General features: G+C 34.1%; 7 protein-coding genes and 1 long non-coding RNA gene across 8 annotated transcripts; 3 read left to right on the top strand and 5 right to left on the bottom strand.

Moving 5' to 3' along the window:
• The first annotated feature begins 6,017 nt into the window (after positions 1-6,017).
• Positions 6,018-42,771, top strand: LOC111414591 (cilia and flagella-associated protein 47-like). The gene is made up of 13 exons (XM_023045980.2): positions 6,018-6,497; positions 6,551-6,702; positions 6,824-7,013; positions 7,082-7,369; positions 23,216-23,319; positions 23,382-23,488; positions 23,548-23,640; positions 23,723-24,398; positions 24,451-24,781; positions 33,950-36,070; positions 40,247-40,575; positions 40,631-42,219; positions 42,280-42,771. Exons 1-13 carry the CDS (start codon positions 6,309-6,311, stop codon positions 42,606-42,608), a joined length of 6,498 nt encoding a protein of 2,165 aa, XP_022901748.2. The 5' UTR covers positions 6,018-6,308; the 3' UTR covers positions 42,609-42,771.
• Positions 42,772-48,869: 6,098 nt separating this feature from the next.
• On the top strand, positions 48,870-79,395 carry LOC111414590 (cilia and flagella-associated protein 47-like). The gene is made up of 13 exons (XM_023045979.2): positions 48,870-49,101; positions 49,155-49,306; positions 49,422-49,611; positions 49,680-49,967; positions 54,730-54,833; positions 54,897-55,003; positions 55,063-55,155; positions 55,235-55,910; positions 55,963-56,293; positions 64,393-66,513; positions 76,951-77,279; positions 77,334-78,922; positions 78,983-79,395. The coding sequence occupies exons 1-13, from the start codon at positions 48,913-48,915 to the stop codon at positions 79,309-79,311; spliced, it is 6,498 nt and encodes a 2,165-aa protein (XP_022901747.2). The 5' UTR covers positions 48,870-48,912; the 3' UTR covers positions 79,312-79,395.
• Positions 79,396-83,037: 3,642 nt separating this feature from the next.
• LOC139430181 (uncharacterized) lies at positions 83,038-83,763 on the bottom strand. The gene has a single exon (XM_071196843.1). It carries the CDS (start codon positions 83,761-83,763, stop codon positions 83,038-83,040), a length of 726 nt encoding a protein of 241 aa, XP_071052944.1.
• Positions 83,764-90,136: 6,373 nt separating this feature from the next.
• LOC111414596 (uncharacterized) lies at positions 90,137-91,148 on the top strand. The gene is made up of 3 exons (XM_023045985.2): positions 90,137-90,406; positions 90,481-90,680; positions 90,734-91,148. The coding sequence occupies exons 1-3, from the start codon at positions 90,281-90,283 to the stop codon at positions 90,837-90,839; spliced, it is 432 nt and encodes a 143-aa protein (XP_022901753.1). The 5' UTR covers positions 90,137-90,280; the 3' UTR covers positions 90,840-91,148.
• On the bottom strand, positions 90,995-224,281 carry LOC111414593 (tyrosine-protein kinase transmembrane receptor Ror-like). The gene is made up of 8 exons (XM_071197004.1): positions 223,618-224,281; positions 132,147-132,314; positions 118,575-118,681; positions 117,735-117,893; positions 117,510-117,672; positions 92,195-92,356; positions 91,817-92,109; positions 90,995-91,759 (listed from the first exon to the last, which is right to left on the bottom strand). Exons 1-8 carry the CDS (start codon positions 223,709-223,711, stop codon positions 91,283-91,285), a joined length of 1,623 nt encoding a protein of 540 aa, XP_071053105.1. The 5' UTR covers positions 223,712-224,281; the 3' UTR covers positions 90,995-91,282.
• Positions 105,705-107,312, bottom strand: LOC111414594 (Cytochrome P450 family protein sad). The gene has a single exon (XM_023045982.2). It carries the CDS (start codon positions 107,223-107,225, stop codon positions 105,798-105,800), a length of 1,428 nt encoding a protein of 475 aa, XP_022901750.1. The 5' UTR covers positions 107,226-107,312; the 3' UTR covers positions 105,705-105,797.
• An 8,267-nt stretch (positions 224,282-232,548) lies between the features above and the next one.
• Positions 232,549-233,895, bottom strand: LOC139430308 (uncharacterized). The gene is made up of 3 exons (XR_011640778.1): positions 233,762-233,895; positions 233,575-233,711; positions 232,549-233,509 (listed from the first exon to the last, which is right to left on the bottom strand). It is a non-coding gene; the product is annotated as an uncharacterized lncRNA (long non-coding RNA).
• Positions 233,896-253,384: 19,489 nt separating this feature from the next.
• On the bottom strand, positions 253,385-257,524 carry LOC139430182 (uncharacterized). Its single transcript, XM_071196844.1, has one exon. It carries the CDS (start codon positions 257,522-257,524, stop codon positions 253,385-253,387), a length of 4,140 nt encoding a protein of 1,379 aa, XP_071052945.1.
• Positions 257,525-288,358: the final 30,834 nt, after the last annotated feature.

Consider the following 288,358-nt stretch of genomic DNA (forward strand, 5'->3'; position numbering starts at 1 on the left):
ATCAGGTCCACCCCGTTGTGGACACATCCTTCACTTTTGCAAACCACCCATACATTACACACAACCACAGTACTGGCTCTTGTTGGATCCCTGTGGGCATCCCCTATTTGTTTGTACCTTACTCTCATATTTTATACACCTATCCTCAAAAAAAAACTTTCCACAGCACACAGTAGGTAGCCTGACATTCCATTTTCTCTAGCGCGCTAAATACTCCCGCACTCCATACCGCGTTGAATGTGTTTTCTACATCCAACGCCACTACTACACTGTGTCTCACCTTTCCTTCCTTCATCTTTTCTATCATCCCATCCAAAGTGTACAAGAATTAACCAAAGATGACTTCCTTCGTAAATTAGAATTTAGTGAGGTAATGATGAAAAAAATTGCAACAAACGAGAATTTTGTTAACAAAATAATAAGTTTTATCGACGAAGCATCTTTTACATTATAGGTGTGAATTTTTCCAAAAAAAACACTGTTTGAGAACGATGAAAGATATTTATTTAATTATTAAATCGGTGCTACGCTACGTTTCGACCAATAAGTTGGTCTTCTTCAGGCACGTCTAAAAAGGTTTTATAGGTTCAATACAAATAATTAAGACAAAATTATATATTGAATATTTACCGTGTTAGGATGTAGCAAATGGAGGATTTGATCTATATAAATTTAACATCGTAAAGGCAATGGAGATACTTCGTTATTTAGCCGTACATAATTTTAAGTTAGAGTTTAAAGATTTACATGAGGGTCGAATTCTAAAATGCATATAAAAAGACGTAATCTTAAGACCAGATTTAGGGAACACGTGACTAAACAATTATCGGCCGTATACAAACACCTTTCAGATAATGATCACAATACCAACATCGACCAGATGCAAATGATTAAGAAAATTAATAAATCTAAAACACTGGAATATTAGAAGAGTTCTACATACATAAAAACTACCTTAACAATAAAGAACTTTTAATTAACGAAAACATCGAATTTAATAAACAGCGATAGTTTTTGAAATTTTTGTAATACCAGTTTTTGGAAATCCTTACGTCTGCGCATTAACATAACTCTATTGTTGTTATTAAGTTTAGTCACACATCGAACACGTTACAGTGAAGTCAAAAAGAATTTCAAGACCTGTTCTGTAAATTGTATTCCGGTCGTCATCTTGCAAAATACTGATTTTCAAGCATTAATAATTAATAAACACACATGCACACATTGACATACAGTGCTAGCGTAAAGTAACCCCCCCCCCCTTTTAACTTCCGAACAGATTGAGATATCAATATGAGCAAAAAAACGTCAGGTTCTATATTTTATCAGCACAAATATTTTTTTATGGAAAATTTTGCTATCACTTTTAGTTTTTCTGGAAAATGGAAAATGGTTTATTAGTTTTTCGCATAAAAATTAAACAAAATGCGGAATTTCGCCGGAAAAAACAACGTATCTTCGTCGACTACCTGTCGAAATGCAATCGGCCAGTTAAATGGTGGACGGTAGGTTAACGGTAGGTATACGCTCGAGCTAAGACGGATTTAAAATTGATAGTTCCCTTACTTATTTTTGAAGTATATTAAATTTATGAATTAATCATATTTTATCAAAAAATATTTATAAAGAAAAAAATCAAAGTCAATATAAGAAATAAATTTTTTTAGTAAAGATTTTGCCGTATCGGTTGAAAAATTGGCTTAGTGTTGTTATTGAATAATAAAAGAATTTTTTATTTATTAAGAACAAACATTTTTGTAGTGTTTCCTCTCTCACACGGCTTAACATTTGATGATCAATATTTTGGCAGACGTCAATAATTTTTTGTTTTAAATCCTCAATACTGTCCAGCGAAATTTCATATACCTTGGATTTTAAATAACACCATAAAAAGAAATAAAGGTGTCAGATCTGGTGATCTTGCTGGCCATTCAATCGGCCCACGTCGACCGATCCACCGTCCATTAAAATTTGTATCAAGATAATTTCGTACCATTGCCGCATAATGTGGAGGAGCCATTTCAAAATCGTCAGGATTCTGGTGTACAATTTGCAAAAGACTTGGATTAATATCTTCTTCTAATAATCTTAAATACAATTCCGGTCTAATTTTCGGTTAAGAGTATTGGTCCCACGATGTGATTTCCCAATATGCCTGTCCAAACATTTATTTTCTTGGGAAATTGAGTGTTAACTTCACGATATTCATGTGGATTAAAATCACTCTAGTAACGTACATTTTGCCGATGCAATTTTCCATCCAAAAAGAAAGTACATTCATCACTGAAACAAATCTAAAAATATTTCCCCGCCATTGTTGGACCCACATCACACGTTGATGCGATAGCAGCAGACGACATCATGCACGCATTAACTACTTCTGTTAACATCTGCACTTGTGTGTCTTCAGAAATCGAACGACGACCAGTTCTTTTGCGGTCTTCGACGCTTCCAGTTTCCAAAAACTTATTTACAAGTTTTCTTAAATATTTTTGACTAATTGGATGTTCAGGAAATCGTTCATTAAATTGTCGCTCTGTTTCATGTACATTTCTGTCAGCACGAGCGAATATGAAAATTCCTCCGATTTTGTGCTCTAAACTCCTTCTAGCCATTTTGATCTCGCCTTTCTTTGGTTATACTTGGTCGGGTAGAATTCCAAGATAGAAATGAAGGACAATATTTGCATGCTGCCTTAAATACAAAATTTCAAGGTACCTACAAACTTTAAAATTGTTGTTATTACAATTTTTTCTTAGAAGTTTTAAGACGAACTTTCTTTTTATCCTTTTCTTGCATTGATTGTTTCATAAAAACATTCTAAAAGAATTGCCGATTTTAACCCTGCTTAACCCGAGCGTAGACCGACCTTTAACTGACCGTCCACCATTTATCTGGCCCATTGTATCTCGACAGGTAGTCAACGAAGATACGTTGGTTTTTCCGGCGAAATTTCGCATTTTGTTTAATATTTATGTAAAAAACTAATAAACCGATATTTGATTGTGAGGTATTGTTGGATTCGTATTGTTTTATTCTTTCGGAAGATACCATAATATACTGGGTGTTCCATTTAAAAAAACAAAGTTGATTCATTTTCCGGAAAAACTAAAAGTGATAGCAAAATTTTCCATAAGAAAATATTTGTGCTGATAAAATATAGAAACTGACGTTTTTTTGCTCATATTGATATCTCAATCTGTTCAGAAGTTAAACAGGGGGGGGGGGGGTTACTTTACGCTAGCACTGTATATATATACAGGGTGTATCTGAATGACTGCAACAAACTTCAAGGGGCGATTCTTTAGTGAATTTTAAGGGTACTTTGATATATGAACCATGGGCGACTTCGGCTCCCCTAAGGAGCTACACCCCTCCAAAAATGGCGGAAAATTTTGGTTTAATTTTTTTTTTTCAAAAACCATAAACGCTAGAAAAATGAAATTTGGGGAATATGTTTATCTCATAATAGGGCATGTTTTGATCCTATTTGTACTTTCAACCTACCCTTCTAAACTACTAAACGTAACCACCCCCTTTACATTTTTGCTATTTTTTTTTTATGTAGATGATAAATACATTAAAAAAATTTTACCTAGGTAGATGAAAGTATCCTCAAACTTTATTGTCTCTCTAAAATTTTTCCAAAAACGACTAATTTTTGAGAAAAAAATAATAAAGCAAACACTGTCCGTTAATCAACGGGGTAGTCGATCAAAAGTTGGAATGAATTTTTAATGAAAAAATCTTAGTAGGCTTTGCTAACTTTGTCAGAAATATTTTTGACGTTTAAATGTCAGTGTTTTTCTTACTATTATTATTGTTTTTCAAATTAATTTTTAAATAAAGTTCTATCGCATTTACGCTCGTTCACTCGACGTTTCAAAATTTCAAATAAAACAATAATTATAGTACGAAAACCACTGACATTTAAACGTCAAAAATATTTCTGACAAAGATTGCAAAGCCTACTAAGATTTTTTCATTAAAAATTCATTCCAACTTTCGATTAACAACCCACGCTTACCACTTAGTGTTTGCTTAATTATTTTTTTTCTCAGAAATTATTAATTTTTCGAAGAACAGCAGAGAGACAAAAAAGTTTTAGAATAGTTTTATCTATCTAACTGAAATTTTTCCAATGTATTTATCATCTTCATACAAAAAATCTAGGCATAAATTGAACGGGGGTGGTTACGTTTAGTAGTTTAGAAGGATAGGTTGAAAGTACAAATAGGGTTAAAACGTGCCCTATTATGAGTTAAACATATTCCCCAAATTTCATTTTCCTAGCGTTTATGGTTTTTGAGAAAAAAAAAATAAACCAAAATTTTCCGCCATTTTTGGAGGGGTGTAGCTCCTGAAGGGAGCCGAAGTCGCCCATAGTTCATATATCAAAGTACCCTTAAAATTCACTAAAGAATCACCCCTTGAAGTTTGTTGCAGTCATTCAGATACACCCTGTATATATAGTTAAAAAAAAAGGTGAGCCGACATTATGTTTTAATGTTTTAATGTACAAAAAGTCAACGTTTTTTCCGAAATTGTTTTTTATATGTTTTTTTATATGCATTTTAGAATTCGACCCTCATGTAAATCTTTAAACTCTAACTTAAAATTATGTACGTCTAAATAACGAATTATCTCCATTGCCTTTACGATGTTAAATTTATATGTATAGATCAAATCCTCCATTTGCTACATCCTAAGACGGTAAATATTCAATATATAATTTTGTCTTAATTATTTGTATTGAACCTATAAAACCTTTTTAGACGTGCCTGAAGAAGACCAACTTATTGGTCGAAACGTAGCGTAGCACCGATTTAATAATTAAATAAATATCTTTCATCGTTCTCAAACAGTGGTTTTTTTGGAAAAATTCACACCTATAATTATACATATAGTTACACGGTTAGAGATACAGGATCCCGGAGGAATTCCTGGAAATCGCTATCAACAAGAAGAAAAGATATAAAACACCGCGAATGCACAATGTAATTTTTAATTGTCATCTAGCATCGGTGCAATTCGCGTCGCGAAGATTATTACAAATCAAACTCTTTGTTATAATCTGAAAGAAAGTTTAATTGTAATTAATTATAAGTAATAATTAAAGTTTTAACTATTTTAATATTCATTTATTCATTTGTTTTAATTCGTTTAATGTTGTTCTAATGTTGTGCTTAAATAAACTTTTTAAAAACAAACGAACCCACGTGTTCATTGTAATTATATACGATAAATATAGAGTCAACATTACCTAAATCTTTTACATTATCTGCGAGTGTTAAGTCGGCATAATGAAAATCTTACCCAAAGACCACAAAAGTTGTATTATTATGGTCGGCTATAGTGGGTACTCAGTTAAGCAATTGTATTTGCACTGATTGTGAGAAGTCAATTTGAATCAGATATGGTTTCAAGAATTCTACTATCGATGGAAAAAATCAAGGCCCTTCACTTTAGAGATCGATATCTTCGCAACCGCTAGATAAAAAAAATTGAGATAAAGTTTGTTATAATCACTGAACATTTCTACATAACATATGTTAATTTGAAAATTTTCGGATCCGCGGTTTTCTTTTTATCGCAAGTTAAATGAAAAAAGTTCCCGATTTTTTGGGTCAAAAGGTGCTGCGTTCCAGACAGTACGTCGCGCCTTTATCTTACTTACATGAAGCAATAAAGGCGCGACGTTCTGTCTCTGGAACACACATCAGGACCATCTTTTCCGATTGGACGAAACCCTCCTCTCCCCGCATAGCTTATTTCTATTCCTTTTTAATTTATAATTCGCTTCAATCGCTCTAAAAAAATTAGAGAGACATAACTTTGAAAAACTGATAACGGTATCTAAAACCGCGTTGGAATCCGTGGAAAGTTCATTAAGTATTTCACTTGTATAAATTATTAATTTTAATCAATTTATTAATTTTATGCATAACGATGACAATTAACAATTTGACACAATACATATATCAATTAAGGGCATGACAATTTCAAAAACTGCTGTCGTCGCCGACATATCGACATGAAATTACTCCGGAATTATCGAATTTTAAGACGGGTTTTCCTTAAATAGTAGGATTGAACAAAACTCTATAGAGCACACGTGGGAAATTAATATTTTCCACTAACTTGTATGTCTTTTCTTTTTTTGAAGTCCGACATAGTTTCCTGACTTGTACTGTAATATGCTATTTCCTATTGCTTTCACTGACAAGTGATTTAAATATTTTTTCAATGACATTGTCTTTGTGTGCTTTGATTTATATGTTTAATATATGTTCTTTTATGAATAACAAATGGAATCGTATGATTCTATTGATACAATAGAAGAAGAGAAATCATCTTTATTAATTGAGAATGTGAGAATATCTCCGGCCAGATTGTGTTTTAAAAATGCTTACGCTGGGAAGACAATTCAAGGTAAAATCTGTTTTAAAAATGAAGGAAAAGTCGATGCATTCATTAGGATATTATCTACTCCTAAGGTAAGAATAAGAATTGTTCTTAAAAGATTAATTTAGGTTCAATAACTTTTAAGCAAATCAATGTAACTGCTGGTGGTGGAATTATGTTAAAACCAGGACGAAAATTATTGAGAAAAGTGTGTGTACCAAATGTCGATATAAATAATTTAAAATTTACAATTATAATTGGTATTAATAATGAAAAAGTTGTTTATGATGTTATCATGTAAGATGGAATAAATAATAATGTGGTTTTGTTTTGAGACTAACTACTTATAATACGTTGATCTTAAAACAAAATAACACATTTCATAAATTAAAAGATAATTTTATTGAAATTTTTTTAGAATATTGACCTGCGCTAAAATTTCTTTTAACCCACCAAGTTTTGATTTTGGCGTTATCGACGAAAATGTGCTTTCAACTCAACGCGTCCTAACCCTTACAAATGATGGTCATTCTTTAGCTCCTTTTCATATTGACATTTCTAAAACTAGAGGACATATTGTACTTGAACCCCCGAAAGGAGTTGTGATGGTAATTATAAGTATTACATCATTTGTAAAATTAAATAGAAAAATAATAATCTTTTTCAATTTTTTAAGGCAAAATCGAAATATGAAATAAAAATAAAAATAATTCCATTAAGTGTTGGTCCTTTACATTACACATTGGTAATAAAATGCGATAAAATGTTGATTATTCCAATTACGGCGACGGTTATTATTCCAAGATTGGAAGCGATCCATTCTCGGGCTTCAAAACAATTTACTTTAATCTATTTTACACCTACTTATTATGGACTGAAATCATCTCAATATTTGATGATACGTAATTATAGTGCTGGAGATTGTATGTTTGCAACAGATGGAGAATATCATGATATGAGCCTTGTATGTTACCACTTAATTATTTTATTTATTTGATCAAGTTCTTGAATCTATTATGATTTTCGAATCACGTCGACACTCTATATCAAGTATTTTTGCATCTCAGCACAGTGCTAGATTCAGGAAATGTGTTAATATTGTCGGGTTACTGTCAAAACCAGATAACTCCCAAAATAGTTTTGAGGAATAAATATTTTAAACACATTTAAAAAATCAGATTCAAAGATAAACGTTAGGGTTGTAGAAAAAGTTTATTGAACATCACTAAGAACAGATAAACAAAATTGGTTTCTTTCTAAACATGCAGGTAGTTTGGAAAAAAATTTAAAGTTCTTGTACCCTATATTTCCTTTTCCCTTTCTGAATCATTTCTAATTAATAATAATTAATAATTCGCAGTGTTTTTGCATTATTTTGCGGACTCGTCTCATTCATTCAATAAGATCTTGTATCAGCCAAGGAAGCAGTTGCCTTTGGAATGTCCGATACAAGATACGTACCGTCTTCAGATGGAAACAATAAATCCAAAAGAAACAAGCGTACATTGAATAAAGCGAACTATGTTAAGGGAAGGCTGAAACTTACAAGGGGAAATAAGCGGAGTTTATCACACATTAAGGAGTTTTAGTGGAAGTAAAAAAAATTGGAACCTGATTATAGTTGACTTAATAAATTCATTAGCTCTATGACAAACTTTGGCAGATGAAAGGTGATGCGATTCTAAGGAAAAAATGTTATATGAATATGGGTCCGATTCATTTTGGTTAATGAATTACAAGCCTTTGAAAATTTTACACAGTTTAATAGGCAAATGAAAATGTAACATAAAAAATAAGTTTAAAAATTACAAAAATTGTTCGAAATGTCCGCCTTCAGCTTGAATGCACGCCTCACATCGACGAAGTAAAGATTTGCAACAATCGCAACAATAATTATGAAACACAAATACAGAGTTCTTTATGTCAAACATGTCAATTTACTCTATTCTGTGTGTTTCAAAGTTTATAATTGTCAGATTTTTGATCGAAAACGAAAATGCATGTATTTACGACTGAAGAATATGCAGATATTATTTTTGTATACGGGCTTTGTAACGGAAACGCTCGGCCAGCAGCAAGAGAATACCTTCGTAGGTTTCCAAATAGACATCAACCTGCCCATACAGTGTTTAGTGTATCATTTCGCAGACTGAGAGAAACAGGTAACCCCGCTCCACTACATTCCGTTCGTCCCCATGATGTGAATGTACAAAATGAAGAACGTGTTATTGATTTAGTACTTGATGACCCTTCAATTAGTACTCGGCGTATAGCGAGCATGTTACAAATATCCCAAAGTTTTGTATGGCGTGTATTGAATCGAGAAATGTTACATCCGTTTCATCGCCAAAATGTTCAAGCATTACATCCTGGAGATACTGAGCAACGCTTAGCATTTTGCCACTGGATTATTCAGCAACATGCTCAAAATAATAACTTCATTTCCCAAGTTCTGTGGTCTGATGAAGCGTGTTTCACTAGGGACGGCATAAATAATTATCATAACGAACATGTGCGGTCCTTGCAAAATCCACATGCAATTAGACCAAGAAGATTTCAGCAACGGTTTAGTGTAAACGTTTGGGGTGGCATTTTTAACAATTCTTTGCTACCTGTATGGGTGATAAATGAACGCTTAAATGCAAATATGTACAGAAATTTCTTGGGACATAACCTTTTCGATTTTATCGACGACGTACCACTTAACATCGTTCAAAATATGTGGTATCAGCACGATGGTGCACCACCACATCGAGGTAGAGAACTCATCGCTTGGTTATATGAACATTTTCCAAACAAATGGATTGGCAATGGAGGTCCAGTAGTCTGGAAACCACGATCCCCAGATCTAAATCCGCTGGATTATTATTTCTGGGGACACATGAAGCAGCTTGTGTACCATGTAGAAATTACTACCCGTCAGCAACTACTGGACAGAATTCAAGATGCAGCTAATAGCATACGGAATGATCCAAATATCATACGTCGTGTAATAGAATCTTTACTTCGTCGATGTGAGGCGTGCATTCAAGCTGAAGGCGGATATTTCGAACAATTTTTGTAATTTTTAAACTTATTTTTTATGTTACATTTTCATTTGCCTATTAAACTGTGTAAAATTTTCAAAGGCTTGTAACTCTTTAATCAAAATGAATCGGACCCATATTGATATAACATTTTTTCCTTAGAATCGCATCACCTTTCATCTGCCAAAGTTTGTCATAGAGCTAATGAATCACCCTGTATATCACCGCCCAAACAATGAAATGAATACCTACTAATTTGTGTTTATTGATAGAAGTTTCCATATATTGTGCATTGTGTGTTTCTGCTAATTCCAAGTCGATAACATCATCTTTTGTATATCACGCAATTAGGACTGCAAGTAGAGTTGAAGTCTATTCTAAGTTCTTGGACCAAAGAGATAAACATCAAATCCACAGAAATACGCTAGATCCTGAAGTCATTGTGAAGATAGATTAGGTCATTTCCAAAATAGGATTCCCATTATTCCTCAACTGTAGTAACATATTTGGACTCAAGTTTGTGAATTATCAAAATGCATAAACTTTTTCTTCATTTTCTATCCTTTATAATAGGACTCGACCATGTTGTTCTTCAACAGTTCAGAAATCGTGGCAGGTATCCTGAAGTCTAACTATCGTATCACCTCTTCGGAGAACTTCTAGGAGGTCTAGTCCCATGTAGCTTTTCTTTTCTGAAGAAATTCGGCAATCTGTGTTCTTTTATTCTCCCAGCATGGTCTCTCCATTTTCTCCGACAGTCGTGCCCCCATCTGACTATGCTTCATAATTTTCCCCGATGTCTTCGCTTCCTATGCGGTATAGCGACGGATGATCAGTAATTGCTCAGTTACTGATCAATTAATTATCTCCCCTGCTTTAGTCCCTCCTGGTTGACGATCTGATTGAGATAGTCGAAACTATTGGTGTAAAAATACAAGGTTATGCTGATTATATTGTCGTTATGGTCAAAGGAACCTGTTTGTCGAGGATATCTAAAGTCCTCCAGGTGACCCTAGATGCCATTTACGCTTGGTGTAAGGGAGAGAACCTCTCGATAAACACGTGAAAGACAATTGTTATGCCCTTCACCAGGAAATGAAAGTTGGGTAGACTAATCCGCCCAACTATCCAAGGTGAAGAAATTCCTTTCTCAAAGGAAATCAAATATCTAGGATTAATACTAGACAAAACCTTGTCATGGAATGGACATTTGCAGGGATTTCCTTGTGGACTTGTCGCAGTCTTTGAGGAAAAAATTGGGGTCTAACCCCTGAAAGACTTTACTGGCTCTATGTGACTGTGGTTAGACCTTTGATCACATACGGACCAGCAGCCTGGTATAGGAAAGTCCGACAGACTTCAGTTATCAGTAAACTTTCACGAATTCAACGGGTAGTTGGATTGGCAATCTCTGGTGCGATAAGCACAACGCCAACTCTAGCAATGGAGGTTTTGCTTGGCCTATCTCCTCTGCATTTGCATATAGAGAAAGTGGCTAGAACAACTATTTACAGATTTAAGTAATATGCTCAAAACTGTTCCGACATGTCCTACCAATGGGCTGCGGACGACATTATAAGCATCCGTCAGATTTGGCGGGATCACTATCGGTTTTAATGTTCGATTCCAGATTGCACTGCCTGAGCGACAGTCCTGGATCGAAAATGAAAATTCTTTGGTTCAGGCAGATACTTGCATGTTTACAGATGGATCAAAATTGCCGGAAGGCGTCGGAGCAGGAGTATGCTGCCAGACACCTCGAATTAAGGAAGCCTACAGCCTGGGTACGTGCTGTAATGTATTCCAGGCGAAAATATTTTGAAATATTTGTGTTTGTTTGGATTTAACTTTATTAAGTTTTGTTTAATTTGTTTTTTTTTTCATATTCCAGCAACGATCTCGATTCCGAAACTCCCTAAGTCCCTTTTATCCTTTCAGATAAATTTTCTTTTCCTTTTCTTGATTTTTCTTCGTTTTTCGTTCTTTTGTGGATGTGTTTACTGATCGCGCAGGTGTAATTTTTTGTGGCCCTTTAATTTTATTTAAAAGCGTTGTGGCTTACATCTCGGGTCTCTTCTTGAGTAACCAGTTACGATACAATGTGGTGCTTGGTGTTTGAGGCATTTTTGGGTTTTCGCCATATTTGGATTTTGGAAATGTTGCCGTTTCGTGAATTTTCGGATTCATCACCGCTGCATTTCTCTTGAAATCGTGTTTATACGTTTCAAGTCATCGGATTCTTCCGGATTTTTGGTGTATTTACATTAAAATTCATCTTTCTGGTTTTAAACCTCGAACATCAGAGGTAAGCGTGCATTTTTCTAACTTTTCCTATTTCTTTTAATCTTTCATGTAATCATTCTTTCTTTCTTTACCAAACTACTATAATTAACTTACTCTTTAAAAAAAAATATATGTACTAAACTAATTTCCTACTTAATCTATTTTTGAATCCTAAAACTTTTGTTTTTCTTTTCCTAATTTTTTGTTTTTATTATTTTCTATATTATTATTTTTTTTTTTGGTAATCATTCTAAGAGCGAAATTTCGTTCAATCAAACGTTTCGTTCTACCATCTTGGAAACATCCACTTCGGTGTGTTGCTTTCCTACAAGAAACATTAAGGATCAAATTCGAAAATAATATCATCAATTCCTTTCCTTCCCACCAGAGGTCGTTGCTGCGGAAAGATAAGATACAAAATCATCGATACTTGAACATTACATCGGGGAAAAAAGGCCAGGAATATCTTTTAAAACAATTCAATTATTTTGTATTTACCGGTTTTATACCGATATATTATATCGGTTTATATCCGGCTTTAAGTTGAATTCAACGCTACGGGGTCGAAGCGCGGGTTCGAATACTTTTGCTGATTGTTTATTTCTTTTTTTAATTTTCTATTTCGCTAACATTAATATTTTGGAGTTCATTATTTGTTATTGTTTGATTTTACGTCATTTTGAATATTTGGAAAGAAACAAAACTTTTTTTTTATTTTGCCTGTACATATTATTATTTTTTTTAATAAAAGTTATTATTTTTTTATGCAACTGAAATTTCATCTTTCTGTCTGTTATCTGTGTGCTCGTTTACAATTTTCCTGTTTTGCTTAACATCACGTCACAGTTCGTGGGCCGTACGGGAGCAACTGTGTGGCGCCTTAGAAATGAAACCCTCCCCATCTTCACTGAGCTAGGCGAGGACCCGTACTTGCGCCGTGGAATTTTGTAATTGGTTTTGTGTTGTGAATAGTTTTTTTTTGTATTTTCTTTTGCCGGTAAAGCGTCACAAATTTAGGCGTCACACCGTGCAAACGGTGTCGGCTCTGGTTAATGATTGTAAGAGAACATGAGTTGTGATAACAGAGTTTCTATGATCTGGGCCCCGGATCACTCTGGGGTTGCTGGTAATGAAGCAACAGATGAGCCAGCACAAGAGAGTTAACTTCTTTTTACTATCAAACATGTACATATATCTTTCAAGAATGCTAGTCACCATATTATCCACGTTGGAATCCTGCGCTTCCGGGTTTTGCACTGCTCCATACCACCCTCTCTGTTGATGTTCTTATTATGCCTAATTTCTACAGCCCCTCTGGTTCATCTTTGGTGGTAGTGGGTGCTTCTGTTAGGTATTTCTATCTTATCACAATCAAAAAACTTCGCCTTGGAGGAAGAAAAGGACAACTAGCTACCATTCTTTGATGTATCAGTAACCAGAACGTACAATCAACAACTCAAACACGGAGTGTACTGTCTACTAAAGGACGGACTCTTAAGGACTTGTTATACTTCGAAGGATATCCAACGAACTAACACGGCGAAGAACCTGGAGACAACAGGTTTCATCTGCCTATCTTTTGCTTTAGGTGTGACGGAACAGATAACCAAGCGACTAAAACAGGACGAAGTCGTGGTGAGACATAGAACAATCAGCAAACCACTGAAGGCATTGCATTGAGAAGGTAGCAACATGGCATCTGAAAAGTCATACAGCGATTTAATATACGCACGGCATAATCCGGAAGTTTTATTTTTAATTAATCGTTTCATATTTTTTACTCATTTTTTCTATTGGTTATCATTTTTAAATCACTCACTGTTCACACATCATCTTCTATATCAGACACATAACCTTTATCGCTCTCAGAACCATCAGACTCTATATATTTTTTTATGTTTTCAGCAATAGGTTCGTGTTCAGAAGCAATCATTTCAAAATTAATACACTTCTTGTCATTAACAACTTTAATGAGATAGAATATAGGTAAAACTTTCAATTGAATCTACAATGTGTGATATGAAATCGTGCTAGTTGTTTTGTATTCGTAGACACGAATAATATACTTTTTAGTTTCATTAAATCATTTATTAATGTTCAAACTAACTTTTATAATGGAGCGTTTTTACACTACACAAAACCGTTACAAGTCTTCTTTTTCATAACCCTACAATCCCTTTTCTTTTTTCTTTTCATAACTACATCCCTTTTTCTTTGAATTAACACATAAAATTTTTATAAAAATCAAACGTCGGAATAATTGACTTATTAGTTGCCTAAAAGAAACTAAGTCTAATTTGAAAATAATTTTGAAAACAAAGCAATTTAACCTGAATAGGCTTTTTTTTTCTTTCCTTGGATCCAAATTATTTTAATAAACATTATGATCTTTAAGTTTACTTGGAGGTGTTCTGTTTCTTGTACTTCTTGTATTTTCGTTAACGGCTTATTTTGAGTAGAGGCTTCCTCTTGTTTATCGTCTTCTCTTGCTTTGGGTAGTTTCGTTAAATGTTTTCTGTTACGTTTTATTTCTTTTCCACCATCAGTCTCTACCGTATAAGATCTTGGTTTATCTGTTTTCGTTCGTACAATACCTTCTCTTTTCCTGTCTATAATCCACACTCTATCGCCGATCTTATAATCTTCCCTTTCTATTGTTCTATGTCGTCGATCATAATTATATTTTTGTTTTCTTTTCTCCTATTCCAGGTTTTTAATTTGTTTTTCGATATTGGTATTCTCTCGCGAAGGTTTCGTCCAAATAACAGCTGTGCTGGAGAAGCGCCACATGTCAATGTTGAGTTGCGATACGCCAGCAAACCTAAATAAGGATCTTTTGGGTTCCTTTTTAAAATTGTTTTTAATGTTTTGACAGCGCTCTCAGCCAATCCGTTTGACTGTTGATATTCTGGACTGGATGATGTCCAGTTGAATCCATACTTTTCTGCAAATTGTCTGAATTCAAGACAGTTGAATTGTGGACCATTATCGGATCTTACAACGTCCGGTATGCCATATCGGGCAAATACATCTTTCTTTACTTCAATTATGTCTCTACTCTTTGTAGATGTTAGTTTTCTCACCCCAGGGTATTTTGAATAATAATCCTGAATTACTACGTATGTGCGATTTTTGTAATCGGCCAAGTCTACTCCAACTACACTCCAAGGTCTTCCTGGGATCTCCATAGATATCATCGGTTCCGTTGCTGTTGGTTTTGTTTGTACACATATTTCGGAATTCTGAATCATTTCGTCGATCTGTTGATAAATTCCAGGCCACCATAAACTTTGTTTCGCTCTGGCTTTGCATTTACCCATCCCAAAATGTTCGTCATGTAATAGGTTTAAGCTTCTCTTTCTTAGGGTTTTTGGTATTACCAATCGGTCTTTATAGATTAATATTTCTTTATCAATAGCTAAGTCGTTTCTGTACTTATAATATTGTGATTTCTCTTTTTCTTTCCTTCCGGTTTTAACGTTTTCTTTTGCCTCTATAATCATCACCTCCTTATCTTGTTCTTCTCTGATCGTTCTTTCAGGACAAATCCATCCATCAGCCTCTTTTATTACTGAGCTGATATACACTTCATCCATTAAGAGAGCGTCCAGGTCTGTTGTTCCTTGTTGAAGTGGGGCTCTGGACAGGGCATCTGGTACATGGAATGACTTACCTGGAACATACTCAATTCGATAATTAAATTTAAGTAACCGCATTCGGAATGTTTGAAGTCGATTTGATAACTTGCTGATCTCCTTTGTTGCCAATAATACACTCAATGGTTTGTGGTCGGTTAGAATTAGGAATTCTGTACCAATCAGAAACTGTTCGGCCTCACTCAAGGTTTTCGAATAATAATATACAGAGACCCATTCTCTGTTTTCTTGAAGTTGTTCCAAAACAGCTCCAATACCATACTATGACGCATCGGCGGATATTCTACTTCTTTTCTTCGTAGAGAATTTAGCCAAAACCGGTTATCGTACTATTTCTTCTTTTAATTGCTCAAAATCGTGTTGATGTTTCTTCGTCCAGTGATAATTTGAACCTTCTCGCAGTAGTTCGCGTATTGTACTTGTTTTATCCGACATTTTATCAATGAGCTTCGCTACGTAATTGACAATATCGAGAAATCTTCTCACTTCTTTACGATTTTTCGGTATTGGATATCTTTTAATTGCTTCAATACTGTTCGGGTTTATTTTGATACCATCCTTGCTCACAATATATCCCAAATAACTGGTCTCTTCACTTTTAATTTTACATTTTTCTTTATTCAGCGTCAAGCCAACTTTTTTTAATTTTCTTCAAAACAATTCGTAATTTCTCGTCATGTTCCATTGAATTTCTTCCAGTCACCAAAATATCATCTGCGTGCACATGTACGCCTTCCCAATTCAATTCATTAATTAAATGATACATCATTTTTTGAAATGCCTCTGGGGCACTCGTAATTACAAATGGAATGCGTTTGTAAATCTGCACGCAAAGTCCAATTTAGAGAATAATTTTGTTTCTTGTAGCTTTGCTTGAGTTTCTTCTACAGGCGGTAGTAAAAATCTTTCTCTCACCACTACTTTATTCAATTTCGTAAAATTAGTAGATATTTTACCTTGTAACGGTCGTTGAGGGGCTAACCAAAAACTCACGTCACAGTTTCTTTTTAATCTTATATTAATTTAGGTTCAACGTTAGATATTTCGTATTATAGGGTTACAGACAATACTTAAGAAAAATATAATAATTTGGTTTTCTTTTTAATGGAACGACTACGAAAAACGCGCACCACACCGAGGTCATCTAGCGACTTGTTCTTACTCGCACCATTTACGAACTGTTTTTTTTTTCTAATTGTTTATACACCTAACGCCATCTAGTATCACGCTACACTCCCCCCCCTCGGAACCATGATTTGGTCCTCCATTATGGTTCAGCACCTTAGGTGGACGGCCTCTCTTCCTCCTCGGTAAAGTTGGTGGCACAGGTGCTCCAACGAAAGGAGTCAATTCCGATGCATGAAATTTTCCAATTATTCTGTTTGTTTTAGGTTCTTCTATTTCATAAGTTGTTGCGGAAATCCCTTTTCTTATTGCGTATGGTCCATCTCGTTTCGGCGCTAATTTGCTAGTGAACCCTTTCGACCCTTTGCTCAATTCATGAGACCGTATTAAAACCAATTGTTCAGGTTGATAGTCTGGAGCAGGACGTCTGTGTATATCTGCGTATTGTTTTCGACATTCCTGTTCCTTTTGTACATTTTCCGCAACATCTACCAGTTTGGATACGAATCGTTTCAAATATGGAGTCATCTGCGGAATGAAATTATCGGTCTCCAATACCTCTCTAGCATCATGTCTGAGATCATCCAAAGTCCGCAATTCTCGTCCAAACGTCAAATAGGCTGCAGAATATTCTGTTGTGGAACATGTTGCTGTATTCATCGCAAATCGAATCAGTGGGAGTCTCTCATCCCATGTTGTGTGATCATTTTCCACTAAGATAGCCAATTGTGGTTTTAAATCACGGTTTTTTCTTTCTACTGGGTTTGCTTCAGGATGATATAGAGGATTCAAAGTCTGCTTGACATCTAGTATATACATTGTTTGCTGCATTACCTCGGAAACAAAGTGCACACCATTATCACTAAGAACTCGTCTTGGTAAGCCATATCTCAGAAATACTTCTTCCACCAAAAGTCGAGCTCACGAGCCGGCTGTTGCTTCTTTCATTGGGAAAAGTTCAATCCATTTTGTAGAAGTATCCTCGATAATAAAAATCCATCGATTTTCTTCGCTGTTTCGGGTAATGGTCCAAATAGGTCAATAGACAATACTTCAAATCTTCGGTTGTAAGTAGGGCTTTGCAATAACCCTGCTGGTTTTAAATTGGTTGGTTTGTACTTTTGGCAGGGAACACATGCCTTTATATAGGTCTGGATGTATCGTCTCATTCCAGGCCAATAGTACCTTTTCGCTACTCGTTCAATGGTTTTCTCGGATCCATAGTGTATTGCGGTGGCATCATCATGGTATTCCCTTATGATTTCGACTCTGCATTGTGATGGCACTACGTATTGTGCTTCTTCTTCGTCCGATTCTGGAGAATAACGATATAGAACTCCATTGTTCATTAAATAACCTTTTCCAGTCCAGTGAACGTAGTGTTCATTCGTAGGAACAGTTTTAAAGGACTTGACAATTTTATCCAACTCTGGATCTGCTAATTGATCAGACTGTAATTTTTCTAAACTATACCCTTTTAGATCAACAGTTATTGTACATACACTACATGTAGTGGAATTTTCATCTGTACAGCTAGGTCTCGAAAGAGTATCAGCAATCTGATTCGCCTTTCCGGGAATGTAGGATATTTTAAGATTGAATGATTGTAATTGAAGGGCCCACCTGGCTAGGCGTCCACTTAGCGATTTCAATCCCATAAGCCATCGACGAAGTTGATGATCAGTCTTCACATGTATTTCCGAATATTCGATGTACCCTCGAAAACGATTTACTGCCCAGACTACAGCTAAAGCTTCTCGTTCTGTACTGGTGTAGTTTCTTTCGGCAGCTGTCAACAATCGACTGGCATATTCAACTGGTCGTTCATCATTGCCTTCTCCTTGGAGTAACACGGCTCCAATCGCATAATCACTTGCATCTGTATTTAATGTGAATGGCTTGCTTTCATCCGCTTGACGTAGTACCGGTGCTGAGGTGAGCAAACTCTTCAGTGTTTCTAAAGCTTTCCTCCGAGAATCATCCCACGTCCAAGAAGCGTTCTTTTTCATCAAATTCGTTAAAGGTTTTGCGACATTTGCAAATTCAGGTATAAACCTTCGATACCATGCACAAGTCTGTACGAAAGAAACTAGGTGCTTCAAATTTCTTGGCTCAGGCATCTGAGTGATGGCATTAACCTTTTCAGGATTGACAGAAATACCATTCGAAGTAATCAAATGACCCAAATATTTGACAGTAGATTGAGTTTCAAATTGTACATTTCAAGTCTTTTAAATACATCGCATAAATCTGACATATGTTGTTCGAATGTTTCTGAAAGAATTATTAAATCATCCAAATAAGCTAACATTGTCACATGCGGTAAACCTGCGCGAAAGCTATCGATCAGTCTCTGAAAAGTCGCGGGCGCGTTTTTAAGTCCAAAACTCATACCGATGTACCGGAAAATACCGAACGGGGTTGTAAAAGCTGTTTTGTCTCTATCGCACTCACGTACCTTCACCTGGTGATATCCCGCACGGATGTCCAATGTTGTCATGTATTTTGTGTTCTTCGCTTGATGTAATAAGTCTTCAATCCTGGTCACTGATTGTTATTGCGTTTAAGCGTCGGTAATCTACGCATAATCGTACATTTCCGTCTTTCTTTGGGACTAGAACCACAGGAGCAGTCTAAGGACTCTCACATTCTTCGATGATACCTTCATCTAGAAGTTTGTCCAGTTCTCTCTTCAACAATTCTTTTTTTGGAGCAGGCATTCGATATGGAGGGACGGAGATAGGAATTTGGTTCTTCTCAATGACAATACAATGTTCGGCATAAGGGGTAAAGCCTTCCCCTCGTTTGAACACCGGGGTATTTGCAACAAGATTCCTCAAATCCTCACGTTGACCTCGTGTTAAATCCTTAGCCTCATCTGGTCTGAGTTCTATAGAACTTATGACAGGTGATGTGGCAGGTTGTTGATTCTCATTTACAAAACTGTATCTCTCTTCCGGATGCTCGCTGAAATACCATTGGTCCTTACATACATCTAATACAAGTTGGGCTTGGCGAATAAAATCCATTCCTAGCAATGTACAATTGTCGTGACATGTCATTAACGCTAGAAACTTGTTCGTTATGATTTTATCGTTTAGGGATACATCCAAAATACAACTGTATACGTCATCTCCATTCATACTACCATCTGCCAACTTTACAACGTTTTCTTTCGTAAAAGTTACTTTGTCTTTAATCTTTTCGTAAAGTGTTCTACCAATAATGCTTCTTACTGCACCAGTGTCCAAGCATGCCCGACTATTCATACCCAATATTCCTACCTTAACGGTTGGCCTTGACTTACGACATACCTCATCAAGCGAATAAAACTCTACTGTTTCTACGGAAGCAACCGTGTCGTTGTTTGTTATCTTTGGATTACATTTTCCACATTTCGAACGAATTACCCCTTCGGCACCACAACCATAACAAGAAATCGTTGGTTTGGAGAAGTTTGAAGCAGCATTCGTTGTGCTGGGGCTCATAGGTCCTTTCTTTTCTGTTTTTCGTTTAAGGCTCTCGCAGTCGGCAATCAAATGTCCGTAGGTCTTGCAATACGCACACTTTACTTTCTTACGCGCACTATTGTCTTTGTCTTTTCCGTTCATTTTATCTTTCAAATCATCTTTGCACGCTAAAGATTGTTCTGCACTACGCGAATACTCGATTAAGTCAGTGAAACTTTTTACCGATTCGCGGCTAACACGTTTTCGAATTTTCCTACGCAACAATCCGTAAATCATATCGATTTGCATTTCTTCCGAGATTGTATACGTCACTTGCGCGAGTAATGCACGAGCATTACATATAAAATGTTCAGTTTGTTCATTTTCCGATTGTTCTCTCGAAAATAGTTCACAATATACCCGATATGGCGGTAAAACTTTGCTGTACGCTGAACGTAACGCATCAATTGCATCTTTCCACGTCTTAATTGTTTGTTTAATGCCTTGCCAATAGGTGGCAGCATGATCTGTTAACAAAAGTGGTAACCCACGTAACGCATTTTCATCGGAAACATTGCTACAATCCTTGTAGACTAAGATGGCATCAATAAAAGCTTCTACATTCGCATTGGAGCTACCATCGAACCGGGATGTGCAATTCGCGAAATTTCCACTCGTCGATGATACACGTGAAAGTTACCAACCACTAAAGCAGTTTCCAAAACTTCGCTATAGACAGTTATTTCACAATATTGTCCAAGATCGCAAACACGTCACCAACGCCGCACGTTTGGGCGCCAAATTGTAACGGTCGTTGAGGGGCTAACCAAAAACTCACGTCACAGTTTCTTTTTAATCTTATATTAATTTAGGTTCAACGTTAGATATTTCGTATTATACGGTTACAGACAATCCTTAAGAAAAATATAATAATTCGGTTTTCTTTTTAATGGAACGACTACGAAAAACGTGCACCACACCGAGGTCATCTAGCGACTTGTTCTTACTCGCACCATTTACGAACTGGTTCTTTTCTAATTGTTTATACACCTAACGCCATCTAGTATCACGCTACTACCTTACTATTCTTTTTCTGAGTTATCACCATAGGAGCACACCATTCGGTAGACTCTTCCACTTTTTCTATCACGTCATTTTTTACCATTGTGTCAATTTCCTTTTTTACCTCGTCCAGCAGAGGCAATGGGATCCTCCGACTCGTTGGAATAGCATATGGCTCCGCATTTTCTACAAGTTTTATTTTATATTCTTGATAATTTTCCTTTATACTCTTGATAAGAAATTATACTTTCATCAGCACCAGTATCTATCTTGAAATTTACATGTTCGTCATCAATTCCCAGTTTTGCAATCAATGGTTTTGATTTTATAACTCCGTCAACGCTTATTTCCAAGAAGTTTTGTTCTTCCGACTCATCAGTGTCGCTATTTGTAACATTTTCTTCTACTTCGTTAAACTTTTTTGTTCTACAATGGGCTTGGAAATGTCCCAACATTTTGCATTTCAAACATCGTAGGTTAATTTCCAGATATTTTGTCTTGTCATGTCTCGGTTTCCCTCCACATCTTATACACATGTCGTATGAACTTCTTTTATCTTCCCTTTTATGTCTATTTTCATCTTTATACTCACTTTTTTTTCCTTCTTGATTTCTTTTTCCATATTTAAACCGTTTTACTCTATCGGTTTGTTCTGTTTTTCCTCTTAATTCTGTATTTTTCAAATGAATTTGTTCCGCTTGGGTTATTCTTTCGATCGCTTTATTTAATTAATATTTATTTGGTTATTTCTTTCCATATCAATTTTTATATAATTGAAATAAAACTATGTGTATTTATAGATGGATGGTTTTTTTAATTGTCGGCTCTACCGGTTTCGATTGTTACATTCAATCATCTTCAGGAGCTAGCCCCGTCATTAAACATATTTTTAAGAAACATATCTTGTTTATTATTTTAGCTGTTAATTTCTTGATTCTGATTATTATTTACTTCTTCTTTTCTTTGTTACCTTGTTAATTTACTCAAAAAGATTTCTTTGCACCACTACACGCCATGTGTTTCTTTTCGTTTGAAACAAACCATCCATCTATAAATACACATAGCTTTATTTAATGTTAGCTCTGTATCCATCTGTAACGATTCACTAAGTTTACAATCTAGTATTCCTACCACTAACCTATCTCTTATGAGCTCTTCTTCCAGTTGTTTAAAATTGCAATGTTTTGCCAAACTTATGATGAACTCATATTAAATTTAGCACGGGCGTAAATTATATTGTTCGTATCGGTAAAGTGTTTGCCGAAAAACTCTTTTAACTCTTTATATGTATTAAAATTACTTTCTACTTTTTGTAATGTTTCTAATAATTTTGTTACCTTCGATCCCATGTGTAGGAGTAAGCTATTAATTTGTGTTTTCTCATCGGAATTTTGTAGTCTCGTTGCATATCGATATCTTTCGTAATGTGTGATCCAACTTTGCCACTCATCTTTAACAAATGAAAATTCCCCCGGTGATAGGACCGGATTAACGATCGTCGACGCACCCTGATCTTGACTCATATTTTCAACGAGCACTCTTAATCTATCTATTTCTTCTTGCATGCTCGCCATTCCCTTTTTTTCTTACTTACATTGCTGTTAGCTGCGTTCTTTCATGAACCATGGTTTTATTTTCCTTTTTTCTATCACTTTGAAGAGTTCCATTCTTCATTAATGTTGTTTGTGCTCGAGGTTATTTCCAGTACTTTATCTATTTCTTTTATCCACTTTTCTCGAATTTCTTACTTAGGTTACGTATGTTCAATTTTTCTTGTTTTAGACTATTGTGTATTGATCGTTCACTTATTCTATATCTATATGTCGCTTTTCTGATTCTTACATCCAGAATACTATCTATTAACAGGTGGTCCATCTGGCGTTATGTAGGTGGCTTTACGTTTCTTCTTGTAGAAATAGTATTGAATTGTCAACTATATTCGCGCTTGTAGCAAAAGTTATTAAGAGCTCACTAGTAGAGTTCCAATTTATTTAAAATCTTAATCTATGTCTACTTCTTTTTCGCATATTATTTCGGCTCGTGATGTACTTATCTCGTCTTTACAGAATATAGTGTACACAGAGTACTTAATTCAATAATTAAGTGAAAAAATGGAGTGTTTTGGTTCTGGTAGTAACCCGTCGATATCGCTGTATCCTTTTATGGTTTAAAATCAATATGAAAAATTAATGAAACAGTTACTTTTTAGAGTTTAGAAGAATTACACATTCACAATCCAGACGTGCACGATTTTAAACTATCTCCTATTGACGGTGTTATGCAACCACAAGAAACAAAACCGTTTTTCATAACGTAAAAAAATAATTCTTTTGAAATAATTTTCTGTTAAAAGTTTGCATGAGATAATTTTTCAGATTTTCTCCTATGCTTAGAGAAGGTTTATCCAAGAAATTGTATTATTTTTGTACTTTGGTCGTACACAAAATCAGATGTAGATATTTACAACAAAACTTCATTGGGCGTAAGTTGTTGCGAAAATAAAAATAAATTTTTTTAATCATTATTTTAATTAATCTGTAGCGGATCTTTATACAAAAACCCCGGATACTTCCTATTCTTACAAAGGAAGTTTATCTTCAATAGTTACTTTATGCAGTTTTACAATGCCTAGTAGTAAGTAAATTAAGTTGAAAATGGAACTTGTAAACTAATCTGGTCTCGGATGAGACTGGGTTGTTAACGGGTATTTTTTTAGATACTACTACTAATACTGCTGGCGACCAGGAATTAAGTGATATGGAAGCAATGTCTTATTCCAAATCTCATGAAATCACTGAAAAAGATATGATTCGATTGCATCTATGTGGGGTTGCAGAAACACCTGCAGTTAAAATAATTCCCGACGAAATATGTCTACCAAACCTATACCTACAAAAGACGGAAATAAGAGTTTTAGAATTACGAAATTTATCGGCAAACCTTCCCATTATATTACGATACCGAAAAATACCTTTTGTGAATTTAGAGTCTGCTTCGTTTTATTTAAATGCGTTAGAGTCAAAAGAAATCGCCGTGACAATTGTTCCTCAACAATTGGGAATGATTACTTCAAAACTTGTTTTTGATTTGTTGTATTATGATTTGCCAAAAGAGGAACAACCGAAAGTAATTGGGGAGATTTCTATAAATGTAATACTTGTTGTGAGATGCTTAACAGCTCACCCGAAACCGGAAATTAACAAAGGATTAGATCCGAATTATATTAGAGATGTTGGAAAATATTGTCACGATTTGAAATTTAGTTCGTCGTTTCATAACACAAAAGCAATAACAATTGATGTTAAAAAACGTTTAGATCGTGATTGCGATGATTTGGTTGCTTTGCCAAACGAAAATCAAAGGTCTTTGAGACCATGGAGAGCAAAAACTGCGTAATAATCTTTCTAATTTCCCCCAGTTTTAATTTAATTAATTTATTTTCAGGTGTTGTACAATGTTTGCCAAAGTACCTAGATACGTTCCCCCACTTGATCCATCATACGAGTGCACTGAAAGTGCGAGAGATTTTCGTAAACAAAACCAAAGTTATTATAATAAATACATACAGAGTACTTTAAAGAAGCCGAAACCACTTAATAGGAAATCTACAGACTATTCAGTTACACCAAAAGCAGAATTGATGTGTATTGGATTAGAAGATAATATACAGGAATCGGAAACTAAAACTCCGTGTAAATTTCGACACTTTATTCCTTTAACACCCTCGCAAATGAAAAATATTTTTGCCCAACCACAATGTGTTAAAACTGGTTCGGTAAGTATTAATGACCAAATTGATGTAATATTTAATGAGTTTGAGAGACCTTTTTAACGTAAAATCAAGATATTTATACCTTGTAATTTTATCAGTTACATAATCACTTTTATCACTTTTGGGGTTATTGCGGTGTGGTAAGTACAATCGTTTTAATGAGTACGGTTTTAATTGTTTACCTATCGTAAGTGACAAAAAATATTCCACACTAACAGAGCTTGGCATCAGCCTCATTCAAGTCAAATTATGTTAGTCGTGTTATGCAAATTTGTTAGTATTGTTTGACATTGTTTGCACAAAGAGACCTAGAGAGCTTTCTAAATATTTGATTCGAAAATAATTTTTTGAATTTACTCCAATTATTTTGCTGCTCCATAAAGTCTGCTAATAAATACCCCATTAATAAGCATTATAATTTGCATTATTCATAATCCAACAATTCACAATTAATCTTGTCAAGTTAGTCTCTATAACGTAATATACCTAAGCAGTGCTATCTTTGAAGAATTTAAACAAGAGCTCTATTTCAAACATTTTTCCTTACTCAAGATTTTGGTACACTCGCCAATGGTTTTAGTCCATTAAAAATATCCACCTATGGTACAGAAATATGCTTATGTTTGTAGCAAGTTTTAGTTATTAACATTAAGAGATCTCAGATCTGCCTGATTTACTGTAGGATTGAATAAAAATGAAAATTTTGCCATTAACAAAGGTTTATTACATTGATTTCAATTTTTAGAATTCTCAATCATTTTCGAAATGGAAAGCTTAGTCTCCGTTAGGTTGTATGCTACTCACTCTTTCTCTGGAAATTCCCTACGAAAAGAATTTTTCAATTCAATTTGAACGTCTTCTCGTTTGCTCTTTAAACCAATGATATTCTTCGGCAAGGAGATCGTTGCAATTCTGGTAGCTTTAGGATATAACAACACGGTGTATTGTATATCTCTATGTCGTAGTGGATAGTATTAACATTAGGTATATACCATGGTGAACGTAACCCGTTCCACAAGCCATCTTTTTTCTTTAAGTATATTTTCCTATAAATTAGCTTGAGTTGCAACATTTTCTAATGATCTAAACAATTCCTAAATATGTTATTAGCCCTAGTTAAGATGATTATCTAATTGTAAGTGTATCTCTTAAGATTCGTAAGATTCGATTACTTAAGATTCGACTTAAGTATGTATGTATGTAGTTTCACGTGGGGTTTCACGTGGGGATTACTGTTCATTCAAGGGTCAGAAAACCCGCCCAATCTTTTCATGAACGTTAATATAGAACAGAAAGGTGCGTTCCTTATATCCGAAATTTGGAGCCATGGTACTCCGAAAATGGATTCCCTTAAGTACGCGAGGTTGGGACAGTCACAAACAATATGACTTACCGTTTCGTCTTCCATTTCACACCCTCTACAGAGGGGTGTATTCGCCAGCTTCATGTAAAACATGTGCTTACGTAACCTGCAGTGTCCGGTCAGGAAGTGAGTGAGAAGCCTTAACTCACTTTTTCATTTTCCCAGAAACTGAGTAGATCTTTTCCGGTGAGCAGAATTTTCTTAGCAAACACACCTGCTGCTGTCTCATCCCATCTGTTGCAAAAAGCTCGATGGGAGATGGAGTTTATCAGTTTTGATGTTGTATTAACAGCTAGTGGTACAAACGGTTTAGGGGAGATCGGTGACTTGTTAGCCGCCCGTTCCGCCAGCCTGTCCGAATGATCATGTCCTTTAATTCCAATGTTTCCTTTTCGCCACTTTATCGTGACGTTGTTGTATACGTTTGCCTCCTCGAGTGATTGCCGACAGGACTTCACCAACGATGATGCAGTGTGGTGCCTACCAACCGCCAGCATAGTCTGTCTGCTATCAGTGCAGATTACAACGTTTCTGCCGACTTTTTTGGAATCGATGATCGCATCGGCTGCTATCTTATAGCAGTTAATTCGGCTTGAGCAGTCGCGCAAACGAAGTGGAAAGGTGCAGCTGGAGATCCAGCCTTCTTTGATCCATCAGTGTAGATGGTCAGCGTTTTGTCCGAGCTCGAGTTCCTCGTTTCAATGCCAAAGTGTGGCTATGAAAGTAGGTGTAATGTAGTCTGTGCGAGCTTTAAGGAGGGGTTTATTAACAGCCTCACTCCAGAGCTTGCTCCGGACTATTCTCATTTTAACAACCTGCTTTTCATTTACTGATAGCAATCGAAGCAATGCCATCACGGCCACCTCCCTGATAAAAATATCTAGGGGCAGCACGTTCAGCATAGTCTCCATCGCAATCGTAAGTGTAGATCTCCTAGCAGATGATCAGTCGTTGCAGTTGATGCAGCAATTTAGCTTTATATGCATGTTTTAGTGTTGAGCACCAAACTATGACTCCGTGAGCTACCATAGGTCTTATCACAGAAGTGTAGATCCACATTGTAACTTTCGGATATAGTCCCCAAGTATTCCCAATAGCTCTTCGGCACTGGGCCAGTACAATTGTTGCTTTTTTGGTTTTGCAACTAATGAGTGATGTCAAAGTTAGTCCTTTGTCGAAGATAACACCCAGATATTTCTCTTCTGGAGCAAAGGTTAATGGATTATTACAGAAATTGGGTGGCGTTAAGTGTTCCAGTTTCTTCGGTTTAGTGAAGAGAACAGTCTCAGTCTTTTTAAATTGGCAATTGTAGCCTCCCGGTTCATCATGGTGAGTATTAAAGGGATAAAAAAGAATAAGTCCACGATGATTTTTTATTATTTTTCTAATTTCGGTACAATAATGTTTCGCTTTTTCTAAAAGCGTCTTCAGGTACGACGTCAAAAACTAAGAATGATGAACACGTGAAAAAAAGATCATGTGGAAAAATTTCTTTTACGAAAACTACGACGGACCGATGATTAAAGATATAATTTTGGATTAAAGAATTAAGTGAAATTTTTGAAAACGGCGTGGGTTTACCATGTCAGGTTAAAAACTCCAACGTCGGGTGATAGGTTAAAAAATGTTTTTTGAAATGCTGAAGGCAGGCGTAAAAAACTGTAAAAGCTGAAGGCATGTTATAAAAAAGGGAATTTAGCGTTAAAAATCGAAAAACTTGAGTCGTGTGCACATATCGACTAATTACAACGGATCGACAGTAGAGTATCAGTCTTTTTAGGATTGGCAGAGGGGATATGTTCTTCACACCATCGTTCAACAAGTTTACGCGAATACTGCATTCTGTAACAAAGAAAATTGTCAGGTTCACCTCTTAATAAGATAGCCACGTCGTCGGCGTAAAGAGACGACGTGGCAATATCTCTTCACCAACTGTGAAGAGATATTTATTATTTAACTCACGAATGAGATCATCAACTATTAAACACCAGAGAAGCGGTGAGAGTACCCCACCTTGTGGGCAACTCTTAACCACAGCTCTCTGTACTGTGTGTCCTTTCGCATTAGCCTGAACTACTCTGCTTGCCAGCATTGTTTTTATCCAGCCCGCGATGACCAATGGCACTCTTCGAGATTCCAATACCAGGTTAATGCTACTAAAGGTGGTTTTGTCAAACGCTCCCTCTATATCAAGGAAAGTTTCCAGAATAGACTCCTTCGAATCAAGTGCTTGCTCGATGCCTCCCACTACCATGTGTAGGGCGCTATCCACAGATTTACCTTTGATATAAGCATGTTGGTGCAAGTGCAAAGGAAACGCTTTAAGTACATTCTCTCTAATGTAATGTTCACATAGCCAAGAAATGATGAGAGACTAATTGGTCAAAAGGCTTTAGGATCAGCTGTGTCCTTTTTCCATTTTTTTCCAACTCTCATCAAGTGTATTTTCATATCCTCTAGGGTACATTGAAGAAGAGCAGGAAATATACCGTCGGGTGCGGGTGTTTTGAAGGGCTCAAAACTGCCGACGGCCCACTTTACCAACTCATTCCGTACAACCTGGTTGGCCATCTGCCAGTCCTGGCTAGTAGGAGAGTTGTTAAATTCAACATTAGCAAATGCAACGATTCTTCTGGATCCTTGGGAAAACTGCCATCGGACTTCTTTAGAATATCACAACTGTGTTTTTGGCCTGGAGATAGTATTTTGTTTAGGCGTGAGGCCTCCGCAGCGCTCTCCACCTCTTCACAAAAACCTCTCGGCTCTAGGCTTGTCGTATCTTTTGTCGTACTAAACGTTTGAACTCTGACTGGTGTGTTTTGAACAAGGTCCAGTGAGAAGCTTTTCTGCAAGTGATTCTCAGTGAATGTTGATCAGGAGTCCACCAAGGTGTAGCCCTTCCTCTCTCCTCCACAATTCTCTCAGGACGTGCACTGTGGAAGGCCTGAGTTACTGTGTCACCCACGAGGTTTGAGTAATTCTCCAATTCATCGGTATTTCCAGGAAAGGCATCTGGAAAATCTCGCAATTGCTCATTTAGACAGCTTGCAAAAATGCTTAAGTCAATTCGTTTTGGATCCCGGTCCTAAATCAAAAGTGATGCATCTATGTGTGTCAGACAGAGTGTCAGACATAGACGCCTCCTGGCAGACGCACCAGTTGCTAATCTTTTGAGATACGTTCGCCGATGCCAAGGTCAAATCAATAATCGTCTGACACCTAGCATTGACGAATGTGGGTTCACAGCCTTGGTTGATTATTTCCAAGTCATTATTCGTAATAAATTCAAGCAAGGTCTTACCTCTAAAGTTTCCTTCGTCACATCCCCAGGCAACAGAATGAGCGTTGGAGTCGCAGCCTACAATGAGTAGCCATTTATTTACCTTGCTAGCGTTGACTAATGTTGTCAAGGCCGCAGTAGGAGCCATCTCTTCTATAGGCAGGTAGACAGATGCTAGAGTCAGCGTCGTTTTCTTCTTCGCTATGAAGCATTGAATCCTGACTACAACGGAGTCCCGATTTGATTCTTCCAGCAGGAGATATGCGGAGATATGTCTAGGAACGTAGATCCTGAGTACTGAAAAAGAAAACAGAACGGCGAAGAAAACCGAAACCAGAAACATTCGAGTTGATAGTCCATGGCTCTTAAATCAAAGCAACGGTGTTTTGCATCATGTCGACTTAAGTAACATTGGATTATTATCGCCTTCGCTTAATTACAGTCAACAATTAGATTCCACCTTTGTTCAGTTCCCAATCTTAAATCCGCTCGTCGTTTTCTTTGCGTGAGTTGTCATCAATTTTCCAGCCTGCAGCCCTCATCTCAAATTTTTTTGATCTTCTTTTTCTCATCTTATGACCAGATTGTTTCTTCGTGCTCTTTTCTCTACTACCTCTTCCTTAATTCTTTGATATTCTTGTTTTATTAAACGCATCTCCTCGTGATAGGTTTGCTGTTCCTATCTTACTTCTTTAATTATTGCCATAATATTTACTATCAACGACATTATTTTATCCAACATACTTTCTTCAGCTTCTAGTTTTCTCTCTTTTTTATTTCGTCTTCTTTTTTCCCCTGATCGGTAGAACATTCATGGTTATATTTCCAGCATTTTTCTAGAATTTCTTCGCTGTGAATATTATGTCCGTAGTTGATCGGTTCTAAACGTACCTTGATATTCTCCGATTACATCTTCCGCATAGGATTTCATCTGGGATCGCTGTAATTTTCGCAGCGATCTTTATCTCCTTTTCCATATATCGGACATAAGTATGTATAACGGTTTTACACCAATCTTCTGACAACGTTTCATATGTCCAGATTTGCGAGACAATAACGTGAAATTTCTAAGCAATGCAGTCCTCATCGCTATTCAAGAGTTCCGCCTGTATGTGATGATGCCGGTATGAATTGGTTTCAACAAAATGGGACATAATTAACTAACCGTACATCATTTAAATGAAACATTCTTGAATTTATGTATAGGAAGACAGCTGTCATCTATGCCCGGAGATTCTTGAGGGCATCTTTCACTTCCCCAAAATCTGTTTCCTGTCTATTGCCTCCTCCCTTAGCACACTACACCCTCTCAGTATGTGTTCCAATCCTCTCCACATCGTCCGCCCAATACCTATTCCCCCTCTCCTCATTGCCACAGCGGAATCTGGCCACCAATCTCTTCCCTTCATCATCCCCCTCCATCAACAAATATTTTGGCAGTTCCTCTGTCACTATCTCCCCATACCTTTCATTGTATCTCCCTTCTCGTATCTGTGACCTTCTTTCCTGCCTCTGTATATCCCTGTCCCTATCTCACAGTTCTTTCCACATTTCACCTCTTTCCGCTCTTCTGTTTTCGATCCCAGTTAGTGAGTATCCCACTCTTCTATAATATTCTTCCCTGTCTCTTTGCCCATAGATCAGCCTCCTCTCCTTAATTTCCCTCCAGCACTCTCCCAGGATCCTGCAATGCGGTCTTGCTTCTATCATTTCCTCATACTTCACTGCTCTTCTCCCCTAAGCGGACACCCCTGTCTCAATTTGCTCCCTTTGTCGTCCAGAATACCTTACTTAACTCCTCCCTCACTTTAACCTTGGCCATCGTCTCCCTGTACATCTCCTTCACCCTCCCTATCAGTTGTTCCGTGATACCTCTCCTCCTCATTTCCTTTCACAACTTCTCTCTATCCACGTTGTCGAATGCAGCCTTCAGGTCAATAAACAATCCATACAGTTTTCCCTCTTCTTGTTCAACTCCCTATCTACCAGGTGTTTCAGAATGTATACATTGTCAATGGTATATTGACAATTGTATAATTTACATTGTCCCTTCCTGAATCCCGCCTGCCCATCCGGCAACAGTTCCCCCCCTCCATTTCCTCTTCCAACCTCCCCAGCAGTATCTTTGCATAAATTTTGAGAGTTGTGTCCAACAGGGTGATCCCTCTATAATTGCTCACCACCCTTTTACTCTCCTATTTATACAGTGGGCATATTATCCCCATCCTCCACCTGTCTGGAAACCTCTCCCCCATCCATACGTCGTTTATTACCTTCCATAGTTTCTTCATCACTGCCTCCGTCGCCTCCAAAAATGCCTCATTCTGGATCTCATCCTCTCCTGGCGCCCTTCCCCTCTTCAGTCCCCTCAACACTGCCTCCATTTCTTCCAGTGTTATCTCTTCTCCTCCTTGCACCGCTCGCTCTCCCTCTCCTAGTCTTCTCTCTTCATGAAGTAGGTTCTCCATTCAGTCATTTGTATATCTCTGCTGACTTCCTCTCTTCCCTTCCTCATCCTCTTTAAATATCTTCATACCTCATTTTCCTCTTTCAACTCCTTAATCTTCTCAGCCTCCCTTTCCTTCAGCTCCCTCTTCTTTTTCTTGTATTCTTCTTTGTATTTTCTCCTGGCCTCTATATATCTATATATCTCTACCTCCCCTCTCTGCCAATGTCTCAATTTCCTTCTGGCTTCTCTCTTTTCCTCCCTGCATTCCCTATCCCACCATTCGTTTCTTCCCAGTCTAATCACCTGTCGCCCACTCTCTTTCTTCAACGTCGCCTCCCTAACCACCTCAATTACTTCATTCAATCCGTCGGCCCCCTCCACTCTCTGACCCCAGCTTGCCAACTTTCCCCTATAATGTTCTATCCCCTCTTTCGACCAATCTACCCTAATGTATTTTCCACCATGTTCCATTATCTTTCTATTCCTTCTTCCCCTCGATCCCTTTATGCACATTTCTAGAAGCTGGTGATCCGACTCTACCAACGCCTCAACCCTAATTATCGATTTTCTGTCATAGATTTCCTCCAGTTTCTATAGCTATCGTTTTCTATACCTTTAATTACAAAACTGAGGAAGAAGTGTAGAAACTTAAATATCCATGGTCATGAGTTGATGATAGTAAAGCACACAGAAGCAAGTGACTTCTTTAAATCATTGTACGTCACTATGTAGAGATTTCATAACCGTTAGGAAGTGTTATGAACAGTTCTGGGATTTTAAACAAAGCTATAAAACGTAAGAATCAGGAAAGAAGACTAATACTAATGCTGATGAATACACTCAACGCTCTCACAACACACCACAACGCGAGACTACATTTTCTAAATTTGTTATCTTAAAAAACGTTTTCATGCTATACAAGGTATAAATCCATCGATACCATGTTGAAATCCGTTTAGCTGTTTTAGAATTTTTTCATCAAGCTGCAAAAAAAGCACATATTTTACGTTAAAATGTACACTAAGAACAAATTCTACTTCATAAATATATACATATACAGGGTGATTCACATAAGAACCGACACAGAGCAGGGACATGTAGAGGACAATAAATTAAGATGATTTAACGTAACTTACCTCTATACTAAGTTGTACACCTGAGGAGTTATAGGTCTTCAAAGTTGGCTCTTAAATTTTTAAAAAGTTCAATATCTTCGTAATACATTAAGCTAGAAAAACCAAATTTGGTATACGTTATGAGTGTACCAAGGGTATTAATTGGTAGCAAATTGAACTCAATTGAAGCATTTCAAAGGGTTGATTAAAGGTGATGGTACCCTAAATTTTGCCAGATTTTTTAATCTTTTGGCGGATTTAATACATTACTACTTCATTTCATGTGGAATTTAATTCTAAAACTTTTCTTACTCTTATTATTTTTTAAAAAACTTTGTCGTTTTCATAGAAACCTTAAATAATTAAACCCACGTATTTCGTAATGTTGCTTAAAATAAGCGAAAATTCGGTAGGCGGCTATGAAATTGTACGTCAAACTTGACAAATAGGTTATAAAGTTATTTGACGACAAGGTTTTATAACCTATTTGTCAAGTTTGACGTACAATTTCACAGCCGACTGATATGAAAACGACAATGTTTTTTAAAAAATAATAAGAGTAGTAAAAGTTTTAGAATTAAATTCCACATGAAATCAGGTAATAATCTGTTAAATCTACCAAAAGGTTAAAAAAATCTGTCAACATTTAGGGGACCATCACCCGTAATCAACCCCTTCAAATGCCTCAATTGGTCTCAACTTGCTACCAATTAATACCCTCGGTACACTCATAACGTATACCAAATTTGGTTTTTCTAGCTTAATGTATTACGAAGATATTCAATGTTTTAAAAATTTAAGACCCAACTTTGAAGGCCTATAACTCCTCAGGGGTACAACTTAGTATAGAGATAAGTTGTGTTAAATCGTCTTAATTTATTGTCCTCTACATGTCCCTGTTCTGTGTCGGTTCTTATGTGAATCACCCTGTATATTTCTATTAATATAATTAATATTTTTCTAGATAGCAGCAAATCACAATTTAATTTTTCCTTTACAAATTCACAATATGAACCAATTCCCAGTCCGTCTGTACATTCGTTCAGATAAAGCAAATATTGGTTGCATAAGAGAAAATCGTTATGTATTACAAGGTAATTCCTGTATTGAAGTAAAATTGGTATACAATTCCGGAACTATTGGGTATTATGCAGCGAATCTGGATTTAATATTCAATGAAAGTATGATGATACCAGTTCCGGTTTTGATAAATGTAATACCGAGGATTCTTAGATTGAATACAAATCAGATTGATTTTCCAAGAGAATGTACTACGCAATATATTCAATTAATCAACGATTTAAATATATCGGTTAAGTTCTATTGGATTATTAACGAACCGAACTTTATAATACAACCATTAGAAGGTGTTGTGGATATTGGAAAAACATTAAAATCTGTAGTTACTTATATACCGGAAGTTGAAGGGCCCACAACTTGTATTGCAAAATTTGTATCGGGAGATTGTTCTCCTCAACTTTTTGTGATATCTTGTGATAACTTTGAAACCGGAGATTTGGATGTAATAACGAAGGAAGTCAATTTTGAGAATTTATCACTACAAACATGGTCTTTTAAAGAAATTTTAATAAAAAATTTAAGCAATTTTACTGTTGGTTGTAAAATCGATCGAAGTAATTTAAAACCGGATTGGATTAAAATAACTCCAATGGAAGTGGCGATAAAACCAAATTGTTTGTTTGCTATTATAGTAGCAGTTTTGTGTCCAAAATGCGTTAGTTTTGAAGGATCAATAACACTAATGGTTGTAAACGATGCAGATAAAAAATATGAAATTTCTGTTAAAGGAAACGTTGTTTATCCAGATATTCGAATAGATCCAAATGTGATTTTATTTCCAAAAATATCCTCCAGTAGTTTTGCTATTATTAAATTTACAATAAAAAATAAATGTGCAGCAGAAACTTTCGTTAATTTCGATTTAGAAGAATACCCTGAATTCAAAGTAACTCAGTCAAATCAATTATTTGATAAAAACGATGTTGCAGTAGCAAATTTTCTTCCGAACGAATCAAAAACTTTTTATATTCACTTCTATCCAACGGAAGCTATGTCAACATGGTTTTTTCTTCCGATTACTTTAAATGGAATCTTAGGGCCACCATTAAGATATGACACAATAACACAAGTAGTCGATTATTATCTGTGTGCAAGTAATGAGATTGATGACGATTCCAAACTTATTAATGTGCCACAAAAAGTTCCTTGCGTTAAAGCCACGGTTTTTTCAACAGAACCGAGTATAATATTGTCAAAAAAAATAGTCAATCTTCGCGTGGATGAATTAAACGTGAAAGATTCATATATTTTAAAAATAAAAAATCCACAAACTACGCCAAAAATGGTTATGGTAAAATTAAGCTCTAATTCACAACCTTTTTCCTACTTTATGACTGATAGAGAATCTCGTTTTGTGGAATTACCAAACGGAACATGTATACAATTTAAACTTGGATCGGATCAGGAAAGAGAAATTACAATAAATTATGAACCATTAGAAAATCTAAATAGTCGAGTTCTTTTACCAATTTATCTTCAAACTGAAGGGCACAATCAATTACATACAGCGATAGAAATCAATGGAACTTGTCAAATACCAGAAATTCAGTTTGCTCCGAATTATATAGAGATAATCGGAAATATATCAGAGAAGATTACAAATAAATGTACGGTAAATACTAATGATGACTTTAAAATTTATTGTCGGTCTCTTCCGACCCAAATAACAACGTTTTCTTTACGTACGGCGATTTGTAAAAATCACTCTCCAAATTGTGAATTAACCATGGATTGCAGCAATGATTATTTTAGTATGACGGAAGGAAGCGAAAAGATTTGGATTAATGAAACCGATTATATGATCGATGTTAAATTAATAAATTGTCCAAGTGAAAGTTGCATTTACGAATCGAATCTTGAAATTTCATGTAGTTGTGGTGGTAGATGGGAAAGACCACTTATTGGTGCTTACGAAAATAGTTACCTAACAACCTATTCATTTTCTGAGATGTATCTTAAAGGAACTTTAACCGATCCATTATCCGCAAGAGAAGTAGTAAAAAAGGTAAGAAGTTTTTATTTTCTCGTATAGTATAGTACATAGATATCCAACACAAAATAGTTCATTACAACTTTGTTTGTTCTATTGCTTGTACGTCTTTCAAAGTCAAATTGTAGGGGTACAACTAATGCAAATTTGTTATTTATATGTCTCTTTAAACAAAATTGCATGATGATCTTATGCAAATTTTATGAATTCTTATCCATTTGAATATGTTGATTTGACCAACCGATCTCTCTTAAGTATCTTGATTGATCTGGTTTCTTAACTGAGTCATATCTACTGGAGATATCCAGTCCAAGATGTAAAGTGAGTTCTTAATATCATTTGTTACAAGCAGGAATATGATTGTAAGGCTAACACTTGTTGCGGAAAATTCCGTGGAATGTGGTTTCGGGATAAGGTGGAAGAATTAAATGTTAAAATTTCAAAAGAAAATTGGTTTATTAACCAAACTCTGAATAAAATGCAAAAATTAACAATTAATTGAAAATACAAACTTAATTATGACAAACCTGAGCACAAGGACAAACAGCTTACAAAAAATATGCAGTCTGTTCCCAAGAGGTCACTCGAATTTGGTGTCACAAACCAATGTGGAAAACGAAATCAAAACCAGACTCGAAGGACCCTCACAAATTCACATCCCCACCTCGCACGTGGTAAACAAAAACTACCTTAAATTCAAATAAACGATAACACAAACGGGGATATACAAAAATATTATGTTTCACACTATTCCCACATAAGACCATAAATAAAACTAGTTAAATATCATTAGATGGAGTTACAAATAACCAAATAGACCACCTGTTAATAAAAGACCATCTCTTCGTACAAGCGAGGTTTAGATGCGACATTAGTAAACGGTCAATGCTTGGTAGTCTATAAACAAAGAAACTAAACATAGGTAACCTAAACAATACAGAGTGTAGGTAAAGATGGATAAAAGAACTAGTTAAAATACTAGAAACAATCTCGAATAGAAATAGTATCATTGATGAAGAATGGAAGTAAAACAACTACGATCACTGCTGCTAAAGTCTTAAGAGTGACAGAAAAAAAAGAAAACAAAGGCATAGCAAAACCACATAAAATATAGTGATCGACGAATACGCGAAGAAAAAATCTATAAAGAAGCACTCAAGAAAGTATACAATAAGTAGAGAACGAAGTACTAAGGAGACGAGATTTAAGAATAACAATACAAGAAATGCCTATCAATACATATAGAGGCAGACACAGAAATTCAAGAATCACATCACACTATTTAGAGACACGAAGGGTCAAATAATTGGCGATATCGAAGAAATTAAAAGCAAGTACGGCAAGAATTCGAACTGGGATTAGTGATTGTCTTCCCCACTTATCCATTTCGTATAAAATAGTTGTAGAATTACGAATACTGGAGGGGCGGTATTTTCTACGGCATTTAATGTAAAGTGCTCAAACCAGTCGTATATTACGTGTTGGTACCACTTTTTATGGGTTTTTGAACTGTTACATCATTTTCATCAGCTTTGTAGCAATTGTTAAATTGTCATAAAAACTATCGAGCTTTCCCTTTACGTAGTCCATTATTTACTCCTATCTTCTCTAAGATGTTACTTTGTATTGTTATGTGGTATTTGACCTTCTTCGTTGTCATTCTTACTAGGTCTACGAATATTCTTGGGATATTGTGGGTATATAGGGCATCGTTTGGCTTGTATGATGTTGTCATAAATTAAGTTGAAATCGATGAACATATGGAATGTGTCGATGTATTGCTCTCGGCTCATTCCAAAATCTGACTTTATATGTTGTATTTAATAACAAAATACCTCTAATTTTTAGTTTAGGGTGCTCCCTTTCTTATGGGTAGGATAGATGATTCTAGGAGTGGTACTCGGTTATTTCTTCTGTAATCCATATTTGCTCGTACATTTTATGTGACTGATAGGTCACAGCTTTCTATTTCTCGTCATTTATTGACCTCCGATTCTCCGTGACCATGTTAGCAGCTATTTTGTGTTAAGCAGCTAATCGAAATACTGGGTCCATCTGTTTAATATTAAGTTGGTGTCCGACACAAGATTCCGATCTTTTGTATAAGGTGGTTCAAATTGGATAATTTCGTTCCGTTATCTAAAGATTTCCAGACTTTCCATCTGTCGGCTGTCGTCCTCCGGTTGCTGCGTTTTGTTAATTCGTTTCACCATCTTTGTCGCCTCTCTGTATTCTTCGATACTTCCCCTCGTTCTCCTGTAGGATATTTTGTTATATGAGCTGTTTTTCATGTTGTTGCTCTATTATAGCTAGTGTAAAACCAGTTGCTTCTTTTCCGTAGTTACAAGTGAATATTGCAAAAAAAAGTGGACCCAAAATTGACTCTTGAGGTAGACCAGATACAACTGCCATGGAAGACGAGATTGCACCGTTCACCATGATTTACTGCCTCCTATCCACAAGATAATTTCTAAACAAATTAAAAGCCATACTACCATTTGCAATGTAATTCAAATTTGATAGCAATAAGTCATGATTTAATATGTCAAAAGCGTTGGCAAAGTCCAAATGAACTAAGATTGTAGATCTTCCCTCATCCAGAGACCTAAAGATGCCATCAGTTACATCCAATAACGCAGTAGCAGAGCTATAGTGTTTCCTGAACCCTGATTGTCTGGTAGGTAAAATATTAATGTCATTCAAGTGAGTAGAAAGCTGTTCAACAATTATTCTCCCAAGTACCTTGGGCAACGCTGGAAGTAGTGTAATAGGCCGTAAATACTTTAGAGCCTTCACAACTTTTGATTTTGGACCGGGAGTCACTAGACCATGCTTCAAGCAGAAGGAAAAACAGACTCCCGTAGCACACAAACATTGAAAATATGACACAAAACGTCAAATATGCGTGGACACCACAACCCTATCATATTCAAGGAAATTCCATCAGAGCCAATGCAGACCTATTGCATAGGTAGGAACTAGCCTACCAGCAATACTGCCCAGATGTTGCCTAGTTCCAGTTTATTTGATTCAACCCGTCCTGGTGGCGTTTCACTACCCACACACACACAGAGCCGAACTCTATTATTCTTTACATAAGCATTACGTATGGAGCTTAGATATTTGAATTTATACAGGATTTGATGCATAGGGTATTTGTTGTCAAGTTAACAGACAATATATCGTAGACTGGCAGCTGATTACCATAGGTCGAGAATGGCATGAAAAATGTTTTGTCCACATTCACTGTCAAACGATTATAAGAAACCCAACCAAATATTTTAATTACGCCACTCTCTGCCTTAGCCTTCACCCCTTCCCACGTTGCATCTGAGTATACGACAACAGTATCATCAGCAAAGCATGTCATATCCTCCGCAACGTCAGAAGTTACCAAGTTGTTCATGTAAATACTAAATAACAAAGGTCCTCAAACTGTAACCTGACCCTTTTTAATACACTGTTGGACATAATTCACGAGCACACCTTATATAATCTGAACGCGTGAAGATAAATTCATGATATTTGCGGAGCACAAAGGTTTACCGTAGACGAGTTTATTCATCGAGTTTCGAGATGTTCCGTCGCGGCATTGTTGACTGAGCCGCTCTTCCAAGTGGAACATTCCGTCGCTATGGAGACCGAAGTGGATGGAAAATACGGAGATTTTACCTCATTCTTGGTGGGTGTTAAATAAAAATAGTGTTGACACGATCCACTTTGGATGAAGATGGAGATCCTTCGTGGGAATTCGCTGCGCTGTGCTTCTCGAAATTTAAAGTTATTGTGAACGATGTCGAATTGATGTTCCCGGATTTTCGACGACATTCTCGTTTACGCGATGTTTTCGCAAGATCGGCCGGTACGTCGAAGCACAGTAGACTAAACTGTCACTCTTCATTCTTCGAATCGTTGACTCATTTGGTGCACTTTCACGGCCTAAAATTCCGCGATGTTTGCGAGCGGTTTCAACGTAACTTTCCCCATATTTCTAATGGGTTTTCACAATAATACCGCGTTGTTCCTTCGTGTAGCGCTCATAATTAATAATCCGAATAATCGTAGATGACAGCTGTCAAATTTCAGGGCTGCCACTTGCACAGAAAAAAATGGCGGTAAATTTAAATCGATCACTCTTATTGAGACACCTTTACATTACTTAAAAGTGTTATTTGATTATTTTAATTTTAGAGTTCAACTATGATTGTTGAGAAATCAAATATGGATCGACAATACGATGTGACAGATTTTTGGCCTTTATTTCCATTCTATCCGACTAAAAACAACGAATTTACCTTCTTTATGGACGGCTGTGTATACGCAACCGAAATGTGGCTCTACACCCAAGGATTTTTTTGTCAAACTTATTATTATATACCAAATTGTATTAGTAATGTTTTTACGATTGAGACGCAGGATAAAAAGGACAAGAAAAAGACTACGAGTAAAACTATGATACCAATCGTAGATCTTTTGAATAATTTCATTGGAGATAAAATTAATGATTATTTAGAAATTAAGTATGTATAATATAAAATTTGATTAGATTAATTTAAGAAAAATTTTTTTATTCAGAGATTTTCCCTCAGATCAAGTAGAGCAAGCGTGTTATTTGCATACAATTTATGCGAAAATTATAGAGTTGATAACGAAACATGGAGGGACGTTTTCTTATATTTGCCCAGTTTTTTATCTTCCTTTTAATTATTTTGACATCTACCGCAAATCGTTTGATTGTGAAGATACGCCGTTAAAACCGTTAGCTCATTGGATAGAAAATATAGATGAATTTCATCTATTAACGAAACAAGCCTGGTTAGATTTAATCCTACAAATTTACAAATCTTTATATTTATTTAGATTACCCGTGGAAAAAAGTAAAAACACTCCGGATATTGAACCGTTAAATAATTTTTTTGATGCTGTTTCACATGTATGTTTTGGTAGTTCAGACGTACATAGTATGTATGAAGATGTAATAATAGCATGGTTTCAATATCACTATGATAATACTAACTTATGGGATCAAAAGGAGAGGGAACCGAAAATGATCAGTACTACAGGGGAATGTTTCATGGATGGTTTAGTTTTGGCGACAATAACAAGTGTTTATTGTCCATATTTACGTCCGTTTTTACAAATGATCTATCATTCTCCTGAAACAAATGTTGAAAATTTACACAATTTGATTACTGTCATTCAAGCTTGGGAACAATTAAATTATAGTTTTTCAATATCTGCAGACGAGATACTGCGACCGAACTCTTTAAGAATATTCATGTTAATGGCTTATATGTATGATATAATGCCGACTATGTATCCAAGTGAAACTATGATTTTTGAAACTGGTTTATCACAAAACATTTCCAAATCAATTAAATTATCTAATCCAAATTCTTATCCTATAGCTTATAAACCAATTATTATCCCTGCCAATACATCATTTGTATTGAGTGCAGATATATTGATTATTTTACCACAGAAAAGTGCTGAATTAAATATAACATACGTTGCAAAATCTGCGAAAACTATTAATTGTAATTTATTACTTAGCGGTGAAATTCCGAAATATCACTACGCCAAAAATAAATCCATAAATTTAATTGGAAAACCCGATTTGTCTTTTCCATCAACAGTAATAACTCATCCTTGTTATCTTTATGAAGTAACCGAAACTGATTTTCAAATACAAACACCTTATGATAAACCGACTTTTTATGAATTACGACAATCCGTAGAACCAGTTGAAACATACGAAGAACTACAAACTTTACCAGTTTATACAGATTATTCAAGATTTAGTCTTTCTAGAGTGGCATTCACTAACGATTCATTTGCAACATCCACTGGTGGCATTTTGCAACTAAAAGGATTAATACGAAATATATTTGCATGTGATAGCACAAATTGCTTTTATTTTTCAAGTCCGAATACTGGAGATTTTTTGTTACAAATTAACACAGTTTGGACCGATACATTTATAGCAGAAGATCTCGTTGTTAACCTACCATGGGAATATAATGAAAATGCTAAATTGTTTGTGGAAAGAAGAAAGTTATTGATTAAAATACCGATTGTTAATAACCTTTTATGGATGGCTGTGAAAACTATTACTTACACCTTGGTTGATTCTGAGGATAGAAGTATGTGGGAAAACATTTTAGGTAAATTTATAGTTTATTTAAATTTAATCCTCCCTTTACTGACTTGTATTATTTTTTTAGATTTTCCTGCTGGAAGATTAATAGCAGCACATTTATATCGCATAGCAAGTTTTTTAGCTCCTTGTATGACAAGTGAAAACGATATAACATTATCTTACAATTTAACAACAGACAACCAATGTAATATAATATTACCGGATCAGATCGTTATTAAAAACGAGTACGAAGATGGAACAATAGACGTTGAATGGGAACCGGAATCTTTAACTGAACCATGGCCAAAAAATTTCACTTTGACGCTCTTAAATGAACAATTTAGTTTATTGAGAAGGTACAATCTTGTATTCAAGACCGGATATGAAAAATCAAATCCAAGTTTTTTCAAGTGAAAATTTTATAAAGTATCTTTTACAATTAAAATCCATTGAAATGTATAAATCAAAGAAATAATAAAAATAATAATTATGTGTACAATAATATACTGAATCTGTTTTTACGCGACTATACTTTTCCATTAAATTCGCGTAAAAAAAGATATGGTATTTATGGAAAAATAGGGGATAGCTCGCGACATTTGAAGAATCAGTCAATATTATTAAATTATGATTAAAGTAAGTGAATTTATGTTTCTTAATACTTTTACTTAAGAAACTTATTTAAAAATAATAAATTACTCATAAGTTTAAATAATGAAAAAATAAAAGTTTTCATTCACTTCTCAAAAGTAGACAAAAATCATTATTTAGTGAAACAAAAACGAAAGTTTATTTCTAATTGCTACTCCCTCTGTGCCATATTCAAGTGACCGATATGGTGAAAATTTAAGTCCCAAAATAAGTGTCCGTTTTAAAATAAAAAAACTTATATAATTTTTTTTCAAGATTTTTTTAATATCAAACATCCAAAATTCTTAAGAAATATATTTATAACTTTACAAAACTGTGTAAGGATAATAATAACACTACTTAATTCCTAATTACTGCTATTAATCTTTGCCTGAGTAGCTTCGACGAGCTCTATACCGCATTTAAGAAAAAGTGGTAACTCTCCTCGTCTAAGCAACTTATTCTTGCCTAAGGGTGTGTTTACGTTGGAGCTGCGATAAACGATACTAGCAAAATAACGAAATTGTTGTCATAATTTTATATACAAGTGTTTATATTAGAGCGACGAATTGTCACAAGCTTGACAGCCGACTAACGTTAAGAGAGACGCTAATTGTATTCCCTATTTTCTTTGCTATTATCAGGTGTGGTCGGCATGGATATCGACTGTTTAATTAGTGAAATTTTTGTTAGATCCCCCTTGTGGGACCAAAAAGATAAAAATTACCACAACAGATTTGTTCTGACAAATCGTTTTCAATTCATTTTGCGCAGCTCTTATCGCTGCTCTCATTGTTGTTCTTATCGTTTATCGCAGCTCTCGTTCCAATATAAACACCTGCATATAAAACTATGACAACAATTTCGTTGTTTTGGTAGTATCGTCGCTATTATCGTTTATCGCAGCTTCAACGTTTACGTTGGGAGCAGTCGATATCCATGCCGACCACACCTGATAATAGCAAAGAAAATAGGGAATACAATTAGCGTCGCTCTTATCGTTAGTCGGCTGTCAAGCTTGTGACAATTCGTCGCTCCAATATAAACACTTGCATATAAAATTATGACAACAATTTCGTTATTTTGCTAGTATCGTTTATCGCAGCTCCAGCGTAAACGCACCCTAAGTGAGGCAACCTATAATTATTGCCGCCATTTGCTGTCATTGTCTCTATCATACACTGTCGATGTGTTAAGATGACCTTGTTTAATGTTTCATGACTTAGATCGTTAAAAGCCTTGGTGTCTGAATCGATGAGCTGATCGATGTTTGAAGCAGCAGTTTGATACTGCAGCGTCTGTATAGCATTAAAAAAACCGAGCTCCAGAACATTGGTATCCGGACTATTCGGGGGTTGACACATTAGGGTTATTGAAGCATTAATTAATTTTAAGGCGTTAACAGCTTCATTGAAGTCTTTGTCATTTTTGTCAAAATGTCAGGTTGTTGAGTTACAAATGGCCAAATGCCTAGTTTTCCATTAAACCATTGATTACGGTAGTTATCCCATCTTGGACGGGCAACAGCGGCTAAAAATATGACCTTCGTAATAAACCTCTTACTTTTACATGTTTCATGAGGCTCCCTCTCATCATGAGCGCGGTAGTATTTATTAGAGGTCTTTTTTAAATAAAACCATTTCTCGTCAACATGAATGTAGTTTTTCATATCCTTAAAAATAGGTGCACCAGCAGCGATACTTTCAGAATCAAGCGTTGCCAAGCAGTATTCCAAACGTTGGATTTTGTTACGGTCAGTAAGAAATGGTTTTACTGCGCTTGAATGAGGAGGTTTGATCAGTCCAGATTTAATGCTTCTCTGAATTGTGCTTTTTGAAATTCCAATGGCATATGCAAGTATGAGTAAATCGGTATCTCTTTTATTTTTTCTATATCTACGATTTTTCGTTTCTTGCCGACTCTTCCAGATTTTCGAGAATTTACATTCGCGCTTTACGCTCCTTCACGTAAAGTTTCTTGTCCTCGATGCCAAATTCGACTTATAGTCTTCTCCGATACAGAATACCGAGCAGCTGCATCCTTTATCGATCCATGTTTAAGTTTACCATTTACACTTACTTCTAACGAATAATGGTACACACTTTGACGCGCTTCCTGGTTTAGGTTAGGCCTTTTTCGTTGAGATACAACTTCAAAAACTCCTCGACGGTCCATTATGTGATCACTCCGGTACTTTTAGAAATAACAAGACGACGTATGATTTATAAATCACTACTCAAAAGTTAAGTAGACGCGTTTAAATTTTTTGACAACATTCATGTGTCAGTTTTGACTTAAGTCACTTGATGGAATACAAGATTGCAACTGATATTTCGAAATAACGCTAAGTTTCGGGAAATGCCAAAATCGGACACTTATTATGGGACAGAGGGAGTATAACTTTTCGATGCGTTTTCTTTCTCCAGCTGTGCTGTCGCTTTAGTGGTTCTAGTCACAAATTCTGTTATTGATCATTGTGTCCCATAAGGCTGTTATACAATAGGGCCGTTAAGGCCTGGTTACACAATACGAGTTGCTGACCTGACAGTGGGCAACTACTGTACCTATGTACTCGCATGACAGTAGCTCGACTCGCCTCGTCCGGTCACACAAGTGCGACTTGCTGGCGTGAAATTAGACAGCTACTGCACGTGTGTACTCGTATCTTTTCAGTAGCTTTTAGGTCTCGTGCAATATTGTCGCAAAATACACGACTGATCACGGTTCATACCGTAATAAAAGCGGTTACAAAAATACTTTCGAGATCGAAATGATTCGAGCTGAAAGTGCTATACAAAAAAAGAAGAAAAACAGAACGATTTGGGTCAAGAATTGGATGCAAAGGCAAAGGGCATCGCATACTATATTTAAAGAACTATATAATAAAGATCCCCGAGAATATAAAGTAGTTATGAGAGTGACACCTTTTAAATTTAATTGCTCCAAAAATTCAACGTGAAGATACACATGAAGAATGCTATACCTGCGAGAGTAAAGTTGGAGATAACCCTAGTATACCTTTCTTCTGGAATATCGTATAGATTGTTGTCGATATTGTTCAGAATTTCAAAAGCATCCGTAATTAAAATAATACCAGAACTGTGTAATGCTATAAACAATAATAATACATTTATTGAGATACGAAATGTTACAAACAACAATAATAAAAACAAATAAAATATAAAATCAAATAAAAAAATTACGATTTTATTTCTCAAAAGGAACTGCGTCAGTGCTAACGCAACATTTTGCGATAGACTGGTTTTCAACAGCCCCCAAATTTGAAACAAACAATATTTATTCAGTAATTAACAAAAATAATATTCAAGAAAAGAAAATAATGTACTATGCTTCAAGTGAGTAAATAGAAAAAACAAGAAACAAAAAAAGATAACAAAAAAATAAGGTTACAATAAGAATTATGTCACCAAATAATAAATGCGTAGCATTTCCAACAAGCCGAAAGGCGAAAAGTTTAATAAACAAATGATATAAAATAAGAAAGTAGACAAATAACAATGCATTTATATCAGATCACAAATCGAACTGTCGCATACTTAAAAGGGATCTAACTTGCTTTTTATATGTTAGTGTTCCCAAGGCTGGGTTTACATGGTCGCATATATCATTAAACAGAAATGGTACGCAATACGAAAATGACCTTTTAAATATTTGCAGTCTATGTCTCGGAATGGTAACGGCGTGTATGCGTCGAACATTAATATTGTGTATATCAGTTCTGAATCTAATTTTATTGTACAAGTAGGGTGGACTTTTAAATTTTAATATTTTATGATAGAGGCAGATACAACGTAATATTCTGCGATTTTCCATATTCAACCAACGCGCCTAAGTTAAAGTATGTGAGATATGATCACCTCATCGGATTCCAAATATAAACCGTAAACATGCATTTTGCACCCTCTGGATACGAGCACTGTCAACGCGATCTAAGCAGGAATGGTACAGCTGGTCACTATAATTAAAAATTGACAAGATAAGTGTGTCACGTAACTGAAGCCTCAGTCTTCGGTTTAAAAGATGCTTGCTGCTATATAAGACTTTAAGAGTATAATATGCACGCCTAATCAGAGTGTTTACATGTTCTTTAAATCGGAATGAAGAATCTATTGTGGCACCCAAGTTACGCGTTGTACCAACAATTTCAATCCGATTATTCGAAACAAAAATTTCTAGTTCTTCCCGAGCACGGCCAGCAACATTCCTACCCCCCAACACGATAGCAGACGTTTTTGCAGCATTAATGTTAAGGCAGTGACTGTTAAGGCAGCCGCTCAATTGAAAACTACAATACAACTGTGTATCATCTGCGTACATGTGAGGTTTACAAAATTTCAATGAACTACACAACTTTAGAGTGTAAATTAGATAAAGAAGAGGGCCCAATATCGATTCTTGGGGTACTCCAGAATTAACAGGCTTCTCTTTAGATCTTTTGTCATTGCAGACAACTACCTGGAATCTTCCTGACAAGTAAGAATTGAATAATTGTATAGATCGCTCTGATAACCCAATAAAATGTAAAATAGATAGGAAGGTTTTATGGTGCAGGGTGTCGAAAGGCTTAGAAAAATAAAGTAATATTAACAAAGAAATCATATTAGAATCTATAACATGTATGATGTCATCAGTAACATCGAGGAGAGCAGTCGTACAACTATAATCTGGACGAAATCCAGACTGAAAAGTAGGCAAGATGTTGTATTTACCAATATGACACCATAGCTCAGATGAGACAACCCTTTCAAATACCTTCGATAAAGCCGGAAGAATGCTAATAGGGCGCAAATCCGAAACCTGACCCGCATTGGCAACCTTGGGAATAGGTTTAATTATGGCAATTTTCCAAGCAGCTGGAAACACTGAATTCCTGAAAATACAATTAAAGATACCACACAAAAAAGGAAGTATCACAGGACAGCACAAGATCAACATTTTTATGCTGATACCATGATGATTTATCTTAAAGCATTAGCCACCTCATCAGAAGATATAGGTTCAAAGTTAAAGCTGTCTGTCACCTGTTCCAACACATTTGAGCTGTAATAATCAATCATCTCAGAATCACCAGCAGCCTGGGACTGTGCAGAGGTGAAATAATCATTAATAACATTCACATCGCCAATAGAAGCAGGGACAGTCATTCAACACATGCTCCAAGTACGCCTTTTTCTCTCGTTTAATAGCACCGTTCGTAAAGTTTCTTAGTTGCTTATAATAATTAAAACTGGCGGTACTTTTAGTTCTCTTGAATTTATTGTAGGCTTTATCACGAAGTTTTATTAAATATTTAATATTATCTGTAATCCACAGTTTCAATTCTTTTCGAACAACAAAAGAACGCCTAGGAACATACATATCAAACAACACGTAATCAGGTCATCAAGGTATTTGAATAATGTAAATACCCACTCGATGAATGAAAACCTTACTCAAAGACCACAAAAGTTGTATTATGGTCGGCTTTAGTGGGTACTCAGTTAATTGGGCATTTCTTTACTTAAAAATGCAATTATACCTGCACTGATTGTGAGAAGTCAATTTGAATCAGATATGGTTTCAAGAACTCCAGTTCATTTGATGTAAATGTTCAGGGTTGTCCACATGGGGTATTTCCTGGACATTGAATTGCTGAAAGAGATCGTATTGAATTGCTTTCTTGTTCATCGGATCTTAATCCTAAAGACTATTTTCATTGGTATTAATTTCCAGAAAACCGAAGAGGAATGTAATAGACGCGTTCTATCATCGAAAAACACGCATTCTTGCAATTTAGTTAAATAAAGATCATTTAAGGTTCAAAAAGTTAAAAATTTTATTTATCCTCAATTACAGATTTTAATATTAGTAAACTGGTTCATTTCAAATTCAACTTATCCCATTAAGTTTTGAGTTATATTTAAACATTTTTTCGACTTTTTCTTGCTTTATTATGTTATAATATTCTCGATAAAAATAAATCCTGTAAAACGAATTTTCACTGACAAGTGATTTAAATATTTTTTCAATGACATTGTCTTTGTGTGCTTTGATTTATATGTTTAATTTATTCTTTTATGAATAACAAATGGAACCGTATGATTCTATTGATACAATAGAAGAAGAGAAATCATCTTTATTAATTGAGAATGTGAGAATATCTCCGGCCAGATTGTGTTTTAAAAATGCTTACGCTGGGAAGACAATTCAAGGTAAAATCTGTTTTAAAAATGAAGGAAAAGTCGACGCATTCATTAGGATATTATCTACTCCTAAGGTAAGAATAAGAATTGTTATTAAAAAATTAATTTAGGTTCAATAACTTTTAAGCAAATCAATGTAACAGCTGGTGGTGGAATTATGTTAAAACCAGGACGGAAGTTATTGAGAAAAGTGTGTGTACCAAATGTCGATATAAATAATTTAAAATTTACAATTATAATTGGTATTAATAACGAAAAAGTTGTTTATGATGTTATCATGTAAGATGGAATAAATAATAATGTGGTTTTGTTTTGAGACTACTTATAATACGTTCATCTTAAAACAAAATAACACATTTCATAAATTAAAAGATAATTTTATTGAATTTTTTAGAATATTGACCTGCGCTAAAATTTCTTTTAACCCACCAAGTTTTGATTTTGGCGTTATCGACGAAAATGTGCTTTCAACTCAACGCGTCCTAACCCTTACAAATGATGGTCATTCTTTAGCTCCTTTTCATATTGACATTTCTAAAACTAGAGGACATATTGTACTTGAACCCCCGAAAGGAATTGTGATGGTAATTATAAGTATTACATCATTTGTAAAATTAAATAGAAAAATAACAATCTTTTTTAATTTTTTAAGGCAAAATCGAAATTTGAAATAAAAATAAAAATAATTCCATTAAGTATTGGTCCTTTAAATTACACATTGGTAATAAAATGCGATAAAATGTTGATTATTCCAATTACGGCGACGGTTATTATTCCAAGATTGGAAGCGATCCATTATTGGGCTTCAAAACAATTTACTTTAATCTATTTTACACCTACTTATTATGGACTGAAATCATCCCAATATTTGATGATACGTAATTATAGTGCTGGAGATTGTATGTTTGCAACAGATGGAGAATATCATAATATGAGCCTTGTATGTTAACACTTAATTATTTTATTTATTCGATCAAGTTTTTGAATCTATTATGATTTTCGAATCACGTCGATAATCTCTATATCAAGTATTTTTGCATCTCAACGCAGTGCTAGATTCAGGAAATGTGTAAACTAACAAGATAGTTTTGAGGAATAAATATTTTAAACACATTTAAAAGATCAGGTTGAAAGATAAACGTTAGGTTTGTAGAAAAAGTTTATTGAACATCAATAAGAACACATAAATAAAACTGGTTTCTCTCTAAATACAGGTGGTTTGGAAAAAAATGGAAAGTTCTTGTAACCTATATTTCATTTTCACTTTCTAAGTCATTTATAATTAATAATTCGCAGTGTTTTCGCCTTATTTTGCTAATTCGTCTCATCATTCAATAAGATGTATGCAATAGCTAACAATAATATTTTTAAGTATCTCGTATCAGTTAGCCAAGGAAGCATTTGCCGTTGGAATGTCCGATACAAGATACGTACCGTCTTCAGATGAAAACAATAAACCCAAAAGAAACAAGCGTGTATTGAATAACGCGAACTATGTTAAAGGAAGGCTGAAACTTGCAAGCGGAAATGAGAGGAGTTTATCACACATTAACCCGTTTAGTCCCACGCATATTTAAAAAAATCGGTTTTGTATAATTTTTCTTGAGATAAGATGGAATGAAAAGTGTAAAAATGTACACAGGCGTTTGAAAAAAAATTGTGTTATGAGTTATGAGGTATGAGATGGTGCAAAAATGCACCATTGTTAAGATAAATGAACAACAACACAAATATATTTTGATTATCATTTATTAACAAAGTAATAAATTAGTCATAAATAAATAATAATATTGATACAACATAACATTAACAAATACCAACTTTAGTATGAAGTTTAATATAAAAAATATTTATACTAAAATTGGTGCAAAAACGCACCAATGGGATGAACAGTATAATCATGGGATGAACAGTATAATGGGATGAACAGTATAATCACTTATTGTGATACTTCGCAAAGCACTCTTTATGTAAATGAACGCTAAACTTACTACACATAATATATTGACGCACTATGTCCATAAACGACCATTTCTGGGGAATTCACCGAATAAATGCGTCTAAACTGGTTTCTGATAATACGAAAGATGATGTAATCCTTATATCTCATCATACAAGAAGATCAACATAACAGTAAAATTAGTGTTTACATAGATATTCGGAATAAAATAAGTATTAAGTAAGAATAATTACCGTCAGTACAGCTATAGACTCATAAAAAGTCTAGAATTTAAACTGTGGTTAACACATTTTGATGTCGCTGTTCCGATTTTGTTTTTCTCCCTATTTTTATGAATCTATAGCTGTACTGACGGTAATTATTCTTACTTAATACTTATTTTATTCCTAATATCTATGTAAACACTAATTTTACTGTTATGTTGATCTTCTTGTAGTCGTGCCTGTAGATCCCTATTTAGGCGAAACACGTGTAGCACCGATACTAAAAAACATTTAAAATAAAACATCGTTTAAGCTGTAATACGGATTTTTAATTAACATTTAAAACTGAAACGATGAAACTGGAACAAACCTTAGCTTTAATTAATGTTCCAAGTCGTATTTTAAGAATTCAAATTTTTATTTCGCGTTTCAAGATATATATGAGGAAAGTATGCACTAAAAACTTGCAAATGTCAAAATTTTAAAGAATTTTGTGCACTAAAAATAGTTTAATTTCCATTGTATATTTTGTACAGAAATTTTCAATAGAAAAGAATTGATGCAAATATGGTTTAAATAGCAAAAATTATGAAATATTTTGATATGTATAGCCTAACAACCTTATAGTGTTATCGTACAAACAGCTAGCACCTTCAAATCTGGAAATATATGGCTGTAAAATAATTTTAACAACGCTGGTGCTTTTTCACACCAGTGGGACTAAATGGGTTAAGAAGTTTTAGTGAAAGTAAAAAAAATTGGAATCTGATTATAGTTGACTTAATAAATTTAGGGTGCTTCATAATATTTGTGCAGGAGTTCAGGATGTGATAACTTGTCCAAAAATTTGAAAAAAAGTTTCTATCAACTTACCCTCTAAAATGTACCATTTTCGAGATAAAGGGTGTTAAAATTTCCTGCGCATATATTATGAAATATCCTGTATATCACCGCCCAAACAATGAAATGAATACCTATTAATGTGAGTTTATTGATAGAAGAAAAGTTTCCAGACATTGTGCATTGTGTGTTTCTGCTAATTCCAAGTCGATAACATCATTTTTTTTATATCACGCAATTAAGACTGCAAGTAGAATTGACGCCTACGCTAAATTCTTGGACCAAAGAGATAAACATCAAATCCACGGAAATACGCTAAATCCTAAGTCATTCTGAAGCTAGAGTAGGCCATTTCCAAAATAGGATTCCGATTATTCCTCAACTGTCGTAACATATTTGGACTCAAGTTTGTGGATTATCAAAATGCATAACCTTTTTCTTCATTTTCTATTCTTTATAATAGGCTCGGCCCTGTTTTTCTTCAACAGTTCAGAAATCCTGACAGGTATCCTGAAGTCTAGCTATCGTATCACCTCTTTGGAGAACTCCCAGGAGGTTTGGTCCCCTGTAGTTTTTCTTCTCCGAAGAAATTCGGCAAACTGTGTTCTTTCATTCTCGCGGCATGGTCTCTCCATTTTCTCCGACACTCGTGCGCCCATCTGACTATGCTTCATAATTTTCCCTGATGTTTTCGCTTCTTATGCGGTATAGCAAAACATGACCAGTAATTGCTCAATAGCATATGTTATTATCGTCTTATAGATCCTCCTTTTACATTTGGTTTGTAAGTCTCTGTTCCTCCTATTACCTCCATATCACCGTTGCTATCGTTGCTCTTGTGGTTTGTGGTCTGATTTCTTCTTTCTGGTCCCTATTGCTAGTGATGTTTATCGCCAGATATTTCAACTGCATAAATGATACTATTGTAAACCGCTAATTTACACTTATTTACTTTCCTTGGCTATTGTTAACGATTACGTTTCTGTACTGAGAATTTCTATGTTTTTTTTTCGTTTTCTGCCATGTCTTCGAACAGCTTTTTGGAGCTGTACGAAGAGCTTTGGAATGTGAAATATGAAGTGTAAGCTTTAGAACCGAATCTGAACTTTTTTTTACTTCAAACATTTGCGTATATCTTTGAAGAATGCTAGTAACCATATTATCTAAGTTGGAACCCAGCGCTTCCGGGTTTTGCACTGTTCCATACCACCCTCACTGTTGATGTTCTTATCACGATAAATTTCTACGGCCTCTCTAGTGGTAGTGGCTGCTTCTGCTAGGTATTTCTGTCTTATCGCAATCAAAAAAGTTCACCATGGAGGAAGAAAAGGACAACTAGCTACCATTCCTTGATGTATCAGTAACCAGGACCGACTTCTAACGGACGGACTCTTGAAGACTTGTTATACTTCTAAGGATATTCAACGAATTAACACGGCGAAGAACCTGGAGACAACAAGTTTCATCTGGCTATCTTTTGCTTTAGGTGTAACGGAATAGATAGCCAGGCGACTAAAAAAGGACGAAATCGTGGTGAGACATGAGACAATCAGCAAACTACTGAAAGCATTGCCCATAGTAAAGGACAAACTTCCTTCGATGAAAAGCTCTTCCGCTTCACACTGACCGCGGCAATTAGCTAATAGTTATTAATTCATAAATTAATTAATAATTAGTTACTAGAGTATAGATATATTGTTAACTTTCAACCGATATTGTCACATGAACCTGTATCTGAAGAAGGTAAAAACATGGCATCTGAAAAGTCAAACAGCGATTTAATATACGCACGGCATAATCCGCGGTTATCATTTTTAAATCACTCACTGTTCACACATCATCTTCTATATCAGACACATAATCTTTATCGCTTTATCTCAGAACCATCAGACTGTAAATATGTTTTAATGTTTTCAGCAATGGATTCGTGTTCAGAAGCATTTTTTTCAAAATTAATACACTTCTTGTCATTAACAACTTTACTGAGATAAAATATAGATTAAACTTTCAATTGAATCTACTATGTGTGATATGAAATCATGCTAGTTAGATTAGAAAGAACACTTACGTTGCTGTTAGCTGCATTCTTTGTTGAACCATGGTTTTATTTTCCTTTTTTCTGTCACTTTGAAGAATTCCATTCTTATTTCCATTAATGTTGTTTGTGTTCGAGATTATTTCCAGTAATCTATTTTTTAATTTATCTATTTTTTTTATCCATCTTTCTCAAAATTTCTTACTTAGGTTACTTATGTTCAATTTTCCTTGTTTTAGACTATTGTGTATTGATCGTTCACTTATTCTATATTTATATGTCGCTCTTCTGATCCTTACGTCCAGAACACTATCTATTAACAGGTGGTCCATCTTGCGATATGTAGATAGCTTTACGTTTGTTCTTGTGGAAATAGTATTGAATTGACAACTATATTCGCGCTTGTAGCAAAAGTTATTAGCTCACTAGCAGAGTTCCAATTTATTTAAAATCTTAATCTATGTCTATTTCTGTTGCGCATATTATTTCGGTTCGTGATGTACTTATCTCGTCGTTACAGAATATAGTGTACACATAGTACGTAAGTCATTAATTAAGTAAAAAAATGAAGTGTTCTGGTTTTACTAGTAACCCGTCGATATCGCTGTTTCCTTTTATGGTTTAAAATCAATAATGAAAAATTAATGAAACAATTACTTTTTAGAGTTTAGAAGAATTACAAATTCGCAATCCAGACGTGCACCATTTTAAACTATCTCCCATTGACGGTGTTATGCAACCACAAGAAACAAAACCGTTTTTCATAACGTAAAAAATAATTCTTTTGAAATAATTTTCTGTTAAAAGTTTGCATTTGAGATAATTTTTCAGGTTTTCTCCTATGTTTAAAGAAGGTATATCCAAGAAATTGTATTATTTTTGTACTTTGGTCGTACACAAAATCAGATGTAGATATTTACAACAAAACTTCATTGGGCGTAAGTTGTTGTGAAAATAAAAATTAATTGTTTGAATCATTATTTTATATAATCTGTAGCGGATCTTTATACAAAAACTCCGGCAACTTCCTATTGTTACAGAGCAAGTTTATCTTCAATAGCTACTTTATGCAGTTTTACAATGCCTAGTAGTAAGTAAATTAAGTTGAAAATGGATGTAAACTGCTCTGGTCTCGGATGAGACTGGGTTGTTAACGGATATTTTTTTAGATACTACTACTAATACTGGAGACGACCAGGAATTAAGTGATATGGAAGCAATGTCTTATTCTAAATCTCATGAAATCACTGAAAAAGATATGATTCGATTGCATCTATGTGGGGTTGCAGAAACAGCTTCAGTTAAAATAATTCCCGACGAAATATGTCTACCAAACCTATACCTACAAAAGACGGAAATAAGAGTTTTAGAATTACGAAATTTATCGGCAAACCTTCCCATTATATTACGATACCGAAAAATACCTTTTGTGAATTTAGAGTCTGCTTCGTTTTATTTAAATGCGTTAGAGTCAAAACAAATCGCCGTGACAATTATTCCTCAACAATTGGGAATGATTACTTCAAAACTTGTTTTTGATTTGTTGTATTATGATTTGCCAAAAGAGGAACAGCCGAAAGTAATTGGGGAGATTTCTATAAATGTAATACTTGTCGTGAGATGCTTAACAGCTCACCCGAAACCGGAAATTAACAAAGGATTAGATCCGAATTATATTAGAGATGTTGGAAAATACTGTCACGATTTGAAATTTAGTTCGTCGTTTCATAACACAAAAGCAATAACAGTTGATGTTAAAAAACGCTTAGATCGTGATTGCGATGATTTGGTTGCGTTGCCAAACGAAAATCAAAGGTCTTTGAGACCATGGAGAGCAAAAACTGCGTAATAATCTTTCTAATTTCTCCCAGTCTTAATTTAATTAATTTATTTTCAGGTGTTGTACAATGTTTGCTAAAGTACCTAGATACGTACCACCACTTGATCCATCATACGAGTGCACTGAAAGTGCGAGAGATTTTCGTAAACAAAACCAAAGTTATTATAATAAATACATACAGAGTACTTTAAAGAAGCCGAAACCACTTAATAGGAAATCTACAGACTATTCAGTTACACCAAAAGCAGAATTGATGTGTATTGGATTAGAAGATAATATACAGGAATCGGAAACTAAAACTCCGTGTAAATTTCGACATTTTATTCCTTTAACACCCTCGCAAATGAAAAATATTTTTGCCCAACCACAATGTGTTAAAACTGGTTCGGTAAGTATTAATAACCAAATTGATGTAATACTTAATGAGTTTAAGAGAACTTTTTAACGTAAAATCAAGATATTTATACCTTGTAATTTTATCACTTGTATAATCACTTTTATCACCTTTGGGGTTATTGCGGTGTGGTAAGTACAATCTTTTTAATGAGTACGGTTTTAATTGTTTACCTATCGTAAGTGACAAAGAAATATTCCACACTAACAGAACTTGGCATCAGCCTCATTCAAGTCAAATTATGTTAGTCTTGTTATGCAAATTTGTTAGTATTGTTAGACATTGTTTGCACAAAGACACCTAACACATACACTTTCTAAATATTTGATTCGAAAGTATATTTATTAATTAAGAGTTTATTGTATACAGTAATTGTTTACAATTCTTTACATTATTCAAATATTACTTTCACTCTCTACCCTCTTCCTCCATTTCCACGCCCTCGGCTCCTCGGCCCAACCATCCCCTCACCCATCCCTTTGTCTCCTCACCCCCATCACCATTCTCATCCATCGTTTCCCTTCTCCCCCCTCTCCTAAGATCTGCCTTCGGTCCATCTCCTCCTCCCTCAACTCACTGCACCCATTCAGCATGTGTTCTAACGTTTCCGATTCCTCCCTGCACAGCCTACACCACCTCTCCTCATCGGCCATCCAGTATTTGTTGGCTCTCTCCTCGTTTCCACAACGGAACCTAGCCACCAACTTTTTCCCTTCCTCATCTCTTTCCAATAACAAGTATCTAGGCAGCCCCTCCGTAATTATGTCCCTGTATCTTTCGTTATACCTTCCCACTTTTATTTGTGTCCTTCTTTCCTGTCTCTGCACATCTCGGTCCCTGTCTCTCAACTCCCTCCACATCTCCCTACCCACCCTTCGTCTACTATTTATCTCCGTTACCGAGTAGCCCGCTCGTCTATAATAGTTGTCTCTGTGTCCTTTCCCATATCTGACCTTTCCCTCTCTAATTTCCCTCCAACACTCCCCCAGGATCCCGCAGCTTGGCCTCCCTTTTATTCTTTCTTCATATTTCACTGCCCTCCTGCCCGCCTCCACCCTGACCTTATCCACCTTTACCTCTTCCCTCACTATATACCCCGGTGTTTCTCTCGCCACCCCAAGCACCCATCTCCAATATCTAGCCTGCACGTCCTCCAGCGGTCCCTGCTCCCTCCATCCCCATACCTCTGCCCCATACATCATCACACTGCTAACCAGACCTTCAAACATAATCTTCCTCGCTGCCACATTCCTTCCAAAGACTCTCTTCCCCCAACCCCATACTTGTCCCATCACCTTATTCGCCTTTTTTGCCATAGCTATCACATGCGGCCCCTCCCTGTTATCCTCCCTAAACACATACCCCAAGTAAGTATACTCCCTAACCTCCTCGATCTCCTTTCCCTCCCATCTCCAGTTTTCTGTTCTTTTTCTCCCTCCCTTACAAAACTTCATCATCCTTGTCTTCCCCACATTCACTTCCAGCCCCTTCCCCCTAAAATATCTTTCCAATGTCTTTATCATCTCCTTCATCTCCACCGCTTCTCTCGCCATGACCACGATGTCATCCGCGTATGCTAACATATGCACCTTTCTACCTCCCACCACCAATCCTCCCATCTGCCCCTTGCCCAATCTTTCCTCCAGGTCCGCCGTATACAGTGCAAACAGACTTGGGCTCAGCGGACATCCCTGCCTCAGTCCCTTCGTAGTCCAGAACACGTCGCTCAGCTTATCTCCCACTTTTATCCTAGCCATCGTCTCCATGTATATTTCCTTCACTCTAGCAATTAGGTGTTCCGTTATCCCCCTCCTCCCCATCTCCTCCCACAACTTCCCCCTATCCACCTTATCAAAAGCCGCCTTTAAATCTATAAACAGGGCGTACAATTTCCCTCCCTTCTTATCCAGCTCTCTATCTGCCAAATGCTTCAACACATACACGTTGTCGATTGCTCCCCTTCCCTTCCGAAAGCCTGCCTGCCCATCCGGTAAAATTCCCCCCAACTCCATCTCCTCCTCCAATCTTCCCAGCAGTATCTTCGTGTATATCTTGTATGCCGAGTCTAGTAGGTTAATTTCCCTATAGCTCTCTACACTTCCCTTATTACCCTTTGTATATACTGGGCAAATTACTCCCACTTTCCATCCCTCCGGAATCCCACCCGCTCTCCATACGATATTCATCCCCTCCAACAACTTCACTCGCACCACCCTTGATGCTTCCAACCATGCTTCGTTATGTATCCCATCTTCACCTGGCGCCTTTCCCTTCTTCAATCTCCTAAGCACCGCCTCCATCTCCTCTTCTGCTATCTCCTCTCCCCCATCTCCCTCATATCCTCCCAACCCCGTTAGCCTCGTTTCAACCCCTCCCAATAATCCCATAAAGTAACTCTTCCATTCTGTCATGTGTATTTCGCTGGTTATCGTCTCCCTACCCTTCTTTCCTTTTTTCAGATACCTCCTGACCTCCCCTTCCCTTGTTATCCCCCTAATCTCTGCCGCCTCCTTCTCCCTCAATTCTGTTTTCTTTCTACTGCATAACTCTCTGTATTCTCTCCTGGCTTCCCTATATCTATCCACCCCTATCTTCCCCCGTCTCCACAGCCTCAACCTCCTTCTCGCCTCCCTCTTCGCCTTCTTGCACTCGCCATCATACCAGTCGTTCCTCCCCACTTTGTCCCCCCTACGTACACACTCCCTTTTCAGTGTTGCCTCCCGCACTACCTGGGTAAGCTCTTCCAATCTGTTGATCTCTTGTATCCTCTGTTGTATTAATTTATTCCAATTATTTTGCTGCTCCATAAAGTCTTCTAATAAATACCCCATTAATAAGCATTATAATTTACATGATTCATAAGCCAACAATTCACAATTATTAATCTTGCCAAGTTAGTCTCTATAAAGTAATATACTTAAGCAGTGGTATCTTTCAAGAATTTAAACAAGAACTCTATTTCATCCACTTTCAAACATTTCACTCAAGATTTTGATACACTCACTAATGGTTTTAGTCCATTAAAAAATATCCACCTATGGTACAAAAATATGCTTATGTTTGTAGCAAGTTTTAGTTATTACAATTAAGAGATCTCAAATCTGCATGATTTACTGTAGGATTGTATAAAAGTGAAAATTTTCTAATTAACAAAGGTTTATTGCATTGATTTCAATTTTTAGAATTCCCAATAATTTTCAAAATGGAAAGCTTAGTCTCCGTTAGGTTGTATGCTACTCACTCTTTCTCTGGAAACTCCCTACGAAACGAATTTTTCAATTCAATTTGAACGTCTTCTCGTTTGCAAACCAATGATATTCTTCGGCAAAGAGATCGTTGCAATTCTGGTAGTTTTAGAATATAACACGATGTATTGTATATCTCTATGTCGTAGTGGATAGTATTAACGTTAGGTATATACCATGGTGAACGTAACCCATTCAACCAGAAATGTTGAATATCTTCAAAATTACTTTTATTAGTTATAGCTCTTAAGATGGAGTTATTTATATAGAGGTAGTTTGTATTCTGCGCTAACAAGCCATCTTTTATCCAACGATATTTTCCTATAAATTAGCTTGAGTTGCAACATTTTCTAATGATCTAAACAATTCATAAGTATGTTATTATTGTTAAGTAGTTAAGATGATTATCTAATTATAACTGTATCTCTAACCACTTCAGATTCGACTTAAGTAACATTGGATCATAATCGCCTTCGCTTATTTCCACCTTTGTTCATTTCCCAATCTTAAATCCCCTCTTCATCCGCGTATCTTTCACTTATACTTTAGTTAACACCAGCTCGATGTCCACGTACGCTTCAAACAGCCTTCTGCCATTGCTACTTAGCTTCTTATCTTCTCTAATTTTTCCTATTACTCCCTTACATTTCTTCAAGTCGATTGCAAAGTATTGCAAAATGTTTCGTTATCGTCACTTCTGTCATGTTCAATGGTGCCATAACGTACAATCAAATCTACAGAGTACTACTCCTTAAACTCAAATTGATTACATACATTACATTTATAATGTTTGTATTAGTTCTTGTGTCTTACCATTCATCTCCACACGCCATGCTGTTTTCTTTACCGTGAGTTGTCATTAATTATCCAGCCGCCTCATTTTTTTGATCTTCTTCTCATCTTTGACCAGATTATTTCTTCATGCTCTTTTCTCTACTGCCTCTTGATAGTCTACAAACTTGTTTCATTATCTCCACTTTGTCTTCCTTAATTCTTTGATATTCTTATTTTATTAAACTCATCTCCTCGTGATAGGTTCGCTGTTCCTATCTTACTTCTTTAATTAGTGTCATTTTGTTTACCATCATGACATTATTTTATCTAACATACTTTCTTCACCTTCTGGTTTTCTTTCTTTTTTATTTCGTCGTTTTTCTTTTCCTCTGTTCGCTGGAACGATGAATGTTCTACCGCTCTGACAACATTCGGGAAAACTGAATTTACTTAATCATTACTATCAACGCCGGTTAAATCTCTTTGATATAGACGAATTCGCATGCCATGGCTGCGCGATAAGAACACAACCCAGATCATGTTGAACAGTGGAGAAATATGGGTTTAATGTTCAGTACGGCATTATTTCTTCCAGCTTTCTTGGAGTATACTTTTTTAATGGTACTGTTATTAACTAGGAATCGTTATCTCACATTATGCTCAACGATTTTAATCATATCTTAGGAAACTTACACTCACATATGTTTCGTATGCCCAAATTTTTCGACAATTCATTAATTTAATCAATGGCGGTACAGCTCGAGTCGGGCCTCCCATATGCATTGTCTCAAATCCTCCCAGTTCAGCTATGGCGTTCTCCACATCGTAAATTTCAGCGACCTGCTATCCTCATCGTCTGACTCCTTCCAGCGCCTTCTCGGCTCTCCGACTGGCCTCCTTCCCTCCACCATTTCTCCGGATGTATGCAAACACTGCCAGAGCACTATTCTGATTAGTGTTGTACATGCGCAGCTTTGTCTCTATGCGGACGTCTGTGCATTTGATGATTAGAAGTGTGTTTTATTTGCTATTATACGTATCTTGATTTCGTTGATTTTATTGCCGTCCTCATAGAGTTTGGCTCCTAGATATATGAAGTTATTCATCTTCTCAATACTACTGGCCGCTATCATTAGATCCTGTTCGTTCAACGCGTTTCCCGTAATTACACCATGACTTTCGTTTTATCGCCATTGATACGTAGCCCTGCTGTCACATTGAGTAGTTAACACTTCTATAGCGACTTGATGTGATGGTGCCATTATGTTTATGTCCTCGAAGTAAGCAACATCTGAGACAATTTAAAGAGTAGATAAGATAACCAAAGATATGGCATCAACTGAGAGTTTTCTTATGTTGTAGTCCAAAACCAAATTAAAATGTGTAGATGCAAGGCCATTTCCCTGCTTTAGCACGGAAGCGTTTGGAAGCTTCGTATGAAGTGGATGTCCACATCGGATTGGATGAGTTTTGGTGATATTGCCAATATTGTCGTATGCCTATTTAAACTCTACAAATACCTCGTGTACTACGTTATATGTCCAGCATTTTTCTAAAACCTGCTTCGCTGAATATTATGTCCGTAGTTACGTAGTTACGTACCTTGATATTCTCCGATTACATCTTCCGCATAGGGTTTCATCTGGGACTTTATGATCTTATTCAAGACTTTATAAGATATGCATAGCAATAAGATCTCTCTGTAATTTTCGCAGCGATGTTTATCTCCCTTTCCATATATTGTACATATAATGTTTTTACACTAATCTTCCGACAATGTTTCGTATGTCCAGATTTGCGACACCATAACGTGAATTTTCTTAGCAGTTCAGTCCTTGCAGCTTATTGATTTTAACAAAGAGGGGCATAATCAAGTAACCGTACATCATTTAAATGAAACAATCTTGAATTTATAAATAGGAAGACAGCTGTCATCTATGTCCGGATTGAGCCACACTAATTTATTTCCGTTGTATACCATCTTTAAGGGTACCACAGAACCTTGAAAGACGTTGGCATCAGAATCTGTAACAGATGGGTGTTTTTGTTTGTACTGTGCTTGTTTGGATCCATCACAGCCCCATTTATATAATATATGATTTCTACGTTTTCTCTTTCCACTATGGTTAAATTATCAAATACATCTTGCAGGTATACGCAAAGACGTTTTGAGGTGTGGTCCAACAGCTGCTACAGTTTAACTTCTGCTGATGTCTCTGTTACGATTATTCCACCTTTTTCGGGATAGCAATCCTTTTTCGCTCTGAATAGTGCGCTATAACTGGGATACATGTGCTAATATTTGAAGCTTTATCCATCTAATATCGGTTTGCTGGACCCGACTTTCGTCGTTTTCTATCAGCTCTCCATGTTTGCTGCCCAATTTGGTGCCTTTTCCCTTTCTTGTCCATGATAATTCCTCATGTAACTGACAATTAACAATTTGACATTAGTCGACAATTGTTGAACAACACTAGTAGATTGAGACCTTATTATAACTTATTATAAATTATAACACAATTTAAAATTATTGTATTATAATATATTTCAAAATTATATAAAGATTATTAAATGATTACTTACACAATGAACATGTATGAACACGAACACAACACTACAACAATTGCGTACACAGAACTGAACTAATCAGAAGTAAAACTTCAAAAGATGTGATTTACGCAACTGTGACTTTTAGCTAATAAAATCAAGTACTTGCATTGGCGATAGTCGCACATACCACCGGTTTTAATAACTAGTTCCACTTTATTCTCTTAAATTAATTGGTTTGTTTAGGATTATTTTTATAATGTAGCGATAAGATGTAATACCCTGTATCTTTGTTATTTTTTCGAATTTCTTGCTAAAAATTTAAACAGGCAATCTTGAGATGTGTACCTATTAAAATAAATAATAAAAAAAATCGATTTTTTTAGTCCGCTACCCCCTTAAGAGAAACATATATTTTGAACCACCAAACGAAAACTCCTCCATTGTACCACACAAATCCACATGAATAATTTCACCTATCTTGTCTAATCTCGATAAGCTCATTTTAAAAATTTCTTTATGTTGCTTTCCCTGCACACATGAATTGCAAAACCTGTGCTCTAACACTATTGCTATGTTTTTTCTATGTTTTTGTTTTCTTTCTTTGTTTTCATCTCCCCTTTTTTTTCCTTTAGTAACAATCCTTGATTCCATGCCCTTTTTTCTTGCAATAGAAACATTTAATTGCCCTCCTACATTGAGCCTGTAGGTGCCCTTCTTTACCATAGGCAAAACATTTCTTTCCTTCCTTCCTCGTTACTAAAGCTATAAAGTTATCTTCTCTTCCTACTCTTTGTTCTTTTGTTGGTAGTCTCGATATTAAATTATTTAAATTTTGCTCATCATTTGGTAAACTTTCCCATGCCGATATAAAATGTTTGTATTTTTCCGGCAACGCCATTATTACCTTCGTCATTTCTGCACAAAGGTTTTTCCTTCTTCAAACTTTAAATTATAAAACTGCTCAGTTAACACATGCAAACCAATTATAGATTTTCTGTCATAGATTTATTTCAGTTTCTATAGCTATCGTTTTCTATACCTTTAATTACAAAACTGAGGAAGAAGTGGAGAAACTTAAATATCCACAGTCATGAGTTGAAGATAGTTAAGTACACAGTAGCAAGTGACTTCTTTAAATCATTGTACCTCACTATGTCGAGATTTTATAACCGTTAGGGACTGTTATGCACAGTTCTGGGATTTTAAACAAAGCTGTAAAACGTAAGAATCAGGAAAGAAGACTAATACTAATACCGATGACGATGAATATACACTCAATGCTCTCACAACACACCACAACGCCATTTGTTATATTAAAAAACTGTTTCCATGCTATACAAGGTATAATTCCATCGATACCATGTTGAAATCCATTTAGCTGTTTTAAAGTCTTTTCATCAAGCTGCGAAAAAAGCTACAATTTTCAAAATCATATATTTTACGTTAAAATGTACGCTAAGAACAAATTCTAGTGCATAAATATATACATATATGTTTCTATTAATATAATTAATATTTTTGTAGATAGCAGCAAATCACAATTTAATTTTTCCTTTACAAATTCACAATATGAACCAATTTCCAGTCCGCCTGTACATTCGTTCAGATAAAGCAAATATTGGTTGCATAAGAGAAAATCGTTATGTATTACAAGGTAATTCCTGTATTGAAGTAAAATTGGTATACAATTCCGGAACTGTTGGTTATTATGCAGCGAATCTAGATTTAATATTCAATGAAAGTATGATGATACCAGTTCCGGTTTTGATAAATGTAATACCGAGAATTCTTAGATTGAGTACAAATCAGATTGATTTTCAAAGAGAATATACTACGCAATATATTCAATTAATCAACGATTTAAACATATCGGTTAAGTTCTATTGGATTATTAACGAACCGAACTTTATAATACAACCATTAGAAGGTGTTGTGGATATTGGAAAAACATTAAAATCTGTAGTTACTTATATACCGGAAGTTGAAGGGCCCACAACTTGTATTGCAAAATTTGTATCGGGAGATTGTTCTCCTCAACTTTTTGTGATATCTTGTGATAACTTTGGCACCGGAGATTTGGATTTAATAACGAAGGAAGTCAATTTTGAGAATTTATCACTACAAACATGGTCTTTTAAAGAAATTTTAATAAAAAATTTAAGCAATTTTACAGTTGGTTGTAAACTCGATCGGAGTAATTTAAAACCGGCTTGGATTAAAATAACTCCAATGGAAGTGGCGATAAAACCAAATTGTTTGTTTGCTATTATAGTAGCAGTTTTGTGTCCAAAATGCGTTAGTTTTGAAGGATCAATAACACTAATGGTTGTAAACGATGCAGATAAAAAATATGAAATTTCTGTTAAAGGAAACGTTGTTTATCCAGATATTCGAATAGATCCAAATGTGATTTTATTTCCAAAAATATCCTCCAGTAGTTTTGCTATTATTAAATTTACAATAAAAAATAAATGTGCAGCAGAAACCTTCGTTAATTTCGATTTAGAAGAATACCCTGAATTCAAAGTAACTCAGTCAAATCAATTATTTGATAAAAACGATGTTACATTAGCAAATTTTCTTCCGAACGAATCAAAAACTTTTTATATTCACTTCTATCCAACGGAAGCTATGTCAACATGGTTTTTTCTTCCGATTACTTTAAATGGAATCTTAGGGCCACCATTAAGATATGACACAATAACACAACTAGTCGATTATTATCTGTGTGCAAGTAATGAGATTGATGACGATTCCAAACTTATTAATGTGCCACAAAAAGTTCCTTGCGTTAAAGCCACGGTTTTTTCAACAGAACCTAGTATAATATTTTCAAAAAAAATAGTCAATCTTCGCGTGGATGAATTAAACGTGAAAGATTCATATGTTTTAAAAATAAAAAATCCACAAACTACGCCAAAAATTGTTATGGTAAAATTAAGCTCTAATTCACAACCTTTTTCCTACTTTATGACTGATAAAGAATCTCGTTTTGTGGAATTACCAAACGGAACATGTATACAGTTCAAACTTGGATGGGACCAGGAAAGAGAAATTACAATAAATTATGAACCATTAGAAAATCTAAATAGTCGAGTTCTTTTACCAATTTATCTTCAAACTGAAGGGCACAATCAATTACATACAGCGATAGAAATCAATGGAACGTGTCAAATACCAGAAATTCAGTTTGCTCCGAATTATATAGAGATAATCGGAAATATATCAGAGAAGATTACAAATAAATGTACGGTAAATACTAATGATGACTTTAAAATATATTGTCGGTCTCTTCCGACCCAAATAACAACGTTTTCTTTACGTACGGCGATTTGTAAAAATCACTCTCCAAATTGTAAATTAACAATGGATTGCAGCAATGGTTATTTTAGTATGGCGGAAGGAAGCGAAAAGATTTGGATTAATGAAACCGATTATATGATCGATGTTAAATTAATAAATTGCCCAAGTGAAAGTTGCGTTTATGAAGCGAATCTTGAAATTTCATGTAGTTGTGGTGGTAGATGGGAAAGACCACTTATTGGGGTTTACGAAAATAGTTACCTAACAACCTATTCATTTTCTGAGATGTATCTTAAAAGAACTTTAACCGTTCCATTATCCGCAAGGGAAGTAGTAAAAAAGGTAAGAAGTTTTTATTTTCTCGTATACTATAGTACATAGATATCCTACACAAAATGGTTCATTAAAACTTTGTTTGTTCTATTACTTATACGCCTTTGAAAGTCAAATTGTAGGAGTACAACTCCTGCAAATTTGTTATTTATATGTCTCTTTGCTATTTTAAATAAAATTGAATAATGATCTTATGCAAATTTTATGAATCTCTCTTAAGTATCTTGATAGCCATGTCTCTTTATTGATCTGGTTTCTTAAGTCTTTTACTGAGTCATGTCTACCGGAGATATCCAGTCCTTGATGTAAAGTGAGTTCTTAACATCATTTCTTACAAGCAGGAATATGATTGTAAGGCTAACATTATTCCCACATAAGAACATAAATCAAGTTAAATATCATTAGATGGAGCTACAAATACCCAAATAGACCACCTGTTAATAGAATAACAGCGAGGAGTATTCTGGATGTAAGGACAAGAAGAGGAGTACGTTTTGGATAAGACCATCACTTCGTACAGGCTAATTTTAGATAGAAAATTAGTAAACGATCAATGCTTGGTCTATAAACAAAGAAACTAAACATAGGTAACCTAAAAAATATAAAATTTCAGATGATGAGGTCTCTGGAGAGATATTTTAAGGCGAAGGTGTTGGAGGTAAACGTCGAGAAGACAAATATCATGAAGTTCTACAAAGAGGGGAGAAGAAAAAAGGAGGAATGGAGATGGCAGGGAATATATAGATAGAGGTACATAGAGGAAGTGAAAGATCGGGTCGCACATGAGGGCGATGGCAAAAAGAGCGAACCTAACGTGTGATGGGACAGGTTTGGGGATGGGGGGAAAGAACTTTTGGGAGGGATGTGGGAAAAAGAAAGGTTATGTTTGAGGGCTTGGTGAGCAGCACAATGATGTACGGAGCAGAAGTATGGGGATGGAGAGAACAAGGATTGCTGGAGTATGTACAAACAAGGTATTGAAGATGGGTAATAAGGTTGGCAAGGGACACTCCAGGGTGTGTAGTGAGGGAGGAGGTTACGGTGGATGCAGTAAGGGTGGAGGCTGGAAGAAGAGGAGTAAACTGCAAGGAAATGATAGAAGGAAGGCCGCACAGTGTTATCCTGGGAGAGTGCTGGAAGGAAATTAAGGAGAGGAGGCTGATATATGGACAGAGAGATAGGGAGGGAAAACAGAAGAGTGAAGAGAGGTGAAATGTGGAGAGAACTGAGAGATAACAACAGGGACATACAGAGGCAGAAAAGATGGTCACAGATACGGGAAGGGAGATATATGGGGAAATAGTGACAGAGGAACTGCCAAACTATTTGTTGATGGTGAGGGATGATGAAGGGAAGAGATCGGTGGCCAGATTCCGCTGTAACAATGAGGAGAGAAGGAACAGGTACTGGGTGGGCGATATGTAGAGGTGATGTAGGCTGTGTGGAGAGGATTGGGAGACGCCGGAACACGTGCTGAGAGGGTATAGTGAGCTAAGAGAGGAGGCGATGGATAAGAAGCAGATTTTGGGAGAGGGGATTGAGGGCAAAAGATGGATGAGGGAGTAGAGGGTTTGGGTACATATATATATACAGGATACAGTAACATATATACAGTATGTCCCCGGATCGAGTTACAAAGAGGACAAAAATTTTTGTTACTGATTTTTCAAACGTATCTCAGCATAAATAATGCGTCGGATATGTTCAAACTACTAAATCGCATGAATTTTATACTCTAACTATAAAAGTTAACTAATTATTCCAATTTTTATGTTAAAATTGGACTTTTTTCTAAATTGAAATTGAAGTTCAATTTATGATATGTAACCATAGAAACCATAAAACTCTAGTACTGTGCTATGGTACAGTACTAAATACTGGTGAATCATACAAAATACTAATGAATCATGTTTTCGTGTAGTTATACAAAAATTCCAGCAAAAATATCCGGACACAAGAATATCTCATGTGGGGCTCGCAAACTGATGAAAAAAAAATTGGAAACGGGTTCTATATTATCCATAAAGAGGCAGACAGCTTTTCCACAAATGTCATTATTTCTTCCCAGCAGTGTGGTTATTGGAGCGATGTAAATCCAATTACCCTTAAATTTTATACGGTCAATGTACTTTCAGCAAGACAATTGCCCAGCTTACCATTCACACATTGTGCCAAATGGTTAAATTTACAATTTCGTCAAAAATGGATTGAACGAAATGGTCCTATTTGATGGCCAGCACGTAGTCCTGATCTTACAATTATGGATATTTATTTTTGGGGACGATTGAAACAAATTGTTTATAATAATAATAATAAGTTTATTGCCACATAGCTTATACAAGAGAAAAATAATATATATGTATACATAAATGAATTAATCAATAGTGTATGTTGACAAAAGGTCAGTTTATTGCCAAGAGCGATGTCTTCCAAAAGACCCAACCAGCAATGTACGTAAAAAAAAAATAATCAATATGGCATTATTAAATAATTCAACATTTAAGTAAAAAGAAGAAAAAGAGCAGAGGAAAAGGAAAAGAAAAGAAGAAACACAACAAGTACAGTTGATAGAGAGGAGGAAAAAAAAAGAGAAAAGAAAAAAAAAAGGAAAAGAGATGAGAAGCAGGTGACATCAAGAGTTAGATTTAAATAATTGCAGTGTTAATAGATAATCCCTTAAGCAGACCTTAAATGTTAGAAAACTCCGAGTGTTGCGTATTTCCGTGGGTAAACTATTCCAAAGCTTTATAGCCTGCACCGTGAAAGATCCATGATATCTCTCGGTGCGATGAATGGGAAATATGAGTAAGATATCAGACTGTGCTCTAGTAGGCAGACCACGAGACGACATGAATTGAAAGTTCGCGTACAAGTATACTGGGGTCCGAGAAGAAAGTATTTTATATAATGTAGTCAATATACGGAAGGATCTGCGATTTTCGACAGTCAACATACGAAGGTGATTTCGATATTGCGTCACATGGTCGTACTTACCCAGGTCAAAAATAAAGCGTAGGCAATTGTTCTGCAGTCTTTCCAATTTGTTACGGAGGGTAGTTGCTAGGTCGGGATATACCGCATCAGCATAATCTATGTGGGGCAGTATTAATAAGTAACAAAGATTACGACGGACAGCAAGGGAAAGGAAACAACCAAGTTTACGCAAAGAATGAAAACAAAAATAGACCTTCCTACAGACAGACTGAATTTGACACCGCCAAGACAGCGCTGAGTCCATTGTCACCCCCAAGTTTTTGACCGTATTGGTGAAATGTAAAACATTGTCACGAAGTATCAGTTGCGTATCATTGAAAGTGTAAAATTTTGCAACTAAAGGTTTTCATATTTTTAATATTCAAACTCAGGCCAAAACATTTACACCAGTGAAGTATCCTGGATAGATCGTCATTAAGCCGCGACATGGACACCGGGAGCTCATTCACAGTTGTTGATGTATAGATTTGAAGATCATCCGCATATAAGTGATAATTGCATGAAATGAATTTTGGTAACACTGTTTATAAAAATTGAAAAGAGTAATGGACCCAATACACTTCCTTGAGGCACACCACTATGACTTTGAAACACAGAAGAAGAAGGTGAAGTGTCACGCACACAAAAGGAACATTGAGAAAGGTATGACCTAAACCAAGTAACGCACTCAGGGGCAAAGCCCATAGCAGACAGAGACGACACCAGTAGGCTATGATCCACAGCATCAAATGCCTTGCTGAAGTCCAGCAAAACTAACAAGGTTATTCGTCGATTGTCACAGTTACGCTTAATATCATCAGTAACCTTGATGAGTGCCGATGTGGTACTGTGGCCTGGTCGGAAACTAGATTGATAGTCTGTAATTAGTTTATGCTCATCAAGGTAATCCTGCACTTGATTGTACACCAAGCGTTCAAGTGCCTTAGATAATACGGAAAGTATCGATATTGGCCGAAAATCACTTAGGCGAGTAGGGCACTTAATCTTAGGAATGGGAACAACGCAGGCCTGTTTCCAAATTGCAGGAAAGGTTGAAGACTATGGAGAAATTAAAGATATGAAGTAATGGTGGAGTAATTATGTCCAAGATGGGAAGGAGTTGCCCAACACTAACATCGTCAGCACCAACACTTGTAGAGCGCGTTTTTGCAAGAGCGTCCCGAACCTGAGGCTCATTTAACATGGTGAAGGAAAACCGAGAATTGACGAGAGCAGAATCACTGATAGTGAGCAATGTTGATTTCTTGATTAATTCGTCAAGAGTAATGGGCGAATTGGCAAAATATGCACCTAATGAATTACAATCAAAGCTATGGGAGGAAGGAGTTTCAATTACGCCAAGAGAACGCATGGTCGTCCAAAATGTTTTTGGTGTTGTGTAAGATAACTTCTGATAAATGTAAATTTTTTGGCATTTCTGCATCGGTGGTTACAGAGGTTGGTTGTTTACAGTTTAATTGTTCTGCATTACAAGATGATGCAGAACTATTAAAACTAAGAATAATTAAAGCGATAAAATCTCTACCACTGGTGGAAATTCGTACTTCTTATAAAGAATTTAGAAGTCGTCTTCAAATGTGTGCCGAATTGGGAGGGAATTTGTTTGAATGAGGATTTGTTCAGTTACAAATAAATAATATTTATTACTTACATAGTGTGTTATTACATATATTTACATTTAAAATATTTTATTCAATTAGCCATATTATAATTTGATTTGTCCGTATATTTTTCACTAACATAAGTTGTAACTTTTATGGTTGGTAAATTGAACTTGAAAAATTTTTAATTTAGGAAAAGTATAATTTTTACATTAAAATAGCAATAATTAGTTAACTTCTATAGTTAGAATATAAAGTTCGTGCAATTTAATGGTTTGAACATATCCGACGCATTATTTATGCTGAGATAAGTTTGAAAAATCAGTAATAATTTTTTTCTCCTCTTTGTAACTCGATCCGGGGACATACTGTATATATGTGTGTGTTGCTGTGGTCGGTCCGAGATTTCATCCGTTCCTCCTGTTGGTTCCGTTGTCGTAGTCTCCTACGCAGTCTGCCTGATGTGCCTGAGGCACGTTATTTTTAATAGTTTGTTGAGTACTATGCACATCATCAACTTCGACTGTTTGCGTTCGGTCCGTTAAATAACTGCAAAATAGAGTGTTCGCTATACCCCTTATTCCTATGGTATCAAGAGCATTCAACAATCTCTGATGGTTTAGTGAGTCTAATACCTTTATTAGATCCAAGAATATTGCTAATGTTGGAATGCCCTTTCCAAGGTTTGTGATGGCATTGGTAGTAGATACACCCGTTATAAATTCAAATTGTTTGGGGGATATTAACTTGAACTTTTCAACATAGTTTTAGATTCTGTTGGATAAAGTTTTTTCGCATATCTTGTTTAATGTCGTTACTAAGCATATAGGTCTATAGTTTTGAAGCGGTGTGTATTCCCTTTCTAGAGTACTGATTGCTTAAAATGAGATGGATATCCTCCACTTTCAAATACTTTATTTATAAGCGCAGTAATGGGTTTTGTTACTTCTTCACATAGATTTTTGAGTGTTTCAGTTTTTCTATTATCGCTTCCCGGTGATTTTACCTCATGCTCAGTTACGGGTGTTAAATAAAAAAAGTGTGTGAACCACTTTGGATGAAGATGGAGATCCTTCGTGGGAATTCGTTGCGTTGTGCTTCTCGAAATTTGAAGTGAACGATGCCGAATTGATGTTCCCGGATTTTCAACGACATTCTCGTTTACAGCAGCAATGTTTTCGCGAGATCGGCGGGTACGTCGACAAAGACTTACTGTCCATAATCGACCCAGTTTCTTCAAATGTATTGATCACTCTTCCAATTATTGACACATTTGTAATGGGTTTTCACAATGATAACGCGTTGTTCCTTTGTGTAGCGCACATAATTGGACCGCGTTATTGCATCACTTGACTAAGCGACAAATGAGTAATGTTGAGAAAAACCGGATTTTCGGTTTTATCTCTCTAAAAATATAAGACTTCTCAGAATAGATAAGCTCAAACTATTAAAAATTGTTTGGTGCCTGTCCATTTTTATCACAGAACACTGATGACAGCTATCACAAGCACAGAAGCCACTTGGTCACTCGTTACGTTTTACGATTATACCGGGTGTTTCTGTAAGTCATGGCATAAATTTAATTACTAAAACTAGAGACAAAATGATGACGATTGGTGTAAAAATTTTTGTAGAAAGTAATCTAGACTTTGTTTTTGTACTTTTAAACTAGTTTTTGTTTCATATAGAATTTAAGTCTAACCAGTTTCGGCCCTTGGCCATCTTTAAAGACTCTACAAATAGATTAACATCTCTCATCTTATCCATTTTACAAGTTTCTTATCATTTCTTTTTGTTTTGTTAAAAAATGTCACATATCAAAGTCGAAATCAGATTATTAGTTACTAATTTACAAAATTAAAGTTTAAAAAGTTGTAAAATGAAATTAAGGACGAAGTGTTACAAGTTTAGAGGTTAAAATTTAAGAATGCTCTTTTTTAACAAAAGAAATATTAAGAAACTTGGGAAAAATTAAAAAATCATGTGGCTTAAAAATCGACGATTAATCAATGTGAAATGACCTAAAAACACGTTAAAAATAAAAAGAAAGTGCGGAAAAGTGACTAACACTAGATAAACTTCAGTTATAAAACTTCTATTATATGATAACTAAATTTAGGTTTAAAATGTCAACCTCAATTTTGAGATATTTATAATCTTCATAAAAAATTCTTTAAAATGAGTACAAACACGACATATTTATCTTCAATATTAATGAAGTTATGGTCAACTTCCGGTTAAGAATGTCAACGTCAATTTTGACATATTTGTAATCGTCGTGAAAAATCTTTTAAAATGAGTCCAAATATTATACGTTTAATTCCAATATTACTCGAGATATAAGCAACTTCCAGTTTGAAAAAATGTCAATGTCGTATTGACATATTCTTAATTTTTATAAAAAGTCTTAATATGTATTTGTCACAAAAACAAAAATATAATAAAAAAAATAAAAAATTAAGGTTGGTATTAATATTTAAAAATTATATTGCTAACTTCATTGTTGCTAACTTAGGGTTTAATGTTTTTTATTCTAACTTATTTGTTTTTTGAGATAAGTGCGTCATCTTTGGACTTATTTTAAAGGTTTTTTAATGAAGATAACAAATATGTCAAAATTGATGTTGACGTTTCAAACCGGAAGTGATTGTATTTGCATTAATATTAAAGTAAAATATGTCGAGTTTGGACTCATTTTAAAAGGATTTTTTATGAAGTTGACAAATGTGTCAAATTTAAAGTTGAAAGTTCCAACTTTTTGGTTTTTTGAGGTAAATGCTAAACCCGAATGATTCTAGTCTAGGTGTAGTGTTAGTTCTAGTTTTAGTGCAATGAAAATATGCAACATAGTGATGTCTTATGCTAACTAGTGCTACCCACCGCTGTCGTTTGTAAAATGGATAAGATGAGAGATGTTAATCTATTTGTAGAGTCCCTGAAGATGGCCAAGGGCCGAAACTAGTTAGACTTAAATTCTATATAAAATAAAAGACATAAACTTTTAATTTTATACTTGTTATAAATCAATCACTTGTAGATTGTTTAAAATAATATATTTGAAATAACCCAGTTCTACCTTAATAACAAGATAATAAGCTCTGATTGTAAGAATACTGTTAAGCACGCTTGTACGCCATTGCGTATCGTTCTGTCTGTCGGTAAGGTAGTTTTATTTATTTGTTTACTTTTATTCTTATTTATAAACTACATAATACAACATCTTTCCTTTTTTACGAACAACAAAAAAAATAAAACCTACAAAGTAATTATTTGTACAATTTAAAATCTTTAAATTTACTTGGCGTTTTCCGTTCTCTTCTTGGTATCGTTTCATTCTGAGAGTTCATTTTTATTTCGGTTTCACCTTCAACTTTATTTTCAGGCAATGATTTATTAAAAATGTCTTTCAATTCGAATTTCTTATTACCGTCCGTTTTAGAGTCATTGGTAGAGTTCTCAATATCCACAACACTATCACTAAAATTAACTTTCTCTTGTCTAACTTCCAATTCCCTATCTTTTATCTCCTTTGTCTTCATCTCCTTGAAACCTTCTCCTGGTTGTGATTTTATATTGATCCTATTTCGGTTAAATAACTTTGCATCAATGTCCACATGATATAATCTATCTGAGAGTTTTGTTGACACTGTTCCTTCCGTCCAATTGGTTTGTAAGTGTGGCTTTAATTGAACGTACACTTTTTCTCCCATTTTCAATTCTGGTAATGGCCTAGTTTTTTTGTCATAGTAAAATTTGTAATTTTTTTCTTTTTGCTTCAATATCTTCAGGTACATTAGTTATTATTTTGTTTTAATTTAAGCGAAGGTAAACTACGTCTTGTTTGTCTTGACAAAAATCTTTGTGCAGGACTAGTATTCAACTTGTTTGGTGTATTTCTCCAATGTAATAAAACATACCATAAATCCTCCCCGGAATTCTCACATTTTTTTATCAGAATTTTAGAATCTTCACCGCTGCTTCCGCCTTTCCGTTACCTTGTTGGTGAAATGGTGATGATGTTATGTGGTTAATTTGATATCTCGCTGCAAACCGTCGCATGTCCTCATTGATAAAATGTATATCATTATCACTAATAATCAATTCTTTCCAACATGTCGTTTCTTAAAATATACGAAATTACAATTTTGTCCGATCTAGTAATAAGTCCCTGTTGTATACCTAATTCATTTCTGTATTTGTGATATATTTTGATTTGGTCTGGTACGTCTTTGATGTGCTTTGGCCATCCATACATTATGGTGAACATTAATTGCTTCATGGTTGGGTCTTTGCTTGTCTCTTCTCTTATCGACTGCAGTCTCTCATCAGTGATAGACAATTCCTCAACCGTATTAATTTGTCCAATGATGTTAAAGACTGATTCTTCGTTATGCTTTTCAGTGTCCTTTACTGCTGCTCTAGACAATGCATAGGCAATTATATTGCTTTTGCCAGGAATAAATTTTAATTTTATATTATATCTTTGCAGAATCATAAGCATAGCCTGAAGTCTTTTTGGCGCTTTCAATAATGGCTTGTCAAATATGGCTAATAAAGGTGTAGCAAAAACAATACTTAACAATTCCTTCTCTATCATTGCGTAGTTCTTCTCTGACTTCGATAAGACTCTTGATGCATAAGCAACAATGCCATCTTTTTGTAACATAACCATTCCAAGTCCTTCCGAACTAGCGTCGCATTCCAAAACAACTTCCTCTTGAGGTTTGAAATATTTTAACGTTTCTATATCACTAATTGTCTTTAAGTTTCTTAAATTCTTCTTGCTCTTCGTCCTCCCATTTCCACGCTGTCTTTTCCAATAATAATTTTCTTAATTCCACTGTTTTGCAACTTAAATTCTTGATGTAACGTCCTAAATAATTCACCATACCTAGAAATCTATGTAAATCTTGTTTGTGTTTAGGCTACGGCATATCAGTAATTAGTAATAGTAGACAGGTCTGGTTTGAGCCCTTCATTGCTTAGAACATGTCCATAGAACTTGACTTCACTTTTGCATAAATTCAATTTTGATTTGTTAAGTTTAACATTTCTTCTTCTTAATCGTGTAAACAAGTTCTTCAGATTCTGATTATGGTCGTTCATAGCTAGCTCGTTCCATAGCGTCATATATCACGATATCATCCGCCATTACTTCTACACCTTCTAAACAGTTCAGATTTTCTTGCATTTTCATCGAAAATAATTCTGGCGCTGGGGCAACTCCAAATGGTAATCGTAGCCACCGATTAGCGTAGGCAACTCTTAGCTTTAACCTAATCTTGTTTATTCTACACACCTGACACCATGTTATAAATCAATCACTGGTAGATTGTTTAAAATAATATATTTGAAATAACCCAATTCTACCTTAATAACAAGATAATAAGCTCTGATTGTAAGAATACTGTTAAGCACGCTTGTACGCCATTGGGTATCGTTCTGTCTGTCGGTAAGGTAGTTTTATTTATTTGTTTACTTTTATTCTTATTTATAAACTACATAATACAACAATACTAACATCTAGAAAACGACACCTGCCCGAAATTGCTTCGCTTTATCCTTTAAAACAAATAGTATTTTAGGTCTTTCGGTATTCTGCATTTTTTCTAAGATAAGTTACACCTTTACCTACCAGACAGCTTGAAAATTTCTAAAAACGATAAAATGTCGCTTAGTCAAATGATGTATAACGCGGTCTAATTAATAATCCGACCAATCGTAGATGACAGCTGTCAAATTTCAGGGCTGCCACTTGCACAGAAAAAAATGGCGGTAAATTTAAATCGATCACTTTTATTGAGACACCTTTACATTACTTAAAAGTATTATTTGATTATTTTAATTTTAGAGTTCAACTATGATTGTTGAGAAATCAAATATGGATCGACAATACGATGTGTCAGATTTTTGGCCTTTATTTCCATTCTATCCGACTAAAAACAACGAATTTACCTTCTTTATGGACGGCTGTGTATACGCAACTGAAATGTGGCTCTACACCCAAGGATTTTTTTGCCAAACTTATTATTATATACCAAATTGTATTAGTAATGTTTTTACGATTGACACGCAGGATAAAAAGGACAAGAAAAAGACTACGAGTAAAACTATGATACCAATCGTAGATCTTTTGAATAATCTGATTGGAGATAAAATTAATGATTATTTAGAAATTAAGTATGTATAATATAAAATTTAATTAGATTAATTTAATAATTTTTTTTAATTCAGGGATTTTCCCTCAGATCAAGTAGAGCAAGCGTGTTATTTGCATACAATTTATGCGAAAGTTATAGAATTAATAACGAAATATGGAGGGACGTTTTCTTATATTTGCCCAGTTTTTTATCTTCCTTTTAATTATTTTAACATCTACCGCAAATCGTTTGATTGTGAAGATACGCCGTTAAAACCGTTAGCTTATTGGATAGAGAATATAGATGAATTTCATCTATTAACAAAACAAGCCTGGTTAGATTTAATCCTACAAATTTACAAATCTTTATATTTATTTAGATTACCCACGGAAAAAAGTAAAAACACTCCGGATGTTGAACCGTTAAATATTTTTTTTGATGCTGTTTCACATATATGTTTTGGTAGTTCAGACGTACATAGTATGTATGAAGATGTAATAATAGCATGGTTTCAATATCATTATGATAATGCTAACTTATGGGATGAAAAGGAGAGGGAACCGAAAATGATCAGTATTACAGGGGAATGTTTCACGGATGGTTTAGTTTTGGCGACAATAACAAGTGTTTATTGTCCATATTTACGTCCGTTTTTACAAACGATCTATCATTCTCCTGAAACAAATGTTGAAAATTTACACAATTTGATTACTGTCATTCAAGCTTGGGAACAATTAAATTATAGTTTTTCAATATCTGCAGACGAGATACTGCGACCGAACTCTTTAAGAATATTCATGTTAATGGCTTATTTGTATGATATAATGCCGACTATGTATCCAAGTGAAACTATAATTTTTGAAACTGGTTTATCACAAAACATTTCCAAATCTATAAAATTATCTAATCCAAATTCTTATTCTATAGCTTATAAACCAATTATTATTCCTGCCAATACATCATTTGTATTGAGTGCAGATATATTGATTATTTTACCACAGAAAAGTGCTGAATTAAATATAACATACGTTGCAAAATCTGCGAAAACTATAAATTGTAATTTATTACTAAGCGGTGAAGTTCCGAAATATCACTACGCCAAAAATAAATCAATAAATTTAATTGGAAAACCCGATTTGTCTTTTCCATCAACACTAATAACCCAACCTTGTTATCTTTACGAAGTAACCGAAACTGATTTTCAAATACAAACACCTTATGATAAACCGACTTTTTATGAATTACGACAATCCGTAGAACCAGTTGAAACATACGAAGAACTACAAACTTTACCAGTTTATACAGATTATTCAAGATTTACTCTTTCTAGCGTGGCATTCACTAACGATTTATTTGCAACATCCACTGGTGGCATTTTGCAACTAAAAGGATTAATACGAAATATATTTGCATGTGATAGCACAAATTGCTTTTATTTTTCAAGTCCGAATACTGGAGATTTTTTGTTACAAATTAACACAGTTTGGACCGATACATTTATAGCGGAAGATCTCGTTGTTAACCTACCATTGGAATATAATGAAAATGCTAAATTGTTTGTGGAAAGACGAAAGTTATTGATTAAAATACCGATTGTTAATAACCTTTTATGGAAAGCTGTGAAAACTTTTACTTACACCTTGGTTGATTCTGAGGATAGAAGTATGTGGGAAAACATTTTAGGTAAATTTAGAGTTTATTTAAATTTAATCCTTCCTTTACTGACTTGTATTATTTTTTTAGATTTTCCTGCTGGAAGATTACTGGCAGAACACTTATATCGCGTAGCAAGTTTTATAGCTCCTTGTATGACAGGTGAAAACGATATAATATTATCTTACAATTTAACAACAGACAACCAATGTAATATAATATTACCGGATCAGATCGTGATTAAAAACGAGTACGCAGGTGGAACAATGGAGATTGAATGGGAACCGGAATCTTTGAGTGAACCATGGCCAAAAAATTTCACTTTGACGCTCTTAAATGAACAATTTAGTTTATTGAGAAGATACAATGTTGTATTCAAGACCGGATATGAAAAATCATCCCCAAGTTTTTTCAAGTGAAAATTTTATAAAGTATCTTTTACAATCAAAATCTATTGAAATGTGTAAATCAAAGAAATAAAAAAAATAATAATTATGTGTACACTAATATACTGAATTCTGTTTTTACGCGACTATACTTTCCCAATAAATTCGCGTAAAAGAAAATCGCGCAAGAAAAGGTATGGTATTTATGGAAAAATAGGTCCCGACATTTGAAGAAGACATCAGTCAAAATTATTAAATTATGATTAAAGTAAGTTAATCTTGCTTTCTTAATGTACTTTTATTTAAATTAAACTCATTTAAAAATAATAAATAATTCATAAGTTTAAATAATGAAAAAATAAAAGTTTTCATTCAATTCTCAAAAGTAGACAAAAATCATTATTTAGTCAAATAAAAACGAAAGTTAATTTCTCATTTCTCACATTTCGATGCGTTTTCTTTCTCAAGCTGTGCTGTCGCTTTAGTGGTTCTAGTTACAAATTCTGTTATTGATCATTGTGTCCCATAAGGCTGTTACACAATAGGGCCGTTAAGGCCTGGTTACACAACACGAATTGCTGACCTGACAGTGGGCAGCTACTGCACCTATGTACTCGCATGATAGTAGCTCGACTCTGCTCGTCCGGTCACACAAATGCGACTTACTGGCGTGAAATTAGACAGCTACTGCACGTGTCTACTTGCATCTTTTCAGTAGCTTTTATGATTTATGACTGATCACTGTTCATACCGTAATAAAAGCGGTTACAAAAATACTTTGCGTTGAAATGATTCGAGCTGAAAGTGCTATATAAAAAAAGAAGAAAAACAGAACGATTTGGGTCAAGAATTGGATGCAAAGGAAGGTGGCATTGCATATTATATTCAAAGAACTATATAATGAAGATCCCCGAGAATATAAAGTAGTTACGAGAGTGACACCTACACAAGTGGAAATACTCTTAAACTTAATTGCTCCAAAAATTCAACGTGAAGATACACACATGAGGAATGCTATACCTGCGAGAGTAAAGTTGGAGATAGCCCTAATATATCTTTCCTCTGGAATATCGTATAGATTGTTGTCTTGTATAGATCTTTTCGTTAACAAGGCTTTTTGATGCTCCTGTATCGATGAGCATTTTATATCGTCCAAATTTTAGATAGGGGAGTTTAGGATCTAAAGTAGCTGTGTTGTAAGTTATTGTACCTGTTATGTCAAATCGTTGACAGGGCTGACCATGATAAAATTTACAGCTACTGTCTCTTCTTTGTCATTCTCTTCTTGATATTGTTCCTCATTGCTTCTTTCTTCAGAGTTGATTCCATAACTAAAATATCGTTCTGGCATCTCAAGATATTCTGCCTCTTCATTTTCTTCCATAAGATGAGTTGGAGTTTGTTCTTCAATCATCATATTATTTTGCCAAGGTCTCTTTGCAGGCCTTTGTATTGTTGATGCTTGTCGTTTTTGAGCCGAAGTATCGACGCCCATCGGTACTGCTCGGTATAGTCTCTGTTGCATCATTTGTCCATTAGATGAAGCGAATCTCGGTGGTGGTCTTGGTACAGTATGAGCAGGTGGTATAAAATTACTGCGTTATTATGGTACCATGAAGATTTGTTGTTTCTGGAAAGGTGCTAACGGCCTTGTTGGTGTCTGTGCATGAGGCCATGCATACGAGGGCATTGGTCTCGTCGTTGGTAGAGTCAAAGGTTTATGAACGTCCACGTAACGTTTCTTCTGTAAATTATAATTTTCTATCTCGGATGCGTATCCCTCAGCTGTTTCGATGTCATTGATCAGGTCTAATCCGAACAAAAATGTGCAAAAAAAGAATTATATTTCATGTGACGGATATTTATGTCGTTTTCCTCCAAATTGATTTTCGATAGTATACATATAGTATACAGGGTAGTTTTAATTTTATTAGCATATTCGAGCGATGACTCGTTCTTTAATGGTCGAATATTGTTCAAGACATAAGCCAAAATATCCTCCGACCTCTTATCGCCAAAGCTGTGGACCAGTATCGCCTTTAATTCCGGCCATGATGTTGGTGTACGGTTGGCATCAACTGCTTCACGTGCCTTTCCTTCGAATTTTCCCACGAAGATCATCAACAATCTCCGTGACATTCTCTGATCATTCGGGTCAGGAGTTAATACTTCCTCGATCAAATATTCACAAGCATTCACATGACTGCGTAGGGTCATACGATCTCCCGTAAATACTGGAATAAGATTTTGATCGACAGGTTTTATCTCTAACTGTCTTTCTCTATTCATGTCTGCGTCTTTCTCTATTTCTGCGATAGCCTCGAATAAATCGTTGAATTTCATCTTCTCAATTTTGGTTGGTTAGGATAGGAGTGTTGTAACACGAAAACAACTTAATATCCCAGATGTTATTAGATTCATAAGAGTAAGAGAACGCTGCTGGTGAGACCATGTCGACCATGGATCTAACGTCATAGATCGGCAAAGTGGTCAAAGGAAAAAAGACCCACATCGAAGAGACTATCTGGTAGACCACCTAAGAGATGACATGAAAGCTGGACATCTGCATATCAAAAGGCTATAACAGAAAACACAAGACTTTGTGTTAATAAAAGAAGAAGACTATGTTCTTCTAGTCTATTTGCATACTTCGTGTATGCGAGAATGTACTAATAATTCTGTAAGCGGTTAGACAAGGTAAGAAGTGCTTGAAAATCCAACAAGTGTTAATCTAATAAATAAACTCAGACTATTTTATATGTAAGACAAAACAATTGAAGCTAATTAATATTTGCGATAAAGTAGTAAATATAGTATAAGTAGCATCACAGTTGGCCGTTTAAACAGTCACTAAAATCTAATATATTATATTATATATGAGGCGTCTAGTTTCAAAACCAGATAGATCACTAAATTTTCGATTTTGAGTTAATGTCATTTTCTGATAGGAAATATTCGGATCTATCACTCTACGAAGTTTCAACTTTTTAAACCAGGTTGATCCTATTTATTTAACGTTGAAAACATTTCGGTTGGTTTCAAAATCAGATACATCCACTGCGATGAGTTTCAAAGTCAGATAGATCATCCCTGTGCGCACAAGTCTACTGCGCACCGATCGCCGGTCATCGGCTGTCACTGCGACTATGTTGTCGTGGAGGTTATGGTTGTGAGTTGTGTACCGGTATACATTATTTTGTGAGTTTCTGTAACTCATTTAAGTTTATTAGTAGTTATGGAAACAAACCCTGTGGAGAACTGTGAAAGTGCTAGGAAAAAACACGCAATGAAAGCAGCTGGAAGAGGGCTAGAGAAAAAAGACAAAGGTAGGATCCAAGTTTTACACTCCTCAGTAAGCATAACACTTAGGTTAACAGTTGTTACGCTTTAGATAATTAATTATTACTTAAAAACACGTAATTTTTTAAAGGATCTAATGACGAGCCGTTGCCTGAAAACTGAAAAGAAGTTTTTTGCTGTTTGTAGGATTTTGTAACCATGTAACGGTCGTTGAGGGGCTAACCAAAAACTCACGTCACAGTTTCTTTTTAATGTTATATTAATTTAGGTTCAACGTTAGATATTTCGTATTATACGGTTACAGACAATACTTAAGAAAAATATAATAATTCGGTTTTCTTTTTAATGGAACCACTACGAAAGACACCACACCGAGGTCATATATCGACTTGTTCTTACTCGCACCATTTACGAACTGGTTTTTGTTCTAATTGTTTATACACGTAACGCCATCTAGTATCACGCTACACTCTCCCCCTCTGAACCATGATTTGGTCCTCCATTATGGTTCAGCACCTTAGGTGGACGGCCTCTCTTCCTCCTCGGTAAAGTTGGTGGCACAGGTGCTCCAACGAAAGGAGTCAATTCCGATGCATGAAATTTTCCAATTATTCTGTTTGTTTTAGGTTCTTCTATTTCATAAGTTGTTGCGGAAATCACTTTTCTTATTGCGTATGGTCCATCTCGTTTCGGCGCTAATTTGCTAGTGAACCCTTTCGACCCTTTACTCAATTCATGAGATCGTATTAAAACCAATTGTCCAGGTTGATTGTCTGGAGCAGGACGTCTGTGTATATCTGCGTATTGTTTTCGACGTCCCTGTTCCTTTTGTACATTTTCCGCAACATCTACCAGTCTGGATACGAATCGTTTCAAATATGGAGTCATCTGCGGAATGAAATTATCGGTCTCCAATACCTCTCTAGCATCATGTCTGAGATCATCTAAAGTCCGCAATTCTCGTCCAAACGTCAAATAGGCTGCAGAATATTTTGTTGTGGAACATGTTGCTGTATTCATCGCAAATCGAATCTGTGGGAGTCTCTCATCCCATGTTGTGTGATCATTTCCCACTAACAATAAGATAGCCAATTGTGGTTTTAAATCACGGTTTTGTCTTTCTTCTGGGTTTGCTTCAGGATGATACACAGGATTCAAAGTCTGCTTGACATCTAGTATATACATTGTTTGCTACATTACCTCGGAAACAAATTGCACACCATTATCACTAAGAACTCGTCTTGGTAAGCCATATCTCAGAAATACTTCTTCCACCAAAAGTCGAACACACGAGACGGCTGTTGCTTCTTTCATTGGGAACAGTTCAATCCATTTTGTAGAAGTATCCTCGATAATAAAAATCCATCGATTTTCTTTCGCTGTAATGGTCCAAATAGGTCAATAGACAATACTTCAAATCTTCGGTTGTAAGTAGGGGTTTGCAGTAACCCTGCTGGTTTTAAATTGGGTGGTTTGTACTTTTGGCAGGGAACACATGCCTTTATATAGTTCTGGATGTATCGTCTCATTCCAGGCCAATAGTACCTTTTCGCTACTCGTTCAATGGTTTTCTCGAATCCATAGTGTCCTGCGGTCGCATCATCATGGTATTCCCTCATGATTTCGACTCTGCATTGTGATGGCACTACGTATTGTGCTTCTTCTTCGTCCGATTCTGGTGAATAACGATATAGATCTCCATTGTTCATTAAATAACCTTTTCCAGTCCAGTGAACGTAGTCTTCATTCGTAGGAACAGTCTCAAAGGACTTGACAATCTTATCCAACTCTGGATCTGCTAATTGATCAGACCGTAATTTTTCTAAACTATACCCTTTTAGATCAACAGTTATTGTACATACACTACTTGTAGTGGAATTTTCATCTGTACAGCTAGGTCTCGAAAGAGTATCAGCAATCTGATTCGCCTTTCCGGGAATATAGGATATTTTAAGATTGAATGATTGTAATTGAAGGGCCCACCTGGCTAGGCGCCCACTTGGCGATTTCAATCCCATAAGCCATCGAAGAGGTTGATGATCAATCTTCACATGTATTTCCGAACATTCGATGTACCCTCGAAAACGATTTACTGCCCAGACTACAGCTAAAGCTTCTCGTTCTGTTGTGGTGTAGTTTCTTTCGGCAGCTGTCAACAATCAACTGGCATATTCAACTGGTCGTTCATCATTGCCTTCTCCTTGGAGTAACACGGCTCCAATCGCATAATCACTTGCATCTGTATTTAATGTGAATGGTTTGCTTTCATCCGCTTGACGTAGTACCGGTGCTGAGGTGAGCAAACTCTTCAGTGTTTCAAAAGCTTTCCTCTGAGAATCATCCCACGTCCAAGAAGCGTTCTTTTTCATCAAATTCGTTAAAGGTTTTGCGACGTTTGCAAATTCAGGTATAAACCTTCGATACCATGCACAAGTCTGTACGAAAGAAACTAGGTGCTTCAAATTTCTTGGCTCAGGCATCTGAGTGATGGCATTAACCTTTTCAGGATTGACAGAAATACCATTCGAAGTAATCAAATGACCCAAATATTTGACAGTAGCACACGCGAAAACACTCTTCTCCCGATTGAGTTTCAAATCGTACATTTCAAGTCTTTCAAATACATCGCATAAATCTGACATATGTTGTTCGAATATCTCTGAAAGAATTATTAAATCGTCCAAATAAGCTAACATTGTCACATGCGGTAAACCTGCGCGAAAACTATCGATCAGTCTCAGAAAAGTCGCGGGCGCGTTTTTAAGTCCAAAACTCATACCGATGTACCGGAAAATACCGAACGGGGTTGTAAAAGCTGTTTTGTCTCTATCGCACTCACGTACCTTCACTTGGTGATATCCCGCACGCATGTCCAATGTTGTCATGTATTTTGTGTTCTTCGCTTGATGTAATAAGTCTTCAATCCTGGGCATAGGATACTTGTCACTGATTGTTATTGCGTTTAAGCGTCGGTAATCTACGCATAATCGTACATTTCCGTCTTTCTTTGGGACTAGAACCACAGGAGCAGTCCAAGGACTCTCACATTCTTCAATGATACCTTCATCTAGAAGTTTGTCCAGTTCTCTCTTCAACAATTCTTTTTTGGGAGCAGGCATTCGATATGGAGGGACGGAGATAGGAATTTGGTTCTTCTCAATGACAATGCAATGTTCGGCATAAGGGGTAAAGCCTCCCCCTCGTTTGAACACCGGGGTATTTGCAAGAAGATTCCTCAAATCCTCACGTTGACCTCGTGTTAAATCCTTAGCCTCATCTGGTCTGAGTTCTATAGAATTTATGATAGGTGATGTGGCAGGTTGATGATTCCCATTTACAAAACTGTATCTCTCTTCCGGATGCTCGCTGAAATACCATTGGTCCCTACATAAATCTAATACAAGTTGGGCTTGGCGAATAAAATCCATTCCTAGCAATGTACAATTGTCGTGACATGTCGTTAACGCTAGAAACTTGTTCGTTATGATTTTATCGTTTAGGGTTACATCCAAAATACAACTGTATACGTCATCTCCATTCATACTACCATCTGCCAACTTTACAACAATGTTTTCTTTCGTAAAAGTTACTTTGTCTTTAATCTTTTCGTAAAGTGTTCTACCAATAATGCTTCTTACTGCACCAGTATCCAAGCATGCCTGACCATTCATACCCAATATTCCTACCTTAACGGTTGGCCTTGACTTACGACATACCTCATCAAGCGAATAAAACTCTACTGTTTCTACGGAAGCAACCGTGTCGTTGTTTGTTATCTTTGGATTACATTTTCCACATTTCGAACGAATTACCCCTTCGGCACCACAACCATAACAAGAGATCGTTGGTTTGGAGGAGTTTGAAGCAGGATTCGTTGTGCTGGGGCTCATAGGTCCTTTCTTTTCTGTTTTTCGTTTAAGGCTCTCGCAGTCGGCAATCAAATGTCCGTAGGTTTTGCAATACGCACACTTTACTTTCTTACGCGCACTATTGTCTTTGTCTTTTCCGTTCATTTTATCTTTCAAATCATCTTTGCACGCTAAAGATTGTTCTGCACTACGCGAATACTCGATTAAGTCAGTGAAACCTTTTACCGATTCGCGGCTAACACGTTTTCGAATTTTCCTACGCAACAATCCGTAAATCATATCGATTTGCATTTCTTCCGAGATTGTATACGTCACTTGCGCAAGTAATGCACGAGAATTACATATAAAATGTTCAGTTTGTTCATTTTCCGATTGTTCTTTCGAAAATAGTTCACAATATACCCGATATGGCGGTAAAACTTTGCTGTACGCGGAACGTAACGCATCAATTGCATCTTTCCACGTCTTAATTGTTTGTTTAATGCCTTACCAATAGGTGGCAGCATGATCTGTTAACAAAAGTGGTAACCCATGTAACGCATTTTCATCGGAAACATTGCTACAATGCTTGTAGACTAGGATGGCATCAATAAAAGCTTCTACATTCGCATTGGAGCTACCATCGAACCGGGATGTGCAATTCGCGAAATTTCCACTTGTGGATGATACACGTGAAAGTTCAACAAACTTTTCTAAAAATTGTTTTTGAGATTCCATTTGTTGTATTTGCATACCAGCAATTAGATCCTTCAGATGTTCATTAGTCATCATAACGGTTGGAGAAGGGACGTCACCAGACATGTCCGAAACCGTAGACCGTGGCATCGTTGATCTTGAAATCGATAAACGCTTACAAGTTTTAAGAGATTCCTCGGTAACTGGCTTTGAGCTGCGTAAATTGTACGACGTAGTCTTTTTAGGGAACATCCACCGATGTATAAGACACTCAAGAACGTCAGTAAAACACAACCACTAAAGCAGTTTCCAAAACTTCGCTGTAGACAGTTATTTCACAATATTGTCCAAGACCGCAAACACGTCACCAACGCCGCACGTTTGGGCGCCAAATTGTAACGGTCGTTGAGGGGCTAACCAAAAACTCACGTCACAGTTTCTCTTTAATGTTATATTAATTTAGGTTCAACGTTAGATATTTCGTATTATACGGTTGCAGACAATACTTAAGAAAAATATAATAATTCGGTTTTCTTTTTAATGGAACCACTACGAAAGACGCGCACCACACCGAGGTCATATATCGACTTGTTCTTACTCGCACCATTTACGAACTGGTTTTTGTTCTAATTGTTTATACACGTAACGCCATCTAGTATCACGCTACAACCATTAGTTTTTTTCCCTTTTAGTAATTCCTTTGCTCCCCAAAACAGTGGACCTAAAAACAACACCCGTGGACCATGTAAATTAACTGCTAATTATTTTATTGTTCAGAAATCTACCAAGAACAAAGTTAGAGTGTGTAAAAAAGCTTTTTTAGATACGTTAAGGATTTCTCACAACCGCTTAAATGGAGTGATGTCTAGAAACTTTGAAAGTTGTGATATGCCTGAAGAAAAAAGGGGAGGGGACAGAAAGCAAGCTTTATTTGCCGAGAAAAAACAATCTGTTAGAGACTTTATAAAAAAGTTTAGGGTGATAGAAAGCCACTATTGCAGAAGTAAATCAGGTAGGCAGTATCTAAGTTCAAATCTCAACATAAACAAAATGTGGCGAATGTACCAAAGAGAAACAAAACAAGACAAACAAGTTAAGGGATCATATTTTCGATTCATTTTTAACAGATTTTTCAATATTGGTTTTGGTTACTTAAGAACAGATGAGTGTTCAACTTGTCTGTCCCTTGACGAAAGAATTAAAAATTGTGCAGACCCACTAGGTAAAGCTATGTTAATGGCAGCAAAAAGGGTCCACAAACTTAAGGTAAAGGCCTTTTATAAAATCCTTCAAGAAGAAAGTAGCACTTTGATTACAGTCTCTTTTGACTGCCAAAAAAATCAAGTACTGCCGAAAGTGCCCGACCAAAGTGCCTATTATTCAAGGCAGTTATACAAGTATAACCTAACAGCTGTTGTTGGTAGTTCGAAAAGCAGGCAGTCGAAAGACAACGACGTATTCATCTACTATTGGAACGAATCTGACTATCCTAAAAGTGCAAATGAAATAGCCTCTTGTGTGTTTGACTGCCTGAATAATATTACCATACCAGACACGGTAAAAACGGTACGTCTTGCCTCGGACGGATGTGGGGGGCAAAACAAAAACTATTATGTGATGAGCATGATAGCATTTTGGCTCTTACATAAGGCCCCTGAAACTGTAAAAAAAGTGGAGTACATTTTCCCAATGGTGGGCCATTCTTTTTTACCTTCCGACCGGGTATTTGGACGGATTGAGAAGGATGTGAAAAAGGAACCCGTTTTAATAGATCCTGAAGAATACACTCAGATTTTTTCTCGACATGGTACAGTGATTCCACTTGTAGGAAAGAATCGTGATTGGAAGAAAACGTTTGAATCAACAGTTTTACTTCCCGGAAAGTGGCATTTCAAATTCAACCCGTCTAAAAGGTTTTACTTCAAAAGAACATCCAAACGACATAATGTTGCTGTAAAAGGAGAGGTCCATTATAGGTCACATTTTGGAAAGTTCAAAAGGTTCTGCAAAAAGCATGTCAAGTTCCAAAAAATCAACTTTCCAGAGCTCATTACTCCTTCTGCTAGTATGGTGTCTACTGCTAAAACAAAGGATGTAGACAAGTTGTTAGGGAAACACTTCGGTGAAGAGTGGAAAACACTAGACTCCCTTGTATATTATTAGACCATTTTAGAAGGTCAAACTACTGACATTGCTAAGGCTTGTTGTGAACATGATGAAGAAAGTTATTTAACAGTGTGAAAAACTTATCATGACCACAAAAAAGTGTACCAAACTTTTCTGTTATCAACTACCGATACTAATAGACTCGTACACCAAAGTTTTGTGTTACCAATTGATTTGTAATGATGTTACCTGAAAAATTATGATATTCACAAAAAAGTGTACTAAGCCTTTCTGTTACCAACTATTATGACTTGTACACTAAAGTTATGTGTTATCGACCTATTGATTTGTACTGTTAACTTTTGAAATTGTAATAAAATGCCTTACTGTACCTCTTATTATTTTTCTTTCAACCTTACTTCTATACCTTATAATAATTTTTGATTAAGCAAAAAACTTCTTTTCAAATCTAGATAATTAATTATTCTATTAAATTAATAATTAATAAAAGTTTATAATTTTCCCTTTTCAAACCAACTTATCACTAAGTTTACTACTTTTTAGTATATGGTTTAGTCTTGGTTTAGTTTCATAAACAGATAGATCATGTTTCTTGGTTTCAAAACCAGATAGATCACGAGGCTTGGCTGCAAAACCAGATAGATGAAACATAAAACAAATAATTTCTTAATAATTAACAATTCTTCGGAACGATATTTTTCTACAACATAGGTATACCTCGTGCAAGCTGAATAAAAATTTAACATTAAAAAATAATAAAAAATAAAGACGTCACCACATTTTTCTACATTTTCTGTCTCCTAAAAATTTAAAAAAAAATAATCTATCTACTTTTGAAACTAGACGCTTCATATGTAACTTATTTATTTCTTTAATTTTTGATCAAGGTTAACGATTTTGATGACAGATCTCTGACAATTTCAAAAATAAATCGGTTTTATCTTTTCCACGTTTCGGTGAAGAATGCATTAAAACCTGTCAATATTTCCACTATATTATATCGATATTCTCGTTCACATTAACTACAACAAATGAGTAAACAAGGCGTACGTGTTAACAAATGGACCCCCTCTTATCCTGTAGTACCCAAAGATAACATCATATCATCACAGTCAAAAGCTAATAATGAAAAAGGTTTTATTCCCAGCTATGAAAGCGTAAGTTTTTCAAAATCAATTTCTTTATCATTTGGAAAATTAGTACTAATTTCATTTTATTATTTGGTTAATAGATTGGTAAACCACAAATGAATTTTCTTATGAGTGAGGAATACAGACGTTTGTGGTTTAAAGAACGGGGTGTTTACGAAAAAGAAGTTTACACAAAGAAAGCAATGATGAAAGAGGAATCAAAAATTAAAAGACGATTTGTTCAGAAATGCCTAATTCCAAAGAAACGGGAAAGGGAAATGCCAATTATACATTTAAAAAGGTTTTTAATTTTTTTGTTTTTTGAATTCATTTTTATTTACTTTAAAAATATAGATTTGAAAATATTCGTCGAAGAATTGACGATCATCGAAAGAAAGACGAACATAATAATGCGCAACATACAGAAGAAAATAAAGATCATCCAAAGGACGCTAAATAAACGTATACATCCCTTTACTTTTTTTTGTTGTAACAAAAATTAAATAGATAAATATTAATAATTTTAATTAGAATTTTGTAAAACATCTGGGTTTTTATAAATTTATTTTATAATTATTTTTGCTGTTTGGTCACATAAATAACTTCAAATTGTGATTAGTTCGACAATAAATCTTTATTATTTAGTTTTACACATATCTAATGAGAAAAGTACAACTTATTTACAATGGTTGTAATAATTATGGCACAGATTCATAAAATTTCTTAATCTATAAATGCTTATTCTAAAATAAAATAAATAATTAAGGCACTGATTGTCTTCTTTGAATACTTTTAAATGTGCACGATTAAAAAAAATCACAAAAATTATTTAAAAACTTTTTTCCTAGAAATTGGATGGATCTTCTTACCCTGCTTTAAATAATTTCATTTTGAATATTTGTTTTAAACAGGCAATGTTTCTAAATATGGTGCAACATCCTTCGAATTTGGTAACAAATATCCTTGTTTATCCAACAAATCCAAACAAGGAGTAAGTGGAATAGGTGGAGGTCTTGGTAGCCTTTTTAAACTATTAATCAACTTTTCGTTTTCAAAATCTTCGTGGGAGTCATAAGCTTTTTCCAATTTCGTGTAAATATCACTGAAACGGATCCTATCCTTCGCTTGAGTTTTCCAACACATTTGCATTAATTCGCAAATAACCTGTGGAATATCTTCGGGCGGGATCAACATGATTCCTTGTAATATAAGGTTGACAACTTCTTCGTTTGTATGACCATAATACGGTTGTTTACCGAAACTATAAATTTCCCATAAAACAACTCCATACGACCAAATATCCGATTCTAACGTGAATCTACCGTAGATTATTGATTCAGGAGACATCCATCTAACAGGAAGAAGTCTTGATCCACCAATCTACAAAGATACAAAAACATTTAATAGAAATTAATCGAGTTAATTTTTTTAATTTACTTTGTAATAATCGCATGTATAAACATCTCTGCTCATTCCAAAGTCTGCAATTTTAACAATAGGTCCATCGGCAACTAAACAATTTCTGCAGGCCAAATCTCGGTGGACGAATCTTTGGGCGGCTAAATATCTCATTCCTGCTGATATTTGTAAAGCGATGGACAGAAGTTGTTTGGTGGTTAAAATTGGTTTGCATTCATCTTCGATTCTTTGTCTTTTTTGGGCTCTTAAAACTTCTGCCAAATCTCCGTGTGGCATGTATTCAAAAACCATCATTGGACTTACTGAATTTTCTGGAAAATAAATTGAAATTTGTATATAAATCAAAAATTTTTAATAAATAAAATATTTTAATTATTCATAAAAAAATAATTTTACCTCTTAGTACTACACCAAGGAGAGACAAAATATTTGTATGTCTAAAAGCGCTCATTATGTCTACTTCTCGTAAGAAATCTTCTTCGGCTTCTCTGGATGCTGTTTCTTTTAAAACTTTTATGGCGACGATTTCTGCTTGATTAGATCCAGTTTGTAATTCACCTGTATAAATATAAAAAAAGATTTTTAGACTTGATTTGCATTTTATATACACCCAACATTTTTTTACGCCATTTTGAAATAACACGAATATCAAAAAAATTCATTTTCTTATTTATATTACGTTCGACTCGGTCTACTTCATGGCTTGTTTAGTTTGTATTCCTGGGGTTACTTCTTTATTTTATTAGTTTAACAGAATTTCGTTATTCAGTACGATATTTTATATTGAAGTGATCAGTTCATAAAATGCAGTAAACAATTTTAATAAAGTTGTAAAAGTTGATGTTCAAATTAAAGTATTTTTTAATTCTATGATGCATTTGCAGGGAATTTTGCACAAAGCTAGACTATCCTTGTGGACTTGTCGCAGTCTTTGTGGAAAAAATTGGGGTCCCACCCCTGAAAGACTGTACTGGCTCTATGTGACTGTGGTTAGACCTATGATCACATACGGAGCAGCGGCCTGGTATAGAAAAGTCCGACAGACTTCAGTTATCAGTAAACTTTCACGAATTCAACGGGTAGCTGGATTGGCAATATCTGGTGCGATAAGCACAACGCCAACTATTGCAATGGAGGTTTTGCTTGGCCTATCTCCTCTGCATTTGCATATAGAGAAAGTGGCTAGAACAACCATTTACAGATTTGAGCAATATGCTCAAAACTGTTTCGACTTGTCCTACCAATGGGCTGCGGAAAACATTATAAGCAGTGATACTGTGCTATCAATGCCGTTAGATTTGGCGGGATCACTATCAGTGATTAATGAGACAGATTGTGCTGCCTGAGCAGCAGTCCTGGATCCAAAATAAAAATTCTCTGGTTCAGACAGATATTTGCATGTTCATAGATGGATCAAAAACGCCGGAAGGGGTCAGAGCAGGAGTATACTGCCAGACACCTCGAATAAAGCAAGCCTACAGCCTGGGTACGTACAGTACTGTATTCCAGGCGGAAGTATTTGCTATTGACATGGGTGCTAAAATCCTTCTTGAGAGAGGGGTGAAGAACATGACAGTACGAATTTTCTCACACAGTCAAGCCGCACTCCAGGCGCTGCAAGCCATGAAAACGGTGTCGGCTCTGGTTAATGATTGCAAGAGAACATTAAACACACTGAGTTGTGATAATAGAGTTTTTCTGATCTGGGTCCCGGATCACTTTGGGGTTGCTGGCTTCAATGAAGCGGCAGATAAGCTAGCACGAGAGGGCAGCGCTAAAGCGCTTGTGGGACCGGAACCAGCAGTTAGTTTATCATTTGCAATGGCCAAATATAGGATGGAACTGTGGGCTGAAGAAAGACTTCGCCTACTGTGGACCAGTTCTCCTGGAATGAGACATGCTAAGGTGTTTATTAACATCGCCACTGTCAAACCCGGGAACTTTTTATGACTTGCTCGTAGCAGCATAAAAGTTCTAATGGATGTCTTTACTGGGCATTGCCGATTGAAAGCACACCTCAACTTATTGGGTTTAGACGACGATGTTGAATGCCGACTATGTGCGGAGAAAGCAGAGACGGTTGAGCATGTCTGCCCTGCTGTTAACCGTATCAGATTCTTGATTTTTGGATCGCAGTTTATCTCCTCAAAGGATCTGAATGACCTTTCACCGAGTAAGGTATTAATGTTCGTTAAGAGCATTGGACTGCACGGTGAATACAATAGATCCTTAGGGTCGTGGTGCAAGGTTGGTTGGTCCGCCTACCCGGATATGTAGTTTATTTAATGTAATGTAATGTAATTCTATGGTGAGATTTCCAGTATAATTAGTATTGATGATAATTTTTTACTTTTAAAAAATGGTAATATTTTGTTAATTTTTCGGTTTAGAAAAGTTCTATAAGCAATATAATTTTACATCGTTTTTTAGTGCCCTCATTAATAAAAAGTCTAAACAACAACAAAATATTCCGAAGAGACGAGCACTACTTTAATACACTAATTAGTGAACTGTATGACTGTCATGCTCCTTACTTCCACGCAAAACAAAGCACTTGCCTGCAGCCTGGCTCAACTAGGGATGGCAAATATAGTAAATACATCGATGTAATCTATATGATACATATGATACATCATAAGCATTCGACGATGTACTAATATATCGTTTAAAAAACATCAATGGGTGTATCGATGTTTTTTTAATCAATTTCCACAGGTGGTTCTTGGGGTCCTAACACTTCGATTTAACTGAAGTCCTTAGATTTACAGAGTACCGCAAATACCTTGTCAAATATATGGTCCAAACGGCGGAAAATTTGAAAATTAAGCTTTGTTGAGAATTGGTTCTTTTTATATTTAATATTGACTATGAAACCGTTATACTATCCATAGCAAGTATGGAATTTATGAGGAGGTAATTCTCAACGAAGCTTGATCTTTAAATTTTCCGCCGTTTGGATCATATTTTGTATCGCAAATATTTTTGCCTTTCTTTGTAAATCTAGGGACTTTAAATTTAATACTTTGATACATTTTTAATAACAGTGATATAACAGAGAGATTATATAAATTTATTTAAAAATAATTTATGTAATAATAAAATATAAAAGTAACACTTTCAAGCACTATTACACAAGCAACTGGTGCACTCACCCTATAGAATATAAAAATAATAATTTGGACAGCCTTTTGGAGGCAAGTCTATTTCGTGTTTTGGATGCAGTGGCTCCAGCCTTGGAAAAGAGTCGTTCACTAGGAACGGATGTGACGGACACTGTTAAGTACTTTTGACTGAGTTTGTATAAATTGGGATATACAGTTTTCATTTCATCCCACACTGTCAAGGGATTTTCTGACAAGGTGTTTACTCCTGTATTAAGGTATTGTAACAATTCATCACTGCTGCTGTTTTCTTTACCTTCTTTCATGCGTTCGTGGTCCAGCGTTTTGTGATGAGCCCAAAGATCAAAGGTTACTGTCTCATTGTTGTCAGTTGAATCCAATGGTGACAGCTCATTGTCAGAATCAATCTTTATATGGTCGCGCAAATATTTTAATATTGACGCGATAGCCAAACTATCGCTAAAATAAACGTTTTTAAATCTTGGATCTAAACAAGTGCCAACTGCCAATAGAAAGCTTTTTTCAACAGTGGAAAATCTTTTTTCAAACTCCTTCAATACCGATTGTTTTATTTGTTGTCCACTTTCCGAACCAGGATTCAACTTTTTGTATTCTTCGATTGTGCAGCTTATCGCTGGTGTTATTTTACTAATACTAACAACCTTTTCACTACATAATTCTTTTGTCAGCCTTTCTAAAGGTTGCAACATTTTTATTGTTTCTTTTAGGGATTGAAGCTCCATTGAGGTGATCATCTCTATCATGTAATAGGTCGAATTCCACCTAGTTCTGACATCAAGTTTCATTTTAAGAACTTTCCCTTCTGGATTTACTGCTTCTATCTGCAGTGTTCTAAGTTGATCATTTGGAACAACACTTCTTTTAAACCACTTTACTACACTCTGTATCTTTTCTTACTTGCCGCTTCTACCAAATGCACAACGCGAGTTTCAAGTTAATACAACTTTCACTAAATGGCGACAAAATTTTACAAATAAAGTTAGGGCTATATCAATAACCTTTTTCATAAACATCGAAACAAAAATGTCGATGTTTTTACGAAATATATCGGTGTTTTCAAGATATCGATTTATATTTGCCATCCCTAGGCTCAACAATAAGGTCAGAGATCTCATGCGCAGACGCAATGCTGTAAAAACTCTTCGAAGACATCCTTTCAATGCTAATTGGCAAAGCTACCGTGCTTTACGTAACCGCTGTAACTACCGTTGAAACCCATGCATTCTCTTGGAGTAGTTGAATCTCCTTACCATGGTAGTTTCGATTGTGATTCTCTTTCTAGTTATTTTGCCGAATCCCCTATTACTCTCGACGATTCAATTAAGGAATCAACAATTCTCGTTATTAATGCCTCCGCTAATATCAGTTCAAAATTTTCTTTGGAGTTGTTTGAGGAATTCCAAGTCCGCCAGGCTCTCAGACATTCTCGGTCCACTAGTGTTGATGTTTTGGTGCTGATGGTGTCAATCATTACGCAACTCCTTCCTATTTTGGATATAATCATTCCTCCACTACTCCAGATATTTAACCTCTCCATTACGACATCGTCCTTCGCTTCTATTTGGAAACTAGCTTATGTTGTACCCATACCTAAACTTAAGTGCCTACTCGTCTAAGTGATTTTCGTCCTATATCTATTATTTCCGTAATTTCTAAAGCACTTGAGAGCTTGGTGTATACATATACTGTATATGCAGGCACAGCGGTATTTTAATGAGCACAAGATTATCACTGATTTTCAATCTTTCTTATTGGTTTTGCTTGACTTCAGCAAGGCATTTGATTCTGTTGATCATAGCTTGTTGGTGGCAATTCTATCTTCCGTAGGTTTTTCGCCGAGCTGTGTCGCTTGGTACGTGAATCCTCACCTTCCTCGTCTGTATTTACAAGCCGTTGCGGTGTGCCTCAGGGCAGTGTTTTTGCTCCACTTCTCTTTTCCGTCTTCATAAATTGCATTACTAAGACAATTACGTGCAACTTTCTCCTAAATGCAGACGACCTCCAAATTTATACATCTGCAGCTGTGGATGAACTTCCATCAGCGGTAATGCGGCTTATTAGCCATCTTGTTAGTGTTCCAAACTGGTCTAGATGCTATGGCTTGAGTTTGAATACAGCAAAGACTCAAGCTATTGTTTTCGGATCAAAACCTTTGCTAACAAAATTTTACTCCATCAATAATACCCATCTGACACTTGATCGTAACATCATACAATTCTCTCAAACAGTTAAAAACTTGGGGGGTGATGATGGATCCTGCATGGTCTTTGAAGCCCCAGATTCAGCTCGTCTGCGGGAAGGTTTATTTCTGTTTCTATTTCTTACGCAAACTTGGTTGTTTCCTTCCACCTATTGTTCGTCTTAACCTCTGTCACTCTTTAATTCTCCCCCATTTGGACTATGCCGATGCCGTGCACCCAGACTTTGCTCTCTGTATTTTGTGTACACATTCCTAGTAAAGTGGTGAGAGTATCCCACTATTAGAGAAATGATTAAACTTCGTGACGACTGGTATAAGAGATTCAAGCATACTAGGCTGGATTCTCGTAGGGATTATTATAAAAGCTTAAGAAACTATGTTACAGCCGTAAATATTACTAAAGGTAAGGGTTTTATCTCGGAGTCGTTGGCCAATGCAAATGAGATTGCGAGTCATTTCGGTGGCGCTGTTCCTCAAACTAATATCGACTATGATGTGTATCAATACTATAATAACAACGAGGCTAACATTTTTCAAAGTGAATTTTCTCATGCAATGCATAACACTAAAATTTGTCAAGATGTGTTTTCCTTTTATATCTAGATATATTTTACATATCGTAAATTTTTGTTTAACAGAAAATGTATATCCTACTATTTGGAAACAGTTTATTGCTGATTGCTGTTGCAATACCCAAAAAACCAAATCCTTCCGATTATAGCGATTTTACGCTCATTTGTCTTCTACCCAGCCTTTCCAAGGTTGTTGAAAAAATTGTGGATCGTCAGCTGCGAGCACACCTAACTCAATATTATCTTCTGCCTGATTCGCAATCGGGTTTCCGCCAGGGTTTGTCGTGCGCTACTTCTCTTTTAAACCTTACGGATGACATTCTGCGCTTCTCTGATTCTGGCCTTGTTACGGCCCTGGTGACGCTTGACTATTCCAAGCCATTTGACACTATCAGTCATCAAATGCTGCTTGCTGTTCTTAGGTTTATAGGTTTTGGCCATGAATCCGTTGATTTCTTTCGACATTATTTGGAGGGCAGAAGTACACTGTGTTGGTTAATTATCGTACTCGGCGTCATCATTGCAAGTATGCAACCAATATCACAGTATTGGTATTGCAATACGTGATTTGCGTATTTGGTTGCATACTTGCAATGATGACGATTAATTGTCGGGTACGATAATTAATGAACACACTGTATGAGGGTGCGCGTTCATGATTCTACTTCTCGTGAATTTTACACTCCTACAGGTGTGCCGCAGGGTAGTATTTGCGGTCCTATCTTATTTATCCTATATACTAGTGCCTTCTCATTGTACGTCCGTTACTATAAATTACAAACTTATGCGGATGATACACAACTATATTTGAGTTTTCCATTGTCAGAGATTGAACATATATATAAACATCCGCAGAAAGAACTGCTTATCTATCCTGCCTTATATCACCCAACTGTTTAACAGGTCTTTTTCTTACAGAATTTCCGGTCTTTGGAATTCTCTGCCGGAAGCTTTGCGCTCTAAGCAATCAGTGCTTGCCTTTAAAAAAGCCTATAAATTACAATTTGATTTTTGATGTTACTTGAAAAAAGAATTTTATTTTTGTTCTTTTCTGTTTTGTCACGGTTTGCGTATTTACTCGATTTATCTGTGCTTTTCTTTTTTTTTCTTTTATTCTCTTCTTATCATAGTATTTTCGGGAGATTGTGAAAATCACAGTTGTTTATTTAAACCTCCTCTGACAATCGTCAGAGTTGACTTGTTTTAATTTGTAAATTTTTCATTTGCATTTAACTAGTATTTTTATTTTGCTATGTCATAATATTTTTGTATCAGTTATCAGGTCAATAAATGAATTATTATTATAGACGTAATGAATAGATGATTGCTCAGCTCTTATCAGATCCATTATTGTCTAGCATTAGACAAAAACCACGAAATAAATCTATGCCACATACTAAAGAAGCCTTACAAATGCTGATTTCTGCTGAGCCGCACATAACTGACAAGAATTTCTCTGATGAGTAATGTATCGCAGAAAATTCTGATAGTGAATGAGCCAATGGAGCTTTGTTGACGGAATTCTTAATTTTAAATTAGCTTTGAAATATTTTTTAAATATTTTTTTTTAAAGGCCTTCATGAACAGCAAACAAAGATAAACAAAATGCGATCGGCCGAATGTTGCAACAAATGAAGATATGAGGCAAGGTGCGTTAGAAGAAATAACAGATAATCCACATACCTCGATTCGTCAACTAGCCTTAAATTTCGATGTCAGTACAGGATCTATTCAAAACATTTTGAAAAAGGAGAAACAACATCCCTATAAACCAGCTTTACTGCAAAAGTTATCAGAAGATGATTTTGATAGACGTGTACAATTTTGTGAAGAAATGATGAGGCGAATTAACGATGATCTAAACTTCGTTAACAAGACAATGTTTTCTGAGGAAGCCACATTTTATTTGAATGGAAAAGTAAATAGACACAATTGTCGATACTGGTCTGCTGAGAACCCCCACTGGGCAATAGAAACTCATACGCAAACGAAAAATAGAAAATAAATTTGTGGGCAGGTATTTGTAGAGATCGAATTATCGGCCCGTTTGTAATCTATGAAAACCTTACTGGCGATCGTTATCTGGAATTACTGCAGGAACTAATAATTCCGACCTGTAGAGACCTTTTTCCGAACGAAAACAATCTCTGGTTTCAACAAGATGGGGCACTACCTCACTATCAACTAAATGTACGCAGGCGTTTAGATGAAGTATTTTTGAATCATTGGATAGGCCGTAGGGGTCCTGTAGAATGGCCACCACGCTCTCCAGACTTGACACCATGCGACTTTTTCTTATGGGGTCACCTAAAGAGCAAGGTATACAAAAACCGTCCTAACAATTTAGCAGAATACGGTACGAAGTAGCTCAAATACTGCCCGATCATTTAAGAAATACAATTCAAGCTTTTAGTGATCGTTTAGGCCATTGCCTTGCTGCTAATGGACAACATTTTGAACATTTAATTTAATATTGTTACCGTTTTTGTTTTATTTTTTTTTATTGTTCGTTATGAAATTTCATTGTTTAATTATTATTTGTTACAATTAAATGTAGTAACCACCCATGTTCTTATTTATGTAATATCTACAACTAAGGCCTTTTCGAAATCAACTTAAAATTCGGGAGGAAACTGTCTCCGTTATCACAGTAACACACATAACAATCCCATAATGACGCCATAATTTGGTTGTCGCAACGTCAAATCTTTTTAAATAAAAGTTTCAATATCTCGAAAACTATGCAGTTTAAAGCATTAAAACCTTATGGCATTTTGAAACACCTTGTCAAAAGGAATCCAAAAGCCTTAAAATATACAGGGTGTTCCATTTAAAAAACACACTCACCATGTCATAACTCAAACTGCCGACATCATTTTTATTTTATTTTTACATCAAGATATGCGTAAAATAGTCTCAAGTAACTCTTATTTAAAACTTTTTTTATTATAAGTTGAAGTTTAGGCTGTAGAACCATTATTCCATACTTTTTGTACACTCTGTATATATATATATATATATATATACATATACAGGGTGTATCTAAATGACGTGCCCAAACTTCAGGGGGTGATTCTTTAGGCAATTTTAAGGGTACTTTGATATATGAACCATGGGCGACTTCGGCTCCCCTAAGGAGCTACACCCCTCCAAAAATGGCGGAAAATTTTGGTTTAATTTTTTTTTCTCAAAAACCATAAACGAACTTGAGGAAATGTGAGGAATATGTTTAACTTATAGAAGGGCACGTTTTCACCCTATTTGTACTTTCAACCTATCCTTCTAAACTACTAAACGTAACCACCCCCTTTACATTTTTGCTACAATTTTTTTATGCAGATGGTAAATACATTTAAAAAAAATTTACATAGATAGATGAAAGTATCCTAAAACTTTTTTGTCTCTCTAAAATTTTTTCAAAAACGACTAATTTTTGAGAAAAAAATAATAAAGCAAACACTGCCCGTTAAACAACGGGATTGTCGATCAAAAGTTGGAATGAATTTTTAATGAAAAAATCTTAGTAGGATTTGCAATCTTTGTCAGAAATATTTTTGACGTTTAAATGTCAGTGTTTTTCTTACTATTATTATTGTTTTTCAAATTAATTTTTGAATAAAATTCTACCGCATTTACGCTCGTTCACTCGACGTTTCAAAATTTTAAATAAAACAGTAATAATAGTAAGAAAACTACTGGCATTTAAACGTCAAAAATATTTCTGACAAAGATTGCTAAGCCTGCTAAGATTTTTTCTTTAAAAATTCATTCCAACCTTCGATTAACAACACTACAGCTTAACAGTTAGTGTTTGCTTAATTAATTTTTTTCTCAGAAACTATTAACTTTTCGAAGAACATCAGAGAGGCAAAAAAGTTTTAGAATATTTTCGTCTATCTAAATAAAATATTTCTAATGTATTTATCACCGTCATAAAAAAGATCTAGACAAAAATTGAACGGGGGTGGTTATGTTTAGTAACTTAGAAGGGAAGATTGAAAGTACAAATAGGCTCGAAACATGCCCTATTATAAGCTAAACATACTTCCCAAATTTCATTTTCCTGGTGTTAATGGTTTTCGGGAAAAAAAAATAAACCAAAATTTTTTGCCATTTTTGAAGGGGCGTAGCTCCGCAGGGGAGTCGAAATCGCTCATAGTTTATATAAGAAAGTACCCTTAAAATTGCCTAAAGAATCACCCCCTGAAGTTTGGGCACGTCATTCAGATACACCCTGTATATATATATACAGGCTGGTCCGTTACTAATGTGACACAGAGCAACAGTGAATTCCTTACATTAAATTATTACGATTTAACCCAATTTATGTTAGTCCAATTGTTAATAACAACGAAGATACAGATGGTTAAAGTTAATACTTTATTTTCGTTTTTCTTTAATAATTTCGTTGTCTCTTACATTATGAACATGAAAATTGGTACATTATCATTTTTTAATACAATAAATAATAATTTGGTGTTAGTTTTGATTTATCTTTCAGATGGCGCTGTCTACCTTAAAAAACCACCCTTAAAGTAGTCATATCTTTTTCATCGTTAAAATTTTTACAACTCACATAACATAAAACAGTTTCTCAGACATTTTTACATAAATTTGGTATACCTATCAATATTCTGTAAAGTTCTCCGTTCCCGAGATAATCACTGTTTAAGGGCACTTTGCAAAATTTAATATCTCAGTAACATCAGTTGGCGTTGACAAAGTTTTTATTTAGTCAAACACTAGACAATCAGTTTGACATTCAGTTTCATTTTACGCTCAGTATTATTGTAATCAATGTATTTGTTACTTTGAAATAATGCCCCGGCATAATTTTTTTTCTAACACGGAAATGCGTGATATGGTGTGCATATACGCTCAAGAAAAGTTTAATGGAAGGGAAGCGTGCAGAAGATATTTATTAAAATACCCCAACAGAAGACAACCAAATCACAAGTTATTTAAAAATTTGTATGACCGCTTCGGTGAGACTGGTTCATTTCGTCCTAAACGAAATACAGGTCGTCCAAAAAAGATTTCCGTTGATGAAGAAGATGAAGTTTTAGTACGAGTTAGTAACAACCCAAAAGTTAGCTCTAGACGTTTGTCAGCTGCAACCGGGTTAAGCAAGTCGTCAATTCTACGAATATTAAAAAAAGAAAGACTGTATCCATACCATTTTGTACCTGTACACGCCTTACTGCCTACTGATTTAAGAGTTCGGTTAGAATTTGCTAATTTTATCAAAAATCGGCAAAATTCTGACCCATCGTTTATTGCCAACATTTTATTTACTGGCGAGGCGACATTCACTCGTAGTGGGGTTTTTAATTTTAAAAATTATCATGTTTGGGAAACTGAAAACCCACACATGACACGGCAACGGCATTTTCAACATGAATTTAAAATAAATGTTTGGTGTGGAATAATTGGAAATTATGTGTTGGGTCCGCGGGAATTACCAAATAATTTGAACGGCCACAATTATTTACAGTTTTTGCAAAACCAAGTAGACGATATGTTGGCTGAGTTACCATTAAATATTTGGACTGTCATGTGGTTTATGCAAGATGGAGCACCACCCCATTTTTCCAGGCAAGTGCGAGATTATCTCGATATGAATTTTCCACGAAGATGGATTGGCCGAGGTAGTCATTACACTTGGCCACCACGAAGTCCCGATTGTAATCCTATGGATTTTTGCGTATGGGGATTTGTAAAATCCCTTGTTTACAAAGACAATCCTGAAACTCGTGAGGAACTGTGGCAAAAAATTGTAAAGGCAGTGGATATCATTAGGAATGAACAAATATTATTTAACATAAGAAGATCATTTTCTAAACGGATTGGAAAATGCATTGAAGCTAACGGTGGTCACTTTGAACACTTACTCTAATGCAGTTCATTTTAATTGTTATTATTGTTTCCTCTTTTTGTTCGATGTTATTATTATTAAAATGTTTAAATAAATTATAGTCGTTATTAAAATCGATTTTTAATATAGTAATTATGTTAATATTTTTGTAACATCAACTTATGTTTGTGGATAGTTAAATTATATCTGAAAGATAGATCAGAACTATACTAATTTATCATTTATCATCTTAAAAAGTAATAATATAAAAATTTTAATGTTCATAATTTAAGAAAAAGCGAAATTATTAAAAAAACAACGAAATTAAAGTATTAACTTTAACCAACTCTATCTTCGTTATTATTAACAATTGGACTAAGATAAATTGAATTAAATCGTAATAATTTTACGATTTAACCCAATTTATCTTAGTCCAATTGTAAATAAAGACTTTTTCACCGCCAACTAATGTTTATAGAGCATAGTGAAATTTTGCAATGTGCGCTTAAACAGTGATTATCTCGGGAACGGAGAACTTTAGAGAATATTGATAGGTATACCAAATTTATGTAAAAATGTCTGAGAAACTGTTTTATGTTATGTGAGTTGTAAAAATTTTAACGATGAAAAAGATATGACTGCTTTAAGGGTGGTTTTTTAAGGTAGACAGCGCCATCTGAAAAAGAAATCAAAACTAATACCAATTTATTATTTATCGTCTAAAAAAATACTAATGTACCAATATTCATGTTCATAATGTAAGAGACAACGAAATTATTAAAGAAAAACGAAAATAAAGTATTAACTTTAACCATCTGTATCTTCGTTATTATTAACAATTGGACTAAGATAAATTGGGTTAAATCGTAATAATTATATGTAAGGAATTCACTGTTGCTCTGTGTCCCATTAGTAACGGACCACCCTGTATATATATACAGGGTGTATCTGAATGACTGCAACAAACTTCAAGGGGTGATTCTTTAGTGAATTTTAAGGGTACTTTGATATATGAATCATGGGCGACTTCGGCTCCCCTAAGGAGCTACATCCCTTCAAAAATGGCGGAAAATTTTGGTTTAATTTTTTTTTCCCGAAAACCATTAACACCAGGAAAATGAAATTTGGGAAGTATGTTTAGCTTATAATAGGGCAAAAAAATAAACCAAAATTTTCCGCTATTTTTGGAGAGGTGTAGCTCCTTAGGGGAGCCGAAGTCGCCCATGGTTCATATATCAAAGTACCCTTCAAATTCACTAAAGAATCACCCCTTGAAGTTTGTTGCAGTCATTCAGATACACCCTGTATGTTTACCAAAGTTAGTTACCGAAGATAACTGAAATAAACCAAAATAAACGTTTTTGAATACATAAATTAAAAGAAGAAATTTGGCCGCCATATAAAATTGTGAGAAAGTTGAGTGTAGACCATTCTAGTTAATTTTTTAATTTTTATAACATTTTTATTTCCAAATTATTTTGTACCAAATTCGAATTATGTACTTACCCTTTGAGATATTAAAATTGAAAATATTTAAATTAAAAAACCTCTAAATATTTAATAATAACAATATAAATCTCTAAACATTTTAGCTTTGATAATTTTATACTTTAAAAAATATACAAGAAATATATAAAAATGTAAACGTGCATTTGAGCCAAGATTATTGTTTAATTATTATCTTTTTTTTTTATCGTACTTATTTACATTCCTTTTTGTTTACGAAATTTTCAAACAGTACGTGTTCAATTACAATAAACAGTGTAATAAAAGAAGCAACTTTGTGTAACAAATTTAATGCGAGCTATTAACGTCCGTTTTAAAAAAAACAACCAACGAAAAAGGAATATTAAATCATGTAATGTAATCAAATTGCGATATCAGCGCAAATTAATACCGGAAAATTTATATATCATTCAAACAGGAACGGTCGAGAGAATCAAAATTCTGCTAGTTCATTTTAATTTTAAATTAAAGAACACATAAAAATCTTTAATTTATAAATGTTTATACAGGATAATTTAAGAAATTTTCAACAAAATATTTTTTCTTTAAGATTTATGTAAAAAAATTTAAATCTTTTCTAAAATTTGAATCACTCGGAGGTATAAATATGTAAAAAAGAAAAAAATCCGTAGGCAGTTTAAAAATAATTTAAATTTATTTAAAAATATTGCACGTCGTAATAAATTATGTTTGTAAAATCGCTTTGTCAACGTCGAAATTTAATTCACCGCGGCGTGAAATTTAATTCTATGGTCCTCGAAGGTATCGCAACCATTTTCAGGATCATTTCAATCTCTTTCTGATTATTTTTTAACGTCACATTAAATATTTTTACTATTTCCGCTAATGTAATCATTATTTGCGCCTCGGCTATTCTTCTACCTATACAAGATCGAGCACCGATCGCGAATGGTAAAATTTGTTGCATCGAAACATCGTTTGTTCTCATCCATCTTTCCGGTTTAAATTCATTTGAATTTTCGTAATAATTCGAATCTCTCCCTGTGGTGTATATCGACGCGATTACTAGAGTATTCTTTGGAACTTTGTACCCATTCAAAATCGTATCTTGAGCTAGGAATCTTGTTAGAAATGGCGCAACCGGATATAAACGTAATCCTTCTTTAAAAATTCCTTTTAAAATTGGTGGGTTGGGCCCACTTTTTAAAGATTTAAATAAATTATTTTGAACATTTTGATGTTTACCGATGAGGTAAAGAATAAATTCCATTGAATGTGATGTTGTATCACCAGATGCTATGATTAAATCGGTTACAATTTTTGTTAAAGTTTCCATATCGAATACTGTTAACATTTTTGATAAAAGACCAGTGCTATTTTTTGAATAATCTTTAACTAAAATTTCAACTAAATTTTTGGTGTTATCCAAAGCTGTTGTTACTGTGCTTTCAAATTGTGTCCATTGAGGTAGATTTAAAGTTGACGCTAATTTCGCTGGGATTATACTAAATTTACAAGTTTTTTCGAAAATTAAATGAACAACTTTTGATAAATCTTCGATATCTTCTCGGATGAAATGTTTATTTTTTTGATAACTTTCGGCGCCTAAAAGAACTGAAATTAACGTTTCTAAAGACCAAGTATATAAATTTTCTTCTAACTTGTTATGATTGTTAAGGAATCGCTTTAATAAGTCTTCTACAACGACCATGCAAGAATCGTCGATCCATTTAAAATCACCTCTCAGTAAAAACTTATTCATTATTTTTCGATTTTTTAACCATTCTTCTCCATTCATAAAGAACAATCCTCGTGAACAACCATGAGTTTCATTGTAAAGTATCCATGGATCGGGGAAAAAATGTGTGGGATATTTACCTTCGTTAGCAAACAATGTTCGAATATCATTCGGATTTGATATAAAAATAGCACTAGTTGGCCCAATTGTCTCTTTAAAGATAGACCCCAATTGGTGATGTCTTTTATCGATGTATTCGTGAAGTTTTCTTCCAGACCCCGACATCAAAAATGATAAAGTTGTTCCAAAAATTGGTAATGATTTTGGTGATGGGATATCATCGATGGATTGAACTAGTTCTGTGGTACTTGCTGTGTTTAAATGATGACGTTTTGTTTTGATTATTGATAGACACTCGCGCGCAATGATTCTTTTTGTTGTTTTAACGAGCATTGTTTGTGCGACTTGTTTCTTCCTCACTTGGTGCCGTACTGTTCTGCGGCTTTGACCTACGACCGAGAGACGACTGTGGAGGCAATGAATAGGTTGGATGGCGACCCGCTATCTGCCTAACCTTACCACAATCGGTTGAACGTCTATTCCACAGCGAGTTTTAATAATTTATTAAAATTTATTTTTTTTTAATTATCTTTTAGTTCTGCGTCATTTAATCTTGTTCAACAGGTTAATTTTAATTTAAATGTATTTTTTGATAAATTTAGATCCGTTTATTATCGAAAAATAAAAAAATCTTTTGTCTGAACGATCTTGTCGCGGAATGGAAGGTGAAAGAAGTAAACGGACCCGGAGATAAACAGTTATACAGCGCGTTTTTTTCTGTTGCTATTGCGTTGTTTCGTCTAAATGGACGGTGAGTTTGCGAAAACCAACAGTTACTTAACGGATGAACAGACCAAACAGGAATTAACTATAAGAAATTTATATAAGAATTTGTTCTCAATTCATTTTCTTTTCAACCTTAACTTCTGTCGCCATTCAACAGAATTACTTATATTAAAGACGTGGTTTTTTGTTGGTGAAATTAAAACTCTTATATTAATAAAATAAAACATTGGTGGAACAGTATTCTGTCCAATTTTACAAATTAATAAGCACGTTTTTTTATAGGAGGAGTTTAATTTAACCCGATGTTATCATACTGAGTGGTGGCGAAGGACCGCGCTACCCGCACTCACGATACCAAAAATAAAAATGCTTCTCTCTCGCTTCTTTCGAAACTCTTTCCCCTGCCATTTCAATAATTGTCGCCTGTTTCGTTAAAAAAAAACAAACAATAATGAAATTCCCATTTATTCCTCTTTCCTTCAATCCAAAACAAACCCAACCCAAATCTCTTTCAAAATCAACAACTCTCGGTTAGGTTCGGTGTTGTTATTCGGAACCAGGTGGATGCAATCGGCTGGGAATCCTTTAGATTACGAAGGCACACGCAGACGTGTCATTGCAGACCCTTTCGTAGCACGAGCCGCCTGTAAACAGACGGCCCACGCTCGTTTTCCCCTTTTATTATTTTTTTCTTTATTTCTTCCTCTTCCTCCTACTCGTTCGCTTCGACCGACCGAATAAACACTTCGCGACGGATTCCCTTCGACACGCGGTCTAAAGTGTCTGCCCACTCGGACGCACCGTTCAGAATTCTTTCATTATTATAATGCATATTTATTAAGCAAGGCGCGGCTTTAGTTAAAACGAGAAGAACCAAAGAAACCCAAATATTTTTTTTTTTAAAGTTAATTTATATCTTCAAATTCTATTTTAAGATAATCGATATATTGTGACTCATAAAAATCTTTATTCTAAAAATTACCCTTGTTTTTCTATAATTATCAGCAACTTATCATATTTAGCAGGATCTATCACCTGGATATTTATCTGTAAGAATCTGATTTCCGCAATTTTGTAATGGATTGTGAATAAAGAAACCAGGATTTTATCATCTAAATTGAAGATACAGAACTCCTTTTTCTTGAACAGTTCTTAAACCAAACTCTAAGGGATGTTGTATCTAACCACGGGTGTTGGAAATCATATTATGAGCACAACGAGACTCTACTACTTGCATATCTACGTGTCTTTGAAATTCCCCAATGAGAACAGTTATCTTTCCTTTATCTAAATCCATTTTGTCTTGTTGATATCAACGGCGACAAAAAATAAAGAATTAAATTACGGAACCGAACTATAAATAAAAAACTATATCAATTTGAAAAAAATCCACTTTGGACTACCCAAATTCAGTTAATCTGGTTAAAAAACACGACTAATAAACAACCCTACACATAGAATTCTAATACTATAATTATGTACAAAATTGAATCCTTCATTTCTGAAAGAACCTAAGTCACTTTTTGGCTGTTATGACATAGACAGTCTATTTTATGTATTTGACAAAGACGCATCGTTGAGTACAGAGAAGCATTAAATGGAATCCCTACGGTTATGGGCATGTTGCTTTCAATTAAAACTAATGCAATTGGTTTCGATGGTATCAATGCAAGAATGCTGGTACTGTGTTGTTTAGTTATCTTGCCTTATACAGAATAGTGCATCTAACGTGAGACAAGCGATTATCTCGAACACGGTTCATTTTATATAAAAATGAACCAAATGAAAGTTGTTCTGTGCGAAGGGGGAAACCATATGACGATAACATTTATTGACCTTGACCTTATTTTCAAGGGCATATGAAGGTCACGGCCAATTTTTTAAATGGCACCCTATGTTTTTGATTGCTAGATCTGAATCTATGGATAAAAGTAAAATAACTAAAAAGAAGAAAAAAAAAATACCGTGTGGTTTTGCCAGTACGACGGCGACACATTTTTTGTAGACAAAATCTAAATAATTTTTTTATTCAAATAGTTTTGAATATTGTTTATTTATAAAAAGATGATTATACTATACTATTAATCAACAACAAGTATAAAATTTATAATAAATCCCACTTCAATACATTTATTAACCCTTCTACTAAAACTTTCTTTACATCTTAAAAGGTTTTCTTGGCTACTATTTCTGCATGCATTTCTTATCCACTCTTTCATGTTTTCTGGGGTAGTCGGTACTTCGCGATAAACATTATTCTTAAGGACGCCTCACAAAAAAAAAATCAAGAGGTGTTAAATCAGGTGATCTGGCAGGCCAGGAAATTGAACCTCCCCTTCCAATCCATCGCCCAGCATAATCCCGATCTAAAGCTTCACGTGCAACATGTGAAAAATGTGCTGGACACCTATCATTTTGCAGCCACATATTTTGTGTTTCTTAACCCGTCATCTAAAAAATTTCGGTACTTCTCCCCATTCGGCATACCATCATATGGACCGATCAATTTATCACCAATTATGCCACACCAAACATTAACCGACCAAGGTCGTTGATGTTCTACTTCACGCAACCATCTCGTAACTGTTTGTAAAAGTAGACTCATCCGAGAATAGCACGTTATCAAAGAAATTGACGTCCAACCGCATTCGTTCTTGTGCCCATTGACAAAATATTAATCGATTTTCAAAATTACCTCCATAAAGCTGTTGACGCAATGAAATGTGGTATGGGTGATACTTGTTGCGCTCTAATATTCTTAAAATGCTGGTCTTTGATATTCCGGCGTCAATTGCAAGTCGTCGAGTGCTAACTTGAGGATTTACCTCAACGATAGATAATACCGCAATTTCCTTTTCTTCTGTAGTTACAGTTGCTCGCCGAGTTCTTTTTTTTTGATCCCACATTTCCAGTGTTAGTGAAATCATTCACAACTCTGTAAAAGGTACTTCTCGAAGCCGTATTTCGATCAGGAAAACGTTTTCGATACAAAGCTGTACTATCAGCAACTTTTCTACCACTTTCTCCATAAACAAAAATCATTTCGACTTTTTCTGCGACACTTAGAGTATCCATGATTTAATGACTTAGTTTAAACACTTTCCCTTAATGTAAAACGATGGAATGAATTCAGAATTTGTTGCCAAGCAGTTTTTATGCAAATTTAGTTTTACCTGTCACATTTTAAAACAATTCAACCAATTAAGTCTCTGAAAGCGATATTCTGAAAATGCCGACATAAGCAGTTCCACGAACTCTTGTTTTTTTTGCGGTATTCTATTATCAAATTGATAAAGGTGGAGAAATGTTGGAACCTTTTAGACCTCTTTCCAAAGGTATTTCCGAAGAGCCAGGTCACCCGATGTACCTCTTCTGGATTTTATAGTATTCTAAGAATTAAGAACTAAAGGCAATTTATCAAAGCGGGTAGGAAAATATTTAAATTCATATATCTTATTTGTTCTTGCTAGATTATAAACGTTAGTTAATTGTTTCTGAAGAAATTTCAATTTTTTTCAAAAGATAGAAGGTACTCGAATGTACTGGCAAAACCACACAGTAAATTTTTTTATTTTTGTTTTAATTACTTTACTTTTATCCACAGATTCAGATTTTACAATAAAATATATAGGGTGCAATTAAAAAAATTGATCGTGACCTTCATATCACCTTGAAAATAAGCTCAAGGTCAAAAAATGTTATCGTCATATGGTTATCCCCTTCGCACAGACCAACTTTCATTTGGTTCATTTTTATGTAAAATGAACCGTTTTCGAGATAATCGCTTGTCTCACGTTAAATGGATCACCCTGTATGTCACATCAACTATTGTCTTGAGTTTTATGTTTTTTCAGATTGCTGGAAGGTTGCTGTGGTTGTACCGATACCGAAGACTAATCCTTCCAATCATAATGATTTAAGACCGATCAGTGTAATATTCTGATCGGTATATTAAATCATCAGTATCTGCAATGTCTAAGATTTTAGAACGGATTGTTGCTTGTCGACTAAGATAATATTTAGAAACTTTTCCATATTCCCTGATACCTAGTCTGGTTTTAGAGCGGGTTACAGTTCTGCTACTGCCCTCTTGGAAGTTATTGATACTATTATCATAAGAAGGAATATTGGCAGGGTCACGGTTCTTGTTCTGCTTGACTTTTCTAAGGCATTCGCTACAGTCTACCATAGAACGCTTTTGGTAATTCTTTGGCATACCGGTCTATCGCGGAATGCCTGTGTTTTTTTAACATTACTTAATGAATCGCAAAAAATTTGTTCTAATGGTGACTGGTCTGATGAGGCTGTTGTGTTCTCTGGCGTTCCTCAGGGATTTGTTTACGATGATTGTGAATGAATTGCCAAATTTATTCGAAAGTTCAACATTAATGTATGCCGACGATCTGAAGCTTTTCAGAACAATTGAATCGGGCAATGATTGTACCAGCTTGCAGGAGGACTTGACCAAGTTGTGTTCATGGTGCCAATGAAATGGGTTGTTGTTGAACGTTGCAAAATGGCAAATCATGACTTATACAAATAAAAGAGAAGTTATTCATTATGATTATCGGCTGGAAGATACAAATCTTGAACGTGTGGCTGAAGTTAAGGATCTGAGGGTAAACTGCTGTTCAGCAGCCACATAAGTAAGCTGTAAGCTAAGTAGTAAGCTAAGTTCTGATGCTCTGAAAGTCCTCGGGTTTATCACTCGAAACAGCTGCGAGTTTTCCAGGTTGAGATCAGTGTCTATTCTTTATAAAGTGTTTGTGAGAAGTAAATTGGAGTATTGTGCAATTGTATGGTGACCAACAACTCAGAATAACATCTCCGCAATAGAAAGAGTACAGAGGAAATATGTTAAATATATACATTTCCTAAAATTCGGGTATTATCTTCCTAGAGGAAAGGCCGTTTTTTGTGTGACATATCACTTATTAAATTAGTTCATGTATTGTCACCTTCTTCAAATAATTTTTGTAATTATTATAATATTACCTTTGTTATGGGACTTACGTCTGTTTGAATAATAAAGATTATTATTATTATATTTTGTTTTGGACTCGTTAGTTACAAGTCCTCCTTTTGAGGCTTCTATTATGAGTTGAGTACATTTTCTCCTAAGTTCTTCTTTAGTGCGACATCACTGTCATCTCCGTAGGCACATAGCTGCGAGGTTTTCGTGTTGATGAAATTTCGCATTCTGCGATATACACAGTTTTGCTAGGTGTTGAAGCATATCTTTTCTGTTTATTTTATCAAAGGCCTATTTGAAATCGATTGAAATGATTTACAGGTCCATGTTATATTCGCAGAATTTTTCTTGTATTTTCTGCAGAGTATGGATATACTTCTTCATATCCACACTTCACTTTGATATTTTCCCAGAGTTCGTTCGGAGTTCGAATAGTTCATCTTTTAGATATTAAAATGTGGTCGATTTGGTTTCATTCATCCATACCTATATTATCATAGTATTATGGATCGTGGGAAATATATCGACTTTTACGCTATAGTTCGCTTCGACGTCTTTCGTAATACACAGCTACAAATATGTGGCATTGGTTGCTCTGTACTTTACCGAAACAGTTTGATCATCCAACCCAATCATCGGATATAAGTCCTATATCACATCTTTGGGAATGATTTAATGGGCAAATTCGAAAATCATACATAAATGCCAAGATATTACCCAGTATGGTAAAAGGAAAAAATGGCGCGAAAAAAAGTAAAATGAGTGTGCAAAAATTAGTACATTTTCGTTGAAATATTTTTTATTAAATAACTTCTTTTGATAGTGTTTACTTTTTGTTAATAATAACTTATAATCTAACAGTGCTTTTCTTTATCTTGTTTTAACGATTTTGTATAATTTGGTATACTATATGGTTTAAACTGGTATTTTACATAGTATATAATGATTTTTGTGAGTCACTGTATGTGCGTATCCTGAATAACGAATTTAAAAGGAGGCAACAATTGACGTTTCAATTTAGATGTGCATGGCATGTTGTGGACGCGTTTTAAACGTTTCAAAAAACCCTACGATTTCTTGTTTCAGTTTGCAGACTAAATGTGCGTATTACAAAATTGATTGATATCCAGTAACACAGTTGTCATTGCCCTTTTTTTATGATTCCATTCCAGTTTCGAGCTTCAAACAAGTAAAAATCCGAGGCTTTATAATGGTAAAAATAATTTGAAGTCATATTATTAAGATCACATATACATATGCAGTGCATAAATATCTGTACTTATAAATTGAATCTAACACTCGAGGTATTCTGCGAATTGCTCTATTCGGTGTTCATAGATTAAGGGTAATACTATTGTAAGTCTAAATCGTTAAATTGTCATTATAATTCCACGCTTGAAATATGGACTAGTCGAAACGAATTAATTTAACAATAAATAAAAAACTTCAAGTAATAAAATACCTGGATTTTGGGGTGTCTGACATTAAACTAAAGACTAACTAAATAAAGTTAAATTAATGTGTGGTGTAGATGGGAAAATGAATTCCAGAAAACGAATGAAATTGGCACAAAAATTGTGTGGTGTTTCAATTTCATTCAAAGTAAGTGGTGAATGGCTCTGGCATTTCGCAAAAGACATGGAATTCTTGATAAGTAAATTTACGGCGAAGCTTGAAATACACTGAAAGAGGAAATTGAACCTTTTTGACCTTTTAGTACTATGACATGTTTTGCTTGGAATTATACAAGCCTTCAGGTATACAAAATCTACTACCATCAACCCACAAACAATAGAAGAAAAATCATCAATGACAGAATATCGTCATTGCTTTGTGTTAATGCCGATGGAGCACATACTAACAACGAATATATTGAAAAATATTTTTGACGAAGTAATGGTAATATTGGAGGACGAAGAAAAGGAAGAACACAAGAGAGAGGGAGAGAGAACCGACCAAGATGAGAATAAAAAAACATTTTCAACAGCAAACAGCTCAAATAAGGCAATTGAACAATAATGCACTATCATGAGAACTAATGTCAAAATTTTAGGAATGTGAAAATGTTTTATAGATTACTTTCTAGTGATCGCCAAGATCTCAAAAGACCGAACAGTGCTTGGACTTCAAGCATAATTGAGGAAGGACAAGACATAAATCGATTAGTTCAAATACTTACCTCCACAATTAACAACATAACTCAAGAGCTAAAGTCATATTCCGGTCAACAACAGATAATGAACATGATTTATCAGTAGAAGAGAAAAAATAATAAAGGAAAATACTGCAAAAATAGATGGATCCAAACAAATCGACGCGCGATAAGGGGAGAATATCAAAAAAGCCCCCCAGAGGAGAAGAAGAAGACATATGAAAGGAATTGATGAAAATATCCACAAATGAGTCAATACGGCGTTTAACTGTATTTCTGCAGAAATCCCAGGCGTATTTTAAATGACTGTGGAAGAGAGTAGCAGGAGAATCAATTTTATTCTCAGTTCACGTAAAATATCAGAAATTGACTGTAATCAAAAAAAGGCAGTGAAGGTATTTCACGATAATGCAATAATGCAGTAATGAACAGGACCTCATTTTTGAACTTGTAGATGTTCGAGGTAAACCTGGAAGAAAAATTAACAAGAAGGACAGTTTGCTTTGTAAAGAATTACTACTTCCAGGTGAAGATGAGAGAAAAAGTTTCTACCTTATACGTAATTTGGCAACGATGGCAAAAACCAAAACTTTTCAATTTGCAGATGAAACAGGTATCACGGCTAGACCTGTCAAAACTGGAACTACGTTTCATATAGTGAACTAGTCCTGCAGACTTTGAAGAGTTGGAGTAAATACTAAAAGACACGAAGAAAATATCCTTGAATATTCAAAAACGAATGCGGGTGAAAAGGGAAATCATATACCATGAGAGAATAATCTAAGTACTGCGAAAAGCATGGCAAAGAAGATATATTTCCTAATAAGAGATGTGTAATGTAATAACATAGCAGGTGATGTATGGAGTTAAAATCTTGAGCAGCCATGATAACATAAAGAAATTAGACTGCTAAGTCGGAAACGCAGACATGCTGGAAACAGAAGAGAACACAACACTGTGCTAGATTAAAAGAATATGTTAGTTACATTATGTTGTCAATTAAAAAGGTAGCGACATTGAAAACATTTCGCTCCTTGAATTCATAAACAATATTGTAAATTCGTTGAATTGATGTAATTAATTAATATCAATATAGCGACTGGATGAGAGTTATATTATTATTACTATTGCTGCCGGACTGAGGGGAGCGGCCCCTCTCTTTACCGCGACCTATAAGATCTATTGTAACTTTAGACCTCCAAAAGTTTAGGGCAAATGTAGGTCCTTGATGAACCTTAGTATTGTCCTGAGGTCTTGAACCTTTATGTCGGTAGGTAACAAGGGAGATTTACCGAAAATGTTGTGTCTTAGACGCCCTCTGGCGACGCAATTGCACAGTATATGTTCAGCAGTTTCTGACTCGTTGTTGCATAGTTGACAAGTTTGATCCTCAGCTTGTCCAATGTGGAAAAGGTGGTATTTCAGGGGCGCATGGCCGGTCAGGTAGCCCGAGAGCGTCCTTAGATCCACTTTGCTAAGGCATAAAACTTCTTTGGTTTTGTTTTGCAACGAAGTTTTCATACTCTTCGCTTGTCTGTGACCTGGAAGTTCTTTCCAGCGTAAGGCTACCTTTGAGACCTCCCAGTTGTTGATTACTTGTTTTAGGTGGCTTTTTTTATAGTTCACAATGAGAGTTATATGATACATCTATCATATAACTCTAATTTCTCGATCTATAAAATGAGTTTTTGTTGTATAACATTTGGAGTCGATTTGGTTATTTTACAGAAATCTCTGGATAGCTAATGTATTAAGGACAAATGTAATAAGACTAACAAGTTTCCAGCAATGGAAATAAATTATCGACTATTTATGAAGCTTGGAGTAGAAATATGAGAGAATGATGTGAAGTGTGTCCCATTGCAACAAAGTTTGAGTTATTTTGACCAATTGAAACATATTAAATGATAGTAAGATGTATTGAGAGGTCGTATAACAAGCAACAAGAGTAATTGTAAAGTGTTTTAATCACTCAAGAACCAATGATATCCTTTGGCAGCAATAAGAACCCGTCAGTCTTACTTATATTCAAGCTAACACTTGTTGAGTCACGTAACATCATATGACTAAGCGTTAAATTCTGATTGATCAGCTCTGATAAACCTGTACAAGATCTATATAACTCAATTGGACAACTTAAACGTAACCATGTTGCTACATCATGCAAGTCAAGGTCACAAAGCTTCATGTCAGGTTGTATGCAGGTATACTACGATGATAACTATCTATAAGTACTTGAATAATTAACATATTCATCTTTTAAGAAGAAATTTCATTACAGATACTAGTACTGGTCCTACTTAAGCGTTGAGTTGTTGAAGTAACGTCATTAATTAATCGTTTTTTATAAGAAAAATTGTATGACAAGATGAAATTTTATATTTAATTATTAAATAATTGTTGAAAAAAGTGACTTGGGGACTTTTAAGTCACATAGTCCTAAAAGCATAACATTTTAATATTGAACTAGATAAAGATAAACAATTAAAAATTTAATAAGTTTAGCAATTTCAAAATGTTATTGATTTAGATGGTTGCACACAAATCCATTTCCATTTATCATTACTTCTGTTTATTATATTTTCAAAGTTTATTTGATTTCAAAAATAGTACAGTTTGTTTAGACTGACGTTTCAAAATCTTGTGATTTATAGCGGATTCTCAAAACACTACCGCTTTTTCTGTTAGTTTATTAAAATACAAACGATAGCAAACGATTGCCGAATTAGAATTTTAGGAAATTGATAAAATAAAAATAATTTTTTACCTTTATAAACTTTTCCAAAACATCCCTCTCCAATTTCATTCAAAAACATCAAGTTTTCTCTTTTCAAAATTGGTGCCGCCGTACTTGGGCATGTAGAATATTGAGGATTTGGCGCGTATCTATCGGCCATCAAAGGATTTGTTTTTAACACTCTAATCGACGGCTGAAATAAAAGAAAAAATTAGTTATATCAAAGAAATTTAATTATTTTAAAAAAGCACTTACCGCGTTGGATTTCATACTTTTTCTTTTATAAATTACACAACAAAATAGTACGATGATAAACAAAACTATGCAAGTTCCAAGTAATGAAACCAATAGATAACTTTGTTGTGCGAACGTGCTTGGATCATTAATTACTGGTTGTCCAAATACTTTTGCACCCTAAAAACATAAATATTTACATTTTAACAATTTTAATATTTTAAAATCAATTTTCGGAAATGGTTTTTATTTAACACATATCTTTTGAATTACTCATTTCTATAATACTATTGGGCAAAATGTAAATTAGAAATTAATAAACTTTATTTAAATCTCTCAATCCTCAGGTAAACTACCTGAGTAATTTAATCTTTCCATTTCTTTACTTTGTATGATGGTTAAACGGTAGTTTCTTAGAGTTGGGCTCGTACACAATAGTCAACAATGATTTTAAATCGCATCCAATTTATTCTCGAATACGTTAAGCCTATAGTGTTATGTAAATTTTGAAATTTAAGAAGTCGTAGAATGGACATGAATAAGAAGGTGTGAAGACGAAAGAGATAGAGTAAGACGCGGACTGTGGGGGATTATGAAATTTCCCTCGTTTACGAACTTTTTTTTCTTGTATAGAATATAAATCTTGGTTTAAAGTGGATAATTTATTTATATATTATTCAAATTTTTAAATCATTTAATAGGTATTGTTAGGATTCTCCTTTAATGTATATATGCAACTTATTTATAAACACGGTTTATTTGGTTGCCTATTGATGATCAATAAATTGCAATTAAATTTAATTATTTAACAATTAGTTATAAATTAAACTATAAATCAATAATAAAAAATTAGTTACTTACAGAAGTTGTTGAATTAAGGTTAGCTAATGCTGTTTTATTCTTAATCGCCGTGCCATTATCAACAGGTGGACGTACTCCAATAATTCTTCGTCCAGAATGAAGGGGCACTATAACAATACATTGTTTTAAATTGTGGCATGTTATTCCAAAAAGTTGTAAGCTCAAACTACGCTTTGTTACGTTTATTGCATAGATATATTGTGCATCGCACGAAATTGCCGGTGAAACGAAAAATGTTGCAAATTGAATTTGATATACCCTTTATCGTTCAAACCAATAGGAATCTTAATGGTTTCAGTAATTACTAACTGAGAAAATGCTATCAAGAAGTTATTATTATTGGCCTGGTATAGATAAAGACATAGAGGAATATGTCAATAATTGTAGTACGTGCAACATATTCCGAAGTAAAGATCCCGATATTAAGAATACTGATTGGAGAGTGTCTTCTACATTTTGGGAACGAGTCCACATAGACTTTCTCTAGAGGTTTGGAATATACTTTTTGATTATTGTGAATTGTTTTTCTCGATACATGGATATCTATCAAGTCAATTCAACAAATTCAAAAGAAACTAGCATAACTAGCATAATAAACTAGCATAATTTGGACGTCATGTATTTAGTATTTTTGGTCTTCCAGACGAATTGCTGTCCGATAATGGTCCGCCATTTAATGGAAATGAATATAAGAAATTTTGTATTTCTAATGGAATTAAATGCACATTTACACCACCATTGCATCCTAGATCTAATGGAACAGTAGAAAGACAACTTTATACTGTCAAACAGTGACATTAAACATAAAATGACAAAACATGACATTCAACATTATATAGATAATTTTTTATTAAAGCACAGAATTACACCTAATTCAGCTACAGGGTTGTCACCAGCTGAATGCATATTTAGAAAATTAGATTTATTAAAACCTAAATTAAAGGATCAGATAAGACAAAAAAAGTCGGAAAGAGATGGAGTAGATGTGAGGAAAGATAACAGGATAATTTTTATAGAGGGACAGAAGGTACTTATGTACAATAAAAGAAATAATACGAATTTATGGCAAGAAGGAAAAATAATGAAGATAACCAGCAGATATACATATTTGGTTTTGATTAATGGGGAAATACGATTTGTTCACGCCGATGATTTGAAAATCGATTGTGATAGAGAGATGGCTGAGGAAGAAACGTTACCATCAGAGTTACTGGTAGAAAGAGGAGAAGAAAGAAATATTAACACCGAAGGTAGGAATGAAATAAGAATGGATGAATTTGAAGCAAATAAAAAAGATACTGATGATAATAAAGACATATTGCTAGAAAATAACGCGCAATCTCCTACACTGAATGTAAACCCCGAGGTTAACAAAACTCCTGAAGTAAATAAAACTTGTATCCCTAATAAAATGTTACATAATAAAATGATATTCAAAAATGACATTCAAAATCTCTTTCCCGACATTAACCATGTGTAAAGGTCTAACTGCTCCTCCATTTTGCCCAAACCTCGTCGAATATGTGTGTCGGTTGTAATTGTTCATCACCATAGTAGTTTCAAGTAATTTCTATGTATTCTTAATTTGAAAGTTAATTTCAACGATATCTAGGAAACTAAAAGAATTTTACTACAATTTTTTTCACCAATTAGTCATTATTTGTCATGAGGAATAAATCCCCAAGTTTATGCGTACACAGGAAAAAATCGTGTCGTGTAAAAATTTTAGAGTAGTTGGTAAAAAGAATTAGAGTAAAAATTGTAATATCACATGGTAAAAATAACTCTAATGTACACTATATTTAATATTAATATAGAGTTCATATATTATTCACTTAATAGAGTAGTTTTTACAGTCCTCTAAAGGAGAGTTCTTTTTTACTTATGTTAGTGAAGTTATGTAATATATAAAACATTAAATTTTACACTAGACGTGTACTTTTCCTTCGGGTACTTCGTAGGCACCGCACTATTTTGCTCGGGATTACTCGTCGGTACCACGTGATCAACATGTGGTGTGATACAGCTAAAATTTAACGGTCATCTACTAAACGAGTCGGAACTCGATAGCGTCTCGAGACCTGATTTACGCGGTATAGAAAGAAAGAACGATTATTTTTATTGTAATTATGTTTGCCAAAATAAAACATTCATGATGTGAAATTAGTGGAACTACCGGAAGATTTTACATACGAGTTCCTTGTGAAGATTGGTAAGTATGTGCAACTTGGTGTAACTATACGTACAGGAAACTTATAGAAGACTCATTAGATGCAGTTTTCATGATGACTCGGTGGAAACTTTAAAATGAATTAAGTATGGTTATATATGTATATAAAAAGAATTTAATGTTTTTAAATTTAAGTTATAACAATATATTACAAGTAAAAATAAAAACAAATATTTTATAATTTTGATTTTTATTACAAACGTAAAACTTCCCTAAAAATACTCCACTTCCTATTAAAAATTAACACTAATAAGTGTAAGATACACACTATTTAGTGATATTTTGTCAATTAATAGAGTAAAATTAGAGCGAATTTTTAATAATTTACACTGATTAGATTAGAAATGTATCTAATTAGAGTCACGACAACATCTAGTTAGATTACATATAATACACTGTTATAGAGTAACGATTTTACACTATTTAATAAACACCATCTTCTCACTATTTAGTGTAAATTTTTAATCTATTCACCTACACTATATAGTGTACAAAAATAACTCTAAATAAATTGGACCGATCTGAACCATGTTTTAGAGTTGATTTTTACTCTATATTTTTTCCTGTGTATAGGTTGAGAATCATCCTGTATATGCGATAGATGCAAATAGGATGTTTTGAAAATCTCCGGTACTAGGTGCCGCTTGCAGTGATTGCAGTTTTTGTTACCAAAGTTTAACATGTGGTTCTAAGTATGTTTACACAGAAGTTGCATTTTTGTTTTCGATTTTAAACTTTCTTTACGTAATTAATTCATTTGTAAATGATAAAATGACCTTTTTTAATACAAATGTTCTTACGCTTTTCCACATACATGCTCCTATTAAGGTCTCCTTGATGAGAAAAAAATAACCGTCCCTGGGTTACTGACAATGTGAAGCTGCTTATGACGCTTCGTGATAATGCGTTTGCTAAATTTAAAGAAACAAAAAGTCCTGTTGATTGTACTTCTTATAAAGAACTTCGGAACTTTACTAATTTATCTATTCGGAGGGAAAAAAGCGTATCTTGAGCATATGCTGAGCACTAGGAGATGTCGGGAACTTTGGACCGGTTTTAGGACGATGGGCATTGTTAATAGTAAACAGCCTTCTATTCCGGACTTCTTAGCGAGTGTTGATGCTATTAACGACTACTTCCAAACTTCTCAAATAGTTGCTACGGGTGATATGGACACTATTAATTATTATAACTTAAACACAGTACCTGGTGTTACTGAGAAGTTGACATTAACGCTTGCAACTAAAGAAGAGATTTATGACGTACTACTCAATCTCAAATCAAATGCTATTGGTACTGATGGTATTGGTATAAAGATGTTGTTGCTGTGTTGCCCGTTTATTTTGCCTTATATTTGTCATATAATTAACTATTGCATTCAGGGCTCTGTGTTTCCTGACTGTTGGAAAACTGCTCTGATTACGCCAATTCCAAAATCTAGCAATCCCAGCCAATTAAAAGATTTGAGACCGATTAGTATTTTGCCGGTTATATCTAAAATTCTGGAAAAAATTATTGCTGACAGGTTGCGAGAGCACTTAGATAAGTTCAATATTCTACCTATGCGGCAATCTGGCTTTCGTAAAGGATACAGCTGCACTGCTGCCCTATTGGATGTGACCGACGACATTGTTCGTGAGATTGATCAGAAAAACTTCACTATTTTAATTTTACTGGATTATTCAAAGGCTTTTGATACCGTTCATCATAAAACTCTTTTATCTATGTTTCATTACATTGGACTTTCTGATGATTCCATTTTGTTTTTCTGTAACTATTTAACTGGTCGTAGGCAAATGGTAGCTCTAAATGGCAACTTCTCTACTGAATGTGCTGTATCGTCTGGTTCCTCAGGGATCAGTTCTTGGTCCAATTCTCTATTTAATTTACACTTGCAATTTATATAATGTACTGAGAAGTTGTAAGGCTCACATGTATGCTGACGATACGTAACTTTACTATTCTTTTAACATCAATGACCTTGCTGATGCACAAAATTGTATAAATTCTGATTTGACAAGATTGATTGAGGAATCTTCAAAACTTTGCCTTCAGTTAAACCCAGATAAATCGTCGGTTATGGTCCTTGGGGGGCGGCGAGCCGTTGGGGAGGTCAAGGCATCTGTGGATCTAAAATTGAATGGCGTTAAGCTAAATATTACTGATGAGTCGCGAAACCTGGGAATCACTATTGATTCTACTCTTAGATTTCGTAAACATGTCGCTTCTCTTCTCCAGCGTGCTTATGCGACGTTGAAGCTACTATATGGTAATAGACAACTGCTTAATCAGCGTCTGAGAGCGCTGCTTTGTGATGCACTGGTGTTAAGCATTTCTAATTATGGGGATGTTCTATATGGCTCCTGTTTAGATGTTGCCGAGTCGTTGCGTGTTCAACGTGTGCAAAATGCATGCTTACACTTTATATTTGGCATTCGAATGCGAGAAAAAATATCCCATACCTTAAACTGGGTTGGGTGGTTAAATATGTCTCGGCGTCGTAAATTGCACTCTGCTTGTTTGTATCGAGGAATTATTTTCAATCAAAAGCCTCCCTACTTGTTAAATAAATTGAGATACCGCTGTGACGTGCATAACATCAACATCCGTCGTCGTTCTTCCTTGTCTATACCCCAACATAGATTGCAAATTTTTGAACGATGTTTTTCATATAGCATACCTAATTTGATCAATAGCATTCCTACTGATATTAACAATAAATCTAAGAGTAGTTTAAAATTTTTTTACAAAGCATATCTTCTTCGGCAGCAGGGTGATTTAAGATAAAGAAGCTTTTGCTTGACGGGATATACAGGGTGTATCTGAACGACGTGCCCAAACTTCAGGGGGTGATTCTTTAGGCAATTTTAAGGGTACTTTCTCATATAAACTATCAGCATTTCGACTCCCCTGCGGAGGTACGCCCCTTCAAAAATGGCGAAAAATTTTGGTTTATTTTTTTTTTCCCGAAAACCATTAACACCAAGAAAATGAAATTTGGGAAATGAAGAAATGAAGTAATTGTTCTTTAAGGGTCTGCCAAACAGATACAGGATTTACGCCGATAGCTCTACTTATTCGCCTGGTACTCACGTGGGGATTATTATCTACAGCTTGCAAAATATTATCTTCGGTGTTTGGCGTGCGGACTGTACGAGGTTGCCAGTGTCTGATTTTGGAGGCTTAAAGCATCCTGTTTCTCTGATCCTACGGTCGACTTCTTGAAAGGTTGGATGAGATGGAATATGCCTCGTAGGATATCTCTGCTGGTAAATTCGTCTAGTTTCACGGGAATTTCGACGAGCTTCGCCATAACATAAATGCATATCGGCGTATTCCGCAAATGTAAATTGAACCATTGCGAAAATAAGCTAGCTTAAATAAGAATAAGTCACAAAATGTTTATTGACATGCAGTTTCTGCGGCTGTTGTTTTATCGCGTTAATGGTAACGCGATATCGCATTCAAGTTTAAAGCTGACAATGAAAATTTAAAAATTCCATATCTCGAAAACCAATGAGTATTGGACCTATGTGTATTAGGATTTTTTTCTTGTTTTTATCTCTACTATCACCTGCCAGCGTGTGTAAAGTTTGTTTATTAACACCCTGTATAGTATGTATAAAACTATCCCTTCTTTCTTATCCTTCCTCTTCTATTTATTTTTCTTTTTCTTCTTTTTCTATTTCTTTTTCGGCTCCTTCCTTTATTCTTCTTTTACTTTTACTTCTTTCTTACCTTAAGCCGTGTGTCCACTAGCAAGTCACTTGCGGAAGAACTTCTGCAAGTATTTGCTGAAGTGTTTCCACTCAAACCGAAACTTGCGGAAGTCTGCTTCCAGAAGTAGTTTGTAGAAGTTATCACGACGAACTTGCTGCAAGAAATTGCAGACGTGTTTCCACCCAATGTGAGTACAGCTTGCAGTAGTTTGCTTTTTTTACGAATGACAGTATAAAAATGTCTTGTGGCAAAATAAGATTGGCAGCTGCCATCGCAGCATATTTAATTAAAAAGAAACAAATTAAAAAAAAAACAAAAAGAAGTGTTTGGGTGAGAAATTGGGTGCTGCGGCGCGTAGATTTAAGTTTCCAAAATACGTTACTTGAAGAATTGCGGACCGAAGATTCCATGCAGCTGAAAAATTTCCTGAGAATGTCTAATGATGATTTTGAATACATTTTATCTTTAATTCAAACAAGTATTCAAAAGCAGGATACTAAAATGAGATTGGCTATACCTCCCAAAGACCGGCTATTGCCTTTAAAGCATTTTGTTTTTTAATTTTATTCTTATAGTCTTTTGAGGACGTGTCCCATAATTCAGGATAATTTTCTTGTTTTTCAATTACCAAATGTGTTTTTTCACTACTCCAAACGAATTTATTTTTGTCCATTTTTATAAATTTTGAAAAGAACTAAAAAAAAAAACAAAACAAAACTGAAAACAGAAGAGAATACCACAAATCGTTTACTCACGTACACCCGACTTCTTCTGCAAGTCTTCAAAACACTTGTAGTTCACAGCAAGTCGTTCAAGTTACTTCCAGCAAGCAACAAACACATGTTTTCACATAATTGCTGCAAGTAACTTCTGCAAGCCGTGACTTCTGGAAGTCGACTTCTAATACGTGTTTACACGACAAAAACTTTGGAAGTCACTTTTGGAAGCAACTTCCGCAAGAAAACTTGGTAGTGGACACACGGCTTTATTGTGTTACTACATGATCGGATTCTGTTTATATATATTTTCTATATTGATCAAGGGACCGATGAAAAACAATAACACCTGAGTCCATCAGGTGCATTGACCCGGTTTCCTTTGGTAAACCGCTTATTATTTATGATTTAGTACTTCATTTTTTTTATATATAATTCTTTTTTTTTTTTACTTTTTTTTTTACCTAATATTTTCTTTTGTAATTGTAAATTGTACTTTTTTTTTGGATTCACCAATAAATATATATTATTATTATTATTATTCATAAATAAATTTACATTTGTCGAAGTAGTTTTTATTTTATTTTCTGAAAACCTTAGGTATCTGCCACTAGGGGACTTTCCCCTACAATGAGTTCCAAGACGAAGAAGAAGTTGATTAGATTGTTTTGTGTGGTTTTTAACTCTTCTGTTTAACAATGTTCATCTGATCTCATTTCTTTCTATTTATAAGCAAGTCTCAAACCACTCTTATGCTAATATTCTTTTACCAATCATCAAGTTGGACTTTGCTGATTTCAATAATCCGCAATCTTTTAGCTGATGTCTTGTCACGTGTGTCTTATAAATATCTTAGGGTTCCGATTAAAGTTGTCGATATTGGATGTTCTTCTCGAAATTATAGTTTAAAATCAAAGACATTTCACCTTCATAAAAATGTACCAAGAATTTACGATTTTTACTTTCTACACTAAAGTGTTAAATATCGAAAGTGGTAAGAATCAATTTAGTTAACGTTTTTTTATGATGAGTTACAGCAAATATTTCCTTCTTGTTATAATAATAATAATTCATGGTGTTGTTAGTAAAAAGCGTTTTATTACGTAAAACGTTTCTATAAACGACGTTCATATGTAATATCGTTAGTGTATTTACGATTTCTTCATGTATTCTTATGTCGCGTAACTCAAAAAAGGTTTAAAAATACCTCATTATCTTTAACTTTCGAAAACCGGGGAGATACCGGTGGGGAAGTTGAGCAATATGTCAAATCTAATAACGCGAGGTTTAAAAGTGGAAAGATTTACGGTACGCCACGCGCGCTTTTAACGGTAACTTAAAAATGGGGAGGATTACGCCCGACCGACTCTGAGGACAGGGTTCCACAAGAATGATTTCGAACGTTACGGGTTAGTTATCACAAGAAAATCTGAAAGTTAAGATAAATTCTTGAAAAAAAGAGACACTTAATAATATTTTATTTTGTTTTATCGTTGTTACACAACTGATCAAAGAAATTATTAAGTATTTTCATTAATAAATAAAAACTGTATTATTCTAATTTACATTCCGAGTAAATCATTGACCTGAAAAACATTAATAATGTTCTTTGACTGTTGTAGGTACGAAGTAATGCGAGCGCGCGGGCGTTTTGTTCCACATCGTAGGGAAGGTTACAGGTAAATCCCAATTAATAATCGCATTCGAGCGACCTTTCACTAATTAACTAAGCCTTCACACGTAAATGATTTATCGTGCGACGATAACTCACTACGTCGAAATGAGCGGTACACTTTCTTCTATATTAACTCTGGACGTACGTTTCATTGATTTATACTCGTTTAACGTTAATATATTTAATAGTTAATTAACAATTTAATTAACACTCTAAATATTCGAACTATTAAACTGCAAAACCACATTCATGAAATTATAGAGTTTTAAATTTAATTTTCAATTCGATTTCAAATTAATTTATAAAATGTTTGTCAATTGAAGGGCTTAGTGTGAAACAATGACAAGTCACATTTTTTTTCAAATATGACTTTTGCTTATTTTCGAGTTCTACAAAAGTATAATAAGTCACGGAATAAATAGCTTGAAAATATTCCAAAGCATAGCACCACAAATTCGTAGTAATGATCTTGCGTTGCTACATACGCCATTGTAACGCGTCGTGACTTAAGTGCATGTGAATAGAATAATTTTAATATAATGAACAGTGAAATGAGTGATGTAGATTCTCCAGTCGATGATAGTGATATTGATAGAGATACCTAGTGATGCAGAAAAGGTAGATACAAATCAACAGGTAAATGACTTTTTTCATTTATGTAGCAGGTTATTGTATTGCCATTGTTAATTCTATGCAAGCAAATTGGGTTGTCATTGGGTGGCTAGTTTAGTATTGCTTTTTCAATATAGAACGATGGTATAAAAAAATCAGATGGGGAAACAGGGAGCAGAACATTAAAACGGATTAGGGCTGGTACACCTGAACTTGCCCCTAGAAGTAGATGGAAACACCGAAAAAAAGACACATATCCACGATCAAAGAGAAAAATAAGAAGAAATCTGAGACAGCAGTATACTAGTGACAAAACCAAAAAGACTGTTGCAGCTCGGGAGTTAGGACCTCCTTGTGAGTGTAAAAAAAGATGTAAAGAGAAACTAGATGGTAATGAAAACCGTATTTTCAATGAATTTTGGAATTTGGGATCATGGGAATTGCAGAATGGGTATCTCTTTGAATGCATTGCTATAGCAAAGAAAAAGAGATCTTACAAAACAAGGCAAAAACGACAAGAATCAAGTAGAACTTCCAATGCGATTTATTCCGTCAATGCTAATGGCCAAACAGTAAACGTGTGTAAAACCGAGTTTCTGAATGTTCACGGTCTGCAAAAATCAAAGGGTAGACTGAACAACATCGTTTCAAAGAAAATAAGAGGAACTCCTGTACCAGAAAAAGATAAACGTGGCCGACATTCGAACAGACCCAATCAAATTAGTGACCAGCAAAAGCAGAGTGTTAGACAGCATATAGATTTAATACCTAAATACCAAAGTCACTATAGCAGGGCTGAAAATCTAGGGAAAGTATACCTTAACTGTGATATGACCATATCGCGTCTTTATTCTGAGTATTATGTTCCGTGGTGTCAACAACAATATATCAAACTTGTTCTGGAGCACACATATAGGCAGATATTTTGTACAGAATACAATATTGGCTTTAAATTACCCAAATCCGACACTTGCAAAACTTGTGATCAACTTAACATCAGAATAGACTCTGCAACAAAATTAAATGAAAATCAGGAATTGTCTCGGCTAAACATTGACCTGACGACACATAAAACTAAAGCGAAAGCAATGCAGGATTTGTTAAATAACACGACTCAAGAATCAAAAAACACCAATAGAACGTTGGTAATTTCATTTGACTTACAACAGGCATTACCAATCCCGAAATTAACAACGGGCCGCTTTGCAGAAAAATCTGGTTATACAACTTAGGCATTCATGATTGTAGAAATGGCAAAGTGCACATGTTTCTCTGGACGGAAGGTATAGCAAAAAGAGGAAGTGGTGAAGTCGCTTCAATCCTCCTAAAATTTCTTTTGACAAAGACCGAAATTGACCACCTAATTATATTTACAGATAATTGCCCAGGGCAAAATAAAAATTGGCTAATGATGAGTTTATGGTTACAACTGGTAAAGGAGAATAAATTTAAAACAATAACGCATCATCTTCTCGTAAGTGGCCATACTCATCTTCCTTCTGATAGGGACTTTATTTTATTTATTTTATTTTATTTATTGACGCATAATATAATATAAGTATATCCATAATATAACAAAAGAAAATTTGTATACATATTAAAAAAAACAAACAAACAACAAGAAAAAAGAAAAAAATGTGCGCCAAATGGAGATACCTCAGAACAGTGAAGAACACTGATCTGTTCTTCCGGCACCCCATAAAAAAAAATCTATCAACTAACTAAACTAACTAACTACTAACTAATGGTAAAAATAATAAACTTAAAAAAAAAAAAGAAAAGAAACGAAATTGCCACGAATCAACTATTACAGTGCAAGCATTACGAAAAACCAGCAATCATAACATAGTGTGTATGGAAAAAAAAAAAAACAATTGCGCGACCTAGTCATTTATTACAGGTCAGAAAGAGCCCTTTGATTTTCTTCTTGAAGGAGATACCACCAAGGTGCTGCAATTCAGGAGGAACAGAATTATAATAGGAAACAATGGTGTAAGAAAACGACCTCTTAAACAGCTCAAGCCTGTGACGCTTTATTGCCAGGTAATCTTTTTTACGTATATTAACGTTGTGAACGTCAGTTCGGAAACGAATTCTTTCATACAAGTACCGTAGTACCCTCTTATTCAGCACATGGTGATAGAAAACAAGGGCATGCAACCTACGACGTGCAGCCATACGCAGCCAACCGATATCCTCATAAACATGAGATATTCGATCACGATTTCTCAAACCAGAAATGAATCTAATACAAGAGTTTTGTAGCTTCTGGATACGGTATTTGTCACGACCCTTGAGACAAGGTCCGTAAACGACATCACAATAATTAAGATTAGACAAAACAAGTGTTTCACAGAGCAATATTTTTATTCGTTTATTAAGTAGGAAACGGTGTTCATAAAGAGATTTAAGAGCACAGTACGACCTCCGCATCATCGAACTAACATGCTGCGTAAAACGAAGTTCGGAATCCAGTATGACACCCAAATTTTTTGCTTCACTTGAAATATTCAATGGACTATTTTTAACAAAAATCTGTATATTATTTTTTATTCTATTCCTGCACGCTTTACTCCCGAACAATAATAACTTACTCTTATCGGGGTTAATAACTAAATTATGCCTTTCTGAAAGGCTAACTAGTGCATCCAGGTCCTGGTTAATATGTCTTTGCGCAACAGCAAGATCTTTTTCATTAAAAGAGGAATAAATCTGAGTGTCATCAGCATAAGCATGATACTTACAATGACGCAGACAGTCGTATAACCGGCATGTATACACCGTATACAAAATGGGACCCAACACAGAGCCCTGAGGTACACCGGATACGACTTCAGTGGGTCTAGATCTGTTTCCATGTATCATGACACTTTGTGACCTACCCGCCAGATAGTCAGCGAACAACGATATCGCACCACACCCAAGGCCTATGTAGTGCAAAATACTCAACAACAATGAATGATTAATAGTATCAAAGGCCTTGGAGTAGTCCAACATAACAAGCGCCGACATCTTCCCCTGATCAACCGCAGACAACAAGTCGTCAGTGATATTCAAAAGCGCTCCACAGCAGCCATGATGAGGTCTAAACCCAGATTGGAATTCAGTCAAAATATTACACGCATTCAGATAATGTCTAAGTTGTTTTGCTAAAATTTTTTCAAATGCCTTCGAAAGCACCGGCATAATACTAATCGGTCTTAAATCCGACACCGCATTAGGATTACTTGCTTTAGCGATGGGTAAAATGATCGACTCTTTCTAGCAAGATGGAAAAACATGTTCAGTTATACAAAAATTAAAAATGTGTCTGATGAAATGTATGATCAAGGGAGAACATATGTTTATCATAGATATAGAAAGCTTGTCAGCTCCCTGAGCATTGGAAGAAATAGCACTTAAGGCATCTCCTACCTCCTCCTCCGTCACCGCAGTAAACTCAAACACATCCACAGAATCTTTAACATTGTTACTATAAAAATTTAAAAGGTCTACATCTGGCAACCCGTCACTTTGTACTGAACTTATAGAAAAGCGACACCGAAGGTATGCACCACAAGTTTTTTGTCCAAATGAATGGTACGATATTATACGGCGATCAAACAAAAAAACACCTTTTGCAGTCAGTTATGACGCAAGAAGATTTTTGAAGATTTTTTAAACTTTACACCTACTCTTACAAACATAAAAAAGAGTTCGAGCACCAATACTGGCCATAACTTAGACTTTGCTAATGCGTTTTCATTTCGATTTAGTAATAAAATACTAAAGTTTTTTACGTCAAACATTCCGTTCATGGTGAGTACGACCAGGTGTCTATCTCAAAACGAGGAAGACCAGTATACACTACACTTGATCAGTTAGATAGAAAGTATCTTGAACCAATTAAAATTTCAAAAAAACCTTACATACCGGCTGTGAATCATTTTTTTTTCCAAAATTTACAGCCAAAACTAACTGACAGTGCTGAAGAAACAGAGGAACCTGAAATTATTAATGAAGCAGAGCCATTTTCTTAGTTTAAACATTATTTCTTTATATTTATTTTCTTTTTTGAGTTATTGACTTATTTAGTTTTTAATTGAAAATGTCGTTTGTTAATGCAAAAGTGTTACAAGTCACAGTTTTTCTAATAAAATTCTATTTATATATTTGTTATAGTTTTCTATATATTTTTTTTATTATTTCAGTATCCTGGATAGATATATACAGTTGTGTTACTAATGTAAACAACCCAAAAGGTAAAAAGACGGAAACATTAATTTTACAGATTTTGTACAAATTTCAAAGTCGATTTTCCAATAATTTTATATTTGTGCCTTGTCATTGTTTCACACTAAGCCCTTCAATTATAAAATTGAGATGTATTTATAAATAGAAAATAGTTTCACTTTAAATCATTTTCTCACAAACGAGTTATAAATTTCATAAGACCGTCGTCATGTAACATTGTTAGCAGCGATACAAATCGCGATCGTTTGAAATAAATACTAACATCGACAGTTTCTCCTCGCTTTTGAAACGATATAGTATACGCATTAACGCTTTTGGTAGTCTAGGTAATATATTAAGGCGACCTGCAGAAATTTATTACTTTACAATTCTTTGCATCGTCTTACCTACGTTCCTGGTCGGACAACGTCCATCGATTGTGGGCGGGTGGGAATCGTGGGTACATAAACAAATAAAGGTGTTGTTTTCGTATGATACGCAAGCAGCTTCTGGAGAACAAACTCCTTTGGAGCAGGAACCGGGCTTAAACATAAACGCTCTTTCCGAAGATGAATCTGAAAAAGAAAAACTCGTTAAAAAAGTAAAATAAAATTTGCTTTTAGACATAGTGAGGTATGGAGAAATGATCGCGGTCGAGATAATGTCGTACTCGACTGGTTTATTACCAAGAATTTCTTGGCGTATTGTTGCAGTTTTGTAATCTTTTCGGAAGATCCTCTTAAAAAGAAAAGTTACTGTCTTACTGTATCCTGTATTTTATGTCTGATTGTGGGATAAAGATATATATGTATTTACAATAATAAGTTTCAAATTAAATCGTGTAAGTTATTTTTTAATACTTTAGAGTCATTTTCAATAAATAACAAGACATCAATATTTTGAGATACCGAAATAAAACATTTACCAAATTATAAAGTAAAGTATGCACTTTTTAATTAATGAAAAAAGTTCTGGCATATCTCGGTTAGTTTTTGGGATAAAAGTTTTCAAATCAAGTCGTGTGTGTTAACTTTTTATTATTTTAATTTTAGAGTCACTTTCAAATAATCATATCACATCGAGGTTTTGAAATACCGACATGAAACTTATACCATAGTATTGAGCAAAATATACACTGTTTACAATACAATACAATATAAATTTATTTATGTAATAATAAACATTACAAAAAAAAAACGTCAAAAACAAATAACTGTATAAAACACGTTAAAACAAATTATTATGTAAGACACCTCAAAACAAATAATTGTATAAAACAACGAATAATTGTATAAAATGTTACATGTCAGTGAACACAGTGTGGGATAAAAGTTGTGGGACAAGAGTTGATGGCAGTTTTGCAAGTACTTCAAGAATGCAGAGTCCATTATGGATACACCAAACTTATTTATAACATTTACAAGAATGCTACATTGACGGCACAATTGCATGAAAGTACTGACCGAATACCCATTGGGCGTGGGATAAGACAAGGCGATATAATGTTGAACCCAAATTGTTGATCACAGTCCTGGAGAGTGCATTTACACAACTGGATTAATAAAGATAACTAAGTAATTTGCGCTGCGCGGACGATATAGTCCTTATTTCTGATAGCCTTGGAGAGATGAAACTGATGCTGAACATATACAGGAGGCGTGTGCAAGAGTCGGGCTAAATATCAACAAAATTTAGGACAAATCTTGTTCCAAGCTCTAACATCAATATTGGTGATAATGAATACTTCTATCTTGAATACTTTTGATGGTATGTCACTAATCCCTAACATGCCTTTCCATGTTTTGACGTAGTGATTGCGTTTTGAACCTCACTGATTGATATAGGTGCTGTCTATTTCCAAATCAGTTTCTATGCTTCATAGGATTTGGAAATAATTTTTCCAAATGTCATTCACTTCATTCTCACATATTATTTTTCCTGTTCCATCTCAGCATAGAGCTGTGTGCGCTTTGTGCCTTTGTCTTAACTGTCTAACAAATTTATACACATTCCTGGTGTTATTATCTTTAAAGTGTACATATATTTCGGGAAAGTTTCTTTAGAAGATTTCTTTAATGCTTGAAAAACAACTTTGAATGTCCTGAATTGAGTATAAGTCTAATATTAATAACTAAATTCAATTTTTTCTCTTCATTAATTCTTGTTGTCTGATTCTTTTCTAGTCATATTGCACTTCCATCAAATCCAATATTCCAAGATCCATGAGATTTATTTCCAATTGAAAATTAAATAGTTCGTTTAAGATCTTATTATTCTTCTTCTTTTATTCAGGTTGTAACCTGGTTTTTACGCATCATTCATGGTGTTTTATTAGAGTTGGAAATCCAACTTCCTGGTCTCCGGGTTTCTTCTATTGGAAGTATTCATTAAATTTTTTTTCCTCTAGCAAATCTCATGACATCTCCGATTCCACAAAATTCTCTTACAATTTTGTTCCTAACTCTATCTCTTCTTGTCTTTTCCACTATTGCTGTTAAAGTACTCATCTCAGTTGGTTCGCTTCGCAGCGATATATCTTGGCCATGAGGTTCGTGTATCGAGAGATAATAATCAAACAAGCGAACTAAACAGAAGGATGATACTCGCATGGGCAGCCTACAGGAAACTTTGAGACATCTTCATGAGCGATATTCCTGTATATATTAAAAACAAAAGCTTTCAATTAATGCGTGCTTCCTCCTTTATTATGACATACGGTTCCGAAACGTTAACATTAACGGTGGCTATTACCAGGAAGCTCAAAGTAACGCAAAGAAAGATGAAGAGGTCGATGCTGGGTGTAACCCTGAGGGACCACATACGAAATGAAGACCTACGAAGAAGAACTGGCGTAAATGATGCGGTCAACATTGTGGCAAAGCTCAAATGGAAATGGGCGGATCATCGTCGCAAGACTGAAGACTGACCAGTGGTTACCTGATTATAATACGGTTATAATACGTGATCGTTGACAATTCCTCGTCTCCAACGCCCATTTCATCATGTTCCTCTACATGTTTGTCCGGATCTGTTATATTTTTACTTTTATATGTACTGTTTGGGTATTTACCCGGCCCAGGGTAAATACCCAGATAAATACCCATTTTATAAATACCTACCCGCCGGGTATTTACCCAGCGCCCATCACTGGTCATTATCGTATACGTGCATCAAGACCGTAAAGATGTAAATACACGGTACCATGAGTATGCGTTCTGAGCAAAAGTTTTCTTTACACCTCTCCCTAAATTCCAGATTACACAAAACACGGAGAGCTTTCTTCTGTAGTCAGAATATTTGTAGTGTTCCCGATGACCTTCAAAACATGATACCATATGATGCCACGGAATGGAAAACAGAAAAATAAGCCAATTTGGCAGCATGGTGAGTTGAAATCTGTTTCGAAATCGTATAAATGCTGCCAGATAGTCTGGATCGTAGATTCTTCAGGTGTTCATTCCATGTTAGTCTATTATCTATATATAACCCCAAGAATTTGACAACATGTGGTTCCTCCGATTGAGTAGTTTCAAAAATGATTTGTTCCGTTTTGTTCGTGTTAAGTTTGAGCTTATTATCGGAGAACCACATCTGTGCTTGTTCGACTACTTCTTTTGATCCCCCTTCCAGACTTAGCTTGTTGTTACCTCTGATGATGATGGATGTGTCATCCGCATACAAATATACCTCTCTATTCATTAACTCAAGTTGGAGAACCAGGGCCTACAGGAACATACAAAAGATACTACATGTGTTGCCGAAAAAAAGATTGTATGGTAAAAACTATCTGTAGTGATTGCTGCCAAAACATCTGCAAAGAGCACCCAAAGGAATCATTAAATGGTATGCATGTTTAGAAAGGTAAAGTATAATTTATAAAGACTAAAGCATATAATTTTAAAAATAGCATTTTTAAATTGTTATGAAAAAACGTGCCTGTCAGAATTTTTATGCGTAATGATAACTGAAATTTTCTCTTACACGTCTTAAGAACAGAGTTTTGAAAACTTCGAAACAGACGACAATTTTGAAGAAGCATGATTTTAATATTTTTAGACTTTTTTTTGTTTATCTGTACTTTTTGAACACTTTTATGAATATACACCTTTTTTTATTTTACTTTTAATAAAGATCAACTTTTATTCAATTAAGGTGTAAGATAAATGATTGCTTTAAAATCTACTGTAACTAAAATTTTAAAAAAAATTACCATAGTATAAGTGTAACTTGAAAACACGATAGTACTTGAGGGTTAAATCTGGTGTGTTAACTTTTTATAATTGTAGAGTCATTATCAAAAAATCATAACACATCGCAAGGTACTCGAAACTTACAGCTCATTTATAGAATAACTTATAGAAATGTCTTCTGACATGAAGAAAAATGTTGAGAATTCAATTTTTGCACGTCAAGTTAATGGGATTGAATTTATTATGAAAATAAACTCCTTATGTATCGTGGGAAATTAAAAAAAAAATGTCTTTTTATTGATCAAATTTTCATCAAAATTACTTTTGTCATAAAAGCAATAAATCTTGTATATGAACAAACCTTTCTAAATGTCGCACAGCGAAACGCATACGATTATTATCAACATAATTTACGATATGTTGCAGTTTTATTATTATCGAAAGTATCAAAACAAGCCATTGGTTATAAAACACCTAAATCATCATAAGAAACAAAAATTATTATCTGCAATCAAGATTGGAAACGATTAAAATCTTTACGACTTTTATTTCTGCAATCAACCGAAAAAAACTGTTCCTTGTCTTTAACCGGTTGTAAAAAAAAGAAATTAAAAAAATTTTCATTGGTTATAGTCCGCATTTATGGGAGCTATAAAGAAAACCGTAATAGTAAATTACATAGAATAAATCTGACAAAAGTAAACAAGGTTTCACCACAATTTAATATTTTCAAGAAAGTCTTAATTGGCCATTTACCATTAGTGTTTATTGTGTATACGCGTTCCTTGTTTATTAGTTTTCTTCGCTATAAGAGATTATGCTCAACTACCGTCATTGAATGTTATGTGTGTGATTAACAGTATACATAGAACAATTATTGGCTATTATAAAGATTCTTCCAACTCAGTTTACCGTTATGAATACACCGTCACTTCAATCTTATAAAAGATCTAATAGAAAGGGTATTTTAACTCAGAATATTTTTGGAATATCGATATCTTATATTTAAAATAATTTATTAATTTAAAATGATAAAAAAGAAGTATTACAATAATTGGAGTTATATTATTCAAGTTAATCCATTTTCTTTTATCAATTAAATAATTCGTATTTGCAATATTTTGTGCATTACTACTTTTATCAAAGTTGATCGGATTTTTACAATCTCGATCTTTTCCTCTTTCAATTATTACATTAAATTTTTCTTACCAATTTTACTAAACATAGATTCAAATGGGAAAGTAGAAGAGCATAGAATTAAGCTTTCTAGAATTATCATATTCACGTGAAATCCAAATGCATATGAAAAAATATGAGTGGGTGTTCAGGGAAATAACCGCTGCGAATTATGCAATGTAACAGAAATTTTATATTTGAACTTAACGCTAAATATAAGAGCTTATGCAACATTCGAATTAAAAGGAAAACTGCAGTTTTTGCGAGATAAACCACAATATTTAACTATTGCTTAAAAATAAAGGTGATAAGTTAATCTGAACTTAACCTCCCCCACTTGCAGTACACTTTTCACGAGCCCAAAATTTACAACTTGAGAAACGTATCCTTTTTTTTGGCCGGTTTGATTTAGATAAAGCAACAAACATTATTGTTGGCGTTTTTTCTTTTTGTTCTCCTCCTATTAATTTCTTGTTTACATTTTACTTTACGTCAGTTTATAAGCAAGTTTTCTGACCTCTTTCATAGAACAACCATAATATAAATACTTACACATCTCACGTTCTTGATTTGTATTAAAAACTTTGTTATGTGTTCTCTATCCCATGTCCATGTAGTATTGGTTTTCTCCGTTAGCCCAATCTCTCTTCCGAATATTCGGCATATCGATATTAAAAAAGAATATGGTGTTACAACAGTGCCTAACAATACTTTTAAGCGTAAAAAATATACTGCTACAATGAAAAATTTTAAGATGTCACAATCAAATACACTGCACTATCTTCACTACACAACTCTGTGGATTACCCAACGCTATGAATTGTGTTTAGACTTGTTAGGCGCAACGTTTTTCCCATTACGCCGTTCATCGTAGCTCCCGCAGTTTAGGAGGTATTCAGGTTTGTCATCAACTATACTCTATGATAATCGTAATCAGTCTACCTTAAATGAGAATTTTATAAGCTTGCTTTAAATTCATTGCTTATCACTAGTACATGAAAGTTGGATATCAAAACATTCTTTATCTTTATTATTAACACTTTGTGCAAATTTAAATCTTCTATTTTATGAAGCGTAAAATTCATAAGGATGTGAAATATCATTTTACATCCGAGATCATATAAAGTAGCAGATTTTGATAATTATTAATTAAAATTTTATTTAATTGTTCATTGATACGTTGCAATTCTTGTTGATGTAGACAAAAATTGTAAATGTGTAACTTTGACATAAACCTTGTTCAACAGTAGGGTGTAATCTCCATCCATTACATTACTGATTAGAAATTGACATTCTACGATATTATGTATTCGGTTTCTAAGAAATATCCAGTAAATCAAACGATTTACTTTTACGTTAAGTCCAAATACCATTTTTATATCTTGGGTACACATATTAAGTATCAATTAAGTTTATTTTGCTTTCTGGGAATACAATCAGATAAAATTTCATCATACAGATGCATTCTTGCACGACACTGATAAACTAATAATATTTGCAAAGCGTGCATCGATTTTGATTAAGAAAGAAGACGAATATTTGAAGACAAATATTTAGAAGCTATATTGCAAATTGAGGAGACAGAAACTTTTGAAAAAAGGACACTATTTAACCAAAAATATTAAAATGTTTGCGGTTTAGCGGTTCTAACATGAGGAACTTAAAAAATCGTAGTGCGCGGAGTGACGGAAACATAACATACTATCATCTAGCTGTATCAGTCATACCATCATACAGTATTACACATTACGATTAATGCGGTTCACTTGGCAACAGGTTGTTGGAAATATTAACATTCATCGAGCAATTTGATGTGGTTTCACCACTCTTAGGTATTTTTTATCAACGACTCCGAGACAATGTTGGAGTTATATTTTGTATCAGATAACTTCATTAATTTTTTAAATACAACTCATTTCTATAGTAATTTTATAAATAGTTAATAGAATGAATACAATGTGTAATATAAAAAGTGCCCTAAATTTAAAGACGTATAGATGATTTATGGACGTGCTAATAGAAACAATTTTTGCTAATGAACTCGTGATCTAATTAAGCTCACTTTCGAAATAATTAACATTCTAGCCTCAGGAGTGCTAGACAGAAAACAAACTCGGGGAAGCACATACAGATTTCATGTTAGTGAATCAATTTTACCTACCTACTACAGTAAAAAAGGGGGTTTTTCTATTTCCGTTATGCTGCTTATTGTTTCTTTAATTGTTGTTACTAACGGGGCCGTTACCCTCAATCGAATAGAAAGACCGTCTTTCAAAAAATCGATAAACTATGTAAAAATAGAAGGATTTGTAACATTTTCAGATCCTAAAATTGTTTAATTTTTGCAATAATTAATATTAAAATTCAAAATCCCCAAAATCAAAGCTTTTACGCTTTGATGACGTTTACAAAGTTTTTGCGTAAGATCAAGATGACACAAGCATGCATCGTTCGGATCTCTTCTTCTAGCGCATAAGATTCTCATGGCATCTTGCTCATGCATCTTTTATTGACTTTTATTTCAACCAACAGCATTCGAAATGATGACGGTGACGGGCTAGTCTTTATGCTGATTTGATGAATCATGGTCTCTGTAGAGACTTGAATTTACAGAAACATATTTAAGATTTGATACCATCACGCCATAATACATACATCCAGTTACGAACATAGTGGAGTTTTAATGTAGTCTTTTAAATACTTGATACAGATTTAATAAGGACTAATAAGGATTAGAATAAGGAAGAAGATTAGGAATAAGGATTTTTATATCATCCAACACTGTTAAGTTTATACATATTTAGTTCAATCCTCACTCATCCTAACATTCTTTGCACACAAATGTATAATTTTCCAAGCACATTTTCACAATTTTGTCAACTTGTACAAGTATGTTTGATTGTACGATTTTTCCTGTACCTCTTTCTGGTATATTTTCATCGTTCGGTAACAGCAAAACTTGTGGTGGTCCTACAATATCTTTAATTCAAGATGATAGTTTATTAGGGAGGCATCGAAGCTTAGTACGTTAACGAAGATGACCGGCAATTTATGTCAGACCCAGATTTTTTCAGTCACAAGTATAGCTCTCTCTTGACGCTAATTTATGTACTTCTTTGTATTACTCACGAGTTTCAGCATTATCGAATCGTAAGTTCTCTTAACACAAACAAAAATCTATTACGGACATTATCAGAAGAAATCTACTCCAGTTCCCTAAGTACTGAATTATTCTTCAGCATGTTGGTTCCTGTGTTGAACAATTGTGTTATTAAGTTTTAGATATGATACTTTAATGTTATGATGGCAAATGTTTTCTCAATTTGATAATTCCATCTTTACATGTATAAAACACAGTTTTTGAATGGGACGTCTTATGTAGATTATCTTTAATATCTTGTTCAGTATCTGCATTACCGTCCTCCTTGTCTTTATCGTCAGGACATTTTACTAAAAATATTTAAAAGCTGTAAACTTCATATGAAGTTGTCTGGATGCAGTTATGATGAGGACTTGATATAGGTATGATAGGTACATCTTTTGGTAGACTTAATAAAGCCATCATGCATATGTTAACTTAACCCATCAGTGCATAGTGTCCCTTAGAAGGGACGTCAAAATTATATTTTATAATTTAATTCATTGATAATAATTGGCGCTATCTATTATGGATTTGCTGCACTCTACTTACGTGCCGCATTTGTTACTCAAATGTCATATTATAAAATAACGATAATTTGTATGTTATATACGTATTTTACAGTTTACGTTTAGATGAGCTCTTATACTACGTCGATAAGGATAACGATCATTTAAACATATACATTACGCTAGCTGATGACCAGGGAGCTGAAACGGTGGAGGATAGTGACAAATCTGATAATAAACATGTATGTGATGTAACCCACTTATCGAAAAGTATCCTAAAGTAACAATGTGATGTTGAGTTTCATGGATCTGATGACGATTTTGATGAGAAAGATCTTCTATCACTTGCACATTTGAGAACAACGCGCCCTCTTCAACATCAAAATCATCAAAAACGGCAAAAGAAGAGCAATTGGCGTGAAGATACAACTCCATTGTATTCTTGCAACGTCTCAAGCGAACCCAGGAAACATTCCATAGAAGCCGACCAGGCAGATAATCCATTAGATTATTTTAAATTATTTTTTGATGATGCTGTAATCAAAAATATTTTGGACCAAACAAACATATACGTCCAATAAAAAAACAATAATGTCCATGTAACCATTGATGAATTGTATATAGTGTTAGGAGGTATGTTACTATCTGGATATGCCAAATAAAACGAATGCTGTGGAAGAGGCAAGGTGATGTGCCAAAAATTTTACAAGATATTATACACTATACATACAGTTCGCCGATAACACTCACAATAATTTTGAAGATGGATTGTATAAACTAAGACCATTTATTGAAGAACTTAATGAAAACTTTAAAAAACATGGTAGATTGGATGAAAACATATCCATAGATGAAAGTATGATACCTTATTACGGCAAACATTACGCGAAGCAGTACATGAAAGGTACACCTGTGAGATTTTGATTTAAAAATTAGTCTCTGTGAACAAGTGAAGGATATATGGTAAGCTTTGATGTATATACAGGAAAAGGTACTGAAAGAAATGAAAAAAAGTTTGAACTTGGAGGAAATCTCGGTTTAGACCTAATAAATAAAGCTGGAATTGGAGACAATGGAGGGTATAAGATCTATTTTGATAATTATTTTACCAGTGTTCATTTACTTTGTTATCTGAAGGAGAAGAAAATATGTGCAACAAGTGCAATACGTCCAAATCGAACAGAAAAATGTCCTTTCCCCAATACGAAGTTTTGGAATAAATCATACAATGCTACATACCGGTTTATGGAAAATGATGAAGTATTACTTGTTCATTGGAAAGATAACAGAGTGGTTACCATGGCTACCAACTTCAAAATGGAAAATCTGTATCCAGCAGTACACGGTGGTGCAAAGAAAGTAGATCATATAGAGCGATAGAGTAGCCCGAATGGTAACAAGCTATAATAAAGGAATGGGTGGGGTGGATAAATTAGATGAAGGCTTAGAAAGTGTCTAGCTCCTTGGTACTTCGTAGTGGTGTGCTTCCATGTCACCTTCCTGATCATGATATGGTATTTTGTGACATAAGGATTAATACAATTAAAAAATCTCCAACTATTAAATTTTTGCGTCTCTTAAAGTATATTGATAATGATTCCTTTTTACAAGCCTTAAGATCAATTCCGTTTAATTATGTATTTTATATTGGTGACATTAATGAGAAGGTTTCTTTTTTCACAAATGTGTTAATTAACCTCTTTGGTGGCCATGCTCCTATAAAAAGGTATCGATTTACTAAGCCACCTGCTCCCTGGATGACCGATAATATTAAGTTAATGATTAGACTGCGTGATGAGGCTAAAGCTAAATTTAGGCATTCGGGTGAAGTAGCTTATTGGGAATACTGCAAATCTCTTAGGAATTTAACTACTACAGCTGTAAGAAATGAGAAGAGAGCATTTTTCGGTTCTATTGCTATGCCTGGTCAAGGAGGGCAAATGTGGAGCAGATTGAAGTCATTGAATATTAAATCACATAAAGATGCTTGCCGTTAAATTTAAAGTTTCCTGACAAAATTAATGAATAGTTTGTGGATAGTGTCAAAGAAATTGTTAAAGACTTCCAAGGGTCTGATTTAGATCTCTATGACAGTTCTAGTTTTAAAAATGACTTTTCTTTTAAACCAGTGGAGGTCTCTTTAGTGTTGGAGAATATTAATTCTATTGCCTCATCCGCAGTTGGAGCGGATGGTGTCTCCATTGACATGATCAAAATGTCTTGTACGACTATTTTGCCATATTTAACTCATATTCTAAACTGTTGTTTAACTGAACATGTATTTCCTATGGAATGGAAGCGTGCTGTGGTTGTTCCGCTGCCTAAGAAGGATGACCCACAGGAATATGGCGACTTGCGACCTATTAGTGTGCTCCCAGTCCTTTCCAACATTTTAGAAAAGATTATGAAAATACAGTTGGCAGAGTCGGGCCTTAGGTGTGGGTGCTGCACTACATCAATGCTGAATTTAGCAGAAGATTTGCTGACTGCTCTTGACAGAGAAATGAATACCGCCTTAGTTTTCTTGGATTACTCTAAGGTATTTGATACTGTTAACCATACTGTTATTTGTAAATTATTTCGATATTTGGGATTTAGTGAAGACGCAGTATCTATTTTACGTGATTATCTTAGTGATCGCACACAGGGGGGAGGATTGACGATTCTGCTTCTAGTGTTTTGGCAGTAACAAGCGGTGTTCCACAAGATTCTGCGTAGGGTCCTATCTTATTTTCTTTATATACTTCGCAGTTTAGCAAATTTACTCCGTTTTGTAAGATTAACTCTTATGCAAATGATACACAACTGTACGCTTCTTATGTGGATGCAGATAATGGTGTTGTTGAATATAATATAAACAAAGATCTTGAAAAAATATTTACTCTTGCTTCTTACCATCACTTAAAGATAAACCCTGACAAATCTATGTGAATGTGCTTTAGTAGTCAAAAGTGTATTGTTGCTCCTGACTTGGCTGTTAAGCTGAATGATATGTTAATTAAAAGAGTTTCAGAGGTTAAGTGTCTTGGTTTGATTTTAGACAATAATTTTAGATTTAAGCAACAGATTGCAATGTAAAAGATCTTACTGCAATTTGCGAATTCTCTATCCGCATCGGTCATACCTGCCCATAAAAGTGAAAATAAGTTTGTGTGACGTTTATACGGGACTCTTGATAAGCTTCTAAATGTCAGTCTTGATGCAAACTTGATGGAAGCTAGACTCTTTTAGAAATTTTTTTATCATAATTGGTTATCATATTTACTCCCGATTACTACAGTATTAATTCCTGTGTAATTTTCCTTTTTATTTCATGTTTAGTTTAACAATATTTAATTAACATCTCAAAATGAAATGTTTGCGTGTTTACAATACTTTCTATATATTTTATATACGCGAGAAAATAATTACATTAAAGTCAATAAATGACATTACATAAAAACTAATAGTCTAATAGAAGTAGAGTGTTTATAAATAAATTAAAAAGTAACAAAGAAAATAATATTTATTGGTTTAAAAAATTAAACTTTCAAACAATGAGATGTAAATTTGTTATTAGAGTGCATTAGATACAACCATAAATTTATAATTTACAACACGTTTAAACTCATTTTATCTCTATAGGTCACCTGAACCACAAAAAACTCATCCAGAACAACTAACAATAAGTTTATCGCTTTATAAGTGCGTAGAAAACCGATTTAATGATCTACTTAAAGTAGGCAATAGCATCGTTAAAACAATAATAAATTGATAAGTACTACTTTGTAACAATAAAATTTTAGTTGGTTAAGTACAAATTAAACACCACTAACACAGAATTTAATAAAACTTGGTGAAAATATTTATACAAAATACAATACGCTATAAATTAAGCAGAAAAGGAAAGTGTGAACGCGCTTTGTAGTTGTGGATAAATCGTTTGTCGTCGTCGTCCTCGTGTACTAAACGAAGAAAACGTGGCTTTAGAAAATTTATTCTGAACGTTAATTTTTATTACGTACGCCCGGCGTGCCGTTAATTGCGAAGACAAACGGTTGCGGCAGTAAAGAAGTTTCAGATTTCCTTCTACTTCGGTAATAAGAAAGCTTAAGAGAAAATTTAGAAAAAAACCGAAAGAATTATTGTTGTGAGATGAAGGTTTTGATATCGGCGGTAATTAGTTGCTCGTTTTTTTTCATGCATATACATGAATTTCTTCATTCCGACCATTTTTGGTCGTATCTTCACTTTATGTGCCTATTCAATCTTGTTTCTTGGGATGTTACAAGTTTCTTAGAAACGATAATTACGAATTTATACGATTTGGTTTGTTTTATTATAACTTTTATGTATTTCTTTCTCTTTTTGTTGAGGAAGAACGACTAATTAATTGTTGAAGCCTTTTATCCAAAGCATCGATTTATATTTATAACTATTTTAACTCTGAAAGTAATCCTGTTATTTCTTGAGGTGGTAATAAATATTAAAATGAGTAACAAAAATGTTTTGAGACATTTTGACATTCAAATCAAAGTCCGCAATGAAGTGAAACGGTCAGTGTTCCTACTCAGTGGGGTTCAAAAAGTAAAAATCAATTATCATACAAGAAGTACATTGTATTCGTCACCGACAGTCAATTTGTCTGCGCCACCCACCGTTCACGACCGTAAACAGTTAATTGAATCAATTAATCAGAAGTTTCTAATTTATGTACGCGACACAACGGTTTTAGATAGGTACGAAATTGTACACACAAACCTTTGTTAGTGCTTAATAGAAAAATGTTGAAAGCAATCACGATTTTACCTCAAGCTATAATAAATTGATATACGATTTACATCAAGTAATAATTGATGTGTTTACCTGTTTAGAAAGACAGACGAAACAATAAAGTGATTGATGTTCGTGAATATGACAAGGTATTCGTATTGTATATAAACTATAAAAGACTGTCATAAGATTAGTTTGGTGACTAGAAAACGAGAGACATCGTAAAACTCACTTTTTCTTTATTGTATTAACTATAAATAGATATGTACAATAAATTGGACAACCATCCGTTTTCGTTGTATCGATTAGGGTCTTTTTATAGAAATGAATGAAATGAAATTCCGTGCGCGTTCGTGAATATCAAAGGTTAATTGGGAAACGGTTTATTTGCGACAGAATGTTATTCCCACGGGAATATATTTTACATGAAACGTGCGTGAAAGTTTAAATAAGCTTTATATGCGGGATTTACTTCCTATCTTTCTTCAATTTCTTCACCACACAAACAAAAATTAAGTCCGGATGTAACACCTCTGCACTTTTATAATATTTTCTTATTCGAGAGGACACATTTAAATAATATAATCAAAACATGTGTATTCTAATAGCGTGATTATGTAGATTTTAAATGTTTTAAGTTGTATTATGTAAAATCCCAGGAGATCAAATTTCGTTATTGGTATATTATAGCCAATTAAGAGGTAATCATAGAAATTTACCCAAACTTATCTACATAGTGGGTATGTTACGAAAACCCCCACGCTCTTCGTATGTTATTCTTGTATGCCCACAGTTAGATAGGATTTTACATGTATAGTATTTCGATTAAGATAAACTAAGGAAGGAGGAAGTAAGACTAAAATATCACGAAAAAGAAACGAATTTTAAAAAGTAGAACAGAGAATTTAACACTGCAAAATAAAGCTATGGAGGTGTGTGGAATAAAAAAATATAATAATCAGACAAAGAGAACACAATGGTGGAATGAAGAGGTCCGTCAATCAAGAAGAAGAAAGAGTAATGGAAGAAATACATAAGAAAGAATTCAGAAGAGGATAACGCAAACTGTACAATGAACAGAGATGTAGCTAAGAAAATGGTAAGGGAAGCGAAAAAGAAAAGTTGGGAAGAGTTCGAATGTTGGGATCGAATAACAGGAAATTCTGGAATCAAATAAGAAAACTGAAGGGAGATCAAAGGAAACATATAAAAGCCGTCAAACATAAAAACAACGAGATAAATACAAGTACAAGGGAAATTCTGGACATATGGGCGGATTTTTATGAAGAAAAGTTGAAGGATGGAAAACGGACACAACCAATAGAGGAGGGAAGAGAAGATGAGATAAGGGAAGACATTACAGACATAGCAACTGAAGAGATAACAATAGAAGAATTAGGAGAGAATGATGAAGATGAAAACAGACAAGGCTTGCGGCAAAGACAAGATAAACCCGGAGATGATAAAATATTTGGGAATAAAAAGGAAGGAGTGGCTTCTAAGTATATACATATAAAACCTCATGGGAGCCGGAAACAATCCCGAAAGATTGGGAAAATAATATCATTTTACCAATACATAAAAAAGGAAGGTACTCGAACTGTAAAAATTAGAGAGCCATATGCCTATCATCTACAAGTTACAAATTATACACAAAGATAAAAGAAAAAAGATTAAGAAGAGTAGTGCAAAATTCTTAACAAGCAAACAAACGAACGATAACATATATGTAATCCGAAATATCATTGAAAGGAAAATAGAGACGGGCAATGAACTATACCTAATATTCTTGGATCTAAAAGCAACTTTTGACACGGTTAACGGTTAATGGTACCACAAAAACTAATAAAAATAATTTAAAACCTGTACATGAAAGTCAAGGGCATAGTACAAATGGAGAAACATCAAAAACTTTTGTAATGAGCTAGGGCACTGTTTCCCAAAGTGTGGGTCGCGATCGAATATTAGCTGGGCCATGACTAAGACCTTATTGTCTCTAACCTCGATAACTGTGTTATATTACAATAATAATTCCTACACCTATGACATTAAATGGGGCTATTGCCGGGGACGGTAAGCTCGCTATTCGCAACATATTTCTCTTCGGTGTATGTCCCTCCCTCTGTTAATTCTGTTAATTCAATTAATTCACTTCACTCTGCTAATGCTGACCTTAATGATACTACATGTTTGGGTCCGATGCGCTTTGAGCGGCCTGAGGTTGAGGAAGCACTTATTGCTTTAAACATAAATAAGGGTCCAGGCACTGATGGTATTCCTCCTATCCTAATAAAATCATGTTTTGAATCTCTTTCTCTACCACTTTCCATCTTATTTAACAAATCTGTAAATGAAGGTACGTTTCCTGCCTTTTGGAAACGTGCATATATTTTGCCCGTTTTCAAATCCGGTAGTCGTAACTATCGCCCAATATCTATATTGTCTGTGCTTGGTAAGGTTTTAGAGAAACTGGTTTATACCAGACTCTTCTTTAGCCTTAAATCCAAAATCGATCCCAGACAACATGGTTTTTTTGCGAATCGGTCAGTGGAGAGCAACCTGCTTGAATACACAAATTATATTTTAACATCATTTGACCAATATTGTCAAGTTGATTCTGTTTACACCGACTTTAGCAAGGCTTTCGATCGTGTGGATCACAGCCTTCTTTTATCAAAACTTCATGGTTATGGTGTTCATGGTGGGTTGTTCCGCTGGTTTGATTCATATTTGCGAAGTAGGAGCCAGATTGTGTCTGTTAACGGATATTGCTCTGACTCTATGTCAGTTCCCTCGGGTGTCCCTCAAGGTAACCACCAAGGTTGTGAAGCATTGTGAATGTCTAATGTACGCATATGATCTCAAGCTTTATCTGCGTATCTCCTCTCCGATGGACTGCTCTAGACTGCAGACTGACCTTCTCAGGATTTCTGATTTTTGCACTAAAAACCACTTGACCCTAAATCTGTCTAAATGTAATGTTATTTCTTTTTCGAGAAGGAAGAATACTGTTCATTACGATTACAACATCGCTGGCGAAAACTTAACACGTGTTTCCTTTATTAGAGACCTTGGAGTGACTCTCGATTCCAAGCTTCTCTACGCACAGCACATTGACACTACTGTTTTAAAAATTTATATTTCGCATATGTTTACAGTATTCTTAATTTTTGCACTGTAGTTTGGAATCCCCAGTACCTTATTTATATTAACCGAATTGAAAAAATTCAATCTAGATTTTTGAAATATCTAAACTTTAAATCTTCTATACCTTATATTAATTATCATTCGTCTTGCAGATCTTTTCGGTTAATGCCCCTTCGTCAGCGTCGCCTGTGTAACGACGTATTATTCTTCTACAAGGTTTTACACAATATATGTGATTCCACAGTTCTTTTGAATTCGGTCAATATTCATGTACCTCCCCGTCTTCTTCGCTTTAATTTCTTGTTCCGCGCACCAGTGCTTTTCGAAACTCTCCTATGTCGCGAATGGCTCGCCAGACTGATAAGCTCGATATTGATTTGTTTCAGCATTCATTTTTTACGTTTAGGCGCTTACTTTTTAATGCAGTCAGCGAATTGCCTCCTACGTTTTGGTAGCTCGTTGGTTCTGTTTTTGTGTTTAATAATGTTTAATTTCGCCGTTACTGTTAAATGAAATAATGCCTAATTACTATTGGGCATTGTTTTACTTTACTTTACTTTTTGGCTTTTTTGCTTTATTGTATTATTATTATTGTTTTATTTTATTTTATCTTTTTTTGTATATACATATATATAGTAATATTTGAATTTCCGATGTTTTTAGTTTAAGTTTCATTTCATGTTTAATTTTATTTTTATTGCTCGCCTTAATTTTGATAATTTTTATTTTTTGGTTTATACATTTTTCCTTGGTATTCGTTTTCTTTTTTTTATTGTAAATTTTCTTTTTGTGGTACAGATCATTTGGGATTGTCCTGTTTCTGTGCCCATAAATTGTAAATAAATAAATAAAATAAATAATAAACAAGTGGTTAAAGCGGCCAACAAATAGTGCACAAAGCGATGAAAAAATAGACGATGTTATTTCGGATGAAAAAGACGATACTGAGCCTGACAAGGCTTCCTCTACGAATTCACATGAACCAAAACGTCAAAAAATTGTGAGAGAATATTATCTCGAGTATCTAAAATTACGATTCACCTGGAATCAAGATACAATTTATCCTCGTCCTAAATGCATTATTTGCTGCGAAATATTAGCGAGTGTAAGCATGCGTCGGAGTAAGTTATCACGTCATATAGAAATGAAGCACTCTCATTTAAAAAATACGCCTAATAAGTATACAAAGAATCTTCTTTCACGTTTTATAAATATTAATGAAAATGCTGCTTATGCTTCTTATCTTATTAGCCTGAGAATCGCCAGAGCATGTAAACCTCATACCATTGGCGAGAATTTAGTGTTGCTATCGATTAAAGATGCTGTTGGAGTGATGTTTGGAGAAAAAGAAGTAAAGGAAATCCAACATATACCACTTTCCAACAATACCGTTGCACGAAGAATTGACGAGATGTCCCAATGGGCAAAGGATGAGTTAATTCGTAAAGTAGTAAGTATTTTACGCTACAACTGGATGAGTCTACTGATGTACAAGCCCTATCTCAGTTACTTGTTTTCGTGCGTTATATATGGCAAAACGACGCGCATGAAGACATCTTGTTTTGCAATCCAATTAGTCGTGGAATGGCCGATAAAATTTTTAAAGAAATGGATTCTTATAAAAACACAAAAGGCTTCGGTTGGAAGAACTGCGTTGGCGTGTGCACTGACGGAGCTCGAGCTATGTGTGGCAAAAATAGCAGTGTGGTCACAAGGGTTAATATAACCGGAAAGAAATTTATTAAGAAACAAAAGATAGAAGAAGTATCATCATATGGGTACTTGGGCAGTATAATATCACAAGATGGAAGGATAGATTTAAACATAAATGCAAGTATAAGGAAAACAAACAACTCATATCATACTCTAAACAGAACAGTTTTTGGGAAGAACGAGATAGATAACAAGATAAAATTGAAAGTGTACAACTTGGTGGCAGTCCCAATATTATTAATATATGACAGTGAATCATGGACACACCAAGATAAACAAGAAGGAAAGATCACAGCAATAGAAATGAAATTTTAATAATAATAAGACGAAGGGGGTAGATCCGAAGATGAGATAATCCGCAAAATAGAAAGAAAGCAACTAAACTGGTACGTCCACATAATTAGAATGGAACATAACTCAATAGTAAAAAAGGTATTTGAAGCAAACAATAGGGATAAGAAAAAGAGGGGAAGACCTAGGAAGAAAGAATAGCAAAAATTGGTAAGAAGAGAGGGAAGACTCTAGCAGATATAAAGGAATTAGCCAGGAACCAAAGGGAGTGGATGGAAGAATAGAAAAAGATTTCGACGCCATAAGGCATAAGGATCAGGAGAAGAAGAAGAAGTATTTCGAATATAACAAGAGAACCTCTCAACCGATTTTAATCTCTACCAACAACAAGATGAAAAACCACGATTTCATGTAATTTTCACCATTTCCCATTTTTCTCTATATTTTTGCTGATTTGAGAGCGAAAGTGTAACAGAGGAATATTGTTAAGAATAAAATTTGCTACAATTTTTGTACTAAAACATGTTTTCTAAAACGTTCCGAATCCCGTGCTCTAGCAACAGCAAAATAGAAAACCACGATTTCATCTAAGTTTCACCACTTCGTATTTATCTCGATATTTATGCATCTGAGAGCGAAAAAGTAACAGAGCAATATTGTTAAGAATAAAATTTGCTAGAACTTTTGTACTAAAACTTTTTTCTAAAACATTTCGAATGCCATGCTGCGCCAACATGTAAAACCACGATTTCATCTGATTTTCATATTTTCGTATTTATCTCTAATATTGTTAAGAATAAAATTTGCTACAACTTTTGCACTAAAACTTGTTTTCTAAAACATTCCGAATCCTGCGCTCTAGGAACAGCAAAATATAAAACCACGATTTCAACTAAGTTTCACCTTTTTGTATTTATCTCAATATTTATGCATCTGAGAGCAAAAGTGTAGAGAGCAATATTGTTAAGAATAAAATTTTTTCTATAACGTTCCGAATCCCGTGCTCTACCAATAATATGTATAACCATAATTTCATCTGATTTTTATATTTTCGTATTTATCTCAATATTTATGCATCTGAGAGAGCAATATTGTTAAGAATAAAATTTACTACAACTTTATTTTTGTTTACATAACACATTTTTTTAATTCTAATTTTAATCATAATGGTGATTACACTTTATTATAACCGTTTCTTTTTAGACTCCATTTATATTTTGAACGAATCGTAAAACGACACCTCGGAGAAAATTTAATGGTCAATTCTTAATTTAGAACGACTCTCGACGAGACAGACAGAATTTGCAATAATTTCAAAATCCCATTTTCTCCCAGACGAATTAAAATTTATGATCTCAAGTTATAATAACTGCCTCTCCATTTTAACATTATACTCAAAAAACTAATTTTACCATTTAATAACATTAACAATTTTAAAATCTATCACTTAATAATTATTTATCTATCATCGTTTGTAACTAACGATTGTTAATCGCGGTGTTTCGTGTTGAAAGATTTTATACGAACGGTTCAATATGCCACCGAGTATTGCTTAACATCGTATTACGAGTTCTTAAACCTAATCTAGCAGAGATAACCCGTCATCGTTATTTGCTCTTGACGGTTTTCGAGAAACTTACAATTTACAATCGTCCGCATTCCACGTTTCTTCTCTATCTAAAACGTTTTTGTCTCGATTAAACTATTTAAGCGTGGGACTTAAATAATTTAAATATCAACCTGAATCTACCTTTAACGTTAAATCAAAAGCTAAAGGAAATAATTTTCATATTAAGATAACTCCAAGTTTGCTTCCTCTTAAAAATTAACAATAATTGGATGCAGCTACCGGTTTCGGTGATTTATGCTATCATCTTCAGGTCTGATATTAAGAAAGAACAATTTATAATTAATATTAATATATTAGACGATTCGTTTAATTTTCACCATGTCCAGTACTATCGATGCTCAGGAACATTCAAACTAAGGTATAAGAATTTTAAAAACTTGTAAGTAAAAGACCACTTCTGGTTATGTAATATAAGTATATATTTAATACCTGTTCACGTCGAGCAGGCAATGTTTTGCCCAATTACATCCCACCATTACTTATAGTTATAACATACTCGGATCTTAGTGCATACTTGAAGGTTAAATGTGTGTTTTGACTATGTGTTGCATTGCTGTGCTTAAAATGTCCTTAATTAAGAAACTGTGTAAGCAATATATGTATATACTATATAGTTGTTCAAAGTACTTTGGCATGGTGTATACTAACTTTTTCATAATAGTACGTTTATTATAATGAAATAAAGGGTAATTTTTATTTACTATAGTAAAAACTAACTATTGTCGTCTTGTTTGTCGAGAAGAGCTTCTATACCATAGCCAAGCATGAAAACTTAGAATAGCATAACAAATAGCAAATAAAAGCTATGAAAACAATATCGCAGAGAACATAAGCAACCCTTCGAATATGGATTGATGACGCTAATTGTTATTTTAATTCTAATTACTATTTTTGCCAATTTATTGTACATACCTACATATGTCAAAATTATCACATATCTTATATCTTATAATGAAAGATATTGTAATCATTTGCATGTATTTTTAGTGTGCTTCGTGAAATTAGCACTTGATGACCCTAGCACCAAGATTTATGTCTCAACGTGGAAATAAACTCGTCATTTTACAATCAGTGGAACACCATCCAACCATTAGTGTCTGGGTTTTTAATAAGTACGTAACAATTTTACTTTTAAATAAAATACAGAATAATTGACTATAACACGATTCAGTCTGACAACAGTTGAAAAGAAATTTCTGGAAACGTCACGTCCACTATACCATTGATGGTAAAGTATACCAGGATTAACTCGAATGTACTGAATCTGGCTGTGCTGATATGTTTGATTCCAGTATGTGCACCAGTCCTCCTTTACAAGTTTCTTCCTCCAGATAGATAAGATTTCAGAAGAAGAAAGTTCGTTTTTAACCAGCTTGCCCTTCAGCAAGGCCGCCTTCGCTACCTTATCTACACGCTCATTATGGACAAAACTAGCGTGAGTCTTCACCCATAAAAGTGTTGCCACATGGCCTTATCATTCAACCTAGAGACATTGTTCAAAATTTCCACTATAACAGTCTGGTACTCCGAGAAGTGTTTCCTGTGTTGTATAGATAGTAGGACACTTTTTGAATCGGTGATGTCAAATCGATACTATTATGTCCAAAAACAGTGTTCCAACATGGCATAATAGCGAATTCCATTAGCAGTAACATGGCGATCATTTTCATCGACGAAGCAATATGGTCCAATCACGCCTCCGGTATAAAATCCACACCACCTGGAGTTATTGCATAATTTGCTAATTGCCAAAGCAAGTATGCCAAAAATATGCCGCAGCTATTATAACAAATCGTTGGAGATGATTTTTCGATTAAATTCACGATTTACTTCAAACTTTTAGTAGAGCCCAATCTGAAAAATTTCGAAGCTTCAGTTCTTCAGTTCATTTGATGTTGTGTTACTATGCCGTGGACACTTTTCGAAATCAGTGACTTACGTACTCTTAAATGCTGCTTGCTCATTCCCACGATTACCGTATGCAATCTTAAATGGTAGTAAATAACTGAAGCTATGATTATCGGTGTGAGTTTTATTTGGAACTTGATTCCTAGATATAAATAATAATGGGATATTTAAAACAACTTGCGGAATAATATTTCGACAGACCTGAATAAAATCAATGCATATTATAAGTTCCGTGAGAAGATGGGCAAGTTAATCTTTAGTCGAAGATGGCGCCAAGATATTTTATATTCTAACAAAATGAATCTTTTGGTAAATAAATGTAAACTGGACTACGGACCGAAGTCAATTGTGAGGTTTGGATAATTATCACAGGGCAAAGTATTTCAGCTATTTGTTATTGCTTATAAAATATATTAAAAATACTTTTAAATTTTGGTTTGCATTTGGTTGGATTTACTATTATTTTCCATTTTTTTGCAATATTTCTCTAAGAATCGGAGAGGTGGAATGGTATTTATAACATTGTGATTTTGATAATGTAGTCACTAAAGAAGTAGGGGCAGATAACGAATCTTTATGATACGCCGGTTTCGTTGCTTTTAATTGTAATATAATTTTGATAGTAGAGTTGTTGAGTATTCATGGCTGTTATGAAATATTGAGATCATATTTGAATTAACTTGGATATATTTGTTGATAAGCTTTCTGAAGTCTTGTCATATGTCATATAGCAGTTATCATTCGTCGAGAGTGATTGCTTTAAATAAGTAATTGATGTTTTAAAACAACAATATCTACAATTTCACTTGTTTCATTTAGCTTTTGCTTTCTTGAGTGTTTTTATATGTTTTAGACAGTTTGCACCATTGAGCCTATCCATTATCTCCTGCATTGCAGGTGTGTCAAAGGATGTTTTAATATCAAAGTTATTTTATCTTAAATAAATTAATAATAATAATAATATAGTAATTCACTTGGGTTGGCTAAAATATTGGATCTTAAATTCCTCAGATAAAACTCATTGGTACTACCTGTTGTATGAGTCTGCATTATAGCCTTATATATAATAAGAAGATGGAAGAGGAGACCTGTGTAAAACTAACGGCACCGCACTTCTTGGCATTAATCTTTAGCTGATAACGGTTACACCATTCCACCAAGACGTCCAAGTCCGACTGAAGACTGACAACATCACGGTCCGAAAAAAGGACGGAATGGTTTCAGATCACCCGCATAAGCTAGTATGCTAGATGAGAATTTGTCTAGAAGGTGATTCAAGAAGTTAACAAATAGTAGGAGGCCTAGATTTGAGCCCTGAAGAAAGCCAGACCTAAACTCGATAGCCGCATAACCGTTGTAGTACACATAATTTATACGACCCGACAGGTAAGAGGTAAATAGTTTCATAAACTTAGGAGATAAGCCAAAAACGCAAAGTTTATACAAGAGGACGTCATGATGAATCATATCGAATGCCTTAGAAAAATCAATGTATACCACATCCACCTGATAGCCCCTATCCAAAGATTCACAAATCACCTCAGTAACTACCGCAGGATTGATAATCGTTGAACGACGCTTGATAAACCCATGCGAAATTGAACAATAACGATATCAAGCAAGTGCTAAGGATAGGTTAACTATTAAATGAAGCGGAACTGCAAAAATGTAGGAAGATCACCAGCAGTACATTTATTAGGTAACCTTTTTTGGAAATGAAGAACCTGTTCTTCAGTGACATCGGCAACAAATACTGGAGGATACGTAGAGTGTACATCAACTATATTGTAAGCAGAGACACCAGTATATACTCTAGAGAATTGATCTGCAAAGGCATTAACTATTTTATCAGGATCAGTGTAGGTGGACTTATCATACATCATTTTACCAGGATGTCGAGAAGTCGTTGTTTTTTATCTTATACAGATAACTCCAAAAGTTACGGGAATCAGAACTAAGCGATTGGTCAGCACTAATAGTAAAGGAAGTCTTTTATATTATACTTCTCCTTCACTTCTTCTTATAATACTCTTTCAACTTTAACTTAATTTCTGGGGTGTACCAAATAGGGTATGAGGATCTACGACACAATCTCTTAGGAACAAATAAATCCAAAATCTCCACCCAAAGACGGAAAGTTCGGCAAACATCATTTGCCGTCAGTAAATTCATTATAATATCTAAGACAATCATCATGAACAAGATCAAGTATTTGTCAGAACCAAATCCAATAGACGATTGTCACAATTTAATACATGACTGAGTTGATGAAGGTCCAGAAAGTCACAAAAATTACGAAATAACTCTTTCCACATTTGATTGATATGCCAGGTACCTTAATATATTGAGGCAAATTAAAATCACCAAGGATAAAGATAGGGTTATTCAAAACTTTATGTGCTAAGGCGTCCAATAAACATAGCAAATCAGGATGGGTTGGTTTCGTTGGTAACGACGGTTTCAAAATTTTATTTGTGCAAGTCTTTATGAATAAACGATTTTTGGATAGAGTGAAAAGACGTATTCATAGGCTTTAATTTGGAAAAAGTGTCCCTTAAACTGGAGAGGAAAGGCTCATATTTAATAGATGGATTAGTAGATATGAAGAACTCTCCAGGAAGTCTTAGTGGTTGTCCATAAAGCAGTTTTGCTGAGGAGCAACCTAAATCTTCCTTAAGTGCTGTTCTTAATTCTAGTAGGATGAGGGATAGATTGTTGTTCCATCTAGTAGTGTCTCCTTTACCGATGATAGCTGTCTTCAATTATCGATGAAATCGTTCAAACATTCCATTTTCTTGAGGATAGAAAAATGATGTTGTATTTGTCGTGTGCCGAGTAATGTGTTAAATTTTGAAAAAAGGTTTGATTCGAATTGCCTGATCATGTGTTATTTTGGTAGGTATGCCAAATCAACTAAAATAATGCCGGAAAAGTGTGTTCGCTATAGTAGAAGATGTGATATCTTTTAGCGGAAAAGCTTCTGGCCATCGAGAGAAGCGTTCCATAACTGTAAGTAGATAAATACAACCTAGGGGCAGAGTGAGTGGTCCAATCAAGTCGATATGTATATGATCAAATCTAATTTTAGGAATTTTGAAGCAAGCTTTGGTCCAAACATGAATTTGCTTTGACATGTGTGGCCAACAGAATCTTGTCTTGATTGCATGAATGGTGGAACGTATTTCGGGATGAGATAAGCTATGAATTTTGTCGAAAATTGCTTGTCTGAACTGTTGTGGAATATAAGTTCTTGGAGATGATGTTAAGGTTTCGCACCACAGTTTCATATTAGATTATGATGTTGTTTGATGTACCAAACTATAAGATTTTGAAGGATTGTTGGAAAATTGTTTATTCAATAAGTTTGACGATTCTGTGTCAGCAAGTTGAGCGTTGCTAACGGTTAGAAAATCTTGAAAAGATGAATATAGAGATCCGATGTTTGTTCTGGATAGAGTATCAGCAACAACATTTGAATTTCCTCTAATGTATTTGATATCTAAAGTAAATTGTGCAATATAACTTACATATCGGATTTGACGAGGAGTTTTGTATGTGGACGAAAAAATTGATGTGACAATGGGTTTGTGATTTGTATATACTGTAAAAGGAATGTTTGAAAAATTTTATGGCAGAGTAGATTGCTAATAGTTCTGACAGAAGATCTTTAGCTGAAGAAAAAGCGTTGTCATGTTGCAGTGTCCAAGAAGTTGATGAGATCATTTTTGGATCAAGAATATTTGAAAGGTTAAGTAAGAATATGTGGTAGTTTAACTTTCCCAAAAATCTTTGTAACTCTTTTAGAGTGTTTGTTTTTGGAAAATGCATTTTTGGGTTGGATATTGACATTGTAGGAACTTAATCTGTGAAGTAATTGTTTTAAATGAAGTATGTGTTCTTCATCATTTCGACTTGCTACAAGAATATCCTCTAAATATACAAAAATTAAGGTTAGGCCTGATAATACTTCATTGATGAAGCTTTGAAACGTTTGCGCTGTAATTCGAATACCAAACATGGCTGCCTTTGGTATGTCCTCTTCATCTACAGAGAGATCTTCGAAAATTCACCAATTATTGTACGATGATTAGTATTAATATCATGTACAATATAATTTTATTCCAACACATTTACATGTTTTTTGGATTGTGTATTTATCAATTGTTTTTTGTTTTTCTTTTTGTAAATTTTATAACAAATCATTTGAAACAATTTTGCATGGCACACTTTGTGTGGTACATGACACACTACAAGGAGGTAACACCATCACGATATATAAGGTCACTGACCATAAAGAGCACTTGCAAATCAACACATCGACAAGTGGTACTAAAGACTGTAGTACTATTAGTGGTACTATTACAAGTGGTCATTATAAATTTTGCCTACCTTTGGAGAGAACATAAAAACTAAACTATTTTCAGATAAAATCATCTAAAAAAATGTACCAAATAAACTGTTTTGACCTTTTCTTTATGGTTTTTACCAAAATGTTTATCTCGTTTCGGTCTACCCCGATTATTTTTTACTCACCTACAAAAAAAAGTCAATTATTTTCTTTATACGGAGTATCTGGTGAGGACAAGGAGATCCCTACAAGACACCACGGTACCGTCGATTGAGCAACGAATTAATCTTAAAGCCGGGGGGCTTCGGTTAATGGAGTGTTGAAAGGGAACATTGTGTCGATCTCGGCGTGTCATCGCCGGTTTCCTCCTTTTTCATCCCGTTCGTTCGTCGGCCGTTTTACGACGATGATCCTTGGAGATTGCAGCACACGCGACGATCCCTCGGTTTGTTATTAATTATCGAACGATGAAAGAAGTTGTGCAGCTAAATGATTAACGAAAAGAAACTAAAAAACGAATTGGGACAAAAAAACCGTTACAAATGGTAGCTCATCTCCGGTCTTATTTATTTAAGAAACGTTTTTATAATAACTTCGAAAACACCATTCAAATTTCATTGTACATCCGCGTGATTGAGATACTAAAATAAATCCAGATGCATTCGATCAATAATTGTTATCGCAGTTTTAAACAAACATCAACATCTTCAGCATTCTGAACGTTTCTCACTCCTGTTGTTTATTGAAACAAAGACGTTCGATCGCCCATCGGGATTGAAAGGACATCCGATGCGCCTCCAGAAATATCGTCGTTGTTAGGAAATATTTCGAATGCTCAAAGTCTATTTTAGGTTTTCAATTTTTACTTTAGACTTTGGAGAATATTTTAAATAATTTAAGTAGAAATGATTTAATAAAAGTTTATTGCGTAAATACTTTATTAAGAAATTCGTTTATTTATAAAACCATCATATTTCATTGTTTGGATAAAAGAAAATTCCTGAGAAGCTAAGAAAATCGTTTAAATCCCGTTTAGAATAAGTTATTGGACTTTATGTTAAGGATTTGAGATGCTAGCTTTTGTCCAACTAAACAAATTATTTATAAACATAAAATATTCTTACGAAATATCTTTTCGTTATAATTCCATTGTAATCTTATTAAGTTTTGTGTCGATTTTGATGTAAAAATACATGAAAAAAAAAAACCTTTCTTTCAGGAAGCTCGGTTTGTTTATTCAAATAGGAAACGGGTGTGTCCAAACCGTTCAAAAATCACAACCTCCTCTTCAACTTGTAACTCAAAAAAACGTTTAATAAAAAGGAGAATGAAAAGGACGAAGATGGTGGTGTGTGTGTGTGTGTGTGTGCAGGATGCGTTTCGGAGTTCCCGTTGAGGACGAGGTCGATCTTCGACAACAAGGTGTTAACCGTCAGCGGGCCGTCTTAAAATAACACTTGGAAGCGGCCCAGGGCGCTTAAAAGCATTATAGGTGTTAGGTGTTTACGTTAGCCTGAGTGCTTTAGTCCTTTCCACGGGGGCCACTTGTAAATAGTGCGCACGCGGTAACACGATCTCCTCCTCTTCATCGAAAACCATTTAGAAAACCTAAGGTAGGTCCAATGATGAGGAGAAGAACAAAAAATAAAAATGGTGTATATCAAGTCTAATTTATAAGTTCTAATTTATTTAGTTTTGATGGTTAACAAATGTTGTAAAACAAACATGTAAAAAGATGTTAAACAGTACCAACTAAACATAAATTGTGGTAACCTAACGTATGAAAGTGGAAATAAAAAAAAGAATAACTTTAGTAATGACTCGACTTCTGTACTAATTTATTCCCTAATGAGAAACATATTTCATTCTAGTCCGAGTCTGATTGGTAAATTAACTTTAATACGAAATACGATATATACGGAATGTCCCAGATAACTTAACAATTTTTTTTGTTCTAGAGCCGACCGATAACTTATTCGTTCCGTTCGAGTTTTTGATGTAAAATAAACGTTTCTAAATACTAAAGTATCGTAAATTTACATAATATACGTCCCGATTGGTTGGGAGCACGTTCTAAGAGGATTAAGAACTGATAAATTACTCAACGCACGCTATACGCAACACTAAGAGATTACCATAATTCACGGGGCTGTTATTTGTTTTGACGTGAAAATATTAATGTTGGTGGTTAAATTTTTTTTAATGATGTAATTTAATTAATCTTATGCTTTAAGTGATGTCCCAATTACCTCGGTAGTTGGATGAAGCCGGTAATGGGACTTGGTAAGTCTCTCGGAATGGCATTTCAATTGATTAAGAAGATATTTATTGATTCGTAAATTGAATATTATAAAATGTCTAATGGCCAAAGCGATACACGTGACACTATTTAGATTTTATTTCAGTTCTAAAAGTGTGTATAACGTAATCTTTTAATCAGTACACACCTTTTTTAGGACTTTATTACACAATTTCTTGTATACAGCGTTTAGGTTTTATTACCTATGAAAGGTTATAAAAATCGTCTTTAAAAGAAATCCGAAAATTAATCTTAAAAGGAAAATAATTTTTTTTTGTTAATCAGTTATTTCTCTCCACAGTTAAAGATAAAATTATCGTAAAAAATACGGGTTTACTAGTTTTTTCCATCGTATATGACTTCAAATAACATCTAAGTATAGAGGGTGATTTTTCATAAAAAATTAAGGGGTGCCTTTCATATAACTTTTTGTTCAAAACTCCTTCTCCTCCAAGTTATTAAGATTTATTTGATTTATTTAATAATAATAATAATAATAAAAAACTGCTTTATTTCCAGAGTAAAGAGAACAAACAATAATAATAGTAACTATAGTTACTATAATGCAAAATAAAGATAATCAAAAAAGAAAAAAAAAAACAATATTTAAAAAGAAAAATAACTTAAATACAAAACAGGTGGAAATCCTAAGGCGAAGTTCAGAATGCGACCATAATATGGCCCGCTTCTGCTCTTCCACTTAACCTTAAAATAATTGCACTTTTATTCAATCGTAGTACATGCCTACTCCTAAAAACTAAAACTATTAATTGATTCTGCATTATAATCTTCATTTCACTTATAATCTATCTTATATATGAGCTAATAAAATAAAAAATAATATAATGAAATAAAACAAAAACAAATTATTCCACCTGCATTAAAATTAGATTGATCCACTACAAAGCAAACAAGAAGTCACTGTCGCTCAAATAAATGCCTAAACAATAGCGTTCTGAAAGCACCCTCCCTTTTGGCCCTAATGGTGACGGGGATAGAATTATAAGCTTATAGGCACAGTAGCTAAACGCACGACAAAACAGAGCTGTACTATGAGCAGGCGGATTAACAACATTTTTATTTCTAATATTTATATTGTGTAGATCCCCTCTAAACTGAATCTTTTTACTCAAATAATTAGGCGAGCAAGTTGTGACAACCTTGTGATACAGCACTGAAGTCTGTAGAGTATAACGATTGTGAATATTCAGCCAAGTTAACTCTAAGCTTATGAGAGATTCGTTCAAATTTTTTTATTCTGAATATACAGGGTGATTCACATAAGAACCGACACAGAGCAGGGACATGTAGAGGACAATAAATTAAGATGATTTAACGTAACTTACGTTTATACTAAGTTGTACACCTCAGGAGTTATAGGCCTTCAGAGTTGGCTCTTAAATTTTTAAAAAGTTCAATATCTTGGTAATACATTAAGCTAGAAAAACCAAATTTGGTATACGTTATGAGTGTACCACAGGTATTAATTGGTAGCAAATTGAACTCAATTAAGGTATTTCATAGGGTTGATTAAGGGTGATGGTACCCTAAATTTGGACAAATTTTTTTAAACTTTTGGCGGACTTAATACATTACTACTTCATTTCATGTGGAATTTAATTCTAAAACTTTTCTTACCCGCATTATTTTTTAAAAAACTTTGTCGTTTTCATAAAAAACGTAAATAACTAAAGACACGTATTTCGTAATGTTACTTAAAATAAGAGAAAATTTAGTAGTTGGCTATGAAATTGTACGTCAAACTTGACGACAAAGTTATAAAGTTATTTGACGACAAGGTTTTCTTCATCTTTTCTCTATCGCCTTTCATTCTTGAGTTATTATCGATTTTAACACCAAAAGTACCCAATTTTGACATTTTGGGGATTTTCTCTTTATCACCTGAAAATCATTACATCTAAACTAAATTTGTTTATGGATGATGTCTTCTTAGTTGACAATAAACAACTTATTCTTAAAAAACTTTTCTCCATCACCTTTCATCCTTGAGTTATGAACAATTTTAATACCAAAAGTACTCAATTTTGATATTTCGGTGATTTTCTCTTTATCATTAGAAAATCATTATAACTAAACCAAATCTGTTTATGAGTAACGTCCTTTTAGTTCATAATAAACAATTTATTTGAAGTATACTTTTCTCCATCACCTTTAATTTTCGAGTTATGATCTATTTTAATACCAAAAGTACTCAAATTTAACATTTTGGTGATTTTCTCTTTATCACTAGAAAATCGTTATACCTAAACTAAATTTGCATATGGATGATGTTTTTTTAGTTCATAATAAACAATTTATTTCAAATAAACTTTTCACCATCACCTTTCATTTTTGAGTTATGATCTATTTTAATACCAAAAGTACTCAATTTTGACATTTTGGTGATTTTTTCTTTATCACTAGAAAACCATTATAACTAAACCAAATCTGTTTGTGGATGATGTCTTTTTAGTTCATACTAAACAATTAATTTCAAAAAAACTTATCTCCATCACAATTAATTTTTGAGTAAAGATCGATTTTGATAACAAAAGTACTTAATTTTGACATTATGGGGATTTTCTCTTTATCACTAGAAAATCATTACATCTAAACAAAATCTGTTTATCAATAATCTTTTTAGTTCATAATAAACAATTTATTCCTAAAAAACTTTTCGTCATCACCTTTCATTCTTGAGTTATGATCGATTTTAAAACCAAAAGTACTTAATTTTGACATTTTGGGGATTTTCTCTTTATCACTAGAAAATTATTATGCCTAAACTAAATTGGTTTATGGATGATGTCTTTTTAGCTCATAATAAACAGTTTATTTCTCAAATTACGTACAATTTCACAGCCGACTACTGAATTTTCGATGATTTTAAGTAGCATTAACAAGATACGCTTCTTTAGTTTTTTGAGTTTTTTATGAAAACGACAATGTTTTTTAAAAAATAGTAAGAGTAAAAAAAGTTTTAGAATTAAATTCCACATGAAATGAGGTAATAATGTATTAAATCCACAAAAAGGTTAAAAGAATCTGCCAAAATTTAGGGAACCATCACCCTTAATCAACCCTTTGAAATGCCTCAATTGGTCTCAACTTGCTACCAATTAATACCCTCGGTACACTCATAACGTATACCAAATTTGGTTTTTCTAGCTTAATGTATTACGAAGATATTCATTGTTTTAAAAATTTAAGACCCAACTTTGAAGGCCTATAACTCCTCAGGGGTACAACTTGGTATAGAGATAAGTTGCGTTAAATCATCTTAATTTATTATCCTCTACATGTCCCTGCTCTGTGTCGGTTCTTATGTGAATCACCCTGTATATCTCATGAAAGCGTTCTGCACTCTTTGCACTCTGAACCTATCCATGGAATCCAAACATGGATAGTAGACAGGAATACAATAATTAAGCAAAGACAGTACAAAACATTCACAAAGCATCTTTTTCATTTTTAAATTAAAAATATCTTTGAAAGAATAGAGTAATTTTAATTTCAAAAAACAAACACTTAAAGTTTTAGTAATGTGCTGTTTGTACCTAAAGGCATTATCAACAACTAGCCCAAGATTCCTTGCCTGATCAACAATAGGAATATTGCAACCGTTCAACCTAAGAATCAGATTAGCTTTCAATTTCTCGACTTCCACATTTCTGCCAAACAGAATAACTACACTTTTATCAGGGTTTAATATCAAGGCGTGATTCTTTACAAATTCACTGACATTCGCTAAGTCCTTATTAATTTTCCATGCTGCCCCCTCATATTCATGAAACGGAAAGTTGTAGTATAGCTGAGTGTCGTCAGCATACATATGAATTGAAGGGGTCGGGAGAAAAAAGTGCCAAGCATCATTTTGGCCTAACCGAATTTAGCAGTGTTGTCTATGAGTAAATTGAACAAATTACAAGCAGCACTGTTTAGATTTCAATTATTGCCGTTAGATTGCTCTGTATTTGCATTGCATTTTATTACCTCAACTGGTTGTTTGCAAAGTTTTGGGGAAGACAGTGTCAAGCTCCTCATGAGAAATGGAGGGAAAGAGGAAATGTGTTAGAAATCTTAAAGATTATTATGAAAACCTAGAAGACTTGTATGAAGAATTTGATGACAGTGACAGCGATCCCAATTATTTAGCAACAAACCCTCCCTACACCAAAACTGTCATGTGGACCTGCATTTTACTGCAGGAAACTGTAGACCTATAACGTAGGTATCCATAACTGCACTTCTGGACAAGGTTTTATGTTCATGTGGGATGAATCAGTTGGAAAAAAGAGTAGTGATGAAATAGGAAGCTGTATTGTAAAGTACTTATTAGTAGCAAATGTCCACGCAAAGAAGTTGGTAATATTTACCGACAACTGCGGAGGACAAAATAAAAATTGGAACATAATGTCGCTTTGGTCACACCTTGTAGCTAGTAAACGTTTTGAAACAATAGAACATTACTTCCTGATAACTGGGCATACTTATCTTCCATCAGACCGTGACTTTTTTTCAAAAATAGAAAAGTATCATACCAAGCACAGCCAAAATGTGTACAGTCCTGGGCAATGGAGAGAGATAGTAGCAAAGTGTGGAACAAAACACTGAAATTCATTGTAACATGCATGATGAGTGAGGATTTCCTCGATTTGTCTAGGGTGCAAGAGACCTACTTTAACACAAAAAGCAAGTTTTGTACAGATGGTGTTACTCCTCCACGATTTTCCAAAGCTATTTGCTTTAAATTTGACAGCGAAGAACCTTTTCAAATGAAACTCAAACACTTGATGAACGAAGAGTTTTTAGTGTTGAACCTAAAGAAACGTGGAAGAAGTTCTATTCCAGCACTACATTTAAAAAGAAATGCGCCCAACAAAATCAATAAAAAAAAATTAGATGATGTCAAATCCTTGATGCAATACATTCCTCCCATCTACCATGGATATTACAATGGCCTACAGTCTTCCGCTGAAGTAGATGACCAAAAGGAAGATGTTGTGGTAATATAGACCTATTTGAAAAGTACCTTTTTGGTTAAGAGTATTTTTTGTCGATGACAGTGTGTGTTTTAATAAAAGTACAAACAAACCTAATGTCTTTTATTTTTGGGGAAAAAATGCCAAGCAACATTATTCAGTGCATATTTTTCTATACAATCATTTTTATCTTATAATAGCGTTTTTTTTACCTACATCTTCACTTTTAACGGTATATAGATACATGACCTTTGTATTAAAAAACTTTGGTTTGTTGTCTGCACTAAAATGTTATTTATGGATTTAGCCCAACTTTCAACTTGCTATATCTCAAAACAACAAACATGATGCTTGGCACTTTTTTCTCCCGACCCCTTCAATTTTACAATAATTGACAGCTTTTGGAAGCATAGATGTGTATAAAGAAAACAGCAAAGGACCTTACACTGACCCCTGCGGTACTCCACGCTTCAGCTTCAATGGTTCAGAAATTAAGCCATTGACCTGTACACATTGGAATCTGTCTATTAAATACGTCTTAATCAACCTTATAAATTCCTCCCCGCCTCCAATATAGTGAAGCATCGACAGCACAATATCAATGTCAACAACATCGAACGCTTTGCTAAAATCCAACAACACTAAAGCGGTGCACTCTTTACCGTCTTTGGCCTTTAATATATCGTCAGTGACATTTAAAAGTGCAGTTGTGCAACTACGTCCAGGCACAAATCCCGATTGACAGTCTGGTAATATATCATTTGAAATAATAAAGTTTTTAAATTGGTAGGGAATAACTTTTTCCAGTACTTTGCTCAAGGTAGGAAGAATAGAAATCGGTCGCAGGTGCTTAAAGTCAGTAGGTTTTTCGATTTTCGGTATTGGAATGACCACAGCAGACTTCCACTGCGAGGGAAAATGTGACTTAATTATGCAGCTGTTTATGAGATGTGTGATATATGGAAGGGCATAAGGAACTATTAATTCAATCATCTGCGCAGATATGCCATCAGAGCCAACAGATTTACTAGTGATTGACCTGATAATGCCAAATACAGTATCTTCATCTACCGTGTGAAGATCAAAGGGTGTATTCGTATCGCTATAGCTGTTATTTGAGTAAAATAATATCGTATCCTTTATGTTATTAATATTGACGTCAGGAGTACCGCCAACAAATGAATTATTTATCTGATTTACGTTTGAAAGATGAGGCGGTATATCTTTCGACTTTTTACTCCCTATATGACATCCACGAATAGTTTTCCACATTTCTTTTTTATCCGTGCGTGTATGTAAATTATTAAAGTATGCTATCTTTTTGTGTCAATTTCGTAATTGCTTGTAATAATCCCAAGATCCAGCAGTTCTGCATTTTTTGTACCTTGTTTTAGACTCATCTCTCAATCTTTGTAGTAAGACGATATTGTCAGTCAACCAGGGCATCTTTGGTTTACGGATTCTTACAGTACGCATTGGTGCATGTCAATCGATAAGATTTAATAAGGTTTCATTAAAGAATTCTAATTTTTGTTCCAATTCCATGTGAAACATATGCTGAAGGGGAATTGCGCGTAGATCAGCAAAAAATGATTCATAATTAAATTGTGAGAAATCCCTATAAGTATGCATAAATGGCACGGGTTTCAAAGATTCACATTTCAGACGACAAAACACCAAATCATGGTCAGAAATATCTGAATTAATCACACCAGAATCAGTCACCCCCAGCTCATCCGAAACCGCAATGATATCTAACAGGGTTGCCGTAGCTTCCGTGACTCTGGTAGGATCGGATATAAGCTGCAATACCAACCGCCCGAAGACCATTAGTTAACTCAATAGCCTCACTTATTTCTTCGTTCAATAAGTTAATGTTGGCATCACCAGCACAAGCAATAAAATCATAATTCAAACGAAGATCAGACAATTGAGCCTCTAATTGAACAATAAAAATAGAATTAGTAAAAGAAGGAGGTCTATAAATGCATCCAAAGGCGTATTTTTTATCTTTGTCCTTAACTGCAACCCATACCTGCTCATAATCGCCCTGACACGGAATATATTCACAGTGCAAATCAGCTCTTACGTAAATTCCTACCCCACCACCACGACCATCCCTATCCCTTCTAAAGAAGGTATAGCCATTTATGGTAAGAGCATTATCAAGAACAGCTCCGCTCAACCACGTCTCAGATATACAAAATATGTCAAAATTATTATTACGCAACAAATAGTCAATATCATTTAGTTTAGGCAATAAAGATCTTACATTTAAATGAGCAACAGACAACCCCACCGATCCCATAAACAAGTGAACCAACCAAGAATAACACAGCAAATTCAACCCAACAAAAACAAAATAAAACAATTAAGTGTATTATAATGTAAGCGTTTAAAAAAATAAGTGTTAGAAAAAAAAAAAAATAAACCTTCATTACGCATGTGTCTCATTCTCCTTCTTAGGGATATCTTCTAATCTTCTTATTTCTAAGTATCTTCCACCCCACTTAGAAGAATAAATCCACTATCAGATAACTGTTGTTAATAAATCTTATCTATTCTAATAATCTTTTTACGTTTTTGTAACCCTAAAATGTTATTATAAGGGGGTGAAAAAATCAACCTCTATAATACTTTCCATCAGAACTTTTTAACGCATCTACATTTCTTCATTTACAAACTTGATTTAAATAGCGGGATTGAATCTGCAACTTTTTGTCTATTAACTTTTTCTCCTAAAATTGTTAATTTGATCACAAAAAAATTTCTCAAATTTCTAGAGAGTTTTATACGTATTGGCTGAAAATATTCTGCACAACTAAATAAGACTTTACTGACAGAATGGTATTTAATAACTACTAACAATTAACAAAACTACAAAAAAAATAATAACAACGTTAACAAAATATCAATAATAAGTCATAACAAATGTTGAAAATGCCGCCCCTCAGCATCACCGCGATTCTACATTTCGCCTCATTAAATTTCGTAATCTTTCAAATATTTCTGGTGTATTCCTAAAAATTATCGTGACCGATGGAAAAATATTTTTTCCAGAACACTTTTTCCTTTTCTCCCTATATACATGAAAGACCTTCAACTTCTGGGAATATAATGCAAGAAACGGAAGCTGCCGATAGCAAAGAAGAAGAAAACAATTCGCTGATGACCTCAGAAACATCTCATCTCCATGATGAAAATCGATGAACTCCAGTCGTCGGAAATCGTTTTATCACTCCAGCTTAAAAGGAAAATAAAGGCAACTCCTTAACAACAGCAAGAGGAACAACTAAGAAATACTGCAAACGATGCTTTTGTGGAATGGGTGGTAATGAAAAAACAGAACGGTAAGAAAACTGAGGAAAATCAACAGCGAGATTTCGACATGTTGTTTCTCGAATCTCTGTTACCTAATATGAAAAGGCTTGATAATAAGCGTAGAAGAAGAAGATGATGCAACTTATCAACGAGCAGCTCGATGAAGCTGAAAGATAGACTGGCACACCATTTTCACCATGGGATACTTCTCCTTCTTCCACTGCACATTATCATACTTTTAATTCCACGCAAACGATACTCGACACACGCAGTTTATGGTATGGATCTTTTATAAATTCTTTAGTTTTGAATAAAGTTGCTTCCGTTCTGCATTTTTAATCTTTATTTTTCATTCTAGCTACTTCGTTTTTTCAAACGAGTATTTTTTTAACTCTCAAAATATACCACTTATCTTATTGTGATGAGTAACTTCTCGCCTGGTGAAACTGAGAGTCGAAATTTCGTGCCTTGCTTGTGCAAAGTAGGTGAACCATTTTGCTCCAGAAAATGGAGGCTATGTGGACTGATTCGGTACATTTCTTTAAATTTTCTCACGTGTTGAGAGAGTTCACGAGAAACAAACGCTGAACTGTGCTATATGTTCCTCACGTTATACGGGTGCACCCAATACATTCTTTTATTAATAGATCTTTTTCTTTTGCTTTGTTGCAACCACCAGTATGCCACAACACATCCTCGTCGGACGAGCTCATGATTACAAATGTCCCGAAAAGCACATGTATCATGATGCATCACATATCGTTTCTTCCTAGTATGCACTGCGCTCTTGGTGCATATTCATATCCCAACGTGTATCGTATCACTTGTCGTATCTTATATTGCATCTCCCTAGTCTGCATCGCGATTAGAGTTGAATAAACCAGGGTTTTATGAAAACCCCGAATACAAACATCCAATAAATTTAATTCTGGAGATTTAGCTGGCCAATTCTTGGGACAATGGGGTAGCGATGAGCGTTTTTATTAAAATGTGCTGACGCACTATCATGCATGAACCATAATTCTCGCCTAATCTGTATCGAAACATCATCAAGAAGCTGGGGCAACTTTTCATACCTAGTTCCCTGTATATGTTATGATATACAGGGAACATATATAACATATATATAACATATATATATTATACTCTTATTTTAGATCAGTTAGCTAGGAAAAATTGCCCAAAAAATTTATTTAATATTGCAAAGTCTTATTTTTCGGATAGGGTTGCAATTATTGATGAGCCTGGTATTAATATAAATTATAATATTGATAGAGGTTGTCCACAGGGGTCAAGATCTGGCCCAGGTTATTGGAATATTATGTACGATTCAATTTTTGATATTAAATTTCCGGTAGGTTGTGAAGTTGTGTCTTTTGCTGATGATACAACTCTTTTGGTAAAAAGTAAACAATATAAAAATATTTCAAAATTAGCGAATATCGCGTTAGAAAATTTAAACATTTAGAGTGTTAATTGTAAATTAAAATTTAATGCTTCTAAATCGGAAGCTATTTTCTTTGGTAAACCAAATCAAAGATATCCAAATATTTTATTAGATGGTAATAAAATTGTTTGCAAAAATGTAGTTAGATATTTAGGTGTTTATTTAGATACTAAATTAAATTTTAAATACCATTTAGATTTTGTAACAAAAAAGGGGTAAAGAAATTTCTAATAAGATTGGTGCAGCAGCTAAAATTTCTTGGGGGTTAAATGGCAAAGCAGCATCAGTTATTTATAAAGGTGCTGTTGAGCTATGTATGTTTTATGCTGCGTCAATTTGGGAAAACAAAATTAAAGATGTTAAAAGTAGGAACAAATTAATTAGTGTCCAGAGAGTGTTAGACTTGAAAGCAGCTAGGGCATTTAGCACAGTATCGAATGATGCTTTTGGTGTATCAGGGCTTTTACCAGCAGATGTGAGATTCAAAGAAATTGCACTTTGGCAAAATTTGTATATTTTAAATGATCAGGATCTACGGTTATTTACTGGAGTAGATATTAACCATGATAAGATAGAGAAGGAAGCTAAATTCTTAACGGATATTCATCCTGCGAAGCGAGATATTATGGATTTTAAGTCAAGGAAAATTGTTTTGAATAAAGGAATCCAATTATTTACGGATGGTGCTAAGATTGGTGCTGCGTTTGCTGTTTTTTGTGATGGTGTTGAAGTTTATTTTGAAAAAATTAAATTAGGTGCGTTATGTGATAATTATCATGCGGAATTATTGGCAGTGAATAGTGCAATTAAATATGTTATTAAAGAAAAGATAGATAAGTGTGAATTATATAGTGATAGTATTTCAGTTTTAAAAGGCCTAAAGAACATGAAGAAACCATCTATTTTGCATGATTTCTTTTGGATTAAGGGTCACTCTGGAATCAAGGGTAATGAAAGAGCGGATCAGTTAGCTAAAGAAGCTTCGATCTGCGAAGATTTACAAATTGATTTAAATGTGATTTCTAAGAGATCAGTGAAAAATAGGATTAGGAAATTTATGTTGAAAAAATGGCAAGATAGATGGGATAACTTAATGACTGGGAGGTTGACTTATCAGTTTATACCTAGAGTTGGTAGGGTAGATAGATTTTTAAAACCCGAAACTGTAGAATTAATTACTGGTCATGGCAATTTTGAGGAGTATTTAAATAGAATTGGAAAATTTGAATCTCCTTTGTGTTTGTGCGGTGTTGAAAGTGGAACTTCGATGCATGTTTTATTTAGATGCAAAAATAAATTTGAAGAGAGATGTAGATTACAGAATAGAATGTTGATTAAAGGTATGGTATGGCCGAATTTAGAAGAAGATATTAAAAACATTGATAAGTGTGATGAATTTTAAATGAATGTGTTGTGTGTTTTATTGATAAAAAATAAATGTAATGAAAGTGTAATAATTAAATAAATAATTAAATAATTAATAATTAAAAAATAATAATAAAAAAAAATTTAAAAAAAAACAATAAAAATAAAAACACAAAAATATTAATTTATTAGTTTGCTAATTGATTTTTAGAGTATTTAAAGCGTTGCTTAGTTTAATAATTTTATTTTGAGTATTTTAATTGCTTTAAAATCAACGCTTATGGGAGGGAAAGGGGAGGTAGAGAAACTCGTTGGTAAATTGTATTTATCAATTAATCATTTAGATTAAATTTTTATTGAATGAAGTTTGTTCTTGGTAAATGTATAGGTGTAGTACAGCGGTTCTCAAACTTATATCCTTGCGTACCACTAAGGCTATTTTAAAAATCAGGTAGTACCACTGAACAAAAAAAAACAATAATGATAATGCAAATATAAACTGTATAACGTTAACTGTGTACCACTTGAGAACTTCTCGCGTACCATCAGTGGTACGCGTACCATAGTTTGAGAACCACTGGTGTAGTACCTTTTGGTGGAGCACCTTAAGATTTAATTTTTATTAATTTATCTTTAAACGATATATAGTGTATATGTTATAGTTACAAGGAAATATAAAATTTCCAGATATTGTTTAGAGCAAATATTTTTTAAGGGACTAGATAGATTTAGCGATACTTAAAGAGATTGAAGCAATAGCTTTACTGAACAGTTTTTTTAAGTGATTAACGAAGTGTCTAAGTGGCCTACTTTATCAAGTGATATTTCACGAACGTCAACGTGTCTTATAAAGACTCAAAAATTAACCCGACTCCTCCTTATTTATGTACTGAGATAATATTAATTGGAAGGATTCTAAATTTCTATAAAGGTTTAAACTTCTCTGTGTTTCCTATGAATAGTAATTTTATATTATTACTAAAAATCAAAATAAACTTAAGGAATTATAGGATTTCCGAAATGTTGTTTTTCCTTTTTTTATTTCTTCCATTCACCCAAGTAAACGCAGCCTCTACATCTGCTTCGTATTAAATTACGTCCTTGAGTACGAGATCACCATGTAACTTTTATACAGCTAGAGTAATTAAGTTAGTTAGACTACGATTTAATGGGGATCCTTGATATTTACGAATAAAAGTTGTGATTTTGATATCTAGATTAAAAGATTGTTTTTACATCTCTCATCGAGTACACTAACCCCAGACGAAAAAATCTTATGAAATTATCAAGATCACATTATTTCCAATATCGTCCAATATCAATTCCGTTACAGCTACGATATGATACTATATCGATTCACAATGACAGTTAAATCAGTCATAATATTATGTAAATAATTTAAATTTTCTTAATCTGTACTTTTAAACTGATTTTCTTTAATTTTAGTCTAACTAGTTTCGGCCCATGGCCATCTTCAGAGACTATTCCACAAGAGATCACATTATTTACATTTTCATAATTTAACAACTGGAATGGATTTTAATTATATTTTAATTATCTGAAGGACTGCAACTCTCGTCTTCAGCGCCTAGGAGATAGGTTTATTCTTGAAGGTGGTCTTAATATGCAAGTTTCACTCCACTAGAAAACTCATATATTGGTCGATTGACAGAAATAAAATTCCTGACTTACAAGCTTTCTTTATTAGTAAACGTATTGCTTCAAATCTTGTGCACATTTAAAAAGGGCTAGATCTGGCAAGCGATCACTTCTCCGGAATACATACATTAAGTAACAAAGTACACCAATCCAAAACCTACTAATAAGTATGCTCACTGCCAATTGCACAAGCCACAATCAATAATTACACTGTGCTGCAAACTTTATCTTTTTTTGTGTACAGTAGATCAGATGAGTGTTTTTAGTTAATTTTGGGTTGCTGATTTCAAATATGACTTCCATTTTTTTGCGGCTTCTCACGGCTGCAAGACATAGGATTTTATAAGGAAACTACACATGTAGTAAATTTGATATTTAGCACCTTGATATAAGGTGAAGAAGAAGATCTACCTTTTAGTGGTAGTGTCATGTTTGTACCACTTCCGGTTATACCGGAAATTGTAACGTCATTTTGAAGAAAATTTTAAAATTTTATTTTATTTTTGAAATAAAAGTTATTTAGAGTTGGTGAGAAGAATTTGACATCAAAGTAGGTCATCATCCGATATAACTATACTAAATAATGCCATACAACAACTAAAGATAGAAATTCAAAAGAAACAAAGCTAATTCTGTCAGTAGATATCAGAGCAAACTGCCAAATGATAGTAAAACTAACTGTTCACTCTGGAAAGAGGCTAAGAAGATCAATCTAGCAAAATCCACCAATTGAAAACGCAGACGGTACGTCGGAAAAAAGTTATACACAAACTTGAAACAGATACGCTGAATATTATCTTGAAGAGACTTTCTAGCCGAATCAGGGTAAAGGGCTTCTCGACTGGAAGATTCTTGCAAAGAAAGAAGCTAAAATATATCCTCTATTTTAAAAGAAAATAGTATCAGAAATTAAAGAAAATATTAATCCCTAAAAAGCTCCAGAATTTGACTTAATAACGACTAAAATTTTAAAAATCATCCCACGTAAAGCAATTGTAAAACTTACCTATCTTATTAACAAGTAATCGAAAATAGCAAAAATAATAGAGATTCTTAAACCCGGTAAACTACCAAATTGAGAATCTCTCTGATCCCTGTAATTTCAAAACTTATCAAAAAAATACTTCTTAAAAATGATAAATGATTAAATCCGGTTATTGAACAAAAAAAACAATACCAGACCATCTAGTTTGGCTTCAAAGAGAGTCGCTCAAATATTTATCAGAGTTACAGGATCACAGATACATATAATTGAAAAGTCGCTGATAGAAAAAAAGAGTTTGTCCCACCGTACTCATTCCTAGATGTAGCTCAGGCTTCTGATAGAGTGTGGTATAAGGAAGTTCAATAGGAATTAAGAAAGCTCTTACCTAGCCAGTGTTTATAATTGTTGATGATTTATATCTCAGATTGAGGGTTAAACAGGTAAACGCTTATTTTGAATATAAAAAATTAACCTCGGAGTACCACAAGGCAGTGTACTAGGGTCAGCCCCCTACGTACTATATACTAGTGATATTCCTAAATTAGAGCATAACATTATAGCCGTGGGTATAATGGCTGTGGGTAAAGGTCAGGAAGAAGCAATATATCAGTTAACAACATTAGCAACTGGACCAAGCAATGGAGTATCAAGTTATATGAGGCTCAATCAGCCCTATACTAACTTTGCAATCAAAAGGGGCCGAATCAACCATTCAGTCAACACGAATGGTTCCATTTTTATTGAGAATGCTTGGCAAATCAAAAATTCGGAAAACAATAATTAATAACATATGCATTTCAATATTCGGCATTCCGCTGCTCATCTTTTAGCACAAACTGTCTTCATTAACGTCGATAGTAGATAAATTCCATTTGCCAAAGAGTGTGACACCTGTTTTTAGTATTTTTGTCAGAAACGTGCATTCACTGCAAAAGCTGTCAATAAGTTAAATGATTTTGAGTTTAGGATCAGAAAGGTAACTGCATGATTAGTAATTAAAGTGGTTAAACGATAAGAAGAGTCCATCGCTACGTAACCAGTAATTTTCATTGATTTTTTTTAAGATTTTGATTTATTGGCGAAATGCTGATCATTGAATATTTTTTATCTCTGGAGTATTCAATGTTAAATATGATAACGAATTCACTGTATCTTTTCAGGTGGGAAAGGTGGGCTTCACCAACCTTCTTCCCGTTTTCTGATACGTCTGCAACGTTAACAAAAGTGCCATTCTCTGCAAAGTCATTAATTTGCTATAGACTATTTATAAGTTATCTTCGAACAAGATCATTCCCATAAACAAACCGTTCTCAACTGAGATATTACATCTACACTATTTTGACATCCATGACAATATCCAGTATACCATAAAAAATAAAATAGACGATAATAACGATAATATCTTAGTATGATTCGACATTGATATTTAGTAAATATATTATAATTGATAAATATTATTTAATCACCTGGCTACAAATAGTAGATGTGACAAGTTCAAACCACACAATATATAATCCACAACATACACAATATTCAACAAAGAAAGAGAGAGAATAAATTATGAAGTATGACCTATGTTAGTTGACTAGTACTAATATTAAAATTAAATGACAAGTATTTCTGGCGATCGTAAAACGCCCTTTCTACAAGCATCATTTTTACTTTATGTTTAAATGAGCTAAGCGTATCAGCTTTTTTAATTGCAGATGGCAAATTATTATAGAGCTTTGGAAAATCATACTGTGGACTCTTTTCAAAGAAAGCCATGTTATGATGACCAAAGCACACCAAACTGTCAGATCTAATATCGTAATTGTGTTTCATGACAGGGTACCTATCGACATGCTCCCGCATATGATCAACTGATTTATATATATATATATATATAGTGCTAGCGTAAAGTAACCCCTCCCCCTGTTTAACTTCCGAACAGATTGAGATATCAATATGAACAAAAAAACGTCAATTTCTATATTTTATCAGCACAAATATTTTCTTATGGAAAATTTTGCCATCACTTTTAGTTTTTCCGGAAAATAGATCAACTTTGTTTTTTTAAATGGAACACCCAGTATATTATGGTATCTTCCAAATGATGAAAACAATACGAATTCAACGGTACCTCACAATCAAATATCGGGTTATTAGTTTTTCGCATAAAAATTAAACAAAATGCGAAATTTCGCCGGAAAAACCAACGTATCTTCGTCGACTACCTGTCGAAATGCAATAGGCCAGGTAAATGGTGGACGTTAGGTTAACGGTCGGTATACGCTCGAGCTAAGACGGATTTAAAATTGCAACTTCAATTACTTATTTTTTTAGAAATGAAATAAAAGTTGGGTGGAAGTATATTAAATTTATGAATTAATCATATTTTATCAAAAAATATTTATAAAGAAAAAAAGTCAATATAAGAAATGAAATTTTCTTATTAAAGATTTTGCTAGTATAGATAACGGTTGAAAAATTGGCTTAGTGTTGTTATTGAATAATAAAAGAATTTTTTATTTATTAAGAATCAACTATTAAGTAAATTGTTCGATATGATTACCCTGAACTTCTAGGCAGTGGTACCATCTTTGTGGTGTTTCCTCTCTCACACGGCTTAACATGTGATGATCAATATTTTGGCAGACGTCAATAATTTTTTGTTTTAAATTCTCAATACTACCCAACGGAATTTCATATACCTTGGATTTTAAATAATCCCATAAAAAGAAATCTAAAGGTGTCAGATCTGGTGATCTTGCTGTCCATTAAAATTTTTATCAAGATAATTTCGTACCATTGGCGCATAATGTGGAGGTGCTTCGTCTTGATGAAACACTAATTCCATTTCAAAATCGTCAGGATTCTGTTGTACAATTTGCAAAAGTCTTGAAAAAAAACATTTACTTTCTAGGGAAATTGAGTGATAACTTCACGATATTCATGTGGATTAACATCACGCCGGTGCAATTTTCCACCCAAAAAGAAAGTACATTCATCACTGAAACAAATATATTTCAAATATAATCGATTTCGTTCAACCATATTTGTCATTAGCTCACAAAATTCTGTTCTTCTATATCAGGGTCATCTTCTGTTAATTCATGAAGCATTTTTATTTAAAGTGGATGATATTTATTCTTCTTTAAGTATTTCTACGTCGTCCAACAACGACGCGGAAATATTTAACACATCACACGTTGATGCGATAACAGCAGACGACATCATAGGCGCATTAACTACTTCTGTTAATATCTGACGACCAGTTCTTTTGCAGTCTTCGACGCTTCCAGTTTCCAAAAACTTATTCACAAGTTCTCTTAAATATTTTCGACTAATTGGATGTTCAGGAAATCGTTCCTTAAATTGTCGCTCTGTTTCATGTAGATTTCTATCAGCACGAGCGAATATTAAAATTGCTTCGATTTTGTGCTCTAAACTCCTTCTAGCCATTTTGATCTCGCCTTTCGTTGGATATACTTGGTCGGGTAGAATTCAAAGATAGAAATGAAGGAAAATATTTGCATGCTGCCTTAAATACAAAATTTCAAAGTACCTACAAACTTTAAAATTGTTGTTATGACAATTTTTTCTTAGAAGTTTTAAAAAGAACTTTCTTTTTATCCTTTTCTTGTATTGATTGTTTCATAAAAACATTCTAAAAGAATTGCTGATTTTAACCTTGCTTAATCCGAGCGTAGACCGACCTTTAACTGACCGTCCACCATTTATCTGGCTCATTGTATCTCGACAGGTAGTCAACGAAGATACGTTGGTTTTTCCGGCGAAATTCCGCATTTTGTTTAATTTCTATGTAAAAAACTAATAAACCGATATTTGATTATGAGGTATCGTTGAATTCGTATTGTTTTATTCTTTCGAAAGATACCATAATATACTGGGTGTTCCATTTAAAAAAACAAAGCTGATCCATTTTCCGGAAAAACTAAAAGTGATAGCAAAATTTTCCATAAGAAAATATTTGTGCTGATAAAATATAGAAACTGACGCTTTTTTGTTCATATTGATATCTCAATCTGTTCAGAAGTTAAACAGGGGGGGGGTTACTTTACGCTAGCACTGTATATATATACTTTGAAGAGTAAGAAGCGAATTGGCCTTGAATGTATCTGTACACGAATCTCTGCAGTTTAGGTCGAAGATTAATCTTATAATGCGCTTCTGCGCTGCAAAGGCACGCCGCCACTCCGACGATCTTCCCCAAAATAATATATTGTATGAGAGATGCGAATAGCAGAGAGCATCTAATAATCCCAATAGCGGCAGGCGTCCCTTCAATTTCAGAAATGCATAAAAGAAAGAGTTCAATTTCGAAACCAGATGATCAACATGTTTGTTAAAACTTAGCTGCTCGTCTAGATAAACACCCAAAAACTTGCAGCTATTTGATAGAATGATATCACCGGCCTGCGGAAGCCTTCTCCTATTATGAAACTTTACTAACACGGTGTTCTTTAGATTAAGAACAATACGATTTTGTTTGCACCAAGCATGACTGACAACGGTATGCTTGACTTTAGAAAAAAGCATATCAGCATCATTCTACGCCAAGGCAATTGACGTGTCATCGGCATACATGACTATGTGGACATCGGAAAGACACTCAGGAAGATCATTTATATACAATAGAAAAATTAATGGGCCCAAGATTGAGCCCTGGGGAACTCCCAGTAAAACATTTCATTTCGACTTTTATTTTTCGTTCCTCCAGAAATGATTGAAGCCAGTTTAAAATCATATATACTGTATTTATCAATGGAAGACATCCGAAGAACTATCTTCATCTGATATACGTCTTTGACAACGCGATTTCCGTCTTTTTACTCCCCTTTTTGTTCTAATCATGTTTATGACCATTACTATCCAGCTCCCACTCTGCACAACAACCAATAAATCATCTGTGTACTCAACTACGCATATTCTTTTATATATTATATCAAATTTTCCTCTAAAAGGTTTTAAAATAACTCCCCTCGCCCCTGATTCTGTAACTACTGTTTTGTCACTAAAATAGTCTCAAATCTGATGATAAATATCAACTTCCAATACTCGCAAATTACACAAGATGGTAAGTGTTGGATTCTTTGTAATCCATCCTGGCAAATCAATAATCTCTTCCACGACATTCTACTCCTTCTCCATTTCAACCTGACTAAGATATTTTACTAACCATCACGAAAGAAATTAGCCACCGCGATACATAATTTTTTTTTCTTTTCCTCTTCCTACTCTACGCTTCCTGTTTGGTTTCTATTATGCACCCACCATAAACGTTCCATAGATCTCCTCACGGAACTCCATCTGCTCCTTTTCTATGCCTTATTTTTTGTAGAATTGTACCATTCATGTCGATTTCAACCTTTTACCTCTGTGCACCTCATTCATTAATGTCCTGTTGCTCATATCATACCTCAAACTATACAGATTTGTATCACATAACATCTTTTCCGTCAAAACTGAACTTTGAACAGCTTTCTCAATATCTTGATCAATGTAATTCCTGTAAGTTTTCTTTTACATATGTTCAAATATAGCCATCAAATATATCACATACCATTAGAATTTGAATTATTAATTACTAATATTCTATAAATAAGTAGCAACAATATTATCAATTACAGCCAAAAAAAGTGTAATTTTAAATCAATGTAATTTTTCCTTTCATTCTTCTTAATGACATGATGAGCAAGAATAAAAGACGTACAACACATACATATGTCATCTTATGAAACAATCCCAAGGAACCACACCTTGTTAAGAATTCTAAATGTGTCGGTTCGTTTATGTATACGCGCCACCTGTTTGTTTTGCTGAGGTTCCATTCAATCACATCACATTTAATTAATTCAACAGCGTCGGAAGGTATTTAAAGAAATTCACCGCTATCGCAGCAATTGTACACTTTTGAAACATCTTAAAAGAACATTACAGTTGTCTCCCGCAATCGAGGCTGACAATCGTTGCAAAGAAGTAGTAGTCAAAAGAAACCCGATGTCGGAAAAAAATGTTTGCTGCCTTCGGTTCTCGGTCGGGCTTGGTAATAAATCGCGACACGATAAAGGTCGCGTATAATTGATCGGGAAAATCTCGAAACATGTTTTATTCATTACCGCGTGCCGCGATTGTGTCCTCTTTGGTTTACCGCCGCTTTACGCCGACGACATTTCGCTATTGTAGCGCGAACGATGAATTATTTTGCGAAACGTAAACCGGTCACACAACCAAACTGTCGCAATCGACAACCCGTTAATACTCAAGAAACGCTTTAACATATGAAAAGAGGTAGCGGGTAGTCTTTATATTGTTAACCCAATAGAATAAAACGTGTGATTTATTATTATTAGTCAACTTTTAGAACATTTTATAAAAATCTATACAAATATTTGTGGTTTTTATTACAAGTTTGGATTTTTCTCGGATTTTTAATAAATAGAAGATGTATAGATAATATTACCTCCTTTAAAACATATTCACACAGAATTGCGAAGATTATATTAAACCTCGAAAATAAAAAAGCCGCAAATGCAAACCTCTAGCGCAAATGAGGAAGAAAGAGACGAGTTTTATGAAAACCTACAGATGGCATTTGATGATTGATGATGATAAATGTAAACATACCATTGTCATGGGAGACTTTAATGCAAAGGTTGGTAAAGAAAAGGGCGAATCATGTATTGGTAATTTCGGCATTGGGAATAGAAATGAAAGTGGAAAAAAGTTGGTGGAATTTGTAGAGGGAAATAAATTTTACATAATGAATACATTTTATAATAAAGCTAATGATAAGAAATGGACGTGGATTAGCCGGGATGGACAAACAAGGAACAAAATTGATTCTTTCATAGTAGACAAGAGAGAAATCATACAAAACGTAGAAATTGAACAGAAAATAGATATCAGTAGTGATCACAGAGCGATAAAGATGACAGTACAGATAAGTACGAAACGACAGATACCGTACGTAAAGAAAATGATAAGTTACAAATCTACTGATGAATTAAAAAGAGAAAACTTTGAAGACCGAATAAAATGCGGATTAAGTTTGAAGGAAATTCAAGCTAACCCTAACATAGAAAACCAAAAACATATAATAACTAAGGCAATAACAAGGGTTACAAAGGATATTCAAAAAGATACAAAAAAAGAAAAACAGAGGTCAAATTTACCATGCGATATACGTCAACTATTAAATAAAAGAAAAACAACAAAGAGATCAGGAAGAGAAAAGATTGAGTACACAGAAATATCAAAATTAATAAGGAAAAAATGGTCATATAACAAAAAAATAATAGAATTAGAAGATGCAATTACTACGGGAGGAAGTATAAGAAAAAGTGTGAGAGAGCAATCACTGGGACAAAATAAAATAATAGTAATGAAAGATAAAAACGGTATGAGCAAAAGGGACGATGCAGAAATATTAAACATTATATGCAACTTTTATAAGGAACTATACAACAAGGCGGAAAAAGAAGGAATTGAATGGAATACTCCATCACGTCTGCGATGGAGGCTGAAGAGAGAGAGAACACGAAATAATGACAGAAGAAGTAAATGATGTAATATCAAAGCTGAAGGAAGAAAAATTGGTGGTATAGATCAAATAAGAAATGAAGAAATAAAGGCAGGAGGAAACCATATAGTGAAAATATTGAAGGAAATTTTTAATAACTGTTTGAAACAAAAAAAAGATACCTGATAGCTGGCTCGTAGCTAAACTTGCCTTAATATACAAAAAAGGCGATAGGGAACATATCAACAATTACAGACCAATAAGTTTACTCCCGGTGATGTATAAAATATTTATGTTCATAATCACAAGGAGAATAGAGCTACAAACAACACAAGAAGAACTTCTCCACGTTAGACAATATTTTAGTCGTACAGCAACTGATAAAAAAAATCGAATGATTATGACTTCCCAATGCTGTTATTATTTGTAGACTTTGAGGAAGCGTTTGACAATGTAAGAACAGAAACAATATTCGTATATTAAACTATATATACAAAAACTCAAAACTAAACATCGAAATGAACAATAATAAAAGGACGATAACTCTAGGAAATGGACTGAAGCAAGGTGATGTGACTTCTGCAAAGCTATTCAATGCAATATTGGAAACAATGTTTGTAGAAGAAGAATGGAAAGACCTGGGAATAAGATTAAATGGGCAATGGTTGAACAGGCTAAAGTTTGCAGATGATATAGTACTTATAGGAGAAAACGAAACGGAAGTAAGGAAAATGCTGGAAACAATATCGCGAAGAGGGAAGCAAACTGGTCTGCAGATAAATATGAGCAAAACAAAAGCAATGTACGTAAATTATGAACAAAAAAATAAAATAATTGTTAATGGAAAAGAAATCGACAAAGTAGAACATTTCATATATCTAGGACAAAAGATTACAACTAAAAATACAGGAGAAGAAATAACACGGAGAATGGCAATGGGATAGCAAATATTTAACAAATACAAAAATATATGGAAATCAAACATAGAAATGGATAAAAAGAAAAAATTGTGGGAAATGTGTGTCCTCCCTGTCATGATTTATGGATGCGAGACATGGATATTAACAAACAAAATAACTAAAAAGATTAGGGTAACAGCAAGAGCAATGCATAGAAGGATGATTGGCATTACGAAGAAAAATAAAAAAACAAAAGAATGGATAAGGGAAAAGTCAAACATCGAGGATATTGGAAGAATAGTATTGGATCGAAAATGGAATTGGGCGGGTCATATTATAAGAGTACAAGATGAGAGATGGACCAAGAAAATCTTAGAATGGTACCCAATAGACAAAAAGAGAAGAAAAGGAAGACCAACTGCCAGCTGGGAAGATGAGTTTAAGAGGAGTTGTGGAAAAGTATCATGGCACAGGGTAGCTTGGGACCGACAAAAATGGAAGAGAATGAAGGAGATATACACGGAAGTATGGCTTTACACGGACTAATACCAAGAGCATATGAACTCAGTCCCATTATGGGAATGTCACGGTTGACACCGAAATAGTCAAAAAAATAAAAAAGGAGCAAAGATGAAATTTTAATTTGTTAAATTTTTGATTTTTGATATTAATTTGCTAAAGTATGATTTTGATTTCTTAAATTTTAATTTTGTTCTGTTAAATTTTGATTTGTTAAATTGTAAAAAGTTTATAAGAGTTGTTTCTTTTGTTGGTGATAATAAATGGTTATCTATCTATCTATTACAAGTTTGGTATTTATCAAAATAAATTTCATACAAAACTCCAAAAAGTTCTTACAAATTTGTCGTCAACTTTCCAATTCGCACCTGAATCGTAATTGTGTTAATCCGAACTCGCTAATTGCCAATAAACGAGTTTTGAAATTTATTTACAACTCGGTTTTCACTCTGTTTTGTGCGAGTATTACCATAGAGCTTCGTAGTAGCATAAACCATAGACACTCGGACAATTTAGCTGAGGACGTTAACGATGTCGATACGTTGTGTTTGCGCGAACGGATAATGTTACAATGGGCCGAGAAACTCGTAAATCTAAATGGCAAACTATGGCACCTGTCGTCGTTGTTAAAACGAACATTTAACACGAGTACAGTTCAAATAACGTTCCCAGTAACAACAAATAACTTAATTTTTTTAATCTTTTCTTTTCAGTTACGGTTGTGGTTTTATGATCACTTTTAAAATCAACAACTTAAAGTAGAAAGAGAAAATGGTTTCAAATTTCCCAAGGCATTTTTTTTTTTGCGGTTCGAACAAATAGAATAATTTTGTAATGAACTTTCCTCGAAGTATTTAAATTACTAGGAATCATCCCCTAGGTGTGTCTACTTTATCTATATATAACCCTCATGTAATACGATACGACTATATCCAGTCGCCATGTAATATAGAGTTGCGATCAATACCAGACTAATCGCTTTTAGAGGTCTTCAAGGAGATTCCATTTGGTTATTAAAAACACGGTTATAGGGCAAAAAATATTTTTTCTGATAATACGTTTAATATTTCCAAGAACAGTACCTCGACACACATATTTCAGGTGCTCGTTCCACATGGCCCGCATGACATTGATTCTAGTCATGACATCTGGTTCTTCATGTTTTTTTTAACAATTATAATTGAAATGTGTATCTACGTTTGTTCTATTTTCATGCATACCTTTGAAAATCGTGTCATTGATTTAAGATGAGCATGTCTTCGCACCATACATAACCACGGGTGGTACAAGACATAAGTTGAATGTTACCTTGAATTTTTATGCAATATCTTGATGTTCCTCATTATCATTCTTACCAGGTCTACCAGTTATTTTGGGATGTTTAGGCAATAAGAGGATTTGAATTCGATGAACATATGGAATGTGTCGATATTGTGCTTTTTCAATATCTGGTACAAATGTTACGTCCGTCGTTGATCTACATAAGTACTTTCCTACAAGCTTTTCCATAATACATTGGAAGCAGTCTTTTCGATAGTACATTGGAAAATAATTTATATGCTGTGCTTACAAACGTAACACCTCTCCTCCTTCTCGAGTATTGTTTGTGTAGTCCATATTTGCTCGTATATTTTGTGTCAACGTAATACATCTATAATATTCGCACTTCCTTCATTCAACTACTGATTCAACTACATTCAACTTCCTGCACTTCGTCATTTACACCCTCTCCGATTTTCCGCAGTCATGTCAGTATCTACATACTATGTGTCAAATATTTTACCACATGTCTTGCCTATTGCTATCCCTGGATCTTAATGTACTCTGACAACATTAGCTCTTTGTAGCAGCTGTATAATTCCTAGTTGTATCTTGTCCTTCATATATTATTCTCACACATCGGGCCTAAAATTTTTCTCGGGATCTTCCTCTCGAAGACATCAGTGCTGTTTATCATTTTGTAAGTTAGGTCGTTATAGGCATTAAAATTGTTTTATAGATTTGGAACTTTATGTTTCAATGTATATCCTTAGATTTGTGTTGCTGTGGTCGGTCCGAGATTTCATCCGTTCCTCCTGTTGGTTCCCTTTGGAAAGGGGCAGACGTTTCGCCAAGATGTCACTTGACATCTTCAGTGCGTTGTCGTAATCTCCTGTCGACAGACTGTCAATCTTGTAAATAGGGCATATATGGTCATATATGGACTTATTCCTTTGGAGTAGGTTGTATAGCCTATTGACCAAAGCATCCTCTTCGTTTTTTACAACTTCTGAAGACGTTGTCAATCCCTGGCGCCTTTCCGAGCTTAATGGCAGTTACTTCAGCCGTACTTGGCGAAGTAATTGGAGATTCACTGTAGATGTTTTATTCTTGTTACTGCCATTACTGATTACTTTCAGTATTTTTCATGTTTAGAAGGGTTTTTAACCCTGTTTAACCTAGTGTTACCATATGGAATCACAGCGCGCCGACTTATTATTTGCAAGTTTGAACTTGTTTGTGCAAGCAAATCGTGTCGAGAAGCGTTTATGCATGTGCAGAAACCTCAGTCGCGCCATAACTAGCAGTTAGAGCGGTTCTAAGTATGTTTTGTTAGAAATAATAGTTAATTCATTATAGTGATTTTTATGACGACGATATGGATGATTACGCGAGGTAAGTAACTATTTTTTATATTTCGCAATAATATAAATATTTGATTCTTATGTATTATATTCTACACACTTCATACTATAAATTAACATTATTTGTTTTACTCTCTTCACACTACTTTTTGAGAAAACATGACAAAATTTCCATGTTGCCAAACGGCAACGCTAAGTTATCCCAATGCTATTTTGAATAAAACGAACGAATAAAATACTTTCACGATTGTTACATGTTATTTACATTTTGGATCATTTATGATGCCCGTTCAATGTTATATTGTAAAACATTTTTATTTTAGAAGCATGGGCATTCGATTTGTGGATGGATTTACTGTCAAAGAAGCATTAGATATGATTTTTGAAGTTGAGGAAAGAAATGAAAACGACGACAACCCAATAAGAGCAGTGTTTATATCTCCACCTGAGGCAACTGTTCTTACGGATGAAGATTCTGGAGATGAAGTTGAGTGTGAAGCTGATAATTTGAATGCGAGACAATTATTATCAGAAGCAGAGGTTGTAAGAGCACATCGAATAGAAGAAGAATTTGTTTGGGAGGAAAATAAAAAAAGAACATGGATCGAAGGGGAATTTGAAACTACAGTGGAAGATAATTTTCCAAGCCAGGTTCATGATTTTACAAACAAATCTTCTTCAGATATTTTCGAATTATTTTTCAATGAAGAAATTATTAATTTTTTAACGAGTTCTTCAAACGAATACGCGCAATTTATAAATTATGGAAATCCTGCAATAACTTCAGAAGAAATTAAAGTTTTCGTGGCAATATTGATTCTCAGCGGATATAATAAATTGCCAGGAAAGAGATTTTATTGGGATAAAACTAACGGCATGGGCAATGAGCTAGTAACAAATAGTATGCGAAGAAATCGATTTGAACAAATTTTACGATTCCAAATTTAAACGATAAAATGTGGAAATTGCGACCCTTGGTGAATATGGTAAAAAAAACATTCACAAACACTATATTCCTGAAAAAAATTTGTCATTTGATGAATGTATGGTGAAATATTTCGGCAAACATGGATGCAAGCAATACGTTCATGGAAAACCGATTAGGTTTGGTTACAACGTATGGTGTTTGAACACTGTAGATGGATATCTTGTGGACTTCGAAATTTATCAAGGAAAAAGCATATCTTCGAACGAAAGATACGAAAAATGCTTTGGGAAAGCTGCTGCTCCGTTACTCACGATGCTGGATTCTTTACCCAAGGACAAGCAGTTATTGCCCTATCATTTATATTTTGATAATTTATTCACCAGCCTGAATTTATTACGTTATTTGAAAGAAAGAGGATACCACGCAACGGGAACAATACGAGAGAATAGAATTCCTAAAAATAATATTCTACCTTCAAATAAAGAATTCAAAAAAAATGATAGAGGAGTTTATCAGAGTGCAATTTGCAAAGAAGATGCAGTAATTGTTGTAAAATGGGCAGACAATTCTATTGTCTCAATTGCTTCGAATTGCTATGGCGTTGAGCCACTTTCCACTGTCAAACGATACTCTCGAGTACATAAAAAAACTGTCCAAGTGTCACGACCTTATGTATTGGGAGAATATAATAAATACATGGGTGGAACAGATAGAATGGACGAAAATGTTGCCAAATATCGTATAAACATACGTAATAAAAAATGGTATTGGCCCCTTTTAACGTGGCTAATAGATATCTGTATACATAATGCATGGACGCTGCAACGAAAATTTTGAAGTACTGAAATTCCACAACTTCAATTTCGAAGAGAAATTGTACTGACTTATCTCGGCCAATATGGAAAAGCAGCAAAAGGTGCAGGGAGACCTTCCTCCTCGAAAAGTTCCATCATGCAAAGGGTATCCGAAGCAGTAAGATCAGATGGGAGAGATCATTTTGTAGCAAAAATACCGGACAACAGAAAATGGCGATGTGCTGGTGGAAACTGCAAATCCATAATGAGAACCATGTGTAAAAAATGTAAAATTGATATCTGTATAGATTGTTTTAAAGAGTTTCATAAATCACAATAAAATGTGTATCAATGAAAAATGGTTGAAATGGAATTTTCTTTGTTTTGTCATTTTTTATTTTTGTTTATATTTTGGAATTATTGGAGAAGCTGAGCTCTAACCTTATTAATAATTGACATCCTAATAGCAGTGTAACTTCTTAGCGTTGCCATATGGCAATGCGGATTATCTCGTAACTTTTATTAGTTTTTGATAATATATATTTAAAATGTCCTTATATAACAACAAAATAATAGTATTATACAAAAAAAATTTAAAAAATTAAAAAAAATATAATTCAGGTTATTAAGGGTTAAAGTAATCTTCCCAAGAACTCTTTATTTCCTCGATATCATGTACTATCCTTCCTGTCACTGTCTTGTTATTGTTTTATAAATGTATACGTATATCTTGTAGTCCTTTTCCATGTTCAACAGTTGGTCATTTTCATACTTTTGTATTGACCCCATTTGGGTCTCCAGGTGGTTAGGGTGTATGTATTTATTTCGGATAAGATTTAAACTCTTTTTAGTTTAAAATTACTAATTTATTTTACTTTATTACATGTCTGTTGTGTTCGTTAAAACTATGTGGCTACGAATGCTTTTCGCTTAGAATTATTGACTACTTATGTATTTCATTTGCGCCAACAATTCTATTGCTCAGCGTTATTGTAACCACGCGCTGATGGCCAAAGTGTAACTTAACACTTCCGATGGCGAGTGACTGTTTAATTGGCAACTTATACAATAACAATAATTTATGTAACTTTGAATATTAAAATGTGTCCATCACACCTCCTCCTCTTGCATCAACAGATTCTGTCAGTGGCTCTCCTCGCCTCCTTAAAATTCTACTCTTTCTATCGTGTGCCCCTCTATCTTCAATCTGAACGCTTCTTTCCTCTTTTGAATATTCTTCTCACACTCTATGTTGGACCATGTTGACCTTTATCGTTAATTTGAATGGAATGTCCCAATTTTTATTGAATTTTCATGTTATTTAACATAATTTTCATTTTATATGTATAGATTGTCTCAGGGTTTGCACAAATAGGACCCACAGCTTACATTATTTTTATTTTATTTATTTATTTGAACAAGAGAACAACAACGGGACGAACCCAATAAAGTCATAATAACATAATGTTATGTTATAAACATTATAACATAATGTTTGAAAACTTTTTTTAAAAATTATACAAAATTATCAGAAATTTGCCACAAATTTCTCTATCTCAAAAAGTGGAAAAGTATTTTTTTTTTGAAATGGCAATCCCCGTGTATGCTGTACCGTTCACAACAAAAGAAGAGTGCCAGGAAACAGTTCATGATGCATTTCGATCGCTTTCATCGTAAGAAATTCGGAGTGCCACTCATGCCGAGTTTTTAAAGAGAATTTATAAATGTTTGGAAATTTTGGTAGCAACCAGTTCGAACGTTTACTGTAATTAGATTAATTTTTAATTTTTTCTGATTTTTCATTTATATTGTTAAATATAGTATCTTAATTTTTTCTGCTGTTATAAATTTTTATTCAATTACGAAAATTGCAAAATGTGTGGACCTTGAGAAGAATTTATGGATGCAAACTTCATCCATGGGTTGTATCTTCGAAAGTAGCACACTCCTTCGTTTTGAGTTAATCACAAAGTTTCCTTACTTTCGCAATACTTTTCTGTATAGCGTAGAATAGGTTTTGTTTCATATCGATTCCTTCAAACCATTGACAAGTGCCAGTAGTTTGCCATATACATATAGACTCAGCTCTTCTGAAAGACCCTGTACATGTTAGAGTTTGCCTGAACTTCCTTACTAGTGATGGGCACTATCGAATAAAAACTATCGAATAATTGATAGTTGCCAAGTATTCGAATAATTCGATATTAAGAAATTTAATCGAATGTTTGAATAAGTATCATATATTTGTTGATTTCTAATAGCGATGGGCACTATCGAATAAAATAAATCATATAATTCGATAGTTGCCAAGTATTTGAATAATTTGATATCAAGAAATGTATTCAAATGTTTGAATAAGTATCATATATTTGTCAGCAAGTTGTCGGGTATACGACAAGAATTCATTGTATGACTACAGGTGTAAGTATCTACTATATTTCTTTTAAATATCAGTAAGTAGGTACAGGGTGGGGCAGAATTGAAGAGCGTCTTTGAAATAAGAATAACTCAGCTGTTGTTTAAATGACTAAAAGTTTATTTATGAAAAAGTAAACTTTAGATATTTCTTGTGTTAATTCGCCGTCGACGCAACTCTGGGATCAAAAAGTTTTCCAACATGAAAGTATATCGCTCGAAGGTTACAGTTACAGTAACCCCTTGTGCATCTTCGAAAAAATAAGGTCCAAACAATCCAAGATTGCTTACAGCACACCAAACGGCGACTTTCTCACAGTGAATGCACTTCACGAGGGTTTTTGCTGCCCAATATTGGAAATTCTGCTTGCTAGCAGAACAGTTCATATGAAAATGAGCCCCATTCATTTTTCAGGGAACTGCTGGCGTTGTGCAAAATCTCCTTCTTTAACTAATAATAATAATAATAATTATAGACTTTATTAGAATGGCATTTGATAGCTGATAACATATAGATAACATATTTTGATGAGATAGCTGATAACATTCTATGATTGACAGTATCAAAGGCCCTACTGTAGTCTAGCAAAACTAATCCAGTAAGCCTATTTTGATCCGCTGCAAACAATATGTCATCAACTATATGCGTTAATGCTGTATCGCAACTGTAGTTAGCACGAAATCCAGGCTGTGTCCTAGGCAAAATATTATGCTTATCGACAAATTCCCGAATTTGGTCATTTCTAATACTTTAGACAAAACAGGTAAAATACTAATTGGTCGCAGGTCCGAAAATGTCATAGGATTTTTAATCTTTGGCAAAGGTGTTACCAAAGATTTCTTCCAACATTTTGGAAAGATTGATCTCGATAAGCATATATTAATATGTGTGACGTAAGGAATGATGAAGGGACAACAGTAATGTATCATCACAACCGAGAGTTCATCATATCCCACACAGCCAGACTTGATATTCAATAAATGGCCCGCTACAATATGCTCCGAGACAGGCACAAAAGCAAATAATTCATTAAAGGTAGACTTTTTCCTAGTAGTATAAGCCTAAATTAAGTCTAGATCAGCGATCATTGAGTTTACTGCAGCTTGTAAAAAGTTATCATTAATAACTTCAACGTCATTCAAATGTTGTGGAAGTACCTGCTCTTTTGATTTGATAACATTCAGATGCCTTAGTGATTTCCAGAGATCCCTAGAACTTTTATTTTTAAAAGATGATTCATAGTACGCCTTCTGCTCGGTCTTTATTGCGCAAGCAACATGTTTTCTAAAAGATTTGTATTCATTAAGTACTAGTTCAGTTTTAGACTTTTTGTACTTGCTGTAAAGACGATCTCTAAACTTAATCATGTCTCTAAGCAGGGAAGTAAGCCAGGGGGCAGATTTTTTGCTAAGCCTCACCGTCTTTACAGGTGCATGAGCATCGAATAATGCTAGAATTAAATGGTTAAAGTACCGTAATTTCACTTCAACATCATCAATTCCATACACAAGGTCAAACGGCTGCGATTGAAGATCTAACGTGAAAAAATTCAAGTTAAATGCAGAAAAATCTCTGTAGGTAAATTGCTGGATAACCATAAGCTTATAGGGATAAAAGCGAAGGTCTTGATGTAAAATTCTGCGAAGTGTTCGACTACTCATTCGCAGTACAGGAGCTCGTTTTAGAACAGAGCGCTGTGGACTTACAATTACTGCTTGTCTCACCCTTTCTACGGACCCAGGTGACCTTACATTTCGAGGACGACCATGAGACTTTTGAGTCATTGCTGATACCGTCGCTCTAAAATTCTGTGCCCATCTGTCGATTGTGTCACGTTTCGACCAATATTGAAGTGTTGGCGAAACCGCCTCTGCACGACAATAACAGACTCGCCTGATTTTAGATATTCCTCAACTGCGAACGCACGATGCTCTCTTGTCCAGATAACCATTAAGACTTATAAACGGATGGCGTTAGTCGTGACACCTTAATTAATTAATTAATTAACAACAGCTGAGTTCTATTCTGCCCCACCCTGTATATACGCGTATTGTATATCATTTTAAACATAGTATTTATGTCTAGAATACTATTAAAAGCAAATTGTTTGAGTGTATGAATTTTCTCGATAGGTCGAATCATTCATTTAGTAATTATTCGATAGTCAAATTCATTCGATGGTGCCCATCACTATTCCTTGCCAGAGCATAAGTGGACAGTATATTAACATTTTATGTAACTTAACAGAGATGAATCATTAAAAATCGTAGAGAGGGCAACAGAATCTCTCATAAAACGTAAAGTATAAACGAGTCGATTATTCACTTTATTAGAAATTTAAGAGGTCGTGAATGTCACTATAATCGATAAAACTCCATCCTCTCAGCTCATCTAAACACAAATAGACTGCACCAACAGTATAAATTTCAACGTACTTATACCTTTGGTCGTTGTAATATTTACTTCACCAACATCTAGATTCTTATAATGCAGCAGGCTAAACACCTTTTTTTGACGATCAGGTACAAAATAATCAACTAATATATACATAAAACCATTCCTATATTTCATTTATTGCGTTTATTAGTTGTATACTCAGCAGGAAGTTTAATTAGTTGCAAATGTTGTGCCATTAGAATGTTGATTTTAAATGCCATTAGCGACAATAAGAAAACTTATATCTAAGTTAGTGACAAAAATTTATGTTTACCCGCTGGTTTAAATAGGATATTGCAAATTATCGGTAATAAACCGCGATGCTTTATGAGCACTGGATATGTCAACAATTTCCCCAGAAACAGTTCAAAAGTACCCATATGGTGTTTTATATGGTAAATATTAATTGAAACTTAAGTAGAAATGGACATTAACCTTAAAGTAACACTCATAAAATCGTAAATGTTAGTTGAAAATGTGCCAATTAACGCGAGAAATATGGAAAGCAAAATAAAATTAGAGTTTTAATACTAATTTGCGTAGGTTAACGGAGATCTTTCCTTATATAGACTATTTATACAGAAATAATTTTTTTAATTGTAGACTTTTCAATGGTAGGCGTAACCTATTGTTTAAAGACTCTTCTAGAAGACCTATACACTCTCTAAAGTTCAACAGAGGTATTGTTATCAACTTTTCTTTACCACCAACACAGAATTTTCTTTTTAATTTTTCTCTTTTTGAGAGACAACTACAAACAACCTAAGATTTATAATTTATGATCATACTTAAATGAAACACATTCCTGTTTAGTAATAAAAAAATCTAAGATTATTTAATTCCTTTAAAATTCTTCATTCTAAACCAAACAACTTAATTATTCCAAAAAGTAGCGGGGTTCGGCCTGGTGGCTGTCGTCCCCTCAAAATTCCACAAAGGACAGATAGCAGCCTTCATAAAGTCTCGATTTGTCCTATCCGTTTCGGCTTTATCTTTGAAGCGCGTCGTAATCGCTTAGGGTCACGCTTCAGGTCTTCTCGACGGGTCAAAAGATGAGAGAACAAATAGAGAATGTGAAAAGGAAATGTTACCAATCAAACCAATTTAATAAAATTAATTAATATTATGTTTTCATCTTATATATTTAAAAATAAAAATCTTGTATAATTAAGAAATTAACCTTATTGACATTATCTTTAATATTTAATCTATAAATGACCCAATCCTGGATAAAGAAAGTTTGTTGTGAATAGTTGAAACAAATCTGCTATTAGGAAGTAAGTCTATTGAAGAACGAATTTGGTGGTAAGGCGTGGTTGGTGTCAAAATAAAAGAAATAAGGCGTACAACCCACGCTTAGTACACTCTCTTGTGACATACACCTCTTTGCTCATTGTTTAGAACGTCGATGCATGCTTATATGCATAATTGACGTTCGTTCACAAGCGACAATTTTGAAAGTATAAAAACTAAACCTCTAACAATATAAGTAACAGTAACAGTATTATTTTTTATTTTTGAAGTACCTCTTTGAAATTATTATTCTTCGAAACGATAATAGAATCATGTATCTATCGGTGTTACATTACATTAAACATTAGAACGTATATAACTTCCTCATGGGTTCGTTCTCATTCGACACAAGTCTTTGTGTGTTAATTGATACAAGCGTTACAAACCGATTCGGAGATATTTAAACGAAGGTTTATAGCCAATAAATCCCGGAAAGAACTATAATTAACTGCTCGGCAAATTGAGACTTCACAAGACAAGAGTTTCCTATTGCCTACGCTAAGATGTTTTTAGTTTTTTTAATAACCGCATACATATTCATGAGTAAGCGTAGAAATCACGTTAGAAACATTCGGTAGACCACGTCATTAATTAACAAAATTTATTATAAGGTAAATTAATGGGACGTTATGTCAAAACATAACTCGTCGCCAGGATCTTCAGCGTCGATGATAATAAATTTTAATTTAATTGCGTATTCTCGAGAAACATTGTTAAATTTTTGAAATAGGGGAACCACAGCGTTATAAGTTACGTGCTTGTCGAACGTTATTGTGAGTTTGACTCAACGAAAGTGTTACTTTACAAAGTTTGACTCAACAAAGAAGATTTTATTTTAAAATTAAAATCATGGAGAAAAAATATTTTGGGAATTGTTTAAAGTTTGGATTTACGGTTGTTATTAATAACAGGACAAAAGCACCACAGTGCGTTTTATGCAATACTGTTTTTAGTTCTGTGTCTATGAAACATGATGCATGAACATGAAGCATCTATGAAGCATGAGGGTGCTTTAATACGACAAAAAATTGGATTTTAATGCGACGTTTCAACAACAAAACGAAGCTATAGTTCAAGCATCATATGAAATTGCTTTGGAAGTTGCAAAAAATAAAAAACCCCATACAATTGCAGAAACCCTTATCAAACTCTGTTTATTAAAGTCTGTTAAGCTAATTGTTGGTGGTGCGAGTGAAACTAAAATGTGTAATATATCCAACAACACAATTCAAAGACGCATTTCAGACATGTCCAAAGACGTGTTGGAATAAATTCTGTGTTTTCAATTCAACTTGACGAGTCCACCGACGTTAGTTCATGTTCCCAATTACTAGTTTTCGTAAGATATATGCACTCTGACTATATCAAGGAAGAATTCCTGTTTTGCAAACCCCTAAAAACAACAGCGAAAGGTCAAGATGTCATGGATATGATAAGTTCGTTTTTTGAAAGTAATGATTTACAATGAAAAAAATTATTTATATATTTATTTATTCATATTCGGGACACGTACAGGACAAACCCCAAAAAGTGTCCACAACAATAATACAGAAGAAAAAAAAAACTAACTACATAAGAAAGGACAATTTTTGTTGCTTTTCTTTTCTGCCCCATCACCCGCAAGAAATCAATTTAAATATGCTAAACGAATGTGTTCGATTGAGTAAATTAATTTTACAAAGCAAGAAAACTAATGTCAAATACTCAAAGTTAAAACAGATTTTTTAAACGACATCATTGAATTACAAAAGAGATCAACATTGAAACAATAAACTGCAACTGTGCATCAATCTCAACAGAGGTGAACCGGCATGCGCATTGGATCCAGAAGCAGGAAATGAGGATCGAGTAGCATAAGAAGGAACATAAGAAGTAGTGCTGTAAATACGCGTTTGTTTAATTAATTTTGTAAATATATTTGTAACTAAGATCATGAAGTTCTTCGTTTTTTACACTGCTGTTTTTACATTGGAAAAAGAAATTAAAGAGTTTTTATAATTAAAAGACAAACATTGGATCCAAAGGGTAGCGTATTTATCCGATATTTCAGACCAGCTAAACAAGCTAAATTTGAAATTACAAGGAAAGAATCAAAGATTGGCGACGTAAATTGAATATTGGAAATATCGAAATACCTTTGCACCAATGCTGAGGAATCGGAAGGGGGACTTCTTGTCAATGTAAAAGACGATATTAATAATCACCTTTAAGCACTTGAACCGGAAATCCAGCGTTATTTTCCAAAGTTCTCTGAGCAAGAAGCTACATTTGTGCGAAACCCTTTTCATGCTTTCATCGATATAACCAACATTCCTAATGAAATGCAAGAAGAATTTTTGGAGCTACCAAATGGTTCATCGGCACGCGACATTTTCCAAGAAAAGCAGTTACCGGAATTTTGGTGTACTATGCGGCAATCAAATGCAGTACACGAATGACATTAGCTGTGAATACAATTGGTTCAGATTTCTCCTCATACGTGGAAGAGTCAGATAGTAATGTGACGGATTTATTAACATATTGGGATTGGCTCAAAACCATAGTAACTTGTCCCTTATCGGCAGGAACCACTACAAGCGGGTCAGGTCTGTCCTCCTTAAGGAATAGAGCAGCCTAGCTTGGGACACATGCCCTTTTTAAATTTAGAGACACCTTGGGGATAGATCTGAAAACAGATTCAACATCACAAAGAAGTTGTGGGATTAAAGAAAAATGCATTGTGACCGGTAAGCTAAACTTAGGGCGCAGAGAGAGAAAGTTAGAGACGTCTTGGGGTAATTGACAGAACATTTGGAGTTGTCTTTAACCAACTTATCAAACTTAAAATCAGATGTTACCTTGCCGTACCCTGGCGTAGATAAGAATATATTTATGGAAAGCTTGGTCCAATTAAAGGAGGTTTTTTGATTCCTTCCCCGCTGTGGTTGATTTCCCAATAATTAAACTTAATTGTTAATAGAAATCAGAATGATGAAGATTGATTTTGTCGATTTACTAAAACTTCATGAATGTGTTGTTAACTTTGTCAGGATTGATTAGAAAAACGACGTGACTTTTAAAAAATTCATAATTGACTGATGTTCAAGTACAATTTTAAAATTTTAGAAGAAAGTTTCTTAGATTTTTGTTAATGCCATGAACCATGAAATTTTGTTGTAACTTTTGTTGTTGTTTTGGATTTAAATATTTCATCAAAAGATCTTCTCTAAAGAGTTCACCATGTTTATACATCATCTTTTGACTTATTGTCAGATATACGACAAGTCATCAGCAACCGAGTAATTATCATTTTGCGGGTTTATTATATTTCTTTTGACATATATCGTTAAACAGTTTTTAACACAAGAAGTTAATTTAATCTAATTATTTCTAATAAATTTTTAAATTCTTTTATAATTTATAACAATATAATTCACATGTAGAAGTGGTTCTTTAGTTATATGATGACGTTAATTTCTAAGATAACATCTCAAACATCGGACAAGTGACATTAAAGATACGGATACTCTATAATTATCAAAGAGTTAAATAATAATTTATAGAATGGGTGCGGCTTCGTGCGAAGCCGACAGAAGATTCGAAACGCCCAGGTATTAAATAATCATAATCATAAAGTAATCACCGCTGTTATGTACGATTCGCGTATTACGAAACCGTAACCCTATAGCGTCACCGCCATAAAGAAAATTCAAGAATTAAAAAGTATTTACCGTAAACTTAACATAATCGTGCGGCAATTAACATGTACAAAACCGACTTACAACCCGCAAATAATTTTCAAACAACAACAACAAACAGATTTCCGCAATAATTATTAAGATTTATCGTTCAGTTTTCGTTCGTGGTAAAAGAAAGATTTTCTTCTCCAGATGAAATATAGGTGCGTTTATGGCCGTTTTATTCGCTCCTTTCGTTTTATCGTCTTCATCGTCTTCGTCGTACGACATTTTGCGCGTGGCATCGTAACCGCAAACAATCCAAGAGTTGAACCAAACAACACTAAACAATCGTTGTTTATTTATTTGTTGTTTAATCTGAAAAGGTTTTGCGGCAATCGAACTGCCTTTCACTCGGCTTTATTAAATCGTTACTCATTCCCGAATGTGACACATGGATGTTGAACACTCGCCGTTCCGTTATCTTTACTTTACCGGGTACAATAAACACAGTGCATGGAGTTCTTTGGTTTAGCGTGACAAGAATCGATTCGCCACAAGTACTGCGTTTTATTGTTACGACTTTCAGCAAGTGTTATCATTTAAAATGTGTTGTAGAAGAAGATTTTGATTCAACGTAAATTCTTCAATCTAAAATAATCTTCCTTAACGAACCAAATATTTATCTGAAATAACGATTTAATTGTCGGAATGTTTTCTTGTTGATAACCGAACAAATTGCACAAAGATAAACATTTGGTTCGTACAAGGACGATAAACGAAGAACAACACGTATTAATGCAAAATAAATATCGGAAGTGCGTAACTACACAGCTTTTAAAACGAATCGAGAATGTTTTGACATTTGATATGAGCATCAAAAAAACCGGCATTAGTGTTTGTCGATGCCGAACGATTCTCTTCTATACTCGAGATGAGTGGTTGTTCTATAAAAAATAACTCGAGCGTGGAGATTTCATAGAGCAGATGTTGAATCTTTCGGGATCATATCATTTTATGTAGTTAATAACGAAAGAAAAGTAAAAAGGTTGAGGAAAATAAATTTAAAAATAACAAGATTGATACAGTAAAACCTCGATTTAACGGATTAATACGGGGATGGGAATGTCCGGTATAACCAAAAGTCTCTTATCTGAAAATTTTTTAATTTGCACTTTAAACTCTTTGAATGAATAGTTTTAATGCACACAAATTCGAACAGCTATCCGCCCCGTTGCGTTGTATATTAGTTAGTTCTAACGCTGAATAACAGCTAAAACAAGCTGTGCATCTCTTAACTAAACCCGAACGTGTCTAGTTCTAGTTTTAGTTGTTATTCAGTTCTACATTGTTGTATGTTTTTATTGAACTAGTCTGAAGACCAACGCCTAACCCCGAAACTTCTTAATTCTAGGTCTAATGTTAGTTCTAGTTTTAGTTCAATGAAAAATATGCGACAATCTAATGCTGAATAACAATTAAAATTAGTACTAACGGTTGGGGCGGTTGGCTCTTCGAACTGCTCGTGAAATTCTCCCTTCCAGCTGAAATACGTCGATGATAGTACTCCACTAGATCTGGCACGTATTCTGGTAATCCCTCCGGAATGAGCTTTTGGCGTAAAAAGGGATTCCACATCGAAACTCAACAAAATATCCTCAGCATCTAGCTTTATACCTTTTACCGTGACGTTTATGAATCTTCGGTAGTCCATAAATTCTTGGTGGTACCAGCGCCTGAGATGGTCTCCGTCAAAAGCTCATTCCGGAGGGATTACCAGAATACGTGCCAGATCTAGTGGAGTACAGTTTATCATCGACGTATTTCAGCTGGAAGGGAGAATTTCAGAGAGCAGTTCAGAGGGGCAGCCATGGGATCTCCATTATCGCCAGTTATAGCGAATTTCTACATGGAATTATTTGAAGAAGACGCTTTGATGAAAAGCCAGTGGAAACCAAAACTATGGCTTCGATATGTGGATGACACGTTTGTGATATGGCAACATGATCAAAAACGGCTCCAAGAGTGCTTGGATCACTTGAACTGTCAACATCCCATGATTAAGTTTACCTTGGAAACAGAAACTGCCAAAAAACTACCTTTCCTAGATGTGTTGGTCACCAGGACGACATATGGAGATATGGAACTTGGTGTATATCGGAAGAAGACCCATACCAACAGAATCCCCAATAGAAGAGCTTCGTGATTCGCACTTTATTTCAAAGAGCAGCGAGAATATGTGAAGGAGATAACTTGAGGAAGGAGCAACACTTTCTCAAGCAGCGAAAGCAGAGGGAGGACGCGGTAAGTACAAAACCTCATGGATTTATCTGTCTTCCCTATGTTTCAGGTGTAACGGAACGAATTGCCAGGCACCTCAAAAAGAACGACATCATAGTGCGGTACGGGACGGTCAGCAAAATCCGGAACACACTCCCGATACCCAAGGACAAACTAACTCCATTAAAAGGAGCGGGAGTCTACCGACTATCGTGTAGTTGTGGGAAGGTTTACGTTAGCCAAACTGGACGTAACGTCGGGTGCCGCATCAAGGAGCATCAAAGGGATGTAAGGTTGAAGAAGATCCAGCAGTCGTCGGTTGCGGAACATTGCCATGCAGAGGAACACCGAATAGACTTCGACCAAACAAAGGTGCTGGCTACGGACAACAGATATCACCAGCGACTGACAAGAGAAACCATATAGATCCACCGACATAGAAATAACGTCAACAGAGAGGATGGCTGGAAGCTTAGCAGAGCATGGAAGATGGTGGTTGAACACGAAGACCTTCTCCCGTCTCACACCGGACGCGACGCAATTAGTTAATAATTAGCTTTAATTAATTATTAATTAGTTTTCGGACTTACATATTGTTCCCGATTTTCGATTTCGTCACTTTGAACCAGTTTCTGAAGAAGGTTGCAACATGGCATCCGAAACGTCAAACCTCTTCTTAAAAGACGCACGGCAAAATCCGAAAGTTTCTAGTGTTAGTTCTAGTTTTAGTTCAATTCCAATATTGATCCTGGCAACAAACTTTACAAAATTCAACCACTACGGGATCAAAGTAAATAATCAATCACAGAAAATGTTCCAGTCTCTAAGTACATCATTTTCTGTAGATGAAGCAATAGTACCGTACTATGGGCATCATAGCATCTTCTAATGTTCTTAACGAATTGCTATACAACGCAACGAATCATATAGTTAATAAAATAGCAACACAACGTAGATGCGGAAGTTATGGAAAATGTGCAAAATACATTTGCATGAAATGTAACATTGCTTTGCGCCCTGATAATTGTTTCAGACTTTACCATTTAAAGTAATATATATATATATATATTACTTAACTTAGTCTTAAAAAACACCACACGACCTTCGGTCTCATGGTGTTTCAGGCAATACGTCTCGTATTATCGAGTATTTTCGATCGTCTTGTATAATAGATGATAATATTAATAGTATGACTTAAAAACATTGAAACATTTCAATTTTTTTATAATTTTAGGTCAATATAGCTATATATAATATACATATATATGTATATAATTCTAGGTTATATCGGAAGTCCGTTCTCACCAGATCCGATATATCGAGGTTTTACTATATTTTAAAATCTTTTGAATAATTTAAATTGATCTAAAATTGATATAAAATTGAAATGACACCATAAATGGATTGAATAATATTTGATTTAACTATTTGAGACAGAATACAAAGAACCTTTCTCTTCTTCTTATACCCAAACAATCTATTCACCATACAATGCCCTATAAATTAAAAGGAATTTAAAGTAATTACTTGTATGAGCTATTGCCGACCTCTTGCAAAACCATAAATTTCCAATGATATATTATACATAACGTTTACTTAGATTGTTGAGTAATAATTCCTTCGACATTATTTATAATAACTTTATTATGGTAATGTACCATGATATTTCTATAAAATAAATTCTTTATGCCTTTTTAGTATCAATTTCAAAAAGTTATAAAATAATATGTTCTTATAAGTAGTATTATATGTAGCGCCGTTTTTTATAATTGTTTATTGAAACAGATCGTTTTAAAGACCCAACCCAGAGACATTTCCTAAAAAGTCCATCGGGTATCCACTTCTTGTCCATCTATAGAAAGAAGTTGGAGTTGGTTCGGAGGCCCATTATTTTAAAGTGCACATACGTACTTGTTTACTCGCGTAATTCCCCGAGAGCCAATACCGCGAGAGCGTAATGAACTTCTCGCGTTCCACCCGAATTTATTGTTATTACCCGACTTGGAAATGTCCATCGCACACTCTCTCAAGAGTGGTGTCCCAGTGTCCTGGCCCGGCACACTGAGTTATCTGTAAATTGTAAAGACCCACCGGGGTCGTCGGATTATGTTGTCGTGCCACTTATGTGGCATCTAAATGTCCCACATTAACAGAGAGAACTGCAACGTACAAATTGTCCTTATAATGGACAAGTTATGCTAATTTGAGAAGTATATACAAATGCTCTTTTTACTTAAGAGATACTTAAGTATCTATTTTTTTCTTTTTCATTACGTTTTCAATAAATGACAAGCCGAATAATCAAAGTTTTATAGCATCATAAAGTAGTAATAGAGATCAGGATTATGATTTATATTATTCTATTCTTTTATGACGAATACATTAATCATAACTAATTAATATTATTGATTTCATTGTTTTATGATATTGAACCTGTGATATACATTATTTGACCCATTCCCAAATAACTAAGATAATTTAACTAGTAATATCATCGTTTGAGAAATTCAAAATACTCAACCATTACATTTAACCTTTTGTATCTTAATATTGATAGACAAAATTTGAAGATACTTTAAAAATCGATTCAATAAAATAGTCCTAAATGAAATGAGAAAACATTTTATACAGATATGTGCAATTAACGAGTTAAGAATGTTTTATTAGCGTTAACATTACGAATAGCAGGAACCTCTAAGAAGAAATTACAAAAATGTAATCAAACAATGAAAAGAGCTTTATATCAGGTTACTTATCAGACATCATATGGTAAAGCAAGCATATGTTCCTAGAAAGCAAGAAAGCATTTATAAGATCTGTGCAAAACCTTTTATGACATGCGATAGAGACAAGAGCAGAAAATACTAGCATAAAATAATTCTCAGAATAACGGTGATGAAGACGCAAAATATACCTTGTGGGACCGCAAAAGAAAGTGCGGGTGGAAAAACCATGTCGAACGCATGGAAACCTCAAGATTACCAATGATAGTCAAACATAGATTCCCAAGAGCTATAGATCACCCGGAATATCTCCTATACAATGGTACGACAGCTGGACTTCAACATGCCAGTATAAGCAATGCATTATTAAGAAACAAGATAGATGACTGAAAGTAAGAAAACGATGAATATACAGGGTGAGTTATTAGTATCCCGGCGGTCGATAGTTACTAAACCGTTTGAAAAACAAAATATTTTATACAAAAGTTGTTTGACTCATGACTTTCTATTACGTAAAATTATTTTCACTTATACAGGCTGTTCCATTTAAGCGTAACAGAGAGTACATAAATTTATTTAAATGGAACACCCGGTATGTTTTATCATATTATAAATACAACTAAATTTGTTTATACAACCGTATACGTTACTATTTTATAGCGTTCATAGTTCCTGAGATGTTCAATTGTTCTCCCAAAATGTGCCCATTACAGGATCTTTTTAAAAACGATATAGAAACGACATTTTTCCGATTTTGCCTTGAAACTACGTCAGACAATAGTCAAAACTATTAAAACTAGTAGATAGATGATAGTATTCAAAGATATTAGATAACATATACAGGTATAGATACATAACAATTGCATATTTTATTACTTACATCTTTTTAAATTTCATAAAATACCAAGTCGCATTAAAATCTGGTATATCGCAGCAAAATTATTTTACATTATAAAATATTAATCAAATAACAAAAGGAAGAACAAAAAAACTGATAAAAATGGACAGAATATAATATTAAGTACAATAACGCAAGGACTGTAGAATCTAACAGGACTGCTACACCATTGTATTTTTGTAGCCCACTACGGGTTGGTTGCCCGGACTCTACGTCACGCTATTTGCCACGCCCTGTTAACTGTCATTAAGTACTACGCGTTTGATGTGTGTTTTTAGAGATTTAGAAGTTACATGATACACATTAATACGTTTAAAAAAATAAAACTTCAAAAATAATATGAATACGTCTACGATATAACCTCTAAAAATTCACAGCAAACGCATAGAGCTGGGCGTGGCAAAAGGTGTGACGTAATTTGCGGGCACGTAGTCACAACAATGAATATAGCAGGCCTGTTAGATTCTACTGTCCTTAACAATAACGCATATTTTATTACGCATTATTCTTTAAATTCTAAATATCAGGAAAACTACTAAAGTTAGATATATGACATACTTATCATTAATTAAAGATAGTTTGTAGGATAATTCAAGCAGCACACAATATACAGGTTGTTCCATTTAAAAATCTTATAAAAAAGCCATTTGAAAAACATCAAAAGTAAGGTAAAGTTCCTGTATAAGGGAAAATAATTTTACGTAATACAAAGTGGTGAATCAAACAACTTTTGTATAAAACAGTTTTTTCTTTCTCAAACGGTTTAGCAACTATCGTCCGAGATACTAACAACTCACCCTGTATATTCTTGGTTGAAAAAAAGTTACCATTATGATATTTCACTTGAACATTCTCCTGACTGAGCTAAGTCGTGCTAGAACAGGTTGAATGGCAAAGTTTACAAAAACAGATATGCCCTGAAGTATTAGATGATTACTGAAAGCTTTCAAAGCTCTTTCGAGCAATTACAGTATTTGCAAACATGTTGGCTCGGCATATTAGAAAGGATAACTTAAGCATATAAAGCATAAGAGTTAGTTTTATTTTTATAACTTTTGAAAAGATTGATACCATATCTCTTAAACCAGTACAATTTGTATAAGGCATATTTAGGGATATTACTTAAATCATATTTTGGACTTTGAATTTCCAATTCTAGGATTTCCCACTCTTTCTGCCTCAATCTTGATATCTTGAAAGTATTAAAATTTATTTAAGTAAACGTTAATATTTAACTTAAAAGATAATGAAAAATCTATAACTCAAAAAGTTATCTTTGTAATTTGTTCAATATCCAAACAATAACACTAAAAATATATGCCCGTCGATGTTGTCGTAATTGTTTAATAATTGTTAATCTCTGTGTAGAAAAAGTTGGAAATTTCGCAAAAATGACTAGTAAAAGGTATGTGACATTTTCTATTTTTAAACCAATATTATCTATTATTTTGCGTTGTGTCTATTGCCCTAACAATTCTCAACACATTTTCATATATCATCTATAATAATAAATACGAGACGTACAAAGAAAAAACACTTTCCCAAAAGTTCCAATATTGGAACTATGAGCTAAACGGGTCCATAAAGATTTTTAATAATTTCAGACCCCTCACAACTGCAGAACCCATTCAAGTAATAGAAGACGAGGTTTTCTCCAGATGATGGTGAAATCACGGACTTTCACAATTGGTGATAGCGACACTGACGAGTCAAATAGTGATAACGAACCTTTGTCAGAAATACAAAAGTTACCGAAAAAAAAAAATTGGCAAAAATCCGATCTTATTTCTGGGTTTCCGAATTTTGAGAAACCGATATAATCAGCACTCATTCCTTCTGGTCCGGTGGAATGCTTCTTGATGATAGTATTACATCATTTTTGGCAGAAATGATATAATACGCACAGCAAAAGGGTGAACTTAGTCCGAGATTCCAATGAAGAAATAAAGTGTTTTTTGACCATACTACTCTTATCTGTCTATTGTGTTGTTCTTAGATATAGAATGTGGCGGGAGCTAGGAACCGAATCTTGCAATATGGCACTAGTGAATTCTATGAGAAGAAATAAATTCGAAATGATGAAAAGATATCTCTACTGTGCAGATAATAACCTTCCTCCGGACGACAAATTTGCAAACTACGAGAATTGATGCAAAATTTTTGAAATACTCAGAATTCCAAGAAAGGCTGAGTGTTGATGAAAGTATGGTTTCATACTTTGGTAAGCACGGGGAACAACAATTTTTAGAAGGAACCTTTTGGGCATTTGCTGGTACTTCATCGGAGAAAGAAGGAAATGCAACCACCACTAAAAAAGTAAGAAAGCCAACTATAAGAAAAGATTTTGATAAAAGTCCTACCAAAACAAACTAGTAACTCATTTACAGGAAAAGATATGGATGTACAGATCAAGCATCAAATAAAATAGAATTGAAAGTGTCCCATAATGCCTTGAAAAGTGGTAGAAAAGAAGGACAGAGGTGTTTATGACTATTGTACAGATTTTTCCAATAAACTAACCGGTACAAGTTGGCATGATAATAGAATAGTAGTTCTGATGGTCAGTACTTATGATTCTATGCTTCCAGAATGTAGAGTGAAAAGGTGGATATCAAAACAGAAAAAAAGTTGATTCATGTAGTAGCTCAATACAATAAATTTATGGGCGGTGTAGACAGGATGGATAAGAACATAGACTACTACAGGATTTCCATGAGATTGAAGAAGTGGTAGTTCACAATTTTTACGTTTTGTGTCATTATTTCAGTGCACAACGTAATGCAACTATATAAAAAAGGAGTTGCAAACGTATTTACAAAAACATGGTGTTCCCCCGGCAGGAGGAGGACGTTCATCTTCCTATAAATTAGCTTCAAGAGTGCCAACGCAAGTGCGATTTGAAGAAAGCAACCACTGGATTGTCCACGCAGAAAAACAAAATCGCTGTCAAAAATGTAAAGTCAATCTGCATGAATCCTGTTTTGATCACTTTCACACAAGATAATGGACAATAAACAATTCCAATATATTTATTGTTAAAGTTTATGTTGATTTGATTGAGAAAGTATAAGTTGCTCTAATTTTTTAAACTTAATTCTGCATCTTCATTTACATTTTAAACCAAAAATTAAAAAAATCATACTTCAAAAATCGATTGATATAATAATAACGAAAATTTTATAACTAAATTAACATTTATTCATTGCGCAATTATTGTTTTTTTAATCCAACTCTGCATATTTGACTGTTAAAGATTATAAAAACAAGTAGTGTTACGATGGAATAAAAAAAGAACATGTTAAAATAAATTTATTAATAATTTAATCAACGTGACACTGATGACACGTGACTAACAACACATGCAAAATGTTCATCATGATTATAAAGGCTTACACAACATTTCATTAATTTACCTCAATTTAGCAATAGCTAAATCTCAGCACACATCCAAAAAACGTTATGTTAAGCTGCTTAATTTTCGCGATGACAGATTTTCATAAAAACCATATCGGTTAAAAGAGGAGTTATTTTGTTATCATTATCGTAATCATTTTATCTTGTTCTTGTTGTTATTGATGGGATTTTCTGACAATAGAAAAAAAGCTTGGAAACTCTGTAATTAGTGGGTGAAACTTAGATATGTATCAATCAATAGTGAAAGTGTAGAATTATGTTGTTTTAACCAACTTTGATTCATTCTTTTTAAAATATAATTCATTATATTCCCCATAGAGAAACTTTGTTATTAAACTCTTTATCGAAACGCCACGCAGTGTTAATTAATAATGAATATCGTTGAGAAAGATAATAATACCGGCGGTTCACGCTTTTCGAATCGATTTATTATTATCTGTTCGTCCAAATAGCTCCATTCCAGTAAAGAGAAAACCACACACGTTGCAAATGGCATGTTGAACGTTACCGTTGCCGTCGTCATGCATATGACATACCGCATCGGTTTGCACCCTACGCAGAAGATGGTTTTGTTGGTACGCAAGCACACAACACACTTTTATCTGATCGATAGTGTTTTTGAAATTAGATGTCGTATCGGTGAGTTTACGTGCATAATACCAACCGCAAAATCAATATATAATAAGTTACAGAATTACGAAGGCGATGTGATCTTATTGAGTCTTTTACAATTTGACCCAGATAATTACAACAAACTAAATATATTTTACAATTATTTCTTTAATTTCAAGTTTCATTGATACAAACTTATAATAATAAATTTGTTATAATTATTTATAATATTATTTGGAAGATGTTTACTAAAAACTAATTTACCTTGTTTAAGATTTTCGGTTATTTTTTTTCTTGAGGGAAGTGAAGGTCGTAAATTCGGGCGCATCCTGTGCCCAACGAATTATTTGTTTTCGTTTCTCCATCCGATTTGAAAACGTATTTATTTTCCTAGCAAAAATATATCCCTATTGTAACATGCCAAACGGCGAGGATATTGTTTCTGTTGGGTTCAAAAAGCCTCTTTTTCGTAAATTCCACAACATCATACTTATTATGGTGGAAATTGAATTTCTCACGGTCAATTTAACCTTACTCAATCGAGCAATTTTAAATCCAATTTAACTTGCTGTACGTTCAAAGTAGTTAGTTCGTAGTTGGTACGGTGTTTTTAATTTTCTTCTGTACCTATATTTTTCCATTTGTTTTTATACTCGGCACGGCCGTGACGGAATTTAAACGAACTGTTTTGCGTAATGATTTTCTACATAAGTTATTTTGTGGTTTTAAGAAATTTCTTGTAAAAAGGAAAATTAATGGATGTTTATCGGGAAATTCGACGATTTATTTCTTTTAAGTTGAAATAAAGCGGAAAGAGAAGGAAGTTTCAATTGACCGTTTTATCATCCATCTTTTTATGTACGGTTATTATAATCTATAAGTCGTTTGACCCATTAAATTTTAAAATAATTTACTACTGGAAGAAGAAACCTTTCATTAAAACTTCTTTGCGTCGATTGTTAGGCTTCGGTTTAACGACCATTCTTATCATTGGTTTAATTTGTTTTATTTTATCATTCGGCTATTTGTTTTCACGCTTCATATTATGAGAATAACATATTTATTATTTTTGTTTCTATACAACATTTATTAAATTTAGCATTCAAAATTATTACAATAACAGCGTGGTGATTACTGAAAAATTATATTAAATAGATATAGATTAATTTCAATTTTTTTTATAAAATGTGTTGTTTATTGTAGCTACCTACGTATTATAAATATGTAATAATGCATGGAAATAATTTATTCAGAGTAAAATAAAAACAGCATTTTTAATGTATACAAAGATTACTATCTTATGCAGGCTTATTGCTCATTTCCACCCATTTGCTTTTACTTAGTAAGGTATAGGTAAAATGTAACTCATGTGTATGTAAATAAAATGATGTGGGTCAAAGATAAAACTAGTTTGCCAGTGTCGACGGTTAATTACGTCATTAGAATGGTGAATTAGTACCCAATAATATAATCTAAATTGATTATTTAAGATTTTACGATTTCGGTTAAAAGCAACGATTGTTTCATTTTTTCTACAATTAACCACAATATGTCTTTTCACGTATCATAATTACTAATTACTTGTGTCACAAGAGCAACAAACTTTTACCCTCAACGAAGTGAAGATGTATAAATTAATGGTAAAAACTTAAGCTTAAAAAACTCATATAATATTACCAAACGGAATGAAAATAGGATAAATACAAGAAAATAATCAATTTGCACTAACAAGACACCAAGAAATGATATCAGGCTCACTATGGGCAACATAAATGTCAAAATTGTCAAAGAATAGTACTTTATTGATACTATAAGGGGATACCACTTATTATACAGTCTGCAAATAGTAAAAATATGATCGTAACTTCCACACAATTCCCACATGGGATATATATAAAGTTATAAATAGAACATGTTCTGATAGAGATCAGCGAGAGAGAAGGGCAGCAGATCATATCTTGGTGCAGACGAAGTTCAGAATAAGCAACAAGAGGAACAAACAGCGACAACAGGTTAACAAATTAAACATAGAAAAACGAAAATGCCCAGAAATACAGGAGAGCTTCTAGAAGAAAATTACTAGAAAGGTGACATTAAAATGGCATATTGCAGAATCAATATTAAAAAGCAAAAAAGACAGAAAACAGCATCATGATTTGATGAAGAGTGTAAGGAATCATATAGAAGGAGTATATAGAAGAAGTGTATAGAAAGGAAAAATAGAGCACGTAAAACAAAGACAAAGCGAATAAATTTTGAAGCAGTGAGACGAAGGATGGATAAATTGTGTAGGAAAAAGAAAAGGGAACATGTAAATGAGCAGATTGAGAAAATGAACGAGATACATTATGTTCTCATACAACATCAATGAACGACTGCAACCTTTATGAGATACCGTTTTAGAGGCGGCAAATCCAAAATTGACCAAAAATAGACTCTATCAAATCCTACACGAGCTGTCCGTACGACTTAAACTACTACAGCTCATAAAAGCTACAATGGAGAATACTGAAGCAAGGTTGCGAATAAACAATGAACAGATCCTTTCACTTAGGACCACGAGTATGTAACAACACTAAAGAAGAAAAAAAAATAGTGAGGTTGTCATAGAATCAGAACCAAGTCGAAGTATTAATGACACACTTGCTTCAAGATACTCATCTTGCCTCATCATACTGACTAAGAATGAAGATCAATGTAGAGACGTTACTCTGAAGGAGATGCAAGGCGTCACTGGTAAATTAAAAAACAGAAATGCTCCAGGGCCGGACAAGATCACGACTGAGATAGTTAAAGATAAGTAAGTAAAAATGTACAAAGATCTCATAACAACAGCGTATTCCTGGACATCTGGAAAAAGCATCTGGCAAGCGTAAATAAGTATCGACCTCGATGTTTGTTAAATACCTACGGCAAACTATCTTGAGCCATCTTTAAAAACAGAATTGAGGATTGAAAGAGGATTGATAAAAGTAAATTGATCGTCGACGATGTCGAGGATGTTTTGGAAGAAGCTAAATATCTGCAAAAGTACAGACAAAGCAAGAGAACTTATTACGGTTCACATGAAAACACTTTCGGATCCACTTCCTAGGAGTACCATATTGAAGATCGCCAAAAAGTATCTCAGGGAGCGATACATTGAATACAAGGTATCTAAGTATCAGATAACCAGATGTGTTCCACTGGAATGTCTTTTTTTGACCAATTGCTTCCACGAGAAAATAGATGAAGACAAGCAAGTAACTTACGGCGATGACTATACTACTCACAGGTATACAAGAAACGGCAAAGCACATACTTGAAAGAGTGGTTAGTAGAATGGAAAAAAAATGAGCCGAGTAGCAGATAACATAATTTAAATGTTAAAGAACATGCTATCGTTTCAAAAAGTACCTTGGAGTAATGACAGGAAGAGACCAAACATGGAACAAATTCAAAACAATACGCAAAGGACCGTGAACTCACTTTGCTCAACACATGAGCCGCAAGCAGAAAATGCACGGAGATACAGAAATAAACAAAAAACTAACACAAGCAAATGGAGCATACTTCCCACTATCCCATGTATTCAGAGAAGAAGACTTACACCGATAAACAAACATAAGAATATATAAAACTATCATTAGACCAACTGTGACATATAGGTAGTGTCGAAGAGAGCAAATGATAAACATGACATTCGAAGAAAAGGTATTGTGTGGAATCCCGGAATCAATTCGGCCCCAGAGCGTGTGGAGGATGAGTTATAACAGCCAGATATATCAGCTTTTCAAAAATTGCACCCTCTTGCAGTTTATCATAACACAAAGGCTGAAGTGAGCCGGAAATGTGGTAAAAATTGGAGAAGGGAGACTTCCAAAAAGGACACTCCATGCACGAATGCAGAGAAGGAGACCTGTAGGAAAACCTGGAGAAAACGCAGAGAGCGTTGTCGTTCGGGATCTTCTACCGTCGGGGTTGGCTGACTGTAGTGTCAGACGGGGGGAATGGAGACAAAGATTAATGGAGACCAGGGCCAAACTTGTGCAGTGGAGTCATAGGAAAAGGAGAAGGAATCGATCATATTAGATCATTATCTCCGCTTTCTATCGATGCACAACAAAATCGATTACGATATTTTAATGCCATTCCTTTATGCAAAAACAACTGGTTTTGATGCAAATTGCATTACCGTATAGAATAATTTGGAAATTTTCCGCTTTATGTGGTACTGTACAATATTGGATCACTTTTAATCTAACACTTGATTGCAGAAGCAATTTCTCTCCCAAAAAAATATGAAAGCAGCAAATAATTATAGTGTTTATAGGGTTTACAAATTTGAAAAGATCGATTTTTTATAATTTTTTTTTTATAATAGTACAGTATGTGTAGAATATTTTCTGAAAATTTTAAGTTAATCGTAGTAAAACTCTAACAGATAGAGTCTTGGAGGTGCATCTTGTTAGGCTGACCAAGCGACGTAGATCTCTCTCCTTTTCTGAGTTCTTATCCAAATATGTTTAGAGTATTTTCCGAAAGTTTCAAGTCAATCGGAGTAAAAGTTTTAGTTTCAGTGTAAGTGCGAGTGTTAGTTTGGGTGATTGTGCTAATGTTAGTTCTAATGCTAGTTCCTGTGTTAGTTCAAATGCGATCTTGTTCAGTACCGACCTTGAAAGCCTTCGTAATAATATGATTCTACGTAAAAGAAACTTGTTGTTCGGTTTATTCTTAGCTTATTTTCTTCTAAAAGCGCCCTTGTTTCTGAAGTCGGCGGACACGGTGACTCAAAAAATGTTGCACCGATTTTATTGAAACTTTGCACACTTCTTCAAAATAAAATTGACTAGTTATTTGCTTAGGGCTTCTCCTTCTTTTTACACAACAAATTTTATTCGTACTTAAAACTTTAAACGCGTTTTTCTCAAAACTCTATTTTGAAATCGGTAGACGCGATTACTTAGGAACTAATGAATCGATCTTATTGAAACTACACTTCTTCACACTAATATTAGCTAGATATTGAACGAAAGGCTTTTATAAGTACGAAGGCTTTCACGGCCGGTGTGAATTAAACTAAAATTAGAACTAAAACTAGAACTAACACTAGAAACTTTCGGGTTTTGCCGTGCGTCTTTTAATAAAAGGTTTGACGGTTCGGATGCCATGTTGTAACCTTCTTCAGAAACTGGTTCGAGGTGTCACTTCGACTTTTAATTTCTTTGATTATAACTGATTTTACAGGGCTTGATGTAGTGAAAATTGTACCTCTTTTTTAGAACGCTACCAAAAATTCTATTTTGAATATTTTTTAAAATCTACCTGTTAATATGTAGTATAAACCATTTTTTTGAAGGGTCTTCAAAAATGTTCTAAAATATTATCTAAATGTTGCTCTTTTATATGCATAAAACTTTTAACATAGGTAATAACCTAATAACTTATTTATTATATTAAAAAAATGAGAAAACGGATTGAAATGTAAGCAACCGCGCTTAAGCATCCTGTTGCTTCATCACTTTGGTTTCTTCAGCTGGGACATGACTGCTCGAGATATCTAGACCATAATAGATGAATTGCTTTTGTTCGATGTCTCACAGCTCAAAATCCACGAAACTTAAGATATTCCTCATTTAAACAAGTACAACAATTTGGAATCGAGAGTATCCGAAATAAATAATATTACTGCTAGAGACTAGCATACTTAGCAGTAATAAATGCCATTATAGCTACAGACGCCTAATGACAAGTAAAATACCAGACATACAATCAAAACTGAAGATCTATTGCACTATTATAAGACTAAGAACAATATGTAGATACGAAGTATGGATGATGCCGACAGGAGATGAAAACAAGTTAAGAATTGAACTAAATTAGATAGATTAGATTGAATAGATAGACTAATGGATGGTGCAAACACAATATGATACATATACAACACGGTTGGAACATCTGAAGAAGAGATTTGTAGAAAGGACACCACAGGGACAGAGAATGGAAGGTGGACCAAAAAACGATGAAAGGATGATGTGATGGAGAACTTGGTGCATGAAACTGAAAGTATGCCGAGTATGATAGATCAGAATGACAACGTATTGTGAAGCAAACCAAACTCACCAGAGGATTGTAGTGCAAGTAGAAGGAGAAGAAGAACACTCATTCAATGGACTTGCCTTCTACCACAAGTTTGTATCTATTTATCAGTTTTTGACTTACTTGATAGAATTTAAAGAACTGTCTTTGTAAACCACCTTACGCTTCTACCATGACAACGACACTTCCTGTATCCATTATCAGGTTAAGCTGAGATAGGCTTATGCTGTCCCCTTATCTAATTCTACTTGGTGTCGGAATATTAGCGCTTGTGTGTTTGCCTTATTTAATATTTATCATGTTATCCACATTTAGGTTTTGTGTAATGCATTAATAATGTGTTCTCGGCGTACTCTATCGAAAGACTTTGTCAACGAAGCAGATATAAAGGTGTTTGATAATCTTTCTTGTAGCAGACAACAAATAAACCATTTATTTTCAATCTGAGCTTCTAATTTCTCTATCTAAACGCTTGTAAATAATTTCATTATTGTGCTTTGAAGGGTTATTCCTGTATAGTGTTCTGGGTAGGCATTTTAGGTATTGTTATGTTTCTGTGCAAATTGTTTGGTATTTGTGATGAGTTCTTTTCCTTTATGTTTTAAAAACTCGTTGGGTGTATTCTCCGATTCGGCTCGTCTCTACCATTCCATGATATTATATTTCTGCACGCTATTCTGGCGGTCATTTTAATCTGTTTATTTTCCAAGGCGTAGAAAATTTTTTAATTCAGGCAGGCAGCTAACCTCACCTGAAAACATTCATTTATCTACGCTTGGGACTGACGCTGACAGCTACTTGATCCTATTCCCCAGATGAAACTATTTTTTTGTTTAGGATAATTTTCAATTTCTTTTAATTTGTAATGTACGAATTGGTGATCATGATACGAGTTTTAATGTGCTTTCTGTTTGTGACAAATACAGCAAAGATGTAATTTTAATGGATCAGAAATTTAAAACAAATTAAAATTGCAAAATTGTTTTGCAAATTGCAAAAGAATTAAGGATGGTATATTTTTAGCTGTTATATGAATTGTGGAGTATACTACGGTTTTTGTAAAATTTAAGATAATTTGTAGGGAATGTCGATGAACTCGATAATAAATCAGCCAAGTAACATATAATTAATGATTTTAAAACTATCAAGACTGAATAAATTTATTACACATTTTAATAAGCAAAGAACATATATCTTGTAATTACTATAATTTATTATAAAAACTTAAAATGATAAATCATAACGATGACATCCACTTGATCGTTAATCGAATTTTCATCCTTACAAACCGAGTAATTAAGTTTAATTTTTTTTATATACCTATAGAAAACAGAGATAATTGTACCTATATCTTTAGCTGATTTCTTCGGGCAGCTGCCGACATACACTAACAAGATGCAAAACCACTTAACCAATCAAAACATTTACCGTGGGGGGACCGAGTGAACTTTTTCCGATTGCGGCGAATGATATTCGAGGAATTTAATTGCACATTTGCCAACTCTAAACCCATCACCGCGAAGGAATCAACTTCTTCTTCGGCGATATCGACATTGAAAACGAAAAGGAATGTTCTAAAAGAAGAAAGGTAACTATCCAAGACATCATTTCCTCGAGAGAGGTCGGTTTAATCGTAACCTTTTTCGTGCGAAATTTATTCTTAGGTACCCGTTAAAGATCAATATGTCGAGCTCGTCCGGTTTTAAAATTATTGCGACTGGTAAGTTAAGAAGGATGAAAATCTTCCTTTTTTATGAGTTGAAAATAGATAAAAAATGTTAAGTTTATATCGATATTGGAGATGGAAACTGTTTGAAAGGAATGCGACTTATTTTTTAATTGCATTTACGTTGTTTTTTACGGTTTATGTTACGGTTTACTAGATTTTTTTGTAAGAATTTACACTAAAAACACATCGTTAAAAAAAGGATATAAATCTGTTGATGCAGTTGGAATTTTTATGTGTTTAAATTTATAATTTTTAAGAATTGATGGAAAATATTTTAGCAATCTAAAAATTATTTTTAAATTTTTTTTAACAGACCCCGAAATTATATTTTTTAACTTTGAATTATCGTTGAAATATGAGTTGAAGTGTCGAACTATCAATATGGTTTATGTTGTCCTTTAATACAACTTTAATTTTATATTTTATAAACGGAAAAGTTATTCTTTTAAATTTTACTGAGGTTGATTCATATAACATTAAACAACAAGACATAAAAAATAATATTGTTCATCTCTGCTCATCCACTGAACATTTTAGCAAAACGTTTACGTCGATTATCAATATTAGTAGCTATCAATGTATACATAGAGATCGTATGATAAGATATGTTTTTTTATAGTCGTAATGATCTATATCACGTGATGATACATTATGATTTTTTAACAAATTTAAAGTTCTGCTGCAAACATTCACCAAGCAGGATATACTACAGTGATTTTAATATAAATCACGAAGAGTTTTAGTTGACTTAAATTATAAATTTTATGATGAGGGTATGGATTAGAAGTTTAATATTTATAGTGACAGTTTAATTACTCTCTTTGATGTTCAGGTAGAAGATATGCAGTTATTAAAGATTGATTGGTAAACAACAAAAAGAAATATTAATGAATTTGTGGCAGCATTTTATTTATTTGGTAGAACTAGTAAGTAATAATAACAGAATATGAAATAGCACCAAAAAACCTGTTTACGGTGACAACGCATGTTGAAATAATATCAGCATCAATTATTTGTTGGTTGTACTACATACATAAACTATTGTCTTCTGAAGAATAAATTTCCAGCGCAAGATGACAAAGAACGCTTTCTTGTTCAGTGCTTTCAACATATCTGCGTTCCTGACATATTAAAGAGGAATCACAAACCTCTCAACATCCAATAGCACTGCAATAGCTTGCTGTTTTGTCTTTTGGGCATTCTCTAATATACGTTCCGTGAATCCAAATTGATACTTCAGTATTTATTCTTCGACTTCTTTTTGTATCCTTCTTTTTGTAGTCGATCAGTAGACTGATGACTCTTCTTCCGAACGGATTGTAATGAATTGTTCTTCGATATTACGATTTTAGCACCCTATAAAGGCCCTTTCCATTCCTTTCATTATTCCAATACAATTTCTGAAAGCATCTTCTGTGTCTATCTCGATTTTTTATACTTTTGTGGGTTTAGTCTGTCCATTCTAATGTCTTATACCGCAATTTTGAATCCTTGTGGATTTGTTGCCTGGAAGTGATTCAAGCTTCGTCTTGAATACTTTTATCAAGAGGTCCTTAATTATCTAACTGGATTTCCAAATTAAATTGAATACAACACCCAAGCTTTTAAACAAAGAAATAGCACAATCAGACACACCAACAAATTTAAAAATAGTCAATAAAAGATCGCGATGCCTTCTGGCACGGATAGTAGAAGTGTGGAAAGATTGATTTTCACTTTACTTAACATCCACTTGCAAGTTTTTGTATTAACAAAATGATTATTTTAGAAAACTTAATTATATACTTTTCTTTAAATTAATCATAGACTTGGGTTCATAAATGGCATCGGATTCATATAACAAGTTAAGGCTTAGTTCTGGAATATTGTAAGCATAAAATCGACAATTTCAATCCCGTTATCTTAAAAGTATAAGTATTTGAGTCCAGAAATCGCAAGAACACTGGACTTTAATTTGATACATCCTTTTATTATTGTTCAATATATTGACATAAGAAACAGTTAGAGGGAACAAAGTTTCAACATCTCAATAAAAATTTCTTTATCCAATTCTATATTAACCCATTCATATTATCGCGAGTAATGAGGAAGTTTTTTAAAGTACAACTACAATGTTTATCTCGAAGTTATGCATTTTTATTTCCTAAATAACTACAAGTAGAATAATGAATATTCTACATTAAACAAAACTTAACAGTTAAATAACCATAAGATTTTTTTGATTTTGAGATAATTATTAATGTTTTAAGGGGAAAACACATTTAGAACTTTCAAAAAACTCAATTTTTTTTTTATTAAAAGATTCTTAAACATCTTAAGAATGTGATGCTAAAATATTAAAGTGGAATTCCCAGCATTTCTGGAGTAATAGCCGCTTTGCTTAAAGCGCGCACTTCGCTAATTTTTTAAAAAAGAGTTTACCGCAAAATATTCCTAGAATATCTTAGGCAATACGGTTATGAACGTTTTTTACCTGACATTATTGTATATGATTTCTTTATAGTTTATATTCTGAACTAAAATTAGAACTGGTCCGAAAGGTCCACTTCGAACCAGTTTCTGAAGAAGGTTGCAACATGGCATCCGAAACGTCAAACCTTTTCTTAAAAGACGCACGGCAAAACCCGACAGTTTCTAGTGTTAGTTCTAGTTTTAGTTCTAATTTTAGTTCAATTAACTTCGACGGTGAAAGCCTTCGTACTTAGTTTATATTCTATTCACACTTTCAAGAAAATCAGGTTTTTGCCGATTTGTATATATTCAAAACACCAACGAAGAGTTACTCTTCCTAAGAACAATACTTATTAGAATACTTATAATATCTTAATAGCAATTACGGGCTTTTTACCGTGTTCAATACATTAGATAACATTTTTATTTGTTGTAAATATAAAGACACTATACAATTTCAGGAAGATGGATCAAGAGGTCTTGGGTTCAAACTCGTTTTGCTTTGTCGCTGTGGTCGAAGAATCATAAATTCACGACTGCTAATCAACACTGACAATGAATGACAGATTTTTTGCAATGTTATGGATATGTGTGATAGATTGTGAAGGTGCATACAATAATATTTTTGAACAGCTACACAAAGTTACAAAAAATATACAGCAACTTTATAGTGAAGAAGGAGATTCCAAAACGTTCAAAGCAATGTTAGAAAAAGATCTGTACGGTGACGGACGATGTACAAGTAATCAAATATGAATGTATTGGACATGTTGAAAAAAGTAACACACAAGCTTGAAGGGAAAGCTGTTCTAATAAGAAAACTGACTACATAGAATGCTGGTCATTTGCAGAAATATAGACAGTACAGAGAATATGAAAAAAGCGATAATCGCCACTTATTATCACATATGCTCTATAGACGAACATCCAAATCATAAATACTAGCCGCTGAAAGCTGAGAGTTGGTGCGAGCGGTAAAAATCTAATGTAACTGGATCGAGTCATTTAGTGAAGGTTCAACTCGACGGTTTGTCGATTGACCTCAAATCACCTACATTTTGGCGTGATATCAGTTTCTATTTTTATTGTTAGCCTGTTTAATGAAGTACACAGTGCCATTTTAGAAATAATAAATTCATTGAATATATTAGTAATTACTTTGAACTCATTGAAACTACCACTAATACAGTATTATTAACTGCAATAGATTTATTACATTTATGAACCTTGTAGGTCAGTTCAAAATTGACTATAAACAACGCTAGACGTCATTAGTTACAGTGCTGTCAACGGTTCCCTGAATTTGATCAATCATTATTCGGTTTGAAGACAACATTAAAAAGTTCTGAATTATAAAAGTAAATGAGCCAGGTATGGCTGTTAACATATCATATATTTTTATCTGTATTCATGCGATTAGAGTAAACAATAGGTTTTGAAAGTAATGCATAATTTTTGTTTGTTTTACTATATTTTTCATATTCAGAAGAGGAAAAGTTACACTTCCAAGTGTATCTAAGTGTCTATATTTACAGTATTTATTAGCTTAGAGTGTGGTGTTTTCGATAGAAAGTAATTTACTTACGACTATTTGCGACATTTTAGAAGTAAGCTGCATTACAAAATCTTTCTCCTTCCATATTGTAAACAGAATTGCATTTTTTTCTAGCAGGACCATCGGAATTTAAAACGGTTACTCGCATGTACATTTATAACATAAACCAGGGTACGAGGGTTACACCATTGAGGAAAACCTTGAATATGTGGAAAATTTTCTGCGAAATAAAGAAAATTACACAGAGAATAAAGCAAAACTATTTAAGCAGAGCATGTCATTATTTAGAAGACAGTTTCAAGAGAAATGGTCGGACACGTCTAGGAATCATCAAAAATTTATTAAAAATTACAATGTTTGCCTTCAGGGCGAATTTCAATTTCTTAGTACCTTGATAAAACCGGGACGTTCAGTTATACCTTATCATGAATCAAATAACACTGCGGAAAAATGTAACATATGAAGAGCTTGTTTTTGCTACCGAAACCAAATTAAGATCTTGTGGTTAAAAAAATGCCGCAAAAGTTTTTCAACAACTTATGAAACCTCCGAAACGGACAACAAACTACAAAAAAGCTTACAATAAAGAGCTACAACCTAATCTAGAAAAATTCACGTCCTTAGAAACTCTATGGAGATTCGATGAATCTATGGAGCTAATAAAAACTAAACAATGTCCATGCTGTAGCAAATTACAACAGGCCAAAAAGTTATGTTACCCGAAATCAGATTCGTATTTCATTAGTGATAATTGTGCCACACTTCCGAAAAACTAATTTCATATTTGGCAGAAATAATGCAGACTTTAACAGAAGATGAGTGGGCAACGATGCAGTTGTTATCTAAATGGGGATGTGATGAATCTCAGCAGTGCAAGATTATATTTCAGGTATTATTGTAAGACATTGTATGATGTTTACAATGATTGATGGAAAAGTTTGTAATGCTGATACAGGAAATAAGTCATCATTGAAGTGTTACGTTTGCTGTGCAACTTCAAAGCAGTTCAATCTAGATCGAGAAGTAGTTGATAATAAAAACTCATACAAATTTGGAATTTCTATTCTACACGCTAGAATAAGATTCTGAAAGTCTTTTACATATTTCATACAAGTTGCCTATTAAAAAGTAGCAACAAAAATTAAACACTGACGAGAAAACTCTTATAAAAGAGAGAAAGAAAAAAATTCAAAAAGAATTTAAAAAGGAATTGGGTATCTTAATTGATATACCTGAAGTCGGATGTGGAACTACCAACGATGGTAATACTAGCAGACGATTTTTCAGTAATCCGAAGCAATCAGCTATGCTCTAATCTACCGGCTAGAAATTATTTTAGAAACTATTTCAAAATTGATGTAGAATAGTTTAAAAGTATACTTTGGCCATGGCAAAAGTTTATGTAGACAAGTACCCATGGTATCTCATAACACCTATATTACACAAGGTTCTAATGCATGGTCCCGAAATTATTAAAAATGCACTTTTGCTAATTGGGCAGTTGTCGGAAGAAGCAGCTGAGGCACGCAATAAGCACTTCCGTGAATATCGATTTAAGTAGGCGAGAAAATTCTCCCGCGAAGTTTGTAATAAAGATATTATTAACAGGTTATTGGTGACTTCAGATCCACTCTTATGAAGCATTAAACCGAAACCTAAAAAGAACGCTAAAGCTTTTTCCAAAGAATGTATTGAACTGTTACTTCCAAAATAAAAATATATTTTCAAAACATACCGAACGACACAGAAGACGAAACCGAAGAAGAAGACGAAAATAAAAATTCATCAAGCGAATAATTATATTAAGACGGTCTTTTTCATTTATTAGTTTAATTAATTAATTTGTCCACGACTACCTTATAATATATACCTTATGAATGAGTTTTCTAAAACAAAATGGTAGTCATTTTTCACGGAGTGAATAATAGCGGTGAATAATAATCATTATTCATGGGTAGCCATCTTGACCAGACTAATAAGAATTATTTGAAACGTTAAAAGTTCAAAAAACGTCAATTTAATGTTTGACATTAAAAAAGCCTAAACAAATTTCTTTTTTTGTATGATTTACTCGCTACGCTCGTAACATAAACTTAACCTTCGTGAATAATAGCCCTCATTATATGCTCATATAATAATATACTATTATTCATATACATATATAATTTATTAGTTATTTCATACCTAAAAGTGTGTATTTTGCACTACATACCCTGTATCTCAGAATAAAAAAGAAATTTTAAGAGATGGAAATGGAAAAAAAGTTTTGTCCAGCGACATTGGGTAATTACAAACTATTCGATAAGTCATTGGAAAATGAAAAAAGTCAGTTTTTACTATTATTCGAAACTTTAAACACGATTTTCTCATAACTGCGTTGGGTTGGGTTAAAATTACTCGACCAATCTTCCTCAAATTTGAGGAAATTCTTTCTCATTTAAATGTGTTCCCAAGTAATTGTAACCACTGTGACGAATTTTAGACTGTAGTAACTAGGTAGGAAATTGTGAATATATATTTTTACAGTATAAAGCATGAGTATTCAGTAGTAAATGAACAGAATGTTTGAAATTAATTGCATCTTAATGAAAAATATCTAAATGTATAAAACGTCTAAATGTATCTCCTCCCTTAATATTGGTTTTTGTTATGATGCTCCTAAAGTAGAGTGAGCAGATTGAAACACAACACAAAAGTAGGTGGAATATATTCAAATGAACACTTATAGATGTCTTAGGATATCTATGTATTAAAATTTAACCCAAGAATACTAAGCTAATAAATTTACATTGTATATCGGTCTGAAAGACCTCTTTAGCCACAATGATTTATTACTTTTTCATCATCTTAAATTGAATATTATTAGATATTAATTTTTGGTGCAGATATTAAATTATAATATGATTAGATTATAAGATGAAATTGAATATTTAAATGTTAACATCTGACACTTAACTGTTAATCAAGATTAACGTTGGAGATGAAGAGAACCGACAAAAATAATATTAATAAATCGAATCCTTGAACTTTACTATTCGATTTAAATCTTATCTAAACGGATTTATACCAAAATAACACATTAAAATATTAATCCGATAGGTTATAAAAGTATATTATTGTATATTTCGCACCGATTTTCTCATGTTATAAAATGAGATCGTCAAGAATAATAATTATTAATCGTCATTGTGAACTCCGTTATCATCGTTGAAAGGGTATCGATGGAATTATCTCTATATTCGAAAGCAAATAATTTATATTGATCCGGTTAAGGTTCATGCAAAGGTAATAAAATAATATGGCATAAAATAAAATTATTAATTAAGCGTAACATAATAACAAAGTCGGGTTAAGTTAATTAAATCATAAATATGGTTAATAACTACCGTTCAATTTTCACTTTGAAATTTTTATTAAGAAACATTAACAATTATTGCCAACCAAAACTTTAAAGTGCGTAAACCGGTTAAAGAAACTTATGTAGGTTATCTTATTTACGTATTATGTAAATCGTAAGGATAATTTGTTCCACACTGAAATCCTATGACTTATACAATAAAGTCTTCTTTCTTAACCGGATTTCCTTTTAAACCATCGTACATAAACGGATGCATACATAACAATTTACGTTTGGGTATTTTATTCCTTTATATCCCTTAATCCCATAGAATTAACCATAAATTTATATTTGTTGAATTTTTTACGAAACGAAATTAATTTCTTAATAAGATTACTTTTTAATTTTTCGTTGAAAGTATGGGAAAAACAATAAATACAAAATTGACGCATAAGAGATAAAAAAGTAAACAATTAAATACAAAATATTATTACGTGACATTCTGCACGAATATTTATCTATGTTTGGATTATTCCCGTTAGTCGAAGAGTAACAACAATTTTAATGTTGTAATTAAGAGATTTATTGTTCTCTCTCGGCCTTAAAATTGTTGTTTTCCATGGCCTAGCAAACGTGACATCCTAATAGCAATTTAAACGGCAATAATTTAGTGAGTAATTATGAAAAAATTTATAATAAAATAAATAAATTTAAAAAATATGTTAAATTTGATTAGCATCGACTTTGATATAGATTAAGATTGATCCTATCTTGAATTATAATTAGTCTTAGTGCTCAATTTAAAATTATATTTCTTTAAATGAATTTAATTGTAATTTTTTAAACTTACCATCTTTCGATTCCTCAAGACTATCTTTTCCTCCTTTATCCATATCCCTATACTTCCTTTTTCTTTCCTTTCCACCCTTAGACTTTCTTTTCATAATGCATTTAACACCACATCGTTATCAATACCGTGGTCAATAAAAACCAAACAGTAACAAAACTCAAACTCAAAACCGTTAGTCGTAATATAGATCTAATTAGAGATTAATATCCGAAACAAATCTAATCAATCAAATCAAACAACAACCGACAAATCGGAAATTAAAACTTAATAACAAAAACACGCGCGCACAAAAAACGGTCAATTCACAAAATAATATGTTAAGTTGTTGTAAAAGATAGCGTAGAAACACCGCGTATTACAAATCATAACTGATGACATAGAGACAGTGAGATGATGTGAGTATGTAAAACGACAAGTAGTAAGGAGTAAATGAGTGGAGTTGAACCCGCGCTTCTGTACGGGCGGACTTTGAATTTGCGCGATCAAGTTGTGCGGCGACGATTCGAAATGTAATGTGCTAACAGAGTGTGTTCGGTACGTTCGACCAAGTTCGGAAGAAAATTACGGGACCGGACTCCCGGATACTGTCGGGCGAAAGCTTTAAAAGCTGCTGCCGATCGCTGCGAAAGCATCAAAGCTACTGACCGACCGAGACGACAAGAGAGGATTCAATTTCTATTCTACCCCCGAATATTTACAGGATCACATCGACGGAGAGCTCCTCCCACAGGATCGTTTCTGAACGAATGGCAAACGAGACGAACTATCATTTCGATTAAAACTTCATTTCATCAAAGGATTTCATCTTTTTTTGTTAAAATCACGTTGTGGTAATTTGTTTCGATATAGCTTCGAAATAAAAGGAAAGATTTGGAAACAATCTATTTCTTTTTGTTTGTTTTTGTTTCGTGTTGTCTCTATAATCGATTAACAAAAGAGTTATTTCTAGAATTTGATATGATACCAAGAATTTATCATTTGATTACAAGAAAATAAAAGAATTTTTCTTATTTGTTGGTATAATTAGAATTCATTCAATTTCAAGAATACATATTAATAATTTATTATAAAAACGAATTTGCATAACGAAGGTAGAGTTGTTTTTTCATCTTAAAATTGTTGATTTCCGTAGTCGATTTACAAAAGATTTGTTCTTAGAAATCGATGTGACAATGACGCATGTTTATTGTTTGGTGAGAGGCAAGAAAAACAACGTCATTTTCCTTCATTTGTGAAATAAAACACAATTTAATTCGACCCCTCAATACATATAAATTCATCCAAATCTCGAGGTCAAATTCTTGCACGATTACAACACTTTCTCTTTATATACTTTGTGCACAAATGAAAAAATGAGTAGAATGATATTCTACTAAATTCTACTTAATGTCTGCCTAAATTTCTGATTTTTTGATATTATTTTATACCGGGTGTTTAAAAATTGTGTTCGGATATTTTGCCGACTTATGGTTCTTATTAAAATAAACAAAAAAGTCTTTGTAAACCCAGGTCCTAAAAGCAGTGGTTTCGAAGATATAACCAATTCCAGTGTTATTAGTGAATGAAGCGTCTTGGTCTTCAAATGTTCATTTAATTGGGGAAAATACAAACAGAACATAAAAACTGAACACGAAATACTTAAAGTAAATGCTCTACATGACCCCCCTCCATTTGAAGACATGCTTGACATCTTCGTACAAAAGAATAGCGCACTCTTTCGAAGACTCCTGGAGAATCTCCACGAACTTTTCACGACTAAACCCGAATGTTTCTAGTTCTCGTTCTAGTTTTAGTTCAATAAAAATATACAATATAATAATATCTTATGCTAACTAGCGCTACCTACCACTACCACTAGAACTAACACTAGACCGTGAACTAGAAACATTCGGATTTAGTCCCACGTCTCTCAAGACGGTTAAACCCGAATGATTCTAGTTCTAGAATTCTAGAAACATTCGGGTTTAGTCGTGAAAAAAACTTTCAGTTGTCAATGTCAACTTTAATTTTATTATTACCTTTAACCCTTAACCCGAAACATTGAAATATCAACCTTATTAGAAACAACATGTCTACCAGACCTTGATTATTGAAAATTCAAATATACAACTTCATTCATAGTAATAACTGCTCAAATTATAATTATTACTTTTCGACTACATTCTAAGGAAATTGGCTTGCAACAACGGATGCAACATTAATTCGTTTTTCTGCCAAATACTGCAAGTTTTTCTTGCCATCGGGAACAGTATTTTCATCATTGTATTTTCTCAAAAGATTTAGACCGCACTTCCCCAGGAAGGTTTGTTGTTAGTGTTTGCCTTAGATGAGGTTCTAACAGTTCAAAAACCAAAAACCACTCCTTCAGAGATTTAAAACATTTTGTCACCATGATAGCACATATATAAAATAAAACTGTTTACTGTGCTGATGTTTACTAGGGTGTAAAATACAGCTAATGTATTATATAAAATTAGCGCATTTCATATCGAATACATCAACTCTTGACTGGTATAGTTGTAACATTTAATTATTTCTGGCTTTCCAAGTTCATTATCTTTAGAATGGTACATAGTTTAAACTAATAGAACTGCTCTATTGCGTAAAATAGTTATCTACAGTTATGTTTCTGTTTGATCTTTCGAAAAGTTTACTCAATCTAATCACACATTGTGAAGGCTTAGATAGTTTTCTGTCTTCTTCAGAGAGCCCTACACCCACCATCAGTATCTTTTCCTGCGTAAATGTAGCCATTGTAGAAATATGCATTGCGTGTGGTCATGCACATTATTTTTATGCCATGTTTAGCTGGCTTGCTAGGCATGCATATACGAAAATGACAATTACCTCTAAAAGGTATAAAGTACATTTCATCAATATTAACGAATTTCCTATGGAAAATAGTTTTTAGCTGTTTGAAACGAATTTGTCAAAAATATCAGAGATGTTGGATTCGACTTCTTTCGTTCTTCCCGATCTACGCTGTTATCAAATCTGAGGTTGGTTAGTAAAATTTCGAACCTTTTAACAGACATTGTCGTTCTAAAAATGGGCCGTCCCAAATAATCTTTGGAAAATAGGGATAATATGTCCTCATGTGAGGATTTCATAATTGATGACAACATAAGGAGTCCAAGAAGCGCTTTGATTTCAGTAGAATTCGCATCATATCATTATCGATTAGTGCATTCCAAATCTCTTCTTTAGAAGGATTATTTCCTAAATTTCTACCAATTGTAGTTAGCGCAGTAATGATATTATGCGATGTGCTTTCAGTGTTTCTTATTGGTTCAGTCGACATCCACTGAAAACCATTTTTGCCACAATATATGACTTCGTCAGATATGTCCAGGAAATCATCAGCTGATTTTAATCATTACTATACTCTAAAATATAATCAGGATCATGGTCCGAATCATCTGCTATTTAATCAGGTTCTTCGTTCGATAAATATAAACTTGTTCCGTTAGCCAACATTTTAGCCAACCTTATTTTCAAAATCTGGATCGTTCAAATTTATTCGAGTATCATGTCTACTAGGACATGGTTTATCCATAGTTGCTACTTTTGTTTAGTATATATATGGAACTAGAAACATTGGTCTATAGGACCTCCTTACCGTAATTTGAAACAACTGGTTTCATAGACTTGCTCGTTTCTAGAGTCTACTACTCACATCACACTGCACTATGACAATTCAAACTGTCTGCTGGACCTATGTTTCAGGTTAAGGGTTAAAGTGAGTCCAAACTTGACATATTTATCTCAAAAAGCCAAAAAATTCGAACTTTTGGTTTTGACATAATTGTCAACTTCATAAAAAATCCTTTAAAATGAGTCCAAACTCGACATATTTAACTTTAATATTAATGGAAATGTAATCACTTCCGGTTTGAAACGTCAACGTCAATTTGACATATTTGTCATCTTCGTTAAAAAACCGTTAAAATGAGTCCAAAGATGACGCACTTATCTCAAAAAACAAAAAAGTTAAAATATAAAACATTAAACCCTAAGTTAGCAACAATGAAGATAGCAATTTAATTTTTAAATATTAATACCAACCTTAATTTTTCATTTTTTTTATTATACTTTTGTTTTTGTGACAAATATTAAGACATTTTATAAAAATTATGAGTATGTCAAAATGACATTGACATTTCCAAGCGGAAGTTCTCATTTTTTTTCTCTCGGACTCATTTTAGGATTTTTCACGACGACTACAAATATGTCAAAATTGACATTCTTAACCGGAAGTTGACCATAACTTCATTAATATTGAGGATAAATATGTCGTGTTTGCACTCATTTTAAAGGATTTTTAATGAAGATTACAAATATGTCAAAAGTGAGGTTGACATTTTAAACCTGAAGTTAATTATCATGTAATAGAAGTTTTATAACTGAAGTTAATCCAGTGTTAGTCACTTTTCCGCACTTTCTTTATATTTTTAACGTGTTTTTTGGGTCATTTCACATCGATTAAAAAAAGTCGTCGATTTTTAAGCCACATGATGATTCTTGAATTTTTCCCAAGTTTCTTAATATTTCTTTCGTTAAAAAAGAGCGTTCTTAAATTTTTATCTGTAAACTTGTAACACTTCGTCCTTAGTTTCATTTTGCAACTTCTTAAACTTTAATTTTGTAAATTAGTAACTAATAATCTGATTTCGACATTGATATGTGATTTTTTTTAACAAAACAAAAAGAAATATTAAGAAACTTGTTTGTAAAATGGATAAGATGAGAGATGTTAATCTATTTGTAGAGTCTCTGAAGATGGCCAAGGGCCGAAACTGGTTAGACTTAAATTCTATATAAAATAAAAATCAGTTTAAAAGTACAAAATACACCGTAAACAATAGAATTGACCTTATCGATAGTATTAAAAACATTGAACTACCACAGAATTTCACACTTTTATCATTCGACGTCACAAATCTATATGTTACCGTCAATCTCTATAATTCAGGTACTCTATACAATGCCTAGGTAATGTATAAAATACCTGGGGTGTCTAGGCAATGTATGAAATATTGTAATAATGTATGAAGATTATTGTCTCTTAGATACTTTACCTAGGTAATGTATACAATTCTTAGGGATTACATAGAATACCTGTTGGTCGACAGGCAATGTGTAAAATAAATAGATTTTGGTCAGTATTTTTACTCATAATAAACTTTTTTATAATCTATAAGCTATTGTACAAAAAAAAGACACCTAGTACCTTTTTGCAACTATAGTAAAATCACAATTAAATTACACGAAACTTAAAATTTGTCTGAGTTAACTAACATAATGTCATTTGCTTATAAGTAATAAGTATTAAAAACTTAGAAAACAAAATAATTCTGTAAAAACAAGACGTGGATCTACTGGCCTTTCAGAATTAAGTAAGTAAAAAAAGATATTTATTTATTCTTACATGAGGAACTATTGTGACTTTTACACACATTGCCGGTTTCGCATTCGGTATTTCATAGAATACCTAGGCAAAGTATAAAATTAATAATGTTTCATATATGACCTAAACGTTTTAGGTATTCTATAAATTGCCTAGGTATTGTATAGAATACCGAATTATACAGATTGCCGGTAATATATACATAAATATTTCAATAGCAGAAACTTTAAACATTACTAAAGATATCATTAAAGAACAACTTCCTCTTACAAACGTTAACCACATTTATAACTTATTAAAACTCTGTACAGAACAAAACTTTTTTCAATTTCAACAAAAATTTTATGTTTACAATGAAAGTTTACCCATGGGATCGCCTCTAAGCGGCCTCCTCTCTGATATTTTCCTTAACCACATGGAAAATAATATTCTCGATCTCAACAACCCTATTAACAAGAACATCCTGTTTTGGCGTAGATATGTAGACGACATTTAATTGTTTGGAATACGACATACAAATTAAAGATTTTCATGATTATATTAACTCTTTTCATCCTAACATAAAATTTACTGTCGAGTTAGAGAAAGAAAAACAACTTAATTTTTTAGACCTTTCATTAATGAACAATAACAATAACATTGAATATAAGATATATCGAAACCCAACTCAAACCGATACAAAAATTCCTCAAACATCAGTTCACCATTATTCACATAAAATTTCTGCCTCTAGATCTTATATTCACAGATGTTTACATACTCCTTCTTCAAAAGAAAATAAAAACAACGAACTGCTGATTATGGAAACAATAGCCATTAATAATGGAATTTCCAATAATCAAATTAATTCTTTCATTAACAAATTACAATTAAAACACAATCTCAATTCATCTACAGCTTTACAAAGTGTAACACATAATGAAAATGCCAACAATAAAATTTATAGATCTATCAATTATTCAGGCAACATTAGTTATAACATAAAAAGGATTTTAAAAAATTATAATATTGAGATATCATTTAAAAATAATAATACCATAAAACAAAAACTTTTCAATGCCAAAGAGAGGATACGTTTGTTAGATCAAAGTGAGGTATATAAACTGCAATGTAACACTTGTAGTGCCACTTATATAGGAGAAACTGGGAGATCTTTAAAAACCAGAATTAGAGAGCACCAGCACAATGATAGTTCTAATTTCGACAGACTTAATTCCAAACATGATTTTGACATACAACAAAATGTTTCATTATTTCATTCACACAACAAAGGTTTCAAACTGAACCTCTTGAAACAATATGAGATAGATAAATTTAAATTTAAAAATCCCCAAATTGAATGCCTTAACGAGCAGATTTACAGTTCTAAAACTCCACTTTATAAACTTTCATTATTTATAAAAACAACTTAAAATCCCACTTATCCTCATCCTATATTTTTTGATCAGCTCAATTTTGAACTAAATCATAACAAATAATTTTAAATTTCATATTTTACCAAAATAATTAATTAAATAAAGTGTTTTTGAAATATTTTTACAAACAACTTCAGATTGCATTACTATTTTTTCAAAATTTATTAATTTATTACTGTTAAAGTTAGAGCGCGTTGGTGTCGCAGGTGTCCTTTTGAGCTGGTTTGCTTCGTACCTCTCCAATCGCACGCAGGCGGTTGGGGTTGGTGGATATTCGTCCGGTCCTGTTATCATGTCTTCCGGAGTGTCTCAGGGTAGTCATCTGGGCCCGCTCTTATTTACGGTGTACATAGGTGACATCACTAGGTCTTTTCTTACCTCAAGATGTCTTATATATGCCGACGACATTAAAATATTTTCTCCTGTTGCTGCTGTTTCAGACTGTATTAACCTTCAGAATGACCTGAAGAGATTTTATGATTTTTGTGAGATTAATAATTTGTCACTTAACATATCGAAGTGTCGACCTGTTACTTTTATGAGAAAAAAGCAGTTCTTTAAATTTGATTACCGGTGCGGAACATGCTTACTGGATCGTGTTGACACTATTAAAGACCTGGGCATTACTTTAGATAGCAAACTACTGTTTGATCAACACGTTGACGCAGTGGTGGCCAGAGCTAATAGGATGCTGGGATTTGTAATGCGCTCTTCTGAATCGTTTTGCTGCCCTAGACCTATTATTTCTTTATACAATGCTTTCGTTAATAGTATTTTATCGTTCGGCAGTACAGCTTGGAACCCTCAGTACGACGCATACATTAACAGAATAGAGAGGATTCAGATAAGGTTTCTGAAGTATCTCTCGTATAAATTCCGGCATCCTTATACAGATTACCAATCTGCCTGTCAAATGTATCATATGCCCACACTTCAGTGATGTCGGAACTTGCAGCGATGCCTGCTTTCTGTTCAGGTTGATCAGAGGTTACTGTGATTCTTCTTATCTTCCTTCATGCATTGATCTGCATATTCCCCCTCGTCGGCTGCGCTATGACTTTCTGTTCTATGCGCCGACTGCCCGGACAAATTCGTATAGAAATTCCCCAATACTTCGCATGGAGAGGACAGTTCAAGCAAATTATTCGTAATGCCATGCTCGCCCTACCAGTTGTGTGATTTTAAATACATTATCTCGTTGCAGCGGCTTGAGTTCTACCTTGAATTGATTTGATCACATATGCTTAAGGCCATTAATTAATTAATTGATCGATTTTCAATTTTGTGTTCATACAATTTATTGTAGTATATAAAATGTATTACAGTGGAGTAGCTTTTATGTGGGACTGTGTCCTGTTGCTACCCCCGTGTGTGTAAATAAATAAATAAAATATTTTACATTGTTTTTTCTTTGTCTCTGAGTCTGCTATTAATATTTACCAACTTAAATTGCTTTACATATGTTCAAATTATTTGCTTTTCATCTTTTACAAAATATTGTCTCTTTTATTTTTCTGTTTTCGAAATGTGCACCAAAACATCACAATACCTAAAAGCTTGTTCCTATAGTATTTCGTTGCACGATTTATATTTTTAAATTCAGCATGTTCTTCAATTTTAACGTGTTAACTTGTAATTTTGTTTTTAATTTTTTTAAAATTTTATTTGAATAATTACCCTTGTAAACTTAATATTTAACGATATGACTTTTTTGTGAACTCTTGTAAAACTGTAAGTACTATTTTTTATACTATTTAGTATCAAATTTCAAGATTCTTTTTTGTTAAATAATTAAATTGAACGATTGTTAATCTTATTGTAAAGTCTCTGAGGATGGCCATGGGCTGAAACTTAATTAATAAAACCAGTTTCAAAAGTACAAATTGAGAAAATTAAATTTAATTACCTTTTCATAATTTTAAGTAACCCCATGCGAAAAGTCTAGAGGATTTACATCAGGTGAGTATAAAATTCAGAATTAAGAAAATTACGAACAATGATCGTAAAATGAGCAAACGCACCATCATGCATGGACCATATTTGTAACCTATCCTGGAAAGGTACATCTTCGAATAATATCTGCAAAGTGTTTCGTAGAAACTCCAAATAAGTTTTACCAGTTTAAGCGATTAGGAAGAATCGTTGGTCCTATCAATCGGTCACCAAGTATACCAAGCCAAACATTTACAGAAAACTTTTAATGGCTTCTTAATTGCACAACAGAGTAAGGATTTTCATCCGCCCAAACGTGATTGTTATGAAAATTAAAAATTTCGTCTTTTGTAAAAGCAGCTTTGTCAGTGAATAAAACACTAGCATGAAACATCAGATTTTGTGCAAGCTTTTGCAACATCACTTCACAAAATGCTCTTCTCGAAACGTAGTCAGGAGCGACCAGTTCTTGCACTCGTTGAACATGGTACGGATACAATTGTTGCTGACGTAAAATTCTCCAAACTAGAGAGGCATTAATGTTTACTGCAGCAAAACTCGTACCTGGATTTTCTTCAACCCTTCTCAAAACATCCTCTTCTACTAGAAGTGCCTCATGTACGTGCCACATGCAGCACCGTACATAAAGTGCATGTCTGCCATTTCTGCATTTGTGTATTCATTCATGCTTACATGAAATAAAAGCACCCAACTGTACTAGCGAAAGTGACGTGAGATTGACAATAACTAAAGACAAAATGTGTTTAGTTTTGCATGGGTAACACCACTAACCGACTAGATATGAACTTTATTGAAAAGCAACGTAAAATCAACTATATCTCTGAAACAATTGATTTTAGGACCTAAGTTTACTAACATAAGACTTTTTTATTTATCTCGATGAGAACTATAAGTGGGTAAAATATTCGAACACAATTTTTAAACACCCGATATAAAAAGTGCACTTCAAACTTAAAAATTAGCAATCGTTGGTTGTCGATTTTTGCAGATGTTTGCATATACGTCAAAAAGATAGATTTTTGTGTTTAGGTTTCTTTAACTTCTATACCATTGACGCAATTTTTGTTTTAAACACATTCTTGGGTAACTTAATATATTTTGTATAAACAGTTATCTTCTGAAACAAAAAATAGCAAACATTGGTTGTCGAGATAAAAAAGACACGAAAGAGTCAAAAATTACCTAATGATTTTTTCTATTCTGCCCCTCTAAACTTCTGCCTTACTGCCTTAATTGATGGTACGGGTATGTTTTTTCCATTCTTGAAGAATTTTACTCAAAACAGATGTTTTTGGTTAAATCGCTAAAATCAACGGGTTCTGAGAAAGAAGATATTTTTTGTTAAAAAATCATGAAAATTGCAACAAACCTTAAATAAAATGGATTTTTGTATTCCCCTCCATTCAAGTTCTACCTCACTTGTGAGTTACAAATTAGATTGTAAGTTTTCTTCACTCTTAACTTCTCCATTACCATCTCAATTATTGGTCAGAATATTTTTTTTAAATCCTAGAAATATTATACATAATGGTTAAATCATTTAGAAGCAATGAAGTGAAAATTGTATATGAGATATTTTCTGTTAAGTCAGGAAAATTGCTTGAACATTGAAAAGATGAGTTTTTGTGTTTCGTTTCTTTCAACTTATGAAAACACCACTTATGAAATTTGTATTTTCAAAATGTTTTTATCTTTTATGTTTTATATAAAAGGTTAACGTCTAAAACTAAAAATATCAATCGTTGGTTATAAAAACAGGAAAACAATAAATTATTATTGTTTTATGCAAAATTACATGAGTGTATTTTATATAAAAAGTTAATTTGCACAATCAAAAATTTTAATCGTTGGTTATCGAGATAGAATATGCATGAAACGTATACAAATTACATAAAGATTATTCTCTAACCTTTAAGACTCTTCGATCGTCTTCTACATCATCCATGTACCGTAGTTTTAGCCTTCCCCTTGTTTGCTGTCCCTTCTCCCTACTTAGGATACTTGTGTTACTACTTCTCTTGTTATTTCGTGTTCTCATTCTCCTGACATATCCCATTTAATTTCAGACTATCCCACTTTGACGCAGTTATCAATATTTGGTTCTTTATATTTGTGGTACAATTCGTGGTTAAAAAGTATTCTCCATATACAGTATGTCCGTAAAGTGTTTATGGAATTTTTCCATAAACGGTTTATAATAATTTTATCGCCTATATCCGCTACATTACACTGTATAATATCTTTCAAAGCATAAGAGCATTCCTTCATCTTTTTTTAAACTCCAGGTTTCACATCCATATGTTAGGACTGGTCTTATAATTATCTTATATAATTTATTCTCAATTGATTCGTCCTCTAATTTTCATGGCATAAATCCATTTATCCGTTTCATTTTTGTTGTTGGACACCGAGGTATTGTCTGTTGTGATTTCCTGGTGTGTTTCTGCAGCCCTTTTTGGATCTGTGGCCTTTATGATAACTCTGCCTATTATGTCCAAATCATCTGCAAATGCTGTTAAAAATTGTGCCAGACGTTGTTATGTCAGAGCTTCATATGCTGCTCACTTGTTGAGTGTATCTTTCCTATTGCTCAGTAATGTTCCGTTCTTATCCATGCACTTTGATGATTCTCAGAGTATATCCCTTTCTGGCGATGTTTACTTTTTTGTAAAATCTTCTTCATTTATTTGTTCATATATTATATATCGGTTTTTCTTGTTTTCTCTTGTTTCGATAGTTCTCTATCACTATCACTAAATATGCGTTATTCTTTATATCGATGGCTTTTTTACATTTTCCGTCATACCAGCCATTACGCTTGATGGTCTTTTCTATGTCTGAATGTCTCCTGAGCCACTTCTGAAGTCTGAATCTGGTTGTATTCTGAATTATTGCCCACCGGTCGTTCACTCCGGAGTGGCCAACCTCAATCTCTACTGACTCCAGTTTACTATTCAGTTTCATAGCAAATTTTATCGCGATTTCTTTCTCTTTTAATCGGTCACTTAAGTTGTTAACTTTAAGCGCTCGTTGTCTCTCCGTCTTCCTTGCGTTTGATATACGTGCTCTCATTGAAGGTGTTACCAAGTAGTGAGGTGAGTCTAAATTGGTGGCCCGGTAGCTCCTGCAGTTAATGTCAGTTGCGTGTTTCGTAACCATTATTATATTAATTATTTGATTTTCATATGGATATTTTTCTTTTGGATGTAGGTGCTTGTATAGTCATATTCAGTGATGCTACAAAAGTATGGCTCTTATAAGTACGAAGGCTTTCTCGGCCAGTGTTAATTAAACTAAAACTAACACTAGAACTAACACTACACCTAGAAACTTTCGGGTTAAGCCGTGCGTGTTTTTTATATGTTTGACGTTTGGGATGCCATGTTGCAACCTTCTTCAGAAACAAGTTCGAAGTGACGAATTCGGTTAAAATTTGACAATAAATACATGAAAAGGTAATTAATAACTGTTGCGTTCTGTTGTAAGTGGTGGTGAGATGAAGTCTGCAGGTACCTATTCATATGCGTCTTCTAACGATACACTCCCAGTTCCATGCCCCCAAACGTCTTCTTAGTGACTAACACATCCAGGAATGGAAACTGTTTTGTAGTTTCTGTTTCCGTGGTAAATTTTATCATGGAGTGCTGTGAATTGAGGTGGTCTAGAAATTCCTGGAGTTGCCTTTTTTTCATGTTACCAGATCACGAAAGTGTCATCGACGTAACGAAGCCACAGCTTCTGTTTCGAAGGAATCTTCTTTAATGCTTCCTCTTCAAACATCTCCATGTAAAAATTGGCTATCACAGAAGACAGAGGTGATCCCATGGCTGCCCCTTCGCATTGCTCGTAGAATTCCCCCTTCCAGCTGAAATATGTCGACGATAGGCAGTACTCCACTAGTCCTGGGACATACTTGGGCAAACCCTCTGGGATGAGTTTCTGGCGAAGACCATCCACGGCACCTTTGACTGGATTCCACGTCGAAACTTACCAGTATATCCTGAGCTTCATACTCCTATTGATTCTACAAAATATGTGGAATCTCTGACATGCTAGCTGATAGATGGGTCAATTTATGGCACTGACAATAGGACGTAGTGGGACGTCTGGTTTATGGATTTTGGGTAATCCATATATCCTTGGTGGTACTGGAGCCTGTACGGATAGCAGCTTTTCTGTTGATCTTCTGGGTTTTCTGTGGATATTACCAGTTCTTTCATCTTCTTTACTATCTTCTCGGTTGGGTCCTTTTTTATTTTCTTATAGGTGGCTGGGTCCAAAAGGCTCTTGATCTTGCCGTCGCATTCCTTTCTGTCCATAACCACGGTCGCATTCCCCTTATCCGCTGGTAGGATGATAATGTCTGGTTTTTCCCTTATCGTTCGTAGTGCTCTACTTTCGTTAATTGTTAAGTTTGATTTTGGTGGCTTTGCTGTTTTAAGCACTCTCGCTATGTCTTTACGAATTTCTTCTGCTTTCACTGCAGGTATTCTACGAATAGCCGCTTCCACTTCACATATAATTTCTTCTTTGGGAACCCTCTTTGGAGCGACTGCATAATTTAAGCCTTTGGCGAGTACTTTAGTTTCCTCCTTTGTTAATGGGAGGCTTGATCAGTTGATAACGACTGTTTCAATTGGTAAATCGTTGTTTTTCTTCTTGTGGGTGCGGCGGTCCACCGGTTCGAATTTCCTAATGTGCTTATCCCGACATCTTTGGAATTCACGCTCAGCCTTCTCCATGGTTATCCTGTCTACTTTGTCCCAGTCTTCTTTTGCCATGAAATTGGAAAGTGAGAGGTGGAGTCGTAGTAACCTCTTACTTATTCTCTGCAGATCTTTAAAGGTTAGCCAATTTATAGCCAATTTTTACTTGGAGATGTTTGAAGAGGAAGCGTTAGAGAAGAGTGTTTGGAAACCGAATCTATGGCTCCGTTACGTCGATGACACTTTCGTGATCTGGCAACATGGAAAAGAGCAACTCCAGGAATTTCTAGACCACCTCAATTCACAGCACCCCATGATAAAATTTACCACGGAAACAGAAACTGCAAAACAGTTGCCATTCCTGGATGTGTTAGTCACTAGGAAGACAGATGGGGGCATGGAACTGGGAGTATATCGAAAGAAGACGCATACAAATAGAAGAGGTCCAACAGAAGAGGTCCATTATTCAAGCCTTATTCCAGCGAGCAGAGATGATATGCGATAAAGAGAACCTCAGAAAAGAAAAAAGATTCCTAGAAGATGTGATGCAGAAGAACGGCTATACGATGAGAGATATCCGACGAGCCACCAAACTACGCAAACAGAAGGATGACTCAGTACTCCAACTTCCTTATGTTTCAGGTGTCACGGAGCGAATTGCCAGGCGTCTGAAGAAGAATGATATCGTGGTACGATACGGTACGGTCAGCAAAATACAAAACGCTCTTCCGATAGCCAAAGACAAACTAACCCCATTAAAGGGAGCGGGAGTCTACCGGCTATCGTGCAGTTGCAGGAAATATTACGTTGGACAAACTGGACGTAACATCGAGTGCCGCATCAAGGAACGCGAGAGGGACGTCCGACTAAGGAAGATCCAACAATCTGCAGTCGCAGAGCATTGCCACAAAGGAGAACACAGCATAGAGTTTGACAAAACCAAAATGCTAGCAAGAAACGGACATTATTTCCAAAGATTGACGAGAGAGGCGATAGAGATTCATCGACATGGGAATAACATGAATAGAGAAGATGGTTGGGAACTCAGCCGCATATAGAAGAAGCTAGTGAACTCAACGAAGCCTTCATAAAACTTCTTCAAACTGCTTCTTTTCAGCTCCTCATAAAACGTGTTCTTTTCCAGTTCGTCTTTTTCCCCGGTTGGGGCATGACAATTGAATATACTGTAGTTGAAAATCCCTTTATTCGTAGTTTGCAGAATTCAGTGTTTATTGGTTCGAAGCCAATAAATTTGTGGTCTTTACGATGCCAACTTCATTCAACCATCCCATTTTATCCTATTTCTTATAATGCTAGAAATGTCGAGTTTATACTTGTCAAGTGCAATGTTTGATTCCAGAATATTTTTGAACATCTTGTTGAATATAGATTTTATTAGAGAAAAGTTAAACACAAATTTTAAAAAAATAGTAGTTTCCATTCTTCTTCTTTCTAAACCTTTGAATAATTTTACATAAAAAAGGTGCTGTTATAATTATTTAAATGGTTTAAATAAAAGCACTGAAGAAATCATTTTCTACAATTACAATAAATATGTAATCTATATAAATATTTATGTAGACATTGGTGTAGAAATCAGAGAATTACAATTTTGCGATAAACCAATTTTATAATTTTCTTTTTAATTTACATTCCTTGTTTGTTCAAAAAAAATTGATAAGATAAAAACAAACCATTCATTGTTGGCTACAAATTGTTGCAAATTGTTGAACTCAACTGATAATAACAGACGCCTAAAACCCTTCGCAAAACGGTAGAATTGCTTCGAGCAATTTGTCTTTGGCTATCTCCTTCATCTTTTTCAAATGTATAAGAGAACATTTGTTCTTCTAACTGTACACTCGTACGCTCTGTGTCTACAAAGTTGAAAGTCGCCTGGCATAATCTTAAAGAAGTTCTGAAGAAGAAGATGATGATGATATAAAGCTACCAGTTTCTCTTGCGGGATTCATCGTTATTATTTTATTGCGAACACTGGATTATTTGCAGTCTCGGTTTAATAAGCAGTTTTTAAAGTTAATTAATGATGAGCGTTTTTATTTTTTATTTAGCTTGAAGAGTTATACACTTTTTGTTTAGAAAAACCGATTAACGTTATCGAGTTAACGTCACTTAATTATTATGTACGTTCTGGGTTAGAGTTATCTAAATAACGAGCGGCCAATTAGGTTTTGACATCCCACCAATACGTAAATGCCGTTTTTTTAACGTTATCTAGCCCTTAATTTTAATAACAGCGATAAGAATAAACGTAAAAGATCCCATCGTAAATAAATTAGATTGTAAATGACAATCAAAGTATTACTAATATTTTCAATTTTTTAAAACTTTTTAATTAATAACTTTGATAGAGTAAAATGTAAACATGACAATCTTCTCCAAACCTCATTATTCCACGTCGAACGGGCGTCCATCAAAACGACCTCGCCAACAACACCTCAACGACTATAATTTATTTTGGAATCAATTAGGCCCAACGTAGCCCATTTCATTCGATACAGTTCCCATTGTAATCCATCATATCAGACACGGTCCGCGCTTTCAAATCGTTTGCTCGAAGGGGTTTCGTGTCGGTTTATGTATATATTCATAAAATAATTGATATAACGCAAGATGATCCACTTAGATATATAAAACTCGAACGAGAAACATTATACTAAAAGATGTCTACATTTTATTTTACTTTTTTATTTAATTTTTAATTGGGGATTTCTAGTTACCAATCCATTTTATTTGATTGATGAGGTCATCGATATAAAATTATAATAATAATATGAAATTTATTTAGGACCTCATAGATAAAACAATTAAATAAAATATAATACATCTATACCAATGTGAAAGAATATAAACTAAATTTAAAGTAATATAAACTAAATAATGTACAATTTGGCTATTTCTTATTTAGTATTTTTCATTCTTGAAACATTGTGAAAAAGTGTGGGAAATATTGGAACGTTGACTGTCCTTAGTAATGGGCCATAAAGACTAGATCCATAACAAGATTGAACCCAATTATTACCATTTTTTATTTATAAGCTCTAAACCGATTAAACATCAAAATTGTTGATTTTCGAAAATTAACTCAATTATAACTCAAAAACTAAAAGTAATGGAGAAAAACTTTTTATACATAAAACCTTAGTAATGGGAGATAAAGACTAGATCCATAACAAGATTGAACCCTATTATTACTATTTTTTATTTATAAGCTCTAAATCGATTAAACATCAAAATTGTTGATTTTCGAAAATTAACTCAATCATAACTCAAAAACTAAAAGCGATGGAGAAAAACTTTTTATACATAAAACCTTAGTAATGGGAGATAAAGACTAGATCCATAACAAGATTGAACCCAATTATTACCATTTCTTATTTATAAGCTCTAAACCGATTAAACATCAAAATTGTTGATTTTCGAAAATTAACTCAATTATAACTCAAAAACTAAAGACGATGGGGAAATACTTTTTATACATAAAACCTTAATAATGGGCCATAAAGACTAAATCCATAATACGATTGAACCTAATTATTACCATTTTTTATTTATAAGCTCTAAATCGATTAAATATCAAAATTGTTGATTTTCGAAAAATAACTCATCAATCATAACTCAAAAACTTTTTATACATAAAACCTTAGTAATGGATCATTAAGACTAGATCCATAAAAAGATTGAACCCAATTATTACCATTTTTTATTTATAAGCTCTAAATCGATTAAACATTAAAATTGTTGATTTTCGAAAATTAACTCAATCATAACTCAAAAACTAAAAGCGATGGCGAAAAACTTTTTATACATAAAACCTCAGTAATGGGCCATAAAGACTAGATCCATAACAAAATTGAACCCAATTATTACTATCTTTTATTTATAGGCTCTAAATCGATTAAACATCAAAATTGTTGATTTTCGAAAATTAACTCAATCATAATTCAAAAACTAAAAGTGATGGAGAAAAACTTTTTATACATAAAACCTTAGTAATGGGAGATAAAGACTAGATCCATAACAAGATTGAATCCAATTATTACCATTTTTTATTTATAAGCTCTAAATCGATTAAACATTAAAATTGTTGATTTTCGAAAATTAACTCAATTATAACTCAAAAACTAAAAGCGATGGAGAAAAACTTTTTATACATAAAACCTTAGTAATGGGAGATAAAGACTAGATCCATAACAAGATTGAACCCAATTATTACCATTTTTTATTTATAAGCTCTAAATCGATTAAACATTAAAATTGTTGATTTTCGAAAATTAACTCAATCATAACTAATAAACTAAAAGCGATGGGGAAATATTTCTTATACATAAATTCTTAGTAATGGACCATAAAGACTAGATCCATAAAAAGATTGAACCCAATTATTACCATTTTTTATTTATAAGCTCTAAACCGATTGAACACCAAAATTGTTGATTTTTGAAAATTAACTCAATTATAACTCAAAAACTAAAAGCGATGGGGAAATACTTTTTATACATAAAACCTTAGTAATGGGCCATAAAGACTAAATCCATAAAAAGATTGAACTCAATTATTACCATTTTTTATTTATAAGCTCTAAATCAGTGGTGACCATAATGTCATTTACCAAAAAAATCATGAATCTGAAATACCTACATATATCTGAGACTCAGAGCAAAAAAAAAGGAAGGTTACTTTAAACCCTTCGGTCGATCTTGGCCAGACATTTATATAAAAAGTCGATCTTGATCAAAAATTAGTGGACAACATAGCTATAGACTAATTGCTTAAAATGCGCCGCTCTCACGGTGGCATGAACATTAAATTTGAATTTACCATCCAACAGCATACCCAAATATTTGGCAGTAAGTGATGGAGAAACGTTGATGTCCAAAACATTTATTGTTGGAGATCTTTCGTTGATTCGGTGAAACGGAACAAGTAACTGAGTTTTGCTTGAATTTAACTGTATTCTCCATGTTTGAAACTACATTCTAATTTGCTCGAACATATTTTACGTCTTGTTAATCATATCTGGCAAGTTTTTAGCATGTGCTATTATGGCAGTGTCACCGGCATATTGGAAGATGTAGGATTCGTTGTTAAAATACATAGGATCGATGTTATACCTATATGTCGTGGCAAAAAATATTGTAAAGGGAAGGAGACAAAGGTGAGCCTTGAGGAAGACCTTGTTGCATGAAAAAGAGTCTTGATAAGAAATTCTGGACTTTGACCTGTGAAGTTCGGTTTGATAAAAACTGGAGGATTATGTTAAGGAGGTAGAATGGAACGTTCAGATTTGCTAACTTGCAGATCAGTCCTCGATGTCATACTGAGTCGAACGCAGAAATAATATAGCTGATCGTAACTTCTGTTCATGTGCTATTTGACAGTTCGAGATTAACACACTCAATGGGTGGACTATACTTCTGTTTTGTCGAAAGCCAAATTGATATTCCGGAAGAAGCCGTGTTAAAATTATAGATTCAAACATCTTCCCTAAAACCGGTAAGAGCGAAATCGGGTGATGGTTAGCCGTATCCTCTGTTACTCCATTGTTCTTCGGGATACCTATTATTATTGCCTTTTTCCATTCTTTTGGATAATATTGGTTTACTAGACAATAATTTAGGATTTTTCTGATATATTCATGTGTTTTAAGATCGAAGCTTTTTAAAATTTTTTCTTATCACATTATCATATCCTGGCGCAGTGTTTCTGCCGTTATGAAGAATATTGAGATACTCTTCTTCATCAACAAGCGCCTCCTCTGGGGTTCCATTTGTGAAGGCAGAAACATACCACTCGATTTCTGTGCATTTGATCGAAATCTACGTGTTCCGAAGATGAAAATATTTTTTCAAGATAATTGGCATGTATGTTAGCTACTTCTTGTGGCAATGTGTGTGACGAGTTATCAGCTGGATCCACAAGGGGTTCAATCGTAGGTCGATTTCTGTATTTTGATAGTTTTTTAATTTCATTCCAGTATGTCTGTTCAGATATTTGCTATTTCTATATTCCGATACAAGTTGTTGTATGTGTTTGTTCACTTTGTTGAATTTTTGTTGTTTTAAAATCCCTGTATAGCTCTTTTTTCTTTAATTAGACTAAGTATGAATGGCGGGAGTGGGAAGTTAAAATAGTGATTTCTTTTAATTGGACTTTTTTATATTTATGGCATTGGATAAACAATCGCCGAAGTTGAAAATTGTGCCTTCATTAATTATTTCGTTACCATTTATAAATTCAGCGACTCTCCTGTTAACTTCTCTGACATTGCATAAATTGCAATTTTTTAATTCAGGTTCAATTGAAGTACTTGTAGAAACGATATATTCCAAGTTCAGAACGATACCTAGGTGATCAGAGCATAGGTCCGGAACCATCTCAACTGAAGTGATCAACGAATTAGGTTGTTTGTACACAGCACTAGGTCTAGAGTGGTGCTATCTCTCTCATTCATTATGAAGGTGGGTGGAGTGTTTATTTGAACAAAGTTTCTCCTATCAAGGAATTGTTTTATTTGTTGCTTCTTTATAGAATTCGAGTTGAAGTCCCCGATTATGATGCAGTTGTCAAATAATGCTACCATGATAAATATGTTGTCCTCAATCAAGCTCAATGGATGAATGTATATCAAAAATAAATGTATTTTTATATCGCCTAACTTGAAGGTAGCATGAATGGTATCGTTTAATGGGTTGGTTATACTAGGTGGATTGTATTTTCCCAGGCTTTCAGATAGATATCCCATTATGACAGCTCCTCCCCTTATAGAATAAAAGTTCATAAGTTGAATCGATGTATAAATTTCTTTATTAAATAAGTGCTACATATGTTTCGAATCTAATGATTCTTCTTCTTTGGCACGACTAAAATTTAAGAAAAAAACAACAGGAAATGACATATAAGTATTACATAAAGAATTGGAGTTAAAATTATAAAATATATAATAAAGGAATTTGATTTCTGATGCACTTTTGGAAGAATTTTATCAAAAAAATTAAAAATTAATTCCCCAAATAAGTTAGAAAAAATTTTTTTGATGAAATTTTATTTTATTTAGAAAGAGGGGTTAATTTCTGATAAAATGATATCAAACTCGATGGGGTTATCTCAAAAATTGGCGGAGATATCAACGAAATAAAAAAGCGAAACAATTGAAGATCGCGCTTTAATAAAATAGAGGTTACTTTGTTGATTTTAACCCGAATTACATCGTGTTTGGTATCAAATTAAAGGGAATTTGATTTCTAATTCATTTTTGGAAGAATTTTCTCAAAAAAATCCCCAAATAAATTAGAACAAATTTTTTGAATGAAATTTTATATTATTTAGAAAGAGGAGTTAATTTCCGATAAAATGATATCAAACTCGATCGGGTTATCTCAAAAATTGGCGGAGATATCAACGAAATAAAAAAGCGAAACAATTGAAGATCGCGCTTTAATAAAATAAGGGTTACTTTGTTGATTTTAACCCGAATTACGCCGTGTTTGGTATCAAATTAAAGGGAATTTGATTTCTGATGCACTTTTGGAAGAATTTTATCAAAAAAATTAAAAATTAATTCCCCAAATAAGTTAGAAAAATTTTTTTTGATGAAATTTTATTTTATTTAGAAAGAGGGGTTAATTTCTGATAAAATGATATCAAACTCGATGGGGTTATCTCAAAAATTGGCGGAGATATCAACGAAATAAAAAAGCGAAACAATTGAAGATCGTGCTTTAATAAAATAGAGGTTACTTTGTTGATTTTAAGCCGAAATATACCGTGTTTGGTATCAAATTAAAGGAAATTTAATTTTTAATTAATTTTTTGAAGAATTTTATCAAAAACATTAAAATTAATTCCTCAAATAAATTAGAACAAATTTTTTTGATGAAATTTTGTATTATTTAGAAAGAGGAGTCAATTTCCGATAAAATGATATCAAACTCGATGGGGTTATCTCAAAAATTGGCGGAGATATTAACGAAATAAAAAAGCGAAACAATTGAAGATCGCGCTTTAATAAAATAAGGGTTACTTTGTTGATTTTAACCCGAATTACGCCGTGTTTGGTATCAAATTAAAGGGAATTTGATTACTAATTCATTTTTGGAGAAATTTTATGAAAAAAATTCCTCAAATAAATTAAAATAAATTTTTTTGATGAAATTTTATATTATTTAGAAAGAGACAATCTTACGAAGAAAACAGGTATCACATCGGATTAAAAACCTGTAACCCCCGAACATGCTCAATTGCACTCCACTTTTCTTATTCTATCGTGTTTTAACCTCCGATGTGATACCTGTTTTCTTCGTAAGATTGTCGCGTTGTGATTTTATTAAGAATTAAATGTTCTACAAACGGTTTTGAATGTTCAATTCCATCAAACAACCTAATTTTTGACGGAAAATTACCTTTATTATATATTTTATAATTTTAACTCCAATTCTAAAGGTAATACTTATATGTCATTTCCTGTTGTTTTTTTCTTAAATTTTAGTCGTGCCAAAGAAGAAGAATCATTAGATTCGAACCATATGTAGCACTTATTTAATAACGAAATTTATACATCGATTCAACTTATGAACTTTTATTCTATGATTTATACGATGTACCTGGAATCCACTATATATAAAAATCCTCCCCTTATGTTTGCATTTACAACATTACCCTGTTTTTGTATGATAGTCCAATTCTGGAATTTAATTTGGGTTTTCGATTTGGTCTCCACAAACATCGCTCCTTTAATTTCATTGTTCGTAATAAAATTGTACACTATATGTGATTTACTGTTGAAGTACATTGTTAATTACGCCAGACATCGTCAATTTGCATGATTGTTGTTTGTGATCCAATGGTAGGTTCTGTTGGTGATGGGATATTGACGTTTAATAAATCAATCATAATAATGTACATATAATAATAAAACTAATAAATCTTTATTGGCGACGTCATACAACAGTATTTGCGCAAGTCAAAAAAAGCGTATAATACATAAAAAATAAAATAACAAAAAATACATATAACATTACCGCTAGTCCACTAACAACATTAAGAACATCTTAAAACTACATCCACAATAAACGACGGCACAAATCCGGACGAGTAAGGCATGCAAGATAAGCCTATACTAGGTCATCAAAAGTGCTCAGACAGTACTCATCCACACTGTAGAATACTCTCGCTAACAAGTAATTTTTGATTTAAAATTATTAATATCAAGTAGTTTAATGGGATTAGGCAATAAATTAAAAAATTTAATTCCATAATAATTAGTGCCTTATCATGTTATCATGCGTTATCATGGTCTCTGGTTCCATAATGATGGACCTCATCATGTCTTTTGAAATTCTGAATATTTTTTTAATGTATAAGAGGCAGTGAAATATATAAATACAAGGTAGAGTTAAGATTTTTAACTCTACAAATTTAGTTCTACAACACTCAGAGAATTTTAAATTCGAAATCACTCGGATACATCATCTCTGAGCGCTAAACACCCGAGCAGCATGTGCAGAATGACCCCAAGCGAGAATGGCATATGACAAGTGAGCATAAAAATATCCATAGTATGCTGTCATTACTGTATTTACTGGAACGATATTAATTAAATTTCTCGTACAGTAAACAATTTTGTTTAATTTACTAGTAGTTCGTATTGCATGCTCTTCCCATGTAAGTTTACGATCTAAATGAACTCCTAGATATTTGACTGTAGGGTTATCAACATTATCATTTAGTGCATTAGCTGAAAACCAGTTAAAAATGCAACCCCGAAATCCAACCACCTCACTAAAAAGATTTGGCAAATTACCACTTATATTCACAGTGGTTGTGTCATCAGCAAATAATATAATGTTACTTGACGCACGAACGTTATCAGCCAAGTCATTAATAAATAATAAAAAAAGTATGGGGCCCAGCACAGACCCTTGAGGTACCCCATACTTAATAGATAATTTTGAAGATAGTCTATTTTTATAAATTACTTGTTGCAATCGATTTGATAAATAAGCTTTAACTAGCTTAACGGAACCAGCATCAAAGCCAAAATTTTGTAATTTAATTAACAATCGGTTATGAGATACGCAGTCGAATGCTTTCGTAAGATCGTCTGTGCATAATGCTTGTTCTCAAAACATTCATTAACAATCAAACTAATTTGCAAATTGCTGACGTAGTTGATTTATTTTTCCTGAAACCAAACTGTGACTCGTTTAGGAGGTTATTGGATTCAAGATGCGCAATTAAGTGGTTATATAAAACTATTTCGAAATTTTTACCCAAAACAGGTGTAATTGAGATTGGTTTGTAATTTGAGACCTCATTAATTGAACCCTTTTTGAAAACAGGCACCACTTTACTTATTTTTAAGCAATCGGGGAAAATATGAGCAGCAATACATTGATTAATTAGCTTAGCCAAGGGAATAATAATTAAGTTTTGAATAACTTTTATGATATTCGGATTTAAACCATAAATATCTTTACTGGAAGTATTCTTAAGAGTAGAAATGACATTTCTCAAGTCGTTAAACGATATTTCATGAAAATTAAACTGCCCCGAAAAAAAATTAACATTATATATTCACTTTGATGTAGTGGAATATTAGAAAGTAGTTCTTCCGCAATGTTGCAGAAGTAACTGTTGAAGTCATCCGCATTACATTCATTCATGCATATAGTTTGCAGAGAAGGATACAATAGTGTCGACTTGGTATTGTTCCATAAATCGACGTTTTTTGACATTGGGAGAATTCATTTTGGTCACGTATGTGGCTATAATTTGGTCATGGATTGTGACTGGTAGACCAAGCTCCATGACCAGTCATTCCGCATGATTTACATTTTTCCGGAAGTTGTGATGTACAGTTAATTGTTTTATGTTCTCCAAGGCATTTGCTGCAAGAAAGTCATTATATTTATTACATGGAATGGGCAAAGGAGGCGAAGGGTAGCTTTCAAAGGAGGGAAAATGAAAATTTTTGTACAATAGTCCTACATGCATCAGTTTTTCATAAAATGTATTCAATCCTGTGATTACTCTTATTTTATACCTGGGCTTTCCGGTCGCTCTAGAGATAATTCTTGTACAGAATGTGCTTAATTTGAATTGCATTAAGAGCATCGATGAGGTCATTGATAAAAAATTATTTAACAGTAAAAACATATTTTGAAGAAAAAACCTTTTAAAAATCTTTTAGGAACAAAAAAGCCAAAACACCAATATATCCGGAAGCTTTCAACATTTATGCATTTTCTTATTGATTTTTCGAATTTATAAGTGCGTTCCGTTAATGCGTTTACCGAGTGAGAGGGTGGTACTTAGACGGCAACTAAAATGTCGTAAATTAGATAGGATTTTACCGGTGAACAACTAACGTTTTGTTTACTTTCGTTTTTCTCGGGAACTTAACGTGCATTTGCTCCTGTTAGCACTTCCATTAAAGTACCGCGTGTTCTTGCATTTTACATCGCCTCGATATTTACTTACAGTTTTAAAGGTTCATTGAAATCTCATCAAAACTTTTTTAACATTCTTTTTGTTTATCTTTTTATTAAAAGTTTTTAAAAAATTCTTTCATTATTGGAAATATTTCTTTAATAAATTCCAAAACGTAAAAGCTACTTTCACTTTATCAATTTACTACTTTACACAGATAAGTACATAATTAATACCCATAATTAACTATTTGCTACGTAAACATGCCTCGGAGATTTTAGACCACCAACAAAGAATTTCTTTTAACACATTTTTTTACATTTTTTAATACAAGTGGTAATAAACAATACCAGCAGGTTGGTTCGACTTGCGTTGGGTCATATTTATTACTAATTGGCACTGTGAATGGTGGTATTACACGATCCCCGCCGCGTATTACCGCCAATTATGCGTTATAAAATACGTCGATGTTATCTCTTTAAACTATACTTGACCAAGGCAATAGTTTATGGCGTATAGATGTAAAACGGCATCGCACACCCACACTTCGTGGTCCAAACACTCTCCACAACCTACACGACCTCCTCTTATTCTCTGCTCTATCGAATCCAATTGCCGCTTAATTAATTGTCTTCGTGATTGTAGACCGTGTCCTGTTTCTCACTCTTATCTTGAGTTTACTCAAACTAACAGAGAAAACCGTTTCGTATAAATTAATAGTTTCTTGCTGCTGTTAGTCACCTAGTAATGATATATATGGTAAAGTAAAAATCTTTTTGGTGATTTTAAACTATGAGTAATACATGAAGAAACAAAATGTCTTTCTTTAAGTTATTTAGAAAGTTAATAAAGTCGAATAATTTAAAGGAAATCTTACCTTCTCCTCCACCAATATTTTTTGATGATTTATTAAAACTATTTCTTTTAAATCCAATTCAAAGTGTAACTCTAACCCCTTCTGTCTCTTTCGTAAAAAAGTTTTACAAGCAAGTAGGATGAGCATTTATAAAGACGAAAATAAAGTGTATACTACACAACGAAACTGCTAAACACTTGGTATTAGAAAATATGGAAGAATTTATCATAGAAAATGAATGTATACAAAATGAAAGAAGATAAAGTCGAACACCAAATAGAACGTCAGGTAAAAGGAAACTGGCTAAAGGTATCCAGCGAATTTGATTTTATTGTAGGAAACAATAGCAATAGATTAAATCTGACGTAGAAGATTGAAATATTTATCACAACAACATATGAAACAATTAAAACGTACTTGATCGACAGTTTGCTACAGGAAAGGTAATAAGAAAATCTTGTTAACAAAGATCTTAACAGTAGGAGAAATTATCCATACTTCAATAAACAATAAAGAAAATATTATCAAGTAATAATAAACAAAGGTGTAAAATTGGGAGAGCTCATTTCGGGATACTGAAAATTGTTCTTTATATGCTAAGGAAATCGTTAAATGTTTATTGGTAAAATATTTTATGTCGAAGATTAGTAGCAAATTTAATTTGCTCATGCAAAACGAGATGGACGGCAAAATATAAAACAATGTGTTCTTTGTGAAATATTTTTTAAGGAGAGGACTATGAATTTGTGAGCAGAGTCATAACCTCAGATTTTATAGGTTGGGAAATGATGGGTTAAAAAAACCTCTTTCCTTGCTGTGGTTTAACAGGAGACTTTATCTTCAGTTGCTACTGGAGAGTCGGAGGGTCTCAGGTGCAGCTGTATTTTGCAAAAATCTTCATCCCAATGGGTATCTCTCTTCGCCTTCAGACATCAGTTCTTGTGCATTGTCGTTAAGTACATTGAAATATTAAAAAGTCAATCATTAATTTCCCTTTCTTCTCTCTTATTCAGACCGCACTTGTCATATAAGTAGTTATTTTTAACTATGCTGTTTCGCTGGCTGTTAGTCGGCAATGATGTCGGTTGTTATGTTGCCGATTTTTATCTTCAGCTCGTTTCGAGCCACTTTCCAACTGTAGTAAATATACGAGAGCTGTTGAAGTGTCCTGTTAAACATTTAGAGTGTCGTCATAGATTCTTTTCTTCTCCGCGGCTTATAGATCAACCAGGAGCACACCGGTCACAATTAGCATTTACAGGACGGAATACCGTTCTAAAGACTCTAATAATTCTAAGGGCGCCTCTCCTCTGAGTAGGAAACAATCGGTTCTGATTATTGTCCATCAGCTTGTGGAATTACTCCCAAAACCCATACAGAATATAATAGAGCTGCTCACGTCCAGCAATAGTCATGGTTTAGAAGCAGTTGGTTAACCACTATTCGGCTTAACATTGCTGTAAAGATGTTCCCGGAAGATAGGTTTACTATATAATATTACTCCCAGGTATTTTAAAGACGTACAATATCTATTGTACATCAATAATTGCTAACACAATAATTACCAAATTTCCGTGTTAGCAATTGAGAAACCATTATGTAAATACTACATCGTTTTTTTCAGCTGCAAGGGAGAGGTTCAGGTGCTCCATGTAAGTATTCTTCTCATCGTGTTGTTTAAATTTATTTCTGCTTCCGATACATACCGCGTGCGGATCATCACCGCAAGGCCAGTCTAGCCCACCAGGAAAAGCCTCTCGAAGAGTTTTCCTGCTATAATAGTAACAATTTATTATTTACAGCATTATCCATAGCTAATGTAAATCCTCCCCTTTCCACAGCCTTTCCCTGTCTTCCTACGTCTCCTTTCCTCCGCCCTCTCCCCCAACACCGGTCTCTAATCCATCACCTCCTCCCTCAACTCACTACACTCCACCACCAGATGGTGTAGACACTCTCAGCCATCCCCACACAGCCTGCACCCCTCATTTTCCATCCTGTTTGTAACTTTACGTTTGATTTTACTACTTAAAGAAATTGAATTAAATAAAATCTTACTTAAACACTTTCCTTAAGTCTCTCGATTTGGTTGAAGAATAAAGCACTTAAAGAAAACTGGACAACAAAGAGGATTTATGTTTAAACAGGCACACTTTTTTACAGATTGACAAAACAGGTTTACATAACTATATACAAGAAATTAAAGACGCCATACATTTTAACAATAATTATTTACAATATATATCAAAAAAAATAAAAGTAGCGGAGTGTGACCTTATTAAATTATATCTAATTAAAGAATAGTAGTGTGGGCGCGTTCTGAACACATCCAATATCTATTGGCCCTTTCTTCATTCCCACATTTAAACCTGACTACCAACCTTCTCCCCCTCTGTCATCAGGTACTTTGGTAGCCCCTCTACTACAATTTCATTATATTTTGGATTGTACCTGCTTTTCCCGTATCACCGTCCTACTCTCTTGTAATTCCACATCCCTGAAGATGCTTTCCAGTTGTTCCATATCTCAATCCTCTCTTTTCTTTTCCTGTTCATTTCTTCCGTTGAATACACCACACTTCTGTAGTATTCCTCCCTTTCTCGCTGCCCATAACGCCCCTTACTTGCCTCAATTTGTCTGTAGCACTTCCCCACGATTTTACAATGCCTTCTACCTTCCATCCTCTCCTCAAAACGCACCGCTTGCTTACCCGCCTCCACTCTCACCTTATCTATCTTCATTTCTTCCCTGACTATATATCCCGCAGAGTCCCTAGCCAAGCCCAACACCCACCTCTAGTACCTGGTCTGCACATCCTCTAAGAGCCCTTGCTGCTTCCTTCCCCATACGTCATTACGGTTTTTATCAAGCTCTCAAACTTTAATTTCCTTTTTCCCACATCATTCCCAAAAACCCTCTCAGCCCGTTCCTAATCTTGTCCCATAACCTAACTATTGGCCCTCGCAGCCAACATTCTAATATGTCCCTCCTTGTTGTTCTCTTTAAATCTGTACCCTAAGTATGTGTACTCCCTCACTTCCTCGATCACTCTCCCCTCCCATCTCCAGTCGTTAATCTTCCTTCGACCCCCTTTACAGAACTTCATCATTTTCCTTTTGTGTACGTTCACCTTCAAATCCTTCCTCGCGATCACCATTCACCTTCCGATTACGATTTCTACTCCACAATCTCTCCCTCAACTCCACCGTTGCCTCTACCCATGCCTCGTTTTAGATCCCATATTCTCCTGGTGCTTTTCGCCTCTTCAATCCCCCCATTGATCTCCACGTCCTCTGTTATCTCATCCTCCCCTTGTTCCCCCTTACCAACTCTTCTACCCGCCTATTAAGACTCTTTTTCTCGTCGATGTTAATTATCAGAAAATTATACGATTTCTTCAATATGATAATGTTTATTAACAATTTTATTAATTACAATCTTATATTGACTTTTTCATATTATTTATATTTTTCGTTAATCATTTTTTTTATTATAAAAATACAGTAGTCGTAGCCCACTTTTTATAATTAGTTTTTTTTTTAATATTTTGATTCACAACAACTTGCGCCCGGTGAAATCAGCCTTTTGATGGTAGAAATCTACTTTTCTGACATCCAATAGGCTGATTCTCATCACAAGTAAGCATTTGCCCAACTCAAGGTTTTATGGTCTCTTAATTAAAACATTGGGCAAATAATAACATGATAAATTCGTCTAATATTTAAGTCACAAAACAATAACTCTTACATCTCAACATTATAACGAGATAACGAATCGACGTTGCCACACATTTTTCCAGGCTTATAAACTACCGTAAAATCTAACGTTTGTAAAGAAAGCGCCCATCTTAATAGTCTAGCGTTTTTATTACTCATTTGTTTTAACCAAGTCAGAGGACAATGATCTGTTTCAATAATAAAATGAGTTAAATATAGATACGGTTTTAATTTATTCACTGCCCAAACTAATGCAGCACATTCTAACTCACTTGCACTGTAAGCTTGTTAGGGTATTCTTTATTGTCGTCATCACGTTGGGATAAAGTAACTCCCATTCCTCGTTTTGAACAATCAGTTTGTACTATAAATTTTCTTTTATAATTGGGAGCTTTTAACACTTTACTACTAGTTAATTCTTGTTTTAAATTATTAAATGCGTTTTCCTTCTGTTCATCCCATTCAACCTTGTTTTTGGCTCCTTTTCGTAAAGCGTCTGTTAAAGGACTAACAATTTCTGCATAATTTGGTATGTAATGGTTATAATATCCAGTTATCCCTAAAAAGATTCTAATATCTTTTTTTGTTACCGGTCGTCGAAATTCTTTTATTGCAGCTACTTTTGCTTCAGATGGAGTTCTATAACCTTGTCCTATTTTATGTCCTAGATAAACAACTTGAGCTTTTCCCCACTCACATTTCTTTGCCTTTATTGTAAGACCTGCCTTATGCATAGCTGTAAACACAAGTCGCAAATGTTTCAAATGATCTTTCCATGTCATTGAATGTATTGCTATATCATCTAAATAAGGTTCGGCAAATTCGTTATAACCTTCCAAAATTTTATCCATTAATCTTTGAAAAGAAAATGGAGCGGATTGAAGTCCGAATGGCAAAGTTACTGGTTCAAATACTCCTCGATGAGTTATAAAAGCTGCATATTTACTTGCACGCTCAGTCATTCCAATTTGCCAGTAAGCTCGTACAACATCTATAAGACTTAAATATTTTGCGTTACTACACCGTTCCACACAAGCTTCTATGTTAGGTATTGGGTGTTGTTGAGGTATGGAAATAGCATTTAAAGCCCGATAATCTATTACTGGTCTTGGTTCTTTACCTTCTATTTCTATTATAATCATCGGCGACGAATATGGACTGTCACTTGGTTTAATTACGCCTAAGTTAAGCATTTTATCTATTTCTTCATCTATGATTTCTCGTACTCTCGGAGATTGTGAATACGGTTTGGTTCTGATAATCCTTTCTTCTTTCAAAGCAATATCATGTTGAACCAAATTGGTTCTACCAGGGCGATTTGAAAATAACCCAGGAAATTCTCCAATTAAATTCTCCAAATCCATTCTTTGCTCTTCTGTAAATTTTCCAATTCCCTTTGATTGTTGTAAAACTTCTGTAGCCAGTAAAGTTGCTTCCTCTTTCTTTTCCAATTTATATATATTCATTTCTGTTTCTTCTTCCCCCGAAGATGTTACGTACATCGCAACTATTTCAGGTTTTTCATAATAAGGTTTCAATAAATTTACATGTATAAGGGTTTGCTTTCTTCTTCCAGTTAGTTCTTCTAATATGTAATTGGTATCTGATATTTTCCTTACTACTTTCTTTGGACCTTCCCATTGCATTTGTAATTTATTCGTTCTAGCTGGCTGATATATCATCACTTTATCTCCTTCTTTGTAAATAATTTCCTTTGCTTTTTTATCATAATATTTCTTTGATTTATTCTGTGCTTCTTTCATACTAATTTCTACAATTTCTTGCATGTTTTTCAATCGTTCAAGTAATTTCAATACGTAACTAACTACTGGTTCATTAGTATCTCTGCCATTCCATAAGGCTTTTAACATACTTAATGGAGATCTAATTTGCCTTCCATAACATAACTCCGCAGGACTGAAACCATGTGCCGCATGTGGCGCACTTCTTACGGCAAATAATGCTTGATCAATGTACTCGTCCCACTCTTTTCCATGTTCGTAACTCAAAGCTCTGAGTATTCTTTTAAACACTCCATGAAATCTCTCTACTGCATTTGACTGAGGATGGTATGCAGAGCTGTGGATTATTTTAATACCACTTTGTTCCAAAAATTCCGTAGTTAGGTTGCTAACAAACACTCTCCCCAAATCTGTCTGTATCTCTGAAGGGAAACCAACTCTAGAAAATATGCTCAATAATCCTTTTACCACTGATTCTGAGTCAACTACTTGTAGTGGTATTGCATCCGGAAATTTAGTTGCACAGCACATCAAGGTAAGTATGTACCTATTTCCCTTTTCCGTTTTAGTCAAAGGTCCGACAATATCTACATTTACTTTCTTGTACGGTTCTGTTATAATTGGAACTCGGCACATAGGCGCTTTTACTTTGTCTGTGCTTTTCCCCACACGCATACATACGTTACAATATTTTATTTTATTCTTGACATCTTTATTTAGTTGTCTCCACCAGTAATTTTGTTTTATTCTTGCAACCGTCTTTTTACATCCTAAATGGCCCATCCACATATTATCATGCGCAATATCCATTATCTTCCCTCGTAGACTTGTTGGTACCACTACTTGTTCATAGTGTCTTCCTAATTTGTCTACAAATCTTCGGTGCAATATTCCATTTAAGATTTTAAATTTAACACCATTTTTGTCCTCTTTAATCTCTGCTTTATCATAGTATTCTTTCAACGTAGGGTCTCCTCCCTGCAACAACCTCAGTTTATTAGGATTTAACTTTGTTATATCATCATAATCAGTTTTTCCTTTAGGAATTATCAACATTTCTTCTAAAACACTTTCTTCCTTCTTTTGTTTATCCTTTTCATTTACTTTATTTTCCTGTTCTCTTAATTCTTTATGCTTTTCATTTTTCTGATTTTGTTCTACTGGAATACTTTGTTGTTCTAATTTTAATTTTTTTGATTTTGATCGGGTTAATGCAAATACATTTTGTACATTATCCACATTACTGAACATTTCCCACGTTCTATTTGACAATAGATACGAGTATCCGTTTGGCAAATTACTTGTAACTGCAGCTTCTGTTTCAAGTTCTCCTATTTCTGGTAAATTTAATTTTACTACAGCCACTGGTAAAGCCACACTTTCTTCATTCAGTACTCCTCTAACATGTACATATTTCCCAGAATAATGTTCTGTTTTGACAATGTTTTTATGTACTACATCATAACTCGCAGCACTGTCTCTCAAAATGTTTACTTCCTTACCATTTATTTCCCCTTTTAAAGTATATGGAGCAAATAATTCTTCAACTTCTTTCTTAGTATTTAAGGTAGCTACTACTTGCTTATTTGCTTTGCTTTCTTTGAAATTAGGACATTCTTTTGATCCTTTAAAATGACCTATTCCTCCGCAAGCATAACATTTAAATGGTCTTCGTTTATCAAAACTTCTCTTATCTCCTTTCCTTTCGCTTTCCGTTTCCATATTGGAAGGATTATTCTGATTCGTTTCCCTTTGTGTTGATGTTTTATGTTCCTGCTTAAATTTATTATATCCATTTCTATCATTAATAGGACCCCTCTTCGAAATGTAAACATCTGCTTGTTCCGCTGCTTCTTCAATTGATTTTGTTTTATTATGATCTTCAACCCAAAATCTCATTTCAGATGGTATTGAACTGTAAAACTTTTCTAAACATATTAATTGTATTAATTTATTTATATCACTGCATATCCCTTCGCATTTAATCCATTCTTTAAAATTATTCTTCAATTGATAAGCAAATTCAGCATAACTCTGATCAAATTTCTTTTTACTATATCTAAATTTGGCCCTAAAGACCTCAGAAGTTAACTGATATTTTTTTAATAAACTGGCTCTAACTTTATCATAATCCTTCGCATCTTCTTCGCTTAATCTAGCCACAACTTCATTTGCGCCCGGTGACAATACACTGGTCAATCTCAGTGGCCATGTTTCTTTCCCGCAGTTTAATTGAATACAAACCCGTTCAAAGTTGATCAGGAATAAACTCATATCACCGTTATCTTTAAATGGTTGTAAATACTTATTCATATTAAAACTATTGATATTAGAATTACTAAAATTAGAATTCTCAGAAATACCTTGCACCCTAAACTGTGCAAGTTTTACTTCAGTATCTAACTTAGCAATCTCTAATCTTTCAATTCTCTCTTTTTCTTCTTTTTCTTTTTTTTCTATTTCAATCTTTTCTAATCTACCCTTTTGAGGATTTTCAGTCCAAGTCATTATTTCTATTTTAACCTCATCTACAGTGTAGTTAGAATTTATTATTTCTTTAATTATTTCTAATTTTCTTTTCTTTTCAGGTAATTCAAATAACTGTGAAATATATTTTAACTCATGCACCGTGAAAATACTAAATTCAGCCTCAGAACTCATTTTATTTTTGATTCAGACTAATAACGTAACCTTTTATTTCAATTAATAGTAAAATTAATACAATTTCTTTACAGTTAGATTAAACTGATCCAACTTACAAAATAATAGCATATGGTTGTTTATTTGTTATAAAAACTCTTTCAATGAGACCACAAAATCTCAAGTGAAAACAAATGCTACTTACTATTTGTAATTCCTGTTGAATTTCTATCTTTTCTAATTTGAACTACGTTTCTGCTTTCGGTTGCTGTTGCTCCGTGAGCACCGCTTCTCCGTCCAGTCGCTGTTCTGCAAATTTCGCTTTCCTTTCCGGTCGTTGTTGCCCTTTGAGCTTCGCTTCTCCTTCCGGTTGCTGTCGTCACGTGAGCTTTGCTTCTCCTTTAGGTCGCTGTTATCCCGTGATCTTTGCTTCTCCTTCCGGTTGCTGCCACTTCTTGAGCTTCGCTTTCTTCAAATCAACATCGAAACAAGGATACAATTTCTCTTGTTGTGGAATTCGTGCTGATCGGACTATCCCACCGCTGCCACCAGTTATTAAGACTCTTTTTCTCGTCGATGTTAATTATCAGAAAATTATACGATTTCTTCAATATGATAATGTTTATTAACAATTTTATTAATTACAATCTTATATTGACTTTTTCATATTATTTATATTTTTCGTTAATCATTTTTTTTATTATAAAAATACAGTAGTCGTAGCCCACTTTTTATAATTAGTTTTTTTTTTAATATTTTGATTCACAACACGCCTTTCCTTACTGCCCCCCAGTAACCCCATAAAGTACTCCGTCTACTTCGTCATGGATATATCACTGGTAACTTCCTCTCTCCCCTTTCTTATCTTATTTATCTATATCCAAACATCCCCCTCCCGTCTCACCAACCTAATTTCATCTGCCTTTCTCTTCCTCAGCTCCTTATTCTTCCTCCTGCATGTTTCTTTATACCCCTCTCTTGTTCTCTATTGATCCGCGGATATCCCAATGTTGCATAAATCCTACAAGATCCTCCGAAGCAAAAGTCACGTCCATGTCTACCCTACGGAATGTTGGGATGTATAAAAAGTCCAACCCTGGACGCCATTTCTATGATGCGACGGTCTCTTGAATAGATTCTAATCACGTCCTATTCGATGACTTTCGCATTAAAGTCGCCAGCGATCATTCTTTTACCGTTAGTTCAGACGGGTCCTCTCTCGTTCCGTGTTTCTGGGCCACCACCGCACTGGTATTTGGAATACGTCCGTAAACCACTCCACCTCATCTTTGATCCTGTATTGTTCTGTTATAAGTATCATTTAAATCTTTGTTTCCCGTTGAAATTGTGGTGGTAGGTGGCTTGCATTCGACTTCCGCGTAGAGTTAAGTGGGTTATTGTTAAGGTTGTTGAGTAGCTTTCTTTGCCGCTTCCAAAGCCAGCCTAAAATTGGGGCACATCTCGAATGCCGGGGCATAGTTCGTTAACAACATTTTGCCACATTCTTACATTGTGCCACAGTTAAAACAAATGCGGGGTTCAAGAGAGATGTGATAGTTAACTGTTAAGAGTAACCCTAATAAAATGATAGAAACATAATACAGCAATCAGTCTCTTTAATCAATACTTAAAATATTAATTAGATATTACACACACACTTGTACGTAGGTACGCAACAATAGGAAAATATCTTAATAGTGTTAAATTTAATTTAAATCATATGAAGTGACTCTAAAAGTAGCAAATTGTATTTAATAAACAAAAGCTTGGCAGCTTTCTCTCCGTTCAATCGATTTCTCAATGGATCATAAATGAGACCGGCGCCACTAAAAAGTTGCTCACTTGCCACTGACCCTGAAGGACACGATAAATATTTTCGAGTAATTGAGTGCAATGTTTGAAATTTTGTATTTACTCTCCACCATAACAAGGGATCGTCACTGACAGGAATACGTTTTTCTTTGTTGTACTCATTAAGTAAGGTCTTCCATATGATGAATTTGTCAACCGATTGGCTTTGCGGTGTTATCATCATCATCATCGCTACTCATCAATATATTTGATAAAATTGACTGAACATTATTGTTAGGTACATCCGCAGATGGCGATTCGAACCTTGCTCGTTTTTTTGCAGGAGCATCAGCATTATTGTCTCCCGCTTGATTTGCTGCAGAGTTATCCATGCTGTATATTTTATTGCGGACTTAAATGTTGTAGAGGTATCTGGTTTACAGTCTTCCAGTTTCAATGTATGTTTTAGAATGTGTATAAGTGGAATTACCGATGAAATGTTAGTATTACTATCACTCATGTTTCTGGTAACCTCTTCAAATGGTTGAAGAATAGACACTAATTTGTTGAGATACAGCCATTCTGCAGGAGATATTTGTGGGATACTATGTTTACCAGCATAAAGGCACAACGAATTTAATTCTTTATTTTAATCAGTCGTTCCAGCATGTAGAAAGTGGTATTCGACCTGTAAATAAAAGTAAAAGAATATGGAATTTAATTCTCAATTAAATTAAATTATGTAAGCCTTTTACCACGTACTACACTCCTGTACAACGCCTAAAGCCGTTTGGTTACAAGTTTTATTCTCTTAAAATCTTGAAACATGAAACATTGGAACTGGGTTCAGTCCAAACATCGGTGGTAAATGAAATTTTTGTAAAAGTTTTCAACAAATCCACTATTTTATACACTGCTACATTTCGATCTTCGTTATAACTCCGATTCAAAATTATCGGAGCCGAAGTCGGAGTTCCGTCACATCCCTAGTTGGAACACAGGAATCGATCGTTTTTCACCGGCGAGACGATAGCAACAAATCGCCCAGCAACAAACTTTTTCCTTTATATTTCCACCTACTTCTAAGGCCCATATCTTCGTTATATAGAAAGATAGCGAAAAGCACACGGTTGGAAAGCTTGGTCTTTTCTCTATCTTAAACCGTTTCGTCCGCCGATATGTTGATAATAAGAGCAAGAAAAAATAAGAAACGTCCCGCTGCATTCAAATTACCTCAAAATTATCAAACTTCACGGCCTTGTGCAGCCGTTACCAGATGGAAATTTAACAAATGGTTTACATATTCGGAAAGAGCTGACCTTGGACTATCGAGTTTTCGTCCGTCAATATCTGTCGGCGTCTGTAAAAAAAAACGCTCCTGAAAAAGAGCCTACAGTTAGCAACACCTTTACTTTTGTATTTCCATCTATGTACTTTTCGGACGGATATCTTTGTTATTTATAACGCTAGCGGAAAACTAAGCACACGGTTGGAAAGCTTGGTCGTTTCTCTATCTTAAACCGAGTTGTCCGCCGATATGTTGATAATGAGAGCAAGAAAAAATAAGAAACGTCGCGCTGCCACGAATTTTTGCCGCGGCTAAACCACGCTTGGGTTAATAACTCTCTTATATAACGGGGAGAAAACTCTAGAACTATATTCATCCTATGGGAAATTTTCAGCTCTTTTCAACGGTATATAACATATCTCAATCACACGTTTGCATAATCGTTTTTCAGCCCAGCAACAAACTTTCCCCTTGTATTTCCGTCTAATTTTTGGTCCAATATTTTCGTTATCTAGAAAAATAGCGAAAAACTAATAACACGGTTGGAAAGTTTGGTCTTTTCATTTAAATCACCTCAAAATTGCCCCAAAAGCGTTATCAGAAGGAAATTCAACAAATGGTTTATATATTCGAAAAGAACTAACATTGGCCTGTCTTATTTCGAGTTTTCATTTACAGACGCCGTCAATATCTGCTGGCGCCTGTAAAAGAAACCCACCTGAAAGACAACCTACAGGTAGCAGAACGCAATCACTTCTTACCCTAACTTTCTTATTTGATGAAGGAAAAATTGGAACAAAGTTTTACCCGAGAGAGAATCCTAACTTCATTTCATGTTGACAGATAATTTTTCATTCACTCTTAATTTATTTAAAACCGTTTAAAAACATATAAGTACGAAGGCTTTCACGGCCGTTGTTAATAAAACTAACACTAGCACTATCACTACAACTAACACTAGACCTAGAACTAGAAACTTTCGGGTTGAGCCGTGCGTTTTTTGAACAAATGTTGACGTTTCGGGTGCTATGTTGCAACCTTCTTCAGAAAACTAGTTGGAACCCGAAAGTTTCTAGTTTTAGGTCTAGTGTTACTTCTAGTGATAGTGCTAGTGTTAGTTCTAGTTTTAGTTTTACGTTTAGAAACATGTTAAACTGTTCAAAACGGAAAGATTATTTCATGTTACACCTATTTTATCAAAATCTGGAAGAATTTGAGCGATTTTAGACTCGAATTGTGAATTGTGTTTTGATGGTTTTTAACTCAGTTCATCAATTTAAAAAACGCGTAAGCGAAGTGCGTCGCACACCGTTGGAAACAGCAGAAAATTTTCCATAAGATGAATATAGTTCTAGAGTTTTCTCCTCGTCATACAAGACAGTTATTGACCTAAGCGTGGTTTAGCCGCGGCAAAAATTCGTGGTTTAGGTAGTTCATAGTTAGAAAAAAGGAATGTGCAAACGTGTGATCACGGTGTGTCACACATCGTTGGAAAGAGCAGGAAATTTCCCATAAGCTGAATATAGTTGTAGAGTTTTTGCCCGTCAAATAGGAAAGTTATTAGTGCAAGAAATATATGCGTGTTTTCATCGGTAGGGGCTTTTTCAAGTGCGTTTTTCTTACAGACGCTGATAGATATTAGCGGACGAAAACTCGGAATAAGATAGTCCATGGTCAGCTCTTTCCGAACATGTAAACCAGTTATTGAATTTCCATCTGGCAACGGCTGCAGAAGGCCGTGAAGTTTGGTAATTTTGAGGTAAATTGAATGCAGCGCGACGTTTCTTATTTTTTCTTGCTCTTATTATCAACATATCGGCAGACGAAAACTTGGTTTAAGATAGAGAAAAGACCAAGCTTTCCAAACGTGTTCTTAGTTTTTCGCTATCTTTCTAGATAACCAAAATATTGGCCTGAAAAGTAGACGGAAATACAAGGGAAAAGTTTGTTGCTGGGCTGATAAACGATTGTGCAAACGTGTGATTGAGATGTCTTATATACCGATGAAAAGAGCAGAAAATTTCCCATAAGATAAACATAGTTGTGGAGTTGTCTCCCCGTCATATAAGAGAGTTATTGACCCAAGCGTGGTTTAGCCGCGGCAAAAATTCGAGACAGCGCGACGTTTCTTATTTTTTCTTGCTCTTATTATCAACATATCGGCGGACGAAAACTTGGTTTAAGATAGAGAAAAGACCAAGCTTTCCAAACGTGTTCTTAGTTTTTCGCTATCTTTCTAGATAACCAAAATATTGGCCTGAAAAGTAGACGGAAATACAAGGGAAAAGTTTGTTGCTGGGCTGATAAACGATTGTGCAAACGTGTGATTGAGATGTCTTATATACCGATGAAAAGAGCAGAAAATTTCCCATAAGATAAACATAGTTGTGGAGTTTTCTCCCCGTCATATAAGAGAGTTATTGACCCAAGCGTGGTTTAGCCGCGGCAAAAATTCGAGGCAGCGTGACGTTTCTTATTTTTTCTTGCTCTCATTATCAACATATCAGCGGACAACTCGGTTTAAGATAGAAAAACGACCAAGCTTTCCAACCGTGTGCTTAGTTTTTCGCTAGCGTTATAAATAACAAAGATATCCGTACGAAAAGTACATAGATGGAAATACAAAAGTAAAGTTTGTTGCCAACTGTAGGCTCCTTTTCAGGAGCGTTTTTTTGACAGACGCCGACAGATATTGACGGACGAAAACTCGGAATAAGATAGTCCAAGGTCAGCTCTTTCCGAACATGTAAACCATTTATTGAATTTCCATCTGGCAACGGCTGCACAAGGCCGTGAAGTTTGGTAATTTTGAGGTAAATTGAATGCAGCGCGACGTTTCTTATTTTTTCTTGCTCTTATTATCAACATATCGGAGGAAAACTCGGTTTAAGATAGAGAAAAGACCAAGCTTTCCAACCGTGTGCTTAGTTTTTCGCTATCTTTCTAGATAACGAAGATATGGGTTCTAGAAGTAGGTGGAAATATAAAGGAAAAAGTTTGTTGCTGGGCGGTTTGTTGCTATCGTCGCGCCGGTTCGTTTTTCTTGTACTGGAACTATTATGCCAAGGTTCTATTCTTCAGATGTTCGTTTAGATGTTCATACGCTTGTGACAAGTTGAAGAAGCGCCTACTTCAGCTTTCTTCTTTTATTACTTAGGCGCGATTTTATCCAATCCTGGTGTTTTATTGTTTTTCAATTTGTTGATTACTGCCGTCATTTCATTATATGCCGGCAGTTCTTCTCCTTTGTTGTTTGATGTTCTACTTGTTTTGTTTTCAGTTTTTCTTCATAGTAAACCATCAACCTTTCTAGTATTTCAACTTACTCCATCAGAATTCATTTTTCGTTGTCCTTGCGCGTTGTTTTCCTAGTATTAAATCCTTTTCTATTCATGGTGTAAACCACCATTGTCTGACGATCTAACAAAACAACTCAATAAGCCAAGAAAACTCTAAAGTTGTTACATACTGTGAATCTGTCATTAACATCTAGTTTAAGTAACTCAGTCAACTGCCTCATCAACTTATACAATATTCGGTTCTTGTTTGGAGCAATATATAACATATAAGAGATCTAGTTGTACCGCTACACGGTAATCATTATTTACATTTACAACCACGGGCATAATTAGCATATTACTAATTTACTTTTATTTTTAATACTAAAGACCGTGAACGCCTTACAACTTATAATTATTACAATTTCTTTGTACTGTCGTTACGTACAACCTTAAAACGTTTAAGAAATTCGTTAGGTTGTTAAAAAACTTTAATCAAAATCACGAGAGTCAGTTTAATACAAAATTTCATACATAGCAATTTTTATAAAAATTTAAAATGGAAAGGTTTAATAGCTTTGGGGTCCGTTCTAAACGGAGTTAAACAGAGCAAAGCCTCCGCAAGATACAATTACAAAGCAAAATCAAATCGCGCGCACACATTCTTGGGCCATAAATATTCGAATCGGATCTTGTTACATATGTTAACTGAAGTAAACTCTCAACGTATTGTACCTTACAGGTAACTTCTTACAAATGTCTACCCAACGGCTGATTAACAGTTAACGAAACCGATGAAACCCAATGAAAGTAGGCGTGGTGAACGTTCACAATGATAGATCGATCGTATTCTAATTTCATTTTGTACTATTTATTTTAAAGGATAACTAACCAAAAACATTGACTGAACTGTTTTGAAATGTTTTAGTTTTAATCAAATCTGTTATTTTTAAACGAACCTTTTCATCTTTTTTTTTTTAATTTTTATTAAATCAAATTATTTTCTTCAATGATTTTAATGTTAATCGTTGAGTGTCTAGAGTTGTGGTTTCCCTTCTCTTGAAATCACAAACCCAGCAACTCTTTAATTATCTCCAAAGGGTAATAATACGGAATTATTACGATTAATCGCAGATCATTTAGCATAAACAACGGTCATTATTGTTGGGGGTCTCTTATAATTATCGGCGTTCGCCTTTGCGAAGAGCTTTCCTGTGGGTAATTTCTTTGCAAAAGTTCTTCTCTCTTCCTCTCGGTTTCGTTCGTTCTGGTCTTCTTATACGGGTTCCAATGCCGCACCCGTAAATAAACGGGTGAAGTTTTGTCAATTAACGTCCGAATGGTAGATTGCATCTCGCACACGGGCGCTTTAATTTAGTGCTTCTGAAGCTTGGGGGCCCGGGATGTAAAGAACACATGAGAAACCGGTCGCCCCCCTGAATGGACAACTTGCAATTATTCGGGCTAATTAAATATCTCTGTATGTCGATGGGATGAATGAGATTGAGAATATTGTAAGAGATTTGTTTACCGACTATAAAATGTTTAATTAAAGAGTCTTTATTCTTTGGAAATTGAGAACTTTTTTAAATCGTTACTGTAATTGTGTACATATTCAATCGTATGATTTGAAAATAATAGAGACTATAACGGTCCCATTTTTTCTAACAGTTCTATATGTTTCTAAGTTTCTATCTATATATTTTAAAGCCGCTCTATTCGACTATTTTTTGTATATATATATATAGTATTTCGACTATTATATATGTGTGTAAACACCATAGCTCAAAATCGGAATTGCTGCGGTGAAGAAATGTGATTGGTAATATGGTAGCTAACCTAAAATAAGAGTCTGTATGAACTCTTGGGCTAAATCTCTCCAATAGAAATACTACTATTACAAAGCACATCGATTAAAAAGAATAAATAACAGAAAAAAGTAAAGCACAACTTCCGTCCTTCCCATTTCCTTACATTTTTTCAGATAGGCAATTAAAATTAAGAGAAGAGAACTATTTGTAGCGTTACAAAATAAACAGATTTACAAGTTATCGTCAATCAATTGTAATGAACAATTATAATTATTACAGTATGAAAGGTTTAGTTTTAGGGACAATTATAAAAGTTTGAAAAATAAAACTGTATTTAATACTCCAATATATTATTTATTGTTGACTCTACCGGTTTCGGCTTAAGCCATCATCAGGAGTCTTGTCAAATATAGGTTAGGAATTTCATTCGGTATTAAATTTGAAGATTTATGTTGTTTTCCAACTTTAAACAGGTTCGTATATTTTATGTTAACTAATTTGTGATTAAATGTCTGAATAAGAATATATACTAATGAAACAACCATACCAGAATAGTCGAAAAGTAGCGGCCAGAGAATCACGTTGCATTGAGAACCATTTGGGTTATGTTTAACAAAAATGGTTCAAGACTCCTGATGATGGCTTAAGCCGAAACCGGTAGAGTCAACAATAAATAATATATTGAAGTATTAAATACAGTTTTATTTTTCAAACATAAAACACCAATATGGATGAAAACCCCTTTACATATTACAATTATAAAAGTTGTAAAAAATTAATAAAACCTGTGGCAATAACGTAAGGTGTTTGTTACGAATTTGTTATCAAATGGAGTTGTTATAATTATATATACGAAGGTTTCAATAATAAAAGTCTGTAAAGTTGTCAATTGCAGGTGAGGAATAGCACGAGGTAATTTTGAAGACGTAATAATTGTTGTTTAAAATCCCATTCAAATTTCAAACGAATTACATTAGGCTTTAGATTGGAAAAACATTGCAGGTAGAAAGAGGATTACGATAAAATATTACTGTACTGACAATGAACTGGAAATGATCAACTTTCTTTAATCAAACCAGCCTTGCAGTTGAACCGCTTGTTACTAAAACAACTTAAGTCACTTTTTATAACTTTTCAGGAAACGAAAAAAACATTTCATATGAAAACTGTTTCTTTTTAGAACATTTTAATACTTTACAAACCCAACTTCGTACTTTAAGTAATATACAAACAAAATAACGATCTTCTATTTGTTTTAATAAACTCAAAATTTATTGTTAAAAAAATTGACTTAAGTTGTTTCTCAAATAAATAAGTACATTTATGAATTCAAAATTTCATTTCACACGAAAGAACAAAAGTTAACATTAACATAACACACCGTTACTTAGTTTCGGTCTGTTTAGGCTCCTTGACCTTGGTATTTTAGGCTTCTACCCAATGAAGCAATGTTTTGATATTTTTAAGTTTTGTTGCTAAGATTGGTAACTTATAGTTGTAAGCTTTTTGTTTTGGCAATTTTATCTGGATATTCTCTGCTCTTTTGGAATGAGTCAACTTAAAGGTCTTCCAAATGAATCTATTAATATATTTACTGACCTTAACAACGCCAGAATTTGTTGCTTCTTGAACAAAGTGGTGAAATTTTGACACTGAAAATTGAATTCTTTTATTTCTAGAACGTTTTTCACACTTATTTCAGAATGCCTTGTAGTATTTTGGCCACCAGTTTTTATAATCTATGATATTTTCTGTTGCACTTCCTTTACAGTAAAAGCGTTTTTGGCACTAGAAGTTATAATAATAAGTTATAATAATATAAGTTCAGTGAATGTATGGACATCATAAACTCGGTCAACTTTCCGTAAGCTTCTCCCAAAATCTTTGTCACAGGGCAAAACACTTTTCGAAAACTTCCACTTTCAGTTAAGGCCATGCATAGACAATTATCAGAAAACAATCGAGTTCTTTTACATAAAAAGAAACATATTTTTCTATATAGTCCATTATGAATGCAGTGACTTCATTAGGGTCTTTTGCAGCTACACCCTCATCTCGTCTTTAAATTGTGTATGCAGAATACACTTACACTTAATTGAGATAGGTAAAAGAGATCTTGTACAGGTATCTGTGGCAATTGTAGATTCTGCATGTAATCAAATGCAATAGCTGGAAGATCTCGTCGTTCTTTACATATTTCTGTAGTCGTTCTGCTCGTCTTTCATGAATAAGCTGTTTAGCAATAGCGGCTAATTCCTCACATTTGTTGCATGCCTCTACTTGGGGACGGCCAAAATGTAAATTAAAATTGTCATGAAAGAACTTAATGTAATAACCGTATTTAATTTTTGTGCCTGGAAATTTTTTAAGAATCCACTCGTACATTGTTTTTACATTAAGCCATGCATCTAGATACTTGAACTCCTTTCCAGAATGAGATTCTGTAACTGATAATGACAAGATATCAGTTCTAACAAGTTCTCTTTCACTTTCTTCAATGGCATTTTCTTTAATATTTGGACCCCGTTTATCACAAGGAATTTCATCATTCACAAGTAAACGCTTAATTCTTTTAATTCGTTCCAAGCTAATACTATGAATACTTGCAAATGCTCCTTGACAAATGTTTATTCTTCTTTCTTCGATAATGTAGAAACGACCTATTTCTATTCATCCCATTTTCCTTGCGTTTTTGTCTTTTGGCTTGTAGCTTGTAGCAGTCCTTGCAGATTAACGTCTTGCCCAGTTTTTGATTTCATACTATAACATTTTGTAAAAATGCACTTCTTTGGTGCATCACTTATAACCTTAAAGCATTTCATTAGACTAATAAAAATAATAAGAATGTAACGAATGTGTTAACGCTAAAATAACAATCCAAATATCTCTCTCTCAAATAGTACTTACTAGCATCTAGCTCCAATACGCTTTACCTTTACAACTTTCTTCCTGTAATTAATGTATTCTATTCCGGAGACACGAGCATTCCTTATAAAATTGCTTTGATAATTACTACAATAACACCTTTACAACGCTTTTTTGCAGGCTCTATAGCATCTTCTTTCTATGCAGCTTCAATAGGTATATTGTCTTTGTCACGAGAACAACTTGCTTTATTACCGTTCATAATAATTATTAATAATTAATTTTAACAAACGATAAACCAGGTTAAGTTTGAGCACGGCATGGCACACCAGACCATCATTTGTGACAGAAACAACTTAAGTCGGCGATTTATTATTAAGTTGTTTCAGCAGTAAACGGCTGTGGCGACATAGCTGTAATTTGATAACAGTTATCAGCACATAAGTTCTTTCAGCACCAAACAACGGAGAATGGTCAAAACTGTGTTTACATGGATTACTCAAAATGGCCAAAAAGTGACTTAGGTTGTTTCACCAATAAGCGATTCAATTGCAATGTTGCATGACAGTTTTCGTAAAAATAATGAAACAAAATATTTAAAATATCAAAGAAGAATATAAGGAAATACGAACACAAATATTAAAATTGCAGCGCGCAACAAAATTTAAACATATTCTCATTTTATATGCACTATGTTAGATGAAAAGACTCAATATTGAGTCTATTGATTGCTACTTCAAGTTTCTAGAGATTTCAACGATCTAGAGAATGTAAAGAAGAGAGTTTGTTGTTAAGACACCTTCAAATATGGTATTTCTATACTTCATAAACATCTTAGATGCTATCAATATTTACTCCATATAGCTTATAAATTAGAGTTACAAAATTGGCAGAAAAAAGGCGAAGAAGATAAAGTTGATATAAAGCATGTCAATGAGAACAACATTTTGAATACAATTACAGGCATTAATTAATTTTTTTCTGGTGACTTCTAGTTGCCGAAGAAATGTTTTGTGATGTCCGTAAAAACTAAGAAAAAGAATTACCGATTAAGTTCTGACCACGTACTGCAGTCGTAAAATTCAAGCCACTTCTTTTAAATGTACCCATTGAAACACTGCGTATTTGATTTTTTCCAGAATAAGACTTCAAATATTATAAGTTTTTTTTTTTGAATGAGCCCAGAACCCAACAGATAAAGTGGAAATGTTTCCATTATGGAGTAAAACCACCTGTAGTTTTGATCCACAAATAAATGCTAACAAACTAATAAATTGAAATCTCAAAAACAAGATCGTTTAGCCATGATTGATGATCTTTTCGTTATCTTAGAGAAACCCTTAACATTTGTCAAACAGAAGTAACAGTGGTCCGCATAGTTCTTAGGTTCTTAAAATATACTTTATTACACTTTGCAAGCAACGAGGAAATTGGTTCTTAGAAGTGAATTTACCACCACATATAGAGCTACTATGAACAAAATAAGGTTTTTCTTTTTACTAAATGCTCTAAGATTTGATTACAAAGTAACAACAGAAACGCGAAGAAGAGTATTTACATTCGCTTCTATATCTAATATGAGGGATAATTTCATTAATAATATAATTGCAGTGTGTACTACAAATTCATTACATAGATATATGCATATATGTATCAATTTGCAGACAGTCGTTTTAGTGGGAGGTACACCTTCATAATAATTAAATGTGGAGTGAATTAAATGTGTTATGTGATGTTGCACCAAATATGTTGTTAATGTTAGTTCATACATTGGAAAATCGACTAAAATAATGGAACTCCATTAGTTTTCATACAATTTTTAATATATTTTTATAGAAAAAGGTAACATTTAGGACGTAATCATTGAAAACACTGTTTATAATAAAAAACATATTGTATGTGTCTTGTTACATTTTCTCTTGCATAATAATTACGATCCTTTTATATAATATATCTTTCGATTTGGTGACTTTCGTTTTATTAAGTTTTTACGAGTACCTCTGTTGTTTTGTTTTATTTATAAGACACTTCATATCTGCTTCCAAACAATTTAACTCAGTTTCCATTTTATTGAAAGCTGGGTGTTAATCAAACTAAAACTAACACTAGCACTATAACTAGAACTAACATTAGACCTAGAATTAGAAATATGGGGTTAAGCCGTACGTCTTTTAAAAAAATGTTTGAGTTTTCGGTTGCCACTTCGAGTTCAATTCTTCACATGTTTCACTTCGAACTTCTTTTTAAAGAAGATTGCAACCTATTTCTTTCTTAAATTTGTCAGCACATTGCCTTACAACATTTTAATTGTTTTCGTAAATCTCCAGAAATCACAATCTTATGAAAAGTGTTTTAAGCTTCTCTTCTGTATGTACATCTCTTACTATCATTCAGGAAAGTAAGAAGGAAAACATTCATCTATTTTATTTTTAAGAAATCTTATTATTTACCGAATAATAATCCATAAAAAAATCAATATACCCGTAAAAATTTAAATGTTTATTGAAAAATGTTACGATTTACCAATATTACATACCCTAATAGACTAACTACATGTATTCCGATTAGTGCGATTAATTGAAAACTATTAATAAGTACCGGTAACTATTAATACAAACTCACACACAGAGTTAATGTGATAAATTTATTCAATCGACCGGACATTATTAATAATTTACACATACCAGCTGTAAATTTAATAGTAGTACATTTTAATCTTAAACACACCGCAACCAGTCACCTGTGAGTAAAACATCGTGTTTTACTGTGTGGTTCGTCGTCATGTTACGTTGTGGTAAATATTCGACAGGACAATCGAATAATTTTACGTATTTTAAAAGCAATTTGACTTGGAAGATAATAAGAGAGATTTGGAGGTTCTAAAAAGACGATTTAGCGTTTTTGCTAATCAGAAAATTGAATTAAAGGAAGAGAAAAAATCAATTTACAATTTTAAACATAATAAGTAGATTATCATAGATTTTCAAGAAATGATAGTATAAATCGGAAATGTTAAAAACGAAATATTATTAATAGATAATTTGACCTTCATTGACAAATTTTGTGCAGATTAGAAAACATCATGTGTGATAAGGAAATTGCTTACCATTTACTTAGCAAGCTACACATTTAGCTATACATATACCTACTAACCATGGATAACGCAGCAAAATTTGCTGCGCCGACACACTGATACCGGCGTACCTAAATGAGTTAGCGCAATGTATCAATTGCGCCATAACACAGTTGTAGGTATTACCTACACTATGGAGGAAAGTAAAGGTGGTCTTCATACCTAAAGGTGGTAGGCGTTCAAATGCCGAACCCAAGGCATAGACACCAATTAGCCTAACTTCATTTCTCCTCAAAGGAATGTAAAAGGTAATTGATCAATACCTTAGGAATGGAATGCTTGTCACCAATCCACTTCATCCGAGTCAACATGCTTACCAGAAAGCAAAATCAACAATTACTGCTCTCCATGCTTTGAATAGGACTTTAGAGGAGACAATTGCAACCAAAGAGATAGTGCTTTCATAGACATAGAGGGTGCTTTTGATAACACCTCCTACAAATCCATAAAGAATGCTCTAAACAAACGTAAAAGATATATGTAGATCCGTCGACAATCAAATGGTGTATAGCCATGTTGAAAAGTCGGCAGATCACAGCCAGTCTGTGAGGCGAGTCGTTGACTATTAAAACGGTAAGAGGATGTCCCCAAGGGGGAGTGCCCTCACCTTTCCTATGGTGCTTGGTAGTTAATGACTTGAAGAACACTTTAACAAAAAATAGATTCATGATTCAGGAGTATGCTGATGACCTGGTAATCACAATCCGAGGTAAATATGACACAATCATAACTCAACTAATGCAGAAAGACCTAGCACTCACTAGCACTTGGTCCAGAAGCAATGGGCTCAGCATCAATCCAAGCAAAATCGAAATAGTGCTTTTCACTCGGAGAAGGAAGCTACAATTGAGTGCACCCTCCATTGAAAGCAGAACTATTAACCTCAAAGCAGATGCAGATGCAGTTGATGCAGGTCTCAATCCACGAATGGCTCATTGGGTCTACGTAGCAATAATCAGACCCATTGTCGCCTATGTCTCACTAGTTTGGTGGCCAAATACAAATCATAAGACAGCACAACAACAGCTGGCAGTAATTGAAGAATCATGTTACATGTGGAATTAACCAAAATTTGTACATGGGAACCCTCGCCACAGTTAATAACAAGGTTCGGTGGAAAGAGCAGACCAATGTGATAAACAAACAACGTTGCAAAATAAATAGTTAATAAATATTTCAAGAATAAATAGTAGTACTCATGAAACTATATTTGGATGTAAAGTTATAGTGGGTTTGCAAATATACCCGCCAGATTTGAATACAGTGTTAGAAATAACCATGAAGAAGATCTTGAAACAATCTTAAAAGAGCAATCGGGTAATTATCCTGAGGTTGCTACGTAGTCGATTACTATTGAATAGTAATGTAGTATGGAATAGTATAGAGATTAGTGGAAATACCGGATTCGAAATCTGTTTAGAATTTCTCTAAAACGTCAAAATAAACGCCTACAACTACTGAATTTCTAATGCTTTATATCTTCAACGAAATGTCTCGCTGACTACAGACGTCGATTGCCCGATTCGAAATCTCTAAAAATGTTCATAAATACAAGAAGCAAATTAATAAAACACATCAATTATTTCCTTTATTAATTGACCAATCTTTTTCGGATGCCACTTCGAATTCAATTCTTCACGCTCTTTTTCTTCAAGCTATAAATGCACAATCTCAAATTTCATTAATTAAATGCGTATGATTGTTTAGAAGTTTAAACAAACGACTCTGCGATTCTACTGAAAAATCGAACAGGTGGAACATTATTTAAAAGTTGCGCGCTATTTGGGCTAATAAAAAATAAAAATCGACGTGTTATGGCTCATAACTATATCTCAAACCGTTTTTGATTTAGACAGGATCCAGGTTTATAGTGTCCTACGTCTTCCGGTTTATAGTGTCCCAAATTCCAGCTTCTTCTATCCCCTCAGTCTTCTCCTTCTAAAGGTAACTACTCAGGTTTCCCTCCGACATTGCCCTTTAATGCCGCTTATCCAGATGCAAATATCATCTGGATAAGCGGTCTTTCTCACTTCCTCTTTTCTGTCGGTTAGGAAATTGTTTAAAATAATTGGTTACCATAGTTACTCATGACTACTGTTATTATTATTTCTTATGTAACCAATATTAATACTGATTGTACTAAATTCAGAAAAAACTCTTTCATATTCCGTGTAATAAAAATAGGAGATTGCTATTTGAAAAAAACATCGATGACGTCATAACTCGTTTAAAAATGGTGGAAAAAATGTAAAATCTACACCAAAGAATTGCAAAAAAATTTAAATCTTTATACCCGTTTCATAGATTTTTCCATAAACCGTTTATAATGATTTTATCGCTTATATCCGCTACTTTACCGACTCGCAGCATATAAATTTCCGGTATTGTTTCTCCATTTACAAATATTTCAAAAAGTTGTCGCAACATTTTTATTAGTTTGTTAGTGCCATATTATAAGTCGGGAGGTGGCTGTCCGCAAGAAGAGGTGTTATCTCCCCTGTTTTGGTCCCTTCTGGTTGATGATCTGATTTGCGATAGTTGAAGCCGTTGGTGTAGAAATACAAGCTTATGCTGATGACATTGTCGTTATGGTCAAAGGAACCTGTTTGTCGAGGATATCCAAAGTCCTCCAGGTGACCTTAAATACCATTTGCACTTGGTGTAAGGGAGAGAATATCCCACAAAATAAACCCACAAAAGACAATCGTTATGCCCTTCACCAGGAGACGAAAATTGGATGGACTAATCCGCCCAACTATCAAAGGTGAAGAAACTTCTTTCTTAAAGGAAATCAAATATCTAGGAGTAATCCTAGACAAAACCCTCTCATGAAATGGACATTTGCAAGAAGTTTTACACCAAGCTAGATTATCCTTGTGGACTTGTCGTAGTCTTTGTGAAAAAAATTGGGATCTTACCCCTGAAAGACTGTACTGGCTCTATATCGCTAATGTGAAAGTATTTGCTATTGATATTGGTGTTAAAATCCTTCTTGAGAGAGGAGTGAAGAACATGACAGTATGATTTTTTCAGACAGTTAAGCCGCTCTCCAGGCGCTGGAGGCCGTGAAAACGGTGTCGGCTCTGGTTAATGACTGTAAAAGAACATTAAACACACTGAGTTGTAATAACAGTTTCTCTAATCTGGGTCCCAGGCCACTCTATGGTTGCTGGCAATGAAGCGGCAAATGAGAGGGCAGCACAGTTACATGCTAATGTTTATTAACATTGCCATTGTCAAACCCGGGAATATTTTAGGACTTGCTCGTAGCAGCATTAAAGCTCTAATGGGTGTCTTTACTGGACACTGTCGATTAAAAACACACCTCAAGTGTTTACCTGAAGTATCTTGCTATGTGCGGAAGACCAGGAGACGGTTGAGCATGTTTTACGTCACTGCCGTGCTGTTAATCGTATCATATTCTAGATTTTAGGGTCGCAATTTATCTCCCCAAAGAATCTGAATGGCTTTTCACCGAGCAAGGTATTAAGGTTCGTTAAGAGCATTGGACTGCACGGTGAAATTCGATAACGTTATCCATCGGGGTACAATAAATCCTTAGAGTCGCGATGCAAGGTTGGTTGGTCCGCCTACCCGATATGTAATCTATGTAATGTAATATAGTGCCATATTTTAGCAGCTTTACGGCTATACAGCTTAACTTCCATATATTACCCCTAAACGTAGAAGATAGTTGATGATTGTGTCAAGTATTTTGGATTCTGGATTCTGGATTCGCGGGAAGGCAGGCTGATCCGCCCGCAGCACTTTGACCTCAGCAGATGCCTTGTACTTACTTCCCTCATTTGGTCAGCATTACGGTCCTTCCAGCCATATTACCTTGGAGGCAAAGGCTAGAATTTGTCTTGGTTGTGCTGCCCTGATTCCACTCATGCTAATCTGGATATCTCCAAAAATGGATAACCTTAATGTTTGGAGAGCCACGCAGTCGCATAAAACGTATTCCGCTGATTCTTCCTCCTCACCGCATCCTCTCCAGATCGGTGTCACTTATTTCCATGGTAGATGCCAGTGTCCAGTGATTAGACCTATGACCAAACGTAGGTTCTTCCTGGACAGCCTCATAAATAAATCTGTTCGTTTAGGATCAGGGTACATCACAACCTCCTTGGCTTGGCAACATCCTGGTATCCTGTCCCAGTAGTTTAGAAACTTTTTACCTGTTTCCTCTTTTTGAAGCTCTATTGTATCTTCTTATATCTTCTATTATAAAGACCTTATTGTTAGGGCAATGAATGATTCCGGCGATCCCGGAGGTTCGCCTGCAGCTTTCCTTGCCAGTTTGTCCACCATGTCGTGAAGCTTATTTCCCGAATGACCCTTTGTCCAGCAGATCATAATCTCATTGCTAGCGGTTACCTCACAAAGATTGTTATGGCAGTCCTCAAGCAACGAGGATGAACAGCGATACCGCCCGAGCGAGAGGAGGGCTTGTTTGCAATCAGAATATATTATAATTTTTTTGTTACTAATTTTCTTGGAAATTTCCTTAGCCGCCAGAGAAATGGCCACCAGCTCCGCTTGGAGCTATTTTGGTTTATTTTCGGTGAATTCTTGGGAATATTATTATTGCAATTCTTCCAATATCATTGGATTTAAATTTACCTAGTTGAAGCTTTCAGTTCTGTTTGAAGTTTATATATTTTGTGTTTTGAAATTTATTTAGTGTTTCGTGCGTTTGCTGCATAATCTGCCTCGTTAACTTTAATTATTACTGTTCAGTATAGTGTGTACATGTATATCAAAACATTTAATTTTCTAATATACTATTTAATAGTAAATTATCATTAATTGATTATCAAAAGAACTCAAAATCAAAGCAAGTTGGTTTTACTTTAATTAATTTTCTTAATTCTGATAACCTTGCTTCTCCCATGTATGACTCTTGGTGTACTTAATACCTAATGCTTTTCCAAGTGCTGAATAGAATGTTTTCATTTATTTTTATGTATAAGCAGTTTTAATATCTTAGAGCTCTAATGATATAGCCCTTTGGTCGAAGTTATATTTAACTTCGTCTAATTTTTCTCGTAGTGATTATATATGTCTTTGTTCCTTAACATATTTAAAGGGGCCATGTTCGTACCATGAGCTCTTACCAAACAGTGGTCCGACCTACAATTTACTCTTGTCTTGGACTTTCTAGTCCAATTAATTATAAAGCAAAATACTAGCTTTATAATTGCATTATCAATGATATTGTGTATATCTTTGTGTATATGAAACTTATTTAAAATTAGTAGATGTTGTTTTTAGATGTTGTTCTTCAAGTTGCTCATAAACTCCACTACACCATATATACCACTAGAGCATTCGAATGCCTTGGTTGCAAAGTCACAAGTACAGTGTTTTTGGATGTAGTAAGGAAACGAGTTAACAAAGCTGCCACAATATCAGGACATCTCAGATACCCAATCTGGAAAAACAAACACCAAAGCACAAATTGTATGTCGTGAATATGCAAAACATGTGTTCGATCAGCGATGACATGTGATGCGTATACAAGAGCCGAAACATCAGTAACAAAGAGGATCCTAAGACATAACAGACGACATGGTAAGATGAATAAGGAGAAGAAGAGAATGGAATCAGCATATCTACCGGATGGGTCCCGACAGAACTGCTAAGATTGTGCAAAACAACACTGCATTCAGAAGAAAAGATGGCAAGACAATTTGCAATCAACATTACAAGAAGTGAAAAGAAAAGCCGAAACTAAACAGGCGATACGCCTTTTGAAAGAAGAAGAAGATGTAAATATATTTTTCCTCGTTTCATTGTTGCTGGATAGTTATGAAGTGGCCGATTTAAACAATCATATTCTCCCATAGTATAGAGTCATTATAATTTATGATTACTTTAGGTTCTGCAATTACATTTCCAGCTTAGTTTATCTTATTTGTATTTACTTTTACAATGTTATAAATTGTTAAGACATACGTCTTTTTAATCACGCTATTTCATAACCATAACCTTCCTTCTTCCAAAAGTATTATTTTCTCCTTTTTATCGTTTCATATCTGTTTTTTGTAAAGTAAGAAAATGAGCTAGTTTTAAAGATATATAGAAGTTATTTATTATCAAATAGTAACCTTTATCCAGTAAAGAATCTAGAAAAGGTCAGAACTACTTGAAAACTTAAAGGCTCATAAAGGTGTCACGTATTGTATTTGCACAAACAATAAAATTTTATGTCTAAATGAGATCGTTTCAATGGAATAAATTGTGTTTAATCAAGACCTTTGTACAACATCAAACTTTCAAAAGTAATATGTCTATCAGGTATATATACAGGGTGTCCCGTTAAGCGTACGGAGCTTCTGTATCTCTAGAACGGTAAGGCCTAGAGGTTTGGGAAAAAAATCCTTATAAGCAAAGTGACCAAGAGAAATAGCTAGAAATTATTTTGAAGTTCGTAATTCGACCGCTAGGGGGCGTAACTGCCATTGAGAAACAAAGTTCCCGCTATCTCAGAAACTTAAACGATGAGCTATAACTTTGACAACATCATTTAATAGCTTGGATAATACCGCATCGCTTTTGTTTTGTGATATTTCTCATATCTGTCATAATAAGGGAGGGGGAGGCCAATGCGTTTTCATATGTTTACATTTTAATATCTCCTAGACCATTCAACCGATTTGAATATTTTCGGTGTTGTTTGAAAGAGCATTTTATGCTCTTTTTAAAGATATTTTCAGTAAGACCGTCTGCTTTAAAACAAATGAGCTAGAGGACGTTATCTGCAGCGATTACATATTTTTGTGATTTTTGAAGAAAAGTTAAATGGAACGATACTATTTACTTCACAGAACCTTAGTCACCTTAAAATTTGCTAAATTTTAGTGAAAACCGCATCTCGATATCGCCACCCGTTCTCGAGTTATAAAAGAAAATGTTAAAAACTCGAGTGCCATCAATCGGATCCAGTTACCTCATCGAGAAAAACAAATCACATAACCATGGTAACTGTAAACATGTCATTTACTAACGCAGAAGCGTATGATAGAGCGTATGATGATTTATTTTCAATGTTTCGAATACGATGCAACTGCATGACAAAAATGTGCAATGCAATTACGACAAAGAAAGACATTTTTCTCTAGAAGTGTTTTTAAGATTGACTTGGCGATTACGGAAAACTGGCAACGTGTAGCCCATTCAGACATCTCTATGAATTCGTAAATCACATTGGTGCGCAATGTGATCCCACATAATCTGGGAACTCCGAAAACAATAAAATTGTCCACAAGAGTTCTTAAGAGAATAATATCTCCACCACGTTGTTTTACATCAGGCCTTAACAGATACCGATTATGATAACAGACTGAACTATTACCGTTGACTTTTAAATATGATTTGGGCAAATCCAAACCTTTTATCACAAATGCTATGGATGCATGAAGCATCTGTCCACAAGCTGATGTAAACTTGCATAATATGCATTCTTGGTTCGAGCAAAACCCACATTGCTTTCACCCCTTTATCTATTGGGTAGACTAAACGACCTGACTTTTCAAGAAAAACCAATAACCAGGGAAAATATGACAAAACACTAAATACCAGTAGAAACGTGTTCAGAGCCGAGACTTAAGCAGCGCTTTTTTTTTCGAATAAATGCATCGAGGTTTATGGAAGGCATTTCACACATTAGTGAGTTATTTTTGCCAAAAATTTAAGTTATTCTAAGTGTTTTGGTTTATTTTGTTTTATTATCATTGTTGATGTTTCATTGATCCGTTGGCTTTTCAACACGCCTCAAAAGTAGTTTTGAAGCAGTTCTAAGCTTGGATAAAGTATGAAGGAAGGTTCTAGATAATAAAATTTTTGTTCTCTCTTATTTGTTTCCTAAGGTAACTTGATCCGATTAAGATATACGAATTTTTAACATTTTCTTTTATAATTCGAGAATGGATGGAGATATCGAGATGCGGTTTTCACTAATATTTAGCAAATTTTATGGTGATTAACGGCCTGTGAAGTAAATAGTACCGTTCCATTTAACTTTTTTTCAAAAATCACAAAAATATGTAACCGCTGCAGATAACGACCTCTAGCTTATTTGTTTTAAACCAAGCGGTCTTACTGAACATATCTTTTAAAAGAGCATGAAATGGTCTTTCAAACAAGACCAAAAATATTCAAATCGGTTGAATGGTCCAGGAGATATTAAAATGTAAACATTTAAAAACACATTGGCCTCCCCCTCCCTTATTATGACAGATATGAGAAATATCGCAAAACAAAAGCGATGCGGTGTTATCCAAGCTACTAAATGATGTTGTCAACGTTATAGCTCATCGTCTAATTTTCTGAGATAGCGGGAATTTTATGTTTCTCTATGGCAGTTACGCCCCCTAGCGGTCGAATTACGAACTTCAAAATAATTTCCAGCTATTTCTCTTGCCCACTTTGCTTATAAGGATTTTTTTCCCAAACCTCTAGGCCTTACCGTTGTTGAGATACAGCCGGTCCGTACGCTTAACGGGACACCTGTATATATAGATGCACATTTTTTTTATTAATTTTATCAAAAATCGAAACTTTTTTTATGGATGTTCTTGTTTATTGCAGTCTTCGTTGTTTAAAAAATGTAAGTTCTGTTTTATTTGAGCATACCGTCTATGTTGTCTGTCTGGGAAAGAAACGGAGCTGTAATTAATTCGTTTAAAGACCAATACATTCTTTCCTCACGTATATTTACGATACCTTGAAGAATGTTCACATTGACTTCGAAAACGTTTGAAATATCCCGAAATGAAACGTACTCCTACGTTACTCCTATTTTACTCTACGTGTAATGTAAGTTAACACGTTAAAATTTCAGAACGTTCTTCAATTTTAACGTGTTAACTTGAAATTTTGTCTTTAACTTTAAAATTTTATTTGAATAATTACCTTTGTAAACTTAATATTTAACGATATGACTTTTTTGTGAATTCTTGTAAAACTAGTGTCTGAGGATAGCCATGGGCCGAAACTAGTCAGACTTCATTAATAAAACCAGTTTCAAAAGTACAAATTGAGAAAATTAAATTTAATTACCTTTTCATGATTTAACAACTGGTAAAATGGATTTTAATTATAACTGTTATACCTTGAGTCTTGTCAGGATTAATTTTCAAACCATGATTAGTAGTTTCCGTGCACAATGCAACCAATTCATCAGTAATAATACGGCACGCCGAAGGAAGATCATCCGGTTTAAAACTGTGATGTAATTGTATCATCCGCATAAAGATGATAAGAACAATGCTTTAATTTAAAAAATAAGTTGCAAGTGTAAATAGTGAATAAAACTGGTCCAAGAATAGATCCTTGTGGAACACCTGATGAACAAAATATAGGACTGTATATCACTGAATTCAACTTAACGGATTGAATTCTATTAAAAAGATAGTTATCAAACGGTTTAATCGCATGTACATCCAACTCGATAAACTTTAAGATGCTCAGTAGCAAGCTATGATCAAATATATCAAAGGCCCTGGTGAAATGAAGCAATATCAAGAAACTTGACTTGTCCTAATCCAAAGCCTGGAACACATTATCATTCAAATCCAGAAGCGCAGTAATACAACTAAATTGTTTTCTAAAACCAGATTGTTTAAGTGGTAGTATACAAAGCAGCTCCAAATAAGACTGAAGCTGCTCAACCATAAGCCTCTCCAATAATATTGGTAACACTGGCAAAGTAGATCCCATATTTAATAAGATGGCCTGAATGTGATCAGTAGATACCTCATGAAATGCCATTGTCGGTGAGTCAGGACGCATTCTGTTATCATTACAATACTCCAAAAGCTCAATGTTGGGAGAAACTAAGGTATCTTTTATAGACGAATGGCACCTGTAACCTAATTACCCAGCGATTTGAAATACTGAAAAGATTCCTGATTTCTGTTTCTCTTATATTTATTCAAAGTATCATTCCTTAATTTAATCATTTGTTTAATATTCCATGTAATCCAGGGTAAGGCCCTTTTCTGTAACACTTTCGTTACAATAGGTGCAAGAAAGTCAAATAATGTCAGTAATATGATGAGTATCACAAATGAGAAGAGGCAACTCTTTAGATATAATAATAACGTCAACTAGGGACTCAGATCAATCAGTAATTCGAGTCGGTTGGTCAACAATTTGCCATAAATCAAATGGTTCCAAAGTAGAAATGAAGGCATCAGAAGACGATCCAGTAGCCAAAAGGTTAACATTAATATCGCTCAAGATTATAGCTCCATCGACAGTATCACAGATTTCTGAAAAAGACTCCTCCAATACTTCCAAAAACGACCTCAAATCAGAAGATAACTCCAATAGCAAAATTCAAGTTATTCACTGCAACCTTAACCCACAACTGCTCAACTCTGGGAACCTGTTCAATACTAATACGTTGATATTTATGGCAGCTCCGAATATAGACACCCACACCACCACCCCTGGAGGGTCTGTCAACTCTAAAGAAGTGAAAATTATCCAAATTAACAGTCGAGTCATCAACATCTACACCCAACCATGTTGCGGACACTACAATGACATCATAATCAGATTGCGTCACATTATTTCGAAATTCGTCAGTGCGCAGCCAGTGATCTCACATTTAAATGTCCTACACGAAAGATACATAAAGTAATATAGAATCTAAGTACATCATAAAAGCTAAGACTAATTTACATATTTAATACAACGGCAAACCTAGCAACTAAGCCAGAAGGCAATACATCAAAATTGGAGTGCTCAAAAAATGTTAAAAAACCAAAAATATAGATAAAGATATAAACTACAATAAAAATAAACCAATGAGAATTATATTACTATAAGAATAACAAAAAAAATAAAATTATTTATCAAAAAAATTAGCAAGAACAAACACTATTACTTACAAAAACTAAAAATTAATAACTTCAACGACAAACGGCTCACATTATGTCGTTAAATTAACATCTAAGAATGTACGCCTTCTTATATTATCAGTCTTTTTCGGGTCAGAACAACTTTTGACGGTGATGATTGAACCATTATCTTTAACTCGCACTCTTCCATTCCTAGTCCAACAATTATCAATTCTGTACTTTTCACGTGAGAGCATAATCAGTTTATAGGTTGAAGTAGTAAGATCTTCCTGAATAAATATTTTAGGATATTTAAAACCGCTGACCCAAGACTTACTGACTGAAACTTCCAAAAACTTTAATTTTCAAAGAGTAAAGTGTCCTTTATAGAGTTGTTCTAGATTGCTTTAGGTATAATAAGTATATATGTGTAATATGGAATTGAAACTAGAAAAACTATGGTCACAGCAATCAGCTAGACATTTTGGCAGCCAAACCTATTTTTAGTGAGAAAGATCTCGTAGAGTAGAACCTTACATAGTTTTGGCGGCGCAGATTTTGGGCGGGAACGCCTTAATTCCGCGAAAAACAGTAAAATATATAAAAAAAAATCTCTAACATTAGAGTCCCAAAAATTGAAAACTAATTAACATAATAGCAGGTATGATTAAGAAATCAGAATGCGTATACTGTCTTCTACACAAAAGTGAATTTTGGAAGTCGCTAAATCATATCGGTAATTAGAAAAGTGCAACAAAACACGAACTTGTTTCCAGACGTACGTGGCGCCAAGCGGTTCTTTGAAACGCAAAATCATATCCATAAGTATAACTTTTTTGTAAATCTCTTGAATTAACGACTGTGAAACTGGGTTTGAAATTTGTCATTTTCAGGATGTTTAACATCAATTTTGATAGTTTTGCCGGTGGTGAATTTATAAAACTAGTTATTGGACGTATAGGTATGTGCTGTTTATGAAGTTTTGGGAGAGAATACATTTTTTGGATTGAAGGAGTCATGTCAATAAAATATCTATTTTTTTAAAAATGTTCGTGTCTTCATGTGATTTTATTGTTATATTGCCTTTATGACAGTAAGTTACTTTTAGGTTTTTTCTCTATCGACTTTTACATATTTTTATACACGTAATAATTGTTACTTTCATTGTCTAATTTAGATTCACCTGATGATGAATTTTTTATTTCGAAACCGGTACTGATACTAATTTAATAAAACACGCAAGTAAGAAGTTTCTCTCTTCTGTTTTAATATTATTAAGATTGTTAATTAATTGTAAAGTCTCTGAAGAGTTCTCTAGCCGAAACTAGTAAGACTCAAGTTTATTATCTAATTAAAGACCAGTTTAAGAGTACAAAAAACAATTTTTTTATTTTTTCTCCTAAATATTACAAAACTGGTAGAATGGATTTCGAATATAATTCTTTGGACCTTATAAATATTCAAGATACTCGGACTTGCAAAATTTTGCCATTTTTTGGATTTTATATACACAATAGTACTAACAATAAGACGTTTCATATATTTATTTTGATGAATTTATTTGTTATTTCACATGATGGCCTACAATATATCAAACGTTGTTTTTAACTAATCCTTTTCCTACACCAAAAACTAAAACCGGACTAAAATAATCAAACTAAATTGCCCCTCTTTTACAAGAAAATAAATAAATCCTTTTTTACCTGACATTTAATTTCAAACCATATAATTACTAAGAAATCCATTAAAAGTTACATTGCATGTTAAATATCTTATTTACTTTTAAAAGAAAATTAGTTTTTTGTCTTCGATTATGTTTTTTAAGCCGAATCCATATTCATAAAGATATCTTCGAAGAAATAAGTGGGACCCCTTTTTCTTCGTGTAGCTTCGGGCCAGATTAGGGTAATAAATTTTCAAGCCGTTCGAAATTAAAAGAAATCGAGATAACGCCACCAACACGCACTCTTCTCCAATTTGTATTTGGTAAATAGCGGCGATCTCGATTCCGGAGGCCTTAAAAATAGGCGCCGACAGCTGGTCGCAGCTAAACAAACCAAAGTTCTTCTTTTGCGCAGGGTAAACATAAAGGATTTAAACATTTTAAAGAGAGAGTTCAAGAGTGAGGAAGAAACGAGAGATTTCTCGCCGAAGTTGTTCCGTTTACGTCGATGCCGATGTCAAAGGCTAAAGGTTGATAACGATAAGAAATTAGATAAAGAAAATATTCTTCTTCTGAACGAGTTGATCGATTTTTTTTGGGGGAAATATTTAAAATCTTAAGATGTAATAAATATAAAGGAAAATATCGTATTATTACGTAACGAGTTGTCATGGAAGTAATTTCATTACTACGTTGGTTATTTATTCGTTGCCTTCTGGCGTAGAAATTATCACATTCCGAAGGAATACATAAATAAGTGTTAATTGCTTCTTGTACTTTTAAATTTTACCGTTCGTCTGTGCTTATGGCCGTATATTAATTAATTAATATTTGTGTCTTTAGGTATTTGTAGATATTATCTTTAAGACATTTTAACATTTAATTAAAATGTATAATTATAATTACCTCGTAAATATTTTTTTTTAATAAAATTTGTTATAAAAAACGACACAAGTTTCTCATAAATAATATAAATGTTTGGGTGTGTAAAATCTGTCTTCTTTATGATTAAACTTTCCCTATGTTGAAATGAAACACGATTAACGTTCATATGCGAATTGTAAAAATTGTGAACATTTATGAAATAAAATATAACGCATAAAAATGGAATTACATGATTATTTTAGTTTTTACCGTGTAAAATTTGTATTCATATTATTCTTGAACACGGACTGCAAGCCTTTTAATATTAATAATTTATGATAAAATAAGCAAATACTTTGCCAGAAACTCACATTTCAAATGAGCATGTTACTTCTCCAACCTTCTCACATCAACTCGATTTTTAACGTTTTCTCAATTATTCTTATTATGGGGAAATGTATAATCTTAAAGTCGCAGGTTCAACAACTTTATTCTCAACTTAATTTAATTTTTAATATGTCTTTCGACTTTACAACGTCTATTAAAAATACCGTATGAGGGAAAATTAAGTCGGCTTTAATTTAACTTACTTCCTTATTAGAATACGATCTTTATAAAATATAATGATTTCTTTTTTCTAAGAAAACATAAAAATCAACTTAGTGTTGTAAATTTAATAACAAATATCTGCCCACAAGTTAAAGTTAGGGAAGAAAATTTAAAATTATCTTCTAATCTAATATTATAATACACTTAACTTAATGATAAAATATCTAAGTCAAGAGTAATCATTTATTAAAGGGTACTTAAGAGTAAAATTGCTTTTACTTAAGGGTAAGATTTCAATCAACAAAAAATAAAAAAATACTAATAATAAACATTACTGAAGCTTTTGCAATAATGCAGTTGCAGAAGAAACTTGATTTTCTATTCTTGTTGTTATAAGCTTGGTGGTAGGTTCGGTATTTTAACTCAAACTGCATGTTATGTAGAACTAATTCCTTGTCCAAGACTTCCAAGACAGTCCCTTGAGATTTGAAAACTCACCATTTACATTGTTACAGCTACTTATTATGAATTCATTGAGTTTTCAGTATCTCGAATCGTCGGCTAATTAATACCACTGCTTATTGTAGTGTAGTTAGTATTGTGGGTTGGCAACATTGGAGGGTTGACAGTTGTAAGGTTATGAACAAGAAGACTTGTAACGGTTTTGTGTAGTGTAAAAACGCTCCATTATAAAAGTTAGTTTGAAGATTAATTTAATTAAACTGAAAAGTATATTATTCGTGTCTACGAATGCAAAACATGGTGTCAGGTTAAAAAAATAAAATGAACATAAAAGAAAAGTGAAACGGCGAACATGCAAGAAGAAATAAAGTGTGTTAATTATTTATCGTACCCGAGGTCATCATTGCAAATATGCAACCAATATCACAGTATTTTTATTGCAATACGTGATTTGCGTATGATGCGTATTGCACTGTGATATAGGTTGCATACTTGCAATGATGACGTTGGGTACGATAATTAATTAACATACTGTAGGTAGGTTAAGTCTGCCCGTTGAAAATATGAGTCAAGGTCAGGGATCGAAAAAATTCAAATTAATAATCAAATTAATAGCTTATTCCAACACATGGGATCGAAGGTAACAAAATTATTAGAAACATTACAAAAAGTAGAAAGTAGTTTTAATACACATAAAGAGTTAAAAGATTTTTTCGACAAACACTTTACCGATACGAAGAATATAATTTACGCCCATGCTAAATTTAATATGAGAAAACAGAAAGAGGGAGAAACAGCTCATGAGTATATTAGTGAAATCATAAGATTGGCAAAACATTGCAATTTTAAACAACTGGAAGAAGAGCTCATAAGAGATAGGTTAGTGGTGGGAATACTAGACTATAAACTTAGTGAATCGTTAGAGATGTGTTCATCAGAGCTAACATTAAATAAAGCGATCGAAAGAATAGCGGAACAAATTTATTTGAAAAATAAAGAATTAAGAGGAAAAACAGAAAAAATCGATAGAGTAAAAAGGTTTAAATATGGAAAAAGAAAACAAGAAGGAAAAGAAAGTGCGTATAAAGATGAAAATAGATATAAAAGGGAAGATAAAAGAAGTTCATACGATATGTGTATAAGATGTAATAAAAGAATAAAAGTACCCGTAACGTGGAAGAATAATAAAGCCGTGATTAAATGCTATGTAGTAGAGACAAATGACAATTTATTGGGACGACCAGCATTATTAAAATTAAAAATAGTGGAATGGATACATAATAAAGTAAAAATAAAAGCGATTAACGAAGTAAAGAACCTGTTCAGAGGATTAGGTGAAATGAAAAATTATGAATATAAAATAAAACTTGTAGAAAATGCGGAGTCCTATGCTATTCCAACGAGTCGGGGGATCCCATTGCCCCTGTTGAACAAGGTAAAAAAGGAAATTGACACAATGGTAAACAATGACGCGATAGAAAAAGTGGATGAGTCAACCGCATGGTGTGCTCGTATGGTGATAACTCAGAAAAATAATGGTAAGGTAAGAATATGTACTGATTTTACGGAATTGAATGAAGTAGTGGTGAGAGAAAGATTTTTACTACCGTCTGTAGAAGAAACTCTAGGAAAGCTACAAGAAGCGACATTATTCCTTAAATTGGACTTTTCGTGCGGAGTTTGGCAATTAAAATTAGCAAAAGAATCACAGAAACTGACTGCTTTTTTAACTCCATTTGGGAGATACATTTACAAACGCATTCCATTTGGAATTAAGAGTGCCTCAGAGGTATTTCAAAAAATGATGAATCAGTTAATTAATGAATTGAATTGTTAAGGCGTACATGTGCACGCAGATGGTATTTTGGCGACTAAAAGAAATTCAATTTAACATGACGATAAATTACGAATTGTTTTGAATAAAATTAAAGAAAGTGGTTTGACGCTGAATAAAGAAAAATATGAAATTAAAAGTGAAGAGACCAGTTATTTGGGATATATTGTGGATGGTATCATAATAGACCCGAACAGTATTCAAGCAATTAACAGATATCCAATACCGAAAAATCGTAAAGAAGTGAGAAGATTTCTCGGTATTGTCAATTACGTAGCGAAGTTCATTGATAAAATGTCGGATAAAACAAGAACAATACGCGAAGTACTGCGAAAAGATTCAAATTATCACTGGACAGAGATTTTGAGCAATTAAAAAAAGAAATAGTACGACAACCGGTTTTGGCTAAATTCTCTATGAAGAAAAGAAGTAGAATATCCGCCGATGCGTCACAGTATGGTATT

The sequence above is a fragment of the Onthophagus taurus genome, chromosome 6 (assembly GCF_036711975.1).
Source record: "Onthophagus taurus isolate NC chromosome 6, IU_Otau_3.0, whole genome shotgun sequence".
Lineage (NCBI taxonomy): Eukaryota > Metazoa > Arthropoda > Insecta > Coleoptera > Scarabaeidae > Onthophagus > Onthophagus taurus.

What these genes read in the sequence shown, in the direction of transcription:
- LOC111414591 (XM_023045980.2), top strand. Translation starts at nt 6,309, where the DNA reads ATGGAATCGTATGATTCTATTGATACAATAGAAGAAGAGAAATCATCT. An exon ending in AATATCATGATATGAGCCTT is followed by an intron (nt 7,370 to 23,215) that starts GTATGTTACCAC and finishes GTTACTTTTTAG; the next exon opens with AGTTTAGAAGAATTACACAT. An exon ending in ACAACAAAACTTCATTGGGC is followed by an intron (nt 23,489 to 23,547) that starts GTAAGTTGTTGC and finishes ATTAATCTGTAG; the next exon opens with CGGATCTTTATACAAAAACC.
- LOC111414590 (XM_023045979.2), top strand. Translation starts at nt 48,913, where the DNA reads ATGGAACCGTATGATTCTATTGATACAATAGAAGAAGAGAAATCATCT. An exon ending in GTTGTTTATGATGTTATCAT is followed by an intron (nt 49,307 to 49,421) that starts GTAAGATGGAAT and finishes TGAATTTTTTAG; the next exon opens with AATATTGACCTGCGCTAAAA. An exon ending in AATGTGTTAAAACTGGTTCG is followed by an intron (nt 56,294 to 64,392) that starts GTAAGTATTAAT and finishes ATATTTTTGTAG; the next exon opens with ATAGCAGCAAATCACAATTT.
- LOC139430181 (XM_071196843.1), bottom strand. Translation starts at nt 83,763, where the DNA reads ATGTATATACTAGATGTCAAGCAGACTTTGAATCCTGTGTATCATCCT.
- LOC111414596 (XM_023045985.2), top strand. Translation starts at nt 90,281, where the DNA reads ATGAGTAAACAAGGCGTACGTGTTAACAAATGGACCCCCTCTTATCCT. An exon ending in TTATTCCCAGCTATGAAAGC is followed by an intron (nt 90,407 to 90,480) that starts GTAAGTTTTTCA and finishes TTTGGTTAATAG; the next exon opens with ATTGGTAAACCACAAATGAA. An exon ending in CCAATTATACATTTAAAAAG is followed by an intron (nt 90,681 to 90,733) that starts GTTTTTAATTTT and finishes TTAAAAATATAG; the next exon opens with ATTTGAAAATATTCGTCGAA.
- LOC111414594 (XM_023045982.2), bottom strand. Translation starts at nt 107,225, where the DNA reads ATGCTCGTTAAAACAACAAAAAGAATCATTGCGCGCGAGTGTCTATCA.
- LOC111414593 (XM_071197004.1), bottom strand. Translation starts at nt 223,711, where the DNA reads ATGAAAAGAAAGTCTAAGGGTGGAAAGGAAAGAAAAAGGAAGTATAGG. An exon ending in TTGTCCGACCAGGAACGTAG is followed by an intron (nt 118,682 to 132,146) that starts GTAAGACGATGC and finishes GTATTGTTATAG; the next exon opens with TGCCCCTTCATTCTGGACGA. An exon ending in AAAGTATGAAATCCAACGCG is followed by an intron (nt 117,673 to 117,734) that starts GTAAGTGCTTTT and finishes CTTTTATTTCAG; the next exon opens with CCGTCGATTAGAGTGTTAAA.
- LOC139430182 (XM_071196844.1), bottom strand. Translation starts at nt 257,524, where the DNA reads ATGAGTTCTGAGGCTGAATTTAGTATTTTCACGGTGCATGAGTTAAAA.